The 246,204-nt window shown below is 38.9% G+C and overlaps 1 protein-coding gene across 3 annotated transcripts; it reads right to left on the reverse strand.

Annotated features, from left to right (window-relative positions):
* Nucleotides 1-33,334: 33,334 nt before the first annotated feature.
* Nucleotides 33,335-224,133, reverse strand: GAREM1 (GRB2 associated regulator of MAPK1 subtype 1). Of its 3 annotated transcripts, none has more exons than XM_063076981.1 (6): nt 223,955-224,133; nt 149,015-149,155; nt 73,411-73,541; nt 50,546-51,718; nt 36,106-36,272; nt 33,335-34,414 (listed from the first exon to the last, which is right to left on the reverse strand). In XM_063076981.1, the coding sequence occupies exons 1-6, from the start codon at nt 224,073-224,075 to the stop codon at nt 33,520-33,522; spliced, it is 2,628 nt and encodes an 875-aa protein (XP_062933051.1). In that variant the 5' UTR covers nt 224,076-224,133; the 3' UTR covers nt 33,335-33,519. The 3 variants fall into 3 exon arrangements, with proteins under 3 accessions (XP_062933051.1, XP_062933050.1, XP_062933052.1); XM_063076980.1 differs by having other exon boundaries at nt 33,335-34,417; XM_063076982.1 differs by lacking the exons at nt 149,015-149,155; nt 223,955-224,133 and adding an exon at nt 138,088-138,283 and having other exon boundaries at nt 33,335-34,417.
* Between the last annotated feature and the right edge of the window lie 22,071 nt (nt 224,134-246,204).

Consider the following 246,204-nt stretch of genomic DNA (forward strand, 5'->3'; position numbering starts at 1 on the left):
GGGGATGCCAAAATGAGGGATGATTTGTGAGGTGAGAGCATGTGTTACTGCTGTAGCATCCTCTGAAGTGCAGGGAAAAGCCTTAATCCAACCTGAAAAGGTATCTACTAAGGTTAGAAGATAGTGTGTCCTTTTGTGGGGAGAGTAATATAAGGGCTGAAGAAGGCATAGTAGGAGCTCATAGCCTATATAAACTGAATTATGGAAATCTAAAAGGATTTGCTCAGCTTGTGTAGTAGGGAGGACATAGCAACTGGAGAGAGTATACTAGTTGTCCTTTCTCTGTGTCCCCAACTGTTGGAGGTGTTGTATTTCTTGGAGTGTGTATTGGGATGAGGGGATAGGGGCCATGAGAAGGACCTGAGCAGGAGAGGAAGAGTGGAGGCTGGTGATTGAGCAGCCTGTTTTTTTTTTTTTTTGGTTAGATCTGCCAGTTTGTTTCCCTAGGCTATGGGGTCATTAGAGGTTTGGTGTCCTCTGCAGTGTATAAACCCAACATCCTTTGGGAGTTGTGCAACCTCAATAGCTTATGTTAGATTTACTATGGTATAACCTGCCCAGGGGGCGGGCATCGAGGTGGCACTCCCATTTATGAACCACATAATGGGATGCAGGTAGATGTGTGGAAAGGGATTGAGAAAGAGGTCTAAAGCCTCCATGCAATTGTGTTCTTAGAGTCATGAGTGTTTTGGGATGAGAGCGGCTGGATTTAAGGGGAGGGCAAGCTTTGAAGGAAAATTGGGAATTCTCAATGAAAGTAAAGTGAATAAGTTGTAGGCAGGAAGGGGAGAGAATTGACTTGACCTTATGGCTGAGAAGGTCTTGACTGTTTGTTGTCCAAAAGTTAGTTTAGAGCTTTCTTGTGCTAAAAGGGTGGCTGCCACCAAGGCCCATAAACAGGAGGGCCCATTCTCGAGCTGTGGTGTCTAGTTGTTTAGAGAGATATGTAACCAGGGAGAAAATATCTCCTGCCTTTTGTCCCAAAACCTTGACTGCCAATCCTTGGCTTTTGGTGACATGTAGGATAAAAAGATGAGATAAGTTTGGGAGAGATAGAGCTGGGGCTGCGAGGAGAGTGGCTTTTAATTGCTTGAAGGGAGAATGAATGGGCTTTGTGGAATCTAAAGGAATGGCAGGATCTCCTTTGGCTGCCCCATAAAGTGGCTTTGCTGGCACACCAAAGTTAGGGATCCATAGGCAAATATACCCTGCAAGCCCCAAGAAAGAAAGGACTTCACCCTTTGTGGTAGGAGTAGGGAGTTCAGAAATTAGCTCTGGTGTTAGGGGTGAGGTGGACTCCCAAGTAGGTGACTGAAGGTGGAGAAATTTGGGCCTTGCTGAGGGACATTCGATATCCCTGGAGGCCAGGAAATTAAGGAGAGCAACAGTGTGGGCCTGTGAATCTTCATAATCTTCATAGGAGGGGCTACAAAGGAGGAGGTCATCCACATATTGTATTAAAGTGCTAGAGGTTGGGAGAACTTCAGATAAGTCTTGAGCTAAGGTCTGGCTGGAAAGTGGGGGCTATCCCAAAACCCCTGAGGTAGTACTGTCCAAGGAAATTGTTGAGAATGGTATGTGTCAGGATCAGTCCTGTAGCAAATGGTATGAGCCATTAGGCTTTATAACCTGAAGGATGGGTGTATTAAAAGGCGAGTGGGTAGGCCGTAAAAGATGAGAATAAAGGAGTTTGTGTATGATGGGTTTTAAGCCTATTAGTTGTTTGTTAGCAATGGGGAATTGTGGGACATTAGGGAACAAAGAGGGGTTCTGCAAGTTAACAAGTATAGAGGAATTGTTGGTCCTGCATATTTAGGAAGGGTAAAGTGAGTGGCCCTTATATCAATGACAAAAGAGATTGACTCCTGCCTCGAGGCAAGTTACCCTGGGCTCATTCATGGTGATCTCTGCGAGGGCCTTGGGATCTGGGCATCATCAGGATGGGGATGGGCAAAGCCTAGAAGCTCCGGTAGAGATGGCCATGAAGCCAAAGGCTGTAGGTTGGGGACTGGGCCACTCTCTCTCTGGTGAGTGGAACAGTCAACCCCTAGTGATTTGGCTGTTCGCAGTGAGGACAGGGTCCAGAAAGGGGCCTGAGTTTATGACAGGCCCATGCCAAGTGGCTTTGTTGACCGCATTTGAAGTAGTTCTCAGGTGGCTTGTCCCTAGAGGCAGCCAGCTTTGGAGTATGTGAGCCATGGATGGCATTAGCCAAGAGCTGGTATTTGGCCTGATCTCTTTTAAAATGATCCTCCCCCCCCCTCTATTGTTAAAAACCTTGAATGCTGCATTGAGGAGGTAGTGTAAAAGGGCCATGCCTGCAGGGCAGTTTGGATCTATACATGTGTATTCATGTAAAGCCTCAGAGAGGTGGATTAGGAACTCATTGGGGTTTTCAGTGGATCTCTGTGTGATTTCTCTAAGCTGGTTATAATTGACTGGCTTGTGAGTAGCCTTTTGGAGGCCATGAAGTAGGTGTGTGATCATATTATGCTGGAGATCCCAATCCCCGTGGCCAGCCTGGAAGTCCCAATTTAGGTCCATGCAAGGAACAGCAATAGCTCCCACAGGCCACCTATTATTTTGAGCATGTACCTGAGCTGCCATCCAGACCTGCTTCCTGTACATGGACTCGGATAATTCCTTCCATCCCAGCCACTTCACGGAAGGGTTATAAAAAGCCTGAGCTGAGGCATGGTTGTTACCTGATGAAGGGGGAGAAAGAGAGGGGTTGAGTGGCTCAGGATGAGCATCTCAAGACCAGGTGTGGGAAAGAGTGAGAAAAGGTGGAGGGGCTGGTGAAGGATTTGGAGCGTAAGGAGGTAGTCAAGGTGGCCCGAACAGGGAGCAGAGTAGGCTGACAGATTAAGAGATTAATCCAAGTCTGGAAGGGGAGGTTGGGAATGAGCTAGGAGAATTTGAAATATAGGACAGTTTTGACAGAAAGAAGAACACATTCAGAGATAGGAGAAGGCCTGAACATAAAGGAGTCTCTCCATCTTGCCACTTCAGTGAATATCTAAATTGAGAGTGCCATCTTGTGGACACTGGAATCCATTGTAATGAGGCATTTGAGTTTTAATGTCTCCCCAGAGACTGAGGTTGTCCAGTGTTGGGCCTTAAAAACTAACGCCACCTTAAGTGACATTACAAGTGGATTAACGTGGCAGCCTAAGACGGCGCCAGGAGGAAGTAGGGTAGGAGTGTCTGCGGGAACCTTGCCTTAGCCCTTATTGGCCACTGTGCTCGTGAACACTGTGTGATTGCAATAGCTAGGCATTGAGACAGGATGCATGCTCTCGTAACCTTTAAGCTGATTGGAGGATGTAAAAACCTCCCTTCCCCATTTGCCTTTAAAAGCAAGTGCTTGTGTGATAATAAACGGAACTGCTCAACAGAACCCCCGTGGCATCTGAGTGTCCTTTAACCGGGCTGGTTGGGGCCGGTGGCTGTGCTCACCTCTCTTCATGGCTCTCTTCCCCCATCTCCTTCCAAAGGGGACCAGAGGGAAAGAGGAATCCGGGCCATTCGCTTGCTCACCAAAAGGAACGAAGCTAGGGCTGTTCGGGTCGGCCGGCAGCAGACCCGACAGAGTGGTGCCCTGTGTGAGGAGTTTTTTAAAACTCGTGGGTGAAAGGTGAGTGAGTGAGGCCCCCAGCTGCTCGGTCCTGAAAGAAGGTCGATGAAGGGTGATCAACCAATGGAGTGGCCCCTGCAACCACGGTAGTCGCCGTGAAGTAATCCGCCTGTGTGTCAGGGGGAGTATCATAACAGGGGGAAGTCCCTGCACTTCTCTGCCCTGTTGCTCCCTTTGTCCCTTCCTCACAGGGCAACATAGGAGGCTTGTGTAGAAAGAGTGATGAGACAGCCTGCAAGGCTCTAAAGTACATGTTAAAAAGCAGAGGCCTAGAAATATCTGACTCCACGGTCACCAATGCCTGGCGTCATGTGATGAAGGTGGCCCCTTGGGCAACTTTGTCCGACTTGTTCTTGTATGAGACTTGGGATCGGGTTCAGACCCTGGCCAGAAAGGACGAGATTAGTCACAAGCTAGACCCCCCCCCTTAGGGATCTACCTAACCATCTCTGCCCTAAAGCTTTGCTTCCATCCCGAGCATCAGGAAGGGGCAGAAAGGGATTGGGCGCAGTTCGATGAGGAGAGAAAAAAGGAAACAAAGCTGCCAATGCAAGGCCCTGAGCCACTGAGTGATACCTATGCCCCTAACATTGTAAAAGAACTAAAAAAGGCTATTGCCAAGGCCAAGACTTTATCCTCAGCCTTGCAGGCTCAGACACAAAACTTAACCAAAGCCTTCAAGGCATTTACCGCCCTGATCCCCTCAGGAAACAATACTTCCCTCCCTTCAAGGGACAATGTTTTGGTTGTGGAAAACAAGGTCATTTTAAAAGCCAATATCCCAAGGCTAAAGGCAACCCCCCCCACCACACCTTGCCCCTGATGTAAAAAAGGATTACATTGGAAAAAGGACTGTAGGTCCAAATTTAACAAAAGCCCCCAGTGGAAATAGGCTGGCCACTTGGTACCCTTGGGAAGCTCATGACCTTAAAGAGCTGAAAAAGGCTGTCGCAGAGGATGGGCCCAATTCCCCATGGGCAGAAACCATCCTCCTGGGCTTAGCGCACCAACCCTGCACAACCCAAGATTGGAAAATGCTCTGTAAGGCTGTCCTCCCCCCAAACTTGTTTATCAAGTTCTGTGCCTTCTTTGAAGAAGAGTGCCATATGCAGGCAGAGATAAACCAAGCAGCCAACCTACCCATCCCTATCAGCTTTGGCATGCTGTCTGGAACAGCAGATCAATTTAATACTGGAATCCAACAGGCTGCTATCCCAGCCCCCTACCAGGACCAGGTTAGGACAACAGCATTAGCCGCATGGAAAAAGTTGGCTGAAGGGCCCAATGAGCCCGCAATGGCCGGGGTAACCCAGCGACCCTCTGAGGACCTGCCCTCTTTCATAGTTCGAGTGGAACAGAGCATACAGAGAAAGTTTCCCCCAGGTTCTCTCTGGGACCAGTTTGTAAAAATGCTAGTGTGGGATGGCATGACTGCCGACCATAAGCTTGCCTGTGCCAGGCTCAAAGATCGTTCTTTGGAAAAGTGGGTCATTGCCAGTAGAGACGTTGGAAGCTACCAACAACAAACCAGGGCCTTAACTTCTGCTCTACAAGCTCAAGTGGAAACCCTTGCAGGTGCTATGACCCAGACTCTTAGTGTCAGGATCCCTAAGGAGAGCCCCAGCCAGCCCTCCCATAGGGGTCAATGTTATGGCTGTGGGGAACAAGGTCATTTCAAAAGGGACTGTCCCAACTGAAAAAATAAAAACCTTCCCTCTACGCCGTGCCCTAGGTGCGGTAAGGGGCTTCATTGGAAGCGTGAGTGCCGGTCTAAGTTTGATAAGAATGGAAAGCCTTTAAACTAGAGGAGGGGCAATCCCCAGCCCCATCACCCCAAGGGGATACAAAGCCAGCGCCTCCATGCCCTACCAGGCGGCCAGTACCCCAGGCTCATTGGACTATACCTATAGTTCCTGGTTTAAGACCAAAAATGAATCTTAAAATTTAAGGCAAAGAGTTTCAATGACTTGTTGACACGGGGGCGGATCAAACAGTCCTTAGACAGGAAGAAGTCCCTTCAAGCTGGAAGTTAGTTCCAGGCCCCCAAATTTTGGGGGTAGGGGGAAAAACCCCAATGTGGGAAACCCATGAAATCCTTCACTGGGAAGATGCTAATGGCACAAAAGTGGAAGTAAAACCTCTCATTGCTGCCAGATTGGCGGCCAACCTGTTAGGCCAAGATGTTATATGCCAAGCAGACGCTTTCATTACCACTGACCATGAGGCCCTTTATGAAGATATCCTAGATGAGGAGGAGTCTCAGCAACAGTTTAATCTCCCCTGTGTCCCAAACTATAGGGGGGACCCCACTTTTCGGGACCTAAGAAACCATCTGCCTGTCCCCAGGGTCAAGTTCCCAGAAACCCATCATAAACAGATGGCCGGTCACCCCCAATCCTAGAGGCCACTGCTATCCCGGTGCCCCCCATCTGTTGGGTAAATGGGCCCCCAGTTTAGGTAGAGCAGTGGCCACTTCCTGATAATAAGTTGCAGACCCTACAACAAATTGTCGATGAGTAGCTCCGAGCAGGGCATATTCGCCCATCCACTAGCCCCTGGAATACTCCAGTATTTATAATTAAAAAGGCCTCTGAAAAGTGGAGAATGCTACAAGACCTTAGAGAGGTCAATAAAAGAATGATCCTTCAGGGCACGCCACAGAGAGGACTGCCATGGACCCCCGCTATACCAAGCAACTTATACCTCATAACTATAGATATCAAGGACTGCTTTTTCTCCATTCCACTGCACCTGAATGATTGTGAAAAGTTTGCCTTTTCTATCCCCTCCATAAACTTTCAGTGTCCCAATTGGCGGTTTGAGTGGGTGGTGCTTCCCCAAGGCATGGCTAATAGTCCCTCATTTTGCCAAATGTTTGTACTAAATGGGGGTTGCCAGCCAACTGCCCACTTTAACTCATGTAAACTGGCGAGGTCTACATGACAGGTTTACAACCACCAGGGGACAATCCTAGGGGACTCAAGCTGCCAAGCATGCAAAAAATCACCTGCAAAAAACACCTAAGTGTTTTGCCACCTTAGGGCTCTATGCCGACCACTCTGGAGTGGTCAAAGATTCCCTAGCTAAGCTTAGAGAAGGGCTAGAAAATCGCAAAAAAAGAGTGAGAAGCCAATAGTAATTGGTTCCAAAGCTGGCTTTCAAGTTCCCCATGGCTCACCACTATGTTGTCCTCCCTGGCAGGCCCCCTAGCATCTTGGGGCCTTACGCCATTCACCAGGTTGTGTCCCTTATAAGGCGCAACACCACTTCTCTTGTAATGCTCACTCAGGTGGTAGAGGAGGTGGCCCATAATGAAAGCCCTGACACCCTTTGGGTCAATATGGCACTTTAAAAAAATCAACGCCAATCTATAAGGTTCTGCCCTGCCCCCACTTGGCTGGATAGTCAATGATGGGTAAGATTTCCAGAAGGAAACAACCTAAGACAGGCACAGCCACCAGAGGGAATGTAGGCGAGGCTGGGAAGGTTAGCCGCCTCCAGCCGCCTTATTAAAACAAAAAGGGGGAGATGTCGGGCCTTAAAAACTAACACCACCTTAAGTGACATTACAAGTGGATTAACGTGGCAGCCTAAGATGGCGCCGGGAGGAAGTAGGGTGGGAGTGTCTGCGGGAACCTTGCCTTAGCCCTTATTGGCCACCGTGCTCGTGAACACTGTGTGATTGCAATAGCTAGGCATTGAGACAGGATGCATGCTCTTGTAACCTTTAAGCTGATTGGAGGATGTAAAAACCTCCCTTCCCCATTTGCCTTTAAAAGCAAGTGCTTGTGTGATAATAAATGGAACTGTTCAACAGAACCCCTGCCGCATCTGAGTGTCCTTTAACCAGGCTGGTTGGGGCCGACGGCTGTGCTCACCTCTCTTCGTGGCTCTCTTCCCCCATCTCCTTCCAAAGGGGACTGGAGGGAAAGAGGAATCTGGGCCATTCACTTGCCCACCAAAAGGAACAAGGCTAGGGCTGTTCAGGTTGGCCGGCAGCAGACCCGACAGTCCAGGAGATAGCCCGGAGGCATAGAGTGGTATACAGTAGAAAATGAGATGTTTAGGTTTGGATTGTGAGGATCCCATTTAGTGGGTGAGAAAGGGAATGGGCAGTCCTCCTAGAAGGATGGTGCCAAAAAAGGGCATCCTCTTTGCTGCCCACCTTCTTTTCAAGAGAAAAGCCATGACCAGATTATGAAGCATCCTTCAATAGCTGGGGGGCATGAGAAAGGCTCCCTTAGCCAGGCGCCTGGGCTTCAAGAATGAGGGAGAGAGGGGGTCTGGGGAACTCAAGAAGAGAGAAGACTGACTCACTGACTCATCCTGAATTGAGGCCGATGTTGGATGCATTGGTCTGAAATGGCAAAAGGAGAGAGTCCTGAGTGCATCCTGTTCAGCAGGTCTGGGAAGGGCAACCAGGAGGCAGCCAATCAACCTAAGAGAGGGGATCGTCCAGTAGTCTGGCCAAGACCCTTCCAGGGTTTCAGCACCTTAATGAAAGAAAGTGAGCCAAGACACCGGGTACTGTTCAAGCTTTATTAAAGGAAAAGAATCTTCTGGGCTGCACCAAAAGTGGGTGGCAGCCCATGGCTGCCCTCAAAATGGAGGACAGCACCAGGCGTGGTGGTGGTAGAGCTTATATAGGGTTCTGGCTGATATAATCAAGGAGGGGCATTATGCTAATGTGGATCAGAGTGGAGAACTTCATCCTTGCAGAAGCAAAACGGGTTTCTGTTTAAGTCAGGAGGGAAGAGGGGGAGGGGCTTGGTACTGGAGAGGATGGCTGTTTTCTGCTTATTGTGTGCACAATGGTGCCACTCACGTCCAAAATCCATCAGACACTTTTCTCAGAATGTATCCCCATTGTTAAGTGATGTATGACTGTAGATGAACAATGGAACAGAATCCTCTGGTCAGTTTATCTTCTTTTAACCCAATGCTATAATGGTTTGGTTTTTATTACTTTCTAAAGTGTTCCAAACATGATAGAGCAATTTTAAGTAAATATATACATATTTATAAATTCAAATTCAGTGCTCTAGTCCTCTAGGTGACTATCAAGTTGTCAAATTCTATTTTCTATTCTGTTATAACTTCAACAGATAATGCATCAATGATGCATAAACCTATGTGTTATATTTAGTTGGGAATGTCTTCTTTGTTTAAAATTTTCAACTGGGAATAGTACATATCTGTCCATGTATTCTTGTCCTCTTATTTTTCATGTTAGAATTTTATGATTTTCTTATATGTTGTGTGTCCTGAGTTAATTCTCAGTAACTAAATATTTGCCCAAACAAAAAAAGAAATTCTTTGTTAGCATTGTATATTTTAAAATTATGGCATTCACATGTACAAATAACAATAAATCTTGCAGATTTATTTCATATAGCATTAGGAGAACTTTTTACCCCTGGGAATTTTTGATAGATTCCTCTGAATTTCCCAATGATAAACCCATAAAACTACAAAAAGTAATGATAGACTCATAAAATCTACAAAAAGTAAAATATTTCTTTATTTCCTTTATTTGTAATTATTTTTTCCTTCTTATCAGAATTTTTGAATGATAACTAGGGTTCTTTTTTCTGTCTTATAAGACTTATCTCTTATGCTAGATTAAGCAATTTTTCATTTCTACAAATCATAACATATGCTGTTTTTAATATCAAATGGAAGGAACAATATGCTATTACGTATAAGAAATTCAAGTGCTAAATAGGCTAGCATTCTTTCATTCCTTTTAATGAGGTAGGAAAAAAATCTTTAAAGAATTAACTCTTCAGGGCATACGTCAGGAATCTACAGTGTTGGGGGGAGCGTTAACTGCTTTCTCTTTCAAGAATAGTGCAGCCTATGAGTGAGGGGAGGGAGGGAGGCAGGACGTGGTTGAAAGCCCTGATAGGACTGATTGTGTCCAGCAGAAGAGGATGTGGCAGAAAATCACCCTCCCAAGTCTTTCCCCAGGGCCTGTGGGTTTTTCAAATAGAAAAGAGGATAATCAATATGGTCAGCTGTTTAAGGAGTGGAATCTGGCTTCTAGCATAACTGCTTGAAAAATACCATCTTATCCTTTTAAAAAAATTATTGTGTGTGTTTTTTTAAATTATTCTAACACCAGTCATCTATAGCAGATGTAAAATAGAGTGACCACTCAATCCATGGTGATTCCCAAGGCCCATGTTTCCACCTCCCTCCTTGGCCACAGGGACACACACTTGAGCCAAATTGGGCCAACATCAATACTTCTCCTCTGACCATAAGGAACTGGCACATAACCTAAACCAGGAAATTAAATCTTTCCCTACAATGCTTCAAAATGGAGCTGGAGGCAGAAAGAACCATGTCCTGTCCATGGAGGAGCTGTTAGGACCTCAGCCCAGCACCACCACCAGCAGCCACAGCCCCTGACCAAGAGAGGGAGCTGGTTTGATAGAACAAATGCACAGAGAGAGAGATGGAGATGGGAGAGCAGAGGATAAGAGGAAATCCTGGTGGCGTGCATGTTTCTGATTCCTGTCATTCCTCAGGCCAGCTTGAGCCCTAGCCTTCCCTGAGCTTTGGATTTGCAAACCAATAAAGTCCCCATTGGCTTAAGCAAACCTACGTGTTCTTCACTTGTAAGCCAAGGAGTCCTAAATTTTAGGGTCAAGTTTTAACTCAGCTGTTTCTGGAATTTCTTTCTCACTTCTCTGGATTCTATTGGAGTAGCTGTTGCTAACCTGCACTGATTGCATGTCTTTAAAGACAGCTACAATTTCTTTCTCATTTCTTACAGTCTTGGCCAGGTGGCAGTGATTAAATGCATGGACTTTTGAGTCAGAAGAACCTGCCAAATCGCAGCTTGAGCACTTCTTAGCAGGAACATAAAAGCCCAGTGTGACACCTGGAGAAAGTGGCCTGTTTAAATTGATCATGTTTAATGGGGATTCCTTCTTTTTGTGAGCTGCTTGCTGCTGGCATAATACATAGGCCCTGACCGTCAATGTCACAAGTCAGGATGTTTGCAGAGCATTATCTTAAGAAAGCATTCCCATTCTGTCACACAGGGCCATCATTCTTTAGCTTTCCCCTCTTTCCCTTCTTATACTGTCATTATAGGTGATCCAAGAAATTAAAACCAAGAGAAAGAATAACAGAGAGGCAGTGTCAGACACAAGAAGCTGCAAATTGGAGGGAGACTAAGAGTAGAAAATGTACATTTCTGGGCCAGCCCCATGGCTCACTCGGGAGAGTGCGGCGCTGCTAGCACCGAGGCCCCAGGTTCAGATCCTATATGGGGATGGCTGGTGCGCTCACTGGCTGAGCGTGGTGCAGACCACACCGTGCCAATGGTTGCAATCCCCTTACCGGTCAAAAAAAAAGAAAAAAGAAAAAAAAAAGAAAGAAAATGGATGTTTCTTGGGACAATTAGAGCTTCCAAGGAAAGAAATGTACTCTGTTCTTTTCTGATATTAACTACCTTTTTTAACATTTACCCTAATATTGGCTTAGAAGCTTTCAGAGGAGACTGTGATAATTCATGGACTGCCGAACTGCAGACGAAGAACTCCCTCGTGAGAAGTGTGCTGCCGTGGCTAAGGTTAACAGATAAGCAAGGGATTCTTGTTCGTTGCTGACAGGAGGGGGGCTGTCTTATCAGGTGATGCATTATCAGTACCATCCTGACTATTCCACATAATTATCATATGTGATAGTTTGCCCAGGCGCAATCTAAAATAAAATGTTTCACAATCCTAGCTGTTTCAAAGTGTATCAAATCACTGGCATTAAGGTTTATGATGACTGAGTCACTTCCCAGCAAGGAGACACATTTTACCTGAAACTATTCATCCAGAAAACGTAAGTTATTGAGGACCTGAAATGATTTTTGTTTTGTTATACAATTATCAGAAAATAACAATAAATTCGATCTTTTTATTGTGACCATTAGGGTAAGAACATAAGTAAGCCCCAAAAGAGCATGTAATATTTAAAATACTTGGAAAAGGAAAAATAAAAAAACCTAGATAGCTAACTCAACACATTATCGAAACTATACACACTTGAGGTCGTTATATGAAGTACGTACAAATAAGGTACGTTTAAAACAAAAGCCCCTCACAGAGGACATGTCCTAATTGTAGTTGCTGAAAAATATGTTTAAAAAAATCTATTTAAGAATTAAAAAGGAAAATATTGTACTTTCTGCCTCCTTCTCCTGTCCAAGTCTGCCTTTCATTCGCCCCTGGGAGATCTGTTTATGTGTGTTCACCTGCGTGTGTGGAAAGGCAGCAGGCAGATCTCAAGAGATCCTTTTGGAAACTGCTATGGTCATCAGCTCTGGGCCAAAAAAGCTTACTGAATTTTAGAACCTGGAACCTGACCTTATGCCCGAGGGAGGTCAGAAGCAGTTCAAGGCTGAGATGAGGAAAGGCCTTAGGTCTGAGGACTAGCCTTTGGATTGGCAGGTCAAATAAGTTCCACAGTAAAGCCAACTGCTCAGATTGAGGAATTTCTTCTTGTACTCTCAGTCGAATTGCAAGTCAGATCTTCACCTTCGTTCCCATACTTACCAGGATAACTTCCTTTCTATTTGTTCTGGGGGTACAGGTTTAATTAGTTTGGCTCTGCTTCATCATTTACCACCTTAAAGACTTCCATGCAGGTTCTGTATCAGTTGTACTTACAGGGTAGATAGGCCGTGTCCTCTCCCACTACTGAGACATGGCGAGCTTCCCAGTGGGGTGACACCAGCTGCCTGGGCACCATATGGTGGAAGAGTAGAATAACTGTGAGTTGAAGCCCAAACTGATGTTCTAAACCTGATATTTCTCCTCTGCCAAATAAGGATAAATAAAATGACCTATCACAAAAGACTGCTTGGTGGATTAAATAAGAACATATATAAAATACCTTACATAGAGTCTAGACTTAAGTACAGCCCCCCTCCCCACCAAAAAAAAATAATAATAATTAGTTCCCTTCTGACCGGTGAGTGGTGATCTCTAAGATCCCAAAAGTTAACGCACTATCCACCTTGAGTGGTCTATTTCCATCTCCAGACCGAGTCTGAGATAAAATCTCATGGGTGTTTAAAGGGCCAGTGATTAATTATATCTTCCCCAAATAGCTTTTTCCAGCCATCTGAGAGCTCTGAAGAAAATTTTCTATTGTCGTTTTCTCTCATAACAGCAAGTCCCTCATTTCCAATGTGAAATACCTCTCCTTGAGTTCATGTTATAGAAGGCTTCTCATCTAATGCCTCTGGCAGTCAGACTTGACTTCAGTGGTGAAATTTGGTTTTATGTTAAAGTTATAGATGCCAAAGCATAACTGTCCTTTTTGTAGTCCATATTCTTATTTAAATAAGATTAGTGATACTGAAGATAATCTGAATGGAGCCCTTCTTTCCAGGGCCTCAGTGGTGATATCAGTAGAAATGCAGAAACTTTTAATGTCATTTTGAGCCCTTAGGTTAAATAATGTTCAATCTCTCTCTGGCATTTAAGAAAGTAGATTAATTCATCAATATCCCATGTACCAATAGGCCCCAAAGAGGGAATGACAGAGAATATGTGTTTCCATGAGAATTTAACTACTAGAGAATGAGTTTTGCCTATGAAATGTGGTGTGGTTAAATTCTGTGCAAAATGTGAAGTTTTTAATTTGAAATAGCACACTATTAAGTGTATTAATAATGTCTCTGTGCAAAATTTAAAATAATGTAAAACATCCCAAATTTAAAATTCAAAAATCTCATAATTTTAAAGCTAGTGGTCCACATGAATTGAAAACTGTGATTACACTATAACCACAGAGCAGTGCCACTTTAGTTGGTTTCCAGAAATACCCATTGTCCCTTGTCAGTCAAATCTGGTAAAAACTAATGGTATCACAAAGTCACAAACATGGGCCTCAGGCATAACTTGACAGCTTGCTGCCATAGTCGGCATGGAACCATGGAATGCTAGCATGGCAACAGGTCTGTAGCTTATCAAGGTCAATCCCATTCCATTGAAGGGAATTATTCTCTGCTTTGAAACAATGCTGAAAATTCTTGAACTTCACTCACTAAGGAAGCAGTTAGTTCATTATTATGTGAGGGCATGTATCTTAAATAATCACAGGGAACAGGGACCAGGGACCATTTCCTTTCTATTCCTCCATTCTGGAACGGGAATGTGTACCCAATGCCTGTCCCACTGTATCTTGGAAGTAGATAAACTTGTTTTTGACTCTTTACAGGTTCACAGCTAAAAGGAGCTTTGCCTTTAGTCTCAGAGGAGACTTTGGACTGGACTTTTGAGTTGGTGCTGCAACAAGCTAAAGACTTTTGGGACTGGGATGGATTGTGTAATATGTAAATGTAAGGGTCATTTATCCTCACTATGGGAACATCGTGGAAGATTCTGAATGAGTAGATTGTACGGCGAGGGACCTGAAGGGGTGGATTGCTGGGAAAATAGAATAGTTTTTTCAGGACCCTCACCTCAGGCCCGGTGGGGTGTGGTTCAGCATATCCTTTTTAAGCAAACTGTGTGTGTGTGTGTGTGTGTGTGTGTATGTGTGTGTGTGTGTGTGTGTGAAGTTAGTGCACATGCATGCCAATGTATCTTTTTAGTTTTGTTGCTATTCTTGTGTTCTTAAGAGTTTGTGAAGCATGCTGGCTGACTTCTGCCTCAGGTGGACGCTGCTTTGCGTGGTCATGCTTTCCAACCTACAGCTTCCAAAGACCTGTTTGCAAGTTACCTAGCTTATAGACCTGTGTGTAAGGGGTCTGGTGACCCAGCCTGGCTTGTGAGTGGTTTGGTGACCTGGCCTGGCATGTGTAGGGTTTATTGTTTTTTGTTTTTGTTTTTTAAAAAGATGACCGGTAAGGGGATCTTAACCCTTGACTTGGTGTTGTGAGCACCACGCTCAGCCAGTGAGCGAACTGGCCATCCGTATATGGGATCCGAACCCGGAGCCTTGGTGTTATCAGCACCACACTCTCCCGAGTGAGCCATGGGCCGGCCCGTAGGGTTTATTGTTAAGGGACATGCCAACCCCTACTGACCTTAACATATGCATTCTGCTTCTGTACAAGTCGCTTGCTAAAATAAATGGGGGAATAAACAGAGTAGCATGGCCAATGCCATTTTAGGCAGCTCTGCCATTTCAGCCTGAAAAGTCTCTATGGGGAATCGAGGGTGGGGAGGGGCTACAGGGCTACCCACAAAATTAGCTTATGTATCGCTGGCTTGCTTGCATTGGCTAGATTGTGTCAGGCACGAAAAATTCCCGCCTAGCTAAAAATAAAAGGTGCGAGAGGCTTCAACTCGGGGCTGCGCACTTCGATTGGCCTGCGTATCCCTGGCTGCCAGAAATACACTCTTTTCCTTTTCCTATCACCCGGTTCTCATGGGCAAATTTCTTTTACCCATTGGACGTTGGCCATAACACTTAAAGAAGAGCTTGTTTTCAAAAGCAGAATTTAAATGTTCAATTTGCTTAAATTCACCAACTGAATGACACAAATATTTATTGAATGTAGCCTGGCAGGAACAGGCCGAGCGACAGGTGGGGCGGCTTGGGAGACCAGGACTAAGATAAGTAAGACAGAGGAGCTTATAATCCAGTGACCGAATGAGACACCTAGACCCAAAGCTTAGACCCGTTCACTATCTGCCGAGGAGCGGCCCTGTGGTACTTCTACGAGGATGGGCCTGCTGGCTCAAACCCCATGGATGACAGTGCTGGGGCAGGGAGAGAAAGGCCGCTGCAAGACTGGAGAAGGAAAAAGAGGAATTTGCTAAATTTAAATCCACCCACCAACCTGTGCACTCACCTACCCACTCCCCCATCAAGTAACCAACATTTATTACAGAACTTCCACTACGGACAAATTGCCGCGTTGATTGCTGTCAGGGAGATATAAAGACGGAGACCCAGTTCCTGACCTCAGAAAAAGAATGTAAATGCCAACTCTTTCTTTCCACTGAAGAGGTCATTCATTCAATCATTATCTTAAGACTTTACATGACAAATAATGACAAAGAATCTCCTGGTCTCCTGCTAATATATAAGCTTTGTCACCTTTTATGCTTTTTGTTTTTCCTTTGGGCTTAATTTTCCTCTTCCAAAGAAATGAAAGGCTGGCTCTTGCTTTCTAAAGGCAATTTTATTCCTTCACTACTGCTCCCATGACTCTGTTTAGGCTTTTCAAATTCAAAGGAAGTTAGACATGGATTATCCTAGAGGGTATACTGACTCATTAACTATCCTTTGTGGAATACACGACATTTTTTTTTTTTTTTTTTGGTAAGGTCTGTAATATCTTGTTGCATTCCATTCATGGGGGTTGTGGTGATAAGGGCTGTTAAAAGAATAAATTTAGGCAAATTAAATTTAATGAAGTTTAAATTTGAGCAAGAAAAGAAAAAAATAAAAACATTTCACGAATTGGGCAGACCCTAGAGTCAGAAGAGATTTGGAGGGACTACAGCCCAACCTCATGGTCAGCTAGATTTACAGACAGAAAAAAGGAAGTGAGTTACAGAAACAGTGAGGTACAGACAGTCAACTGCAATGGGCTGAGATTCAGCAGTTGTCACAGAGGCACATTTCTAAGTTTGGTTTTCAATTTGCTCATGTGCTCATGTGCTAAGTTAGGTTGCAGATTGTATGTAAGAGCTCAAGAGTATGGAGGCTTTCTCAGGCCAAATATTTTTAGTTAAACTGGGTCATCAGTATAAATGCACTTTAGGCCAAATGTGGTAGAACAGTGAAAAATTAAAAACTCTGAATGATATTTGCTTGGCTAAAGAAATTAGTTTCGTTATTTTGTTACAGGGCATACTCAGCTACTGGCTGAGCTCCCCAAATCTGATACTGGCCATAGAGGTCTGGCTGCCTTCCCTCAGACAAAGAAACAAACAATGTCAAGTGGTGAAAATGGAAGTCAGTTTTAATTCAGGAACACCAGTGACCTAAGGAGAGATGTTAGGCTAACACATCTCTCTAGTAAACCTGAAGGAGAATGACCAGGCTAAAGCCATCTCAAAGACTCAGGTTTATGACGGATTTTTAAAGAGGAGGGTGAGGGAATGGAACGTGGGAAATGAAAAGCAGGAGGGAGGGGCACGTGAGCAGCAAGGGCTTCATGCAAGGTTTCAGGTGCAAAGTCTTGCCAAGGCTGCTCTGTTATCTGCTCTCATCCTTATCTTGGGGTCTGGGTAGTACGTGCAAGTTTGCATCTCCAGACTGGCTGGAAAACAACTTTACATTTAAGTAAATAATGTCATCTTGCCCCATAATTAAAGTTCAAAATATAAACCATGGGAAAAGAGGAAACTCAGATAAACACATGCCAAGAAAAAAATGTCTTTTTAAAATTTGCCTACAGCCCATGCAGTTTTAGGTCCCAACATGGCTTCAGTCCTGCTCACTCCAACAATTTTTTTTCTCAGTATTGTAAGTCTGCTTATACCAACATATCATTCTTGTCCACATCTAGAGATTTCAAAAGAAATTCCTAATTGAGAGAATCTCTAACCTAGATCCAACTAAGAAAATTTCATTCCTGATTTTAGACGTGTCAAAGAACAAAATTACAACAAATTTAGTTAAGAATACCAATTGGCTTTATTGTGATTCTAGAATCAGGAAACATGTTATTCCATAAAATAGAATAAGTATTCCAATGAGCTGAGCAAAAGGGGTTGATTTTATAGTCAGAAAAAGGGCTAAAGAAAGCTGAAATAATGAAAGAATGGATTAGTCATTTCAGTTACTTTCCTTGTAAGGTGGGGACAAGAAGACAGAACAATAGAAAATAACTGACTAGTTAGCATTAGATTACTTCAAGCTATTTCTTTTGTGTAAGGATTAAAACAAAGGAACTTCATTATTCTATGTAATGATTTAAAACGGCCTGTTAGGGAAATTGGCTGTTATCTCTCCCTCCTGATTTCTGGAAAGATCAGATAATTACTTAGTTTTATGTTTGGTGACTGGAAATTTAGTCGGGGTGACTCCATTTCACTTTTTAGTCTGGTCTATTGGGGCTTAGTCTAGTAGCTTAGTCCAAAACAATGGCCTCCTGTAATCTTATTTAACAGGTGTTTCCTTTATATGGAAGACCAGACAGATTTATGGCTGCTGTTTGTACGTATAGGTGGAGGTGGGAGGATGGTCCATGGTTAGCTCCTACTAACTGGTATAAGTTTAAATTTCAGAACCCCATATAAACTTGACAAAAGGATTGGTGCTAGAAAAATAGATCTGTGGCTTCACCAGAACTTGCAGTGGGTGCCTGGGTCTCAGCTCTAGCTGTCTAAAGAGTTTCTCTAATCTCTCGAAAGGCTTTGTCAAATCCCTTCAGTCTTCGCCCAATATTTCAATCAATCAACAAAATGGGCACTTACTAAAGGCCATGTACTGTGCTATAATGTTAAGCATATATAAATTAATAAAACGTGATTTCCTTCTCTAAGGCACTCAAAGACTAGCTGTTTATTGTTCTACTATTTTTAAAAAGTTTACTTTAAATTCTTCTTGACATCCATTTATGAGGCTGATTTCTTTTTTCACTGCATCTGATGCGAATTTGACACATACACCTTCTTCTTGCTCCCAAAAAAATGAGTGAGGGAAGGATGTTGGAAAGAGAGAATGCTTTTGTGTTTTAGCATTTTCATATACTGTTGTGAGGCTACCACATGGAAAAGGAACCAGAACACCCAATTGAGAATTTAAAAGAGGTTTTTTAATTGGCTGGCCGGTGACTGTCCCTCCAAGAAAGTCTTGGAGGTGAGCAGCCCTGACTTGAAGTTTAGGGGGTTTTTCAAAAGGTACATTTTTACATTAGTCACACGTTAAAATTATCAAATAGTCACACACTTATAGTTATCACATAGTTACACACATACACACATACCCTCCTGGTGTGAGGAGGGGTTTGGGGAGGCCTAGTGCAAGCTGATAACAGAAACTGAAACAAGCCAGCTAATTGCTCAGGGGCAGCTTGGGTGGGGAACAGCAAAGAAAATTCAAACTTCTCTAAGTGCAGGCTAATATTTAGCTTTTAACTTCTATCAAGGGGGCTGAAGAGCTGAGGGGGATTTTCAAACAACAACATTTTCTAAGCAATTCAAACACTATTTAAACTTAATCAACCTACCTTGTCACACAGCAAGCAGTTTCACAGAAGTGAATTGCATATGTTATGAAAGTGGGGGTCACCCTATCTCAATATGTGTATATATTTCAATGAGAGGGGAAAACTTACTTAAAAAAGCAAGCAATTGCTTCTTCTGAAAAGGAGAAAGCTAAAAATTTATGGCATGTTCCAGATTAATAAATTAATAAAACACATGCAACAGCAGATCATGAACCCAAGTGTGGGGCACTTCTAAGCATGGGGCACTTGTGACAGCCCAGGCTGCATGCCCAGACACCGGCCGTACATTTGCTTATACATGGGTTGGAGAGACCCTGCTTCCTATGCCCTGCCAACAGCTGAATTCTTATTGAACCACATGGCCACAAAGACCTAAACTAGATGATCTCGAGATATTGCCTTTGACCAGCATTTCCTAGAGCATGGTATGGGAATGTTGGAGAAATGTTGGGTTAAACATACTCAAACAGATTTTTATTGAGAATTTCTCAGGGCCTTTAATATCCTAATATGCATTGTGCATTTCCAGGAGGTATAATATAATATGCAGCATTTCTCAAAAATTGTTGATGGGTTTGGGACAACTGGAAATACAAGCAAGAATAAGGATGTGATCCCAGAGAGTGAATGACCCAACTTGTTCTAGAGCTGAGTTCTGTCCTCAACTTCTGACTCATGGGTCAAAAATATTTCCACGAGGATGGCCTACATTTCTACAGTCAACACTGAGGCAACAAATATTTATTGCATGCCCATGACAGACACTGCTGGTTGCCTATCTAATGTTCAATCTCCTCTTCTTCCTTGCTTAGAGTCCCCATTTCTTCAGGGTTACAAATACTTACCTATGCAACTGTTGCAGCTGGGGTGGTCATGTGACCTAATTTTGGCCAACTGGACATGTATGGGGTGGAGCTTCTGGGACATACTTTTCCTGATTAAAAAGGGACAGGCTCAGTTGCCATGTGTCTTTTGCTCTTTACACTTCCAAAATTGCTTTCTCTTGAAGTCAGGAAAAATCTTGCAGGTACAGAATCCAAGCTATGATGGTGAGGATGGAAACCCCCAATGAGGACAGTGGACAGATCTGAAGGAAGCTGGTTCCAGGATAACCTGCTTCAGCAGCTGCATAAGTCCTAAATTGTCTTCTTTGGGCTTCTTGTTATTTGAGAAAACATAGCCCTACTTGACTAAGCCACTGGATTGGGTTTTGGTTCTGTGTAGCCGAACACAGTCCTAACTGGTGGACCACCTGAAAGGCAACACACCCAAAGCTGAGTCAGAGCTCTTCACACCCAGCTCCTCTGTTTCTTTTCTATCCAGTTGCCCAAGGGGACAACCTGGATGCCATCCTCAATCCCCCCCTCCCTCGTTGCTTGTGAGCTGTGACAGCTGTTCCACTGCTGCTGCTGAAGGTGCTCTGAGCATGACCTTCTGCTGCCCAGCTACTGACCAGCTGCAATGCAGCCTGTAAAGCTCCTGGGAGTCAGCTGCTGTGGTCTTCTGATGTTGAGGAAATCCTGTGCTCACTGTGTCTGAATGTTACAGAGGCCTGTACGGCTGGACATAGAGAGGGATACCCCTGTTGACAAATACCTCTTTGGTAGATCCTTAGGGAGCTTGTCTGCTGATGGATTCTGTGTGACTGAGCTCCTGTTGCTTCCTTCCATGCGGGAGAGGGCCTGGCAGAGAATCTGGCTTGGGCACTGTCTTAGTGTGTTTGGGTTGTTATTGTTAGGTTCGGTGAGATAGAAAAAAGGGAGACCCGAGCCAGGTGCTATTTCAGCCAAGAAGCTTTATTCCATCAGCATGGAAGGGAGACTGAATCAGATCAGCTCTTGCCCCTTTACAGACTAAAAAGGTTTTATAAGGTTTGAATTAGAGGAAGGACATTGGGTGGTCATTTTTGCATAAGAATCTGTTTTTTACAAATTCTGGTTTTTCTCAGAAAGCAAGGGGGAAGAGGGTAGAAAGTTGCTTATCATGGCTGTGCTGATGTTAAGCCAGCCATGAGGCCTAATAGTTATAACAAAATACTATAAACTGTGTAGCTTACAAACAGCAGAAATTTCTTTCTCACAGTTCTGAAGGCCGGGAAGTCCAAGATCAATGCACTGGCAGATTTGGTGTCCGGCAAGGGCCTGCTTTCTGATAGAAGGACACCTTTTGGTGGAAGGGGCTAGTCAGCTAATCCCATTCATAAAGGCTTTGCCCTCATGACCCAGTCACTTCTGCTAATGCCATCACATTGCCGATTAGGTTTCACTGTAAAATTTTGGAGAAACATAGGCAAGCACCATCATTTTTCATAAAATTCATATTCTATTGTTTCTTCTTATATCTAGAAGCCCTTGGAATACTATAATAATATCAACCTTTTGTTTTCCCTTACCATATTGCATTACAAGGGGGAAGTAACAGAAGTCTGAGAGACTTATAGGCGTGGGAGGCTTTAGACACATGCTCTTGAAAATAAATACTAGCTGCCACTTTCCTCACTTGCCAAGTCCTTTCAGTTTTACTTCCTGAACACTGGTCTGGTTGGTCCATTTTTCTATATCTGCACTGGTACTACTCCATTCAGCCCCCTCACCCCCTGCATACATGACCTATGGCTCCATGCGGTCTCTCAGGACCCAGGCTTGCTTCCTTTCAATCTATTTTCCACCCTGCATTCACAGCAATCCTATCTGCTCATGCCACTCCCCAACTTACAATGACAAAGTTTCTCCGTTACTTTCAGGATGAAGACCAGACTCCCTTGCCTGCTTTGGAATGAGCTTCCTGGAAAGGCTCCTTCCCACTGCTCTGCTTCTTCCCAGTGTTCTTTCCTCGCTACACTCTGGCCCTACTGGACAACTTATGTAAACAGTGCTGAGCTCTCTTGCAGCCCTAGGGCTTTGCAAGTACAGGTGTTCTTCCCTTGAAAATCCTCCACCTCCACCTGCATCGCCTTTATCTTTCTAATTCCTACTGTTGGGGCTCAGAAAATGACACCCCAAACTATAGCACTTTGGCATGCTGAGTACTTTGAATTAAAGAAAATTGAAAGGACTCAGAAATAAGCCTCAGAACGAAGGTCTCTCTCTGACCTTCCCCCTCCACCCTCATGCCTGATCCCCCCCACTCCCTGCCCAGCACATCAGGAGGGGATTTCTCTGAAATTCCCTTATCTGACTGAGGAAAGTTCCTCCAGAAAAAGCGTAATTGTCTTAAAACTTCTTCATAAGAATCTCAACAAATAACCAGAAAAGATTAACCACCAGAGAAGAGAAAAGTCTAAAAGTCATTACCACACCCAGACAGACTTTTCTTCTATTCTTCTGAGGGCAGGTCAGAAAGATTATCTGGGCGACTCTATCTGTATAACAAGACAACCTTTGTTCACGGTGAATTTTGTCCCTCACTTTCCAGAATTTGCTGCCACCTCCCCCAAAGCTCAGAGGAACTTTGTCTCAGGCCAATTATCTGTTCTTTGGGCTCATGCATTTCCCTTGAAAAATCATTTGCTACTCCTCACAATTACCTATGACTCCATTTTTCCTCTCCCTTATGAAGCTCAGCCATCTGGCCTTCTTTGAGTCTTAGATTTTATGTTGTTACCATGCTTATGCATGTTAATTAATTTGTATAACTTTTCCCCCTATTAATCTGTCTACTGTGAGTCATTCCAGTGAAACTTCAGAGAGGGTGGGTGGGAAACTCTCCCTCTGCCCCTACACTACTTATCCTCCAGATTCCTGTTTAGAAGCCACTTCCTTCAGGAGGCCTCTCCAAGCTCTGAGACAATGAAGTTTCCCCCCATGAGCTCCCAGAGCATCTTGAATGTATCCACTCCTAAGAGTGGATCTTATAACACCTAAGATCATGAACACTGAGTCAGAAAGGCTTGGGTCTGAATCCAGGATTGGCCATTTACTTGCTGTGTGATCTTGCATCAGTTATCCTTTTTAATGCAGTTTCTTCATCTACAAAGATGGGAATAACAGTAGTAGGCACTGCTTACTGCTGCTATGTAAATTAAGAGGTGGTAGAGTTGAATGTATTATCCCCCCAAAACTCACATGGAAATCTGATTCCCCAACTTGGTAATGTTGGGAGTGGTTTGGGTCATGTGAGCAGATCCCTCATGAATGGATTAATGCTCTCCCTGGGGGTTGGAGATCATGAGTGAGTTCTTGCTCTATTAGTTCCCACGAGAGCTGGTTGTTTACAGGACCCTGGCACCTCCCCCCTCTCTCTCTTGCTTCCTCTTGCCATGTGATCTGCTTGTACCTGCCATGAGTAGAAGCAGCCTGAGGCCTCCACCAGATGCAGCTGTCCCAGAATTGTGAGCCAAATAAGCCTCTGTTCTTTATAAATTACCCAATCTCAGGTATTCAGTTATAGCAGCACAAAATGGTCTCATACAAGTGGGATAGTGCCTGTGATTCCCTGTGTTCCAGTGAATAAAACACAGTAACTATTCAATATATATATATTTTATTTATTTATTTATTTATTTATTTACTTGTCAATCATGCTAAAAGTCTGAAAACCACAGCACGCATACAGAGGATGTGTCTTATTCACTAGAGCAGCTCTAGCACCTACCTCTGGGCTGAAAAGTTAATATATGATCAATGAGTACTTGATGAATGAATGAATAGATAGAAGGAATATGTAAGTTATTCCCACCACCACCTTCTCCCTCATTTCTAAGTGGGTTTAAGTCTATTTCAAAACAGAATTAAGTCTTACTTTGAACTAAGTGGTATGTTAAGAGCTTCACATATATCAACTCATTTTAATTTTCATAGCCACTCTAAGAGGTAGTTACTTCCATCTTATGGACAAGAAAATGAGTCCATAGTCACACATAATAATAAGTAGAACTCCAGTACAGATTCAGGGCTGGCTGACTCTAAAGGTATTAAATTATTGTCACTAGAGAAATAAACCCTCTTTCAGGGCAAATACTAACGAGGAGGACGGAACCACATATAAGAATCCAGTTGCACCACTATGGGTGGTATTTCAAAGCTTTTGCTGGGCATCTGTGGAGCTGAGAGTGTGGTAATGAAGAGATCTGTGGTTAATTATTGTGCCTCTTTCCTATTTCTCCTTGCGGATTTCAACTGTGGGTTCTGAGAGAATGTTTGTCCTGGGCACATGTGCAGGTATATGTGTATATACCTGATGGACACCTGGGGTTAGAAGAAAACATCTGTAACTGACACTGATACAGCAGCGGCACACAGAACTGTATGCAGTGGTGCTGGTGAGAAGCAGCAACGATCCAGACAGGAAACACCTTCATGCTCCTCTTGAGTGGCCCCTGTTTGCAGGAGCAGCTGTCTAACCAGAAGCCGTACCCGGGAGCATCTGGTGGTGGATGACTCACAGGAAGCAACCCTGAGGCCACCATATGGGAGGGTTCTGTGGCCAGTGCTGAGAATCAGAGAATAAGGAGCATTGGTCAACCTAGGTGACCTAGTGAAACACTCGCCCCTAAACATACTGGGAATGTCTCTTAGAGGCATGCTACAGGCTGGCTGATAAACATTTTATTGATATTAAAAGTAACTTCTAAAGTGTCCTTAGCATCCATTTCATCTAGTATTTATTAAAAAGTTATATTTTTACTGTTTGGGAATGATGTTAGGGACTTCCCCAAGTGCCTCACAGAAGTGCTCACCAGCTGCCCTTCTTTCCCCTGTCTGCCTAGGAGCGTGACACAATTTCTCGGGTGCTGTCTGCCTGCTGGATCTCCTTGGCTGTGAACAAGAACACGGTACGAAAATCAGGTTAGAGCATGTTTTAAAGCATCACGATGAGCTAGCTGGAGAGAAAATGAGAGAACAAAAAAGGGTTTCAGCGAAATGTGAAATCTGGGCTAAGTCTGGGTAAAGATTTAAGTCCCAGAGAAAGAGGTGTGAGAAGAAACTTAGACTAGAAGGAGGCAGAGCAGGTGCTCTTCTTCACTCAGTGAATACTAAGTCCGGAGAGCAACTGAGCAAAGTCAGGAGATGAGAGTCAGGCAGTGGGACGGGCCACAGCTCAGGAAGCGGGTGCTGGAATCAGATGCCTCACGCTGGCAACAACCAGAGTGATCCTCCTAAAACAAAATCGTGCCCGGACACTGGGTGACAGTTAGGAGGGGACAAACCCAAAGATGGAAGATGGATGCTCTAAAAATGGCCAATACTGGCAACATGGTAAGGCAAAAATAAATAAATAAAATAAAAACAGCATGCCTCTCAAAGAAGCTGGCAAAGACTAAATAATGGCATTTTTTCCCCTAAAGCATTAATTCTGGTGAGATAACCTAATATTTAACTGAATCAGGAGAACATGTACTTCATTTTTTCATTCCATATTTCAAACTGTTCTTTTACAGTTAGCTATCTGTGAAAGATAAGTTAGTTATCTCAGCCTTCCAAATAAACTATCAATGATTAACTGATTCACGGACCACAGTCCTGTATACGTTACCATAATATTGGTATCTCTACAGACTGCCTTTCTCTCTGCCAGAACAGATAACTTCTGTATCTTTCTATTACCCAGATGATTAATACAGGGAAATCATATTTCTCCAAATGTGCCCCAGATAACGGGTGTACACAGAGCTGAATCACAGAGACAACAACTCAAGTGCTATTTTCATCTAATAGGAAAATCAGAAAGAAGTCTCTTGGCCTGAGACGGAACAGGACAGAAAATGACCTGATTCACAGTTTATCTCCATGGAGAAACTGGTGAACATTTTAAAGAACTGAGATATAATTCACATACCATAAAACTAGGCGAACAATTTAAGTGAAAAATGAGGCACAGGGGCTGGCCTGTTAGCTCAGTTGGTTAGAGCACAGCCTTATAACACCAAGGTCACGGGTTCAGATCCTCACACCAGCCAGCAGCCAAAAAAAAAAAAAAAAAAGTCCAAAATGAGGCACAGAAGGAAAGACTGATGTAGGAATGGGAACTTCTACTCTGGTGATCTCTAAATATAGGAAGAAATCATCATAGTGTGGAAGGGTTAACTCCTGTCCAGGACCCAGATTTTGAGACTAAGTGGGTTTTTGAGTGATCTTGCCTCAAGGACAGATTAGTCACATGACCTCTCAAGATCACCTTTGCTTCAATGAACATAATTTACGTGGCTAAACTTTTTCAGCTTCGGATGGGGGCCAACAGGATTCATATACAGAACTGGCATAATTCTATAGTTCTCATATAGACAAGAAACCGAAAGTGAGGGCATTAGTGTGTGTAATAGGGGTAACTTAAAAAGAAGCACAAAACCAGCACAGCAGATGCATTTTACAGTGTGAAGAACCGCGTTTCCATGAGCCGCGGTTCATTCCGAGAACAACCACATTTCTCTACAGCACTTACTCCTGAATCCCTGGAGTGCGACGAAAACAGATGAGTATGGTTATATGAAAACGTTAACAATTATACTGTTTCAAGAAGGCAGCCTAAGCCATAAAAAAATGAAATTGGTGGTGGTTTACTGGATTTATAAAAACCAGTCACCACCTCCTTAAAAGCTGAATTGAAAGAGATGCTTTACTTTGTCAACAACTGCGCTGGGGAGTAGTAGCACAAAAAATCGAAGTAGAAATACATTTATGCAAAACCGTAGTCTGATGATTCTTTTTCTTAGTTAGGATTTATCTTTTCTTTGTCCTTCCTCCCAGGATCATTTAAGTGGTTCACGGTTTGACTGTGAAGGTGAAAGAGGAGAATCAAAGATGTGCTTTCTTAATCCTAACGTGAAAGTCGGCTTTAGTGTCACGTTTACTTGATAGACATTGTTTCAATTTGAGGGTTTCGTTGCTCAAAACCAATCAACGGAATAATAATAAAAAAAAAGGTACAACTTCTTTTCACTCAAGAGCTTCTGGCTATTCACTTTCAAAACTCCAGAGACTCAGAACCGAGAGGCAGCTATGTATATGACAGGTCAATTCTGCACTTTGAATATACTTCTATTCACTTACCTCATGGATATCTAGCTTGAAAAGACTGCACAGTGCCCCACTTTCAAATGCCTTATCTTTCTCCAGTCACTTTTGTTTATTCACTCCCATAACCGCAGGAGTCCAACACCTTTGGCTAACTGAGAAAAGTTGAAAAGTGGCTGATGGAAAGATAGAGACCTCCAACATAGCTGGACTGAAAATCGTACTCTGCCCTAATCCTTGACTCACCACTGGCCTCCGTTAAGAGTTGACTGGGCTCATCCGTGGGAAGTCACGGGCTGGGTGGAAAAGCCTGACACCCTGTGGCCATACTTAGTACTACAGCTGCTTCTCTACCTAGGTGCTGCCATTTGTGAACTCTTCCTAGCGGCTCCCCTGGATACGGTGGGATGAAAGGTGTGTGCTGTCTGTGACTCTTCTACATTTTTCCACGTTACACCGGTCTCACTTAGTATCTCCACTGACACATGTTTTTTGATCAAAGAGCAGGAGATGAGCTCAAAGCCTCCATTTTATAAGCAGGAGAGGTTTCTCTTGATTTTCACCTACTACTGACGGGGGAGTATTAATTGAGGATTATCTCCTGTTTTTAAGCTTTAGAAGAAAAAAGTTGGATGACCAAGGCAGGGCATTTCATGCACTAAGCTACTTTCGAAAGTTAAAAAGTTGAGAAAACTGGGAGACAGTGTAGTAATGGAATGAATACAAAACGGGGAACCAGGAGGTTTTATTTCTAGCCTTGATTTTGTCACAACCTGTATGTGGTCTGGGGGACCATTTACCCTTAGTGGGTTTCATTCCTGTAAAGTTAAGAGAATGGACCAGATAATTTCCAAGGTCCCTTCTGGCTAAACTAAACTCCTGTGATCTGCCCATGGATGGTCTTTTCTACGCCCTGCACCAGGTCTCCTGGTCACTTGTGTTTCTGAGCCTGCAGGATCTTTCTCATCTTCACTCATCACTGCCTCTGGCCCTGAGATCACTCTTAGCTTAGATCATTCGACCATACCTACTACTTTTCAATTAATTGTCTGCATCTTTTAGAGCTAATATTTTAGTCAGTCTGTGGTAACACACTGATCTTTTTGGTTCATTTTATACCCATCAAAAAATGGAAGTCATTGGCTTAATTAAACTCTAAGAAAAATGTGTTCATTGGCAAGTGATAAAACTAGGAAAGTTCATGTCATTCATTTGGCTTTACTTCATTGTTATATAGCTGTGGAGTCTTGATCTTGATGGCACAAAGACTGGCAGCCATAAGGAATGTAATGGCATTCACACTGTCATTCAATAGAACCTCCAGTAGCATCTACTTTTGAAGATAACAACAACGAAGACATAAGCCCTGATACCAAGGCGCTTACAGCTTACAAGGGGACGAGAGATGTATGCATAGGGAGCCATGTATCAGTACAAATAAGTGAAACCTAGTCAGTATGGGAATGATACTTGCAATATCCAATTGGGGGAGTCAACTGTCCTAGTGCATACCCAGTATTAAGTACTCGTAGGACCTTGAGGTAGAGCCCTGGAAATTTTAGCTAATCTACACCAAGTCTACAGGTTCTTCCAGCACACTTTACTGAAATCCACTAAAGCTTCCACATATAGGTTTAGTCACAGGGTCTATCCTTGTGAAATAAGAAGGCATGAAGTCTTAAGTACAAGACAGAATGACGATTTGGGGAAGCTTCTAATCTAGGAAAAGACAGGAAGATTTAGGGCATAAAATGTTGGAAAGTTATTTCATGCTATTTTCAGTACAATAAAAGCTAAGTCTTAACCAACCTCCACTTGTAATTCTCCAACTTCTCTGTAAAACTTACTAGTGGAAGGTGCAGCGTGCTGAATGCTCATGACTTCTCTGGTACCCTCAACTGTCAATTTCTGCTGTTTATGCTAGCTGTAATTATGTAAACCGTATGTAAGCCAAAGAAATATGAATTTGTATTGTCTTTCTTTTCCCCACTAAAGCATGCACACTTTTTTTCTTTTAAAGCTTAACCGTTCTTCTATAGTTGTCTTGCACTCTATATCCTGACCACAAAGGTACTGGCTTCTCTCTCTTTTTTTTGGCAGCTGGCTCATGCAGGGATCCAAACCCCTGCTTCTCTTTGAATGTTATCAGGTTACCTGGTTACCATCTTTTTCTGTGTACCATTTCTTATTAATACAGAAGGCGCCACAGTATTAGGACTCCCTCCAGACACCTTCCTTACACCTTAGTGAGGATGGGGACCAGAAGTCCTAGAAAACCATGCACTAGGTCTGACTCACTGAGAAACAACTGCAAGAAGAGCAACTTGGAAAACTTCTTTATTTATAGACATTTCAGAACCATTTAAATCAATAGACAACAAATATTTTTAGACATAACATATCACGTTTATCTTGAGGTACACATTGGGCCCATTAGATACTGCTCTGCAAAGTAATCCAACTGTTAACTGGTAGTTAACAGCCCAGCAAAGAAACTGTAAAGATGGTTACAAAATGTTTTGAAAAGAATACACTGTTTCCATTTAAGTTAAGAAAAACTCCCCAAATTCTTAATTAATTGAATTCAATTTTTAGGCTTAGCTTAAACAATATTTTAAATGTAACTTAATATGAAAATCGGAGACAAGATTTATAACTAAGAAATTATCTGAGCCCTACTACATGGGATTGTAAACAAAGGAAATTCGCACTCTGATAAGCTCTATTATAAAATTTAAAGCCTAAAAATTAGACACAGCAGCAAAACTACAGAAGATACTTGTATATAGTTTTAACTGAAATCACGTTTACTCTGTTTCTCGCTATCACAATGAGACAAATTTTAAAACACCAAATTTTGAAGACTAAACAATATGATTGAACATTATGTGGTCTTAAGAATCCCATAATGACAACCCCCCAGTATAAAAATCCTACTTTCCAACATTTACACTTTGGGCCTTTTATTCATCTTGCTCTAGCAGCCTGGTGCCTTTACATTACTTGAAAAATAGTGGAAATTGATAATGGGCATGTTTCTGAAAGCCTCCTGTGTCCAACAGATTTTTCTGGTAGACTGAAATTAAAATTTCCTTTGAACAGTTCACTAGGTTCCTTAGAGAACTATTTTGATTTCTAGTTCGTTATTCAAAATGTTAATCTTATACTTGTTAGGCACGAGGAGCAGTGACTTATTACACAAAGTACTTGGAAAATGAAGGACTCTCTGTCCATCTACACCCACCCCCTGAATTTCTCCTGGGGCTGTATGGATGATGAGCAGGTTGTCCTGGAATGCATGTGTATGCAAACAGTTGGAATGGACTGTCATTCATATTTTTCATAAGGTTGTTGTATTTATACATGAGACAAAAATAAATGTTGCAATTTAGGGGAATGGGCAGTTTGCTGCACCTTCATAAACTTGTATGGTATATGTGGGTTGGAAGAGGATAAGTGTAAATTTCACAGTTCATAAAGCTGAGCAGCTCAACCAAGAAGAGAGAACTTGCAGACATTTACAGGATTCTGAGAAGGAACTGATCTGTGTTTGGGTTCTCCCTTCCAATATGAGTCAGGTCCACATTTTTACGTTTTAGCTGCCTGGCTTGGTTAACTGATGATTTTCTTTGCTGATAGGGGCCATGATAATTTTAGCCATGAATTCAAGGACCCCTAAGAAGTCTTGTTTAGACACTCTTTCCCTCAAGCACCATGGTCACTGTTCTGATTATAGGGGACCTGCCAGAAGGAGAGGTACTCGGTCTTCACCTGGTTGGTTAGAAAGGTCCTACTGGTGGGGATCCCCGTAAATTGCTTTTCACTACAAAATCGCAGCTCTCAGGTGGGAAGGGCTGTTTCCTCCTTAGCCCTGCTATGTGTTTCTCATCATGATTCTCGGGCCCTTGAATGCCTTGTCTAGTCATGGTGCTTAGGTCAGGAATGGCAATTACCTTTATTTGTGGCTTTTAGAGATGCCAGAAGACATTTGTTACAATTAAAAAAATTCCAAGTCAGTAAAACACTAGTCAGAGACAGTTACGAGTACTTTCTGCCTCCAACATTTCCCAAGTTTTAATGGTCTTATGGTGTTTATTTTATATCCCTTATCAGAGGCAGCCATTTCTTCCATCTGTGGATTTTTTAAAGATGGGACACACTTACCTTTCTCTATATACAGCTGCCCAGAGCATTTCATGTCTCTCTTACACACAAATACAGAATCTCAGTGACTGTGTTTTAAATACAAACAGTATAAGCTCGAAGAGGGCAAAGGCTGTGTCTTTTTTTCAGCATTGTGTGGTGACTACCAGCATAGTGCATGGCGCACCAAAGGTGCTCAATGAATGTTTAGTGAGTAAATTAATCAATGGTCCTAATCCCTACCCTCAAGGAGTCTCCATATTGCCAATCAACATAAACTCGACATAAATATAACAAGACTAAAACCAGAAAATGAACAAAAAGAAAACAACCCTATTTTGTGTAGTTTTTACAAAAGAAAAAAGATAAAAGGAATCAGTTTTTTTATGTGTAGCAACCTTCAGAGTAAACCCAGACCACTCCTGTTCCTCCCTCCTGAGTCTGAGCATTGTGTCCAAGTGCTAAGTGCTTTAAAATTGATTCAGCCAGGGTCTGCCAACAAAAACCAATTGCATCTTGTCTGTTTTTATTTTAAAGGGATGTTCTGAGAGGTTAATTTTACTAAGGGAGTTAGTTGCCCCTCAAACAGAAGGATACTTTCTAAACGTGAAAGTCTCATGGGTAAGCGCAGTACTGGAAACTTCTTCATAGATTGTCACTTTAAAAAAATGCTACTGGCACAAGATGATTTTATTTTTGCAAATCCACATGACAAGCCTTAATACCAAGGATAAAAAATAAATCAATACATGATTTGTCAGTTACCTTTGAAGAGGGGCTCCAGTTTGACAATTTTAAAGGGTATTCTTTTTTGTGGGGTACTCTTTGTACCTAGAGTATATTATCTACATTTTGGGAGACATGTTAGGAGAAAAAAAATGCTATTTTTTTTTTTTTGCTTTTAAAGAAGATCTAAGATACTAATTTATAATAAGTATCAATTCAGCTCAACTCTAAACCATGAGATGGATTAAAACTATCTTTTTAATGCCAAGAAATAAAAACATGTTTCACAGGTCTACAAAACTAGATTGGTGGATGTTGTCTTGAAATTTATTTAGTTTGGTGAGTAGGAAGAGGAGATAATAAAATATAACCTAATCCTGCAAGTCACGCTGACCCCTTGTTGGCTGACCTACACCATTCAAGAGGCCACAGTGTACACCTTGGTCACACACACTCATTATATCCGGAATCTGGGGACAGACTCTCGGGGGTAGGTGGGGGAGGGGGCATGGGGAGGTGGGGCTGTTTTGATGATGCTTTGCTCAGAGAACTAAAACTTTTCTACAATTTACGTTCCTTCAAAAAACCAAGAATGATGAGGATGCATTATATTTTAGAAAATCTAATCCTATTTAGCAAAAATTCTCAGAGTAAAGTCTTGGAATTCTTCAAATAAAAGTATGGTGGTAATAATGTATTTATTTGGAAGAGAGGGCAAGAAGAGGATTATGAAATAAACAAGTACTCTTATTGATAGTTTAAAAATTACTTAATAGATGTAGCCCACATAGTAATAAAAGATGGTATGTCTGATTTCCGAGTTCTCCGAAAGTATGAAGCATGCTGAGAACACCTAACACACTCTGAGAAATGCTCTTCAGACCTCTCGCCGTCACACGCCGGGGGAGGAAGACCCTCCAACCCGAGAATTATCGTTCGACACAAACTCTCAATTCTCCAGATATCAGTCTGGACGCAATATATGCCAAAAGGTGCCCTACAATTGGGTTAAAATCAAAGTTAATTCTTCAATATAGACTTCACTGATTTGTTCCAAATTTTCAGTGAGGAAGCCTTCCAAGACTGAGCTTTGAGTAAGAGGGTTCTGAGAATCTTTGGAATCATTCTGTCTACTCTTCTTAAGAGAATCAACTTAGTTAACGGTCCCAAAACCTCAATGGAACAGATGTTAACTAAAATATCAGACTCAAAGTTATGTTTAAAACATATATGTGCATTGTGTACACATATATACACATACATATATGCATATTGTTTTTTTCTCTGCTCAATAAAATTAGCAGCAGTTACAGATAAATTATCGTGGTCATAATTTGTATTACTTCTAAGGAAGTCATATATCTTCTATCAACATATGACTTTTAGAAAATGCCTTTTGATCGAAAGAGCCCCACCAAGCATATAACATTAAAGTGTCATTTCATATCACTAACATTTTCAGGCACAAGAATAAAACAATTAGCATTAAGCAATCCAAACAACAGAGCACGGAATATAGTTAATTGTCTAAAGTCAACCCCCCCCAAGAAGGAAATTGTTATTCAAAAGTGTTTTTTTAAAGATTCTTATGTCTTTCAGCTTTGGCTATTTTGTAATAAATATCATACCTTCTCACATAAACCTACTCGGGTAAAAATGATTTCTTGAACATGCCTCTTTTTCTTTTAGCAGCTGTTGAGTGTGGAGTGACGTACAAGGCACACCTCTGAGTGTTCTGTACAGCATTTTTATTGATGTACAAAATAGCCTGTTCACCATTCAAAAACGTAATCTGCATAGTAAGAGTTTCTCTTATCCCTATTTACAGAGAAGGTTTTTAGTGCAAAAACATGAAATTGTGTCCCAGATAAACATTCATTTATCTGTTTTGTTCCATGCTAGCTGGGGTTATTTGGCTATATTTTGGGCCTCCAGCCATTAATGAATTGCATTATTTTCTTCACCTGCAGTTTGCTCAATTTGAAATCCTCTGAGAGGATTTCTTCCGTTAGTTGAACGAGCAAATTCCCATCAATCTTTTCAGTAACGAAGAATGATATGACATCTTCGGACAAACCAATGAACCGTAATGACTTGGACACTTCCTCTATAGAGAGTCCCGACAGGTCAGCAGGTGGCTGCCATGGGGAGCCATCGCCACAGGACCTTGGGGCCAGCTGGAGGTGGAGTGGAGATGAGAAAGGGTAGGAGACAGAGAAGATGTCCTGCATGCCCTTTTTAGCAAAATACTGGTCCTCAGAGAGGTCTGGTGACCCGGATTTGGGGTCTTCCTCAGCACCATCGATTTTCAGAGGCAAAGGAGAAATTTCAGAGGCGGCTTTCTCTTCCACTAGTTTTGGGGCCCTAGGGGGTAAGGCAGGGCATGAAATACTCTGCTTTGTCGTGCCAGCTGAAAGAGTCTTCTCATCTGTGCCCTCCAGAGAGTAGCTGGCTGACTTGGGACAACCAGAGACACTGCTACTGAATTCTGCAGTGACTGAGCTGGGGGGGCTGACCAAGAGCTCACAGCCATCAAAATCAAAAGGTGCTGGGCAGTTTCTCTTTGGTGTGCTGGGCGTCTTTTGTCTAGGATAACTGTAACTCCTGCTTGGATCTAGCAGGAAGTCGCTCCTGGTCTGGTTCTCCGATGCTCCCAAATAATGGTTAGGCCATGAGAGCCGGGAGGACAGAGCTTCAGCAGAAGGACTTCCAAATGGGGATTTCAGGTCCATAGAGTCAGTTTTCACTCGGTTACACGGATAGCAGGAAACAGGAGCACTTTCAGAAGGGCTTGTGTCACTTTTAGTAACGCTGCTAAAACACAGAAAGGGAAATTAGTAAAAAAAAAAAAAAAAAAAATCCCAAGCCTTTCATTATCCATAGATGTTACTTTTAAGTAAAAAAGTGTAGTTATGAAAAACGTAATATTTCTTATCATTAATTCAATAAAGTGCCTGCTAATCTCATTGGGTTTCAGAAAACGAATCTTTAATAAAATACATTTGTAATTATGGACATGTACATAGTGATTTAAAATGATATAATGGAGATGAAACAAATATATATTTACTTTAGCTAGCAAGAAAATAATTGTTAGTAAGTGCCTGGATCTTTATGATGAGAAAAATTCTGAAGCCATGTTTGGGCTTTGCATCAGGAGGTGCCATGATTGATTAGTGATGTCTGCAGTGGGGGAGGGTGGAGTAAAACCGTGGTAAACAGGTGCCTTGTGCTCACCATCCTTGTGCTACAAACACATGACTACGTTATCACCCCATGACTCCATTCTTGTCCAAAAGTCTGAGGTAGGAAGAAGAGCTTCAAATAAAATGCTTATCCTTGCCTTGGTTTCTGTGCAATCGAGTAACATTAGCATAAGGAATTAAATCGAGTAACATTAGCATAAGGAATTAAATGTCCAGAGAAGAAAAAAATACGTGCAAAGAGAGTTACTTTCTTTCTTTTTTTTTTCTGGCCGGCATGGGGATCGCAACCCTTAGCACGGTGTGGTCTGCACCACGCTCAGCCAGCGAGCACACCGGCCATCCCTATATAGGATCCGAACCCACGGCCTCACACACCGGCCATACCTACATAGGATCCGAACCCATGGCCTCAGCGCTCCCAGCGCCGCACTCTCCCGAGTGAGCCACGGGGCCAGCCCCAAAGAGAGCTACTTTCAACTGTAAAGATCACATGTGGAGTGGTGCATTCAGCTCGGGGGGCCATATTTTAAGAGCGACAGTGGATGAGGCAGTGCTGTTAAGGGGAACATCAGGCAGAACTGAGGCTGTTTCTTTTGGAGAAGAGAAGACTTACGTCATAGCTGACTTTGAGTTTTCATGGAATGACAAAGAGAAGTGGGGTCGACCTATTCTTGTTTTTCTAGACCTAAGAAATAATTAAGTTACATAGAGATAGATTTTACCTTGATATTATGAAAGATTTCTTAAAAAAAACAAAAACCAAAAAACGATCGGCATTTGCCAACAATGGAATGAGCTGCACCGCAAAAGAATGAGTCACAGCACTGGAAGGATCAGAAAGGAGGGAATGATTAGCCAGCAGTAACGATCAAAAAGGGATTCCTGTCTGCGTGGAAATTGAGAGTAGAGAGCCAATGGGACCCTTCCAATTCTAGGTCCTGGTTGAAGGTGCTGTCTGCTTGTGGCAAAGTCAAAGTGGAAAGAACTACATGCTGGATTGTGAGAATCCATGGCAGTCCATGGGTTGTTTCCAAGAGAATCGAGTTGACCTTGATCACTGAATTACTCACAGATTCTTGTGGCATCTTTCTCTCCCAAGACATGGGCTCTTCCATCCTAGCTCAAAACCAACAGGGGTCCCACCGAGCTCTTCCACTAGAATTATTTTAAAAGACTGAAGAATTTCCTCTCCCACCACCCTGCCTACGTTATGGCTACCTTGAAAATCTTCTCAAGAACCTGTGAACTGGCTGATGAGAAGACCAGGTTGCAGTGGGACCTGGCAAGGAGACTTACATGTTGTGCAGCCCCGAAGAGTAGTAGGACAAGGTGGGGCTGGGAGAGCGAGTCTGTTGCCGCGCTGGCTTGACTGTGCGAGGAGGGATGGAGGGACTTGTGGACAAAGGCTTTGCGCTTCGGGGTGGAACAGGTGGGGCGTTCAGGAGCCGGCATTCTTCCCTGACCTGGCGCAGAAAAGAACACTCCAGGTTAGCAAAAGACGAACAATGCCACCCGGGGCCGGTGTGATCCTGTGGGGCCAAGTTGCTGCTCTTAAACAATAACAGTGCGGTTGTAAGCAAGGGGGAGAGAGGGCCGGAGTGGGCAAGAATGATGGTGAACACAGAGGATGCCAGAGATCACAACAGACGCCTGCCACACGCTTGCTGGGAGAGGTGGATTTCAAAAGAAACTGCTTGGCAAATGCCAGCTATTGCTGAAGCACAGCAAGTAATATGAAATATGGCAAGTTAAAGTGTCTTTAGTTAAAGAGTTAGTGAAATGTGAGGACATATAAAACAGAAGTATTGAGAAAATAAAGACATAAGGCATTCATGATCTTAATAGAGGATAAAACTCTCCTATTAAGTTGTGTTTATTCACTGTTAAAACAAAATTCAATTTGATCCAAACCTTAGGGCATGGTGGACTTTCTCCATGTTTAGAGCTCCATCTGAAGTTATGTTCAGGACTTCTCAAACGTGCATGTGCATGTGCACGTGAATCACATGGGAACCTTGCTACAGTGCAGATTCTGATTTGACAGACCCAGGGTGTGACCTGAGAGTCTACATTTCTAGTTCAGTTTTTTTGTTTGTTTTTTTTTGTCTTTTTCGTGACTGGCACTCAGCCAGTGAGCCAGTGAGTGCACCGGCCATTCCTATATAGGATCCGAACCGGCGGCGGGAGCGCCGCCCTCTCCCGAGTGCGCCCCGGGCTCAGCCCGAGAGTCTACATTTCTAACAAGCTCCCAGGTGATACTGGACACTGCTGGGCCACGGGTCAAACTCTGAGATAAAAGGCTGCAGAAGGAGGAATGAAGCAGCTCTCCAAGTCTAAAAATAGTACTTTTAATAAGAGCTGCCTCCAACTCTCTCACCCTCCCTTGGCTTCTCACGGGAGAGTACCTAGGTGACCTGCCATGTCCACGGCTTCTGCGAGTCTGCCTGCCATCACCCCAGTTTGCTTTCCATTCACTGTGGGCGTTTCAGAACACATTTTTACTAATGAAGTGGATGTTTTTATGTATTTCTCTGTGTCAGGCAGCAGGGGGCAGTTTATACCTGGTTCTGCTACTCTCCCGTGAACTGCCGAGGTAAAAATAGAGGTGATTCTGACTCTGTCAAAAGCGCTGTGCTTGAAATGCCCTCGCCTGCTTTTAGGCCACGTTCCCACCAATTTTTTCATCTCTGCCTTCAACTCCTTTCTGTCCAAGCGGCTCTGGGGTCATAAAGGCATTGAGACAGCAAACTCCCATTAGCTTTGGTATTGAGTTTGCTTAAGATGAAATGAAATGGATTCCCATTACTACACTGCATCTTCTACCACCTACACTGACTGCACACTGGGCCTCTAACTGGTGTCCCAGGCCTGAGTCACCCGCCAAAGAAAACTAGCACGTGACCACGGTATCCCGCCCCTCTCCCCGCAAACCTCAATTCTAAGTGAAATGGAAGCAAGTTAAAAAGTCTTATCTGCTGCATTTCTTACCATTTTAGGCTAGAACAAATATCTAGAGCAGCAGATTTCTTCCCCTACAGCTATATGCTTTCCCCTGTTGAGCTTTTAAAAAGGTGGTGGTGGTGGACAACTGCAGAAGGAAAGCCCAAGAGGAGATGAGGGCTGGGTAAGGATGAGACAGGATTGTTTAGCTGGCCAGGGACAGGCTCTTGCATCATTTTGGGGTCGTCTTCTCTGAAGAAGCCAGGAAACAACCTGGACCCTGAAGCTCTAGCCTTACACCCCACTCTCTGGCTTCTAGAAGTTGTTCTGTTATCTTCCTTCTGTCTTGTTAGGGAACTGCCCAGTAGCCAGCTGTATTTCTTTTCTTTCTCAGGGAGTATCTATAGAATTTAGGATGGATGGGTGTAACTTTATTATAGATGTGCTCGATTCCATTTGTGCTTATAGTAATAAGAATCATGGAATGCATAAGACAAAGAATCTGTCAGTTACCCTTTTTAATTTTTAAAATAAACACTTAATCACTTCTCAATATTTGGTTACAATGGAGTACGAGGAAAACATGGCTAATGCTGAATTCAATTTAGAATTTTCTAAACTTTGGAATTAGTCATTAAACATAACATTTCATTAGGGACCGCTTACCTGAGATGTCAATTATAATATGCTGGGATGTCAATTACAGTATGCATTTTAATTTAAAATAATAATGCAACCTTGGTCTTGGAACTCAGAAAAGAAGCCACTTGCAGTTGAATATGACCTAAAGGAAGTCTTTTCTTCCAGTTCTTATAACCAGTCCTAGGCACTCAAGGTCACTTAGAGCTGGTTGTCACCTCCTTCAAAACTGGACAGTTCAGAAGGACTTTCAAATAGGTTTCCCCCAATGCAGAGGGGTTGGTGGGGAGATAGCGAAAAGAAACATTTGTAGGCTACAAGGCCTGGTGAGGAGGTAAACTATGGCTAACTGGGAGTGTTTACAGCTAAACCTCAAAACAGAATTTGAGATGCAGAAAGCATTTGAGGTGGCCACATGGCTCCTGAAAGGAGTTAAAGAACTAATGTGTGTGTGCATGTGTAATTCTTACTCTTAGGAGAAGGGATGGCTGTTGGTCACAAGAACATGAGGCCAGAGAAAGATTTCCTTCTGTTGTGAGGAGTGGGCAGTCTGGGTATAATTATGTGAGTTCAAAGTGAAAGAAGTAGGCTTACTTGAAACTCACTTTGGAAAAAAGGTGGTAAAAAAAAAAAAAAAAGGCCATGCAACTTTAAAGGGAACCGTGACAAGAATTTCAGGTGTGATTCTGTCACGGCTTGTGCCCCATCAGGCAGGTGATGAGGGGCAGACCTCGGTGGGTGGGCACAGCTGAGGACCCCACAAATACATCTCCATGTGACTTTGTTACTTTCAACTTGTTGCTGCATCTGTGGTTGTTCCAATGAAGTCATATTTTGCTGCATTTCATGGGAAGAATTATATGCCTTAGTGGAATGTATGCATTCTGGGATTCAGAGTTTGTAAATAGCAAGGGTTTATTGTAATTTCCTATCTTTCATACCCTTAGAACGGTAACCATTCTGAATTCTATTCTTTGCTTCTTGATTTGATTCAACATGGGACATTTAGATCCAGGAAGAAGGTAGCTGTGCTTTAAATAAATGTTATATAATAAAAGGCAATTTACAAGACTGGATGGCCAATCACCCTATTTCTAGTTTTCCCTCACATCCAATTTCACTTTTAAGTACTACATTTTCAGCACGTTCTTTCTAAAAGCCTCAGCATGTGGCTTTCATCATGTTACTTCTCATCTCCAGTGGCCCCTGTGATGACTGGAGAGAGGCCAGCCTCTCCTGCCTGCTACTCAAGGCCCTCTGCAGTCTGGCTCCAATCCATCTTTCTAGCTCTTTCTCCTACTACTCTTCCTTATGAGTACACAGGCCCAACCAAAGTGGTGGATTCACATCACCTCAACATTCCTTGTACTTTGTTGCCTCTTTCTCTGCTTCAGTTTTTACTGCCCATCCCTGTCTAAAGGCCAGTTCCCACAGCCCAGCTCCAGCTGGTAAGTGCTCTGTGTGGGACATCACAGGTAGCCACTGGAACTGATCACCTGTCTCGCTCTGCCAGGATACTGTTTATATTTACTTACTCTCAATGTATATTTAATTAGCCTGGGAGCTAAAATGGTAAAAACTGTCATCATTGTTATTGTCCTGAGGATGGCAGAGTTTGGGGATTTGTTACCTCTGGCAGAAATATGTCACACAGAATGCCAGGTAGAGGTTAAAAGATATCACAAAAAAATGTAACAAAAAGGCACTTTTATTTTTTAAATGTTATACTACAAAATGCCTTTTATATTTTTGTGTGGAAATTACTATTGACAAGTCATTTGGGCTGGATGTTAGTTTTTGTGTGACACTCATATTAATGTCAATCTAGGGGGAAGAAGGGTGACAGGATACCTGGCATATATGACCATGACTAACCACACCACCATCACCACCGCACTCCGACAGTATTAGAGGGAAAAGGCTAATGACAGTATTCCTAAACTAGGAGATGTTGTGGCTTTAATCTATTACCTCCCAGGGTAATTACTATTCTAAAATGAGGGTATAATAGAATATATGGTGCCTGGTGGGCTAGAGCCTTTCTAAATACTTCCAATGCAGCACTAATTCAAATTAAGACTGAACCTCAACAGGCAACACAGGGAGGGAGAGGTACCATATTCTTGGGAATAAACCTCCAATGCTGGTGCTAAGCAGGGGTTGGCACATTGTTTAGAGGTGCTACCATCCATTGCATGTTATGGGTAACCTCTGCTTACCTGTAAGTAATATTGGTTGTGAGTAGCTTGGTTGTTCACAGAGAAGCTCCTGGCACCAAAGTCCTATTGTTTATAACAGGGTCAATGAGCACAACAGATTCAGGTGACAGCAAAGACAGCCAACTGCCATGTGTATCCAAGGCCTTGCTCCATGAGCAATTTCTTGCTCTACAGCTTTTCTGTCCAGCTCTCACATTTCCAACTCTCTCATCCTTTCACAGTAAATCTTTCTCTTTTCTACAATGTTTCATGATTCAATTCTTATGAAACATAAGACACCACCACCCTGGTGTTCACACAACTCTCACTAGCATTCAGATAGCAGATCACTAACACATAACTAAACAAAAAGCTAATTTATTGAAAGGTGGAAATGGTGAGTTCTGTTCTTTCTGGAATTGTCACTTCTCTTTGTTCTATGAGGCATATTCCCATGGGGCAAATTCAAGCGACTGCCATTTAACACACTGGGGGTTAGAAGAAAGGTGTAAAAGGTGCCTGTCCTGGGAGCTAACAGTCAGCATCACAGGCACTGTCTGCTTCCACTGGCCCTCAAAGGCTGAAGAACAAGACCATCACGTTCTCCCTTCCTACATATTCTAGGAATTCCATTTTGCTATTTATTTGTTCAGATATACGTTGACCGCTTATCTTATGCTCATTGAGCTAGTGTTGGGTATACAACAAGTAACTCAGGGAAGTAGCTGTGAAGTGGGGAGACAAATACACAGTTCAGATACAAATGCGTAAGTGTAACAACAGAAGTACCTGCCAGGGTTTGTGGGAACAGCATGAATTTACTCAAGGTGGCAGGAGAAGAACAAACTCACAGGAAACTGGCTGAGGAAGTCTTGAGGAAGAAGGAACATGAGTGTACAAGAGGCACAGAGGCGTGAAAGAACTACCAGAACGATGCTCTGTCTGGGGGCGTGGGTGGTGAGACAAACACTGGTGCCACTTGTCAGACACAGAAGAACAGGGTTTGGGAGAAACCAAAGAGTTCAGTTTTGAAAATACTGAGTTCGACCTTGACATTCTACTGATAGAATCTGAAGTTTTGGTGGCATCGAGATGCCAGATGAGACTCGAAGGGGGCTGAATCCCCAAGGGATGGGCAGAGAAGGAGAAAAGTCACCGCATCTTACTGCTCACAGAGCAGAACCATGACTGAATGGCATCAAGGAAGCCAAGGGATGGAGGACAGCAGGGGACAATAGTGCAGAGATGGAGAGATGCCTGGAGGTAAGGAAAAGGGCTGGGAGAAATTCACCTAATGTGACAGTTAGCAGGAGCCAAATTCCAGTCAGTCAAAGCCAGAACGGGAGGTGACAGTGGAGTTAGCAGGGGCAGATGGCTCTTCTCAAGAATATTGGCTGAAAAGAAAGGGGTGAGGCATGATAGACAGGGATACTAGATTAAAGGAGGCACGCCTACTTAAAAAAAATTTTAAAACTGGATAAAACTTGAAAAATGTGCCTGAGTATGCACATGTAACCTGGGGGTCCAAGTGCACTCTGAGTCCCGGGGCCCTGTGCTCTCCTTTCATTTAAGAAGATGGAGGGGAGAACACATTTTCCATCACTCCTTGCCTCTGCCATGCCATTGTTGGCCACGTAAAGCTAGAAAAATGGTCAACGGTAGCTTATCATCCAACAGCTAAAGCAAAGATGACCTAGTTGACTTTGGAAAGCCTCATGTTTCTAAGTGAAGGTGGTCAGCAGAGCCAAACCCAACTCTGGTCTATGGTCAAAATCAAACGCATCATAGAAAGGAACTATTTTCTCTACTCAATACACCATCCAGAAAGTTTAACTTGATTTCCTGACTCCTGGAATAGGTACTTCCGTTTCCTTCTCCACTCCCTGCAGCTCTAACTCTGGCTGGGAGGGAACTGAGCAAGGGCAAAGAATCAATAAATAATCTGTGAAAAATGGAAAACAGGGTCTTCTTTCTAAATAACCACATGTTAAAAATAAAGCACGAGAATTTGTTAATACTACAAAGCTCATTACTGCATGGTTGGAAAACAGGATTACATATAGATGTTTGGAGGACAAAAATTCAAAAAACTTAAAGTTTTTCATACACACAATTGGAATATTTATGCATGTTATCCATGAACTAATTTCTTCCTCCTGTTACATATCTTTCTCTGACACTTCCTAAAGATTAAAAGAATATAAGAAATAAAAGACACAACAAGTATTTATAAAACAGGATAGTAAGAACAGGGGCTTTTTGGTATAAAACAGTTTCTTGGAGCTCCCTACTCATCTTCTATGGAAGAAACAAAACTTTCACACCCCTTCACTAACAGGACCAAAGAGAAAGCTGCAGAAAGGTAAAGGGTACACTTAACTATGATATATTATTTGCTTAGCAGTCTTCAGATAGCCTTTTGGAAAAGAAAATCAATTTCACAGCAGCGGTTGGTCAACTCTTCCATGGAGGACAATGGATCCTGGAGATACATGCTGATGGGCACACACCTCCTTAGTGTACAGTATAAAATCTACTATCATGTGGTTGGGGCAGGGTGGGGGGGAGAATATCTCCCGTCTCAAAGATCATGCTGTCTGAAATTGTCAGCAATCACTAAAGAGATTTTGGAATACTTAGGTAAGATAAGAATCCTTTTGTTACCATATGGATAATGATTCAGAAAATATGTACACTATAGGTGAGATTGATCGGACTCACCTTTATTATGAATTTTCTTCTCTAAAAAGCTAAATTCAGGATAACACTGGCAATCCAAAGAAAGGAGTTTTGTAACCATGATTCCTTGAACTCTGTAACTTTGCCTTCACTGCATGCCCTCTGCCCTGCGTTTTACATTTCTTCCCACACTCTCTCTCCCAGATAACAAAATCATTCCAGCCTTAAGAAATCTTAGTTATAAAGAAGCTTTTATATAAAGAGTTCATAACCCTGTCACATAGCCATCAGTGGATATTTTCAGCCAAACAGAAATTAAAGTTTTATAATGACCAAGTGCAATAAATGAACCTTTATTTGATTAATTACATAGGGCAAATGTGATTTACAGTCAAAATCCTGATTTTCAGATGAATAAGCCCCCCCATCCCCCCCAAATTTTATACATTGATGATAAGGACCTAAGACAGACTTTTCTCTGAAACGGCCTCCAATATTCAAGCCTTAGGCAAGGAGGAGGGAGCAGGCAGCCACTTATCCACAGGCAAGAAGGGCAAGTTGTTCTGAAAAGAAGCGCTTGTTTAAAATCTAGGGTGCTTCCATGGACTCAGAAGAAAGCACATGCCACTGGGGCACAGAACAATGACCTTTCCCGGAGCAAGGAGTTTAATACATGATAGATATACTGAAATAGTATATAACCTTCCTATTAATGTGCTTTCATAAAAATGGTACCTAAGAGTATAGATTTGAAAGAAGACTTAGCCAGTAGAATATTATTATTATCTTTATTAACATTCGAATCATTGAGATTTTTGAAGAATACAGAAGAAGAAGAAAAAAAAAAAAAAAATTCTTGGCCTAGAAGGTTGCATTTAAAAACAACCTATATGAAATGGCAGGCAATTAGTTTCAAAATTACCAAAACACAATAATAATTTAGTCTTTATTTCACTTAATAAATGGGAACGTAGGTATGGCTTTCTTATAGAGTACTCCTCAAAAGTCGTAATTAAAATGAACTAAATGGCAAATGCCCTAGGAGACCTTACTAATTAGTGGAATCCTAAGTAAATCTTTTAGAGAAGCCATTTTGAAAAGTAAATAATTACTTCCAGATTGATCTTTTTAGTACTTAAACTTGTATATTAATACATCAGATTTACTTAAGAAAATCTGATCTTTTAATGCCTTTACTAATATTAATATGTGATAGAGGGAAAAAGCTTAAAGATAAAATATAATAAAAATTCAGAGTAGAATCAATTCTCATAGTCACTTCCCTCAGTTTATAAACATTTTTATAGTGCTTTCTTAACTTGGGTAGTCACAAGAGAGTCCTAATTCTGTAGGGTGGACACATCAGAGTTATAAGAGCTGGTGGCACCTTGGCCTAGCCTAGCCATTTCTGAGGAACGAAGTTAGTTATCCAAGGTAACTTCTCATCTTTAATATTTCTATATGGGTTTGCCTGTGATTATTAGTTTCTTGACACTTGTTTGCAGTCTTAGAGCTGCAAATGGCTTTTTCACAGGCACTCCATAGTTCTTCAAAACACCCAGGTTCCCCCGAAAGGATTATATATTATTGTGATCCACAGGATGTCTGTCAAGCATTTCTGTAGCTCTTTTTTTTTTTTTTTGGCTTATGATGACTACCAAGTTTATGATGATTCCATAGCTAGGTAACTAAAATATAACACCTATCTTATCAAGCAGATATTTTTAAAGTTAGATTAAAAGAATGTTTTGTTGTTTTAAAAATCAATTGTGTTTTTGTAATCTCTTAGAGATCTAGCAAAATGAAACCATCATGTGCACTTTTGGACGGTGAGGACAACTGGCCGCTGTCTAGGTACCAGGGCTCACTGTGCCCATCTGGCTGTGAAGGGGGACATGCTCATCCCCACACATTGGCCTCCTGCCTCTTTGGAGGGGCCTTATGCATCTGGAAAGGGCAACTTCCTCTCTCCATCCCTTAGTCAAGCAAGGACACAGGAAAAACCCTGTAAAAAATCACTTCCTATCTGATACTAAATTGGAATCCATCCTATATTAAATTATCGCAACTACTTATTTTGAGTGCTTACCAAGCGCCAGGGAAAAGTGCCAAGTACTTTGCAGCATGCAGTAATGCAGTGAAGAAGTTATTATCCCCGCAGGAACTGATTCAGGGAGGTTGAATATTTTGCCCAAGGTATGAAACCACTAAGTGATACAGGGAGGATTCAAATCCATGTGTGGCTCTTAGAAGCAACACTCCACACCTCTAACTACCTATCACATAGGGTGGCAGGTCACTTTTCTCCTGAACTCCACTGAGAGGGGAAATGAAGACTCCCAGGATGCTTGGAAACTTCTTCCTTCTCATCAGTTGTTCTGCCTGTCCGAGGCAGAGTCAGACACTGTACCTTATTTCTCTATAGTTACATCTGCTTCTTCAAGCCCCTACTGGACTAGGCCAAATCAATCTGGCATTAAATTCACCCTTTCAGTCTTATTTTTCTCAAACACCAGCAACACAGTGTGCTTCAGTAGAGGAAATTTATTTAAGATGGACTTCCAGCCTCCTAACAATGAGTGTATGCTACCAGTTCATCTTAGAACTCAATCCCTACACCCTGCTTCTCATAGGCTGTGGGGGCATCCCTGTGTATGACAAAAGTTAGCATATTCGTCACTCTTGCGGTAAAACTTGGTTGAAACCAGTGGTTCACAACCTAGAGCTCCTTTGGTGATTTTCCTTTCACCATTCTCAAGAACTGTTGTAATGTCAACAACCTACCAGGAGTGAATGCATTTTTTCTCTTACTGAAGACAGATAAAGGACATTGATCACTGGGTTCTGGGGACCCCAGATAGGATACTGCTGTGCAAATGGTTTTGTGACCCTGTTGCTATGATAACAATTTGTAGTTCACTGCACAGACCAGAGCAGTCTGAAGTCAAACATTCTATTTATAGAATTTCATGCAATATAAAGTCTTTCCATCATTGCTCTCCAAAATGGCATTTTCTAAAGAGGAAGGAAAAAAAAAAAAGGATAGTGCTTGAAGGTTGTCACTTGTAGAGTGTCCTTTAGATGTACCAGCCAATATCCAGAAAATTAAAATCATGAATAGAGGCCCACAATGTTATAAAATAGAGACGTGTTTAGAATAAATGTATAGATAATAAGAATAATCCACTCAAGAGGGACTGTTGGGTCTTCTGATCTGTGGCACCTTGCAAAATTTTAAAAAGTAAAAATGCCACCACTCAGTGGACATGCTCCTTCAGCTTGGACTCAGCTCCAATAGTTCTATAAGATACAAGTGGCCACATCCCTTCTAGCCCTTAAAACCAAGAACTGTTTACTTTTCCTTGGGACATTCCCGTTAAGGAGGGAATAGCCTCTCATATTCCAGAGAGGTAAGTGGCAGTGTTTTGTTTGAAAAATTGTATTAAACAATCTTTATCAAGATACAAGGTGACTAGAGTTTGATTCTAAATAGCCACATCAAGTACAAGGCACAGGAACAGGACTAAGCCATGTACTGTGCTGCTGAGGATTTCTGCGTGCCTGCACCTCGCCTCCCTGTTAAAACGATGGTCGAAAAGCACTGACAAACATAGCCCAGACGCCACCAGAGCCGAGCACAGGCACAGTGCCCAGGCACAGCATGTGCTGTTACTGAAGGGGAAAGATCTATTCTCACTTACACAGAAAGCAGTAAAGACCAGGAAGTCTGCTGGGAAGATAGCACAAATATGTCACAATTTAGGGCACTGGGACCAAACATGAAGAAGGGAAGAATCAGAAGATGAGCAGGAGGACGTGCAGGTGACGCAGACATGGCACCTGTAGACTCCCACACCACTTTCCACTGCCCCAACACCTCCTATTACTAAGGACCTGGTGGGAGTTGCCATCTTCCCAGATAATGTCACACTGGCCTTACTTGAAAGCTTAGTGCCATTTTTAATGATTGGTGGGACAGCTGCTAGACTCACGGCAGGGCTCTCTTCCAGGATTCACTCCACTGTAACTGTCCAAAGGAAAACTTGTATTTAATTCTGTGGGAGCACTTGAATTTCTGCCCCATTAAAGCTCCCTTTTGATAATTGCAAGCTGAAGCCACATCTAACAATTATGACGTTCTCTGGATCCCATGCACATCCTAAAAATGGAAAATTCATCTCATGGTCACAGAACCAATAAAAAATATGACTTCATTTGAAATGCCTAAATTTTTTTTAAAGTAAATTAAGCAATTTCAGGTATTTATTAAAAAATCTTTATGTTTATAGCAATCTGTGAACACTAGACACGCTTTGAAAAGATTCTCTTACATCATAAGAAATTACAGCTTAGACTAGAGGCCAAAATCTCTTCTCCTGTGAGATTTGCTTTTAGTTTCAAATTTAACTCTGGCGTATTTCTTTTAGTACTGTAACTGGGGATTTTTCAGTTAAAATTTACTCCCTGTTTAAATTGCTCCTTCTTTCAGTAAATTTCCATAACTAACCTCTCATTCTGTTTCTTCCTATCTGCCTTTTAAGATAACACCTCTGGGGCAGAAGTCACAAGTTGTGTACCTAAGGTGTTTTTGTAGGGCTGTTGGAGTTAGCTTGGCTCAACACAAACCAGGCTAAACTGGTTGAGCCCGCAGACTCTGCTGAGCCTGTGGAATGTCTGATGGTGACCTTTTGATTTCAGAGGGTCAGGAACCTCCGCCTCCAGGAACTGCTAAGGCCACCATTTTCTGAGCATGCAGAGTCATGGGGACGGCTTGCCCCTGTGCAGATCGCTGAAGGATGCCCTTGAACCTTTAACCAATCACAATCACCCAGGCCTTGCAGCAGAAACCACTTCCCCACAAATATACCTTCCTTCCCACTGTGCACAAGACGGATTTGAGATATGTATCTCCCGTCTTCTCACTCGGCAGCCTTGTGAATGAATCTTTTTTTCTGCTGAAAAGACCCGTGCTTTGGTGCTTGACTTTCGGCTGTGCACAGGCAAACTCCATCTGGGTCGGTAATAGTACCAAAGTCAAGCTCTGACCTCTTAATATTTATGTTCTTACTCATCTTTCAGTAGCCACAGAAAACACCAAATGATGCTAGTTTCCTAACTCTAGACTTGGTCACATCAATGACCCAGGGTGTGACTATCTTGGATGAGCCCCAGCCCATCAGCTGGACAACAAACATGAGTCCCCACTATGCCAAGTAAAAAACGTTCAACAGGACAAGTTCGTGTGATCATGTTCCTGTTGAAGATCAGGGCCCCAATCTTCAAATAACATCAAATATATGGCTGTCTGAAGTTGCCTCAAGTACTTGCTAGCAGATGTGTCCCTTAACTTTTTACCTGGCTTTTTGGGAACCCTCTTAGATATTTCTGGCATGAATACAAGGGCCAAGGACCCCAACACCACCAAGACATCTCCAAATATTCCATGAATCCTACTGAACACAAGGATCTCTGCTCTGTGCCCTAAGGTCCCTGGAAGATTTTCTAAGGAGCAGGGAAATGTCCAGACAGAACTGCAGTCTCTGGGGAATTCTTATGCCCTAGACTGAGCAGCCAGAGGTGGATCCTCTCTCAGGAAATCTTGCAGCAACGGGCTCTTCATGGACAGCAAAGCATGGTGCCTGTCACACACTGCTGCCAGACATTCAGGGCTGTCCGTGTCCTACTTTTCCGCCACACTACCCTTCATGTACCCTGTTCAACTGGCCCAACAGAACACCTCATTCATCCTTGGATGTGCTTAAAGCTGTCCCAGCTTCCATACCTGTGCTCCCGCTGTTCTGTCTGGAATGGCCTTCTTTCTCATCTTTCTGCACTTCTAATTCATGTATGTATGTTCTCTAAGCACATTTAAAATGTCAGTCTCCACGAAGGCTTCTCTCATTCATTCTCCTCCAACCAGAAGTTTGTCTTTTTCCTCTGAATTCCAACACTCATTCTCTCTCTCTCTCCTATTGCTTACCAACTTTGAACTTGTGTAACAGTCATCTCTTTTCATCTTTTACCCTCCTTATAACACTGCAAGGTACTAGGGCCGAGAGTCCGGGTCTCATTGATGGTCATATTTCCAGCATCTAGCCCAGGAATTCTAGAATTTTAAAACTGGGTTCTGCATAGGCTCAGCACTTTGTGTAGAAGTGTGCTGAGACCATGTGCTGGGGGCAGAGTGGGCAAGGGCACAAAGAAGACCCTTTGTCCCCAATCTGTGCTTCAGTCAGATGGGTTTTGATTTTACCTCTTCTATATATTGGGTTTTGTTTTTTTTTTTTTAAAGGATTCTACTACAGATAGAGAAAAGGAAACCACTATAATAGATACTGTCAATAAATGAACAGAATTACACCCAATACTTCTAGCACTTTTTCTTTTCAGATATAATAAAATTCAAAGATCAAAAATGAGTAGCAAAGGTTCAGAGTAGCTGCCAGTGAAAGAACGTAATAAAGCAGAGGGCCCTTCCTCCTGTTCCATACTGACCTTTTTACATTAAAATTTACAGAAGCCCTGTCAAACTCTGGATGAGATATATTTAAGGTGTTGAATAGAACTGCCCTGGCACCCAGTTCCAGGGTGTGTGTGTGTGTGTACATGAACACACCCACTATGCTTTGATCTCAGTGTAACTTCAGGGGTGGAGTGGGGGTTACAAGTGATGCTGATGCCTCCTGACTCCCCTCTGCTTCCCCTCCCACCCCCAACTAGATTTACTTCTCCTTCTGTCTTCTCCATCACTATAAATGGCACTAATATCCACTCTGTTACTCAGGCTAAAAACCTAGGAGTTTTCCTTGACTGTTCTCTTTTCTTTACTACCCATATCCAATTCATCAGTACATACTGTTGGATCTACCTCTGAAACATATTCTGAAGCAGCCACCTGCCCCCGCCAGCTTCTGCCACCACCCTGCTGTGGTCCAGGGCACCATCCTCTCATACCCACATTATTGAATCGCCTTTTTCTCTGACTGCCAGCTTCCACTCTCTCCTCCCTATAAGCCCTTCTCTAGGCAGCAGCAGAATGTTTCAAACTCTCCTGTTACAAACTCTTGAAGAGTTTCTAATCAAACACAGACTAAAACCCTAACTTCTAATGGATAAAAATAATCCAGTTAGCATTTATATTTCAGCCCAAATCAAACAAATTAGCTCATTCTGATACTCTTCAGTTAGGGAGTTTTCCTTTCTTTAAGAAAATAAATTAGTGCATGACTGAGCAGAGAGACAGGAAGACTGGACACCATTCCAAAACAGCAATGACTTACGGCTTCGGATTTGGGAGGCACTGGAGGTGGAGGTAGGGCAGTATCTGAAGACTTCACTGCTGCTCCCAGAGTCCCAGGGACAGGAAGAGGAGAAGTTGCACATTTGGACCGGACAGAACCTCTAAATGGATCACATCTGCTCTTCTCGCTCAGGGAACGAGTGAGAGGCGAATGGCTGGGCTTGGCTTCTTCCAGCCACAGCTCTTCATAAGGAAGTTCTGGCTTCCCTGGGATGCCTCCCGATTCTTCACTAGCTTCTGGGAACAGGTAGTCACTCCCACTATCACCAGAGTCCTGATAGGGCAGGATGTCATGAGGAAACGGGGCCCACTCTCCCCCCAGGTCCCTGCAGCCGTGGAGGTTCACCTCGCTGTTGCCATGGAGATTGTTGCCATACACACAGACTGAGAGGCGGTGGAAGGACTGGGTGAGCTCATCGCGGGCATAGCTAAGGGAATTGGGCACATGGTTGTGGCCAGGGCATCGGCCCTTCTTGGGGCTCTTGCAGTCCTCATTCCAGTCGGTTTTCACATCACGAACAGCCCGTGAATACTCATCGATGTCGAACTGTTCTTGGCAGATACCCAGCCAGTGATGAACCAGGGTTTCGGGCCATACCTCCCCCTTCACCAGGTGTTCAGGGAGGCTGAACTTGGGCACAGTCAAGTGCAAAGGGAAGTGCATGGGGAGGATCTTGTTGCTCCGCAGCACGCAGCAAACCACCACTGTCTTGGTCTGGATGTTCACAAACTTGTAGCGGTGGCCCTCCCGGATGAAGTGGAGGTCGTATGGGTTTCTGGGTGGAGGACTTGGCACAGTCACATTTACAGGAAGCCTGGTTTTCTCCACAATGTTGCGGATGGTGTGTTCACCCTCCTGCATCTGAAGTTCCAGGGGACTTCGTGTGCTAAATCGGCCCTTGCACTGGAATGGAAGGCTAATGCTTTCATTGGTCCGGTGGTTCATGCAAATAAGGCAGGGCATTTTACCTTTTCCCAGCTTGCTGATGGAATTGAGCTTCCCGATCTTTTTGAAGATTGTGTTGAGTCGTGATTTTTCCTTGAAAGTTTTTGCATAAAGGATTTCTGCCTGCCCCATTAGAGTGAGTTCATCCCCAGTACACAGGGTGATGTTGTAAACTTCTGTGTCTTCATTGCATTCACCTGAAGCAACCTGCAATATGGTAAATCAAATTTTAGGTTACTTTCCTTTAGACTATTCAAAGAAGTAAAGAAATTCCTATGAAGACACAAACACATATTCACACACAGAGGAAAATGCTGTGTTTTGTCTTAATACTAAATTTAGGCACTCCATTACTTTTATATATTTATGTGGTTAACAGTAACCACTTTCTATCTGAAATATTAGTTTAGACTTTTAAAAACACATTTTTCCTCTACATATGCAGAACAGTATCATATGAATAATTATTTGGGGACATTCATATTATCATTTCTTTTTTCAGTTATAAATAATGCTTTCATGAACATCACTGTAGAAAATTCCTTGGTTATCTTCATCATTGAAAATTTTACTAATTTTTTACTTTTAAAATTTTACTGAATTTTTAAATTTGGAATTGAGACAAAGGATTTTAAAATGTTTTATTTCTCCATTTTCTTTTTTTGTTTGTTTGTTTTTGTTTTTGTGACCGGTAAGGGGATCGTAACCCTTGGCTTGGTGTCGCCCACACCACGCTCAGCCAGTGAGCACATGCGCCGTCCCTATATAGGATCCGAACCCGCGGCCTCGGCGCTCCCAGCGCCGCACTTTCCCGAGTGAGCCATGGGGTGGCCCCATTTTCTTTTATTATACAAACTATTCATGCCCATTGGAAGAAATATTGGAAAATACAAATATAAAAATGAAAAAATTCTATACTATCTTAGCACTTAATCCATCAACAATTTTATATAAATAGAAACAAAAAAATGGGATCTATATTAGAGATAAATTCATATACACACAATTTTGTTGAATTTCTAACTATAATCTATCCATTTTCCCCTTTGTATATACATCATCAGTTGTAATATTGATCTAATTAACCATACCATTATCTACAGATGTGCTTTATTTATTTGAGTACTTCCTACTGTTAGATGGGTTTTTCCAATGTTTAGCAATTATAAATAGTACTGCAATGAACTTTTTTACAGTTAAATTATTCCTTTAGGATTAAGTCCCAGAAGTAAAACTGCATAGACAAAGGCTACAAATATATTTGCAAGGCCTAATATGTACTGGGGCCCACTGTATTTTATCAGTGTTATACTTCAATCACTTTATGAAATTGTCTCCCCATATCCACCCAGAATAAGTTTATTTTATGTTTACTAACATGAAAGCTAAAGCATGCATCCTGAATTTATTTATGTTTTATTTTAAATATATTAGTATACTGATTTTTTTTCGGTATTTACTTATCTATTTAGATCTCTTCTTACTAATTACTTTTTCATGGAATGGGAATGTCATTTATGCTATGTATTTTTCAGCCTGTTGCTTGAATTTCAATTTTATAGCTTCTACAAGTACTAAAGTTTTTTTTGGCCTAAATTTTCCTTTGTGATTTCATTTTTGTGTGCTATAATTCTAGTTGAAATGATATAGACCAGTCGTTCTGAACCAGGGGTGATTTTACCCCCCAGGGAACACCTGGCAATGTCTGGAGATTGCCATGACTGAGGGAGCTGCTTACATCTACTGAGGGATACTGCTGAATATGTACAATGTATAGGATAGCCTCCTACAGCAAAGAATTATCCAGTCCAAAATTTCAATAGTGCTGAGGTTGAGAAATGCTGCTATACTTACCAATATTTTCTCCTAGTACTTTGATGGCTTCATTTGTTAACTATTTAACTGAATTTTCTTTGGTGGATCTAACTGCAGTTTTTTAAAACAGTTAACTGAGTGTCTAGTACACTTCCTAAATAACCATCCCTTTCATCACTGATTTGAAGTGCCACTTTTATTATACACTAAATTCCTAAACACACACTCAAATGTATACATATATTTGTATCTATTTTGGGGCTATTTATCCTAGTGAACTTTCTATTTTTCCATAACTATATTGTTTTAATTTCTATATCCTTATCTTACATTTTGGGATCTGATAACAATAGCCCTTACTTGTGGTTGCCCAACAAAAAGTTTTTAGATGGCAAGAAACAAGAGAAGCAAAGTCAAAAGTCAAATGACAGACTGCTAGAAAATATTTGCAAAATATATCACAGTTAAAGAGCTAATGTCCTTAATGCATAAGCAACTTTTTAAAAGTGAAGACCAAAAATGCTGCAAAAAAACAAGGAAAAGATATGAAAAAAATCAATTCACTAAAAAGATGCACAGTGGCTTTCAAACCTATGAAAAGACGTCTGACTTCTCTCATAATAAGAGAAATGCAAGTTAAAAATTACACTGAGATATCATCCAGCATACTGATAAACACTGAGAAAGTTGACATGACACTCAGTTGGTAAGGCTATGGAGTAATAAGCACTCTTGTCTGTATGAGAATGCACCATGATAGAACCCCCGTGGTGAGGAATTTGGTGATATCGAACCAAACTGCACATGTGTTTATCCCTCCATCCAGCAATTCTACTTCTAGGAATTTACCCTGAAGACATTCCTCCAACAATATGGAAATACACACACACAAGTATTCATTACAGCACTATTTGTATTTGCAAAATATTGGAACTCATCTAAATGTCCAAACATAGGAGACTGGTTGAGTAAACTTTAGTATACACACGCAATGGTACTAGGCAAAAAAAGAATGAGGATTATGAGTCTGATGAAATGATATGAGATGATTTCCAGGATATATTGTTAAGTGAAAAAAAGCAAAGTGCCAAAAAAGTTTGTATGGTATATTACCTCTCTGTTTGACAAAGAAGGGAAAATCAATTTATATGTTTTGTTTCTTTTTGTAAAAAAACAACTCCCCTCCCCCCCAAAAGAAAAATAAACCAGGAAATAATGAAATTGGTTACTACAGGAGGTAGGGGAGGAAAGAACAGTGTGGAAGGGACATGGGAGGAAGTGATACCTCTCTGGGTATACCTTACTACAGAGTTTTGACTTTTGGGATGTATGTGAATGTTCTACATATTCAAAAAATAAAGTCAGTGAGAATTAAACAAACAAACAAAATAAAAACTGAACGCAAATGGAAACAGATGAATCCAACTGTATTTCAAATCAATAAAATAACCACTCTGGGGACAGAGAGAAATAATCCAAGAAACTTTTGGACGCTCTCTTTCACTATATAAAGCCACTGTTTTTAATATATAAAGCTGGTAGAGAAAAAAAAAAAAGACCAATAAATTATTGTGTTCCTTTTAGTAGATTTTTTTTTTTTTTTTTTTTTTATAGAGATACGGGTAGAGAGATTCTGAGTCTCAACTCTAGGGTATGTTGTAGGATTGAAAGGAATGAAAAAATGTGTTGATGTTTTGGGAGTTAAGAGTTTTCACTGTGGAAGGAAAGACAGATGCATGGAATGAGAAAAGGCAAGAAAAACTCCACAGGGGTTGGATTGAAACTAGAGGTATCAGTATTAACTCACAATTTTAAGAAACTATACACACATGCACACACACACACACATATACATATCTCAACTTTTTTCTTTCCAAGCGACTAGAAACTAAGACTCCTAGTATTCCAAATTCAGTGCCCAAACCATTCCTCACTAAAAGGATACAGGGCTCTTTGGAGAAATGACTGATTCCAGGGGTAGGGCAGGAAAGGTATAAGACAAGTTTGTAACATTTTGTTGTGCCAGAAAATTGTGCTCATAAGAACATGGGAATTTGTCAAAAGGACACAAGAGCCAGCCTGAATGGGCTCTCACTGGCAAAATCTGGGATACATAATGAATTATAACCTACTGAATACAAAAGTAATGTCTAAATCCATACTGATGGTGAAAAGAGTAACAAATGAAAAAAAATAAACGGGGGAAAGGCTGTCAAATGTGGAGTCGTGGGTCAGAATCATAATTTTGCAACTATTATACTAAAGATTGGTTTATACAAGAATCATCAATGGATGCTAAATTTATAGAAGTTTAATTAATGAGTGGATTACGTAAATGGTCTTAAAGTGTCTTCCCCCAGAATGCTTATCAATTGAAAGCAGGAAGAATTAGCCATACGAGGGTACTTCAAAAAGTTCATGGGAAGATTAATATTACCTTTCAATTCTATTTTTCCATGGACTTTGTGAAGCACCCTTGTATAGTAGAAAAACTGGACAACACCTTGACCAGTTGACCAGATTAGTATCACCAAAGAGTTGCCTACAGACATCATGTGACTCCTAATGTGATTTCCAGAGAAGTTCACGACCTCACTTATACAACATTCCAGCCAAAATGGTAGTATTAGAATGTAATCATGAGGAAATATCAGACAAACCAAAACAGAGAAATATTCTATAGAATATCTTAACAAGGTGTTCATGCCACAAAAGGCAAAGAAAAGACAAAGAATTGTTCCAGATTAAAGTGAAAGAAAGAAAAGAAAAGTAAATGCAATCAACTATACTACTGGGACAACTGGAAAATTTAAAACAGGGCCTGTAAATAAAAGTTGGTTATTACTGTTAACTTTCCTGAATGTGCTCTGTTTATATAAGAAAATACCCTTATTTTTAGGAAATATACAGTGACATATTAAGGGGTAAAGGGCATAATATATTCAACTCACTCTCAAATGATTCAGAAAAAGATAAGTTATACTATAAATGTGTATGTACATATATATGTATATGTGTCTGGGGGAGAGGATAAGACAAATGTGGCAAAATGGTAAAAGCTGGTGAATCTGGCTAGAGTGTTGTTGAAGGAGTTCTCATATTATTCTTGTTATGATTCTTTAAGACTGATAATATTTAAAAATAAAAAGGTAAAAAACAAACAAAAGACAAGAAAGTTTTAGATATTTTTGCATGCTTCTTTTTCAAGATTATGTAACTTTAGAATCAGTTTGTCCATGGTTTGCATTGATAATTTATTTGAAGCGTATTAAATCTATATGGTGTTTTGGCAAGAAGTGACATCATGACAATAGTGTTTTCAAATAAGCACGTGATAATTCTCATCATCCATTCAAATCTTTTATTTCCCTTATTAGTATTTGAGTTTGCCTTCATTATCAGTCCCTGGACACTGCTGTTGATTTGTGATTGTTGAATGTTTTGTTACTCTTCTGTATGTCCAGTCTCACTGTAACAGTTTTTTTTTTTCAGTTGATTCTCTTAGGATTCCTATGTGATCACATTTTACGCAAATGATGAAAAATTTATCTTCTTTTCAACTTTCATCACTTCTCTCCCACAACAGAGTGGTGGAGGTGAGAGTGGGCATTTTCATGTTTTTTCAGATTTAAATGTGAATATCATCAGTGTTTTGATATAAAACTATGAGAAATTTGTTGGTCTGAGATAGATATTCTCTATCATATAAGTAATATGTCTTTCCAATTCTAGTTTTCTAAATTTTTACAAAGAAATTAAACAAATTTTAATCAAATACTGTTTCTTTATCCAATAAGATGGTCATATGTTTATTATTTATTTTGATGTACTGATTTTATATGATAATAGTAGATTCCTCAATATTAAAACAACTCCACATGGCTGAAATAATCTCTATATGATCATGGTACACTTAAGACAATACTGTTTTATTCTTTTTGATAGTATGTGACCTATGAATAATATATCTTAGTCACAGGTGAGATTGGTCTACAGTTTTATTATGCTAATCTTTATCAGGTTTTGGTATCTGACTATGTTGAGCCTGAGATTGAACTTTTTCTTTTACGTTAATAAAACAGTGTCAGGGTAAAGTGACTGACAATGTTCACAGTGTTTATTGAGCAGCAATGGTCAATAAATGTTTACAAAACTAGGTAGAACAGTTGCTGCAAATAATTTCTTACCCAACCCACTACTCTAGGTCATCTCTGTATAATTTTAATCTTTGGAACAAGCAATTTGTCGATCAATATTAGTACTATAAAAAACAAACAGCTCTGTTACTTCCACAGTGAAGTGAATTTTTCTATAGGAGTCATTATAAGCACATAAATGGCAGCACAATATTGTTTTAATGGCAATTCATGCCACTAAGGTTTAAAGTCCATTTTAGGTCACTCAAGTAAGTGTTATTATTTTAACAAGACCTCAACTAAACTGTGTTTACTTTCAGACAGGTCTCAAAATGGATACTAGGCTTCTATACTAGAATAAGTCTAGTTATTTCAATAAATAAACAAGTAAATAAATAAATGTATTTATTTTTAATGAAACATGATTGAATGTACATCTCTGTTGGGTACCACACTGAATATCAATACCTGTGTGCACTATGTGATTCTCAAATCAGGATAATTAGTATATTCAGCACAACACAATGCAATCATCTTTTGTGGCCCTTTACCAATTTCTTACTACACCCTCCACCTCTGCTAACCTCAGTACTGTTCTCTTCTTTCGCAAGTTCGATGTATTATTCTGATTGTTGTATCTTTCTTTTTTATTTTCAATTTGTTTATTTTTTTTAGCTCCCACTTATGAATGAGGACATGCAGTATTTCTCTTTCTGTGCCTGGCTTATTTCACTTAACTTAATTTTCTCTAAGTTCATCCACGTTGCTGTGAATGGCAGAATATCATTCATTTTTATGGCAGACTAGTATTCCATTGAGTATATATACCACATTTTCCTTATCTAGTTGTCCGTTGATGGACATTTAGGTTGGTTTCAACTCTAGGCTATTGTAAACAGAGCTGTGTTAAACATGGTGGTGCAGGTATCCCTTTGACATGATGATTTCCATTCCTTTGGGTATATACCCAGGAGGGGGATTGCTGGATCATATGGAAGTTCTATCTGTAGTTGTACTTGTTTGAGGAACCTCATAATGGCTGTACTAATTTATAGTCCCACCAACAATGTAGGAGGGTTCCCCTTTCTATGCATCTTCACCAGCATTTGTTATTCTGTCTTTTTGATAACAGCCAGTCTAACTGAGGTAAGATGACACATCAATGTGGTTTTGATTTGCATTTCTTTGATGCTTAGTGATGTTGTGCCTGTTGGCCATTTGTATATCTTCCTTTGAGAAATGCCTATTTTTCCTTTGCCCATCTTAAAAATCGGATTACTCTTTTTTTCTTTTTACTGTTGTTTGACTTCCTTGTATATTCTTGATATTAATCCTTTGTTGGATGCATGGTTTGCAAATATCTTCTCCTATTCTGTAGGTTGTCTTTTTGCTCTGTTGTTTCTTTTGCTGTGCAGAAGATTTTTAGTTTGATATAATCCCATTTGTTTAGTTTTTCTTTTGTTGCCTTTGCTTTGGGGGTCTCATTCCTAAAATCTTTGCCCAATCCTACTTCCTGAAGTGCTTCTCCTGTTTTCTTTTAGGAGTTTTATAGTTTCAGGTCTTATATTTAAGTCTTTAATTCATTTTGAGTTGATTTTGGTATATGGCAAGAGGTACAGGTCTAGTTTCATTCTTCTACATATAGATGTCCAGTTTTTGCAGCGCCATTTATTGAAGAGGCAGTCTTTTCCCCAGTGTATGTTCTTGGTGCCTTTGATGAAGATCAGTTGGTTATAAATATTTGGGCTGATTTCTGGGTTCTCTATTCTGTTCCATTGGTCCCAGTGTCTGCTTTTATGCCAGCACTATGCTGTTTTGGTTACTATAGCTTTGTAGTATAATTTGAAGTCAGGTAGTGTAATGCCTCTGGCTTTATTTTTGTTTTTTGCTCAGGATTGCTTTGGCTATTCAGGGTCTTTTGTTGTTCCATATGAATGTTAGGATTCTTTTTTCTATTTCTGTGAAGAATGTCATTGGTATTTTAATGGGAATTGCACTGAATCTGTAGATCATTTTGAGCAGTATAGACATTTTCACAATACAGATTCTTCCAGTCCAAGACCATGGAATGTCTTCCCATCTTTTTGTGTCCTCTATAATTTCTTTCAGCAGTGATTTGTAGTTCTCATTGTAGACATCTTTCATCTCCTTGGTTAAATTTATTACTAGGTATTTAATTCTTTTTGTGACTATTGTAAATAGCCTTGCTTTCTTGATTTCTTTTTCTACTACTTATTGGAGTACAAAAATGCTACTGATTTTTGTGTGTTGATTTTGCATTCTGCAACTTTACTGAAATTATTCATCAGCTCTTACAGTTTTTTGATAGTCTTTAGGTTTTTCTATATATAGGGTTATGCCATCTGCAAATAGGGACAGTTTAACTTCATCTTTTCCAATCTGGATGCCCTTTCTTTCTTTCTCTTGCCTGACTGCTCTGGTTAGTACTTCCAATACTAAGTTAAACAGGAGTGGTGAGAGTGGGCATCCTTGCCTTGTTACTGCCTTAAGGGAAGGCTTTCAGTTTTTCCCCATTCAGGATATCGGCCGTGGGTTTGTCATATATGGTTTTTATTGTATTGAGATATTTTCCTTCTAAAAATAATTTGCTGAAGATTCTTTATCATGGAGAGATGTTGAATTTTGTCAAATGCTTTTTCTGTGTCTATTGAGATAATCATTTATAGTTTTTGTACTTGATTTTGTTGATGTGGTGTATCACATGGACTTGCATATGTTGAACCACCCTTGCATTCCTGGGATGAATCCCACTTGATCATGATATATAATTTTTTTGATGTTTGGCTGTATTGTTTGCTAATATTTTTTTGAGGATTTTTGTGTCTATGTTCATCAAAGATATATGTGGACCTATAGTTTTCTTTTTTTGTTGTATCTTTGTCTGGTTTTGGTATCAGGGTGATGCTGGGCTCACAGACTGAGTTTGGGAGAATGGCTTCTGTTTCAAATTTTTGGAATAGTTTGAAGAGAATTGGTATTAATTCCTATTTAAAAGTTTGGTAGAATTCATCGGTACAGCCTTTGGGTTCTAGGCTTTTCTTTGTTGGGAGATTGCTGATGACTGCTTCAATCTTGTTGCTTGTTATTGGTCTGTTCATGTTTTCTATGTCTTCTTGGTTCAGTTTTGGTAGTTTGTACGTCCAGAAATTTATCCACTTCCTCCAGCTTTTCAAATATGTTGGCTACAGTTATTTACAATAGTCACTAATGCTTTTTTGTATTTTTGTGATATTGGTTGTAATGTCTACTCTTTTGTTTCTGATTTTTGTTATTTGGTTCTCCTCTCCTTTAGTTATCCTATTGCCTATTTTGTTTACCTTCTCAAAAACCCAACTTTTTGTTTCACTGATTGATAGTTTGGATGTGTTGTCCCCCCAGAACTTATGCGGAAATCTGATCCCCAATGTGGCAGTGTTGGAAGCTGTTTGAGTCATGGGGGTGGATCCCTCATGAATGGATTGATGATCTCCCTGGGGAAGGGGGGCCTGAGTGAGATCTTGCTCCATAAGTTCCTGTGAGAACTGGATGTTTAAAAGACCCTGGCACATCCTCTCTCTCTCTCTCTCTCTCGCCATGTGATCTGCTGGTACCCACCGGCTGCCTGCCACTTTCCACCATGAGTAGAAGCAGCCTGAGGCCCATGCCAGATGCAGCTGTCCCAGAATTGTAAGCCAAATAAACCTCTGTTCTTTATAAATTACCCATACTCAGGTATTTCTGTTATAGCAACACAAATGGACTAATACACTGATCTTTTGGATTGTTTTTCTGGATCTCTATTTCATTTAGTTCTGCTCTGATCATAATTAAATTTCTTTCTATCTACTAATTTTGGAATTGGATTGTTCTTGTTTTTCTAGTTTTTTGAGGTGTAGTGTTAGCTTATTTTCTGTTCTTTTGATGTAAGTGTTTATTGCAATAAACTTCCCTCTAAGTACTGCTTTGCTCTATTCCATGGGTTTTGGTTTTATTTTCATTCATTTCAAGAAATTTTTCGATTTCCTGTTCAATTTCTTCCTGCACCAATAGGTCGTTCAGGAGCATGTTGTTCAACTTCCATATGTCAGTATAATTTCCAGAGTTTCACTTGCTGTTGATTTATAGTTTTGATCCATTGTTGTCTGAAAAGAGACTTGAAATGATTTAAATTTTTTTTAAAAATGGGGCTGCATGTGTGGCTGGATGGCTGGGCCCAGGCAGGTGGGTGGGGCTGCACTGGTTGCTGGGCAGTTTGGGTCACCTGAGTGGCTGGGTCATGCAGGTCATGCTGGCGCCATGTGGGCCGTGTTGCACAGGATGAACTCCTATGTGGGGAGAAGGGCCACAGCTCAGGGACTAGACAACGGCACAGGCAATAGTGGAGGTGGTGGGCATAGGCTGGGGCAGGAGCAGGAGGAGGGTTACTGTTGGGATGTGCTCATAGCTAAGCAGCTTCTTTCTGCCACAGGGAGAATTCCTCCTGGCTGATCCTGGTGTTGGAGACATGGCGGCAGCTGAAGTCACGTGCCTTTCTCCTCTCCACCACCCTACCTGGTTTTCATGCTCCAAGGGTACTCACCAGGTTCCCACTGCCCTCCTACACTCTCCTACCAATGCTCGTCCCTGTACTTAGCTGTCCACTACTTGCTGTGCTCCCTTTGTGTGGGAGGATTGTGTGTCGGGCACCTCTAGTCTGCCATCTTGTCCTGCCCTCCAATAAATTTATTTTAACATTTTTTTTGGTGGCTGGCTGGTATGGGGATCCAAACCCATGATCTTGGTGTTATAAGGCTGCACTCTAACCAACTGAACTAACCAGTGGCCCTTAACTTTTTATTTGAAATAAGTTTGGATTTGCAGAATAGTTGCAAAGGTAATAGAGAGAGTTCCTGTATGCCCTTCACCTAGCTTCTCCCATTAACAACTTACATGGTGACAATGGCACATTTATCAAAACGAAGAAATTAACACTGGTACAGTGCTATTAAGTAAACTATGAGCTTTATTTGGTTTTCAATAGTCCTTTTCTATTCCAGGATCAAAGCAGGATACCATATTGCATCTAGTCCTCTGATCTATAAGTTTCTTGGTCTTGTTTTTCATGATCTTGACAGTTTTGAAGAATACAGCTTAGGCTTTTTTTTTTTTAAGCTAATAAATCGCTTATAAATGGTAGCACTCGGCACATACGAGGGCTGACTTTTTTGCTACAGGACCTGTAGCTTCAAGGTTTTAGTTATTTTATTCTCTTGACTTTGATCACCAAGATAATTTGCTATTCATTTTAACTTCTGGTTTATCCCTAGGGCTTTTACTTTCAGCTGGAATCTAGTTAAACTTACAGCAATAGAGATCAGAGGTCAGCAAACCACTGCCCACAGTCCAAATCTGGCCCACTGCTTGATTTTGTAAACAAAGTTTTAATTAGGACACTGCTACACCCATCTATTTATGAATAGTCTATGGTTGCTTTCACCCTACTACGGCAGTGTTGATGGGGTGCAACAGTGACTGTATGGCCCACAAACTCTGAAATAAATATTCTCTGTCCCTTTACAGAAAAATTTTGCCAATCCCTGGTACAGATGAATGGAAAGAACCATGACCTTTGGAAATTGATCAGTACAATACTATTAATTGGTACAATACTATTAACTAAGCTATAAGCTGGGTCTGAATCCTGCCTTTACTGTTGAGTGACCTCAGGCAAAATGTTTTACTTTTTTGAGCCTTAAGTTCCTCATCTATAAAATGGGAACATGACCATCTATTTTGCAGGCTAAATGGATGTATGTAAACAACTGCCCACAGTGCCTGGTGTATAGTAGACTCTCAATTAATGAAGGCCATTGCCACTATTACTTTTATTAGCAATAAAAACATTTTACTTCTTATAATTCCATTTCACATTGCCTTTCATGTCTCTATATGTTCATGTTGATTTCTAAGTTTCCGTTCACTACTGTTTTCAGGCCCAAATCTCTATTTCTAATCATTATCCTTCTCTCTTTCCTGAAGACTTGCTCAATTTTCTATTGAATGTTGTACCAGAATAAAACTTAATGTCAGAATAAAGCCTAAAATATCATTAGTTATATCCCAAAGGAAGTGAACATATGGAAATGATTCCAAATATACCATTTAAGAATAGAATAGTCTGCAAAACTCTCAGCTGCGTTGCTATGCTTCCTTTTTGTTGGAACTTTGTAAAAAACTTGGCAGTTCACCCATTTGGATGAAGACAGAGGCAAGGATGTTGAGAAAAAGGGTGCTCATGAGATTTGAGAAACACACATGTTCCCTCATACAATAATCTATTTCCAGCTAATATATGTAGAGCTAACATTGCTTCCAAACTTGAAAGAGTAACAAGGCGTATGTATCTATCTCTTTAAATCTATACTATATTTTCCCTAATTTACCTTTATAAACATACATCTTCCAGAATGAAGAAATAATAGGTCTAGTGAAGTACTGCACACCAAATGAACTGAAAAAGAATGTCTGCCAGCTTGTGAACACAAATCAGGCAGTATGTGCATGGATTAAACAGATCAAAGTTATCCTACTAAAGGTCACTATCTGGGCACATTCAACAGTTTTGCCTACATTTTCGTGTATGTGTGTACTTAAGTTATAGCTACTCCCATACATAAAAATGAATAACATATGTGAGTACGATCTGTAATTCCATGCTTCCAAATGTGATGTCATCATTACTGCTAGCAATTAGCCCAGCATAAATTATGAGACTAACGTACTGACCAATTTTGTGGTCACTGTCCATAACAGATGAAGAATCTCATAAATAAATGCTGTCCTTTTGGCAGTAGAGCCAAACAGTCTCCTCAGATTTCTACAGATGTAATTTATTTGCATAGTTTCTTTCCTTTTCTTCTTCTTATTTTTTTCTAATAGTAAAAGAAACAAGGCATCTGTCTGAGTACTTCAGTATGTGTGCCTGGTTAACATTTCAAGTTTCAGTGTTTCCTGAGAGGAAGTAATTCAAAGTGTGTTATCTAAACAACTCTAATAGCTCTAATCCAGGAAACTATCAGGGTTTTATTATTCATAATACTACTCAGAATTAATGCCCGACAGTCAAGAAACATTTTAAAACACTGATGTGAAATTTTTTGCACACACACACACACACACACACACACACACACACACACACACACACACACACACTCTGATTTTTCTGGCAACAGGCAATCTGTTCTCCAACAATTGTTCTAATGACCAAACATGTTACAGAAGTTAAAATTCAATCTCGTGAGTAAAAATCAGGACTGAGTTGACTGACATACAGATTAAACAGACTATATTTGATTAGTATTATACCATGTTCCCTCCCAAATTCAATTTTTATAACTCTTTTCTTTGGGAAAATGGCAAAAAATGAGAAAGAGAGCACATAAAGAGTTAAGATGAATGTCAGTTCTGAGTGTTTTTAAAAAATTTTTTAAAAAGGAAATAAGGCAAGGATGACAAGCACAATGGCAGTGATTTAATTTGTGACGGCACAGCAGAGGGCTTGCCAACTGGTAGTTTTTCAGAGGAGGTCTCAAAACCTCAGATGACAAAAAAAGCACTGAGCTGTCTTCAAACACTGAAATAATTATCCCTCACAATTGTATCCCATTTATCATTCTGAATGAATCTTGAAAATAAATGACATTTGACTCATCCTAAGGAGAATATGTAATTTTTAAAAACAGGAAAAAATAAAAATGAGCTACATCTAAATTCATTCAATCTTCATTTTAAAAATTGCTTTTTATGTCTGACAAAATTCAGGTTGCGTAGTAATCAATAATTTCAGAACTCTCTGGAATGTAGCCAAGAACAAGGTGGTGAGCTAAAGTGAACTGAGTGGCCAAAAAGATGGGATGCTGCTGATGTTGGGGCTTATAGGAAAAGCTCATAAGGTCCTTAACTTGTACTTACTCCTATCTAATCAAAATTCTGTCAAACTTGGTTACCAATTTCCAGCCACAGTAGAACAGAAGTGGACATTAAAACTGGACATACGAACTGTTAAGGCAGGTATTCTAAGGGACACAAGAGGCAAAAACAAACAAAAAACTTAAACGAGATCATAAAAGTCCAAATTTCAATGGTTAGAGTCTCTCCATATAAAGGCAAAAGTCATACACATCTCAAGAGGTGCTGAGAGCTTCAATGAATTATAGAACAGGAGATAAAGGTAAGTCTAAGTTTGTTCGAAAGTACTCATTAAGATGGCAGAAAAGTGCAATACACTGTAAGAAACTGAAAGGAAATTACAGTCATTTTGGACAGAATTTTGTTAAAATTCACAGCTACCCCAGAAGCTGGATAGCTAGAATTATTCATGCTCTAAAGGCTCCAGAAGGGGTAGAAAATTCCGGAGCAAATGTTTCCTATCCATTTTGAAATATCACAGGGAAAAAATGGCCTCCTTTCATTATTATAAACTTAAACACAAGAAGGGGACTCCTTTTCTGAATGATCAAGACAGAAACTAGGAGTGGTATTTTAAACTAAGAATGGTGGTTATGACTGAAACTACACAACAACAAAACCCCCCAAATATTATCAATGTTTCAGTAACACTATTTTGTATTCCTTTACAAGATGACCATAGGATGGCCAATGTATGCAGAACAAAGTCAGCTGTTTTTGCATTTTAAAAGACAAACATGATCAGAAGGATGGCAGAGCATAAATAATTATGACAAGCAGCCAAAACCCTTTCCATTAATGTATTTCAAGGCCCTGTCTGTAGCTTGTTCTGTTAAAATGAATAAAGTAACATGACATGTGTTTGACTTGTTAACTACTTTATTTATGGAAATAAGACACAGCAAAACTGGTTGGCAGAAGGGGAAGGCCTTTATTTCCTCAGCACTTTTTCAAATGGCAACTTTAAAAGGGTAACTAATATGTTAAGATAAAGAGAACCCAGATTTGCTCACATGTATGACTTGGGGAAAAAATTGGCTGATTTTCAGCGACTTGGAAGACTTGGAAGAAATTCAACATTCAAATAACATTGCACTAATGATATTAAACTTTAGAACAGTTGCTTATTTATTCAGTGACACATTTTAGCTTTCAGTGTATCTTTAACACTGCTTCAAGCAACAATGCAAGAACCCAACTGTAGTCTTGCTTCTCTATTAATACTGGTTAACATTTTAGAAATTCCGGGCTAATACTTTATAGTGACATTTTTGAAGAAGTTCATTTTGACACAATATCTAATCATTAGAAATTGTACTGATGTTGACAGAGAGAAAACATCAAGGTAAGTTACAAGACTTAAATACTGGCATCATACTCTGGTATGAATAAGATATAAAAAGCTGCATGTACAATATTCATAAAAGCTGCCAAATCCTTTGTGTCAGACCGTAAGTGTTTAAGGAAAACAAAAGACAGAAGGATTTTGGCTATGTAGTATTCAACGTACAAAATTATTAAAGATGTTCTAGATTTTTTTTTTTTAAAGAAATGAATTAACTGTACAAGCTATTGCGTCAATGTGAAAATATATTCGGATCACAATCTTAGGCCTTATCTCAAATCCACAAATAGAATGTGATGGAGCAGAAAGGTGAGTGGACTGAGTTAGGAAACCTGGTTTCCAGGCTAGACTTTGCTGCTAAGTAGTTTTGTGGCTTCATGTGAATCAATGAAGTCGGCCAACCTAGCTGTTTTCTTAATTTTCGTATTTGTTAAAAGAAGGAGTAGGACTACATGATGTCTAACGGCTTTTCAGGTATAAAATTTGATGATTATAAAAAGTCAAAGTTTATAAACTTCCTAATCCTATGATAAAAAATAAAATGATAAAAAGTAAAATTTTATCATTGTACTTTTGGTCCCATTTCTCAGTATTGAGAAGCTCAGCTATCTTAAGTTCTCTGAATCTTGTATGATTTTTTTTCCTACTAAAAAAGGCACCACTGAGTGCCTTTATATATGCAACGGAACACTATTCAATCTTAAAAAAAGGATGGAAATTATGTCATTTGTGACAACACAGATGAACCTGGAGGACATTACGCTAAGTGAAATAAGCCAGTCACACAAGACCGCATATTCTCATATTTGGAAGCTGAAAAAATTGAACACACAGAAGCAGAGAGCACAATGGTGAAGCCGAGGAGTGTGGGGAAAGGGAGGATGTTGGTCAAAGGGCACAATGTTCCAGTTAGATAGGAGGAATAAATATTTGAGGTAATGAGTGTGCTAATTAGTATGATTCAATCATCCCACATTGTACACACACATTATAGTATCACATTGTATCCCACAGACATATTCAATTATAATTTATCAATATCCAAAAATGGGCACCCCTGAAATTCTTCTCTCCACACTACAGCAGCTCTGCTGCTAAGCGCAGACCCATACCAGGTGCCAAATCCAGTAATCAGGAGCTGACATGCAGGTGACAGGGTTGTCAGCTTGGCTCCTGCCCCCGACTGTTCTTAAGAGGTCTGGGCAGGCAGAGGTGATAACTGTATTCCACATCAGACTGAAATCTCACATTTCTGAGTCAACTAGGGAAAGAGTCACTTTCCCTAGCTGAGACAATGCAAACTTGTTATTGTTGCCTCTGGGGAAATCTCTGCTGAAATAGCAGAAAGCATGGACCTTACTAGTAGGACTAAAATAGCAACATTATAGCATCCAGACTAGTGTATTTGGGCTCCCTCAGACTTGAGAGCAGTAATTTTAATGTAGAAAGCTTTTGGGCTATAGCAGTGAAGACAGGATGCCTTGGACCCAATGCCCAATCGAAGGCTGCCATTTCTTCCTTCTCTTTATACAGCTGACACAGTAAAGATAGAATTTAAGTTAAAACTTAATTTGTTAGTTATTATTTTGATGGCAGAAAAATGCACATGTGGGAATACTTCTCATCATTACCAGGCTGGGTTTGAAAGGCTGGAAGATATTTAAAATAATTCATTATGTATATAATAGTCTCCCCAAAGTATGTTAAGTGAAGGGACATTCTGAAATAACATAAAACAGCTAGTATGTACTGAGTTCTTAATATTAAGACCATGGGTGTAGAGTATTAAATAGGTTAAGTGAAGTAACCTGCGGTGGGAAAATTTTTTTAAATGTGAAACTTAATATAGTATGATTTTATGTCCTGAATCAGGGATTGGGAAACTTTCTCTTACAAGACCAGAGAGTAATAATTTTAGGTTCTGTGGGCCTTACAATCTGTTACAGCTACTCAACTGTGCTGTTGGCACGAAAGCAGCCAAGACAAGATGTAAACAAATAGACATGGCTTTGTTCCAGTAAAACTTTATTTACAAAAGTAGATGGTCTGCTCATAGGCTGTAGTTTGCAAACCCTTGTACTAGACACTTGCTAAGGACTTGAGGGCTTCACTTCACTTAATTCTCATAACAAATCTAGGAGGTGGGTAGTATCACCCCCATTTTGCAGGTTAAAAAGACACTGTGGGCTCAAAGAGGTATGTGACCTGCCCGTGGGCACAGCCAGTGCCTGGAGCTGGGGTGTAAACTCAGCTCTGAATCCAGGGCCTGAGCCACTACATAGTCTGACTGATTCACTCTTTAGATCAGGGTGGCTTGCTTAAAGAAAGATACATGGCTTGAGAATTGTTAGTGTGGCTGTTTTTATTATGAAGAGGTAGAGGAATGAGCCTTTAGTTGACATGACCAACTCGGAAATAAGACATCTTCTGACTTTGAAAGTAAATATGAGAACAGACATAGCTGATGAAAACACTGAAAGAGATAATTAAGAAAAAAAAAAGCCTATTATAGTTAAAAGCAAACAGGCAGAAAAGCAAAATTCTTGCCATGGAAACCAAAAATTGGATGGATAAAGGAAAAAAAAGTGAAAGAGGTAGGTAACTGCTGTTCTAAACGAATGCCTTTAGCTTTAAAGGGACTGGAAGAGACGTACACAGATGATCATGCCCACATATCCTTTTATTTTCTTGACCCTCTTGACTCCCACTTTCTGTTCCTGCCACCTCAGTTGCCTACTCAAATGGACATACTCAGATTTGAAGACACAGCTACTCCTGTCATTTCCTATATTACTGTCTCAAGTTCAGCTTCAAGTGTTTCTACCACCACCTCCTGTTTTGCACCTCACTTTCTCAAACTTATCCACTTCAAAAGTTCCTTAATCCCACCAGTAACCCAATTTCCACTGGGGTTATGCTCTTGTCTTCACACTTCTTACCCCGTGAGGATTCCATGGCTCAGCATTACCTGCCACTCTAGGACATCCTCCGTCACCACGTTTGCCGACCTCTGTTACTCTCACCTGATAGAACCTCAACTCTCATTAAACCCAGCCCTGTCTTCTCTGTACCTGCATCCAGGCAGCCAGAGATGGCTGGGAGAAAGAAAGGGTGATGCTGAGTAATCTCACTTGAAATTTACCTTGACAAAACTTTAGGACCATCCACTGCACTGCCCTGGTTTACTTGTTTTCCAGGTCTCTGAGCTGATTACTATGTCCTTCCTGTCGAGGCTACCAATGGCCTCCATTTTGCTAAATTTAATGGTTAGTTCCCAGTCCTGGTCTAATTCAATTACTGAGTAGCATTTGACATAGTTATTCATTCCTCCTTGAAACTTGGCTTCTGGGACGTCACATGCTCCTGGTCATCCTTCCACTGCTCTTCTATCCCCTTTTACCTCCTCTTCAAAACTACTAAATGCTGAGGCATTCCAGGGCTCAGTCTTAAGATCGCCCCCCCTTTATCAAGTCTCTAGGTTACGTTTTTCAACCTTGGCTCTACTGACATTTTGGGGTGGGTAATTCTTTATTGTGGGGGCTTGTCATGTGCATTGCAGAATGTTTAGCAGCATCCCTGGCCTTTATCCATTAGATGCTAGTAATGTCCTCTGCCTTACAGTCATGACAACCCAAACTGTGTATAGACATTGCCAAACATCCCAAGGGACAAAACCGCCCCTGGTTGAGAACCACTGGTGCACATAAACTCAACTAGCCCCATGGCTTCAAATGTCTTCAGAAGGTGATGAGCTACAAATGTACAACCCAAGTCGAGACCTGTCCCCAAGCTCCTGGTCTGTATAACCAACTGTCTTCTCAATATCTCTACTTGGAGGTAGTATTGATACTTGTTTATTCATTTATTGTCTGCCTCACCTACTAGACTGTAATCTCTATGTTGTTAGGGACTTGTGCATTCTCTATTTACACCCAGTGCCTACAACAGTGCTGGGCATCTAGCAGGTGCTCAAAATACATATTCTGGTTAAATAATTAAACATTTAATGCATGTGAATTTATTTCATGCAGTTAATCAATATGGGGCAATCAGGCAGATAATTTTAAACACATTGAGGCATCTTTTAAAGACAAATTTTCTTTATTTAATTTCAAGTTAAGAGGAATGCTTCATTTTTAAACAAATGTGTGAATAGTACTAATATCATCCATTAAATTTAGTTAAAATTTATTTAAAATTTTGGTATAGTTTGGGGAAAAAACATAACTGGAGTTCCCATTTTTTCAATACTTTTTGCTCTACTCTATTTTCTTATGATTCATTTAAATATCGACTTGTAAAAATATACATGAATGTACACACATATATTTATTTCAAATAATAATTACATCCTTTGACTATCATGATTCCACTTAGCTGTCAATTCTTAATTGCAACTGGTTTCCTCAATGGCTCATCCTGTTGGTCTAGTTTATGCTGTATTTGAAGTAGACAGTAGAGGGTGAAATTTTCTAAGAAGGTTTGAAATCTATCTTTAAAAAACTGCTTCCTGGATAATAGCTATATTTATGAGTAAACAGCACTGTTTTTCATTTTTCTCTCCCTCTCCAGGGGAAATAATAATCAAACATTCCATTTCCTAACATTCTGCCTGTCCCAGTTCTCACATAGACACTATAATCAAGTCTACTTTTAATTATAAAAGAACATGATTTTCAACATTTATTTTTGGTCCAGGTCGTATCCAGACAACTTTTCCCTAACTCTCCTTAGTTTATTTACTTGGGTGAATGCAAACTTTTATGTGCCCTTACATAAATTTCCTGAGGTTCCTATAAGAATCCTTCTTTGAATAGAACTGAATAATATTTTAATGATTCGTGCAGGCTGGAGGTGATGACATCTTAAAACCCTGTAAGTAATAGACTAGAAATATTAAATATATTAAATATTTATGTTTGCACAGCATGAAACTAAACCCAAAACCAATTAGCTCTATGGATGCTGTAAGCTCACATTTTATACATTTATCTGTGCCTTTGAACTCTTAAATGACAACTCTATTACACATATTTTAATGAATACAATCAATCACGGAATTCTGTAAAAAAAAAAAAAAAAAAGAACTATCAAAATGCATGAGTTTCATATTATCCTTTAAATATTGCTGCTTTAATACAAAATTACCCCCCAAAATCTGCTGAGTTATCTTTTGAAAAATTGTACATGAACAATATGTGATGAAAGATGGAAAACTAAATATTAATACTAAAGGAAATCTTAAAAAATCATAAAAATTTTATGCTTGATTTCTCATCATTTATTAGCAAATAAAATGTTTTTAGAAGAGAGTCTGAAAGTATTAACTTCCCTTTCTAAACAACTTTTTTCATTTAAATAATTCTCAGTTTTAGGGAGAGAGTTAAATCATATCAAGACACCAATGAAATAGGATTTGATTAACTTTGTCCAGAGAATTTTGGTAAATTTAAAAATGAAGAACATGTTCTCACAAATTTTCAATGTAAATGAATAAAAGTTGTCTTGACAATTCATATACTGGGCCACTGAAAGTTAAAAGTTACAAATTTTTTTCATATAAGCATAATTTACTTAGCAAATGTTTTACAAAATATAAAATTGCACTCATCTTAATAATAAAACTAAAGAAAGTAGACCAGAGTAGCTGTATTTTAGAACTGGAAGAAAGAATGACTTAGTTTTGCCAATAAAATGGGCAGAACCTTTTCTCCAATAAGGAGGTTGTCTTGGCCGTTTCCCCCCTTTCCTGAACAGTGTGGATGGACTGACTCATCCGCAAAGACACTGCTGCATTCTTGGGTCAGGATACCATGCAGCCTGTTTTTCACATAGAGTGGATTTCTAAGAAACAGGAATTTTGCCTCCTATCCTGAAATGTTCACAGAATGTGACTTAGCTGGACTTCCTGCTGAAATGAGATTAAACAGAGAATCCTTTTGATGTGAACACTTTCTAAAATGTTTCAGTCTAATTGTGGGTGTTGCTGAAGAAAATGCAGTGGACCTGCAGGAAGTAAGACTGGACCTAGTTGGTGGCTTACTTCTCTGGTCCCCTCTTCAAAAGCAAGTCTAGTAAAAACAGCTCACTCCCCACGTAGAAGAGACAGCATTGGCCCTTTAAGAATACAAAACAAATGAAGTGCAGCAGACACTATTTAGTTTATCTCTGGGAAGCATTCTATACACCAGTTTTCTCCATGTATACTGAAACTGATAATCCACAAAGAATGGAATGAATATATCTGATCTCAGGGCATGCTCTGGAAGCCTTTTCTTTCTTTTGTTTTTTAAGTAAGTGGTATTAGTTGCATCATATGCCTTCTGCTCCTAAAAGTGAAGCATCACAGAAGATCTGGCCAAACAACTGTTACATATTAGAGAATAAAGTTCATATTTTTAAAAAATCTTTTTATCTGCATTAAGTTTTGTATCTTTGAACTCAGATATCAGTTTTAAGTTCTAATAATAATAAATATAGCACATGGTCAGGGAGTCAGGTCAGCTACAATATATGCAGTTTTGACCACTGGCTGACCCATTTGGAAGATGGAACTTTCCTGGGAGGCGCAGACGTACACTGACTGTGTACACACAGACTTGAAAGGTAAATTATTTTAGAGAGGATAAATATTTGGGTTCTTCAAGAGCTACCTTCACGTTGAATGTTATTTCCTCCATGACGTACACGCGCTCAGGAAAGGCTTTAGCCACCTCCTCCACACTGTTGAAATATTGCACTGGCTCCTTTATATCGCGGTCCTGTTCCAGCAGCTTGAACTGCCCTAAAACACATGATAAACAGAAGAGATGTGAGATGTTTACGCTGGACAGCTGTCACCATGGCGACAGCATCCTCTTTCCTTACTCCAATCCTTCTTTGTCAAAGATTCCTGTTCATCATTATTTTGAAAAAAAGTTATCATGGCAGAAGGTTTTGTTAAATTAGAATATATATATTTTTAAAACACAGCTGAAAAATGAAAACAAACATGCAATCAAACTGAATAGATGCTTACTTGTCATTTGTTCTCAAAGTGAAAACTTACTCTGTTATCAGTGTTTGATCATTTTGTTATTAACAGTAAGTTACCTTGTCATTTAGTTGTAGTAATACCCGTAAATAATACAGGTTGAGCATCCTTATCTGAAATGCTTGGGAGCAGAAGTATTTCAGATTTTGATTTTTTCAGATTTTGGAATATTTTCATAAACGTACACTTGAGCATCCCTAACCCAAGAATCTGAAATCCTAAATGTGCCAATGAGTATTTCCTTTGAGAGTCATGCTGGTGCTGAAAATTTCATATTTTGGAGCATTTTGGATTTTTGGATGAGGAATGCTCAATGTGTACATTCTAAAACCAAGGCTTCATAGCCTGGGAAAACTAATTTGTTAAAGCTAATATTTAAAAATTTTGCAAATAGAAGAAAATATTATAGTGGAGCCCTGGCTTTTCCAGAATAGATATTCTTGGTTTCAACAACATGTGGGTGACGTCGAGGGTTCCTGAGCTGCTATTGTGTGTTACGTTGCTGAGGCTCAAGTGTGAAGCTGGGCAGAGAGGCTGGGCTGGGGGTGTGTGTGGGGGGCCTCCTTCCAATGCTTGAGCCCTGCCAGCCACTTGGCATCTGAAGCTCCATGTGGCCTCCTTTTCTTTTTATTGCTGTGTATGAAACTCATGTGACCAGAATATACTATAGTGGTATTCACAATTTGGGGGATTTGTGAAGAATTCTGAACGTATTCCTAAAAATGTCAAGGCTCCATTTTGTTGCTTATACATTTTCAATATTTATGATACTGCTGCTACATTGAGGAGGAGTTGTTTTCAGTTTAGAATAAATGACCATATGGAATCATGTCAAGGACACAGTTTTCTTAGTAGTTATTTTCTGAATCCTGTTTACAGTACAACACTTGAGAAACTTGAGGAATTAAAAGCCATTGTGAGCAGATCTCTCAGCATGTGTCTGTGGGCATCAGGCAGAAATAGGGACATTTTCATTAACGCTCTCAACACATTTTTAGTGCCTACTAGGCAGAAGCATTATTCTAGATGCTGGAGATTCATCAATGAACATAACAGACAAAAATCTCTATCCTCCCAAAGCTCACTTTGTAGTGGGAGATGGATAATAAATACAATAAATTAGTGGCATTATGTCAGAAGGTGAGAAATGCTATTAAAAATAGGCCAGGGTGAGAGGAATGGAGAGGGCAGTGTGGCCAGAGCAGGTATTGTTAAGAAGGTGACCTTTGATATAGGTGAGGGAGGGACATGCTTAGTAGCTGGGGGTGGAGTTCTCAGAATTCTAAACATAGGCAATAGCCTGTGCAAAGAGCCTCAGGTGGGTGGGCGCCTGCCTGGCATGCTGCCAGTGTGGCTGGAGTCAGGTGAGGGTAAGAAGGAAGAGAAAGAAAGTCAGAGAGGTACCAGGTGGACAGACTGTATGTGGCTTTTAAAGGACTGTAGCTCCTCATCTGAGTGGAATGGGGGTTCGAGTGGAGGAGAGGTGATCTAACCAATGCTACAGAAGGACCACTCTGGCTGCCGTGTTGAGAAGACTGTAAAGGTGCAAAACATAGAGGCAGAGACACCAGTTAGGAGCTTGTGCAGTAATTCAGGAATGAGGTGTCAGGAGTTTGGAAATGGTGAGAAAGTGTCAGGAATCTGGCCTGAGCAACTGAAGGAACAGAGCTGCCATTAAGCAAGCCGGGGCAGGTTTGGAGAAGTAGAGGGAGGATCAGGAGTTCAGTCTAGACAGGTTAGCCTGAGACGTCTACTGGGCATGCAAATGGAGATATCCAAAAAGCTCATAGAGGGACATATACATGTGGAGGTCAGGAGAGAAGCCTGGCTGGAAATAACAAATCATCTGGGAGTCATTAGCACATGGATATTACTTAAAGCCACAGCACTTTAATGATGATGCCGTGGGCCTGAGCGTAGACAAAAAAGAGGTCTAAGATTTGAGTCCTGGAAGACTGAGAAGGACTGGCCAGGGGAGTAAGAGGAAAACCAAGAGGGGTGGCATCCCAGGAGCCCAATGCTTAGGGTGCTTCATGGAGGAAGGAGAGGGAAATGAAGTGCTGCGACAGGACACTGAAATGAGGCCAGAGAATGGTGAGATTTAGCAATCTGTGTTTCACTGGAGATTCTGATAAGAATGGCTGGGCCAAAAGCCTGACTGAACCGGATTCAAGAAAGACCAAGAAGGGAGAAACTGGAAATAACAAGAACAGACACCAGATGATGTTTTGGGAGTGTTGCTATAAAGGGAGGAAGAGTCAGGGAGTGGTGGCTACAGGGAGGAAGTGGAATTGGAATCTAGGGATTTCTGTTTTTGTTTTCCTTAATATGACGGGAGAAGTAATAACATGCTTAGATGCTGATGGGAATGAGTAACAGAAGGGGACAAGCTGATGATGGGAGGAATTACTCAATCATTGTTGAGTAGGCTGGGGGGGCGGGAGACACATCTGACACCAAGTGGACAGGCTGCCTTCAGATAGGAGCACAGGCAGCTCTTCTACAGTTGCAAGGGAGGAAGCGGAGGAGCTGGTGAAGCTCCCTATTACTGCTCCATTTTTCTAGCCAGAGTCGCATGGAAGGCATCCATTAACAGAGGAGGTGTTGGAGGATTAAGGAAAGAAGAGAAGACTGTAAAAAAGTCCAGTGTGAGTGAATAACATAATAGGACTGCTGGGTAGCATTAAGTTCCCATGTTAGGTTCATGGTCATGAATTAAAAGTAAAACCTGAGTATGTATGGCAGTGTTTTTCTCCAGCCAAGGTCAGACATGCAGGGACTGGCACAAAGTAGGCAGAAATTTGGATTCAGGAGGGGTGAAATGGCCATGTGAGCATGAGAAGTGAGAGGGGGGTTGAAGCAGTGAGAAGCCAAAGGAACTGAGAAGCCAGGGGTATTAGAAGGATCATATGCAGGTGCACTGAAATCTCCAAGGACAAGGAGAGGAGAATTTGCTGGAGAGGATAACAGTGAGCCAGCAGCTAGAACTACGGAGTAATGAGGGCGGAATCTCGGGCTTGGTAGGTAACAGTTAAAAGGTGGGACAGTGCGCGATACAGTCTGATGACAAGAGGTTTAAAGCTAAGAGTTTCTAGGGAAGAGCCAAGTGGAATGGTAAAGGTGGTGATGAAAAAGAGACCCCTCCACCTCTCAACTTTGAGGCAAAGAATAGAGCTGCCTTCTGAGAGGGCTTCAGGGGAAGCAACCTTCTCTGAGCATATCCAAATTTGGGTTTAACAAGACAAAAGTAATTTCAGAGAAGAGTTTATGGAAATAGGATTTTGCTGGTGATTGACCACGATGGGGTTCAGGAGTTAAGGGGTAGGTAATAAGGGCAAGACATGATGTAACAACTCATATGCCTTGCAAAAATATGTAGGGGTATGAATAATGCCTTTGAAAATACAATAGAAATATATTTTATACATTTTCCACAAAAAACCCCAGAATTTTTTAAAAAATCAAAAAGATTATGCCAATTTCAAAATAATACTTATTTAAACAAATTCTGTCACCATAACAAATTAACCTTTTCATTTGGTTCTATTCTTATCTAGTCCATGTACACATTCTTAATAATTATGGTGAATATACAGATTTGCACTCTGCTCTTTACTATTTGGCTGAGCATTTCCCCAAACCACTACACTTACAATGTTTTCATAATGGATTTAACTGCTTTCCAAAATATCTGGACCAAATTATATAATTATATTTCTACAAGTGGCCTATGCGCATCTTAGTTGGATCACAATCTTGCCGGCACTGAGTGTTTTTTAAATTAGATAATTCAATGGGTATTAAATAGCAACTATTTCCTGTATTACTCTGCATTTCTTTGAAGATCAGAGAAGCATTTGATTTTTCTTGTGCAAACAAATGATTGTATAAATTTATAATAAGTATATTTGATATAGTCTAAATTCCTTCTACCTTCTAGAGACATATATCTAAGAGTTTGCTGGATATTCCCACTTGTAAGTCTCAGCACCAAATGTAACACTTCTAAACTCGGAGGAGCACGATGCCTCACATGTAATAGGTATTTAATAAATGTTTATTGAATAAAAGAAAATTACTTCAGTCCTGGGACGGGCAAACAATGAAACAATACTTTAGTAACTACAGGTTTTCAAAATTATAATAAAAGGTGAACTACATTACTATGTACAAGGTTTCACTGTTTCTCAATATTAGATGAATGTCTTCACTCATCAAATAAAGAAAGCAATGGTGTATTGTTGGCCTACTTAAAAATCACCTGAATCCTGTAAATATCCTCGAGAAATACTTTTCAGGGACCAGTCCAACCAAAGAATAGAGTAGATATGCACTTGAAATGATGATCCAAGATGAAACAGACAGGCTTTCAGCATTAAGATGTGATGTCCCAAGAGGCAAAAGCAGTCATCAGTGGGAGTTAAAATTTATAGGTCTGTTTGGCTGAGACATCCAGGACCATCTCACAGAGACACCAGATATTTGCCAACATTTCCAATTATCTGTGATTGTGATATATTTTCTAATTTGTTGTAAGAATAAGAAAAGAAATAGTAGATTTGGAGCCTGAACACAATTCAAACCATCTATCACTAAGCCAGGTACAGGTTCATAAAAATCTGCAAATGATATAATCTTTTTAAGAATATAAAATAGTTTATTTTAAATTTCTGATCGATATTTTAGAAGAATTTTCCTAAATTGAAGGGATCTGTATGTATGCCAAACACTCATTAAGTGGTCTGCAGATGCTCAATCTCCGAGTTAAGAGACTACTTAAAAGCTACCTGCCTATACTAAATTTCCTTCTGTCCCTTCAGAAATACATTCATAAGCCAAGGATATATCACTGCATCTTAATATATCAAATGAGACATTACCCTACAGACTAGTGCTAACAGAAATATAAAGCAAGCCACATACACAATTACATATTTTCTAGTAGCCATATTAAGAAAAAGTTTTTAAAAAGGTGAGATTAATTTTAATAATATATTTTGTTTAAACCAGGACATCTAAATTCAATATAAATGTCATTAATGAGATATTTTATATTCTTATCTTCCTTAAGTCTTTCAAATGTGGTGTACGTTTTACATTTGTGGATCACCTCAGTTCACACTGGCCAAATTTTGAGTGCCAGTGGTTGCTGTATTGGGCAGTGCAGGTCTACAATATCTCTGCTTTCCCTTAAAAACTGCAACTGCAGGTACCATTCAATCCTTAAATAAAGATTATGTGATAGAGTCCTCTTAGGGGAAAAGGTGTATCTCCTGACAAAGCAGAATGTTTCTTCTCATGGAATAAGGGCTTTAGAACTCATATTTTCTTTTTGGCCCAGTTTGTCATGATTGCTGATATTGTGGTTCAAATAACAGAGCCTCGGTTTCTCGATATAATTACGTCTAGACCCTTCTCTCCCTACTTGGGTTCCTGTTGTTTAAGCATTCTTTAATTATTTTTCTATTGTGTCTGTGATCTTATAATATTATCAGCCTCAAATATATTTTGGCAAATGAAGCAAATAAATAATCATATTTAGCGTGGCCATGCTGTCAGTATTAAGCTGCACAGTCGCCTGTGTTTGTCATCTCATTGGATAGGAAGACTTCAGAATCACATACACATGGGAGCTCTTACAATAAAGTATACTGAGAATGATTAACATACACAGATGAAGGAATAAGAAAAAAAATAAAGCAACAGCTAAATATGACCAAATGATATAACTTTTAACATTTGAACATACTGCACATCAGAAAAATAGATTAGTTTCATTCATTCTTTTAACTGTTTAGTGAATATCCAATATTCTCTCACCTCTTTTTCAGTTTTTTCAGATTGTCCAGAAAGATTTTAGTTTACATGTTTATCTGTGTAAGTATATTATTATATTTTAAACACTCTCCTGTGATATGTTAAATTATCTAACACCAAATACTTTACATTACTTATACCCCACACATGCCTTTAAAATCTAAAGAGATAAAATGTATCAAATATCTTAACATAATGTTTTAAACACTGGGTCACAGAATATATGCGATTTCCTATTGCAGGGGTTGGCAAACTTGTTCTGTAAATATTCTAGGTTTCGTGGGCTAAATGGTCTCTACCTCAACTACTCGACCCTAGTGGTATAGTGCCAACGCAGCCACAGACAATACGCAAAAAAATGAGAGCAGCTGTGTTCCAAGCAAATTTTATTTACAAAAACAGGCAGCAGGTCAGATTTGGCCCTCAGGCCACAGCTTGCTGACCTCTGTCCTTTTGGAAGGAGTGGAAAGTATAGATCAGGGTAATGGCAAGACAAGACATCAGAAGGGAAAATGACTAGTCCTTTTATTCCACACTCAGTATGACTTTTATTAAGTCACACCAAGGTCTCCTGTAGGGTACCCAAAACCACATCCTAAGCTGCCCATGTTTATCTTAGAATGGCAGTTTTCTCTTTAAACGGGAGTCTAAAATCAACAAGTATAAGCTATAGAAGTGGACTTGCATTAGGAGAATAATGCAATTAGCCAGCAAACACGAATGCCCACATTTTCTCTCTGTGTTTTTACAAGACCAAATTTCTATGAACTTTTACTTAGCTTCTGTTTTTCAATAAAAGAATGTGACATTCTCAGATTTAGTCAACTCTAAGTACTCTGAGAAAGATGCTGAGCTACCATATTAATTACTACATTCTCTGTGACTGATGTGGCCTGGAAATCTGAACTTGTCAGAGTCAAACCTTGGAGACAATGTAAAGAATTAAGAGCCAGTCCCCTGCCAAAGTGAAATCAATATATATAACACAATTTCTCACAAGCCCCACACAGAGGAACTAATTTTTTAACGAACCATTTCATGAATAACAGAGTCTTTGTGCCACCAAATAAAAACATTTGGAGATTGTTGAAACATCTGTTCTGAGATGTTACTGTCAAACTCTGTTCTTGGAGAGAAAGGAAGCTGCATTGTCCTCACACAGCTTTGATGATTTCATGAAACATCTGCACTGTGAGAGCCATTCCGTCTGCAGGCCCCTAAAACTCCCGAGAACTAATTCAATACCAGTGACATATTCACTGCTTACAGTTGGAAGAAATTTAAGGCAATATTTAAAAAGCAAAGACTGATGCTGTATTTTATGATGTAAGAGGGTACTTCAAAAAGTTTGTGGAAAGATAGAATTAAAAGATAATACAAATCTCTCAATGAACTTTCTGAAGTATTCTTGTATGTCTAGAACTATTTCATAATTAATATGTTGACAAGACATACATGTCATCTAGAAAATATCATTTTTTTGCATGTCCCTCAAGATAATCAGTGATTTACCTCACAATGGGTAATGCATTTAGCATAGCTAAGAGGCCTCAAATCCTCCCTTCAGCACTAAGTTTCAAGCACCTGTACGATGCTTAAGGGGCTGTCCTACAACACGCTCTGCTGTACTCAGAGGGAAAGATCACTGGTTGGAAATGAAAAATAAGAGGCAAATTTGGTAAGTGAGAAGAGAGAGCAACAATGCTGAGATGTGCAGAAGTAACAGCGAGCACTGAAGGTGGTTGAGTTCAGGTCTGTCAGGTTTGCTACTGGCTGGGAAGCTACAGGCAAGGGTCAGTAGGGAATCCACTCTGTGCCACCAGTGACACGGGGCACGCTGTGATTTGTGCTTCACTTGTCCCCATTACTGCTGGCCACGAGCACGGCCTGTGCTAAATCCTCTTTACAGCTTGGTTTTACTGTTCACCATCTCTTCAGCACATGGTCTACTTTAAGTGTGTAAATAAAAGAAACAGAATGAGAGCGGAGGCCCCCAGTAACCATCCGTGGGCCCATAACTCAAGTGAACAACAACACTCCACTGACATCTCCCTTACTGTTGGGAGTGGACAAAAGTTGCAGAAACCAGCCCCACATGAGAAAATAGAAAAGAAAGCAAGAGCAGCAAAAATGGCACCAGAACCCCAAGGCAACCTAAGAATGGCTAAAGTGAGCAAAAGAGTTAAGAAAAGGGAACCCTGGGATATTAAAAATGCCATGAAGGGGAGGGACCACGTCTGTGTTATTCAGTGTGGTACCCCCAGCATCGTACAACACATGGCATAAAGCAGGTGATTACTAAATAGTGAATGAATAAATGAAATTTTCTTCTCTTACCTCTTTCAGAAACAAGCGCCAACACTAAGTCACATGGTTTCAAGTCAGTTGTGCAAATGAAGCACATTAAAAATGGCTCGAATAACTGGACCTTAAGACTACTGGGCCATTTCCAAATGTGAAGGAATGAGGAATTCTCAAGTGACAGAAACAACAAACAGTTGCCATTTTTCAACAAGTAAACAAACCTACAAAGGAATCTGCACTTATAATCAAGACCTAACTTCAAAAATACTCATGTATTTTTATCTTATGTATGCATGCATGCTGGAGTTTCTGTAAGATTGAAAGGGAAAAGTAGAATTGCAAGGTAAAAGATATGTGCTTTATTTTAAACAGCACCAACCAATATGCTGTTTTGCTTTTTATTTTTTATTTTTGGCACTGACCAGCACAGGGATCCAAACCCTTGACCTTGCTGTTAACTGCATCAAGCTCTAACCAAGTGAGCTAACTGGCCAGCCTGCATTGCTTTTTAAAAAAGTTTATGTGAATGCTTACTTTCACAATAAGGTATGAAAACTCATTTACCTAAACCCTTCATCAACAGTGAATGAATAATACATCTGTCCGGAGGTAATGTCTGATATCGTTTGCAAATACAATGTCACTCTTTTCAAAACAAATGGCAGCATGTGGCACACCTATTTCACCACTTCATAAAAACCTGTCTCATTCTTTTTAAGGACTATATAGTATCCCACCCCATGCCTATACCATAACTAATTTAACCAGTCCCCTATTGACGGACATTCACATTTATTCCAATCTTTTGCAGCCACAGCGATAGGGAAGTTAGCATGTTTGTACTGAAGATTTTGCATACGTATTTTTTTTTTTTTTTTAATTTTATTTTGTCGATATACATTGTGGCTGATTATTGCTCCCCATCACCAAAACCTCCCTCCCTTCTCCCTCCCCCCCTCCCCCCCAACAATGTCCTTTCTGTTTGCTTGTTGTATCAACTTCAAATAATTGTGGTTGTTATATCTTCTCCCCCCCCCCCGGTTTGTGTGTGTGTGTGTATGTGTCTGTGTGTGTGTGTGTGTGTGTGTGTGTGAATTTATATATTAATTTTTAGCTCCCACCAATAAGTGAGAACATGTGGTATTTCTCTTTCTGTGCCTGACTTGTTTCACTTAATATAATTCTCTCAAGGTCCATCCATGTTGTTGCAAATGGCAGTATTTCATTTGTTTTTATAGCTGAGTAGTATTCCATTGTGTAGATGTACCACATTTTCCGTATCCACTCATCTGATGATGGGCATTTGGGCTGGTTCCAACTCTTGGCTATTGTAAAGAGGGCTGCGATGAACATTGGGAAACAGGTATACCTTCGACTTGATGATTTCCATTCCTCTGGGTATATTCCCAACAGTGGGATAGCTGGGTCGTATGGTAGATCTATCTGTAATTGTTTGAGGAACCGCCATACCATTTTCCATAGAGGCTGCACCATTTTGCAGTCCCACCAACAATGTATGAGAGTTCCTTTTTCTCCGCAGCCTCGCCAGCATTTATCGTTCAGAGTCTTTTGGATTTTAGCCATCCTAACTGGGGTGAGATGGTATCTCAACGTGGTTTTGATTTGCATTTCCCGGATGCTGAGTGATGTTGAGCATTTTTTCATATGTCTGTTGGCCATTTGTATATCTTCCTTAGAGAAATGCCTACTTAGCTCTTTTGCCCATTTTTTAATTGGGTTGCTTGTTTTCTTCTTGTACAGTTGTTTTGCATACGTATTTTAAGTGCACCGATGGAAAAATTCCTAAATGAGGAATTGCTGAGCCGAAGGGTAAGTGCATTTTTACTCTTGACACGTACTGCCAAACTAAATGTAAATTTGTGTCCCTTGTACTGCCACCACAAACAACACATTTCCTCATCCCTTTCCTAATAGTTTGTTGCCAAACTTTTCATTATCATTGCCAATCTGATGGTGAAAACAGCATCTCATTGGGATTTTAATTGCATTTTTCTTATTATACAGGGGAATACAATTATTTTTACAAGTAATTTTTATTTCAAATTTTTGAATTTTCTGTTGATTTTCTTATCAATCTTTAAAATTTTTGCTAATCTTAAACATAGTTTAAAAATAAAAACATGCGCTCTGTCCTTGAACTTAACTAGACCTACTTGGATTCAAAACTCAATCATTCTGGGATATAAGTTCTAACCAGCCAAATTATTTCACGCCATGCAATTTTCATTGCATCTAACAAACAGGTCAGTTGCTTCTTTAGAATAAGCAGAAATTTTCTGGGGCAAATTTATCATAAACATGATGAAACCAAAGAGGTCTTACATTTGAACACGGTTGCTAACATGCTATGATGGAAATCTCAGTCATCTTCATCTTTTTTCTCTTGTCCTTTTTGCCCTAAGTCTTGCCCTTTCTTTCCTTGATTTGTCATCAGCTACTCATTGCTACTATTCTGGTTTTGATCTTCCTCTCTCAATAACGGTATTACTGCTTCAAATTTCCATCTCTGCCCTTCCATCATCACATTATTTACCTTGAAATACAACCTAAAACAAATTCATCTCGCTCAAGAATCTAAGTGTTCCATACACACTTGTAAAGTAAGTGAATAAACGAACAAACATATAATAGCTCTTTAATCTCTAACCACCAAGCACAGGCTCTTCTGCCTTGGCTTTTAAGTCCTTCCACGATCTGGCTCCACTGTTTATGCAAACATTTCCCCAGCATAGTGCAATCAATACTCATTCTCTCACTTTTGCTTTTGCTCCTGCTCTCTTCTTGGTCTGTGCAAAGCTATGGATCCTATCAGTGACATTTTAAGTTCTGTGCACAACTGTCTTCCTCTGTTATTTTACTTCTTTTCTCACTCTCTCATCTAGGCTGCTAGGACTATCTACAAGCTGACAACACACCAACCTCCTCTGTAGCCAGATCTCTTCTGGATTCCACATTGGTCTACTCAATACCTGGTGCACATCTCCAATACCTCTCCCACAGACATCTCAAAAGTGACATATGCAAAATGAAATTCATCATTTTACTTCTTGAATCAAGCAGCCACCCAAGTCAGAAACCTGGGTGGTCATCTTTGATTCTTTCTTTCCCCTGATCCCTCACTTCCAACTGGTATCAGCTTCAACTCTATTCCCTTTCATGTATCACTCAGTTCCTTTCTATCCCCACCACTACTGTACATTCTCAACCACATCATCTCTCACTCTGACTAGTTTTCTTAGTTCACTTCCTTGCCTCTAGACCTCCACTCCTTTATACCACTGCTTAAAATTAAAATCTAATCATATTCCAACTTAGAATTTGCACAGGATTTATTTACAATGAGACTATTAGTAATGGTGTGGGTGGGCTGTAGAGGGACCACAGTGCCAACCTGGGGATAGTATCAGAGGACATGTCACCACCATTGGCCTAAGGGGATGAGGGGAGGGAGGATTTACTGGAAGGAGAAAGTTAATATAGGTGCTTTAAGAAGGGAAGATGCAGCTGGCCCAGGTGATCTTTCAAGGGAGGAAGTCAACAGAGAACAAAGATCTTGACCTCACTCTCTCCTGCCTTTCTCCTGCTGGGGCTATTGATCCACTGGCTGAACCTAACTCAACAATCAAAAGGCACAAGAAGCTGCTGATTTAGCGCTATAGGTTAGCCTCTGGGGTGGAGCAGAGTGCAGGTAGTAGAAAGTAGACTTGGGGGAGAGGGCACATGCAAGATGTATACACAGGCCCTCCACGATGGTCATCATGCTAAAACCCATCTAGATCCATCCAAAGTGAACTATGGCTCTTCTCATACTGAGCTCACTATCTGGAATACCTCTTTTCTATTCCCAGGTTTGGCTAATCTATTTATCTTCCAAAATTGATTTACTTATCGCCTACTCTATTAAAAAAAATCTTCTTATCCCAGGTATACATAATTGACCACACTCTCTTTAGTGATCTCATTATCTTGTCTATAGATTTTTATCCAAGCACATATAATATTTTATTGTCTTTACTTGTTTACATGTCTATCTTTGTAAACTAAACAGTAAGTTCTCTAAAAAAAGTGGGGATGCACCAGTCACTTTTTTATTCCCAGTGCCCAACAGAGTGCAAGACACATAGTAGGTGCTTAATAAATGGCAGCTGAATGAGGGAATGAATCTAAGCATCAGCTTAAGTCCAACATCATCCATGAAGCTTTCTCTGACAACTTCAGCCCGCACTGATCTTCGTTTATATTTATTACCAGAGTTTAATGTTTACTTATTTCCTACTTACTTTACCTGCTTTTGTATTGTTTTCTTAGGTAGGCTATGGTGCCCCGAAAGCAAGAATCATTCTCTGCTTCTCTGATAGCAGAGTTGAGTCCACACAAGAAATTTAATAAATACTTTCTTTGAAGAGTGGACATTCAGAGCAAGAGAAATAAATATTTTTTTGGAGCCTCACACTCAAATACTTATGGGACCAGAAAAGTCTTGTAAATTGGTAAAACTGATTAAAAAAGTGAAGATGTTGACCTCATAGCTCCAGCACCTGTTGATTCCCAGAGGCAGGAAATCTGGATTTTTATGTAAATGTGTCCAATGGTTAATAGTTTTTAACAGTTGGCTCAAATAAAAAAATCTCACTGAGCCCAAGGACTGCTCTGCATTTCTGAGAGAATGGGACATGGGTGTGGTTTGACCAAGGGCTTATAACATCACTGATATAGTAGACACTACATGTGAGAGGGTGAATGTTGTGCAAGAAATTTAGGTGGGAAGTGTGGGCTCCAGGAACAATTTGAAACCATGGACTTGAAGTGGGTGAAGCCTCTTTTCGCAGCCTTATGAGCAAGTTCAGTTAAGATCTATACTGTTGAAAGCACCCTGCCTAGAAGTATCTGAGTTCCTTCTACTTCTACTGGCCTCCCAAATGTATTCAACTTAAAAGGATGGCAGTAAAGGATGGTAGATCCTGCCTGACTTTGAAAGCTAGAATGTGTTCAATGCCAGCACTGACAAAGAATTAGAAGAGAAAATCACATACCAGATGACCAGCCTAAAACAGAGACTCTATCAGATGTGCAAAGACAAAATAGAAAAGAAAGAAACTGACCCTTTGGACTACAGTCATCTCAGGATGATTTCTTATAGTTAACCTGCTTCCACACACACATTACTTCATTCAACAACCCATGAAGATGGGTGGGGAGTATTAGAGATTTTACCAACAAGGAAACTGAAGCCCACAGATATTAAGGAATTTGGCTTTGGTCAGAGCAAGTTGATAACAAATCCAGGATTGTAACTTGTGTTCTGATCCCAAATCCACCTTTACTATGATGCTTCCAAAAACCACCAACACCTCTTTAGAATAAGATCAACAGCATGAGGAGCTGGCTATGCTTTGTCTATTATTGAAAAATATCAAATAAGTTGGTAGGAAGAAGAGTCATTTACTATTTGTACATGCAAGAAATTCTTCCTTGATAGAGTCTGAAGAGCTATTCAGATTGTTTCGTTTAATCCCCAAATGACCCTAGCAATTGATTCAGTGATAAAGCAGATCTTCGTTTCGGTGTAAATTAGGGAAACTAAAGCATAGAAGGTCCATAGTATCACTGGAAATTCACCCCATTCTGTGCAATCAGTATCCAGGTGCCCTTTTATAATGTCTGGTGGTGTAATGAGTAGCCAGGATGAAGCAGCTGCTTCTATTAAAAATCAAAAGCCCCAAGGTCAAGGGTTCAGATCCCCATACCTGACAGATGCAAAAAAACAAAAAAACAAAAAACACTAAACCTTACCACCCCAAAAAAAGAAGCCTGCATTAAAAAAAAAAAAATAATAATCAAAGTTTCAATATGTAAAAGGCAATTTTATTTGAGGCAGTATCCTTTTGGAGAAATATAAAATGGTCTATTTATCTACACAAAAAATTAAGAGCAGCAAATATAAAGCTTTAATTTTTATTTGTAGAATTTTAAGTCATAGCATAAGAAAGTGAAGGGAGAAAACAAAGGTGAATAGAAAACAGGCAACAGGGAAGAGAAAATGGGGAGAGAGGGAGATATGGAAACAGACTAAAAAAAAAGAAAATGGGACATAGAAATCGACACAAGAAAAAGACATTTACACAGATAAACACAATTTCAACTCAGACAACGGAAAGACAGACCACACCAATGCATAAAGACAAAATATGAACACGTACAACAGACAGACTTTAAAAGCTATGTTGCTATTTTAGAACTATGGGCAAAAAATGAAGGTATGCTGTGCGGAATCAAGGTTGACGTCTAGGAATTTTCAATACTATGGTTCTTATGATACATACTTCTTTTTCCACGCCTTATGGAAGTATTTAAAAAGGTAAAAGAAAGCCAAAGCATGGGGAGGGTGAGGAAAACACTCAAGGATTTTAACATTCCGCCATTATTACCCTATTGAAACATGACCCATTCTTGGCTGCTTCTTTGCTCCCTTTTCCACAGGCCAACAGTAAACTCCCACACACCAGTGGGACCACAGAGGAGAGACAATAATATGAGCAGCTGCTCAAGCTGTGGTTCTCATTAGGAAAAAAAAAGTGCCTTGATTATAAGAGATTTAGTTTTTAACCTTTGTGCCAAAAACGAAGTGATTAAAACTCCATGCACAGAAACACGAATGGTTTCTTGAAAGTATGGCATAGAGCGTACACAGCATTATCAAGGTGGGGGGACGAGGGGGTGGGCAGTGGGAGGACAGTTCAGATTTCAACATCCTCTATGGCTTAGTGCATTGACTTGGATAGAGGAAAGCTTGCAAAGACATAAAATAAAAACATATTGTATAGGTCCTACACTGCATTTCTGTAAAGGCTGGGGATATATTTTCACCAAATGCCTTAGCAAGGCAATCAAGCCGTGAAAAGACAAAGTTAAACTTAAATGCATATTACTAAGTGAAAAATGCCAATCTGAAAAGGCTACACACTGTATGATTCCAACTATATGATATTCCAAAAAATGCTAAACTATGGAGACAGTAAAATGATCAGTGGTTGCTAGGGGTAAGGTGAGAGGGAGGAATGAATAGGTGGAGCACAGAGATTTTATAGGGCAGTGAAAATACTCTGTATGATAGTATAATGGTGAATACATGTCATTATACATTTGTCCAAACCCATAGAATGTACAACAGCAGGAGTGAACCCTAATGTAAACTACAGACTCTGGGTGATAATGATGTGTCAATGTATGTTCATTGATTGTAACAAATATACCACTCTGGTGGGGGATGTTGATGAGGGGGGAGACTGTGCATAATATGGGGTATATGGGAAATATCTGTACTGTCCTCTCAATTTTGCTGTGAACCTAAAACTGCTCTAAAAAAATAAAGTCTTAAAAAAAAAAAAAAAAAGGCAAGGCAACTCCTTAAAGTCTTGCATTTGATACAAGAGCAGAGCTAAGGTGGACCCCCCCAGAATCAGGCATGTGCTATTCTCATGTCTCAGCACAGGGTTATTAACTTCCTATTTGACAGGTAATCACTGATTATCATTTTGCCTCCACATCTTTGCACAGCAGCTAGTGCATGAACTTCCGGAGTTCAAATCCTGGTTTTCCCTCCTACCATGCAACTCTGGTTAAGTCATAACCTTCTATACATCTCTGTTTGCTTCCTTGTTCTATAATACAAGGCAATACCAACATCAGAGTTTGTAGGATGACCAAACATATATAAAGGCACATGATAAGGATCCAATGAACATATATATCAGAAAGCAATCGAAGTATGGGATGAAGATACATATTTTATCAATGAAATGGAGTGTAATCATGTTATTGTTGTGATTTTCCTACGGGACAGGGGAAAGGTTTTAGCTCCTTCTTATATCAATCCTGGAAAAACTCCAGAATAGTAAATATCAAAAAGTCTTCTAAATTTGACATAGATAAAGAAATGGCATGATTGGTAGTCAGGTAGATGAGAAGAAGAAAGGAGAGAGAAATGCAGAAGGTATTTAGAGTGGCTCAGGCCACCTGGTTGGAGACTCTGTTTCTGGAAAAGATAGAGATTGGGAAATAACAACTGTGATCTTTTCTATGACAAGCTGTCTGCCAACCCCTCTGTTCAACTGCAAAGCAATTCCAATTAAAATGTTTTAGCTTAAAATATAATTAATATATTTGTGATCACGATGATGGTGGATTAGAATTCTATGTTTATTAGGAATCAGTTAAAACTCAGTAAAAATGGAAATGCCAGCAAAACGAAAAGGCCTTACATTATAGAGAGCCCCTCATTCTTGCCAAATCTTTTTCTTTTAATTAAAAGTGGGAGAAGCAAATAGCCATGTTTTGTTCTGTCAACCTGCAGCTCTATTTTTGCTGAAGTGTTTAATGAATGAGCATGCTTTCAAACAGCAAATACATACCTTTGCCCTACTCCAAATCCAGCAAATTGTTTTCCCTTCCACCCCCTCACAAAAGAACTATGCTCTCTTTTGTTTTCTTTAGTCTTTGCTGACAAAATGCCCCTGCCCTTGCTCCAGTCTTCCAATATTTCTCACCCAAATGCCTCCACTTTTATTCGGCACAGATCTAGTTTATCGAGCCTTCTGTAGTGCCTTTCAGGTTTTGACCCTATTCCATGTTAAACAGGCTGTGGTATAAGTGTAGGAGGTGCTCAGTAAAATATTCCATCCAACAAGGGCAGTTATGTAAACAGGGCTGCTTCTGGCAGGAATGTCTGATGGGATAAACAAGGCTGGAGAGAAAAAGTACTTTTAGAGAGGAGTGACTTTGCAGGGAACAGAGATACATTCCAAAGAAAAATACTGTCCTTTCTAATATAAGATCAGACTTATAATAAACAGTAATCACTGGGAGAAATTTTTAAAAAATATACTTACTGAGTCAGCAACTATGATTTCTGATACTGTACTGGGGGATCGAATTTTTCATTTCGTGGCTTTAAAAATCTATTTCTTTAAAAAGAAAAACTAAAAAAACATTTAAAGTGCCAGGGATATCAGAAGGCTACTTTCAGAATTTATAACATTTAAGAACCTACACAGATGCTGAATGGAAATTATGACTAATATTCTATCAATTAAATAAGACATAATCATCAGATAATTAGTAGACTGATGTACTGATGTACTCATGTTGGTGGTTTGTGTTGATACAGAAACATAGCATTGTCTTCATTAATGTCTGGGACATAGGATGAGTGATGAAATGAAGTATTTAGCCTTGCGAACAAAAGAGTATATACAGAAAATTCATTTACTGAGGTGGCGCACATAATGAAGAAAACAAGTATTAATTAAAAGAAACAGAAATTGCAATACCTAAAATTGGACCGGCTAATATATACGATGAGAAAAGATTGACTAGAAAGCTAATGAGTCAGAGTTTTGTTTACAATTTTATTGTAAAATATATAGTGTGACTGGATATTAAATGTCTGAGCCTGAGTTCTTGGTGTGAAATGCAGGATATGGTATTCAAATGTTTTTGTGTAAATATAAACACATCCTTATTTAAAAAGACATTACGTGGGTTTAATTCACAGTAACAGGAGGCAGTGTGAATAGTGGACAAGAGCCCAACTTTGAAGCACACAGACCTGGGTTTGAGCCTCAGCCTTGCCCCTTAGTAGATATGTGACCTTGGGAAAAGAACACTTTGCAAGGCTTCTCTTTCATCACATATAAAATGGGGATGGTGATAGCTACTGCATGGGACTGCTGCAGGCATTAGATGAGACCCCATATATGTACAATGCTCAGCAAAAGGGCAGCATGCATCTGATTAATAATAATATGATTAATGTTATTTATTATTAGGATTCAATCAATAAGAGAATTAAAAATAAGGGCTGAAATAATTTTCCCGCATATTAATTATTAGTCAAAATGATATAACAATGTTAAAGAAAGTTTATTTATTATTCTGTTCAAGGCAGTGTGCAAAGTGCTAAGGATATGTCAAGGCACTCAGAGATTACTGGGTAGAAAACTACTTAGAAATCTCTGTTTCTGTTTTCTTTCACTGATATACAGGTTTGAATTTTTCCAATGTCCATCCAATTTTTAAGATGTGAATGATATAGGGGAGCATGTTTATTTAGCATGTCCTATAAATAATTCATAAGCCCACAATTATTAGAGAGTTGATAAACTGAATCACCGTAGTATATAGTGGGATAGGACCTAATTTATGCTTGCTGATGTGGTCAACACTCCACAGGCGAATAGACAATGTCAACAGGTAACATGAATCCCTATATAACACCGCCCAGGGGCAGGGAAAGACTTTGCAAGCAGAAACTACAAGGTAAAACAACGATTACACTAAAATGAATGATTTGTGTTCGATGAAGGATACCATGGGAAAAGTTGACAGACATCACAGAAGATGCTCTCAAAACCTAAAACTGAAAAGAGATTGATATCAGAAATATTCAGTGAAATTCTGCAAATCATCAAGAAAGACACCATCACCAACAGGATGATGGGCAAGAATATGAACAGGCAAGTTACCAAGGAGGCTATTCTAAAGACTAGCATGCAGGTGAAGAGAAGTTCAAGTAGATTATTAAGTGCAAAGTAAGAGCTATTTCTTCACACCTATTAAGACAGCGAATCCTGCTGGACTATGGTGGGAGTGGGGCTGGAGCAGTCATTCTGCGGAGTGACCTGGCACCATTTAGTCAAATTAACTCTTCATATTTCTAACACCTAGCACTTCCACTCCCGTGTGTAAGTTCCAAAGGACTGTTCACACAAGACCACAAGGGGAATTCATAAAGATCTCACTGCAGAATAATTTTTGCTCCCACACTTGGGAGACCAGGCGAAAACACGGCAACAAGAATGGATTTTGAAACGAGAGTGGGTCTTTAAATAATGATGAATGAAATAAAATAATGGTGAATGAAGAAAAAGAAACATGAGGTTTAAAACAATACAGTTTATTTGCACACACACCACTGTACTTTTGCAAAAACAAATAAAAAAAAGGTACAATAAACATTTAAATGGCTGCATATGGGAGGGTAGGAAGGGAATGAACTATCAGTATGAAATGGAATAAAATAAAATATTCTCCCATACTTTTATTTCTGGAGAGAAAATTTAAGATTAGTAGTTTAAACATTTATTTAATACATTAGGAAGGAAAGAGGGAAGGAGGGTAAAAAGAAGGAAACATTTTGAGTGTCTTAAAGGCCAAGCATTGGGTTTGATCAACAAATTAAAATATTCTTTCTTGAAGCAAATGCCTTTCCAGCACTCTCTTCAAAATTCTATATAGGCCATCATAGAAATGTACTCTGACATAACTATACCCTAACCTCACAACTTAATCAACTTAAGAACATTTCTCCCCCACACTTAAAAAACTCATTAAAGAATGGTTTTGGAGTTATACCCCTTTCTGTGTTATACTACACTCTCTACCAATAAGAACTGGTTTCAACGGTAATGAAAAATTTAACATTTTTCTACGTATATCATGGATTCCTAAGCAGATTAAAATGAAATTATTAGTCATATGGAAGGTGAAAATTATTTGGAACAGCTTTTGGTAATTTATCCGAACGTATATTAAACTGTTAAATGTAACTGTGTAAAAACACGAATGTGGGCAAAACCATGGACTTACCATCTTACTGTGGAGGCAAAATATTAAGAGATAATATATGAAACAAGAAAATAAGGCAACACATAACTAAATGCTAAAGGAGTCACAAAAACTAGTAGTTCTCAAACGTTTGTTAGCGTGCATCAAAATCACCAGGAAGGCTTGCTAAGACAAATTGCTGGGCTCTGATTCAGTCTGATTCAGAAGGTGGCGGGTGGGGATGGAGACTCTGCGTTTCTAACGAGTTCCCAAGTGACGCTGATACTGCTGGTCTGGTCCCGGCTTTGAGAACCCCTGCCATAAACAATTACAAGAGAGATAGCTCACAATGGCATTGTCAGGACAGACAAAAAACTGGCGCATCTGGGAGAGGCTAGAGGTGGGATGGGCTTTGAATTAAAGGAAGTGGAGACAGAAGAATGAGGAGAAAAAAAATGAGGTGCTGAGAATACCTGAGCACAGGTGGAGCTATGGATGGGAAGGACAAACAGCAGGGGTAGTTGGATGGGCTTGATGACAGGTGGGAAGACTGAAGGGGAGTCTGTACTCGACCTACTGAAACGCTGTGAGCAGAGGACTGACACAAACAAACTGTGTCCCTAGACGGCCCTCCTGTCCACTCCATGTGCACCTGTCCAGCTGCCACCCTGCCCCTATGCTTCTTCGGACAGAAAGCCTGAGGGTCCAGTTTTAGAGAAGAAAAGATTTTTTTTTCTTTACAGAAGCTGAGGCTGAGATGATAACAAAATAAGAAAGTGAAAATGTATTCAGTAGGCTGCTGAACTTTGGAATGGTTGAAGTCAAGAGTCAAAACTATAGCAGGCAAAGAAGGGTTAGAAGCTGTGAGGGTTAGGTCTTCTGGTGAGATGGAGGGAGGGAAAAGAGGACAGAGGGAGACATTAAGAGGAAGGAGGAAGGGAATATGAGAGAGGAGACAGAGAGAGAGAAAACAGGCACTGATTCTTAAGATCAACACAGAAGAGATGAATCAAAGACAGAGAAGATGGAGAAAAGCCAGGAGAAGGGACTGTTATGGAGAGCAGGAAGAAGAGTTCCACGGACAACTCCCACTAGTGTCCAGTGCTGCAGAGGGTCAAGAAGCAGACATGAAAGACAGTGGACTGACAATAAGAAGTTGGTATGGCTTCAGAAACCAGATGTCAAGGGCGGAGGGCTAAGTGAGAAGATCAAGGCCCCCACAGTACTCCAAGTCAGAACTTCAAGGTTCTTGAGTAACTTGTTCCACTTCCAGAGCTAGGTACACAAACTCCACTGAAGTGGAAACCTAGCCTACTTTTTTTAATTCAAAAGAGCCCCAGAGTTGGAATCAGCCCAAATGTCCATCATCAGATGAGTGGATAAGGAAACTGTGGTGTACCTACACAATGAGTACTACTCTGCTATAAAAAAGAATGAAATACTACCATTTGCAGCAACATGGATGGACTTAGAGAAAATTATATTAAGTGAAACAAGGCAGGCACAGAAAGAGAAATACCACATGGTCTCACTTATTTTGGGGGGCCCAAAATAAATAAGTAAATAAATATACAAACAAATAAATGGTGGGGGGGGGAGTAGACAATAATCACAACAATTCCTTGAACTTGTTAACACAAGTGAACAGATATGATGTAGATGGGGGGAGGGGCAAGAGGGAGGGGTGAAAGAGGAACGGGTAAAGGGACATGAAAATCAACTACAATGTATATTGAGAAGTTTAAAAAAAAAAAAAAAAAGAGCCCCAGGTACTGCCAGCCCATGTGATTTCCTGTGAAGATGCAGCTCCTGGCAATAGATCTAACCCTCTGCATCATCAGCTGCTCTGAATGCTTTTCAAGGGCTGGCAATGACACTTAATCTGGTTACCTTTTGATATGCCTTTTTCTCTCTGATTTTGGAAATTATCTCTAGGTGCTCATCGTCGGTGTAAATAATAGGGACAGGAGCACCTGTGACTGGTTGCAGAGAAGACTCAGCTCTCCACACAAGCTGGTGTGCGATCTACAGAGAGAAGAGCAAAGTCTATTTCTGTTCAGCCACAGACTCACAGGCCAGCTCCTGGTGTGCTCAGGAGGACGACTCAGGGCAGGATTCATCAGGATGCGGAGGAACATATTGTCACTGAGCAGTTAAGAACACTGTGGAATTACAGTCAGAATGAAGCAGGTGTCAGAGAGGAACAAAGAGCAAAACCCCCCCCACACACAGTAACAGAGCCAAATCCTTCAATTCCCAACCTAATTTAGCGACTTTCCCATTACAAAAATCTATACCAGAGAAAGCTTTATAGAAGACTTAGTCAATCATATCCCGAGGGGGAGCAAATTTCCAGGCACTTCTGATGAGGGATGAGAAAGCCCGGAGGCCTATTTAGACTCTACTGGGAATAGCTTTGAGACACATGACACCCTGAGAAGTCAAAATCGTTATATTTGTGGAAATAAAATCTGCTGCCGAGGTGTTTTTTTTTTTTTTTTTTTTTTTTTTTTTTACTAAAACTTCTCACCTTACAGGAAAAATAAATAGAAAAGTGCCAATATTTTAAAACAGTCATGTGTTTTTTGGGGGGGGTGGGGCGGAGGGGGACAGAAAAGAAAACCAGGATGATCTGGATATTTTTCTAGCCCAATGAATTGATGTGGAGGAAAGTTCCAACTTTATGTGGCAGAAGCTGTTTCCCCCGAGTGGGGTTGCTCTTGGGAAGGGGGAGAGAAACAAGGTAGGAGGTGGTCAAAGATGAAGTGGTTTTGAGGACACAGGCTGTCTTGACACGGCATAACCTACACCTGTGTTTATGCTAGTTTTGTGGTTTCTTATCAATGTCAACTTTGACAAAAATTAAGCATATTCTAACCTTGTTGTCTTCCTGCCTTGAGCTAAAACGGAAATATGACCTCCAGGACATTATCACTTCTGTTCTCTTGCATAGTGAAAATCCTACGATTCTTTCCATTTTCTTCCTCTTGGTAGAAGTGGGAAACAGGTTTGGGTAGGAGCCATGTGGGAGCTATCAGGAGAGTTGACAAAAATATCAGGGACACCTGCTCCAAAGGGGGTGGCTGATGTCCTATCGTTGCCAGCTAATGCCTACTCAGACTGGGGAGCTTTTAGGAGAGCTCTTTCCGCCCACTCCTTCCTTCCTCCTCAAATATAGCCACCTCCTCCCACTGCCAATTTTCAAATCGGCACAATGATTAATGACCCAGGCAAGAACTTAATTTCCTGTCTAGTAGTCCAAGGCTGATTTCCAATAAAAGAACTCACTCAAGACAACGATTTCCTCTCCACAGCTTCTAATCTTTTATTCAATTGTGGGCATTCTTCCCTCTCAGTGTGAAAGCCGAATCAATTTTTGAACTTCCAGTTGGTGAATATTCCAAAGAATCACAGAATGCTAATGCTGGAAGGGACCTTAAAGGCAATGTAATTCACCTCCTCTTTTCTTGCAATTCAAACAGGACTTCAGTTGAAGGCTTTGACTCACATAGCACATGGTCGAGCTGCAAGTGAGAGGGAATTACCATCTTTAAAGGACACAGCTTGGGTCCTCGCTGGTCTCATTACAGAGTTACCTTTAATGAAACAGTCTATTTTAAACTGGGAACTAATCACCATGGGGGAATATTTCTGTAATTATGGACTCAGGCAAAACACAAACAAATGTCAGTGAAACCCTTCAGATACAGCAACACAATCACTATGTTCAATTGCCTCAGGACTCCTTAAATATCCATTGCAGACGTAATGAGTTGTCCTGATTTGAACTACATGTACCCATCTCTTGTATGTATTTCTCAAAAATGCTTGATAGATAACTCCATTGCTTTCTGTGAAATTAATTCTGAAAAGCAGAGGTTCCTAAACAAGATGCTAAAGACTGCATAATAAAATACCTTCTTTAGATGCATGATTTCCCATAGGCAATTCCAGTTACAATTCAAGAAATGCTTTTTGAGTTGATGCCTAAATTATCTGAAATTCACAAGTGAGGGTATGCAAAGGGCAAGCAAAGTTTGGGGGTGATGGGTGCTAAGAAACAGCAGAGTGACCACAGGAGCAAGAGAGGGGTGTTGTAAGAAGCTGATATTAACACTGCCAGAAAGAGTAATGAACATGGATTTAAGACCCTACTTCATATCAAGCTCTACTTATTAGCTGTGCGCCCTTCTCAAGTAATTTATTCTTTTGGAGGCTCAGCATCTTTATCTGTAAGCAAGCAATAATTAAGGCCTGCAGGGATGTTATAAAAATCAAGTTGAACAGTATGTATGGAAGCACCCATCAGTGCCTAGCAAATACTGGTGCTCTAGAAATACTTGGTGAACTTAAATATCTTAATTCCCTCATGTTATACTTTCTTCTGATTGAAATATCTCAATTGCCATAAAGAGGCAAATGCAGGGATTTATCCCATTTCATTATTAAAGACATCATATAGTAAAGATGGGCTCCAAGTAAATCTGCATGGGTTCTGACCTATTTCCCCACTCAAATGGACTAAAATTAAGCACGGGTCATAAACAGCCACAGAACTTAATGATATCCATCTGAACATCATAATGAGGTACAGCTGGAAGACTAGAAAAAGCACGGGCTGCACACCAGATGGGCTCTACCTACCAGTGGTGACACCTTGGAGAGATTAACTTCCCTGAAACTTATTTTCCTCATCTACAAAGTAAGATCCCTACCATCAACTTCCAAGTTGTTATGAAGATTAAATAATATCATTGGGGATGTAAAACAGCTAGCAGAATTCCTGACTTAAAGTAGGTGACTGAAAATGGTAACTGCTAAAAATATGTAGTCTACGGGTCCTTAGGTGAATGCCATTCCTCAGTTTTCACTTATTTTTATAAAATAGTGACATCCGCTGTTCTACCTATGGCACAGATTTGGTATGAAAATCCAGTGACAGAATCTAGGAAAAATTCAAAACTATGAAGTATTAGATATGGGCGCGTCTATATTCAAGGCAAAAATACATTGTATTTTGGTATTATTTTTGGGAAATCAATCCCTGGAAGATATGTGTTTTATTTTTCAATGGCCTGGTTATGCCTCTAAGAAAAACTTCTGAATATAAAAAAGCACTTGAGCTATTGGAAAAGGTGCCAGAATTGGGACTAACGAAGCCACATGCAATTTCCTTGTGAAATTGCAATTGGAGCTTTGGCTATAAACGTAAACTTCATGCAAACCAAAGCAGATGACTCTATCTGATGTATGCAGGAAGATGTTTTGAAAAGTTATAGTATGTATGTAAGTGGGGTCAGTTAATACACATTTTAGAATACTACAATTCACTGTCCGGCATACAAGCTTGAAAGTGGTAACTCAGGAAAATTCTGTAGCCCCGTGTGCTATTACCCAGCTTATCCACTTAAGGGCAAGCTTGCTGCCTGAGGCTCATTGCTTCCCATCAGCATTAGTCATAGGAAAGAAGAACAAGCTAGCCTTCATGACCTTTGAGATCTAGATGATCTAAGGTAGAATGTTACATTTTCAAAACTAAAATCTTTACCACACTTAATATGATAATGAGTAGGGATATGAACTTTCAAAATGGCCAAGCGCTAGAGGGCCAGAAATTTCCAATGGCTATCACATGTCTTAGGAGGACATTATTTTCTACTGAAAACTCAATTTATGCTCCAATCTCTGCCAGCCTAAAATTAGTGGGTGGTTTGCTCAATCATCATCCAGAGAGCTCAGCCAGTCTGCCACTAGTAACTTGGACAGCACTGCTGCCCTCACTGGCCCTCTCAGAGACAGTATTTTGAACTTCCTTGGTTGAATGCAAAACACATTAGCTAACTAACCAAACAAAGTGGAAGGAGGCACACCACAAGACCCAAACCTGGCAGTCTCGATGACTATGAAAACACTCTCTTAAAGGCTATGGGAGAGTGGGGAGGGTGACCCAGAGTGAGTGAAGAAGGTGGTTTTTTGAAAGTTTCAATACTTATTCATCGACAAATATAGTCACCAAAAATGTAGACCCAGAAAGGAATGGACTGCAAACCGAAATTACTCTAACTTCCAAGTAGCTTGAAATACCCACAACCCCAGAGAGATCAAGTAAGGCATATAATCTGGTAAAATTTTAAAATTTCTCCTACACTGAATTCAGGTAGAAGTTTTGTAAATATTCAGTTCATATGTTTTGTCTTTCTTTCTCCCCTCCCTTCTCCTTTAGAAATAAAGTGTTTGGGGGAGATGAACGGGAGAGAGGAAAATGTCTCAGTTTAAAATGAGAACACCTAGGTTCAAAGTAGCCACTTAATGGTCATCAATTTGTCATGGACCCTCATGTTGCCAGCCTTGGTTTCCTTATAAAATGGAAAAGAACCATGAAATACTGATTTCCGCAGGTGAGTGCATGTGTCTCAGTTTTGAGTGGTAATGCAAACTGTACAACAAAACGAAGAAACCATGATGCTTTAAAAACCTCTAAAGCAACAGCAAAACTCCTTAACTACTAAAGTAAGTAATAAAGGCCACTGGTTCTTTAAGGTCTCAAAATTTTGGATGTTTTGGGCACTTGATATTTTGGCTCTAGATAATCAGACTAAAACCTGAATGCTGGTCCTCTGGCCCACTGCTAAGTGGCTGAAGAAGCATACCTACTATGATTTCTGCATACCTACAATGTGCAAATATTGTCTCACTACTGCAAATATTGTCCCGCTACTGCAAAAGGGACATCTCTCAGGGTAGACATTTCTGTATATAGTAGTTTCTCTGCAGGCCTCTAAGAAAAACTTCTGAATATAAAAAAGCACTTAAGCTATCTTTTGGGGCAAATAAAACTTATAAACTATCTACAGTCTATAGTCTAAAATACCTATAGTCTATACCACTGTGTAGCTTAGGCAAAATTGGCAAAAGAACTGAAATTCTTATGGATTGAAATTTTCTTTGTAGAAGAAAATTGGGCTGGACCAAATCTTTGGGCTGGACCAAAGATTGCTGTCTGTACCACCCCATACACACCTAGAGCATCTATCTTGTACAGATCCACATCTCCTAAATCTCTCTCTTTAGTCTAGACTGCCTTAAGCCTCTGCTAGATAATTCTTCTAGGATGCCTCGCAGGCATTTAGCATATACAAAGCTCATTTCACAGTATTTCTCTCTAAATGTGATCATTACACTCTGTTTCTTAATTTCCCAAATGAAAGTTGCAATCCATAAAGTAATACAAACCAGGAACCTGGAAGTCACCTTCATCTTCAAGCCATCATTCCACATCCACACAGTATTATTGGTTCTTCCAGAATATTTCTTGAAGTGGTTCCCACTGCCCCATCCCTGCTGCACAAGTTCTGGCCCTCAACAAATTTCATCTCTACATTGACCTATAGTCTGGCTCCATATTCCACCCATCCACAACACTGCTGTTGGAGTGGCTGCTGTAAAATGCGACCTAATCCTATAATCACGTCCCTGGCTAAAATCCTTCACCAGCTCCTCAAAGATGTCTGCATACAATTCAAAACAGAGATAACAATATCCTGACAGCTCCCCTCTTCTCCAGTGTCACTTTACCAGATCCTCATGGAGCCAATGTTCTCTACTCCATACCTACCATTGTGCTCGGTTCCATGGGACACCCTTTTCCTTCTCAGTTTGTCAAACTGTTGTGCTAAGCACTTAGGGACATAATGGTGAGTCTTGGCCTCTTAGAAGTTCTACTCAAGTAATGGGGGTAGACAGGGTGTCGGATACTAAACAATTACTCGAAGAAACATGTAATTACAACCGGGATAAATGCTCTGAAGAAAAAGTACAATGAAGTCATAGGAATCAGACTCTGTCCAATGGGCCCAAGAAAGGGCTTGTCTCCCTAGGAAGTAACTCTGACCCGAGACCTGAAAGATGTGCAGAAGTCAGGCTGCCGGAAGTGAGAAGCATGGCGTGACCGGGAAGAAAAGCAGCATGGGATGCAGTTGCCAAATAGACAGGAGCCTGTGACACAGAGACTCGTAGGCAGTCATGAGAATTTCCCCCAGACATCCGTGAACCTCTTTGTTCTCTTTTTTTAAAGTTTCCACTAAATTTTTTAATATGTTGTAAAAGTAAAGTATGTTTATTGCAACAACACAACAACTGAGAGGTGCTAGGTACTTCCTAGTGCTTTCATGCTATTAGTACCTGTACTGATGTACAAAGATGGTTAAGTTTAAGTAACAGCCCAAGGCTGTAAAGTTAGCAAATGAGAACTAAACACGGACCCAGGAAGACTATCCTGGAGTAGGCTCTTAGCCACCATGCTGAGACCACCAATTGGCCCCACCTCCAATCCCACCCCTTTGTACATTGGTATGGCATGTAGAATCTTTCATGATTTAGACTCTGCCAACCTGTCCCGTGGCTTCTCGCAGAGATGCTGAGACATGTGGGGTCCCCAGGACAGGCCGTGCTCTCCTATGACACCCTCCCTCCACTTTCTCCTACAATTTCCACCCTAATTACCATTTGTCTAACGTGCATTTACAGCAACTTCATAGGAAACGGTGGTTCCCATCTTTAGCACTGTCTAGATCCGTCGCAGGAGTCAGCAAGCCACCCACTCCCTGGCAGCCTGCTGAGGGCAGCAGTCCAGGATATTCACAGGCACCTCCCACTCCCAGCTCTCCTGCCCCATGCCTGAGTACAGAGGGGCTGCAGCCTGTTCCCTTCCACTCCAAGCTTCTCCAGTCCCCTCGTGAGCACCCCAGCAGTCTTTAGATCATCCCCTGCTTTGTTTCTGCCAAGACTCAGATCAACAGAGGCCCATGTGCATCCTGCTCTGGTTGCCTCGCATCCTCTTCTCAAGGAAGTGGGAAGTGTCCACCTTGGTGACTGTATTAATGTCACCTCGGTATCCTATTCACAGCACTGTGCTGGCTTCCGCACCCTGCCCTCACTCCCCACCTGTCAGACTGTTTCTTTTGGTTTTGATCTCTTTTTAGACCCAGACACTCAACTGGTCTTAGGCTGAATGAGCTGCATTCCTGTTGAAACCTTGTTCTGTACTGCTGGTCCCTTCCCTAAAATTTAGCAGCTTTGAAAGTTTCTCAAAATTGGGGCTAATGCTGCCAGGAACTTCATCCCTCTTAGGCTTGGCAATAAACACCATTTCTGCTGGGAGCCAATGTGGACAACTGGGACATGTAAAGAAATTCAAGATGATGCAATGATACTCACATTTTTAAGTTACAAAACAGATGATAAATAGAAATTATCAATAATTATGTCTAACCATGCCAAATGGGAAAAAAGTAACTGCTCATGATGTAGTTACTCAGGCTGAGTAAATAGCAATTTACTGTTCTAGAAATGCCTAATCATGTGAATAATATTTTGGAAATTAAATTATATGAGTAAAAAAAAAGCTTAAAAATTTCTGGTACAAAAACCGTTTAAAAATTAAACACTGCCAAATGACAAAATATATGCATATATTTATAAATAAATTCATAGTAGTGAAGTGACAAGTCAGAAAGCTAATAGTCTACAATAAAATAGTCTATAGTCTATAAGCAAATGAGATAACCAAAATGTATGAGCAAATCAAATGTATGCAGAGTACAGTTAACTCTCAATTATCCTGGGGGACAGATTAACCATAAAGTTTTCATTTGTGAAAAGTTTAAAATGACTACGAATTAGTGAAATGTCTATGTACAAGAAGACCACTGTTAGGAATCCAGTATTACAACCATGGCATGGGAAATCTTCTCCATCAATCATATTTCATCTAATTAAATTATTGAAATCTAAACTAAAACTAAAATTTGGCAAAACATTTAATTGACAGAAACATCATTCAATGATAAATTAACAGAACAAAATATTTATGGTATGAAAAAAGATAAAGGACAAGTTAATTCCATTTGAATCTGCACTGAGTTCTTCAAGTAGACTAAAAAAAGGAAAACTTTTAAGAAATCCTCGCTCTACAACCTTGATAAGGGGCAATGATAATTTGGTTAAACTGACAATGAGCATAGGAAATGCCAGTTTCTGGTTAAATCTGTTAAAACAAACACTCATTTGACTCACAGGGTGAAAAATAATTGATGAATTTCTGGCTGGGATACACATCATCAAGTTGGTGAAAATGACATTGGGGACAACCTGACCTTGGTCTGAGAACCGAGTGATGATGGCACTGTTGTCATTAGGTACTCAGAAAAAGGATCCAGCCAGCCAAAAGCAGACTGCCTGTGGTGCAGCAGTTAATCATCTCACTGCATGTGCTTTCCATTAAGATTATATTAAGTCTATTTTATAGTACGCTCTGGGCTGGTTTTATTTTAATTCTGACTTAACTTAAAGTCTGCGAGTTCTTACATAAACTGCCTGTTCATCCAAAGCTGACAATATCAACATCAACGTATTGCTTAATTATAACTGAAAAAGAGGTGAGGTCAAGCAAGTTTAGAATTTTAGATGTAACGATTAGATATAAACATTTTGGGATAACCTCACATAAAATTATTGACCTTCACTGGCTTAGATCTTCTAATACAAACTACCAATATAACAGGACCATCCTTTTACGGGAACATCATTAAGTATTTTGCAAGTATTTCATTAATACAAAATGAATCTTCTTACGAAGTGACAGGTATTATTAGAGGTAAGTTACTATATGAAAAAAAGTGCCCAAGTCCTGGTTGATGGTTCTTTCATTTCAGGCCATACATAGAAATAAAATTCCAATACAACCAAAGGATTTGGGGTCTCTTTTGGTGGTAGAAGAATGAATGGTTTATTGTTCTGCTTATTTTTTAGTGCATTAATGTTATGGGAATCAGAAAAATGACCAAATTACTATTCCTGGTTTTATCAGACACTGAAAAGTGAAAGGATGTGGAATCACTGGATTTTGGAGAACTTAACAGAATCTGATTTTAAAACTTTTAATAAGTCCCCCCACAACATAAACTTAACATTAAAAGAATATTTATAAAGTGAAGTTGAACTGCAGGGGAAAAAAAGCCTTGCAGACAGCTCCAGATCTGAAAAGAACTTTCTACAAAAGGGAAGGAGGTCAGTCACCAGGGCTAAAGAGAAAAGAGGAGACACTGTGTCGGCCCTGTCTCAGTTCAATTCAATCTTTAGTCTCTGCTTTGTTCACTCTACATTTTTGTTTGGAAATAGAATTTGGAGAAGTCTGAATATAAACCTGCCCCAAGAGAGCCAGGCTTGAGGTCTTTAATTTATAGAAATACACATACATTGTGTCCTCGAATGCTAGCTGTGTATATACAACAATAAAAAAGGAAGTGATTTTTAAGATAGTTAAGGATAAAAAAAAAATAGTTGACAAATAAAAGATGAAAGTCTTAGTAACAAGACCATTAAGAGAGAAACATGGTGCAACTCTGGTCTTATGGAAAGCACTTCTCTGTAGCAAATGAAATTAATTCCTTGTCCTTGTTAAACAAGGACTCTCCCAATACCCTAGTTGGCTGCTTGTGAACAAAAAGAACATATTGGAGTTCATATTGGAAATAAGGAGATAAGAAATATTAAATAAAACCAAATTTAGAAAAAAATCTTTTCAAAGGTGAACTGAGGAAACTGTACTCAGAGAATGAATTGGTTCAATTTGGAAAGACTACTCAAAGAAAAAATAGAATCTTTCTTTTTTAAGAAATGCCTTAAGATGCACACACAAAAAAACTTTAACTCTAAATCACAGAAAGACCAAATCAAAATTAACGAATACTTATGTATTTTATGCAATGCATAAAAGTGGAAAGAAAGAGTATAATACTGTTTATAGGGCAGTTGCCATCCACTACAGATGATAGTAATATCTAAAACAGTACAACATGTGGCTTAGTACACAATCTTGTCTGTCCTTTCATGCCAGGTAACTATCTCATTTGTTTGAAGACCTCTATGGTATACCATGGTATAAACATACTAGTAAGCAATTCACTGAATTTGATCTGCCACTGTCATTAATTAATTTCAAGGAAGTTAGAATCTGGATGCCTGGCACTTTTTGGAATTCAGGTCCCTTTCTAGCTCTGGAAATTCACTCTTTGAAATTCAAGAGAGTGTGATGAGGAGTTCTAAAATGGGAATGAAACATTGGTTGAGGTCTCCTTGCTAATTTGAAAACTACTTTTGGAATCTGCAATTATTTCTTAAAATAGAGATTTAAAAATCTCTGTATTCAAGCTAGATTTTCATTTGCCTAGTTTAAACTTGTTTTAAAACGTCTATAAAAAGCCACAAGGGAATGCTCTAAAAATTATCAAAGTGATACATTTGCTGTAGAGCAATGCTAGTAAGATTAAACATAAAATTCACAACGATTTGAGTTTATGAATTGGAAATCTCATCAAGAGTAATTATGCTGCCCAATGAAAACAAAGGCCAGAGGGCCAGAGTTTCGCCTTTAACAGTACTTCTCTTAGTGTTTTAGCTAGTATCTGTCCCAAGAAGTTCCATTATTTTGAATGAATCAAAACCTGGTGCTTAAAAGAAAACTATTTATAACTCACATTATCATAAGAGAAATGAAAAGTAGGCAATATCCAACATCAGCCTAGAAAGTCAACCAAAGCCCAATTTAAAAATTAATAGTCAAGAAAATCCCCCCTTGTCTTCCTTGTAAATATGTAATTTGACAATTCAAATGACAGAATTCAAAAATATATACATATATTTATAATATAAATAATTGTTTACTGGTGTTTTATTTCTTAGGTTAATAAGGTCATGAATGTGCATTAACTATAACAAATCCATGTAAACACATTCACATGGATATTTACATGGATATTTGTTGGACATTTACAAAAAAATTCTACCTGAAGACTAATATATTTCACAGAATTTAACATATTTAGTCCAATTCTCCTAACATGTAGTTAAACTGTTTAGAATCACCCAGTTATCTAGGCCTTACCTATAAAATTAGTCAGATTATATGACTTGCAAGGATCATTTCAGAACTAAAATTCTACACAGTGCTTTGAATTACATGGGATAACTAGATTGAATACAGCAGATATAAAATAGAACAGTTTAATTTTAAACCTTTGTTCTCTGAACATCCATAAAATTGAGCTTACACATAACATTTTGAATGTTGGCAGGATTGAACTCTTCATGATCCTCAAAACTTCTCCATAAATGAGAAGTCTAAGTTTACCAGGACAAGGTATACACAAAGTTAAATTAGTCCTTCTAACTGTAGCCATCTCTCTAATCAATTTTCCAAAACTACCCTGTTTTTCTAATATCTATGGCTTATGGGCCCGAATCATATTAAATAATTAGAAATAATCTGTAGCACAGTGGTTTCTAATTGGCTAGACAAGAACCAAGAAATATTACAAGGTATCTGAGATTCTGTACATCAAGTGCCATCTCCTACATACAGAAATTACTTTCCAAAAATAGGCAGCTGCCATTATTATTCATGAAATGGAAAATTTAAAAATCAATGAAACAGCATATTACCAATAAATCTATTATAAACATAGATATAAAATAAATATTTAACCAATGAAGGAATAACTTGATAAAATTTCAATTTGTTAGGCTAGCAAATTTTACTGGTTTCACCACCTGATAAACTTTTGGTCATTCCGTATTTCCTTAATCAACAAATACAAATGTATCATGTGGGCTTGTAAACTGTCACACTGTTAAAAATGAATCCTTGCTTATGAAAAGGTAGCTATGAAGGGCAAATATTGAAAACAAGCCATGCTTTTTAAATCCAACCCTAAAACTTCAATGAGCTCTGAAAGGACATTTGCTCGAGTCCAGGGAATGTGGAACACAGCATGAGAAATGTGAACATTCTTGGTAAACTGACATCATCATGACAACGTTGGCAGGGTTCCAAATGTCTGCAGCAGAACCGAGTCTTGTTTATGAAGTGGGAGAAAGAAACGTGGGTTTTCTGATTTACACCTTGGCAACAAGCAGAGATAGTTAAAAGAAAGGGAATGCTTTTTATGTACAGTAACTGGCAAGTTTCCGTGAAGAAATGGGAAGAAAACAAAAAAAGCTACTTGAAAAGTTAAAAACTGGCCCCCCCCTTTTCCAGAATGAGTCATTCAGAGGCTCTCTCCTCTCTAAATATATATACACATGGAGACATAAAAAAGTCTATTTATGAAAGTAATATGACCACTTTACAGTTTGGAAAGTAAGAAATAAAATTGCCCATAACAGCTCAACCATCATAGAACTACTATTATAATACACCGATTAGGATTTTTGGCTAATATCAGCATGCTCTTGCCCCAACTCCTTTAAAAATGAGCCAGGGCCTTTTACCACATTAAATATGACCTCAAAGACATTTAAATTAGGTATAAGGAAGGATATAAATATTTCTACTCAAACCTGTGATATATTTGATTATACCTGTGATTTATCTGATACTGCTTCAAACTAAAGACAGGGTCTTGTCTTTCTAGGAAATGGGAAAACAGTATTTAAATGCAGGTTTAAATAGCGTTACATGCCAAGTGAACTCTTGTAGCTTGTGAATCACTTTCAAGTTCTTACTTGCATGTTTGTCCATTATTTAGCAAACAATAAATTGAAGTTTTCATTTCTACTTTGTGTGACAAAAAGATAATGTGAGTATAAAAACATCAAAGATGATACTGTAGAAACAAACCAAGTGATGGCCTTCTGGTTTCAAAATACACATGAAACCCTACTGGTCAAGGTTTTACATTTCTGTTCCACATTAAGTTTTATGGCATAACTGGAATGTAAAGCATGATGTTTTAATAAAAGTTCAATTTATTAGACAAGTTCCCACCTTTTGATAAATACACTATGTTTTTGGATGGTATTGTCCATTTTTAACTAGGAAGAGAGCAAATATTAGCAAAATACTTTGTGAGAAAGTTGATTCAGAAAATTTATTTAGGAAAGTGTATCTTAATCTCTTAGTCTTCTGGTTAAACTTCTGGCCCTTCTGTTTTCTCAACTTCTAACTTGCATAGTGCACTGCTATATTTCTTTACTCATTTCCAAAATGTTTAATCAATGATGCTACTTTGATGGAGCTGGGAAGTAATTTTTATTCAATTGCGTTAAACTAGGAAAAACACTCATGCACCATACGAAACACATTTGAATGTCTTAGTCACATATCCTTTTTAATCATAATGATATATTCACTTTCTTGGCTCTCCAGTGGTTTTAAAAGGTTATCTTTAGATTTATTACTCATTAATGTGACTCAAATTTATCACTAGGTACTTTATGTAAAGGTTTATGTAAAACTATTGATGCAAGCAGGAGAACAATAATTACAGTTCTTGGCCCTAACTTAACTCAGATATAAATAACACATTAATAAAGGTTCAGACATTTTCCATGAAAAGGTTTAAAGTGCACATTAAAGGGCTTGCATGACACAGGTTTCACACAATTCAACCAAGTTCCTGAGTACACACTTCATGTAGTCAAGTTTAACCAAGAGATAATGACTTCAAGGATGATCTTAATTAAACCTTTAATGTCTTGACAAACTGATTAATAAATATTCTAATTAATATCCTAAACAATGAAAGTGTACATCTCCAAAGCAATACCTTCCCTTTTTATTTTCAGGCCTCTTATTTACTTAACAGAAAATATCACTATAAAAAAAAACAACAACACAAAAAACAAATTTTGCTTGGCATGACTCGATACCACAGTCTGACCAGCAACCCTACATTCAAATTCTCAGTACATTCTTTGAGAAGATGGATTAAAATATTAGTTTCCATGCCAAAAAGAAATGCCTGTGAAAAGAAATCTTCTCTTCAGTGTAGGTACACAGCTGTTGATATGTAGATTTATGGAATTATATGTATCTAAAATAACATATTTTTCTGTACTAAGGCATTCTGTCTAAAATGCCCAAACTTAAATGGAAGAATAATATAAATTAAAATGATTACAAAGTGTTTTACAGCTAAAAATTCTCAATATTAAAACAAACCAACAACCCCTCTTTTCCCCACCACCTCTACCCCGAAACAAAGCCCTTTTGAGCAGTTGCAGGATACACTCTTATCAGTCAACAGGCAGTCACCCATTTACAAAAGTACAGTATTCCAAAAGTTCATTTATTAGTCAGTTCTTCAAAACTTCAACATTTTCCCAGGGAAACAAGATTACAATTAGGGATTAAGTTGCCAGATCAGCACACAAAACCTGATGTAAAGCATAATGCTAAGCCAGGGCCAGGAGTTCTACAGAACACTGGGAAAATGCATCCCACAGCCAACCCCACATGGGGTGGCAAGAACCCATCTTCCTGTGCTGCCACACCGGCCTGTGAGTGGGGAATCCTGTGGGGGCTCACTGTGAGCCCAGAATCTTTTCACAGCCAGTCGCTATTAGAGGCTTAGGGATGTAAGAGCCAGAAGGCCTGGGTAGTGGCCTCTAAGGGCCACAGTTGCAGGAGGTGAGGGGCAGAGCCAAAGATGACAGGTTGAATGGAAATGAGGGGAGCTGGAGAAGGGTAAGGAGTCGAGATGGAGAAGGAAGTGTGACACAAAGAGTAGAGCCAAAGTTCACCTCCCTCTTACTTTGTCCACTGATCTTCTCTTTCTCCAGGACCAGATTAAAAAGATCAGGCCTGGGGGAAAGGCAAGAATCTCCGTGCAAGAAGGATTTGGAAGTATGGGGGTGGAGGAGAGAGAATTCCAGGCCAATCTGGTGTCTGTAGAAGAGGAAACTCCCAAGCTGTGACCATGGGACAGAGTAGTTCCCAGTGACTCCCTTCTGGAGCTGCTACTAATATGTAAGTAGTATAAATTGAGAACACAAAGGTACTTAAAATATAAATAACAAAACAAAGGTGTCAATTAGTTTTTTATCAATAGGAGACCAACTAACACTTGACCTTTCAAGTACAACTTTCTATACCCCAAATAAATCGCTTGAGGACTGCATTTTTAGAAGAGTCAGATGTTAATATGGAAATAGAAGTCACAGTGGTTTGGATCCTGGTACCAGCCAAAATGAAAAACAAAAATAAATAAGTAAAAAATACAGTGATTTTCTATTTAGAATGAGAACTTACATGTATATTTTTTATCAATGATTTTTATTCCATATTTGTTACATTAATATTTGTAAATGTTCCCACATAAGGAAATGTACAAAAACGTTCTAATCAGATGATAATGAAGCCAGAAACATTTATTTTTTTCAGCAAATATCTTTTGAGAGCCTATTGTGGGCTACATATTTTCTCAGTGTAGGGGCTACAGGGGAGTTGTGTCAGATAAGTTCTAAATGCTACTTTTATTTCTTAGTGAAATAAAAACAAGGTATCTCTTCAACTTCTAGCTGGTCTTTGAGAACACCATTTATTTACTTAATAGCTATTTTGTTAGTGTATAGCCAACTTTTTGACCTTAGCCCAACTAAAAGGATTAAAAGAATGTGTCACACTTTGATAAGTCATCAAGAAACTGGCATGAAGTATTAAATTTCTTGCTTTGATTACATTAGGGCCTTCTTTAACTATAGGCTTTTGACTTCTGAGTTACATTCGGTAAAAGTACATTAAAAGTAACAAAGTTTACCAACAGCAGAAGCATAAAAGGCAAAGACGAGTGACAGAAGGAGAAAACAACTATTTAATCAATTTGGCTACACCAATTTGGCAAGTGGATTCTAAGTTGCTTCATGAAACTATTCTATGCTCTTCTATGAGTGTATGAAAATACCAGTGAATGGAACCTGGACCTTTATAATTTAGAACTGATAGAAGGCTGGGGAGAACTTAATGAGGAAGGAGAAGTAATGAATAGAAGGAGAAGGGAAGGAAGAACTAAAACTCTCAAAGTCAAGAAAATAAAGTTGTGTCCATAGAAAGATGATCAAATCTTTTATTAGCAAGTAGATTAATTTGAAATGAATGATTACAAATAAAAGATATCCTATTGGTCTCTCTAAGAAACGAATTGATGAATACAAGCAAAGCCAAAGGAGCCACAGATAACATATGTAAATCATTTTGGTGAGCTAAATTGATAGGTTCATTAGCATTACAAGGTTGCAGTAAAAAAATGAAAGATTTAGTACCAGAGGTTGTGCCTTGAATACTCCATATTTATGTTTTGTGTTCTCCATACTGAAATTCCAACTTATTAGTGAAAGTATTATTTAACAATATAAGCAAAACAAAATTAGGAAAGGTGTTCATAGATGTAGTGTACACTTCTAAATGTTAACAACTTAGCTTGAAAGTATGAAAAAAATCATTAAGGTAGATAGAATTGCCAAGTTCAAGACAAATGTATTACACAATACATTCTATTTTAGCACCCAAAAGACTGCCTAATGCCTGGCACACAGGTCAATGAATATTTGTCACATGACTGAATAAATGTTAAGTCAAGGGAGAGCAAGCAATGGCTGGAAGAACTGCAGTTTTCCTCTGGGAGAGTTCAAAATTAACTCTGACTGCCACCAGCACTACCTTCAAATGAAAACTTTTCTATCTATAATACAAATTTAAAACTTTAACAACACATTGATGCTGAGAGAGAAACAAGCTATATTCCTCTCTAAACTTTCTCCATGAAAGCAGGATTGACATTTTGATCATCCAAAATAGGCTGGAAGTGACCTCAGAGATAGCAGAGTCCAACTCTCTCAACTGACTGGCTAAGCTTGGCCCAGAGAGGTTAAATAATCTGCCTGAGGTCACAATGTATAGCAGCAACTAGAATTCTAGTCTCCCTCCAGTGTTGTACTCTTTACTGTTTAAATGAATGTGAGAAATCAGAAGTCATGGGCAAAATAAGTGAAGAGGGAGGGACTGATAGAAACTGCTACTATTTTTGCTTGTTGACAAATTTATCATAGAGATCACTGTACGGACTCTGGACTCTGTACGGACTCTGTTCCAGAAAATTCCACAAACAAAATTGTCTTTACAGGCTGTTAAAAAAATGAAAATTTGGAGTGAGAGATGAAATAAAAAAATTTTAAGAGAAAACAGTTTCATGATCATTATCAATATTAAAGAGTTCATGTTTAATTATGAAATTCTTTTCCCAAAACCATCTAGCAGTTATACAATTTTACAAATCTACATTTCATTCCTCTTAAAAAAAACTCACAAAGCAAGAAGCTTAAGGTGAAGAACAAAAGAAGAGCACCTAGAATTATATCTTTGGATAAATAAATAAAATTTTCTTTTGTGACAAGGTTTTGAATCTTTGGAATAGACAAAATATTAGATATGGCTACTCTATTTGGATTTTTATTTATAATAATCATTCATACATTTTACTTTAAGAAATCAAGAACAGAGAAAAAGGTAGTCAAAATATTAGTTTTACACTCATGTTTCAGATCTTTACACTTAATGTTTCAGTCACTAACAAAAGTTAGTGTAAAATAAAAACATACAAACATTGGAAATTTCTAATTGTTCGGAAAAAAAAATAATGACAACTAAAAATTACTGATTTCATCTTGTTGTTTATAAATATGGGAAAATTAAGGACTTTTTTTCTCGAACCTCAACACTCTAACATTTGATTTAAATTCTCAGAAAGAACAAAGAGTATGTTAACAGGTGAAAAATATTCTGTAAAAGAAATGGAAGATTTTCCAGCAAATGGAAGTAATCAAAAGGTTGTTAGACTACCAAACTGAATATTATTTAGGTCAACACAGTCATTGAAAAAAAAGAACACTCAGTAGAGTTGAATAGGAAAATTCCATACACAATTATTAAAGGCTTATTTAAGGAAATTAATGTATCTACAAGTACTCTTTGTTGCTATGAGCAACATTCTTACAACCACATTCTATTGCCTGAATCAGGTCATGATTACCTTCTAAATAGACCTTGCCATTCTACAGAAGCACTTTTTCTTTCATTCAGGATTTCTAAGGAAACAGCTTTCATCTTAGGCAACTAAACATCTGGCTTCTTGGTTTGTTTTAAGGAGCAAAATGGGAAAAGAGTGAATCACCATGAAGCAGGTCAGGTTAGCAATTTTTTCCTATTTCAAAAAAAAGTTAGTCTCCAAAAATTTTTCCTTGAGAAAATGAGTAATTCAAAATGCACTGATAATTATATATCAGGGACTTCTGAATATGTCTAATGACCAGTCACAGTAATCTCCCATGTTTACCTTCTAAACTGTTACATACAAGCTGTTTGACCTTAAAATTCCACAAAGTAAAAACACCCAGGAAGAAAAGGAGTAAAATTATTCAAGTTTTACTGGTATGCTTTTTGAGATTTCCTATCACAAAGACAATTAAATAAATGTATTGTTTCTGCTCCTTTCTTCAACTCTTACAACTAATTCTTACATTTATCTTTTTTTTATTTAATGATCTGGTAATCATTTATTATTCTGCTCCTCTGTCCATTTATACCTGTTTAGAATCCTCAAATATGAAAATGACAACTACTACTGCTCCCACCACTACCACATATTGAGAATTTACTAGATGCCAGATACTGTACAAGTGCCTTATACATGTCTTTCAATCTCCTCTATGGTATATAAGGGGTCTTCAAAAAGTTCATGGAAAGATTCACATTATCTTTTAATGATATTTTTCCACGAACTTTTTGAAGTACCCTCATATGGTATTATCACAACAATTATAAGTAGGAAAGCTAAGACTTACTGGAATTGGGCCATTTGCCCCAGGCTACCCAATGATCAGAAGCAGGATTTGAACCAATGTTTATCTAACTAAACCAAAAACCTTCAGTAAAGGGTAAAAACTACCTCCTAAAAGAACCATTATTATGACGACATATGAAGATCCAGGATTTCTAGTCTTGCTGTTTAAATCCACATTCAACCCCACCCCACCCCGCACCCCACACCCTATGGTTTCCCATTGTATATATAATTTTAAAATGAAAAGCTTTAATAAGGTTTTTGGTCCTAGTCTCTTTGGCCCCTCACTGCCTGTGCCACTCCACTCCTTCCTTTCTGACAGCAGGGACACTGAGCCTCCTTGGATTCCTTTCATATAAAGAGTTTGTCCTTGCTGCACATCCTTTGCACACTCTGTTCCCTGTGCTTTCTCTTTACTCACCATTCAGGTTTCAGCTTACAATTCATTTCCTCAGAATGGTTTGTCCTGAACTCAACCTAAGTTAGCTTCTTCTTTTAAATTCTCAAGACATCTGGAATGTTTCACTTATAGCCTTTATCTCAATGTGTTGCTGCTTAGCATCCCTGGATCGCAAACTCCCCAGTGTCAGAGGCAGACGCGATCTTGTTCAACCCTGTATCTCCGGTGTCTACAACAGGGATGAGCATGTGACCTGAATGGAGATCAAGAAGAGCCATCACAGGCCAGGAAAAAGGAAGGCCTCTAATGGTTTCATTATCTTTACCTAGTACTTTAAGGCGTGCCTGAATTAACACTGCGTGCACTGGAGCTTTCACCCTTTACAAAGGGTTTTATCCAAAATGTAGGAAGCAAAAGAAAGTTTCATCTAAGCCACAAATTTCCTAACACTAAACATAGTTATCTCTAGAACACTGCAGTTTTAAATAAATTCAATGGATAAATAAAACTATAAATAACATAACTAAAGAAATACAGCAGAACACAAATATCCAAATTAGTAGTGCCTTCCAAATATATTATTTCGGAGCCGCACAATGACTACTGTGACACTATTACTGCTCTACATATTTCTAAGGCTCCTCTTTGGTAACTGCCTTTGAAATCAACTTGATAGTGACAAGCCATTATTTCTCATTTGGCACTGTCTGTCCCCTCACTCCCTTCATGTGACTTACTCAGCTAAGCCCCCACCACTGAGCTTGAATGACATCCCACCCCCTACACGGAGGCCTTTGTCAGTCTGGCCCAAGAGCACGAAAATTTGCAGAAAAGCCACAGGTTCAGCCTGCCCGTGGAGGAAAAGGGGCAGAGGAGACCCTTTCAGAGGGCACAGCAGGCTGTGTGCTTCCCACAACTGGCCTTCACCGTCCAATAGGTGGGACTCGCAAACTGCCATGTGTGACCAGCCAGGGAATTGCCTGCAGGGGGGTTGCTTATTACAGGAAGTCAAGTTTGGTCTTTCAGTCGTCATAAGGGGCCAGATTTTAGTTCTCTTTGTGTCCTCCTTGCTTGGCTGGGGGTCCCTTCACATCTCAGAGTCACACAGACTCCCCTATCTTGCATAAAGATCAAAGCTCCCTCTTTTCCCCAAAAAGGAGATGCAAGCTTAGCTTTCCACTCCTCTGTCCTGGAGTACTGACATCCTTTCCTGTGAAAACCACTTCGTTCCATACATAGTTAAGAATTTAAAATAAACTTTTCCCACGCCAAATGTCATCTTTAAAGGGCGCAGAGTTAACCCATAGAAGATGCTGGAATAACTTTCCGGGGTGTCATGCAATACAAGTCCTCCAAATTCCCTTGCAGGAGATCTCAGTTTGCTCCAACCCTTGTGGCCATATATATGGACAGTGTCTGGGTGGTGAAAACAACGGGCCACTAGAAGGTCAGGGTCAAAGGAAGTAGTAGCAACCTAACTCAGGCCAGAATCCAAACAATGTATAAGAGAAGCAGGCCTGACTGCACAGTGTGCAGGGATCAGTGCAAAAGGAAAATGTTGGGCCCCATGTTCCTAAATCATTAAGACATCAGAGTGTTAGCAAGCAGAGGCCCTGATGACTGCAAAGGAAGCTAGCCCGGGAAGCAGAGCTGAGTAGAAGAACCACCCAGCCATCCCTCATCCCCTCATTCCCTGACATCATATGCTGTTTCAAAACTGTATGTGCGGGCCGAGCCCGTGGCGCACTTGGGAGAGTGCGGCACAGGGAGCGCAGCGATGCTCCCGCCGCGGGTTCGGATCCTATATAGGACCTGGTGCACTCACTGGCTGAGTACCGGTCACGAAAAAAGACAAAAAAACAAACAAACAAAAAAAAACTGTATGTGGTAGGCTTGTTAAAAAAACAAAACAAACAAAAACACAACTTGATGCCTCCTCCTGCTTTAATTTTTTAATCAAACGAAAACATGCTCACAGTTTTAATAATCAGATGCTGCTAAAATGCTTATAATGAAAAAAAAGAAAAACAGCAGCCCCTGCCCGAAGCCTCCCAACCTGATTCCTGCTCCCTAGAGGTGTGTATTTTTAACTCTGAGCAGTTTCTTCTGGTACTTTGTCTTCATGTTTCTAAATATGAATGACCGGTATATATCATCTATTGATTTTCTATTATGTGGGAGGCTTATTACATCACCTATACTCATGCTCTCCCTCCTCAATTCTCCCAATTTGATTCTATGACAGTTTGGAAATCATAATTTATATTCAGCATTTATATTACATAGTTCACAGTAGAGACAAGTGGATTATATGTCCTTCCCTGTGCAATGTTTAATTTATTCTCCTGGGGTAAAGAATTGCCTTACTTTTACAGTTGCTTTGTTTTTCATGTAACTATCACTAATTCTTGTTAATCTGAACATAAAAACCCTGTCAATACAGTTAAACATTTCATGTATTCTATCAGTTTCCTCTTAAAAAAAAAAAAATCCTGACAATCACTTCCATCCATTCCTTTTCTGGAAAACCTATTAATCAAATGCTGAACCTTGTAAAGACATACTCTAATTTGTTTCTTTCCTTTTCTATCTTATACTTCTCTCCTCTTGAAAAAACTTTCTGAGAAAGTTCCTCATCTTTCGCTACACAATCATTCCACTGAATTTCTTTACTTCTGCAATATTTTTAGCTTCCAAAAGAAAAGCCTGCATGTTTTGACTGCTTCTCTCTCTATATAAAAATCCTGTTTTTGTGTAATAAATATCCTCCATTCTCTGATCTCTTTCAAGCAACTACAGAACTTTTCTTCTGATTCCTGGATGGCATTTCTTCCAAGAGTCTTCTTCCTAGTGTGTGGTTTGCTCCTAACGGTCACGCTGCAGACATTCCTCACAAGTCTGATGCCCCCTGGCTGCCAGCTCTCACTGAAGAGGAAGGCACTAAAACTCAGGTGGGAAGTTTTGGGTACATGAAAGGGGCTGGTTGATTGGTTAATTTCACAATCCACTGGGAAGCCTATTATTTCACTAGGGGACCCACAAATGTTGTGTCTATATTTTGGGAGGGGTCATTTTTCCAGAAAATAATCCTCTTGCCTGGAGAGTTATGTCTGGCCAGCATCCACCCCAGAGCCAAGTGGGGGAGGATTATAACGGGGGGGTTGACTTTCATAGAATCTTGCTTTTAGTACTGGCATCTCATCCCCACTACAACTCCATTCTGCTGAAAATTTGATAGATTACAGATGAAATTTCCATAATTTATTCCAGAGAATTGTTAAGACAAGGGTACATCAAAAAGTTCATTAAAAAAAATAGAATTTTTTTAATAGAAAAATAGAATTACAACATAATGCAAATCTTCCCATGAACTTCTTGAAGTACCTTTGTATATTTCATTCTATCATCTCCTTTCCCCTGCTGGTTGTTCTTAAGTGTATATACCTTATTTGTTCCTTCACTTCATTTTCCTGAGTTTTAGGAAAGAACAAATACTAAACACCCGTGCTCAAGCTGCCTATTTAATCAGTTTTCCTTTTGCCTCAGACTTTACATAGAAATAATGTTAATTACGGCAGCCACTTCTTTTGGGTGGACATAGTCCCCTACTTAATATTATTTTAAAAATATTCTCAGACAACGGACTTTAGATTTTTAACTAATTCTTAGATTTTACCATGCAACCATATGAAAACAAAGCATAGTCTTATCAGGTGTTTTCAGGTAGGTGGCTTTTTCTTTCCTCCCTGTTGTCACTACCACTGCCTCCACTGTCCCATACAGGAGCATGTTTATATGTAGAGGATCTACCTCAGGGATCACCTACAGATAATCCCGAAATCTCAGACTGGTGCCTTACCTCCCTGTCCCACCACAACCACATCCACCTGGTCTACTTCCTCATTTACTTTTTGTTGGCATGAACCTAAGGACTCTGGCTATTTTTAATGTTAGAGCCAGTCAAGCATGATGAGGAACACAGATCTGTTGCAAAAACCAATAGAAATATCCAAAATTAAACAAAAATATTTTTGGATATTTGTTTCACCTCAACAAAATTAAGAAGGAAGAATTAACTAAAATATTACTTCTGAATAACTGGATCTTAATAACTTTAATTGTATTATTAACCAGAAATTCATTTGGTGCACAAACAAACTCTCTTCAAGTTTTAATTTTAGATAGAAAATTAGTTTCAAACAAAAGTGTTTAGAAGTTTGACAAATCCCCCCTCTGTCCTGCCCCACAAAACTAACAGGAAATAGAATTAAGACATCCTGAGAAAGATCTTACATCAGGATTTCATAATTTCCCAATATCCTGTTTAAGCCAATTATTTTAAAGAAATCTGTAAACTGTTTGTTTCTATTTCCTAGTAGAGTTTATAAAATGTACTATGTTTACCTCATATAAAATCAACATGAAGAGGTGTAGGAAAAGTGAAGGAAAATGGTCAGGGCCCGTCAGATGTTCAGAATCTTGCCGAGCATTTGATGTAAATATCCACATGTGCCCAGGTGTTCCTTGGTTATTGTCTAATGTAATTGTGCATGTGCACCCAGGTGTCCTGGGTTATGGACTTAAGTATAAAGGATGAATGAATGAATGGCTCTGATCTATAGTTCCCCCCCGCCCCATGCCCCCGGGGGGACCATGAAGAGGCCACTACTGCTGCTGGAGGCTGCTGCCGCCAAGACCCTTGGGACACCCTGATAGGCTACTAGGATGGCTGCTGCTAGCTACCTGAGCTTGCATCTGAATAAAGCCTATTAATTTTTTACTTACGTCTCCCAGGATCTTTTCCTATTACCTAGCTCGTGGACCTGCAGGTAAGGGGTTTGTGATCCAGTCTGTATAACAGGTTTCTAGGGTCTGTGAGCCCTAGCATAGCAATACAAGAGGTTAGACTGATTTGTAGAAAATGGAATGGAATCTCTTTCCTTTGAATATATTCATTCAATTGTTTTTTGGAGACATGTGCCAGGTTAAAAATTGAAATGTTTGCTGGCTGGTTAGCTAAGTTGGTTAGAGTGTGATACTGCTAACATTAAGATCAAGGGTTTGGACCCCTGTATGGGCGGCTGCCAAAAAAAAAAAAAAAAAAAAATTAAAATGCTGAGTACAGTGTGTATCTTTACATCAGTGTATACCTCCACTTTAAATGTAATTATCTAAATCTATTGCTTATAAATGACTATTTTCAAGTAATGATACAAAAATGAAAGTTTATAAACCATTTCTGCCACTTTCAGTAGCTACTAGACCTTACTACAGTTGTTCTGGAAAGAAGGGTGGGAAGGCAGAGAAGATGGAAGAACAATGATCCTCAATTTGGACTACAGCTATGATCTTCAATCTCTCCCGGACCAGATGTTCAAGCTACAAGAATTCTGATTCCAAGATACAGCCTCTTGTTCACTCATCTCTGCTATCAGTTTTCACTGTTCACACCTCTTTTCCATTCCCGTACACTTATCCTTAGGTTACCCAAATGATGTCTCTCTGGAACAAGCCATTTTCTGGAATAAGACCTTTTCATGTCTTTTGCAAAGACTCTTTAAAGAATGTTCATGAATTAATGATCTAACTCCTACTGTATTCCCAAATTAAATGTACTTTAAATTATAGATCATATTTGAAATTATAATATTTTCCCTTCAGTTGTTAAATGTAGCTAATCAACAACAGACAACTGGATTGTGTGATTTTTCTGTTTTCAATACATCAGTTTTAAAGACAAACTACAGAAAAGAGAGAGAAATTACTGGGAACCATGCAAACCTCAATTATGAATGACTAGAAGAGACAAATTTATATGGTTTAACCAAATGACGACTAAGCTAGTGTTACTGAGATAAAACCCCTACCATTGTGCAAGACATGAGAGATAACCTAACCATCTATTTATACTTCAATCTGTCCTTCTAGTTTCAATTTTAAAAGAGCAAAATTCAAGATATTTTAACTCCCCAAACAAGGATGAATACTGAGAAGGAAAGGAAAGATGTTTATCAGCCATGTTTGCATTTTTAAAACAGTTAATATTGCACTAATGATTATGTACTTACTGTGTACCTCTTTCTAAGACTGTAAATTTGCATGTATATGGAATCATTTTATATTGACTAGATAAAATTGCTCTTCCAGGGAATCCTATGGCAAATATGTCAAGTATATGGTAATTTAATTTATATATCTTTACATCTAAATTCACTTATCAAGTTCGCCTAAATTGGGGTAAATTAGAATTGTAGCTTGTAAATATTCAGCTATGCCAAAAACTTATATGAGAGGTTTAGTTTTGAGTCCAAACTGATGGGCCTGTCTTAAGAAAAAACAGAAATATTCCTGAAAAACTGGATATACCACAGTTTCCCTAGTGATTATTACAAAAGTATACCTACATTTCTCATAGGAAAAATATTTTCCTTTCTCAAGGCAAAAATAAAATCTTAATTAAGTACACCTTTAAAACACCAATTACTTTAAGGAAATTAAAAACAATTGCCTAGCCATTAACTATAAGCCATGGCTCCATTCCTTTGCAAAAGTAAATATTACTTTTTGGACATTACCTTGTCACTGTTTCTTTATAAGATGAATATGGTGTCATAATTGTATAGTTAACTATCCTGGTTAGAATTATCAATAATCATCTCTAAATTACTTATAGGAGGCAAAACTGAAATAAAATTTCTTTATCATTTCCCTGATTCAATAAGATTTTCGACTCTTGGCAAAGAATCCCTTTTGATGACTTAGGCATGAAAGGCCTAAGTCTCTGTCTTCATTTCTAACAAATCAAAATTTCAAATGCAAATATTAGAAAAGGCTTAATGAGTTAAAGCAATCCCCTCTTCTGCATTCTAAGAACACCGAAACATTGTGAACTTTCAAAAGAGACAAATCATAACAGTGTGTAGATTTTCAGTCATCTATATGCAGAAGGGAGGGTCATTTTGAAGACGCTCAAGGTGGTCATCTTGGAACTTTTTGAAATACCACAGAAGAAGTCCTTGCCAGACTTTAAGACTTATGCTGGTCAAGATTACCTTTCTGGTACTATCAAAAGAATATATTCATCCTGCGCTCCCCCCCCCAAAACACACGCACTCTCTCTCTCTCTCACCCACCATACAATACAGAAATAATAAGTACAATAGAAAAGCAAAATCCAAAAGCAGAAACAGTATTTATTGATTTTATGAAGGTCTGGTGTGCCAGTGTTAACAAAACACTGTATTTCTAGTGAATTTGTTAATGTTAGTAAAATACATTTATAAAGTTCTCTAATCTAGCTTGTAACACTGATGTACAGAAAAACACTTTATAAACACATGTTAACAGCAATAGAAAAACACATTTTAAAAAAGCATACCATCAGATGAAGATAGTCAGATCAAAGTTTTTAATATAAGTATGAGAATGTACCACATGCCAGGCACACACAAGGGCACTTCAGAAAGTTCATGGAAAGATTCATACTATCTTTTTCTTTTGGCAGCTGGCCGAGACTGGCATATTATCTTTCAATTCTATTTTTCCATGAACTTTCTGAGTGTTCTTGTAAGAGTACACACACACACACATACACACACACACAAAATCAAACCCTTTACATATATTATCTTTCGAGCCTTCTTGATATGTTCTTGATATGTTTTTTTTAATGAGGAGGAAACAATATCCAAAGTGTTAACTTAATAAAATCACAGAGTAGTGAGTGGCAAAGCAAAAACTTAAATCCAAGACTGCTTAAAACCTGTGTCCTTAGGCATCTATAGGAACGTTTTTAAATGGGCAAAAGGCAATGAGATGGAATTGTCTTCACTCCTAACCTTCAGGAAGAACATCAGTTCAGAACGATAATTTAAAATATAACCAGAACTTTTATATATGCAAATTAATTTTATTTTTATTGGGAAACAATAAATGTTGCTCCCATTGTCTTTAACTTTGATGTTCTATTCTGGCAATGATATTTTAGTTTATTCAACAACAACAAAATAGTAGCCATTCACATTGTAAGATACTGTCATCACATACCCACAGCTATTAAACCAACAGAAATTGTCTTGATTTCAAATACTCTGTTTACTACAAAAATATATCATGGAGATTATCTGTAAACCCAATAGTTAAGGGCCCAAATATCTCACACAAAATAGTACAGAAATATAGAGGCCAAAGGTAAATGTCTTCTCTATACCATGGTGGGGAAATGGGAAGTAGAAAACAGGAGGTAGGATTGACCAAAACTCCAGGGATGGTAACACTGTACTTTCTGACTCTTCCCACTCCCCCTGGCCCGCCTCACCCCCCAAGTCTCATTTCAGGATTCCCTTGCTTTACACTCCAATTGCTTTCTGGCTGCCTCCACCTCTGCCACCAGCACCTCACCAAAGGGCACTCTGAGCACTAATCCCACACCCTTAGGCTCATCTTGGAAGAATACCAACAGCATTAAAATAATGCACAAAGTGTGACTTTTCTTCATTAAGAGTTACACCTCTGGAGGTAGTGCGTTTGGTAAGTAAAACTTAAATGAGGAATTCCACCACTAGGAAAGGATCTATGGAGGTGGAGAAGGATTTACAGAACTCCTTTAAATAATATTCCTTAGATGGTGCTTCAAGTTCTTAGTAAATCATAAAAGGTCCAGATCTGATTCCTGTTTATCAATTCAGCTCTATCTCTTCATTTTCTCGGTGCCAGCAGTTTCAAATGCATAATTTTATTTCACTGAAATATACTGTTTTCTCTCCCTGCCTGTTACACTTCTCTCCTCCCCCCACCCCTATGCCCACTTAACCCACCCTAGGCCCAAAAGGAGCATCAGCCTGTAGTTACCCCTACTCTACCTAGTCTAGTTAGGAGCCCTTTCCAAATGATCCTATGGCACCTTGTGCTCCCTTCTATAGTAGTACTTAACTACCTTATGTTGGAATAGTCAGCAAGCTCCCTTCAGGCAGGCCTAAGATTTCCTTGCACCCTAATGAGTAGTCCAAGGCTTGGCACAGAAGAGTCCTCAACAGATACATACTGCATAATGAATTCATAAAGTTATGGCAAGGGCCAACTCAGGAGAAGGCAAGATAGCATGAACTATGCTATCTCTTCATATATTTATAGGAGGCGAATCAGAATATAACAAAGAAACTCTTGTTCACTGAGATCCATAGACTGGAAAGCTGTAAAAAATGCACTTTTAATAATTTTCTTTATCTATTTTTACAAGACAGTCTAATTACCACATCATAATATGAGATAAACTTTGCTTAAAATCATTAACTAAAATTTAGTACTAGAATCAACTGGCAGTTATGTAATAAAGAAGAATGATTTAAATTATGTTTTGTTTCCGGCTAGCTGGGAGGTCTACATACCAAAACTTGGTTGGCAGCTCTTAGTACTTGAGAAAGTCCTACAAATATTCTGGAAAAACCAGTGGGTGGCATTTAGGTCCTTAGTAATACTGCTTTTTACTGTCAACAGGTGAAATGTAAAGTTGAGAAAACAAGCATCATCATACTAGAGTCATGGACTTCACAGCAAACACCCTGCATATTAAAAAATACTCTGAATAATCTCCTGTAAACCCTTTCCTACTCCCATAGCCATCTAGCAGTGCTAATGTCTTTAACTTTTCACCTTATATTTCAGATTTTTAAATTGATTCATATCAAACAAAAAGAACAAAAAACTCCACACAACGTAAAAATGGGATACTTTTCTTTTAAAATATATCTATGTAAATCTTTTCATTTTCTTCAAAGCCCAAGAAAATAGCTTCTATTCATAAAATTGATCAGCTACTGTTTTGAAACAGTATTCTTTTCAAAAATTAACTAATAGCAATAGTGGTTAGGGTTAACATCAGATATTGATTTCTTACTGGCAGAACGTTGCTTAGTAGATAAGTATGTGCATGTAATAACAGCTAATATTGGTAAGAGCATGCTCTTCCTTACTGTGAATTCAGAGGCAATAAACTTGTTCTTTGAGAATAATTTGGGTCTAAGGCTCAGACTAAGTCTTTTTCTTCTCCTAAGATATTTAATTTTATAACATCTAGAGATAACCCAAACCCCATTGATTTAAATTAGATATACTCCTTTGAGAAAGTTTCTTAGACTTCATCATCTAGTTTTGAGATTACCACCCTTACAAAACAAACACAAGAAGAGCAATCTCTCAGTGAGTTCCTCATTGCCAAAGTTCAAATTTTATTTATTTTGCTTTGTTTTATTTATTGGGCATTTCCAAACTAGGCACTCTCCTCAGTTTTAGGGATACAGGATACAGGGACAATGAAGAGTCCAGTCCCAATTCTGAGTAAGCCAGAAAGACACACATTAGATGTAACTACCACACAAGCAAAAGGCTGTAGGGAAGTAAGAGGAGCCAGACAAGCATGCTCACAGGAGGGATGACTAACTGCTCAGGGGAGCCAGGTGAGGATTCGCGTGGGAGGTGACATTTAAGCTAGGGCTTGAGGGATGGACAGGGAGAAGGACATTCCTGGCAGATGAAGCAAAGCCAAGAAGCCTATAAAATGTTTGTGATGTTCACCCCTAAACCAATATCCCACTCCTGACAAATACATCCATGTACTTTTCTCTGAATACATGAAGTACATTCCTACCTTTGCTTACCTTTACCTTTTATCCCCCCTCCTTTTTACCTGCTTAAATCCAGAGCATCTTGCCAGGCTCAGCTCAAGCTAGGCCGTGGTCTTCCAAGAAGCCCTGGCAGCTATCATTCCCTTCAAAACTAATTCCTATGGTTCTCATCAGTATTCCTCAGCAGATCCTGGGCATTTTTGACTTGTGCTGGGACTTGTGTTTAAGCTTAGGTCCCTCTGTCCTTGAGGGCAGGGCTGTACCCTGGCATCCTCTTCCTCAGAATGCCAGTGCCTGGTCCTCTATAGGGAAAAACTGCTTAATAAACATCTGATGCCAATGAAGAACCACTGATCAAAACTGAGCTACACTATTTCAAAACTTTATTGAACTTCTGTGTCCCTACGGATCTTCACATCATTAGTCCAATGATTGTCATGAAGTATCAGGCCACAATGCTACAGAGCAGAAATGAAACAGAGGTCTCGATATTCCTTCAGTTGGTAAAAAGACCACTCTCCTTTTCTACTCTGAATCATTGCTCCCACTGCCTTATTTATAACCTCTAGACGGCAGGCAGTCTATCTTTTATATATTAAAGTCATAAAGTCTCCATAGACCCTAAGTACCAAGCAGTTAAATTACTAATTTTAATGAACGAAAATGGATCTAAAAGACCCTTCACCACAGTGCTCTAGTTACTTTTCTAGCTTATTCCTTCATTATTTCTCTTTTCTTCTCTCTTTCTTTCTCACACACAATATGAACATGGCTTTTCAAAAACAGGTTCTGTATTTTGATCATGTATCTGAGAAACTTAGTTCCCTGGTAATAACAACAGCAAAATTAAACAAACAGAAAGTAATGCCTAGCACTTTGGCTTAGTAGCTTACCAACAAAAATCTGCTTTGCGAATTCAACATAAACTACTTGTCCGCCTTTTAGAAGGCGGACAAGTAGTCTGCATTTGATCTGAACAGTGTACTGCACCACTGTTCTGAGCGAAGATCAGACAGTCCTGGCATCCAAATATACTGCTTTTCCCACAGATAGGCTCTCTGGATGACTACGCTCTGACACAGCTGAATGTTATCAGAGACATCCTGAGAGTGTGTGCGTGAGTATGTAAGTACATGAATGAACATGTGAGAGGTACGTGAGTGCGCGTGTGAGTGAAAGCCAAAGCTAATTCCAAATGGATATTCACACTGCAGGGGCCATATGCTTCCTCAAAAGACGTGGAAAGACTTTTCACATCACGAATTGGGACGGTGATCCAAATTACTTTGTGTCTGCTTATGTGAAATAATTTTTTGTATGTTTTTGAACAGAGACAGTTAGAAATTAGCTTTGCTTAGTTTTTTTTTTTGAAGCCTATCAGTTTACTAATCTGATGTTCTTTCCTTCCACTTTCAGCACTAACAGAGAGAAATTTTGTTGGTAATGTCATTTGTTGCAGGTTAAAAAGTATCTAATTTTATATAGATATATTTTATCTCTATATACTTACTATATAGAGATAGATCACAGCCCCCAGTCTTTTAAAGTGAAAGAACAATAATTTTATGGCTGCTAATAAACAGTACTTTTGTTGAAAACATCAAAAAAAATTTTTTTGGTAGGAGGGAAGGTCAGGTGTCATTGAAAGTAAATTTATTTATTTCTTCCTGATTACCTAAACCATAACCATGTCACAGGGCATCTTGTAAATAATGAACAAACCACCTCAGTGAATCTTCTAACATCACTCTGACACAATCATCATCATTTTGACATCTTTCCCCCAGACACGGACTTGTCCATATCACGTAGACAGTAATGAGCAGAGACTGTGCAAACAGGCCTGGCTCTGCCACTAACTGCGTATGTTTCTTTCATCTTCTTCAACTGTGAAATTTGGGGATGAACTAGATGACCCCTTTCCTTTAAGCTGTAAGCTGCTATAAGCATCATCAAAAGGTACTTTAGATTCTACTTATACAGGTTCCAGATAAGGAAACCATAAAAAGTTTCTGTTGACTGGTAGGTTGCACACTACTTTTAGACAACTTTACAGTAAATGTGGCCACATAGTTAATATCCATATTTATAAAAGTGTAAGATGATTTTTTTTACCAAAGATATAACTCTCAACATTTACAATCATGTCTTGTGAAATTATTTAAGCCAATGTCCTTAATTTATAAATCATACTCCTCTGATTCCCAAATTTCTCAAATTTTCCTTGTATTTGATATTTCAAAATGAAATAAACATTGTGTAGTACATAAAGCAGGAGAAGTTTAGGTATCGAGTGTGCCACTTCAATCTGTTCAAAAGCGATCCTCATCACCTTTATCACTTAGGCTGGCTGGCACTCAATGACAGCTGCCAAGGTAATACTAATGTTATGTCAAAACTACGTTCTCTTTACAATCTTTATATATCCTAATTCTTACCAGCAATTTAAATTACATAAAGGCATCATTGATCCAGAGATTTATCATCTTATTATATGCCAGGTCATCTGATAGGCACTAGAGGCACAAAGGAAAATCTGTACTTGTACTTGCCTTCAGAGAGCTCAGGACACACTGGGGAAAAGATAATTTTAAATGTGGACATGTAACATTAGAGAGAGAGAGGATTACAGGAACACCCAGAAAGCATCAGAAGAGGCTTCTAGATAACGATGACCAAACCAAATCGTTCCAGGTGGAGGGGACACCACGACCAAGGGAAGGACGTGGAGATGACACAGCATGCACAGGGAAATACATCAATTGTTGCAGACATGTACAGGCAGGACTCAGTTCAGGGAGCACCTCACTTGGTCATATTGAGGGAGATTGGACTTCCTCTTGCTGGCCTGGGGATCCAGGAAAGGATTTAAAGTGAAAGTGTGAGGTAGGTAGATTTTAAACACTGTGTGTTTTAAATACTGAGGATGTCTCTGGCTACTCTGTGGGTAACAAATTTATGGGAACAAACCTGGAGGCAGTTAAGAGGCCATTGGGGTTTCACCACCTTCACATTTACCAATACATAGATTAACAGATTTCTTAATTTTTGCCAATTTAGTGAGTATAAAAATGTATCTCATTATGACCTAAATTTTGCATTTCCGTGATTACTAATGATTTTGGGAATCTTTTAGTATGATTATTAGCAACTGGACCTCATGTGGAAATGGCTGCTCTTGTAATTTAGTCATTTTTCTATTAGGTTGTTAATTTGTAAAAGTTCTCTAAATATTTTCTACAGTAATCATTACAAGTGTTGCAAATAATCATGGTTTGTGACTTGTATTTCATTTCTTTATTGTATTTTTTAATAAAGAGAAGTTCTTAATTTTAATGTTAAAAAAAAAAAAAAAGCCACTGCAAATGACAAATGAAAAGGGTTTGAATTAGGGCAGCAGAAATATATTTTCTGAAAAAGGCACATTTGATATGCACAGAAGATAGAAAAAAGTGGGACTTCTAATTACAGGATGTGGGGGATGAAGTCGTGGGAAGACTCTTGGATTTCTGGCTTGGGTGGTGATGCTGCCCAACAGGATATAGGAGGAAGAGCAGGTTTAAGGGTGGGGAATAAGCTCAGCGCAAGGTACGCTGAAGTGCTAGACACTCCTGCAGGCACATCTCAGGGAATGGGACAAGGATGGCATTCTGGGAGACACCAAGCAACAAGAGGTGGTGACACAAGAGTAAGAGAGCTCGGAGGGGAACTGGAAGCATGTGGACACTGGATGTCCCAGCAGCCTAGAGGTCCAGAATGAGAAGAAGAAAGACGAATGATAGTTCCAAATGCAGGAGAAAGGTTCAGCAAGGTTAAGGACCAGGAAATGTCCATTAAATGTGGAAAGCAGGATGCAGTAAGGACCTTAGTTACTTCAGTAACATTATGAGAACAAAAGTCAGATTGCAATGAGTTATGAAAGAGGTCAGAGGTAAGGAGTGGAGATGTTTGGTTGAGAAGCTGTTAAATGCATAAATAGGGTTAAAGGTGGGTTTGGGTTGTTTTGTTTTTTAAATTAATTGAAATCTCACCACCTAGAGATAACCAACATTAACATTTTGGTGACTGTCCTTATACATACCCACACACACACTCAATGCAGACATAAAAAACGTTTATCATCAACAAGATTATCATGTACTAATCAAGTGAATTATATCTTTACACCCTAAGGCACCCTTTAAGTTATCAGAATCACAAATACATACATAAAAGGAAGTGTAGTCTCTTTTCTAAGTCAAAACCTAACACTTCTATATGATGCATATTACTCTGACAAAACAAATCTGTTCCTTACTTCTGAGAAACATAACACAGAACAGTCAGCCTAGGGACAGACACACCCAATCCTATTGATTTTTAGAAAAGGGAAGGTTATTACCAACTTGAAATGTTTCCAGGGGTTTAAACTTATAATCTTATAACTAGAGCCCTAGGAGCTATACTTCTGAGGGCAAACAACCTCTTAGCATGGGGGTACTGACAATACACACCCAGAGTGACACCCAGTGAGTCACCAGAGACAGACAAGTTCCACCCTGCGAAGCTTCCACACCTGCCCTCTGTCTTACCACCACAAAGAAATGAAAAAGTGCAACATACAAAGCTCTGTAGTGTGGTGTTGCAGTATCAGCCGATGGACCTGGGAATACTGGTTAAACTGGCTTAGTCAGCTGAGCGGCCACTGGATTTGGCTTGGGTTCATCCACCAGGAAATGGGGCAAGAGGTCAGAATTGTAACATAGAAAAAGCGAGCCCACAAAGACTTCCATAGAAGACGGCACGACATGGTGGTTACTGTAGAAAACTGGGGCCTGTGTAGTTTTGTCAGTAGCAGAACACCACAGTCCCAGGCAGCTTCGTTTTGGTTACAGCTCTCCCTTTCCCACCCTTACTCCCACGCTCACTGCTTTTATGCCAATTTCTCTCCCATAGAAGTTATCCTAGCAGATATCAGAAAGAACATGTTTGATAATGCTTTCCTGTGTTAATCACTCTCCCTAGACTGCATACATAGAAAACTGAAAATTAACATACATTAATGCTGTACCTCTGTATCTCTCTACATGGTAGGGAAATAACTGAATTTTTACTTTTAAATAGAAAATGAAAAATAAAATAGTCAAATAGGCTAGCTGAAGGGGATATATAAAATTGCTAAATCAACTTGGAAGATAATCCTGTTTCTTCTTTATAATGTCAAAACTCAACTCTTCCTGGACATATTTTAATAAAAGGAAATATTAGCTGCTTAGGTAAAAATTAGGTTCCATTTGGGGGGAGGCATTTCCTTCTATCACTGCTATAAACAGAATGTTTGTGTCCCCCCCACCCCAAATTCTTATGTTGAAATCCATTCCCCATTGTGATGGCATTTGAACGTGGTGCCTTTAGGAGATCATGAAGGAGATTAGTGCCCTTATAAGAGAGACCTTTGCCCCTTCCACCATGTGAGGACACAGCAAGAAGGCACTGCCTGTGAACCAGGAAGCAGGGCCTCACTAGACACTGAATGTCCTCAATCTAGGACTTCCCAGCCTCCAGAACTATGAGAAATAAATTTCTTTTGTTTATAAGCTACCCAGTCTATGGTATTTTTGTTATAGCAGCCTGAGACTGAGACAACCACAATGAGACAGACACAGGTATAAAGTCAAATGGAACCCTGGCATGCAGTAGACAAAACTGTGCAAAACTCAAAGTCTAAACTGTTCCACTGGCAACCAGCATATTCTTTAGAGGGTTGAGTCAAAGGAGACAATGGATCCCAGGTGCTTCCTGCTGGGCACAGTGCTTCCTAACCTCCTTGGCCAAGCTGTCCAGGAGACAGCAGAACACACAGGCACCATGGCCCTCCCCTACTTCCACTCAAAGAAACAAGAGGAAAATGGTGTCAAGTGTAAAGAGGACTTTCTTTCTTTGGGTAACAACCTACCCAATATCATCTTCTCATTTGGGCAGATTATAAAAAGAACACCCTATATTCTCTTCCATCACATTTTCCAAGAAGATTCTGAGGAGAAATAGTGAAACAAGTGAATTTTTCAGGTCTTCAGGGATACCTTGACAAGCAAAGCTACCTGAAAACAGGGCATCTGGAAGAAGATGACAAAATAGAAAGGCTGTCAAAAAATATGCTCTAGCTGCCCACAAGTATTTCCACAAGAAAATCATTAAGGTTGGTCATATGTGTCACCCTAATTTTTTTTCAAACTCCAAGGAGATCTGCTTTATAGTGGACCAGATTTACTGTCAATGGTGTCAATTTATAGGAAGTTACTTATAATGATTTTTATAAATCAGTCTCTAAGGCCTCATAAAACTACACATAAGAATTCCTGGCAAATCATGCAAAGTAAGCAAACCATGCAAACTAAGTAAACCATGCAAACACAGTGTTCACTATTGATGGACAACATACTTACGAATTTTATTTTGCCAATACACTGATTGGGAGCTCTGAATGCTTATAACCTGGTGTGATTTAAGTGCCTTCCATAAACAAGAGATATGACTTAGTTGAGTTCTCAGATATGAAATGCTTTAGCTTCCATCAAAGACCATGTATTTCCTATTAGATGTTTCACACATGGTCTTCAAAGACATGAGGAACATTTAAGTAGATGTGAGAAAGGTGACACTCTGCTGAAGGCCAAGTGAGGTCACAAGGTCATAAATTCCTTTTCTGGGCAGTTAGCCAACTTTTTACATCGCATTCGGTCATTACATACCACTCTACCTCTTGCTTTGCACAATAACTAGAGTGCTTCCTTTAACTTGCAGGTTGGTTTTCTAGATTTAAGTTTATCTGTTCTTAAATCAATGACTTAACTCCCCATCCACCTTACAAGTGATATTCTCCAGAGATCTACCTCTACTTAAGCCAAACTGATAGTAATCAATTATTCTAGACAGTATGCTAGACCTTTTCTTAGATTCAAGGAAAACAATATAGCAAAAACAAAAGCAACTAAAATTTGCATTAGTTTTAAGCAGCACCTCTGGAGAAATACAAGGGTACTTCAAAAAAATCCTGGAAAGATTTGTATTATCTTTTAATTCTATTTTTCCATAAACTTTTTGAAGTACCCTTGTAGGTACATCAAGATGATAAGGGAAGACAGAAAAGTAGAGGATGGAAAGAGAAAAGAAAATACCTCAGTGATTCTAAAAATATAAATTGTTCTGTATAATATGTGCCATTGAGAACAATTCTACAAGGTGAAGAAGACATGTCATGTAGTACTTTAATATCTGTTCATGTATTTAATTGTTCAACCATTTAACCATCTCCTAAGTACCAGGCACACTGCAAGGTACTGTGAGAAATGCAAAGATAAATAAAATATTATATTCAAGAGCTTACAGGAAAGTAGCAGACACAAGTAAAAGGCAATTTATACACTGAAGTGCCAGACATAGTTCCAATAAAGTGTTATGAAACTTAAAAGAAGAAAAAGCCCTTCCAACAGGAGGATTTAAGTTGAGAACGTTTAGAATGGCTTGAAGACCAGACACCATTTATTTTTAAGCACAAAACACCCACTTATTCCTAAAGATGATTGTAAGTATATGAAGGACAAGGAAAATCTAGACCTATTAAATGTTATTCTTTGCAAAAGGATAGTTCTTTATAGTTTTTATAGTCAATATAGTTAATACTCCAAACAGCTGGCAACCTAAGTATTACTTTCACTATTTAAAAAATTTGGAAACAGGTTTAGAAAGGATAAAGGCACTATTTAAGGTTACACACCTGGTAATGTAAATTGCAGAGGCGAACTCTAGAATCTACTGATTCCACCTCATCACAGCCACCCTGGAGTCTGAACACCCCAAAAAGCAATTCTAAATACTAGTTGGATTGCAAATCCCAAGCTGAATGGGTTTTTTTTTCAGATTCATCTGAGTCTGCAGGACCTCTGTATCTTATTCATTCTGACCCATTAAACTGAGTTCAATGCCAGTGTAACTGTTGGTTATAATGAGATTGGTGAGTCAGGAATCACTTGAGAAACCCAATCCATTCAAAACCTGCCAACTGATCTTTTTCTTGAATTAGGTCTCACATAGATACAGCATTACAATGCTTTTATTTTGCCCACCTGACATGTAGTCAAACTGGAAATCATTCTATTAAAGGCAATGGTTGGAAGTTAGATGCAGTGATTTGAATAGATTCCAATATTAAGTAGATCATAAATGACAACGGTACATGCCTGACTCTACATCTACTTTGTATGGAAAGTGATCAAATAGATTTTGTCAAGATTCAATACTGACTTCTGGCCATCCCAGAGCAGAATTTGATTGGAGCAGAGATCTTCATAAAAGGTTTGACCATTCCTTATTCTTCTCCAGTCTCTCCTGCCACAATTACTGTTGTGTAACCACACATGGATTGCCAGGCATCTTAATTTCTAAAAGGAGATCTGCATGGACTTAAATTTGAAAAAAAATCTGGACAACAATCTTATGAAACTGTCTCATCATGCTTCATCATATTCAGGCAAATGGCTGAATTAAAAGTGTTACAGACTAAACAGGATATCTCAAAACAGATTTTTGGAGGGTAACCTGTTAATAAAAATCCTCCATTTAAAGGTAGAAAGTATACTTTTAAATATTTAAACAAATCTATATGTAACATTTAACATGTTTTCACATGCCAAAAAAAAAAAATCCCTTGCATTACTGAATAATTGATGTGCTGACATCTCAAGATTTAACTGTCTCCATTTAGATCAAGCCAAGGACTTTACAAGGCGAACAAGGATGTGTTCTGGATGCTGCTCTGTATTACTTTGTAAAAATGTAAAAATCACATCTTCTACTTGGTTATGTCTAGTATATTAGAAACATTACTGACTTTTGTAACCTAATCTTACTCATACATCTGGCCACTAAATTCTGGTATTAATTATAATCTTTTGTTCAGTTGACTTACTTGGATTTTCTAGTGAAACAATCATATAATCTACAAATAATATTTTTCTCTTCCTTTCCAGTGTTGAAATTCTCATTTCCTTCTTTGTATAACTACATCAATGACAAAATAATAGTAAGAGCAGCAGAGAACACTTACCTGGTACTTAGTATATGCCAGTTACTCTTCTAAGTGTGCTAGCTATAAATTCATTTAATCCTCAGGACAAGTGTATGAGATAGGTATTATTATCCTTATTTCATAAATAATGAGATTGAGGCACAAAAACGTTAGGCAACATATAGAAGACCACACAGCCACTAAAGTGGGGGAGCCAGGACAACAAGCCTCCTTCCCACATGGTCATTCTGGCAATAGTACTCACACTTACTCTAGCTGGGGAGAAAAATCTAAGCTGTTAGGCCACAGAAGAGTAGAGGTGAGAGTGGGAACCCTCGTCTCGTTACTGATTCTAATGGGATTATTGCTACATTCTTGCTGCTATTTGTTTTAAGCTATAAGGAAGGAGGGGATGAACTTGAGTCTTTGCAAGGAATCACAGAGCTGATCTAAGGTGGTTCCTGCCACCTGGAGATCTTGGAGCCTTTGTCATTCAAGGTCTAGGGTTACTACTGGGCCAGCATGGTACTGCCCGGCTGGTCAAGCATGGAGACAGTGACCCAGGGTGGCTGGACATCATCAGTACTAGTGCTCTAAATGGCAACATATTCGATGGTTGCTGCATGGGAACTTAGACCAGAACCACAATAGAAAAGAGAAGATAATTTCTTAATGGTTCCTGCAACAGGTAAAATGAATCATCTGATTTTCCTTTTACCACCTCACAAAAAGACCACTCACTTGCTGTATAACAATGTGTGCGTGTTTAGGAGAGCAGGGTTGGAGGAAAGTGAAGTTACAAATGCCAGAGATTCTGTAGTTCAGTTTAAATATTATCATTCTTTAAGTATCTATAGTTGTCTGTTCTCTTAGTCCAGACATGGGGTTCTTTCTCAAATCAAAGTGCTGCTCTTCCCCAAACTCATTTACACCTATGGAACACACAGAAGACCTTTCCACATGGCACTCGAATGGGAGGGAGGAGGAGAAAAAGCCCTGGCATTTGTGAACTTTTCCTGCTAGAAGAGCTCTAACTATGTATATTGTATGTATAAAAACACTGTCTATGTATATGGGCTGACAAGAGGGTTAAAGGTAAAGGAGAGATGGAAAAACAGAAAAGTGATAGCCTCAATCAAAATGTTTTCTCATCCCTGAGATTGTATCATCCCTTTTCACGATTCATATAGCCTGCCCGTGGGAGACTCTGGACCAGTCTCTCTGGAGTCTCTGCAGACTCAAGGAACAATGGTAAGTATTCTTTGCTGTTTCCTCTATGCTTATGCAATTTGCTAGTTGCAAAGGGCCATCCCATCTGCTGCCAAAGGGTTATCTCTAAAACACAAACATAATATCATGGCAGTGAGTATTGTTTACAGGATACAGTCCAAATCCAGAAGGTTCATAAGAGCTTTGTGCTCTGGCCATTATGGCAGGCTGCAGGTTGAGTGCTCAGCTCTGCAACTAGCAGCTCTGGGTTTGAATCCCGACTATACCACCTGTTGACTGGAGGACCCTGGCTAAGATCCCAAAGCCTTGGTTTCCTCATCTATGTTTCCTGTATTAAATAAGATCATGGTGATGTGCACCACACTGGCCCAGCCACCACACGGTAGGTGGTCCCTGAGTACTCATTATCGTGAGTCTTAACTGCTACCACTGCCTCCTCTCCAGTCATCCCCCCACCCTCTGCCCCCACTGCCCAGCATCGAGTAGGGATTCAGTTATTCAATTAATATCTGAATATATCCACAGACCTGCAGTAACACTGCTTCAATGTATTTTCTTCTTCCTAGATTTCAACTCTATGCAGTTGCCCAAACTTACAAAGAATGCTTTTGTTAAAATTTGGTAAGGGAGAATAAGGGAGAACAGGAGAGAAAGGGTGACACACTTCTTTTTGGAGGGCAAGGGGCTGGAGGGGGGTCCCAGATCTTGATCTCATACAGATACATGCTAAATTCTTAATTTCATTGGCATTCTAATATATATATATATATATATATATATGTCATGTGGATGTATATTGCAATCTGAAGCAGGTAGACCAGGTTTGCAATGTTGTTTCAATTCTTTTAAAATCTGATTATTCTGGCGGGGGGAGAGAAAGCAAAAATAAAATGAAATCTGATTATTCTAGGCATTTGCAGATACACCTTTTTTAAAAAAAAAAAAAAGAAAAAAGAAAAGAGCCAAGATAGTTCTGGAAGATAAACAAAGCTTTGCAATTACTGCTGCCCCCTGAATTTTTCTGCCTTGACATGCATGGTTACTATCAGTCTCATGCAGTATGTGCAGAAAGTAATGTTGATTCACAACCCGTTGAGCATTTGTTTGACTTCAGTCTGGGCAAGGTCTGGTTATGTTTTAGAAATCAAGTCCAACACTGATTTTCTAGACAATGTTTGTCTGGTAGCCTCTGTCTGTCCAAAAAATAAGAAGTTTTGGTAATATAGCAGAAAATAAAACTGATTACCAGTAATAATAAAGATAATGATAAAAAAATCTGGGTTTTTCTGGCGTGGCACCGTTGACATTTTGGGCTGGGTAATTCTCTGCTGTGATGTCTGTCCTGTACACTGTAGGACGTACAGCAGTGTTGTTGGCATCTACCCACCAGATTGTAGTAGCTCCCGCTCTTCCAGGTGTGACAACCAGAAGTGTCTCTAGACACTGGCAAATTTCCCTGAGATAGGGAAATGGGCACAAACTTTCACTTTGGTTGAGAACCACTGGTTTATGTTAAAGAAAACAATCATTCTTTTTCTTAAATAAGAGAGTAAAAGAGTTAAAACTTGTGACAAATTCCTTAGCAGATGTTTTGATCATAAAAAGTCAACCCACAGCACATACATGCTCCCCAGAGAGAGGAATTTATTTATCACAGTATTGAAAACATATGACCAGAATATTTCATTCAATTCATTAAACTTTCCTAGATTTTGACAAATAAAACTAAGAATTCCTGCTGGATGTAGGAAAAAGTAATGGTCAAATATAGATAAAACTATCAAATCTTTATGGTATGAATCTTTTAGAGCCTGAGATTTTTGTACACAATTTTGTTTCTATCACCTGTCCTTTACTCCAAATGCACTCTTCCATGAAACTCTTATCTCTGACATACCTGGCAGGCCCAAGAATTGAAAGGATAAAAGCATTTTTGCCATTCTAGAGGTCCTATGATGACAGGAAACTTCTAGTAGAAGGCCCTAAGGATCTCAAAAGATCACAAAGAGTTTTAAAAACAAATCTAAATCTTTACTTTTTTACTCTATTTAGTGTTGGGAAGAACTCAAAAGATTTTGTTTTGTTGACAAACTTTAAAGGGCAAAGAGTGTTTTAGCAACAAAGAAAATACGAAAAAGTTTGCAAAAACAATTACCTATGCCTGGGAGATTAATTAAAAAAAAATAAAAAGAAAATCTGTTCCCTTAAAAACTGGACAAAAAAGTAAAAAAAAAAAATTCTTAGATTCCTCATATCTAAATATCAAGTCTTACCTCATCAACATCTCCCGCAGCCTCAGGTCTTCGTTACCTTTCATCAGTTCTATTTCAACAATTTCCTAACCAGTTTTCCCACCTCCAGTTTCTCATCGACTTCTCATCCTCCACCTCCAATGGCAGCAGTTGGGGTGGGAGGCCAGGGTTGCTCTCAAGTAATCTTTTTAAAATGCAGATTTTGTGAGGGACTCTCCAGGGCACAGAGATTACAGTTCCCATTATTCAGTCTGGAATCCAAACTAGGTTTCTAACTTTATCTCCTACATACCCCCTCCCTTTTATCCCACAAACCATTTAAGTACCTTCACTGTCTGCCCATAGTCCAAAGCTCTGTTCGGCTGCTCCTGTGTCTGCAATGCCCTTTTCTCCCATGTTCACAGGAAGGCCCTCAGCTCTCATTCCCAGACAGAAGTCATTGCTCCTTATGCAACAGTTCCATGGCATTCTGCTTGTGCCTCTGTTAGATCACCTCTTACTGTCAATGGCTTATAGCTGGGTCTGTCTGCTTCAAAGGAATAGACCGTATTTTTTCTCCAGGCAGTTCTCAGGCGTCTTTGCAAACCTATTAAAAAAAAACTTTGTCCTTTAAAGATAAAACAATTTCAGTTGGGTCAAAATTATTTGAGCCCTTAACCTATTTAGGCCTGTGCTACATGCTGCGTGAGACAGGACTACCCTCAAGGAACCTTTAGGAGTGGGAAGAATGACAGACATAAACACTAATGGTTACAGGGATTCTGAAGAGGAAGGAATAGGAAGGACTGTATGTATATGGTGTGGACGATTAGGTAAAGCTTCCTGAGGAAGGTGGTGTTTGAGACAGGACTTCACAGGTGGATGACGGAGGGAGGCAGGGCAGGGCCTATCTGGGCAACGACAGACAGCCCAGTATGGCTGGCACCTGCCCCCACGTCTGCTGCAGAACAGTGCTCTTAGTCTAGTGGACAGCAGCCCTCAGAAGGGCCCAGTGGTAGACCAGAGTTTGTACTCACACGAGGAACACCTCTAAAAAGTCCTGGCCAGTTAACAAAATGACAGAGCCATACTTCAGGAGGAAAGGGCCTGAGGTGCACAGAGGACTGGGATTCCCGCACAAGGGGACTGGTTTCATTCATGGAAAAAAGTTGGGACTAGGAAATGGCATGGAGGGCTATAAAGAAAAACATACTGCAGTGGGCATTAAACTTATGGAATGTGGGAGGCGTGAATGAAGAAATGGGATATTTCAGAGGTCTATGTGTCCACAGCATTTCATTTACCTACCATAATTTTTAACCTCTGGCAAATAAAAGCTCTGTGTTTGCTTTGCTTGTCTCACTCACACTCATTGGCCTGACTTGCTTTTAGGGATGAACCCCATGATGTCTGTAAACTAGTTCTAACAAGCTGGAGGTACTGTGTAATGTACGCCTTACTAAAAATCAACATGACGTGTCTGAATCATCTATCCTCTTGACCCAAATGTCAGAAAAGTTCGCAGGGTACTCAAGGGTTGTTGTTTTTCTGTTAGAGTACACATGACAACTACCCAGATGGGTCAGAGGCTAACAGAAAGCCAGCACTCGACTTCCCTGGAGACTGAGTCATAAAGACAAGTGATTCCAATCCTAAGAAATGAAGCAGAGCGACTTCAGGAAGTTTTACCAGTACTGCAATCAATTCTGGAACACGTTATTAAGTCTGTTTTCCACAGAGAAAAAGCTCAAAGCAATTCCTAAAAGAGAACCTTTTAAAAGGTCATACTACTTCTTATAGGTACAAATCCCATATGGAAATCATATTATGAAGTGAGGCAGGCACATTCCCTCCCATGCTATAAACACTCTGTTAACAGTGTGGTCATGGCAGCTTGTTCAAACTTTCCACCTGATGTTAATCACATTATCTCATAGGTTAAATTATACTTGAACTGGAGTTAGCCCTTTCAAATACAGGTACCAACTTTCCACTGAGTACCTAAACACAGTAGAAAAGAAATACAAAACAGCAGCCCAGGAGTTTTGAACCCCAAACGCCATCCCTGTTTTGTGCCAGTTTTTCTTTTTTTTTAATCCAAAATTTTCTGTTTGTAGATTCAGTATGTAATTTGCAAGAATTCTGAGAGTAAACAGGATGAAATGTGAAAATAGCAATTAAGGGATTCTGAAATTTTGATTGAAGTTATTTTACTGGCATTTACAGAAAAACCGAGAAAAGCCATACAGTATATACCAAATCACTTTCCAATGGATTTCCTCATGTTCTCCCTTTTTATATTTCCCATAAAGCTCTTATTTGTTGAAGAAAATAATGGGGGAAAAAAGCTCCTTTCTTCCCCAGTTTTACATACACCCACCCTCCCACCCCTTTACCCTTTAACACTGAAATCACTACCACCAACTGGGTCAGCCCCTGGGATCACAGCCACAGCTGTGAGCAATCAAGTCCCCATAGGAAGCCACTAGCTGGGATGGTCCCACCACATTGTGAAAACAAGATCATTTCTTCCCGAGCTCACCTTTCACTGGGTTGCTTCCATAAACATTTAACACTGGAACAAAACCACCCAGGGAAAGGTGAACTTTCACCCTGAGAGAAATTACATAAGACTATAAATAAGTTTCAAGGATGGAGGCAGAGTGATTTTGGTAAGAATACCACTTAAGAGTTTCACAGTACAATTAACTTTGCCACTGGTTGCTATGTTGTCATGCTGTTTTCCTTTTTATTACAAAAATTTTCAAATATATAGAAAATGAGAGTAACGAACATCCATATATAGCCTTTACCTAGATTTAACAAGTTTAACAGTTTGCCAGATGTACACCTATTTGTTTTTGCTAAAGTATTTTATAATCATATTTCACCCTTAAATAATTCAGTATGTACCTCTAAAAATTAAGGATATTTTTCCATCTTTACTATAATACCAGCATCACAACTAACAAAATCAAAACAATTCCCTAACATCCTCTCATCATGAACATCATTCATATTTAAGTTTCCATGGGTTATTATTCCTCAGCAATGAGAAGTGAGACTAGAAAGCTGTACTGAAGATAAGTGACAATCTTCAATTCATTCTTCTAGCAAAGGAAGACATTCATATAATTTCTTTGTCCTTGTTTAAAGTTAAAATATGAGCATGAATACCACTGTGTGAAAGATACATCCACCCTCCATCTGACCACAAACACTATGTTACAGCAGCTACAGAATTTAAATTATTAAGTAAAGAAGTACAGCCGGAGTAACAAATGCTTCTTGAGGAAAAAATGGCAGAGATTACTTCCCAGACACCAGGCTATTACATTTCTTCATTCATTTCTCTCTCTTTTCTCTTCTGAATCATTCCCCTTAGCCTAGAAAGATTCCCCAGATTCCACTGTTCTTTAAAGATGAAATATTAAAAAGGCTTTCACTCTTTAGTCCCCTTTCTTGGCTTCCCTTTAATAAAAAACATCCAGACAAAAACTGTTCCTTCTTGCTGCCTCACCTTCCACTCATTTCTAACTTCCTGTTGTACACTATTTCCCTCAGTTTCTTCACTGAGACTGCCTTGTTGAAGAACACTGACGTCCTCAGTCAACACAAAGGAATGACCCTTTCCCTGGGCCTCCAGCCTTTGATAGGACTCTGGGCCCAGCAGGTGCCCTCTCCACCCCCAGAGGACTCTCCTGGAAGCTCTTCCTGTCTTTGCCTTCTTCTTGGAAATTTACCCAGAGATGGGAATGTCACCTGTATGTAAATGACCTGTAAATCTGAAAGGGGCAAGACTTGCCTATCTTTCCCTAGAGTTAGAATACAAGGGTGGAGCTATGTGTGAAAGGAAAGAAAAGTGAAAGATTTATTCAACATACTGGTAACTGATCTCTGATCTCTCTTCTCTAGGATGGTTAGATGCCTTCCATGTGGAAAGGGCCTTCTAGCACTTTCCAGGAAATGGGGGGGGGGGCAGGTTCTGGAGCCACATATCTTGGGTTCAAATCACTTAATAGCTGTGAAATATTACAAGATACTTAACATCTCTGAACCTCAATTTGTACTACTTGTGTGAAATGCAGATGATAACAGAACATACCTCATGGGTTTGTTGTGAAATAAAAGTGAAATGCGGAGTTAACAAAGTGCCTAGGAAAGAGAAAGCATTAAATAAATTTTAGTTATTGTTAACTGTGACCTAAAGATTCAATCATGAAAAATCGTTATTTCTTAGGTATCTAATATTTGTTAATGGCAAACATGGATAGGATAAATGCTCCTTGGCATACCATACTAATTTTGAGGATTTTTTATAAGAAAGTTTGGTTATTTTCCTTTTGATCATATAAGCTTTATCCCACTTAAAAGAAAGTACACAAAGTGTCATTCAACACTACCAGTTACTTTTGTAAACGGGATGACTCATGCTAATTAAACTTGCAACCCAGGAGAATAAAATTAGCTTGTTTCAGTGTTTCCTTTTGTTCAGTAATTACAATTCAAGGTTATGTTAGATACCACATTACTATAATTTTGCCCGAGAGACAGACACTGCACATCCCACATTTTTAAAAACAGGCACTGCCATTATAAATCCAGGTGCTTGCTGAGTAAGGGCCTTGAAGAGTACGTGAGTTCTTACCAGCCTTGTGTTACTTACTTCTGCACATACTGCTGTTAGGAGGGAAGGTACAGATATCACTTTAGCTTGTTATAGATTCACCGGATTTGCAGAAGGATGAGAATTTTAAAATAGAAGCCAAACATGGCTGGATGCATATCTCAGATGCTCACGTTCAAGTAACAATCTGTTCGCCCATGATGACAGCATCTGTTCATCCATGATGACAGCAAGCATTCCACAGAGTGATTTAAATTTTCATGAACCACTCAGAATTCCATTACTTCCCAAACTGGTGGACCACAGATATACAGACACTTTACATGCTGACCCCTTCAGTTTCTCAAAGCTGTGTCTCTACAGAGAATCTTCTTTGTTCGTTTTCCCAAGAGAGGTAGGAGAGGAAGGTGTCATTTATTTAGCACTTATCACATTTACACAAGTTAGATCTCACAGGATCTTCACATTTTCAAAGGTAGATCTCTGTTTTATGGAGTGGAGACTTGTAGCTTAGCAGGGTAAATAAAACTCCAGAGGAAATGGCATATCCAGGTTTTTGTGGGGCTTGAGGTTTATATTAATTTTTTTTAAATGTCAAATTACACATACTAAATTAGGTCTCAGGCCCTAAAAGGGGTCAGCATAAACCAGGGCCCTGGGACATGAGTGTCAGTGGTAACCAATCTGGATCTGCTTAACTGACCACTCTGAGCTGCAAAGACTAAAGGAATTGATAGATATGTGAATCGTAAAATGAAAATCATTCACCTTTAGAAACTCTTGGCAAGAATTAAGCTACACTAGGGTTCCCCCCCTATTTTTAAAAAATAGATTTTTTTTTTGTTTAATAAGTCAGGGTAAAAGGGAAAGAGGTGTGGGAGCACAGGGCAAGTGAACAGCATCTGATGAAATTCCTTGCAGTTCTGAGTATGCAGAATGCAGAAAATTCTGAGTTCTGTGGTATACATGTCTTAGGAAATTTTTGCCCTTTTGGTAGCAGTGTGAAGTTAGAAAGTTTAGACAAAATTTATGTGTGTTGCCTTTTGAATAAAACTTGTGTGAAAATAGCAATCTCTTTTCTAAACACTATGCCAATTTCCCTTGAGTGGTTTTTCCTCTTTTAGCAAAATACAAGAGCACCTTGAAAGCTTGTGGAAAAATGAAATCACTAGATAACACTAATTTTCCATGAATTTTTTGAAAACCTCTCATATGTGATTGTGACTGGACACATTCTTTCTCAATCAATTATTATAACAAGAAAATTCCTTTTATCCAAAATTAAAACTTATTTTGCCACGAAGGGGAACGTCTTTATTTCCCCAAAACACATCTAATTATTTCAGAATTCAGAGTAAAGAGATCCTTATTACCACCATTTCAGAGTGCAGTTCTGATAAGAACTTCAAAACTCAAATGTACCTTTTCTCAAAGGGTTATGAAATTATTTCTTTTCACAAGAGCAATTTCATAAAAATCTGATATAGAATGTGGGAAAGGCACTCTGAATTATGATTTCTTACAAGTGCTGAGTTTTACTACTTTCCAGAATATGCCTGAATAGAGCTGCGTATGACTGCCCAGGCTGTGCACCGTCCAACTCCAAGGGATTCCCTGAACAAACTCCACATGGTCAGAAGCACTGCAGGGAACAGGACAGTGCAGCAGCCCTGACTGAAACAATATACTGACTGCAGAGAATGGTTGGTACCAATCCCAGAAAGCAAGGACATGCTTGAAAAAATGGAGGGGGTATGTCACAGAGATATAGGGGCCAGCTTGTACCCAAATGGGCATATTTGGGACAATTTGAACATCAATATAAATAAGAGCAGTAATATATTATAGCCCACTGAATGACATAAGAATCCATAAATCTATGCTGATAATAACAGGTAAGTAAATAAATAAATGGGAGAGAAGAAAACACTTTTCCTGACAGTAGAATGACAACTAACAAATATAAGAAGGAATGACAGAGTTAAATTAGAAAAGCACCATTCTGCTACCTTCATAATAAAAACTGAATCAGACAGAAATCAACAGCCACGTAATTGGGGTGAGAAGGAGGTGAGGAAAGATTTAAAGAAGCAGGATAGTTATGGAGTCTAAAAGTATCTTCTCAAATTTCCTAATAATCACAAAGCAAATGGTAAATATATAGCAGAAAGATCAGACAACCCTTTAACCAGGTGATCAAAATTACCATCACCAATAAGGGGCAAGCAGACATCCCTTGCCTCTAAATGTGATTCCTTATTAGCACATACCCCATACACTGTAATCTAGCCCAAAATGCATGACCTGAATCTAATCATGAGCAGAGAGGGAAACCCAAATTGAGGGCTATCTATAAAACATGCCTGTTTTATATTCTTCAAAAATATCTATATCATGTAACACATGGACAACTGAGGAACTGTTCCAGATTAAAGGAGACTAAAGAGACACAACAGTGAAATACCACAAGTACTCCTAAACTGGATGCTGTCCTGGAAGGAATAAATGCGCTAAAGGACATTACTGGCACAATTGACAAAACTGGAATATGAACTGTAGATTAGAGTAGTAAATGTCCTGAATTTCCTAACAGTACTGTGGTTATATATAATAGGATATCCTTGTTCTTAGGAAATACACATTGAAGTATTAGGGGGGCGTATACTGTCTACTCTCAAATGATTCAGAAAAAAAATAACATGTGTATATATGTATGTACATTTGCGGGGGAGGAGGCAAAGAATGATAAAAACAAATGCGGCAAAATGATATCAAAATGGGTAAAACTGGGTAAATGGTATAAGGGAGTACATACTATCACAACCTCAAAATAAAAAGTTAAAAAGGCAAAACAAAAAACATCAGCCAAAATAATTTTGAGAAGTGTCAGTATTCAGCTGGTTTTAACGAGCAGAAAAGTAATTCAAGTTGCAATTAGTAGTGCAAGATAAAGAGTTAAATTCTTAAAAACATTTTGTTGCTATCATTATAATCATCACCAGTAACGTTGAAGTGCTTGTTAAGTAGTAAGCACTCTGAAAAGTGTTTCATTTGCATTGCCTCTTTTAGACTTCACAACTACCTTCGGAGAAAGGCACTATAATTATCTCCACTTTATAGATGAGGAAACAAAAGTTCAGAGAGGTTGAGTAACTTGCCCAAAGTAATACAATCAGTAAATGACAGACAAGGAATCAAACTAGGTTGTTTGATTACAAAGCTGGTGGGCTTTACTACTATGCTAAACTTATTTAATTATTAACTATTTATTAATTTCCCTCAAAGAATGAGATTCATCCCAACCTAGATGAAATTCTGACAAATTAGTAAAATATGCATGGATAAGGGTTTCCTCTCCTAAATAAATTAGAACGCAAATAAACTAGAGAGACATAAAAGATATTTTTGGTTTCCACAATACTCTTTCTTCCAAGTGCTAACAGTGTGATAAATATATTCGTCAAAGGAAAATATACCCTACTATAACCTCTGAAATGATTGTATCAAGACTCACAAGTCTCAATTTTATACTGTAATCAAAGCACACTATTCTTTTGTTTATCTGTTAGCCTGCAGGATTTTTATTTTATTTGTATTTAAATTTTTTTTTTATTGAAATGTATTGATTATACATATTTGTCGGGTACAGCTGTATTTCAGTACATGTATACAACATGTAGTGATCAAAGTAGAGTATTTAGCAAACACATCATCATAAAAATTTATCACTTCTTTGTGATGAGAACATTTAAAGCTCCTCTCTTCTAGCCATTTGATAACATTCAGTAAATTACTGTGAATTATAGATGCCTAGCTCGACTGCACATCTACAGAACTACTAAATCATTAATTTCGTCTTTGTAAACTTTGTAAAGCAAGTTTCTTAGTGCTATCTTAAGATGTGAAACCCAAAACAAAATAATCAACTATATCTATTTGTACCTCAAAACTTCTACCTAAGCTTCTTGCTGGAGCAATTCAGGCAGACAGCTTAGAAAATCTACACACTCATAACCAACCATCTATTCTATTTTGTCCAATGGCAAATGATCTCACAAATCATTTGGTCCTGTATCAAGTTTTTCTTTTCTTAACACATTTTTTCTCCTTTAATGTAAAGTGGTGTGATCTTACTGTTCTTGTTTCCTTTCAGTGTCCACACCTCAATTTCATTAAAAAAGAAAAAAAAAAAGCATCATTTACAACATGACGCCTGGTTTCCGACTTAAGTGTGCCTTCATTTTCCTGACAGATAGAGACAGCTGCTGAATATATCATATCTTTCTTCCAAGTGGAAGCTGGATGCTGTTAGTGAGAAAAAAATGTTCAAAATACTACTAAACATGTGCAGATATTTGCAGGTGTCTGGGGAATCTTTTCATCTGACATTGCAGATGCCCTTTCCAGAACACTGGGTTTCCAACATTAGCTGCATATTTTAACCAGCCCACACTGCAGACCAATTAAACCAGAACCTCTGGATGTGGGACCCAGGTGTTAGTCTTTTTAAAGCTCTCTGAGTGATTACAATGTATAGGCAAGTCTGAGATTCCCTAGATGAAACATCCACACCTTAAAGAAATATATCTTTTGTGTACAGATCCAAAGGATTCATAAGAGTTTTTAAGAATTGGTCCAACTTATAAAGAAGTGCATACAGTCCAACTGGCGAAGAGAGTTATGTGTATACATGGGAACAAGTTACTGAGTAAAGACTGAGGGCATGTGCCAAGTGAATGTGACACATAGTAAATACATTGGGAGATCACATGAGCAGCAGAGGACACCTGCACCCTCCTGATGCAACGGCAGGCTTGAGGAGGCCGCGTGGCTGCAGAGACAACTCCAGCCAGGGGAATGGTGTAAATGGAAATGTGTCTAGTATGTCCAGGAAACAGGGAGATAACCTAGCTAGACCAGAAGTTTCACTCTACAGAGCCTAAAATGTAAGTTTGGAGAAGTAGACTACAACCGGCCTCTGGAGGGCCTTAGACAACAAATCAAAGAATCTGGTGACACTCTGGAGTCTCAAAAGGGATTTGAGGCAATGATAAAATAAAAGTAATCTTTTGGGAAGACTGATTTGACAGAGCTGTTCACAATGGTTTTGGGAGTAAGACTAAAACTCAATTACAAACAGATGAATACAGCAGATTAGGTAAAATCATATATATATATGATGAAGCAATGTAGCAATTCACCTATTTTTTTTAGTTTTCTGCAAAGACAGAAACTAGAAGTATGGGCCTGCTAAAAATAGTGTGGATCTCACCTGTTGCAGGAACCCCTCCCAGGAGACATTGGGGAGGCCGGGGGAGGGGGGCTGTTGTTTCACTCTCTGCTCCTGTGAAAATGCCCCATTTGCCTGGCTCCCAAACTCACAGGGGTAATATTTTTAGCAGCTGTATGTTTCTCTTCCATGAAGGCTACTCCTAAGACTAGGAAATATAATTCTAGAGGACAAAATTTTAGGCCAGAGAGATTCTTATAATTTTTTTGAATGAAAAGGATTTTTGAGAAGCTGAGTGATCCTCGGGTTATACTGGCAATTGAAGATCCTTAGGAATCCAAAAGGGTACCAAAGCATTCATCATTCATCAAATATTTATGGAACAAATTCCATTTGTTCCTGTTCTAGACAGTGGGAATACAGCAAGCTCCCTTTTCCAAATAGATAATTCTCTGCGCATTGTAAAGGGGTCCCTCAAAAACACAGTGGCAGTCTACGGCTGCACAATTTATGTCTAGTTGGTTAAAGTTTCCTGGGGCAGACTTCTAAAAAGTTGAGCAATAACAGAGAAAAAGTGAAGATTCTTCATATAATGAATTATAAGCACCAGAAGAAAGTACAGGGTAACATAAGTTTTGTTTTGTTTTTTAACTGCATTTATAAACTACTACTATTAAAAGTTTATTCAAGCCACCAGATGTATCCCAGGTTCCTAGAACAGTGCTGGCAAATGTGCTCAATAAAAATTAGTTAAATGGTATTGATGAACTGAATGGAGGTGAGAAAGTGTTTATTATCCTCATTTAAATCATGAGGTCATCTCAGTTGCCTGTGTTTTAAATGCCTAGTTGAAAAGGGGGACATGTCCAGGTATCTGAACTTCTAATCCAATATTTTTTATTTTTTAAAAACTTTTTAACAGGAGAAAAATAAACAGAAGTTTATTAACATGTGCATCTTGCTTACTCAATGGAGTACTCAGAGATGAGTAAATCCCTAATCCAATATTTTAAAAACCAGACCACAGTGTTCATTTGTGAAATGGCATCTCGTGAAATCATAACATCGAAGTCATTCACAAATTGTTCACAGTGTCACTCAGAGACATGACCACGTGGAGCTCAGCGGCAGAATTAAAATCAATGTATTCTAAAACTACAGAGAAGTTCTTTGTGTTTGTAAAATTTTCATCTTATAAACATCTAATAAGAATCAAATTAACTACATACATTTATTAGAAATACCTATGACAAACTGTCTGAGCTTTTACTGACAGAATAATGACACAAAATTCTGGTTCTTTTTCTAAATTATTGTATGTCCTCTCTAATTTACAGACAATTCCTGGAGGAAACAATTAGCTATTCAAGTCCCCTTCCTCTCTCTGCCTTTTCTTTCCCCTTGAAAGGAGTCTTACCTGCATAATGCACTGGAATCTCTATCTTTGGCCCAATGACATAGTGTCCCTCCTCCAGGCTATGGGCAGTGATGGTGGTCCACTGACGGCACGAATGAATCAGAAGGTAGTCATTTTCCCGTAGTCCTTCTATGCATTCTCCTAGAAAATATAATTTCAGATAAGAAACTAAGAATTCACATCTGCTTACTCCATACTCTGCAATAAAATTTCATTAGTTAAAACTTCATAGGGCTGGCCAGTTAGCTCAGTTGGTTAGAGTGCAGTGTTATAACACCAAGGTCAAGGGTTCAGATTTCCATACTGGCCAAAAGCAAAAAAAAAAAAAAAACCCAGAAAAATCCTTCACCAATGCAGAGATTGACAGTTCATCCCAAAATGATATAAAATTCATCTTTGAGTTGGAAAAAGGTATTCCATACCAAGTTGACAACTGTACACAGAATTCCATAAAAACGTTTCCCACATATTTGCAAAGAGATATTCAAATACACCATTATACGTAAGTGATTATAGGTCAATGACAATAAAACAGTTTTTACATGCCTACAACACATTAGGCACTGTTTAGATGCTTTGCATACATTATTTCAGGTAATAAGATAATTTTATGAGGGAGGTGTTGCTCCTACTTTACAAGTGAGAAAAATCAAGGCTCAGAATATTAAGTACCATGTCTAAGCTCACAGATTTCATAAGCAGAAAAGTGGAGAATCAAACTGAGGTCAGATTGATTCCAAAGCTTATACTCTTAATCACTATAGTAAAATTACCAAAAATAAACAATAAATTTATCTCTCTGCAGAAAGCATACTTGAAATTAAATGACTATATTTCCTTTTAAATTTTATGTTTGCCAATTCTCTCTGGCCTCCCACCAAACCTCCCAATCAATTAAAAATGATGAAGCTTTATAGCATACAAAATGAAATTATTTTTCATTTTAATTTTGTTAAGTATCTTTTCAGCATTTGAACTGATGACAAATTATTTCAGTAGTGAAATCCATTCTCTGAAACTTAAAAGATGTTTTTTAGATGCTGACATAATCTATCTCATTAATCTTGGTTTAGTATCTTTATTACTTTTTAAAATTTATTTCGATTTATCAATATACAATGTGGTTCATTTTCATGTCCCTTCACCAATTCTTCCTTTCCCCCTCCCTCTACCCCTTCTCCCACCCATTCCCCCCACCAATATCATATCTGTTCACTTGTCTTAACCAGTTCAAAGAATTGTTGTGATTGCTGTGTCTTCTCTCCTATTTGTTTGTATATTTATTTATTTTTAGCTCCCACAAATAAGCGAGAACACGTGGTACTTCTCTTTCTGTGCCTGGATTATTTCACTTAATATAATTTTCTCTAAGTCCATCCATGTTGCTGCGAATGGTAGTATTTCTTTTTTTTTTTTTTTTTAATAGCAGAGTAGTATTCCATTGTGTAGATGTACCACAGTTTCCTTATCCACTCATCTGATGATGGACATTTGGGCTGGTTTCAACTCTTGGCTATTGTAAATATTGCTGCAATGAACATGGGTGTACAGGTATCCCTTCAACATGATGATTTCCATTCCTCTGGGTATATGCCCAGCAGTGGAATAGCTGGGTCATCCGGTAGATCTATCCGTAGTTGTTTGAGGAACCTCCATACCATTTTTCATAAAGACTGCACCATTTTGCAGTCCCTCCAACAGTGTAGGAGGGTTCCTTTCTCTCGGCAACCTTATCAGCATTTATTATTCTCAGTCTTTTGAATATTAGCCACCCTAATTGGAGTGAGATGGTATCTCAAAGAGGTTTTGATTTGCATTTCCCAAATGTTGAGTGATGTTGAGCATTTTTTCATGTGTGTGTTGGCCATTCATATATCTTCCTTTGAGAAATGCCTATTCAGCTCCTTTGCCTATTTTTAAATTGGGTTACTTGTTTTTTTACTGTTATGTTGTTTGAGTTCCTTGTATATTCTGGATGTTAATCCTTTGTCAGATGTATATTTTGCAAATATTTCTTCCTATTCTGTTGTCTTTTTGCTCTGTTAATTGTGTCTTTTGCTGTGTAGAAGCTTTTGAGTTTGATATAATCTCATTTGTTTATTTTTCCTTTGGTTGCCTGTGCTTTTGGGGTTGTATTCAGGAAGTCTGTGTCCAGTCCTACTTCCTGAAGTGTTTCTCCTATGTTTTCTTTAAGAAGTTTTATTGTTTCAGGGTGTATATTTAATTCTTCAATCCATTTTGAGTTGACTTCAGTGTATGGTGAAAGGCAAGGGTCTAGTTTCATTCTCCTGCATATTCATATCCAGTTCTCCCAGCACCATTTGCTAAAGAGGCAGTCTCTTCCCCAGTGTGTAGACTTGGTGCCTTTGTCAAAGATCAGATGGCTGTAGGTGTGTGGGTTGATTTCCAGATTCTCTATTCTGTTCCATTGGTCTGTGTGTCTGTTTTTATGCCAGTATCATGCTGTTTTGGTTACTACAGCTTTGTAGTAGAGTTTAAAGTCAGGTAGTGTTATGCCTCCAGCTTTATTTTTTATGCTCAGGATTGCTTTGGCTATTTGTAGTCTTTTGTTATTTCATATGAATGTTAGGAGTGTTTTTTCCATTCCTGAGAAAAATGTCATTGGAATTTTGATGGAGATTGCATTGAATCTGTAGATCGCTTTGGGGAGGATGGACATTTTCACAATGTTAATTAATTATTCCAGTCCAAGAGCATGGCGTATCTTTCCATCTTCTTGTGTCCTCTTTGATTTCTCTCAACAGTGGTTTGTAGTTCTCGTTGAAGAGATTTTTCACATCCTTGGTTAACTTTATTCCTAGGAATTTATTTTTATTTTTATTTTTTTGGTAACTATGGTAAATGGGCTAGCTTTCTTGATTTCTTTTTCTGCTAGTTCATTGTTGGAGTATAGAAATGCTACTGATTTTTGTGTGTCTTTAAATGCTCAACAAAAATACCTGAAAAAGCAAATTCCTTTATAGAAAAAACAGCCTTCCTTCTTTCTGATGTTTGCTATATTACAATAAGTGAATTATCAGTGATTTAACTGTGTGTTTTGAAATGGTATTTATAGAGCTCTCAGAAATTCTTAAGAGTTTAGTACTTTTTCAATAAATAGAAGACGCTGTAATAACCAACTTGGTTATCCCAACAATAAACCATCTAATTTGTTTCCAAACCAATAATGTGATGATCTTTAGAACAGTCTTAATGCAAGAATACTGTTTCTTTGTGGTAGAAAATACAAAGAGTTAAAAGCTTTAGTTAGGGAGGGAGAAAAACAAACACACCCAGAGGTGGAGGCACATAGCGGGAGGAGAAGAATCCAATTCATCAGGGGGATTTTTCAAACCAGACTCCCCTGACCTTCACACTTTGGGAGTACTAGACTTTTTTTTTTTATAAAGAAACTTCTGAGATACCTCCTGGGGACAACTGGTACTCATGAGCCCTTTGCATCTTTCAACCCTGTTAGAGCAGGAAGGAAAGATCTAGAACTGATGCTCCAAAGGAGAGATCATGCATTCCCCTGCTGAGCTCCCCACCCAGAAGGGGCAGGAGGGTAGGAAGGACACATGAAGCAGGCAGAGGAGTTACAACATGGCTTTAGAGTCCAGCAGACCTGGTCTCTGTCAATGCTCTGCCACCTACCAGTGTGTAGTCTCGGGCAGGAAACTTCTTCTTTTCACCTGTGAGATGGGGTAACAACTGTCCCTGCTTCAGAGTGGTTGTGAAGTTACACAGTGACAGCAAATACAAACCGGGTAGCACCATGTCTGGCACATTAGGAGTGATCAGAAAACATCAGCAGGTTAGGAAATGACCATTAGAGCAGTCAAGAAACTTGCATAGAGCCACTAGGAAGTGGCAGAAACTGACTTTGGGGTCTTCACTACATCTCTCCCCTGCTCATCCAACAACACAATGTCCCTTACCTTGAAAACCACTGACAATTATCAAAGAAATAGGGAGAAACTGACTTTCGGCCTCACATTTCACCCACCCACTCAATCAATATGACAAGCACTATTCCAAGCACTAGGGATACCAAAGATCTCTGCCCGAGGATGCTTACGGTCCAACAGCCAGTACCAACAATGAAGACGAATAAATAAATCACAAATTAATTAGAAGTTGAGAAGTGCTATGGGAAAAAGAAAAAGTAAAGAGTAAGAGAATCAGTATATAGCAGGGGCAGTTTGCATGTTTGCAATTTAAAAATATTCCTCACTCATTTATCCAGCAGATACTTACTAAGTATATTTTTTTGCATAGGACAATGGGGGAGTAGGAAAAAATATAAAGACTTGGTCTCTACATTCAAGTAGCTGACATTCTTGATGGTGAGATGTGCTGCTATGTAATCTTATGTAAGATGGGACATGGCCAGTGCTACGCAAGAGGGACAAGAACATCTAGAGTGGAGATGGGAACTTCAGCAGAGACAATGAAGAAAAACGTGAAAGGGAAAACACAGCATTTCAGTGGTTCCTATTTGTAAGAATGAGTTGGGCTTAGATGAGAGGGAGGCAATGGGGAACTACTGCAGGGTTTTGGAGCAGAGAATGACCAAACTCTGCTTTAGGAAAATTCATCTGGCAATGCTATAAAAAGATGGATCGTAGAAGGAAGAAACCAGAGCCACAGGGAGTATGCAGAGAACCTAGAAGTAAAACACGCTGCCATTCAGGGAAAAGAGAAAAATTTCATTTTCTGCAATCAGACTGTTACATCATCAAAACCGTTTTAATTTTATTCCACAGTGGGCTCTAAAAAGGCAGCCAAGAAACAACTGCAGTCAAGTTAATCAAGAGGAAATTTTAATGTCAAATCCTACTGCAAGCTGGTGTAGTAAACACTCTAGCAGGAGGATCCGAATGGTTTTCAAATGCATAAGGTAGTGAGAAATCAATCCCTATTTTTGAGCTTACGTCTTTTTAATTTTTTTAACATCTGAACCGTGTGCCTGCTTTAGGCAAAATAAGCTTCACAAAAATTGTCAAGAAATAAAACTTAATATCATCACTTAAAATATCCTAAGATCAGCCACTAATAAAGACAATACATTAAATGAATTCATATAGCAAACATTTTTTGCGATACAATTATCCTGTTGCTTTATTGTTGATAACATACTAAAAATTATGTATTTAGCTCAACGGCATAGTAATGAAAGAACTGTGTGTTAAGTTCCAAAATATGTGAATGCCATCCTGAAATTTCCCCACATCTAGCATGCTTCTGGGATATACTTTATTTGTCTGGTTTGACCTTAATCCCCTCAACATCAAGCCTTAGTTTTCTATTAATGTCATTTTTAACACTAGGATAACTAGAATCCATGAAACCTTCAAAGTAAGTCTTCTTAAAAAAAGATTCGATTTCAAAATAAAAAATAACTATTTATAAGCTGGATATGTATAAATGTATAACTATCCTTTCTGCTCCTCTGGCTTCTGGGCTAATATATTCTCCTGAGTCACCTTTTGATCTCTCCTTGTTACTTTCTCTCACTGTTTTCCCCTTTACATTAGCTGTTAACTGTAGGAGTTAACCAAGGTTCCACCCTCAGCCTGTTCACCCTTTCTCTCTCCTTAATATATAATCCTGTACATCTCTTAAGGATTCAATTAATTATAGACAATTCCCAAATCCATGTTACCAGTTGCTTACTTCTGTTCTGAGTATCTGTCCTGGACTTTATTGTGTACATATTTCTAACTGGATTCATTAGGCATCATGCATTCATTCAACACACACTCACTGAGGACCAACTATGTCCCAAGACCTGGTGATACAGAAGTGAACCAAGCACCTGCCCTGGTGGAGCTGAGCTCTTGGCTAGGTTTTCGATCTTGTTTTTCACTTCTCTAATTTATTTAAATATTGCTGCAGATAAAACTTTTAAAAATTCAGTATGCTCATCTTATTCTTCTGCTCACATGCCTTCAGTGGTTCCCATTCATACGGAAGTACCCATGATTTAGTTCCAAAGGTCTACTACCTTATACCCCACCCCCACCCCCATCTTACACTAAAGCCCAAAGGAACTGTACCCTGTTCACACGCACACACTGCACTCCTACTTATCTGGCCCTCTCAGCACTTCTGTTCCCTTGCCTGGGCCTTTCTCTGTCTCCCAGCCCCTATTTACCCAGCTTCTCATTCTACTGGCTCTTGAAAGACCAGCTCAAATGCCACCTTCATGAATGTCTTCCTGATGCTAATCTTAATTTTGTTCATTTAAACTTCACTGATTTTGTAATTGTGCTTATATTCTATGCTGAATTTATAAATTTACTTTAGAGCTATGAGCACAAGAAACTTCGATCAACTTTTAAATTCTAATAAAAATATTTTAACACTGAGAATTACAAGCATTTTTTTGCCTTTTAAAACTGGTCTGTACATATGTCAGGATTGAGCAACACTGTCATGGGGTTAAGGGACAAAGATATTCAGGATCATAAATGCTGTTGGACAAGATCCTCTCTACATCATTCCATCTTACCAGTGCTTACAGTCACGCAATAGAGTAGCTCAGACTCACTGCTTCTGTTTTGCTTTTTAAATATTCTTTTTTTTTTAAAGATGACCGGTAAGGGGATCTTAACCCTTGGGCTTGGTGTTGTCAGCACCACACTCAGCCAGTGAGCGAACCTTGGGCTTGGTGTTGTCAGCACCACACTCAGCCAGTGAGCGAACCGGCCATCCCTATATAGGATCCGAACCCATGGCCTTGGTGTTATCAGCACCGCACTCTCCCGAGTGAGCCACGGGCCGGTCCTGCTTTTTAAAGATTCTAATATGATACGTTTTTCTGTATTTAGAATATTTCCCCCCAGATATTGAATCTTATGTTTTTATGCTGCTTGTGCCTATTTTAGCTTTGTCCAAACTGTCATTAAATCCATTACAATCGAACGTATCTGAATTACTGCCTAACTGCAGTGCCTTTATGTATGAACTGCTTAGGGATGATTCTGAATCAATTCAACTAGTTACACAACAACTGTCACAGTAGAATCCAAATCTCTATTAAATGATTTTTTATTTTAAACATGAAGACGAAGTTTACATGCACTCAAATGACTAATATAATGTGTTGATATTAACCTGTTAGCTTACTACTGATGAGTTTTCTCGTAAGCTTGGCATGAATCCAGAGAACAAAACAGACACATATCCATGTTAGGTTTTTTGTTTGTTTGTTTTTTTGCCATTTTCATATCACATAGAACAAACCTGGTTAACAGAACAGAGAAAAGAAAAAGCCAATTATATGTGACTTTGGATAATTTTCTAAGTTGTGTCATGATTTTGACAGCAAATAAAGTGTTTTTCATTTTCCACATTTGTGTCTCTTTGTTCTTGGTGATGTACTTCACACCACATTAACAGGCTCAGTCTACAGAAGGCCTGTGCTCTTAATCCTTTCAACTCCTAGATACCTGACTTTGCACAGCAAATGTATAATTTTATATTGCTGATTTATTTTTCTTTTTAAAGTATGCCTTTATTCCTGATTATCATGGTTTCTTCCCAGCTCCTTAGCAGAACCCTGTCTATGGTAGACATGCATGCATTTGTTGACTGACTAATAAGGCCCCCTTGAAATAACCTTATTTGTTAATACATGTGTAATGAGCATCAGACTGACTGAACTTGCTTTTGTTTTTACCTGTTATGAATATAATCTGTTCCTATGTCATAGCTTAATCCATCAACAATGGGTAAATTAATAGGTTCTATAATTTCTGTGTTGCTACTTCTTACAAATATAATTTGAGTTGTGCTTTATTTGACCAATGTCGAAAGGAAAGCTGATCAGGTGGTAATATTGTACTTGTACTTCTTCACTGTTAATAACTAGTGTGGCATCATTTTAATTATGTGTTTACTTTACCTTACAATCCTTTTCATGTAGATAGGAAACCTAATGGGTCAGTTAAATACTCAAACCACTGCATTTCTCTTACAACTTAAACATTTAAAAAAATACCTTCAATGGAAGGGGCTGATCACCAAACAGGTTTCCTTTTCTTTCCAGGCACACAGAAGACCACAGTGACCAACAGCCCTTGTAGTTAACAGTTGCCACGCCACTAAGTTCTAGCCAATGGAGTGTGAGCAGAAATGACATTTCCTACTTCCTGTCCTTACCTTACCCATGAAAGCTGCTCACAAGCCATCCTCTGTGCTCTTTCTTTGGCCAATGGCTAAATACTGATTCCCAGCAACACCTTGGAACAAGATGAAGATAGCAGAGCTGCCAGAAGTCTGGGTTCCTTAATTAACACAGAGTGGAACAAACTGCCTACAATGTCCTGACCACGCATAGAGCTGTTAAGTGAGAGATACCCTTCTACTGTGATATTATGCCAATGACGTGTTGCTGTTTTCCTTTTTTTGTTATGGCAGTAACCCTAGCTAACTAAAACACCTATATACATAACCTTCAACACTAGCAAAGTTTCCTGATAATAATGATCACAAAGGTTTTGTTACAGACTATTCTAAGTATTCTTCATAAATACAAAGTTATCTTCACTTTGCAAAGGTAGCTTAGACTAGAAAACTCCTTTCCTCATTCTTTTAGTTACATTTCATTCTACAAAGTGAGGGATATAACTAAATGTTATTGGAGTTTCAAGATGGCGGCGGCTGCGGTGGCTGGCGCAGAGTAGCTGAGGTGGAAAAGGTGGCCACTGGGCCTCGGGCAGCCGGGAAACTTGTGGACCTTCCTCTGGCCATCTCTTAAGGGAGGACTGCTGCTGCTGGCCGGTTGTGGGGGCTGACCGCCACTTTGCCCCCGGCAGGAGAGGCTGCCTCATTTACAGGCAACAGCTTTGAAGTGTGGAGCAGGAAAAGAACTGATTCTTAGTTGCAAAAGCGAGTCTTGAAACAGGGAACACGGCGCCAGGGCTGCTGTGGATGCAGCCAGGATCCCGGAGGCTGGGGCCGCACTGAAGGCGGCCAGCTGCCCTATTCAGGATTCGAGGTTTCAGGCCGGCATTAAAGAAGATTCCTGGGAGCGCCCGAGCGGCGCCGCGACTGAACAGCCCGAGGCGGCAGCGCCGCGAACACGGAAGGCAACAAACCAGAGACAGAGCGAGCGCCCGACCTGGCACAGCACTGTGAGTGATCCCTGGCACAGCTCTGTTCGGGGGGTGAATGCCCACGCGGCTCCCGCCTGCACCACCAGGCCACTCATTGCCACGGTGCTGCCTCCATTTTCCCAGGTGCGGGCAGCTCTGCCCTGCTCGGCCATCACTGAGCCCATTTGCTTGGCCTGGCGCGGGGCTTTCCGGACCCTGCGGGCCGACCTCCTCTCCCACTCCCTCCGTGGTTCTCTGGCAGGGCTGGGGGTGTGGGGCGTCCCGACCAGTTTTGGGAGGGCTAGGAAGTACGGGCGGGCCGACTGTCACTCCACCACACCCTGGACTCCGCCCCGGTAAACTTCCTGTTACTGGGAGGCAGATACCATCTCTGCGACCACCAGTTTGGAAAAAAGCCTAACGAATTTCTGGTTGGGAATAGTGTGGTAGGAGAGTTCCCAGGTCCGCTTGAACCTGCCGGAGAGCAGGCTGCAGGCAGGCACTAGACTCGGTTTATACCGGGGGGATACAAAGGTGAACAAGACCCGAGAAAGATCTACACAGTGCTACAAAGGCACCCAGAGAGACTGGTCGTCTGTGCCTAGCAGAAACCTGGTAGACTTCCTGGGCGAGGCGGTGCTGAGCAGGTTCTTGAAGGCCCAGCTGATAGACGAGGGGTGCAGAAGACATGCCCCAGCCCAGCACAGTGTGCACAGAGGGGGGAGACGTGCGGCCAGGGAGGCGGAGACTCGACAGAAACCACACACCCGGTGGGGTCGCCACTGCACGATCTAACAGCCTGGGCCAGAGCACACGGAACGGGGAGAAGTCCTGTACAGAAAGTGAAAGCTCAACAGAGATCACACACCCTGTGGTACGTGATCCACCAGCCCAGCAGAGTCCAAGCTGACCAGAAAGGTGGATCCCCGGAGAAGCCCAAGACCCGAGGCAACCACACACACAAGACACTAGAGGCCAACTGAGCAGTCACGGTGGGAGCCATACCAAATTGGCAACCACAGCAACATCCTAGTTAGTCATTAGTCTTAAACCGGTGGACTGTGAAACCCCCTGCAACAATGAATAAACACCAAAAAAAAGACACCAGAAATACAAAAAATCAAGAAAGTACACCACCAAAAGTTAATAAATCTCATACTCTAGATCCTATAGAACAAGAAGCCCTTGAAATAACTGACAAGGAATTTCGAGTGATAATTCTAAGGAAACTGAATGAGATACAAGAAAACTCAGCTAGACACCATGATGAAATGAGGAAAAGTATACAGGATCTGAAAGAGGAAATATACAAGGAAATCAATGTCCTGAAAAAAAATGTAGCAGAACTTGCTGAACTGAAGAAGTTATTCAGCGAAATAAAAAACACAACGGAGAGTTTAACCAGCAGGCTTGTCGAAGTTGAAGAGAGAACCTCTGAACTTGAAGATGGGCTGTTTGAAATAACACAAGCAGACAAAAAGAAAGAAAAAAGAATCAAGGACATGGAAGAAAATCTGAGAGAGATATCAGACAACCTCAAGCGCTCAAATATCCGAGTCATGGGTATTCCAGAAGGGGAGGAAAATGGAGATTCCATTGAAAACATATTCAACAAAATAGTGGCAGAAAACTTCCCAGGTATAGGAAAAATCACAGATCTTCAGATCCAGGAAGCTCAACGATCTCCAAACGTATTCAACCCAAAAAGGCCTTCTCCAAGACATGTCATAGTCAAATTGGCAAAACTCAGAGACAAAGAGAGAATCTTAAAAGCTGCAAGAGAGAGGGCCGGCCCGTGGCTCACTGGGGAGAGTGTGGTGCTGAGAACACCAAGGCCCCGGGTTCGGATCCCATATACGGATGGCCGGTTCGCTCACTGGCTGAGCGTGGTGCTCACAAAAGCTGCAAGAGAGAAGCGTCAAATCACCTATAAGGGAGCCCCAATCAGGTTAACATCAGACTTTTCATCACAAACCCTAAAAGCTAGAAAGGAATGGGATGATATTTTCAAAATACTAAAAGACAAAGATTGCCAGCCAAGAATACTCTACCCTGCAAGGCTATCCTTCCGAAATGAGGGGCAAATAGTATATTTCTCAGACAAACAAAAACTGCGGCAGTTCACTACCACAAGACCACCCTTACAAGAAATCCTCAAGGGAGTACTGGGTTTGGTTCCTGAAAAATAACTACCACTGCCATAAAAACCTAAGAAAAATCTTAACCCGATAGTACAATAAAAATGGCATTCATGAAGAGAAAACAAGCTAACAAAAACACTATCTACAACCTAAGGAACCAACAAACAAAGAAACCAAACAGTAAATCAGAAAGCAAGGAACAAAAGACACCTAAGACAACCAAACAACCAATAAAATGCTAGGAATAAATCAACACCTTTCAATAACAACTCTTAATGTTAAAGGCTTAAATTCCCCAATTAAAAGACACAGACTGGCTGACTGGATCAAAAAGCAGGACCCAACTATATGCTGCCTACAAGAGACCCACCTCACCCATAAAGATTCACACAGACTAAGAGTGAAAGGATGGAAAAAGATTTACCATGCAAACAGAAAAGAAAAACGAGCTGGAGTGGCTATTCTTATATCTGACAAAATAGACTTTAAACTAAAAACCATAAAAAGAGACAATGAGGGACACTACTTAATGATAAAAGGACTGATCCATCAAGAAGACATAACAATCATAAATATGTACGCACCCAATGTTGGAGCAGCCAGATTTATAAAACAAACTCTATTAGACCTAAAGAAGGAAATAGACACTAATACCATAATAGCAGGGGACCTGAACACTCCACTGTCAATATTAGACAGATCATCTAGGCAAAGAATCAGTAGAGAAACACAAGATCTAAACAAGACTCTAGACCAATTGGAATTGGCAGATATCTACAGAACATTCCACCCAACAACCTCAGAATATTCATTCTTCTCATCAGCACATGGATCATTCTCCAGGATAGATCACATATTAGGTCACAAATCAAGTCTCAATAAATTCAAAAAAATTGGAATTCTCCCATGTATCTTCTCAGACCACAATGGATTAAAACTAGAAATTAATAACAAACAAAACTCTGGAAACTATACAAACACATGGAAATTAAACAGCATTCTACTTAATGACATATGGGTCCAAGAAGAAATCAAGCACGAAATCAAAAAGTTTATTGAAACTAATGAAAACAATGATACATCATACCAAAACCTGTGGGATACTGCAAAAGCAGTATTGAGGGGAAAATTTATTGCATTAAATGCTCACTTCAGAAGAATGGAAAGATGGCAAGTGAACAACCTAACACTTCACCTTAAAGAACTAGAAAAACAAGAACAATCCAATCCTAAAGTTAGCAGACGGAAAGAAATCATTAAGATCAGAGCAGAACTGAATGAAATTGAAAACCAAAAAACAATTCAAAAGATCAACGAATCAAAAAGTTGGTTTTTTGAAAAGATAAATAAAATTGACAAACCATTAGCATGGCTAACAAAAAAAAGAAGAGAGAAGACTCAAATAACCAAAATTAGAAATGAAAAAGGCGATATTACAACTGATTCATCTGAAATACAAGGAATCATTCGAGACTACTATAAACAACTGTACGCCAACAAATTTGAAAATCTGGAGGAAATCGATAAATTTCTGGACACACACAAGCTCCCAAAACTGAGCCGTGAAGACGTAGAAAATCTGAACAGACCAATAACAATAAAGGAGATTGAAGCTGTTATCAGAAGGCTCCCAACAAAGAAAAGCCCAGGACCAGATGGATTCACAGCAGAATTTTACCAAACATTCAAAGAGGAATTGACACCGATTCTTTACAAACTATTCCAAAAGATTGAAATGGACGCAAATCTCCCAAACTCATTCTATGAAGCAAACATCATCCTGATACCAAAACCAGGTAAAGATATAACCAAAAAAGAAAACTACAGGCCGATATCCTTGATGAATATAGATGCAAAAATCCTCACTAAAATACTAGCAAACAGAATACAGCAACACATACGAAAAATTATTCATCACGATCAAGTGGGATTCATCCCAGGGATGCAAGGTTGGTTCAACATACGCAAATCAATAAATGTGATACACCATATTAATAAACTCAAACACAAGGACCATATGATCATCTCTATAGATGCTGAAAAAGCATTTGATAAAGTTCAGCACTCATTCATGACAAAGACCCTCTATAAGTTAGGTATAGAGGGAAAGTATCTCAACATAATTAAAGCCATATATGACAAACCCACTGCCAATATCATCCTGAATGGGGAAAAGCTGAAAGCTTTTCCTTTAAGAACAGGCACTAGACAAGGATGCCCACTCTCACCACTCCTATTCAACATAGTGTTGGAAGTACTAGCCAGAGCAATCAGAGAAGAGAAGGAAATAAAGGGCATCCAGATTGGAAAAGATGAAGTCAAACTGTCCCTGTTTGCAGATGACATGATCCTATATATCGAACAGCCTAAAACCTCTACAGAAAAACTCTTGGAATTGATAAATGATTTCAGCACAGTAGCAGGATACAAAATCAACACACAAAAATCAGTAGCATTTATTTTCTCCAATAGTGAACATGCAGAAGGAGAAATCAAGAAAGCCTGCCCATTTACAATAGCCACCAAAAAAATAAAATACTTAGGAATTGAGTTAACCAAGGAGGTGAAAAATCTCTATAATGAGAACTACAAACCACTGCTGAGAGAAATTAGAGAGGATACAAGAAGATGGAAAGATATTCCATGCTCTTGGATTGGAAGAATCAACATAGTGAAAATGTCCATACTACCCAAAGTGATATACAAATTCAATGCAATCCCCATCAAAATTCCAAAGACCTTTTTCTCAGAAATGGAAAAAACTATTCAGACATTTATATGGAACAATAAAAGACCACGAATAGCCAAAGCAATGCTCAGCAAAAAAAATAAAGCTGGTGGCATAACACTACCTGACTTTAAGCTATACTACAAAGCTATAATAACCAAAACAGTATGGTACTGGCATAAAAACAGACACACTGACCAATGGAATAGAATAGAGAATCCAGAAATCAACCCACACACTTACTGCCATCTGATCTTTGACAAAGGCACCAAGCCTATTCACTGGGGAAGGGACTGCCTCTTCAGCAAGTGGTGCTGGGATAACTGGATATCGATATGCAGGAGAATGAAACTAGATCCATACCTCTCACCGTATACTAAAATCAACTCAAAATGGATTAAGGATTTAAATATACACCCTGAGACAATAAAACTTCTTAAAGAAAACATAGGGGAAACACTTCAGGAAATAGGACTGGGCACAGACTTCATGAATACGACCCCAAAAGCACGGGCAACCAAAGGAAAAATAAACAAATGGGATTATATGAAACTAAAAAGCTTCTGCACAGCAAAAGAAACAATTAAAAGAGTTAAAAGACAACCAACAGAGTGGGAGAAAATATTTGCAAAATATACATCTGACAAAGGATTAATATCCAGAATATATAAGGAACTCAAACAACTTTACAAGAAGAAAACAAGCAACCCAATTAAAAAATGGGCAAAAGAGCTAAGTAGGCATTTCTCTAAGGAAGATATCCAAATGGCCAACAGACATATGAAAAAATGCTCAACATCACTCAGCATCCGGGAAATGCAAATCAAAACCACATTGAGATACCATCTAACCCCAGTTAGGATGGCTAAAATCCAAAAGACTATGAACGATAAATGCTGGCGAGGCTGCGGAGAAAAAGGAACTCTCATACATTGTTGGTGGGACTGCAAAATGGTGCAGCCTCTATGGAAAATGGTATGGAGGTTCCTTAAACAATTGCAAATAGATCTACCATACGACCCAGCCATCCCACTGTTGGGAATATACCCAGAGGAATGGAAATCATCAAGTCGAAGGTATACCTGTTCCCCAATGTTCATCGCAGCACTCTTTACAATAGCCAAGAGTTGGAACCAGCCCAAATGCCCATCATCAGATGAGTGGATACGGAAAATGTGGTACATCTACACAATGGAATACTACTCAGCTATAAAAACAAATGAAATACTGCCATTTGCAACAACATGGATGGACCTTGAGAGAATTATATTAAGTGAAACAAGTCAGGCACAGAAAGAGAAATACCACATGTTCTCACTTATTGGAGGGAGCTAAAAATTAATATATAAATTCACACACACACACACACACACACACACACAAACCGGGGGGGGGGGAGAAGATATAACAACCACAATTATTTGAAGTTGATACAACAAACAAACAGAAAGGACATTGTTGGGGGGAGGGGGGGGAGGGAGAAGGGAGGGAGGTTTTGGTGATGGGGAGCATTAATCAGCTACAATGTATATCGACAAAATAAAATTTAAAAAAAAAAATAAATAAAAAAAAAAAAAAAAAAAATAACTAAATGTTATTTAATTAGCATCCTCAAACATTTTCAATGTATGAGGTCCCAGTGGTTTTATTGCCTCGCAAACAAACAAGAAATATTTACATGGAGAATAGAACATGGTATTTTGATAATATTTCTCTGTCCCAAACAACTATAGTTCAAATGACATGGTGAGCAGAGAAAGGGTATGTGTGGGAGTAAGAGGTGAAGAGGTGATGTCATAGCAAGTTGTGACAGAACTGTGAAAGGGTAATCAGGAAACCAGAAAATTAAATGTTGTCTGCAATGAAAAGTCAGCAATGTGTTCCAAAGAGGAAGTAATAAAAGGTGAGGAGAAGCCTGAAAGAAATAATTAATTGGCAACTAACTATTAAGAGGGAGAAATTACAAAGTGATCAGGAAGGATGTGGTTACAGGAAATCACTGAAGCACAGGTAATAATTTTGAGATCAATGGAAACTGAAGAAACCAAAATTTCTTCAGTGGGAAAGAAAGCTCTAGGAATAAAAGAAGAAATTTCACTTAGCCTAATGGTTGAGGTATTATAAGAAAGCATAGGACTGAAGAGGAAGGAACAGATATAGCTAGCAATCAAATAAAGATTATCTAAAGCCGCTTGATGATAAGAGCGTCCCCAAAAGCATAGTATGCGTAAAGAAAGACAAAGCTTCTGGCACAGATACCATGAATGCAAGAGAAAATCAGGGACCGAACCCGTGGCTCACTCGGGAGAGTGCGGCTCTGGGAGCACCAAGGCCGCAGGTTCGGATCCTATATAGGGATGGCCGGTGCACTCACTGGCTGAGCGCGGTGTGGGCGACACCACACCAAGGGTTGTGATCCCCTTACCGGACACACACACACAAACACACACAAACACACACACACCACACACACACCACACACACACACACACACACACACACACACAATCAGTGCCCTAAATCTGGGCATCCCAAATAGTCTTCCAATAACGTGCATGTGCCTGAGTTTCTACATTCATCCACTTCAACACACACACACACACACACACCACACACACACACACACACACACACACAATCAGTGCCCTAAATCTGGGCATCCCAAATAGTCTTCCAATAACGTGCATGTGCCTGAGTTTCTACATTCATCCACTTCAACACACACACACACACACACACCACACACACACACACACACACACACACACACACACACACACACAATCAGTGCCCTAAATCTGGGCATCCCAAATAGTCTTCCAATAACGTGCATGTGCCTGAGTTTCTACATTCATCCACTTCAACAGCACAGCTCGCTGCTAGGCACTGTAATCTTGGGAACACTAAGACATATCTTGTGGTACAGAGAAAAAGCTCTGCAAGAACAGCAATAACGATAGACCACAATAGCACCACTTGAACCTGGCTGCCTGTCCTGTCCTAATCACTTCTAAAAATGAGAACACATCCGCCATCTCAGGGCTGATCATCCCTTGTGTCTGATGAGAGGAACCCCAAAGCAGATAGCAGTTTTGGCCCCAGGCTGCATGTTCACTGTAAGCATCCGGAGACTTGTAAAAACTCCAATGGGGGTTGGGGGGTAAGCTCCCACACCAGACCAAGGAAATTAGAATCTTCGGGGGTGGGGCCCAGGAACCTGCATGTTGAGAGATTTTATCCCACTGGAAAACTAAGTTCTAGCACCTGTTGTGAGAATAGAGAGAAATAATACTTGCCAGGTGCTTAGAAAGTATTAGCTACACATTAAGCTCTCCAAAAGTGTTATTACTATGATTTTCTCTAAATGCCTCATGTCACAAGATTCTCTCAGGCAACTGAACTTGTGTAGCATTTATTTGTCTTATTTTTCGTTTTGTAGTAATTAAAAATTATCTTCTATTAACATTTCATGCATATACATTATATTTCTCTAATTAGACTGGTATTCGAGGGAGTCAAGGTCTTTTTCTGTCATCTTCCCAGGCTAGGGTCAATCACTCAGCCTGTATAAACAAACCACTGTTGATGATAATTCAACATGGTTATTTTTCACTACCTTCCACCAATTCATACACTTAAAACTATCAGATTAAATTAAAGGTATTTTCCTCCTGTTTTGCCTTACATTTTGCAATAAAAAGTAACGGCAATTCTACTTTCTCAGCTCTCTCTTCGTAGTTAAACCTTTTCTTCTAACAGGTTATTATTTCAGACTAAAAGAAAACTTTGCATCAAGAACGATGACTCTGAGCAGTTTTTTTGTTTGTTATGATTCACTTTTAACTGGAGCATGGCAGAGATTGCTACACATCCACCAATATCCCATTAACACTTTGTCCTCAGTAACAGTTCATTAACTGGGCACATGGATGCCCAGAGTTCAGAACACTGTTCCCAGCCCCTGTGGCAATTTGTTATAACAACGTAACAATGTAAGTTATAGCCTATGGGATGTAGTGGAAGTGGTATGTGCAACTTTCAAGACTTTACTAAAATACCTTCAACATACTAGAAAATTCACTGACTGAGTTTACAATCCAACAGCTTTAGTTCATTGACAGAGTTGTGCGATCATTCCTATAATATAATTTTAGTACATTTCTATCACCCCCCAAAAGAAACTTCATACCTATTAACAGTCATTCCCTATTCCCAACCACTGACTTAGACAACCATGAGTCTAATTTATAAAATATATAAAAAATATCTATAAAATATATAAAAACTTTGCCTATTCTGGACATTTCATATTAATGGAATAAAACAGACGGCCTTTTGTGTCTGGCTTCTTTTACATGACATAGTGTTTTCAAAGTTCATCTATGTTGTAGCTTGTATCAGTACTTCATTCCTTTTTATGGCCAATTATTTGGATATACCACATTTTGTTTATATATTCATCAGATGATAAATATTTGGATTATTTAGTTTTGGTGGTTACTGAATAATGCTGTTTGTGTACAAGTTTTTGTGTGGACTTACGTTCTCATACCATTTGGATATATACCTAGGGGTGGAATTGCTGGGGCATATGGCTAGTTTAACTTTGAAGAACTGTCAGACTGTTTTCCAAAGTGGCTGCACCATTTTACATTCTCATCAGCAATGAATGAGGGTTCCAGTTTCTCTGCATACTCCCAACACTGGTTATTATCCATCTTTTAAATTATAGCAATCGTAGTGGTTGTGAAGTGGTATCCCATTGTGGTTTCGATTTGCATTTCCCCAACGACTAGATATGTGAAGCATCTTTTCATGTGCTTATTGGCCAATTGTATATTTTCTTTGGAGAAATGTTCACTTAAATCCTTTGTCAATTTTTAAGTTTGGTTACTTGTCTTTATTGTTGATTTGTAAGAGTTCTTTATATATTCTATTCTTGTGTTTATATATACAAGTTCCTCATCAGATACAAAATTTACAAATATCTTCCCTTATTACATGAATTGTCTTTTCACTTTCTTGATAACGTCCTTTCAAGCACAAAATTTTAAAATTTTGATGGAGTCAAATTTATTTTTTATTTTGTCATTTGTGCTTTTGGTGCCATATGTGAAAAACTGTTGCCTAACAGAGGATTTATTCCTATGTTTTATAGTTTTAGTCTTTATATTTAGGTTTGTGATCCACTTTGAGTTAATTTTTGTACATGTTGTGAGTAGAAGTCCAACTTCATTCTTTTGCTTATGTATATCTAAAAAACTAAGCACCAACTGTTTAAAAGATTACCCATATTTCATTGAATTAAGTTGTTCCCTGTCAAAATCAACTGACCATAAATATAAGGGTTTATTTTTGGTCTCTCAATACTATTCCATTACTCTAAATATATGTTCTTATGCCAATACCACACTGTCTTAATTACTATAGCTTTGTATTAAGTTTGAGATTGGAAAATGTGAATTCCCCAGCTTTGTTCTTTTTCAAGATAGTTGTGTTTTTTTTTCTGGGTCCGTCCGTTGCATTTCCAGATGAATTTTAGGATCAGCTTGCCAATTTCTGCAAAAAAGCAAGCTAGGGTTTTGATACTAAATGTGTTCAATCTGAGATCATTTTGGGGCAGACTATCATCTTAACAATATTAACTCTTCCAATCCATGAACATGGAATGCCTTTCCATTTACTTAGATCTTTGTTAATTTATTTCAACAATGTTTTGTAGTCTTCAGTATATAAGTCTTGCAATTCTTTTGTTAAATTTATTCCTAAGTATATTTATTCTTTTTGAGAGCACTATAAATAGAATTTGATTTCATTTTTGGAGTGTTGAACTCCAAATACAATTTACAGAAATACTACTGACTTTTGTACAGTGTATCTTGAGCATGGGTCTTATATCCTACAACCTTGCTGAACTTGTTAGTTCTAATAATTTTTTTTTTTGGTAGATTCCTTAGGATTTTCTGTATACAAGTTCATGTCATCTGTGAATAGATATAGTTTTACTCCTCTCTTTCTGGTATGGATGTCGTGGCCATGGCTAGCATCTCCAGTAAATGCCAAACATAAATGGTAACCAAGGTGTATCTTTGGACAGGATGTGCCCTTCTTTTCCCTCTTTATTCTTCTTGATAGAAAGAATGTGGATCTGATTATTGGATGTGATTAGCATGGTGCCAACAACCACTTCAGACCTTGAGGCGAACTTAGGACTAGAATTGAAGGCAGAACATAGCAACAATTGAGAAGAAATCTGGGTCCCTGTTACCTTGGGCAACATACCAACCTCAGATCTCCTACCTGGACTTTGGGTTTCTGTGACTTGTGGCCAAATCAAAGCTTAAATGGATAAACAGGAGCACTGAAATAAAGTTTAAGAATTGCAGTGCCTGTCTTATTAATAAAAATATATTTACTTTCAAAATACAAAAATAGAGTTTCATCTTGTTTTGTTTTTTAAGCCAATTTTAGTAAAGGTGCCCACTTATGGAGGTACTGTCTAAGCCTGAACAATGCCTGGTATTTTTTTAACTTCAAAAATTCCACAGGGTTTATGGTGTTCATCAATATTAGGCTTCTGACATATTCTCTCAAACTTCCTAGTTTGTGATTGTAGAGGCTGTATTACTTACACTAACTCAAGTTTACTTATGTAAAGACCAGAATATTATCCTAATATCAAAATATTCTGTCATACACTTAGTAAAACTCTTTAGTTATTCCTACTTATAGATGTAAGTTATTTGTTAACTTACAGTTTTAATGATTAAATTCATTAAATATATGATAAGCTTTGGTTCTAAGTCATGTATGAAAGTAAGTCAGGGGCATAGCTCTAAATGGGGTGTATCAAGTATCTCTAATGCAGAGAGAAAAACAATAAGTGTTTTTATATTAATGGCAAAAAAAAAAAATCCTGAGGAATATAGATAAAACATCTTTCCTAGAAGTTTCCATCAACAGGAAGATTTAATGTCAGTATTAAGTACCTCAGTGGTAGCACACAGTGAGTGTACCACAGACAAAAAAAAGCCACTCCATAGTCTGTGGGTTATGCAACCATTTGACCATTACTAGTGTCTACATATATGTACCAAGTAACTAACTCTCAATTCCTCCCCTTGTATCTTACTTTGGCTATGAACCTGCAGCACAGAAATTCTAGGGAAACCCACGAATCAAGAGCTCCCTGCTTTCTGAAAATGTGCAAGAATTTAAAAGAAAGCAACATAATCTTTCGAGCAGAATCTGTAATAATATATACACAAACCAAATCATAAAGTTTTTTTCCTTTGAGGTCCCCAGGATATTTTTATTCTTGTAAAACATTCTGATTAAGCTACATGTCTGTTATTGCTATGGTTTGAATGTCCCTGCCAAAACTCATGTTGAAATTTAATTGCCACTGCAATAGTATTAAGAGGTGGGTGGGGCCTTTAAAAGGTGAGAATGGATTGATGCTGTTATCATGGGAGTGGGTTAGTTATCATGATAAAAGGATAAGTTTGGCCCTCATCTGGTCTCTCTGTGTGGTACATTTGTTCATCATGTGATGCCTTCAGCTATGGGATGATCTTCACCAGATGCCGGCACCATGCTCTGGGACTTCCTAGTCTCAAGAACCATGAGCCAAATAAACTTCTACTCTTCATAAATTACCTGTTCTGTGGGTGTTATGTTATAGCAGGAGAAAACAAACTAAGACAGTTGTCATAACATGTTCACTAATCTAAAAGTGATTTCTGTTCCTTTATTAACTAAAAATATCAAAAGTTTAGAAAGTAAAGATAAAATAATGCTAAAGAAGTATTTAAATCCTCACAGCACCTATCTTTATTTTGAGTGAATACACAAGAAAAAACTGGAACACTCTTGTTCCCCAACTAGACTCCCTCCTCTTTAGGTCCAACATCACCTCTCTTCCTGCTCTGTTTGCATTCCACAGGACTCCTGAGCAATAGAGTGGATGTGTAAGAAATGCTTTCTAAATAAATAATCTTGGGTATAAATTGGTTAACGTTTACATCGAATAAGACTAAATATAAATTAGGCACTCAGGTTTTATTCAACATTTAAGCCCCTCAAGGAAAGCAGAGTCTTTAGAAAAGGCTATTTTTCTAAGTATCTTCTATTGAACTCTTCCTACCCTAAATAAAGATCAACAAATCTACATTGTCCAAGATACTATTTTTGGATGAATACTTTATTCAAAGGCCTGAAGACTATAATCCTGAGTTCTAAGCAAGCAAAGAGTTGTGTTTTTACATTTTATGGTTTACTGTGAAATTCCAGCTGGAAAAGAAAAAAATAGAAATTTAGACAAAGCAGTAAGTAGCAATAAAGTCAAAGAACTTCATGGTAAAATCTAAGCAAAAAGGAATGCATGAAACACAAGAGGAAAAAAGATTAGGGATATATTATTACCTCTTTTCAAATGAACCCTTGGACAAAAGACTCCTTTTTCAACAGCAGATTTACCAGGAATTACACATAATAGATTCCTGCTGTATGAAACAGAAGTATGTCTACTTAAATCAAATCTGAAATTTTATGCTCTGAAATAATGAACTGTACCTAATATTTAAAGATAAGAATTCTACACTGAGCAGTTTTTAGAAAACCAGGTTAGCAATTGCAGTACCAGTATTTCTACATTCAAAATACAATAAATCTCCCAGAACAATGCCTGGCACATATCACAGAATAGTATAGCAGGTGAAGGAGGGGCTCAGATTTACATAGGAAAATTATTCTTTGAAAATCCATTAAACTACAGTTATAGACATTCCTCTCTCAATAAGTCTGATGCATCACAAACTGGATGCATCAGACTTATTGAGAGAGGTTTTTGCGATGTGTGTTTTCATCGCACTGCATGAGTTTTCATCGCACTCACTCCATAAAAGGCATGCAGAGACTGAGAGCACCTGAGAGGACCACAGAGGCAAGCATCATCTCAGGCTCCACCAGGCATTAGAGGCCAAAGCACCAGGCATGTTTCTAGGATCTCCCCTTCTTTACCCCCAACTCTCTCCTTCTACTAATTTAAATGAGCATATGATGACTCCACACAATCTTAGAAACAGCCTAGGATTTGGAGACAGATTTAAATTGCAGTTTTAATATTTATTAACTATATAATCGCAGGCAAATTACTTAACTCCTTTGAGCCTTGGTGTTCTTACATTTAAAATGATGGTAGTAATACTATAAGGAAGTTGGGATAATTGAATGAGAATAAATACAAAGGACTCAGTATAGTACTGTGAAGATATAAGGCGCTCAAAAATATGACTTTCATTTTATTTTCTTCCCCAATCAGTCCTCTTTTCCTTATTAGCCTGCTCAGATACACAGTTTCTCTGTCCAATGAGAAAATGTACGACTAGAGTGCAATGATTCGCACTGTATTTCACTTCAATAAAATAAAGTGGTGATTTTCATCAAGTGTAAATGTCATGTAAAACTCAACAGCTTTATTTCAAGAGAATAAACTGAGCCACAGGCAAACTTAAGAGATCTTTGGTGTCATTTAGTTTCAAATCTGGTTTAGCTTCCCTTGAACTTTATTATGTGACAAATAAAAAAGAACAAAATATAAAAGAATCAAATTTAAAAATATAATTCATTGCTATTGAAGTTACATTAGAGATACATTCTTAAGAAATATATTTGACTTACATTTTTGACAGTTTTTTAGAATTCTCTCACATTAAGTGGATTCCCCCAAATACTAACTAACCTTAAAAACCAAACCAAACAAAACGTAAAAGAAACAAGACTCATACATATACCAAAGTTGAAAATCTAATGATTTTTCCAGTATCAAAACAAAACCATTGAAACAAAACAAAACAAAAAAACTGTTGAATTTTAATACTCTCTGTACACATAACAGAGGATTACTAAGAAAAAGGCAGATGCCAAATAACACAGTTTTTTATTTTGTCAGAGGGACTGCCCTGAAGGCAGCAGCTAGACAACACTCTACATATATGATTTCAAAATTGATATAATAAAGAAGTTCAACATGAAAAACTATATTAAAATAACAGAAATAAGAAAAACTAAAAAAATCAGATCATCAAATTTTATAGGCAGGTCTATAAAGATATAATAGGCCTAAAAGAAGTACATAGTGTCTCTGTTAAGTAGAGTGCAACTTCATAAAACAGAACTGGAAGACAAAATGGAAAACAATCACCTCTTTCTAAAACTTTGGGGGAAAAAAAAGGCGGAAAAAAGCCCAAAACACATACACATAAAAAACCAGTAGTTTTACAGACATTGACAATGACATCATCAACTGAACTGGTAATGTGGTTAGTTATATTTCCTAACCAATTATATTGCTTACAGATAAATTATTAGCACAATTTTCCGAGACAAAATAAAACAAGAAAAAAAAAATCACTTTGACACTTAGTCCTATGTACATGGGTCATTTTCTCAACTCCTAATCTGAGACATGGAATATTTACCTGGTGTGACTGAGAGGCAAGATATACTTGTGACAGTCCTCAAGGGCACAGTGTACACAAAAACTTTTTAAAATAAAATAAATCTATTTTAATGACCAAAAATATGTTAGCAATTACAGATAAAAGGTGACTATTTGCAAAGCTTAAATTATGTAAAATCTAAGTAACATTTTAAAGGTTTTCACAGACACTGACAAAATAAGGGCACAACAGCTCAGCTCAATAAACACGAGGGCTCCCCCACCAAGATCTATCTGAGAGCCACTATACAAACTTGGTCAGATGTCTCAGAGTGTTCTAAGCTTGCTCAGACAGGCAGAGAGACAGACAGGTAAAGAGAGAGAGTTGGAATACAGTTAAGGTTATATAAATATGTTAGAGGTTTTTCAGACAAGGGCAAATCTAATTAAAGAAGTTTACCTGAATAATGTAGATACATTAAAAATGAATATGGTAAACTTTCCACCCCATCCCATTCCCCCATCTAAGTCAAAGAAATATAGAAATCACTTGACAAACTATCCCGTGGACCAGTGTCCAGAATATTATTCCATTAACTTAATAAAAAGAGGGAAAATATTATCTTCCATTTTGATTTTTTTAAATATTTACATTTCAATATTTTTTTTCCCTAAATGCAAGAGAAATACTAGATAGAGGGTCTATAAACACCGAGGAGACTAAAGTAGAATAACCACACACACATACAATGGAACAACCTGCATTCTTTTTCCCCAAGTGAGACAGTCAAAATTAGATACTTTTTTCTTGGCACGCTTACAGATTTCCCTGGTGGGCCTCAGACATCCAGTGTCCAAGGAAGGTCAACGGCTCCTTGTTGCTGTGTACTATAAACACCCTTCAGCCCATCCCACACACCTCTCTGTTCTAGTCCCAATACCACCTCCACTATGGAATAGCCACATACTGCTCTTTTGCTTGTTTTCTACATGTGAAATGGGAATAGCAGACCCACTCCAATGGATATATGAGCATGACATAACATCGCCAAGAATGAACTCAGCAAAGTAAGAAGGAGTAGAAAACTACATCATCAAATCACTTTAAACATGCTATTTTAACAATAGAAAACAGAGAGGTTAAGGCCTTCCCTACTTGTCCCCAGAAGCTGGAACCTATACCAAGCATCATAGTATGATACAATCAATAAGACTAGACTTGGGCTTCTAAAATGAAAAGAGAAAAAGAAATGGGATTCTCCTTCATTCAATGCAATAATGGCTCTTAAGGTCACAGATGGAAAACATACTGTAAGCCTGAGAGGTGCTAACACTGAAATTCTCAAGACCAATAATTGGCATTCATAGAAAGAAATGGAGAAAGGGACAGTGCCTTAGTTTTCTATTGCTGTATAACAATTTACCACAAACCCTGCACCTTAAATGTAGGTCAGAAGGCTGGCATGATAAAGCTGTCTGCTCAAGGTGTTGGCTGGCTCTATTCTCATCTGGAACTTGGGGTCCTCTTCTAAACTCATTCTTGCTGTTAGCAGAATTTAGTTACAGCTGTTAAGACTGAAGTCGATATTTTCTTGCTGGCTATTGACCAGGGACTGCTCTCAATTCTTGAGACAACTCTCAAGTGCTTGCCCCATAGTCCCCTCCCCATCTCAGCAATGGAGAACCTGTCTCATGTCAAATCTTTCCCGTACTTCAAATACCTCGACACGCTCTCCTGTGACCAGCCAGAGAAAACTCTTAACTTTAATGTGGCTTGCCTGATTAGGTCGGGCCCACCAAAAGTAATCTCTCTGCAATGGATTAAATTTTGAGATCTCCCAAAATTTATATGTTGAAATCCTAAACCCTGAGGTGATGGTATCAGGAGGTGGGGCATTTGGGAGATGATTAGGTCATGAAGGAAGAGCCCTCATGAATAGAATCAGTGCCCTTATAAAAGGGACCCCAAGAAGAGGTCGGCAGTCTGCAACCCAGAAGAGGGTCCTCACCAGAACCCTCCCATACCAGCACCCTGATCTCAGACTTCTAGCTTCTAGGACTGTGAGAAATAAACTTCTGTTGTTTATAAGCTTCCCAGTCTATGGTACTTTGTTACAGCAGCAAAAACTAAGATACTCTCTATCTTAAATTCAAATAATGAGGGACCCTAACAACATCTGTAAAATCCCTTTTGTCACAGACATAACATAATCTGGTATAACACCAGGGGACAGAGAACAAGGAGGCCATCTCAGCATTCTGACTATCCCAGATGTTAATACAGCAAGAAGCCAGTTATTCCAGTACAGAGCAGATACAGAATTTAAGATAAGAGTATTACGGGTAAAACTTAGTGTTTATATAGTAAATTTCCAAAGAGACTTTATGTGTAAAAAGCAATCAAAGTTAATTTATATGTCAAGGTGTTATGATGTGAAAATGGCTGTCACCTTGCCTAAGGCGACTGGAAGGGCCGAGTGCAGGTGCACTTCCCTAACAGTGACCGGCCAGAAGGACACACTTCACTTAGCCTCTGGAGACAAACAGAATCTTACACTCAGATAAATTTAATTGAGACATGAATGCAGCCAAAACCTATTAGTCTATATTTAAGGATAAAGTTTTAAATAATTGCCAACAATTTCACTTTTTTAAAAAAAGTTAACTGAGCATAATTATCATAGCTTTAAATAGTTTCAAAATTACTACTCTATAGATTGTGCTTAGGTCTCAAGACTTATTTGCTATGCTTTTTGACTATGCTTTTCAACCTTAGATAGAAAAGGGAAAAAGAAGAGAGGGGAGTCTTTTTATTCTCACAAGAGCTATATTAGGGCCCAGAGAATATTTAAAAACCTGAAAAGAAAGTGCTGGCCAGTGACAATGGGGACAAGGTACTGCCATTTAAACTCCCATGCATCTCTACCTCGTGGGATGTGTCTAGCTGTCTAACTTACTGCTGGGCACCAACTCCCCTACTCTTTGGATCCTATGTTCCTGGCCCTGAACTACCACCTCAGCTGAGATTAAACCTCCCCAACTTGGTTGCAGCAGGGCTCAGAGTCTCTCTGTGGTGCTCATTCATCTAAACAACCACCAGGAAACCACACACCTGTTGAGGGGTTTGTAAGGAACATGTCCATTTAACTTGTAAAGAACAGAATCCAAGGCTGGATGTGAGAGAGCTACACAGTGCTTAATTACACTGGTTTATAACCGTGAACGTTTTCTGCTGTGGAGCTATCTTCATGACACAGAACCCAGCTCCCCTGGGGCTCTTCAGACTGTTCCCACTTATGCTGAAGCTGGAGTTTCCTCTCCAGCATCTGTGCTGTATCTACCTGCTTAAGAGAAACACTTATAAATACTTGTGGGGAGATACAGAAAGGGCATAAGGTTCCACCCAGAGTCCTTCAGAAAAAGAGCAATTATGAAAGGGCCACTGAAACTATATTCAGCTTCACCAGTCCGTTAGTGTGTCCTGATGGCAGCAGTACTTAAAGTTATACATGATTGCCAAGCGCAGACCCAGTAACTTCAGTAAGTTGCTTAACGTCCCTATGCCTCAGTTCGCTCATCTGTAAAATGCAGATACTAATAATAATAGTGTCTACTTCATAGGGCTGTTGTGAAGATTAAATGAGCTTGTAAACATAAAGCACTTGGACCAGGCATATGGTACATAGTAAGCCCACAAGAAATCTTAGCTAATAAGACTACTGTCATTTTTCTAACTCAGTATCTTTTAGCTCCAGTCCCTTGTTCACATCCCCCTCTGCTCTTGGCTTAATCCAGGCTCCCAGGAGCTCTTAGCTGCCTAGATTCTGGAACCCCCTAACCTTGCTTCCATTTTGCTGCTATTAGAATCTTCCAAATGCAAATCTGTTCACAGTGTACCCTGCCTGGAAACCTCGGCAGCTCTTCACTCCTCAGAGAAAAAAATCCAAATGCCATGAGATACTGTATGAAACCCTCCATAACACGGCCACAGCAATTACACAGGTAAAGTATGAAGGAAGTGGGGGAGGGCTGGGGGAGGGCCAGGGCAGGGGCACAGATGAAGACCAGCATAGCCCCATGTACTTCCATGGTATTTTCTCCCACTTATCCTCCTGCCTAGAGTGCCCTTCCCCCTGGAAGTCCCCAAGCTAGAAATTCCAGAGTCTCCTCTGGCATCTTTGCAAGAAGAGATCTATTCTTCACCTTCTTAAAAAGTCTCCTAATGCCTAGGGTATTCTCAAGTCCACACGAGACCTCCCCAAGCTAGACACAAGTTCCCTTTCCAGCACATCACCATCCTCCAGCATGTGGCCCACACAGAACTACCTGAGGTTCTCTGAAGCAGTCTTCTTAAAGTCTCCGCTCCTCTGCACCGGCTTCCTTCTGCCTAAAATGACGCACTACCCTTTCTCCAATGGCTAAGTCCCATTCTGGGTGCAGCCTTTGCTAGTACATGTCTTCCATCCTCCATCCTGCAGATGGAATTGTTTCCTTCTCTTTACTCTCTTGGCTCACTGTACACATCTTTCCCAGAGTCCTTGGAATTGTAGTGACAGTTCAGATTTGTGGGTCTGCCTTCCACACAAGGCTGTGAGCACAAGGTCTTGGCAGACCAAGTACTTCATACTGACGCTCAATTTATGTTTGCTGAATGAACTCCTGTATAACTGACATTATGCTGTCATTTTCTTCAAATCCAGGATGAGAGCTTCACCATGTAACGCTATTTCTTACAGAATAGAATTTGGTGAGAGAAAGTTTTTTTTTTTTTACTACACTATCCAAAACTCAAAGGCTATCAATTCCTGGCTTAGATGGTTAGAAGAAATTTATGTAAAAAAATGTGGGCTAATCATATGCCATAGAAGTTCTTTAAAGCAACAATTTTGAATGGAATGGTAATAATTAAACTTGGAATCACAGAATTTTAGAACTAGAAGGATGCTTGGAGGACCTAAAGGTCAGCAGCTTTCATTTCATAATTGAGGAAATGTGCTCAAAGTCCCTGATCAGTTTGTGGCAACAGCTTCCTGCTTCTTAGTTTCAAGCATTTTGCCACTAGAGAAGAAAAACTAAATCGCCTATTCTTTAAAATAAAAGAGATACTCAGATTTCACATAAGCACCTACACAGTTCACCTAAATTGTCTATCTCAATGTAGTATCAAAGCAAATCCAGCCCAGGCAAATACTGTGAAGCAACAGAAAGACCAACAGCTGGCTTTGAAGTCTGAGTGCAGAGTCTAAATCCCAGCTGGACACTACCCGTGTGCTCCTAGTTAAGTCACACGATTGCAGAGTCAGTTTTCTAATCTGAAATGTGAGAACAGTACCTCTTTCATAAGTTGTTGGGAGGATTAAATGACTGCATTCTGCAAATCATAAATGCCACACAGATGCCAGCAATTAATAAAATAAAATATACGGTAGGTATTAGTTTACACTATTTTTTTTATCACTGAAAACTAGTCACTAGTTGATTGTTCTGTTTATCCTTATATCCTTCTCTCTCTCTCTCTCTTTTTTGACTCTGGCACTTGCTCTGCTCAACAGCATCACACCAGCTCTAAAGCAAGGAAAAGACAGAAAAAGTGTGTATTTGAATATGCAACAATTCAGATTTTCCTTAGGCGCTATTGCCAGTAACAAAATATAAATATCTCTTTAAAACAAGGTCATGAATACATTACCACCCTGTGAATGTATAACACGAATTACTACTTATACATTCAGACAGACTACAGGTCTCACATAAGCTTAACGTCAGTGAAGCACAGAATCTTTAAGTTGCAAGGAGCATTAATGATCACCTAAATCTTATTTAAGGAAGAAACCTAGCCAGAAAAAAACAAATCCCAAGTTATAGTATTTTATACTTCAACCTATAAGTTAATTATTTCATGTTGTACCTGACTATACATTATAAATGTCTATTAAAAAACAGAACTAGGTTTGAATGTCCCATGAGTATTTTCATATGCTAAAATCTATGATGAATTAAACTCAAAATAAATCCTTTGCTTGTGACACTGAAATATAAATGGAAGTATTATAAAAATTAGACAGTTATTTTTCCCTTTGGACATTAAATCTCACTGATCTTTTATTACAATAGTGTCTACACAGATGCATAAACATATGACCACGCAGTATAATTTCCACTTGGGATCCTATTTTTAAGAAAGAAACCATAGTTACTTACGATTACAAACTAAGATAAGATACTAGGATAAAAGTCACAGATAAGAAAAAAAAATCATGGATATGTCCCAGGTTACAATCAATACTGCATCAGTTTGTTTAATGTAAATCAATTTATGAGGATATGATACATTTCAAACCAACAAAGCAAAAAATTGGATTCTGACATAGCATTAACTATATTGAGATATTATATATACATATATATTTGGAACCAGATGAAATCATTTTCTCTCAGCATACATATTCATATGCACTGAATAAAAATTTTAAAGTAAAGCTTTAAACATGGTTTTATATTGCTATCAACTTACATATAAATAGAATATGTAAACATCAGATGTTTTACCCACTTCCCTTTGTGAAACATCCTTATAACTTTCTCTTAATTCGGCATGTTGTCAAATAGTTCTTAGTAAGCACTATTCTTAGTAAATAAAACAGAACGGTCCCTGTTCTGTGTTGTGATTTGGCACAGACAGCATCCACAGAGGCCAGCCTTCTGAAGGGTATATCAGAACTGTTCTAAAGAAAGATCACAACAGTAAGGCCCAAGAAACAGGCACTTAAAATTCTGTACCAGTCTCAAGTTAGTGTTTTTGACTGAGTAAAGGGTCGACCAAATGATCACTTGGCTGCTCCCTTCCACTATTTTTACCCCAATGGGTTGACAGACATTAATTAGCTATCACTCACTTATATATTTCACTATAAACGTGCTTAATATCTTCTATATACTTAGGTTTTAAACTGTATTAACTTAGCTATTCCCACTTAAAAAAAAATGTATGTTTTCCATATTTAGTGATAGTTTAGTGATAGGAAACACAGTTACTTAACCAATGTACTAGATTACCATTTTATTTGGGGACTTTTCCCATTAACAACTGTGAAAATTTCCCTAGGAAAGGTGTTACTATTTTTAAATATATTTACTATTTAAACAATTTACTATTGTTTAAAGTAAATAGTGATTCCAAGTATATTTATAAACACTGTGTGAAAAAATCTGCCTCAGTAATCTGCTAATTGATCAGGTCTAAGAAATTCTCTTTTAGTGGCCACAACAAGTCATTTTTGTACTCTGTACTACCTTATAATTTGGAACAGAGAAAGAGGGAAGTTGGAGTGGCAAAAGAGAAACTAACATGCATGAAAGAACCAAGAAACAAAAGATAGAAGATAAATGCTAATTTTGAGGCCTAGACTAAGTCAACAAATGTTCAGAGAAGGTGTTCACCTCCTAAGAACACAGCCAACAGTCTATGTGGAACAGTATATGACTATGGATTTCATTCTCTCTCTTTTATAAGAAATGCTTCGTTTTAGTTAACCTAACTCTCTTTTGAATGTATCCCTTTGGTTCTCAGTGAGTTCAGCATTCTTTTCAGAACAACCCTCCACATATTCAAAGACAGTTATTAAGTAGCTTCTTAAATTTCCTTCAAACTAAAGACTCCTAACTCCTTTACCCTCTCCTCAAGGGCCTTATTTTTTATAATCCTCTGATTACTTCTATTGCTTTTCTCTGGACATTTTCCAGTTTTCTTTCTTTAATTTTAGAGTCCAAAGGAAAAAACAAAATGTTCAACTAATGGCCTGGCCAACAATGGGCAAAGCAGGATTATTATACTATTCTTAAAAATTGTACTCTTTTATTAACATTAAAATCCCCGGATCTAAAGTGAAATACACACTTGACAGCAATTCTGGCTCCAACCTGTGCTGCACTCTACCATATACAGGTTTGTTCTTTCAGCTTCCATGTTCTACTTCATGTATTTGCACTTGACTCTTTAAATGTATCACTACCGTTTTCTTTATTCTACAAAAATTCCTCTTTTAATTCTACTTAGAGCTTTCACAATTTAATCAACCCAACCAATTTTATTTTACCTGACTAGCTAAAGAGCTTGCCACTTATCTCATCAGTTTACTCCTCACTTTGTATTACTTTCATTGCCCCAACTTCCCTTTATAGCTATGAGAGCTCCAAGTTTTGGAGAGTCACATACAGTTGCACTGCAAAGCAACAAAAACAGATATCAAATTAACTAGCATGGGTGCTTTTCATGGCCGATGTTAAGTTGTGCAGAAAACACCTACATCATTAACTAAAAATTAATAGTAGCTACCATTTACTGAGTAGTGATTATATTCCGGGAACCATATTTAAGTGTTATTTTTAAAGGTCAATTGTTATATAAGCTCTTTTCCCCAGATTTATAGATAAGGAAAACTAAAGTTCAAAGAGGTGAAATAACTAGCCCAAAGCCACTCTGTTAATAAATAACAGAGCTGGAGAGAGACCAACAGTGCCTGCCTCCCTTGTCTGGATGTGGAAATTGAGAGCTCAATTCTGAGATGGTGACGATGATAGGTAAGGTAGCTGTGGTCTGGGTACACCACCAATATCAGAGGAGAGGCATGAACAGAAAAAAGCTGATGGAAGCAACATGCTTACTGCCCATAACTTACTGCACATGAAAATTTCTACTCCAAGGGACTGTATTATGCTATTCTGTCACATCACAAAAACTAAAATCAGACATATGGAGATAAGTAATACTCTGCGTTTAAATTAAGCATCTAACCTTGGAGAGAAAAACTCTCCCAGTGGCATTAAATTCACTTAGACAACTAAAATGACTCACAAATATTTCCGATTTTCCTTCCAACCATAAAAAATGTGACCTTTCAAAAATGCCACTTCATTTACAGATATATTAAAGCTATATTTTCTAAATTTGAAAGTTAAATATCTTAGGTCTCAAAAAAGTTCCAACATACACTAGCATGAGTAAAGGGAAGGAGAGGGGTCCAGTGCAATTAAAGTAAAATTTCAGGAAAGAATATGACTATATATGGAGGAAAAGTGTATTAGAGAGAGAGTTCTAAAAATGGTGATGGATTATGTAAGAGAGAAGGGAAGTTGTCCCTTTTAAAAAATATAATACCATTAGAAATGCAGTGATCTTTGAGATGTAGAGCAGTCTCCTGGAGGAAAATTGTTGAAACAGTTCGACAGCTTCTGAATGAAAATGGTTGAAAATCTTATTATATTTTCAAATTTGATAAATTTTGTAACCTTCCTAAAATCCACACATCACTAGAGGCTTTAATTATAATAACCTGGTGGATTTAAACAAAGTATTATAATAGATAACTTTTGGGGGTTCTGTCTAGTTTAATCCTTCACCATTAAATAGTACTCTTCTCCCGTAGTGGAGGAACCCAAGACACAATATTTATACTAAATGCCTCAACTTTCTGGACACAGATGATTGGCTCAAGAATGGATACATGACCCAAGATGAGCAATCAAACCATCTTTCATCTTTTCAGTTCCTTGTTTTCCTTTGCTGCACTCTTGCCCTTAGATTCCTTGATAGTCTTGCATTTTCCTTTCTGATTAAGCAGCTTAAGTGCATTTTTGTACTATCTGCAAAACCCTAGCAAAAGTTTGCATTTTCAAATGCATTTATAGAATTAATTTTACATTTCTTTGTGTACTGTCTCCTCTCCTCAAAAAATAACCCTATGCAAAGCTGCAATGATACATTCCTTTTATTAGTGGGGAAAAAAAGGGCAAGGCCAATTTTGTAGTCTCTAATCTATTGCCCATAAGACCCTCTACTCCATCAAAGAATAAGGAGAAATAAACCCATATCAAATTTGTATTCATTGTTGGTCTTCTTTTATATCAATAACAATCAACTTAATAAAAGTCTGTATTATTGTACACTAACGATTAGAAATTTACTCCTCTTAGGTCTTCCCAAATGACATTCTAAATCATTTTAATGATTTTGGAGTCAATGATCTACCACTTAGGATTATTTCTATCAGAAGAATCAAATAGAAATAGTTCATAAAACAACTTTAGTATTCTGGATAATTATATTCAGTGAATGTTCCCAGAATCACTGTCGTCAATACTCTAACCAAACCTAAATCTTTCTAACAAAACAAATCTTTTCTTCAACTGTACCCGCAGAGTCACCACAAAGGAGAGGATGCGTGCCATTCTGAATTCTGGTGCCACCATGATATTTTTGAACCCCACAACACAATACTTCAAATTCTAAAAGTGAATTCAAGCTGTGAAGATGTGAGCTGAGAAAAGCCAGAGAGCGCTTCAGTTCGCTGACTGTGTTTCTGGCTTTGGTCCTTGATAACATTTTAATCTACGCTGATAAAGACACTTTACTTCTTTAATGAAAAGCACTGATCCAACTAGAGGTGAACTTTCATTCTAAATGAACAGACTTTCCAGCTCTCCCCTTCCTGGTGCAGGGGAGGAAAGGCATTCTTTAATCATAATTGCTGTTGGCCTAGAGTTCGCATGTAAGACAGCAAAAGATGAGATGATTACTTGACCATTTTCTGTACAACAAAGACTAGTTATCAGGTTCAAAAAAGACCAGAAATCATGGGTTGTAATGAACAATTCATGAAATTGAGGGACATGATATGGTAACAATTTGGTTTCAAACACCATGTCACTATATCGTATTTTCATTTAAACTCTGTCTGAAACACAACGGTTGTCACATGAATTTTTAAAAAGTCTTGTCCTCTTCAGTTATCAAGCATATTATACGTCAGATGCCATGACATAAACAACAATCAAGTTCCAGAATATTGTTCACATATCAGTATTATAGCACTCTGATGAGTACAGACAGCAGTTGTTGCTGAGTGGGGTCGAAGTTAGAGGTGGTAAATGGAAGAAACAATTAACCTTGAAGTACAGCTTTGCATGCTGTCAGACCCAGAAAACGGACCAAGGATAGAAGTATGTGAGAGCATGCTGCTTGACGGAGTTTGGATGTGTTATCCCCTCCAAAACTCATGTGGAAATTTGATCTCCAATGTGGCAGTATTGGAAACTGGATTGAGTCATGGGGGCAGATCCCTCATGAATGGATTAATGCTCTCCCTGGGGAAGGGGGGGATTAATGAGTGAGTTCTTGCTCTCTCCGCAAGAGCTCGTTGCTTAAAAAGACCCTGGCACCTTCTCTCTCTCTCTTGCTTCCTCTCTCTTGCTTGTTCTTGCCATGTGATCTGCCTGTACCTGCTGGCTGCTTGTCACTTTTCTGCCATGAGTAGAAGCAGCCTGAGACCCGTGCCAGATGCAACCAACCATACCAGAATCGTAAGCCAAATAAGCCTCTTCCCTTTATAAATTACCCAATCTCAGGTATTTCTGTTATAGCAACACAAAATGGACTAAAACAGAAAATTGGTACCAAGGAGTGGGGTGTTGCTAAACAGATACCTGAAAATGTGGATGCAGCTTTGGAACTGGGTAATGGGCAAAGGTTGGAGGAGTTTGGAGGACTTAGAAGAAGAGAAAAAGACGAGGAAAAGTTTGGAATGTCTTATGTGGTGACGAGCAGAATGCTGATAGAAATGCAGACAGTAAAGGCCATGTGGATGATGAAGTCTCAGATAGAAATGAGGAACTTATTGGGAATTGGACAAAAGATCACCCTTGCTACACCACAGCAAGGAATTTGGCTGCATTGTGTCCATGCCCTTGGACTTTGTGGAAGGTGGGACTTAAGAGTTGTGAACCAGAGCATTTGGCAGAAGAAATTTCTAAGCAGCAAAGCATTAAGGATGCTGCATGGCTACTTCTAACAGCCTACTCTGAGTTATGGCAGCAAAGGCATGACATAAAGCCAGAATTTAAAAGGGAAGCAGAGCATACATATTTGGAAAATTTGCAGCCTGGCCATGCTGTAAAGAAATGGAGAGCAGGAGAACAATGCAAGAGTGAGGCAGATAAACTGGTCGCTAAAGACATTATCTTGGCAGTGAGGCAATCAGATGCTAATTGTGGAGATAATGAGAGGAAAGCCCCGCAGGCATTTCAGAAGACTGGAAGGGTGTCCCACCCATCACAGACCCTGAGGCCTAGAAGGACTGAGTTATCCTGGAGGACAGACCTGGGGAACAGCTGCCCTCGGGAACCTGCTCCCTGCATCCCAGCTGCTCAGGCTGGAGTGGCCCCAAGTATGGTTCATGCAACAGCTCTGGAGAGTAGAGGCCCAAAACCTCGGTGGCGTCCACGTTGTGTTAAGTCTGTAGGCTGGTAGGACGCGAGAGCAGTGGAGTCATGGCAGCCTCCACTCAGATTCCAGAGGATGTATAGAAAAACCTGGCGACCCAGGCAGAGACCTGACACAGGGGTGGAGCCACCGCAGAGGTCATCTACTAGAGCAATGCTGAGCAAAAAAGTGGGGTCAGAGCCCCCACAGGGAGCACCCACCAGGGAAATGTCTAGTAGAGCCAATGCAGCAGGGCTGCCGCCAGGACCCCAAAACTTCAAGGCCACTGCTAATGTGCAACACAGGCCTGGAAAAGCCACAGGCACCAGCACGGCCCACCGTGCTGCACCTGGCAGAGCTGTGGGAGTGAGGCTGCCTGATGCTTTGGGGGCCCAGATGAATCATCATGCCCAGGATGTAGGATTTAGAGTCAAGGAAGATTATTTTGGACCTTTAAGATTTAATGCCTGCCCTGCTTGGTTTTGGACTTGTTTGGGACATGTTTTTCCTTTCTTATGGCCTATTCCTCCCTTTTGAAATGGGAATGTGAACCCAATGTCTGTTCCACCGTTGTATCTTGGCAGTAGATAAATTTGGTTTTGTTTTTCAGGTTCACACTCGAAGGACTGTAGCTTTTGGTCTCAGATGAGACTTTGGACTTTGAACTTTTAAGTTGGTGCTGGAGCAAGCTAAGACTTTTGGGACTGTTGGGATAGAATGATTGTATTTTGTATGTGAGAGTGACATGAGTTTTGGGGGGCAAGGGGCGGAATGATGAAGTTTGGATGTGTTGGCCCCTCCAAAACTCATGTGGAAATTTGATCCCCAATGTGGCAGTGTTGGAAACTGAGTCAGGGGGCAGATCCCTCATGAATGGATTAATGAGTGAGTTCTCGCTCTATTAGTTCCCGCCAGAGCTTGTTGCTTAAAAAGACCCTGGCACCTTCTCTCTTTCTCTTGCTTCCTCTCTCTTGCTTCGTCTTGCCATGTGATCTGCTTGTACCCGCTGGCTGCCTGCCACTTTTCCACCATGAGTAGAAGCAGCCTGAGGCCCATGCCATATGCAACCATCCTAGAATCATAAGCCAAATAAGCCTCTTTCCTTTATAAATTACCCAGTCTCAGGTATTTCTGTTATAGCAACACAAAACGGACTAAAACACTGCTGTTTTGGGGCCTCTTAAAAATGTGAAATCCAACTTTTAAAACACCTTCCTACCAAATGAATCTAACTGTATTACAAATTAATGGTATACGCAAATACACTGATAGAGATGTAAGGAGCTGACCCTAGCACATTTGAAAAAGTGTTTTTGACTTGATACTCTAAAAGGGGAAAAGACCTGTACACAAATACTGCATGCATTCTAGTTGCTAAATTTGTTTCTCACAGGGGTATGTGTTCACAAACTTTTTCTTTATATATGTATCAGTCCATTTTTGTGTTGCTATAATAAAATACCTGAGAAAGAAAATAGGTTTATTTGGCTCATGATTCTGGGGCAGCTGCATCTGGTGCAGGCCTCAGGCTGCTTCTGCTCATGGTGGAAGGTGGCAGGGCAGCCAATGGGTACAAGATCACATGGTAGAGGAAGCAAGAGAGAGGGAGGGAGATGCCAGGCTCCTTTTAACAACCAGCTCTCTTGGGAACTAATCCATTCCTGCAGGAGTTCATTCAGTTCCACTCCCCTCCCCAGGGAGGTCACTAAACTATTCAATCAAGGGGGATCTGCCCCCATGACCCAAACACCTCCCAACACTGCCACATTTGGGATCAGATTTCAACATAAGCTTTGGGGCGATAAACACATCCAAACTATATTATATATGCTATGGTTGAACATATAAGCAAAAATCTTGAAAGCAAGGGGACTCAGCCTGGTGGGGATTCTCAGCCTCTCCAGGTTTCTTCTGAGGTTTCAGATAAGAAACAGTATATCCCACCCTGTCTCTTCACTGAATGCAATTATAAACCCTGGACAGAATGGGATAGCATTGTGAAAACTCAAAAATGTAAGAAGTAGCAGGCAGAAAGGGGAAGGGGACAGGAATTTGACATAGCACCCCATTAGTCTTTACGCAATCCATGGCAGTAGTGGCAACAGCTAGACAGGTACCTAAAACTCTGCAGGAGGGGAATTCTCTCTGACCAGAGAAGCTTTGGTCCTAAGAGTATGGGGCAGACCACTATTGCTTTTTTTTTTTTTTTTTTTTTTGTCTCTCTGGCTCTTGCTACTTGGCCTTGGATGTAGATGCAACTGCGGGAAGTGCAGGACAGAGAGGAAAAACTAGACCTTTTGATTTCTTTGGTCAGGGGACTGGGAAGGGGGCTTCAGGGAGATCGCAGAGAGGAGGGAACTCGAGAGAGGATCCCATAAAGTTGTGTATTAACTCCTAGACTCACCTCTGAGCTATTCATGCATGGATCTGTCCTTAAACAATCTATCAAACACTTTGAAAACTGAACTACAGTGTAGACCACTGCCCAGGACCAAGACTGGCTACTGGGTAGGACACATGGAAGTCAGATCTGATGTAGGGAAAAGGCAGTAAATCTGAAGATGAGTCAATAAAAATTATCAATTTCTGAACTATAGAAAGAAAAAAAGTTGGAAGGAAAAAAAAAAAAAACCAACTCAAGTCCTCAGGACTCTATGGGATAATACCAAAAAGTCTAATATTCATGTCATCAGTGTCCAGAAAAAGAGAAGAATGTAGTGTTGATAAATGAAAAAATAATGGCTGAAAACTCTTGAAATCTAGTGAAAGATATAAATTTACAGATTCAAAAATTTCAGAAAATACCAAACAGAATAAGCATAAAGAAATTCATGCCCTGAAACATTAAAATCAAACTGGTGAACACTGAAGACAAAGAAGAAAATCCTAAAAGCAGTCTGATTAAAATGACACACTACTTATAGGAAAACAATGATTCGATGATGGTTGATTTTTATGATCAGAAATCATGGAGGTCAGATAACAATGCCCCAGGACTTGCAACCCACCCAAAGAAGAGCCTCGCTCGAGGCTTGTTAAAAAAAAAAAAAAAAAAGAAATCATGGAGGTCAGAAAGAAGCAGAACAATAATTTTTAAATTCCTGAAAGAAAAGATCTGTCAACCCAGAATTCTACATCCAATGAAAATATACTTGACAAAAAAATGTGAAATAAACATTCTCAGATGAAGAAAAACTAAGAGAAAAATCTGTTGCCAGCAAATCTGCTCTAAAAGAAATGCTAAAGAAGTTTCTTCAAACAGAAGGGAAATGGTACCAGAAGGAAACTTTGACCATCAGGAATTAAAGAAGAGCAAGAGAAATGGTAAGTATCTGGGTAATTTTAACAGACTGTTTTTCTCCTCTTGATTTCTTTAAAATAAATATATGATGATGGTTAAAAGCAAAAAGTATAATGATATCTTTTGGGACTTTCAATATATATGGGATGCTACTAAAGCAGTGATAAGAAAAAAATTTAAATGCTTAAATTAAATTAAACATTAAATGCTTAAACATTAAATGTTTAAATTAAACATTAAATGCTTGCATTATAATAGTAGGAAGGGTTCAAATCAACAATCTAGGGGTGGCTGGTTAGCTCAGTTGGTCAGAGCCTGGTGTTGATAACAACACGTTCCAGGGTTGGATCCCTGCACCAGCCATTTGTCAACAAACAAACAAACAAATGAAAAATAATCTAAACTTCCACCTTAAGAAACTGGGGAAAAAGAGGAAAAAGAACCCAAAGCAACCAGAAAGAAGAAAACAGGAGCACAAGTCAAAAGAATTTTTAAAAGATTGAGGAAATGAGCAGAAATAAATGAAGTTTAAAACAATAGAAAGAAATCAATCAAACCTAAATCTAGTTCTTTGGAAAAAAATCAATAAAATTGATAAATCACTAGCCAAACTGACAACAAGAGGAAAAAAAATGATCAATATCAGAAAAGAGGGGATGTCACTACAGATCCAACAGACATGAAAACAATAACAAGGTAACACAAAGAACAACTCTAAATGCATAAATTCAATGACTTAGATGAAATTAGCCAATTTCTCGAATATCACAAACTACCAAACTCACTGAAGAAATAGATAACCTGACTAGTCTTCTATTAAAGAAATTAAATTTGCAGTTAGAAAACTCTCCCCCCCAAAATCCTAAAGCTCAGTTAGTTTCTCTGAAAATTCCACCAAACATTTAAAGATGAAATAACACCAATTTCATCAAATCTCTTCTAGAAAATATGAGAAGGGAATACTTCCTAACTCATTTTGTGGGGACAGCATTAGCATGATACCAAAACCAGACAAAACAGTACAAGTACAGGAAAAGACAAGCACACCAATATTCCTCATAAACTTACAACTAAAAATCCTCAACAAAATATTAACAGTCATATATCACTGCCAACTGAAATTTATCCTGAGAATTCGATATTTGAAATGGCTCAATATTGGAAAAGCAATTAATGTAATCTACTGCATTAACAAACAAAAACAAACAAACAAACAAAACCCAACAAAAGAAAACAAAAAACTCCACATGTGATCATATTAATTGATGAAGAAAAAAGCATTTTACAAAATTCAACATCCATTCATGATAAAAACTCATAGCAAACTAGGAAGAGAAAATAAAGAGCATCTATAAAAACCCCACAATTAACATCATACTTTGTAGTAAAAGAATGATTGTGTTCCTCATAAGATCAAGAATAAGGCAAGGATATACACTCTTACCACTCCTATTCAACATAAAACTAGAAGATCTAGCCTTTGCAATTAAGGCAAGAAAAAGAAATTAAAAGCATACAAATCAGAAAAGGAAATAAAATTGTCCATATTTGCAAAGAACATGAAAGTTTACATAGAAAATCCTAAGGAATCTACCAAAAAGTTCCAAGAACTAATAAGTAAGCTTAACAAGCTGAATGTGCTAATTATCCTGATTTGATCATCACATATTGCACACAAAAACCAATAATCAACTCTGTAATCCAAAATATGTATAATCAATTATGCTTCAATAAAAAAAAATGGCTGAGGAATATCAAGTCAACCACATTTCTACATATTAATAACAAACAATTGGAAACAAATTTGAAAATAGTATCATTTACCATAACAATTCAAAAACAGAAAGAAATAGGAAATCACCATCAGAATATCACTGTCATGTTACTATAGGCAATATCCACAGATGAGTGCCAAAATGAATGAGCAAAGGTTTAAGCAAAAGCAGGATATATACATAGTTTCCAAGTATCTCCCCCCAAATATTTATTAATTACAAATGGAGCAGTAGTATCTTTACAACGGAGACCTGGCAGAGACCATCTGAACCTAGTGATCACGGTTAACACCCCCAATAATAAGCTACATATATTGACATCACATATCCCTGATATGCACCGAGAGAGCTCATCACCTCGGCATCCTTCCCAATAATGCACAACTTCAACCCAATTAAGAGGAAACATCAGACAAACCCAAATTGAGGGGCATTCTACAAAATAAATGACCAGTATTCTTCAAAAGTGTCGAGATCATGAAAGACAAGGAGAGACAGGAACTGTCATAAATTAGAGACGCCTAAGCAGGCAGGACAATCAAATGAATGTGGGATACCAGACTGAATCCCGGAATAGAAAAGGACGGTAGTGAAAAAAACTCGTGCAATCCAAATAAAGTTTAGTTAACAGTAATGAACCAATGTTAATTTCATAGTTTTGATAACTGTATTACAGCCATTAGGGGAATATGGTTTAAGGGTGTATGGGAACATTCTATTATTTTTGTTATTTCCTGTAAGTCCAAAATTATTTGAAAAGAAAGATTTTTAAAACAACAAGTTTTCTTTTTTATATTTATTAACAAATTGGCTGATCACATTTGTCTATAGAAACATTATACATGGTGGTTAGATTGTCAGGAAATCCCCCAAAATCTATTTAACCAATAATGAGGTTTTTTATATATATAATGGGAGAAATCAGTGTAGCTATAATGGTTGTAATTAAACAAAAATAATGATAAAATAAAAATTAGTATTTTTAAAGAAATGTTATTATATATGAGGAAAATAGTACATTTAAGAAGGAGGAAAATGTTGCTATAGACATAAAATTTCATGAAATGTCTGAAGAGTTACTATGCCTAATTTCACACATGGAACTTGGGAGAGAGTGAAGGGCAGAAGTGAGGAATATTCATGTTTGAATTCTTGGAGCATGCCAGACATGGTTTTCGGTGTTTTTCACGCTTGATCTTAGCTAATTTTTCTTATTACCTTGGGAGTAAGGTATTACTAGCCCCATTTTACAAATAAAGGTCTCATATAGTTAAGTGGTAGAACTGAGTTTCAATCTCAGGTCTAAATTCAAAGTCTCTTTCTCCTTGTCTGTATTTATTAGATCTGATGAAAATAGAAGGTAATTTTCCTCAGAGAAGGGGCAAAATTAGGAAGCTGAGAGTAAGCATGCAATGCACTAAAGGGGATGAGTGCGATATGAGAATAAAGACGGCGTGAGGTGGGACTAATCAAGTTGTTAAATGAAAAAGGAAAGATGCGGGTGGAAGAGGTTTCCAGATTAGCATTCTCCATGCAAGAACTTCAGGGTTGGGGGAAGATGAAAAGTGATATGAGAAATTCAGCACAGAAACAGGGAACCACTCAAGGTCAAGTAAGTTAACAGAACATAGAGCTACTACAGCTTTACACTTACTGTTACTGTAGCTCTGCCTTACTAGTCATTAATATATGTTTATATATATAATATATGTAACTTTCAATGTTTTAAATCTAGTGACTCACAAGTAAGAAAAATAACTATTACAGTAAGATAGAGGATACATATTTTTCTAACCTAAAAGAAACACTTCAAACTAATAGCCAGAACTTCAACTCTTTTTGAGTAAAAGGTTACTAAATTAGAAGCAAGGCCTCTTTTTGTAGCCAAATATCAATAATCTTTCTTACACAGTTAATTAACCTAATGAAGCACCTAAAGTCAGATGTCACTTCAGTAAGTTTGAACAGCTTCATGAATAGGACTGTTTAAATGTGTTGCCCCTTTTATTCCAACAGTTTCCCTCAAATTTTATTTTTAAATTAAAGTAAAGCAAGATAATGGTTTAAGAAAAACATTAATTTTGATTTGACATGTTCAGATTTAAAACTGATAAAATCTGAAGTGCGAGAAGTTCACTTATTCTGAATATAGCTGTATCTATGAGGCACTGAAAGGGCACAAATTTTGAAGACAGAGAAAGTTTCAAATTCTAGCCCCCTGGCTTAACTAGCTGTGGGAACTTAAGCAAGGTTATCTTTTGAGCCAATGGACGTGAAAATTTACTTTACAGGTTATCATGAAATTAAATAAGAAGTTGCACATATAGTTCCCAACCCAGCATCTGCACTTAGTGAGCCTTTAATATATGGGTTTAGAGAATGTAGTAAAAGCACGTGGTTCTTGATTTCAATAGTGGATTTAAACAACTATAATGATATACAGTCATTTTAAAAAAGTGACAGCTGGGCAACAAACAAGTGTAACCAACCAAAGCAATGTGTTATAGTGAAAATAGCACCAGACAGAGCCAGGAGACGTGGCGTTAGCTATATTTTGACCATTACTCAGCAATGACCTTGGGAAGAGCCCACTACCTCCCGTGCTCTTGTGCTTGCTTCCTCTGCTGCCTCTTGCACCATGTAGAGGGGGTGGGCTGGGGTCATCTCAGTGCTTCCTTCCAGCCCCAAAGTTGAGAGTCCAGCAAGACATACCGTTCTGGATGCTTGAGAAAAGGCTAAATGAGAAACATTGTAAAGGGATAAAAAATATGACAGACATTAGTTCTACAAAAGGAAGGAAAAAGGAAAAGGCAACTGACGTCTTGCCAGCATTGGAGGAGTTATCCCAAGCTCTTTGGTATCTAGAACTCCACAACCAGAGATGCCAGTGGAAACGAACTTTCTAGAGTAGGCAGAGGTAAGGAAGAAAATGAGCATCAGGGACAATGAATGTCAAGGACGATGATTAAATCCTGAAACAGGACGCCCTGAGAATGCCCCTGAGAAAGTAAAGGTGGTCCTATCTCTGCACGTGGAAACAGATTTACCTATAGACAGATAGAAAACTAGGGGGCTTTCAGACATGTGAAAATGAGGAAAAGAATGATATTCTAGTCACTGTCTCTACTTTCTTCTCGAATTATAACGTAAATAATAGCAAATGGATGTTTTAAAAAATGTTTCCCTTTTAAATTATTCAGAAATGTGCTTTTATTCAGTTCTCATGCTCTTTACATTCTTAAACTAGGCAAACTGAACTTACCTTTAAGCAGCTTTTATTACCTTCATGATGTTTCACCTAAGAGCAGTTGGACACGGTAAACTAATATCCAGTAGTTCAAAATAACCAAAAAACCCAGCACTATCAAAGCCTGCTCCCACCAAACATATGAGAAACTCAACATGTACAGTACTGCTCCCTCCTTTCTGTGTTCTTTCTTACTTGGAGAGGAATCAACTTCAGCTGCCATTTGCACTCTCAGCACAAATATAAGAATGGGAGAAGGCCTACAATACACAACTAAATAAAAGACAAAAATAATCAGACTTTATCTGGCAGAGAAAGTGTTTGCTCTGGTCTAGGCTCCCATGCAAGCTAGCAATGCTGGGACCCCACCAGTCTTGTGAATTTATGGCTTTAATCCGTGAACTTCCTTCCACAGGTCTTGCTAAGCCCTCACACTGCGCTTACCTTGGCCGCTTGCCTGGCTCCTGTGATGCTCCTCCACACAGCCCCTTCTGCCCTAGAGGCAGCTGAACCCATTATCAAAATGACTCTTTCTGTCCCTTGAGCTGTGGACCACAGGAACTGCTGAGCAAGAGGAGTTAGGGACGGTGGTAGACCTCCATTCTTTCCAGACCCTCCGACAAAGGACTGTCAAAACGTGTCAAATCCTCATCCTGATTAATTCTACTTAAACACAAAAACAAGGAACTTCTGATGATTTATAAGTTTATAATGGAACTTATCTTTTATCTTTGGGCAATCATCTAACGGCTGAATCTCAGTTTTCTTATCTATAAAATGAAAACGATAATAAATACTACATTCCAAGATTGCTTTCAAGACATATACAACTGCTGATAAATATTTTAAGAGAATGATCATTGAAATAAGTGTTTAGCCTCTCAAGGCAACTAATTTGGAGGCATGCTGTCCCCTAAGCACGAGCTTCCAGGACTGGAGGAAGATGGGCAGGGACAGAAACACAGCAGCACAGCTTTGATTTCTGTCCCCCACACATATGCCCGAGAGTAACTGGCTCATTTCAGGACTCTGGTGGGAAGTGGGGGTCATATACACTGTTTGGAAAAGGACCCCAACTGATCCGCAGTCCTACCCTCATCCCACTGCTCTATTGTAACCACATTTCATGGCCTTTATTGAGCTGACAGGATTATTTGCAAGACCAAGAGCTTAAACAACATGATCCCAGAGGAGCCTCACAATAGCTCTCTAGAGTAGATACTACTGTCCCTATTTGATAGACATTGAAACTGAGGCTCTGAAGACTTGCCAGGCATGGAAGGTGGGTCAATAGAATTCTAAAGCCCACTTGCTTCGCCCTATGTTTACAACTTTGAGAACTGCAGTCTTCAGGAGAAGAGATCTTTCCCAAAAGAACACGGAAGAAAAAAACAGAATTACGTGAAAGTAAGAATTTTGGTTCTAGTTAGGCTGACATGAGAGAAGCAGGGAACTGGCTCACAGATTAAGAACCTAACGAATGCAACGTGCCTGGATAAGGAAAAACTTCCCATAATTGCCTGGGTCAATATACTTCTGATAAGGTGATGCTGAAGGAGGTTTCTCCAGTCCTATAAAACCTCTCCAACTATAGATGGCTTAGTAGATTTATAATCCTACAGGTTGGGCCTTATCCTGGTTGTTTCTAAGCCAAAAGATATTGAGGAAGCAGTTGAAATGATCTGGTTGCAAAGTAACAGAGCGGCTGAGCAACCTCAAAAAAACACACGTTTTAAAAACTGGGATTATTTTTGGTAAGAATACTAGAGGTCACTGGTTGATACACCTGAGGGAGGGCAATGTTTGGTAGTGGAGACTTAGTACCCATCATCCCCCCCCCCAATGTCTCCATCAGCCATCAACCTCCATGCATTCATTCTCTCTCTGTCTTTCTCTCTCTCTACATACATACACACACACACACTCCCTTCATTTACATTCAGCGAAAGTTCCATGTAAAGGAAGGTACAAGCCTTGCCTCCCACTCCCCATCCCCACCATGTGATTCCCATGGTTAGGCTCCTCCAGTAAGGAAGGAGGTAGCTCTAGAAATTGCCTAGAGTCTTTGCCTGGTCTCTCGTGGCCAGCATGGGTCCTCTAGCACAGTTTCTGCACATCTGCTCCTCTGCTTGCTGGCTGACTTCCTCTGCTTATACATTTTTTCCCTACTTCCTGATGATATCAGTCATTTATTTGTTTACTAATTTATTTAAGACAAATAGCACTTACCAGTAGTATATCAGGCAATGCTTTAAAGGCTCTATAGAAATTAACTCATTAAAGCAAAAAGCCCTGAGGTGGCAACTATTATCCTTAAATTTTTTAGATGAAGAATATGAGGCACAGAGTAGTTAAGTAACTTGCTTAAGATCACACAGCTGTCACATGGCTATAACAGGCTTTTCTCACCTCTCTACATCACGGTATTTTAGCTTCAGATCCCAGGTTGATATTTCCTAGTTCAAATTCTCAAAAGAGAATTAACCAGCCAGCCCTGCTTAATACTGTAATTAGTACATTGCCTGTAGTCTGTTATCATTACTAATAATTAGCACAAGCACATTCAGGAAATGTAATGATGAGCTCCATTAAAGGTGATGAAGCTAAGAAATCTGGACTTCTGGTTTTGTTTCTTCCTCTAATATTACAATACTAAGTTTTGATTCTACAATGAATCTTAAAAATTGGGATGTATCTTACAATCACTGCAGGCCAGTTGGCAGTTGTGATGTACCCTCACTGCCTGTACATACCCATGAGAACTCGTAGAGCAGGCGTCAGCAACTTGGAAGAAAATCCTGAAGACAACAGTGGCATTCCTAAGAAATGCTGTATCAACAATGCTCTGATGGCACAGAGGACCATATTGAGTGGAAATACATGAATATCTACAGCTGAGAGGAAAAGTAATGCAGGAGAGTTCAACTATGAATGTAAAGAAGCCTTAGAAATACTGTAATTTATTTCACATCTATATTCTTGTTTATACGAGCCTGAGAGTGAAAATCTACATTTAAATCAGTCTTAAAGAGCTTATTCAACAAGTATAAAATAAAATTTTAGATGATAAAAAGTACCATTAGAGTTTATTGGGTATCTTTTTTTTCTTTTCTTAGCTATTACAACTGATGCTTTCCCAAGATTTAATAAAATACAGAACTTAGCATCATAACTAGCTGAAGTTGTCTCAGAAACTTAAGAGATGTCAGGACTCTAGTTTTTATATTTTCTCTGAGAGGAAAAAAGACCCTAAAGAAACAAGTTCTCAGATAATATGCATTTAAATATATGGAAAACAACATATATTTTAACTAAGAATACTTAACTTTTCTTTTTACAAAATTCATGTAAAAATTGGGTTCTGTGTGGACTGGCAGCCTGATTCCAATGTCAACCTCCAGCAGTCTCCTCTGTAAAATGGGTACAGCAACAGGACTTAACTCAGCTGCAGTTGTTACGAGGATTAAATTCTCTGTATAGAGAAAGCACATTGCTTGGTACAGAGAAATACTCAATACAAGCGAGCTAGGCCTAGCAGCCAATAATCAAGGAGACCCAGCTTTTGGAAAACATTAAAGAAGATGAGTAAAGTTGCTACCTACTGTACCCAAGCACATGACTTAGGCTTCTTCCATGATCTAGTTTATGGCTGCTCACCCAGACACAAACATCTTTTAGACGCACAGAAGCCTTCCCTTTTAACCAAAAACAAAAGTAGCCCCAACTGAAGTTTTATTTCCCTGATTCTGTCATCAGTTCCAAATCTGAAAGGCCTCCTTTTGCGGACACAAGCCAACCCACATGGCAAATCTCTCTCTATACAGCCCACCCTACCAACCCCTCACAGAAAGAAAAATGTTCTTAAAGTCATTTGGAGAAACAACGTGCCAATATTTTTGCGTGCATTCCAAAATACAGCAAACTTTCTGTCCCTGGAGCAGCTTACCAAGCCCCTCGGAAGGTTACAGTAATAGCACTTGAAGCAATTCACAACCAGCCTCAGAATGTGCTGAAAACTGCTTCTATCCATATTCAAGGCAGGTGCAAAATGTAATTTCTTTTTGCATAAGAAATCCCTCTGAAGTGCTAGAAGCAGCTTTGCCAAAAACTAAACTAAATTATTGAGCTACTACATGAAAATCATCATTAATCTATTATTTAAAAATAAAAATTATATTGAAAATCTGTTGTTGTATTTAACACTAAGTAAACTACTTTATGGTTTTACCTAATGTCCATGACCCTTTATATCATAACTATGGTGGTATTTATCAGATAATTTTCAGTTTTTATATTTATTACCACAAAGTGTGAACCTAAGCTCTATTTACAACAAAATATTTTTTTAACGACCCGAAAAGCTAAGTATAACATAACAACCAAGGTGCAAATCAATTTATGTGAATTCAATGCAAAAATTCCATTTCAGTTTTTTACTCAAAATGTGATATTTGAAATACAAAGTACATTTTAAGGGATATTATCCTTAAATTTGAAACATGCTATTTATAAAAAGAGAAGTATTACTGAATGCAGAATTATGCACATCAAAGAACAAGCATCCTGTTTTAATGAAAAGTATTTAAAATATGACTTTATAATAAAACTTCATAGCATATTACTTGAGGACGAAAATAGACTGTGAAGTTGCCCAAACTTTGGTATGGATGTTAATTTTCAGCACTTAACAGCATATGGGATGTGGCAGTTTCCAAGTCACCTGCATGTCTTAAGCTTTTGCCCTCTACTCAGTAGCTTTGTTCATTGTGCAGATAAGAGGCTGATGGGAAGAGAGATGCTTTCATTGAAAGATCCCAAACAAATGTTCTCAGAAAATGAAGATATTGTTCTAGAACAGAGACCAACTGTTCAGGTTAACAGAGCAAGAGCCTTCAGTACTACACTGACTTGTATTTGCTACTGTAAAAGAGAACATGTGTATTCTTCAACTCACAATAGCATTAGGTTAAAAAAAAAACAAACTGAAATTAATAACTCTATGCCAGTAAGTAGACTCCCCCAAATGACCAAACATAAGACAGAGAAGAGTGAAAAAATTGAGTTTTTCTTACAACTTTTCATGTAATTTTGTGTGGACTGAAACACCAGAAATACTTTAAAGACAAAACAGCTGAAAAACACAGATAACTTATCATTAAAAAAAGTAATCTGTACAAAAATCAACTCAAAATGGGATCAAAAACCCAAATGTAAGAGCTAAAAGTATAAAAATGTTAGAATAAAACTTAGGTGTAAATCTTTGTGACCTTGGATTTGGCAGTGGTTTCTTATATGTGATACCGAAAGTACATGCAACAAAAGAAAAAATTGATAAATTGAACTTCACCAAAATTCAAAACATTTGTGCTTCAAAGGATACCATTAAAAATGTGAAAAGATAACCCACACATCAGGAAATATTTGCAAAACATTTATCTGACAAAGGACTTGTATACAAAATACACAAGGAACTCTTACAATTCAACAGTAAAAAATGCATAATCCAATTTAAAAATGGGCAAAGAATATGAATAAACATTTCTCCAAGGAAGATGCATAAATGGCAACAAGCACATGAGAAGATGCTCAACATCAGATGCTCGACATCATTAGTCATTAGGGAAATGCAAATCAAAACCACAATGAGATGCAACTTCATATCCATGCTGGGAAGACAATAAGGGTGTGCAGAAATTGAAATGTTATATACATTGCTGTAGGAAAGTAAAATGATGTAGACATTTGGGAAAACTGTCTGGCAGTTCCTCAAACAATTAAATGTGGAGTAACCATATGACTTAGCAATAACACTCCTAGGTGTGTATCCAAGAGAAATGAAAACAGATGTCCATACAATAACTTGTACACAAAAGCTCATACCAGCAGTATACATAACAGTCTAAGGTGGAAACAACCCAAATGCCCATCAACTGGTGACTGGATAATCAAAATTGGTAGATCTAAAAATGGAATATTATTCAGCCACGAAAAGGAATGAAGTACTGATACATGCTACAACACAATGAAACTTGAAATCATTACGCTAAGTGAAAGAGGGCAGTCACAAAAGGCCACATATTATATCCTTCCACTTATACACAATGTCCAGGACAGGCAAATCCATACAGACAGACAATAGACTCATAGTTACTAGGCGGTAGGCAGAGGGGGGAATGAGGAGTGACTGCTAATGGGCATGAGGTTTCTTTTGCTAGAGATAAAAATGTTCTGTAATTAGATAGCAGTAATGGTTGCACAACTCTGTGGATATACTAAAAACCACTGAATTGTACATTTTAAAAGGGTAAATTTTATGTGTGTGAATTATTCCTCAATAAAGCTGTTAATACTTTTTTTTTTTTTTTTTTTTTTAAGTAATCTACTATGTGCAAATAGCACAGGGCTCAGATTTAAGGGTCTCAAGTTCTGCTCTGCTTTTGTCCCCAGGCTTACTAAATGCCAGTGGCTCTTTGAGCCTTAGTTTCTACATATGTCAACCACTTGGCTTGGGCGGTAGCATAAAAGGCCTTCTCTGGTTCCAATGAGGTAATTCTGTGATCATGCCAGATATCAAAACACAGCGGCAATTCCATCTCATATTTGGTAATCACCAGAAATTTCACATTCTATAATCGATTGGGTACAGTCATCACATGAGGGATAATCATCAAGAGAGTTAATACTTCCAAAAACAAAAGGGATCACAGTAAAACCAGCTGAACCAGGCCAGCCCTGGGAATCCAAAACATCAAACAGCGCCAGGTTCTACCCCACTTCTTTCCAACCTGCCCTGATGAATTAATCCTTGTGCTGGCAAGGGAAAAACTCACTGTATCTTTTTTCCTAGATGGGCTATTTCAGAAAATTCTATATTGAACGAATATGTCCTTATGACACAACCATTTCAAAGGGTATGACTTTCAAAGATTAATAGAAGGCCACATCTGGGTAAGAGGTGTTTGAGAGATACAGAAAAGCAGAGCAGGCCCTCTTCAGCTGGCTAATTCCTGTCTATCTGTCAAGAGTCAGCACAGGCAACACTTCCTCCAGGAAGCTTATCCTGCCTTTCTTCCCAACCATCAGTCTGAATCTGTCACTTGTCTGAGATCCCAGAATGCCTGTGCTTATGGATGTCCACAGGCAAATGAGAAAGAAAATGGCCACTCGGTGGACATTTCCTCCTGGATGTCCCACCAACAACTTAAACTCAGTACATCCACCCACTGACCTCATTATCATGTTTTTCCACTACCCACATCAAACCTGTTCTTGATTGTTCATTTTGGAAAAGGGCATCACCACCTGTACAGACTAATGAATGCAAATGGGAAAGTCTACACACTAGTAAAAAGGGAGAATCATCAAATTTTACAAAGATATATAACTTTCATTCAGGATCACACACACAAAAAGACCAAAGAACTACTATAGATCTTTCTGGGAATCTTTCATGAACAGAAAAGAATGTATTCTTAAGTGGCATACCTATGATCTATGTGTAAAACAGTTCATCAGAAGTACTTAAAATAGCTGTCTGCTTCTCAAACATGGGTATGTATTCCTCCAGAGCACCATTCATTGTTATTTGAAAAAAAAAAGAGAGAAAAAATAAAACAAATGACATAAATAAAAAGTCTTGTCAAAATTATTGCATATGGTAATATTTAGAATTCATGAACTAATAATTTCTTATCTTTGAATAGAAACCAGAAATCTTCTGATGAAAGATGACTAAGCCAAGCTGAATAGCTGAAGCTAAAGACTCCCAGTTTAAATAGCCAAAGTTCTACGTGTAAATATGCTTTAGTTTGTCTAGTGCTCAATTAATCATCTTACTATAGCATAACAAATTATTTCCACTTCCTAAAAAGTTTAAAATCCCTATAGTAAATCACAAACATTTAATTAGCATATATAATAATCCCAGAATCAAGCCATATGGTATTAAACTAAATTCATTTTTCTTTTTTTTTAAAAGATGACTGATAAGGGGATCTTAACCCTTAACTTGGTGTTGTCAGCACCACGCTCTCCCAAGTAAGCCACGGGCTGGCCCTCTAAATTCACTTTTCCAGCAAAAAATGTAAGTTAAGGCAACAACAGCATGACAGACATTACTCTCACAAATTATTTCAGTAGCAGAACCATGTTATTTCGGGAAATGTAATGTTGAGGTAGAATGGGTGTTGTTCATCAACAGAAATGCTCTTCATTTTAAAAGACACTCTGCCACAAGGGTACTACAGCCTTCAAATTAATTCAAATAACAGATGGGAACACTGCAACAATGACACACAGAGCTGTGCAGTAGAAATCTCTAATGACATAAATACAGTAGTAATTATTCCTTTCAAAATACAGGGAGTGTTGATTGCCAATACATAGTAAATGGTTACCAAAATATTCTCTCCATTTCCCAGACAGCAACTTCCGGATAGCATGTGTATATGTATGTGTGTGTGTATATATAGTAACAACAAAATTGTTCATCATTATTATTACAGTATTCAAGGTTATCTGCTATCACAAAAAACTTATTTTTGTAAACCAAAGGAGTCGTGCTGTTCATTTTCATTTTATTTCATTTAATCATCACAACAAGACCACTTCACCTATAAGTAGAATGTCCGTGTAATGTACTGCCCAAACCAGGACACTTCTGAGAATGAAAGAGGGCACTATTAATAATTACGCTGAGACAAGAGGTGCAAACAGGGACTACTCAGGCAAACTGGGATGCTGGGATCCTCCATATAAGGAAAAATTCAGAAAATTTTCTTAATTTCCCAAATTCACACACAGGGGCAAGAGAAAATGGGGAATGAAATCCATGTTTGACTGAGGCTCAGAAGAATATCAACTTCCAAAACAAATAAACAAAAAACAGGAGGAAGTTGACAAATGCAGTACCAATGTTTCTCTATTTCTTATTTTGCTCTAATTGTGGGCTCATCAGTATAACTTACACGAGGCTTCTGGAGCTGATCCTTATTGCTTCTGCCAACACCTTTTCTCAGATCCCCTTGCAACTCCTATAATTATTCTAGGTAAGTAATGTAGGGGTTAAAATTTCAAGACACTGGGATGATGAAACTCTGTGAGTATGGAGTAGAAACAGAAAAACCCAGCCATGGGGAGTGTATCAGGCACCACCCCCCAACAGTAACTGGGCAGCAGTATCTTATTAAGGGACATTTACTGTATATATCATCCCAGCAGGCTCAACTGCCACAAGCCATCAATGGCCCTAATTGTACTATATACATAGAGAACACTAATTACATGCAACTTTCCTGTTTTTAAAACTATACATGCTGTTCCTATTACAAGCATGCACAAACAGCAGATACAGCTGCTTCACTGCAACCATCACCACCTAATTTACATTCAGTAGGAAGTTGTGAGTGGGCTTCTGATCATTCATTTACATTTACTACACAAATTATTACTCCATGTTTTAAGCCAAAGAATCTCTGAATAAAATATTTATTACCAAATTTAAGTTAATTTTTTCCTGGTTTGGAATTTAATATATGTAGCTTTAATAAGAAATCGGCTTATCTATATACCAAAACATTCAACGAAATCCTCTATCTTCAAATTTTACTTTTGCATTTTTTTTTTTTTTTTGTCTTTCTCGTGACCGGCACTCAGCCAGTGAGTGCACCGGCCAGTCCTATATAGGATCCGAACCCGCGGCGGGAGCATCGCTGCACTCCCAGCGCCGCACTCTCCCGAGTGCGCCACAGGCTCGGCCCTACTTTTGCATATTTAATAGCTTGATAAATTCCTAAGTCATAGTCCTTCCGGTATATACTCCTTTCACCTCATGTTATAAACAAATTTCCTTCGCTTTATACAAAAGTAAGCCTTTTAAAGAAGGAAAAACAGATACATTAATATAGCTTTTTCCTTTCTCATCATATCGTATCAATGTAGTGGTGAAGTCTAAAAAACTATATTTGTTTTACAGGAAAGCAATAAATGATGAATAATTACCCCTCAGGATTGATATAGACTTAGTTCTCTTTAAATCTTCCAAATCTACTGGAACAGTTATAAGAAATAATATAACTCTTGTACCAAAAGATAATGTACTAAATTTTAAAATACTTGAGGATAGGGACCTTATACTTCCCCAATTGCCTCACACATTTCAGGCATGTTCACAAAACTGTTATTTTTATTTTTACAGACAGTTCTTAGTTGCAGTAATGAAAGGAAGTACTATGGATGATCAAAGAAACTACATAATTTAGAAGTTATGTTGTTGAAATTCCTTATGTGTTATTATGGAGGTGGCTTTTCTTTCCTGATTCTATGCTTTGTAGCATTATATTAAATAATTTTGTTTGTATCAGCTAAGTATACTATGAGAGACCTCTAGGGAACCTGGCCTAGGATGAATATTATGCCATTTCATAGATAAATAATATGGACACAGATAATAAGAAATTGCTACATTGTATTTCTAAAGGAATTTATTTTGGAATCTCTCTTACCCTGTTTTTGAAGAGATATCTATCATTTATTAAACCACTGTTAAATGAGCGTATGTGAGGCTGATCTACATCAACAGTAGCTAGTTTTGAAGAATCTATAGACATCCTACTTTCATCTACATAAACGAACAACACTGGTCTCAAAGAAAACTGGGTAAAAGCAGATGGCTTGAGACAAGGGTTGGCGAACTTTTTCTGTCAAGTGACAGAAAGATTTTAGGTTTGAGGGCTACACATTCTCTGTCGCCTCGACCCACTTCTGCTAATGTAGTATAAAAGCAGCCACAGACAGTAGGTGAACAAATGGGTGTGCTGTGCTCTAATAAAACCTCATTTACTTAAACAGGCAGCAGGCCAGATTTGGTCCATGGGCCACAGTTTGCCAGTCCCTGGCTTAGGGGGAACTCATTGCCATTTGGTGGAAGAGAACACAAGTAAAGTGAAATCAGATTTTGCGTGAATATCATATGTGAGTATTTCCATTTTTGAGAAACCTTCTCTATCACTTCCTACCCCAGGGCACTGCCACCTCCCCCACTTACACTGATAAAATCACCACCTGTTGAATGCTATCTAGTAAATGGAAGATTTTAATATGAAATAATAAAACAAGTGAGGTGTGCCTTTCCATTCCTAGTAACACCAGTGATTGCACTCTGTCGCATGGTGATACGCCCCGTGGCAAGGCGGTGTCCAAGTACCACTCAGTGTCAGAACACTCTAGATCAGGATCTGCATCATTGGCTTCTGGCAGGGGTGGGGGCAGTCCATGAACACTTTGAAATGATGTGAATAACTCATGTTTCTACTTAATTCCATTTGCAGCTTTCATCAGATCTCCAAAAAGTTAAGCAAGAATCACTGCTGAATTCATAATCACTAAACAGTGTTAAAACTATTGCCTGGCACAGATGTTGGGGGAGGGGGGGTATTTGTTGAGGTCAGAGCCTAAGTGTGACCACACGCCCTGATTGTATGTCTTGTGTTCTTGTGGCTTTTGATGACACCAGCTTGTTTCTGCTTGGTTTCCACGGCATTAGCTATTTTACTCTGTAATTGTAAAATACACTACTCCTCAGTTGAGGGAAAGGATATGACTACAGGTAGGGGCTTTGTGACAGATGGGTATCAAAAGCAGAAGCTCTCTTAAAAGAAGTCTGGAGCTTCTTCAAAGCCCACCCCAAAGTAAGTGGAGGATATTACTATACTACGGGTTTACGTATAGAAATATCATATATATGTATTTATGTACCGTTGAGGACAATTTGGGAAAAATGAAAACAGTTCTTATTTTGCTGTTACATGTCACCTTCCACCCAAGTCTTTCTCGCTGGGGACCTTGGGGCAGGAAGACAATGAACATTTACAATAGAAACCCTACCTCGGTTAGTAATCCCCAATGTCCAGTTTAGTTCCCATCCTCTTAACAGTTCTTGGGGTCATCATCGTTCTCTTTACTTTCATTAGTGAAATCAGGCCTATCCTTGGGGCTTCGCCTACCTAGAGTGGCTAAATTTTTAATAAAGATGATCAACAAAAGACTCTTTCATTTTGTAATGTGCAGTATGAATGGGGAAAATCTCCTCATTGGTATGAGAACTAGGAGAGGCAGGCTAGAGTTAAAGACACAGGCTCCAGAACTGCCTTGGCTGCTGGCTTCTCTACTTTTCAGCTGTGTGACTTTGAACAAAGTATTCCTTATGTCAAAGAGCAATTGTACGAAGTAAATGAGATAATGTATATGGTGTTGTACAATAGCCAGAACCATAATTAGTCCTCAGTAAATGTTAATTATAATTGTGACCCAAGAATAAACACCAATGGCTTTGCTTGTTTGGGGAATACTGAACAGTTTCTTTAAGTAGTTTTACATGCCTGTATCATGAAGGTAAAAGCTATAGCCTCCTTTTTAAAAATTTTTTTAATCACACAGTATCATGCTATCAAAATGTGGTTCTATGAATATTTGTTCACCTTGACTGTGAGGACCAGAATATCATTTTTACCACTACTACTAATAATTCTTTGAAATTTCCTTCAGAGAGATAGTGGTGACATACATTAAACAAGGTTTGGTTTTTCGTGTTGCTGATAAATACATAATCTCAAAGGGAGGAGAGTTTATTTTGGGTAATCACATATGCCTGCATAAAAAGTTTAAAAGTGAGTAATTAGGTGTAGACCTCTACGGAAGTTAGGCAGGCAAAAGTTTAAGGATCTTTAAAAAGAATGGAGAATAGTGAAAGCAAATCTCCTTATGTATGAACATTGGCCAATGGGGAAAAGTGCTATTAACTACCACCCTTTGCTAGTAATTGGAGCTATAAAAAGAATATCATTACAGCAAGGTTAAGCCAATATCTTGCTGTGGGAGGCACAACCAGTCAGAAAATTTTTAAAGGTATTCTAATTTTCTGAGTACTCAGCAATCTTAGTGTCAATCAACTCATAACTGATCTTCTGTTTAAACTATAAAGGCTATCCTCTGTAATACCTCTTCTCTGTGGGGTCAGAAAATTGGCTGAAATCCCAGTGCAAAATCTAAGGGCATCTTTTAAATTAATAAATGCAAGTCAGCAATTTTGGAATCTTAAAAATATTAAATTCTGGTTAAGTGATTAATTCAACCCCTATGCTAACTGTTAACATAAAGTTATGTAGAAGTTATAACAAGCTGCTTAAAAAAAAAAAAAAAGCATTGTAGGGGTTAAGACATTTGTAACCACAAACTCAACCTTGATCTTTTACCACCATTATTACTGGCTCTATTCCCTCCTGGCCAATGTCAGTCACTCCTGCATCTTGATTTATGACCATTGCATTGCAATCTCCCAATACTATTTCTCTCTCAAGATGCAAGTCCAGATGCCCAACTCCTTCTTACCTGAATTTCCCATAAATACCTCACCATGTCCACAAATCCATGTACTGCCTTCCCATACCTCCCACCATAACAGTCACTGGAATCACATTCCCGGCACACAGAAAGATGGTGTGACTCTACCTGCTTGAAAGTTGTGTGTTAAGTCTAACTAAATTTGGGCTTTAGAAGCCTCCGAATGAATCCTACATAACAAACTGCAACCTAACTTGTATGTAAACAAACTGAAAAGCCAACTTAAGCATTTGCTTTGTAACAAACAGCTGAGTCTCAGCCAATTACAGCAGCCGAGCTTCAATTACAGCAGCCGAGCTTCAGTCACTAGCAGGATGCCACCTGTTTAAGCCAGGTTTGATTAAAGCAAATACCGAGCTTTAACCAATTGCGCTCTCTTTGTGCCTCACTTCCCTGTTCTGTATGCCACTTCCTTTCCTTTTGCTACAATTATAACCTGCACATGCAGTGGGGGGGAGCATTAAGAACCATTTTGGGGCTGGGGTTACCGACCGCATATACGACAGTGGGTCCCATAAGATTACAATAGCTATAGTATATTGCCTAAGTGTAGTTTTTATTGCCTAAGTTTAGTAGGCTATGCCATGTAGATCTGTGTAAGTAGACTCTATGATGTACGCACAATAATGAAATGGCCTAATGATGCATTTCTTAGAACCTATCCCTGTCATTAAGCAATGCATGACTGTATGTGTGTGTGCTTGTGTATGTACGTATAGTAGTTTTGTGTCTGCTGTAATAAACAGAGTGGCTTAAACAATAAAAATTTATTCTCTCACAGTTCTGGAGGCCAGAAGTCCAAAATAAAGCTGTGGACAGGGCCACACTTCCTTTGAAGACCCTGGGGAGATTCTGTTACCTAACTCTCCTACCTTCTGGTGGCTCCAGGTAAACCTTGGTTTATAGCTGTATCACCCCAATCTCTGCCTCCATGGTCACACTGCCTCCTCCTCTTCTGTCTCAAATTTCCCTGTGCCTTTCTTTCATAAGGACACTTGTCACTGGATTTAGACCCTACTCAGGCAATCAAGGATGACCTCATCTCAAGATTGTTAATTACATATGCAAAGACCTTTTTCCAAAAAAGGTAATGATCATGGGCTTCAAGGATTTGGACATGGATGTACCTTTTGGGGTGTCACCATTCAACACACTACCGTGTGTGTGTGTGTGTGTGTGTGTGTGTGTGTTGGATATTATGCCAAAAGAAACAGTTTGGAAACTGTATTGGGTGCTGGGGACACAATAATGAACATGAAAGACACAATTCCTGCCTTCATACAGGTCAGAGTACTGGGGGATACAGAAATTAAGTTATTCTTTAAAGGTGGAAAATGCAGTATGAGGGAAAATTATATGATGGTTGCATATAACAGGGAACCTCACCTTATCTGTTGTTAAATGAGTAATCCTGACATTTTCTCCACGAGGGATTCAGGGAATGCTCCTTGATTTTCTGTTTAGATTATCTCCCACCTTGTATTGGAACATTCACTAAAAGTCCTGGTTTCATGTGCTTGCCTTGCATGTTGAGTTATCTGACTCAGATACTCCATGAATTACCATATTTCATATCATTTAGGATGCCATCACTTGTAAGAAAATCATTACTTTATAACAACCAAGACAGAATAAACACTGCTGATTAAACTATGTCACACCATTAAGACACATCCCAATTTCAGAAATATTAAAATATGCACCTTAGGATGAATGAAATATGTTAATTTCCATTTTGAAATACATTCCCACAATATCAGGACAATTTAAACAGCTTTTGATTAAATAGTATAGCCAAACCTCAATGATCTACCAGCAAAATTTTAATGTTGTCTTTCCCCAGCTTCAGAATCAGGCTAGCAGTAAACATAATTCAATAAGTCTTAAAGTAAGACGTATTCTCATATACTGGGTCTTTTCTAGGCTTGAGATAGTTTGAGAAGCCAAAGCCTGAGAAGGAACTCTAAATCCCCTGAGCTGAGGCAAGAAGGAGTGGCTGCTGGAATCATTATTTCTTTCCTCACCCAGAACCTGCTAAAAGGATTCTGTGTGTGTTGGGCAGAGCTTGCAAATACTTTAGGAATAAGCAAAAGTATCCCAACAACCCTGTGGTTGAGTCATTCTGATCCATCTGGTGGAACATCACAGTAGACCCTGTGAAATGCATGATGGAAAGAGAAGACAGGATCACGGCTCTCTGCTCTCAGACAGCTTAGAAAGACAATTCTACAAAGAGAAGTAATAAAATCTTTAAATACACACGACTCCAACTAAATAAAGTTCCTCACAGAATCCAGAGCTGAGGTTTTGTTATACAAAGGCCATGAAGTAGACAAAGTCTCAGAGAATAATCAACGTTATGAATTCTCTCCTCGCACTCTCTTCTCCTTTATTTACGCATACAGTCTGGTTTTTGGCATTGAGATATAAGGTCCCTACATTTTTTTTCAAAAGATTTCATTCTGGTCCTTAGAGGTGAGATTAAAAGAAATCAGGCAGACAATGCCACCAAGATTTTGGGGGAGATAAACAAAATGTAAGAGAAATTTATTTTAAGTCTTTAAAAATGGACAGATGTGGGTCATTACGAGATTTTGAAGAAACAGACACCCATAAACATTAAGAATAGTAGGTGAAAGTGTGCTCCTCATACAAAAGATAACGGGGGAAATACACTTTCAATTATGTAATCTAATGTTGAGTGCAACTTGCAAATCTTTCTTAAAGTCTGAAACACACACACACTCTCCCGCACACACTCAAACAGCAGCTTAGTAAAGTATCATCTTAAAACAAATTCTTCCCTGGAGAAAACTTATTGCCAAAGCATCTGGACTATGCTTCTAGAAGGCATTTAACAAGTTACTATCATTTCCAAGACTCACCAGGGTAGCCCTGGCTTCAAAATGAATTTAAATTTTCTTTAGAAAAACAAATCTCAGGCCTCCCACTACAATTGGAAAAGAAGGGACAGTTTAAACTACAACTCCTCTTCTTTGGGGAATAAAAGGACTATTTTCAGATTTCATTAACTTCATGTGTTCTTGGAACGGAGCCCAAGGCAGTCCCTGAAAGACAGGTGTGGCTGAAGTGTGTTTTTCTACTGTTAAAGAGCAAAATAAATCGGACAAAGATAGTTAATGTCAGTAGTAAGCAGACTTTTGAATAAATGGGCCAGCACAACAACAGCCTGGAAGAAAACAAAAATCTTATGTCATATGCAAAAATTAATTCCAGATGGATTAAAGACAAATAAAAATATTTTAAATCTTCCTAGAAAATCTAAGAGACTACATGTACAATCTATGGATCAGGGAGAATTTTCTTAGCCAAGATTGAAAACAGGAAAAAGAGACTTGTCTGTCCATGTAAAATTTTAAAACTCTTAAAAGGAAAAATATAAACAAAGTCTATAGACAAGATAAATGTAAATAAGAGAAAATACCTCCTCAGAATCTAGAAATTGATGAGAACAAGGCAACAATAGAAAAACCAACAAAAAGTATGATTTCAATTCACAGAAGAGCAATTACAAGTGGTAAAAAGACATATAATGGGGAGCAAAAAAATCACGAGTTGTCATGAAAATGCAAATTAACATAGCAATAAGTTTGTATCCAATAGGCTGGCAAATTTTTCTTTAAACTTCATAATAACTATGGTTGACATGGACTTGGAGAAACGGTATTCTTGCACATCCACGAGAATTGTTAGGAACTTTATGGACAGCATTTTGGCAACATCTATTAAATCAATTCCACTTCTGTGAATCTGGCTTTGACAAGGGAATAAGACCCATTTTTCCCAACATTTTTTTTCTAAAAAGATTTAATTTTGGTCATTGCATGTAAGATTAAAACAATCGGGAAAACACTGGTAACAGAGATGTTTTAAGGGGAGAAGTGAAAGATGTTAGACAGAAACTTAGAATTCTATAGAACCAATAAACAAATTAACGATATGTACACTGAGGTTTACTGAAGTATAACTCAGAGGCCAATAACCAGAAACAAACTGAACAATCAATAAAGGAATATTTCCACACCAAGGAATATTATGCAGTTGTTAAAAAAAAAGAATGAATTTGTATTAAGCTAGATGATTTAGGAAGATTCTCATGAGTGATATAAACAAGAGGCCAAAAAGTATTTATAATATAATGTCATTTCATAAAACAATTACAGAATTCTGTATATGTGTCTTTATTACATGCAATGCTGATGGAGGATATATGAGATGAAGAAAATATGAAGAAATATGATGAACTGGATTGTTAAAGTGGATTACGTGGGCAGGCAAGGTTGGAGGAGTGGTGGTTGATGTGAAGGGAAAGTATTTTAAGAAGTAGCTAAAACACCTCACTTATGTAAAATTGTAAATATGTGTGTGTAGGAAGAGAGGATGCATCAAAATGTTGATGGTGGTTATCTTGGGATGGTGGAATTTCAGATTACCTTTGTTTTTAAATTTTTTATGTATTCAGATACTTCATAATGAACATACGATGTTCATAATCAGGGTGGAATGGAGTTCTGTTTCACTGTGACAATTTAAAAAACTAGATAGGCAATAAATGGTATGTTAGTTCATACATTTCTCCCTTCCCTTCCCTCTAGCCTTCACTCAGCATGAAACTCGTCTGATATCATACAGTATTCAACTATATACAATCTACTCAGACTAATACGTTCCACTGGAGTCAAGGAGAGGAGGGACAAGCACAATTCACAAGCTACCTGATCTACTATAAAGTCAATTTGAGGTTTCTTCTTTGGCACTAAAAGATTCTCTTAAAGTTATCTGTACTTCAGTTTTAGCAACTGTCATCTCAACATCCTGACAAATACAACTATTTATAGAGTCCTCAGGTGCTAAATTGGCACAGAGATCGATACCCATCAATCTCTGGCTATATGTACAGAGAATAAAACGGGGCTTTTCTTCTCTTATCTCTGTTTCCCTTCTTATAAGTTACTACAGTAAAGTCAACATTTGCACAGAGTCAACAGAAGAAATGACAAACTATTACGTTCGCTTCTCTTTGAGTCTTGGTTTGTGAATTTCTATTATTTATTCTCTAGTGTCACTACTAGGTTCTAAACTTCACTAGATTCTGAAGTTGCTGTACTCTGTCTCTTATCTAACTGCCCCAAACATAGCACCTCAGGGTTCGCTATGAATTACATGTAAAAAAGAATTAAATATTTTTACAAACTTGTCAACTTAAGTCTTAGTCTTTAAAGCCAAATAGCGATGAATAAAGTTTGTCAGCTTAGTTTCATGCAATGCAAAGGAATTTATCAACAAAGTATCCATGAGGAACCCTCCATGACTTGAACACAAATATGGTTGTGAATACACAACAGCGTTCTACTAAGATTTTCCTGAGCTTATTCTATTTTATCTAATGGAAGGAGATTCTTTCAGAGGACCAGTCACAATACAACAGTGAACATACCACATTTAAATACAAAATGCAGGTTGATAAAAAAATTAATCACAATTATTCAGTTTCCAAAACAGAGGTAATATCTACTCATGAACATTTACTGAAGAAAAACAAAGTTTAAGAAGTGACTAATCCACATAAAACTTGGAGATGATTTATTACACATTCTCTAGAAAACCAAGAATAAAGTACACTAGAATTTTTTTTATTATAAGAGCTTTGAAAAAACTCTACTAAAAGAACTGAACAAAGAGCTCAGAAAATTCCCAAAATAAATATATTATTGAAGCTTATTCTACTAGTAGCCAAAAAAAAAAATACAAATTAGAAAAAGTGCCATTTAAAAAAATTATCTAAATTAGCAAAGATTAAAAAACAACTATGATATTCAAGTATGTACAAAGTGATGGGTTTACTCATTCACTGATGATGGTACAAACTTTTCTGGATGCAATGTAGCAATATGTATCATGAACCTAAAAATAATAACTTTGAACAATTATCTTACTTCCAGGAACCCAAAATAATGAAATGATTAAAATGGACGAATTTAAATACAAAGATATTCTCAAAAAACAGGATACTCAAAATAACCAGTGTCTCACAACTGAAAAACAGTCAAATGAATAATGGTTTATTGGTAATAACAAAATCCTATTCAGTCATCAAAATTTTATTTTCAAAAAATATTAATAATAAAGGTAAATGCCCATGAAAATGCTCATGATCTAATGTAAAATTTAAAAAGCAATTTTATACAAAGTTTGGTCCCACTTTTACATATAATTTCCATTTATATCCCAAGCTTGCATAACAGCAAAATGTTAATGAGTATAACAAGTTACATAGCCTCTGGAATAAAACTGATAGTCATGTTCATCTTTTTTTGTCTATATTTTCCAAATTTCCTATAAAGATAATATCTGGGGGAAAACAGTAAATATTTTTTCTAAACACAACCACCAAGCCTCTCTGGCAAAAGGAATAGAGCAGGAAAAAATCAACCTGAAAAAACTGGACAACTATTTCCATTGTGTGTATCAAATAAGAGAGACAATCTAAAGCATGCAAGCCAAAAAAGAACATGAGGAATGCCTTTATAACAATTCCTTACAAGTACACAACTTTTCCTGGCCTACTTATAAAGCCCTTTCACCTCTAATAATGGGCTTCTCAAATAGAATGGCTTTAAGGTTTTAGTTGACACTCAAAGATGAAAAGAAGAGAATGTTGGGGCAAGAAGTTCATACTACTTTTGCTGAGAAAGAACCTGAACTAGGGGGATGTCAAGGAGTGAGGGTCCAGTGCATTGCTATTAATAAGTTTCTGAGCAGAGAAAAAAAGGGGGGGGAGGGTATCAAAGCAACAATCTGGGAGGCAGAGGCTGATAGGTGGTTCTCAGTATTTTCCCCCTCTCCTGCAGTAGGAACCCCTGGGCATTGTACCCAATTAAAGACTTCAGTTCCTGCTAAACTCGTATTTAGGACTGTGTATAGTTGTGACCAATGAGATATACTCAAATGCTGTGTAGGACTAGTGGTAAGACATACCCTTTTGCCCTTCTTGCTGTCTGGGATGTAGACATGATAGATGGAGCTCCAGCAGCTATCTAGGACCATGACCTGGATAGTGAAAACTACTTGCTAAGGATGACAGAGCATAAAAACATAAAGAGTCCTTGACTAGTCCTAGTCCTTGACTCTGTAGAACTGCCTCGTTAGTCCTAGACTAAGTATCTTCAAACTTCTCTTACATGAAAAAGAAATAAATCTCTATATAAGCCACTATTTTTTTTTTTTTTTTTTTTTTGGACATCCCTGTGATGCACAACTGAAATTAGCCTTAAGTGATGTACCTCGCCATGATGAGTTTGTGAAAATTTCTTCTGATCCTGTCTACTTTCAGTGGCTCTCTTAACTGGCCAAAAGAAAGGACCAAAATAAACAGAAAAAATAAAAGTAGGGTATCTTAATAAAGCTTTCTGTTACTTGTTTATTTTTAAGTAGGTAATTTGAACCTTCTAGAGCTCTTGCTCTCTCCCTAGACACAACTAATTAAATTGTTTTTAACTTGGATCTGGTGCTTGATTGATTTTGTGGGTCAGTGGTTCCAAGGTAAAAATGGATCCTGTGTTATCTTAAATGTTAACAACCTGACACAGACAAAAATTGAGAATTCTAAAGCATAAGCTACTGAGGACCAGGAATGACAATGGAATGAATATATGTTAGTTCTTTGATTCCATCCATCTCTTACTCGCCCATTGCTGCTAAAGGAAGAAAACGGCCATTCAAAATGAACATCCATCATGGAATATAGATAGCATCGGCACAGATAGATGTCCTGGAGTTAGTTATCTAAGTGGGCTTTCTCAGGCATTACATTAATCTTTTTTTGAATGGAGTACAGATTCTTATAATCAGTACTTTTTAATTACCTACACGGTAACAAATATGTTTAAAAATAGGAAAGTAAAATATTTATCCATTTATTGTTACTTTTAGATATTTGAATCTAGTTCTTCACTAGGAGCAGGGCAAATTTTACTTCTAACAACCTATGTAGTCTGTATGGAAAAAACTGTTATCTTAATAAAAAAAATATCTGGCTAAGGAAATTTTTCTCTACTGAGTAGAGGAAAAACCAACAGAACATAACTTATTTTAAATCTTCACAGGGATACATACCTAAGAAGTGCTCACAGACGATTACATTCCCTTCTATGCTATAACCAGGACTAATCATAATAACTTACTATACATGTTAAATATTAACCAAAATAACAAATATCTTCATAACTACAAAGAATTCATATTGCATTTTAAATTCAATAACTTGGTATTTATTAAACCATTAAGCCATCAAAGCCCAAGTGGTATTTAAATAGTTTAAACTAGGTTAACAATTAGCAGAATCAATTAAAAATGACTTGCCCTGTAATTGTAAAGTAATTCATCCACAGAACTGGAAAGGGGCTTGGGAACATTGTTTTTTCCTTCTTTTACCACTACGTATCACTCCTACAATGGCATAAAAAGAAACTCACTGTCTGGGATCAAGATAGTATGGTTTCAAGTCAATCTGGGGGCTATTCTAGGAAGATGACAACTGTACCAAATTAGCAGTTGCAGTTTTGTAACACTATTTGAACCAAGTGGCTTGCTTTGCTTAGAAGTAAAATCACTGGTGCCCAGAGATAAGATGATGGGTAGTTAAATGGTTAGCTAACTATTCTATCAAGCCTTTTTTCATTATAGTAAGAGTCGACTAGTTTCTAAGATTTATGGCATTCTAGTCCATCTACTCATGAGTCATGTGAACATCGTGATATCAAAGATTAAAAATCAATGTCATGGCAACACGTAATATGTAAAGGAGACATCTTAATCAATTTCAGAATGAAAGAATCAGCACAAAAGTAAAAAACAAAAAAATCAGTTACTTCCAGAAATAATTTATTTAAAATATTGATAACTAATGGCCCTAAATATCATTTAAATCATGACGGACGGTCCACTAGTCTGTATTTTTCCTGCTTCTAATATTAAAACTTACCATCTCAGTTCCAATTTACATATTTAAGAATATACTGTCTACCTCAAATGAAACAAAAGTGAAATTCTATTTCAGACTTGCAGAGCTGAAAGATAGCTTTAGTAATATAGATATTTTAGACCTTATAATTTTTAATACTGAGATTTGTTCATTCATTTATTAAATACTTATCAAGTACCTCCTACATGCCAGGCATTCTGCTAGAGGCTGGGAAATAGTATGAACAATTTTAGATACCTTTAACTTGAAATTCAAGTAAACATTCTTGTGAAATTGGGAGGTGGGTGGTGGGGGAGGCTTTTCATATGGAAATGTCTTCTAAAAGAATTAATCCCATGAATTTAAAATATTTTAGCAGGTATTTTATATTTTATCAAGTGTGACAAAATAAACATAAACCAGTAATAACAAGTTATTTTTCACGTTGCATACAGTAGCTGGTGTTCCTAAGATTGAGAGTCATATGGAAGACAAGAGGGGAGTTTATGAGACTTTCTAGAACAGCAGCTCAGTAAGTGAAAAGACAGATACCTCAGGAATCTCAAACAAAAATAAATGAGTTTACAAGCTGGTCTACAAGAACTTGCTATTTCAATAAGGCAGCCAATAAGTGAAAGAGACTAAAATACTTCTTTAAACTATGATGCAGATGATCACAACAGTCAATCCAGATTTCCTTTCACAGATGAATGAAGTGTCTTATGATTTTTACTGGCAATATGGATACTTACTCCATTTAAGACTTTCAAAATAGCCATCTTACCTGAAAAACAAGGAAACTGAAGGAGCTATGTCAAAATCTTGTCTTGTGGGTCTAAATGTTCATCACTGTCCACTGCCTACTAGTACGTTCTCTCCTATTCTTTTTTCATAATTTTTAGGCATGGCCAATGGTCAGAATAGGTGATAACTGGAGGAATGTAAAAGTATACAGTATATGAAAGGATATTAAAGAGACTTTCTTATCACTTTCCTCGTGTGTAATATTATACCAGACACTTCTTTCCGGCTGTTATGTAACTATAGATATGAAAAAATGACCATGGATCCATAAAAGTAATGATGAGTACATGCTAAAAAAAAAAGATTCAAGTGTCAAAGCTCATTGTTTTGTTACCATTCAGTCAGACTCATATGTGATTCTGAGTTAAGTTAAAAGTTCCTTTCCTAACTTCCTGCTTCAATCCCTCCCAAGTCCAATCTTGGGTTAGTTATTTAATACTTCCTCTCTGACAAAGATCCTATACCACCTTTTTATAACCTGTGGATTACAAGATCAATAACCTGGAATACTCAAAAGGAAATAGACTAAAGTCATCCAGAGCATTTCTCTCAGTTTCTTTATCTGTAAAAGAATAATAAAACCTATTTATTATTCGGTTTTCATCTGTTTTCTAAATGGTATATTCTGGGCTAGAAGGTTAGCTCTGTTGGTTAGAGAGCAGTGTTAGAGCAACAAGGTCGAGGGTTCAAATTCCCGTACTGGCCAGCTGCTAAAAATATATATATAAATAAACAAATGGTAGACTCTGAAGCCTCCCCCTTGAATGGTTTGCATCTCCACTACACCAATGTTATATATGTATACTGCTTCACAATACACATGTATTCACATATATTATTGTATTTAATTTTCCAAATAAGAAGACACACAAGAATGTAAGCTCCATGAGGATGGAGGTTTTTGTCTGATTTGTTCAGTGCTATAGTCCCAACACCATAAGAGGGCTTGTCATGTAGCAGGGGCTTAATAAATATTAGTTGACTGGATAAAAAAAATTAATGCATAACTATGAGGTACATGGGCAAGTATAATGCCCATTTTTTCTGCATGAGAAAACTGCAAATCAAAGGAGTTAAGAGACCTGACTAAGACCACATGGCTATGAAATGGCAGTATCTGTAAGTGAGTGGAGGTCTCTTGGCTCCAAATCCGGCATCCTTTAAACCACCATTTCTCCTACCCTGGGCATATGCACCCTCTTATGATACAAAATGCCAGAGGAAATGAAGCCATAAGATAAGCATAGTACATCTTCCCAGAGCAAGACTCATACTAAGTGGCAAAAATAGAAAAATAAATAAATATATACATAGAAAATAACATCTGTGTATACACACACACACACACACACACACACACACACACACAATAACATCTACATATAAAATAACATACACACACACACAGAATAACGTCAATCATGGAGTAGATTTTAAGAACTTACATCAATTTCAGAGATAAAACACAGATCTAGAAAGACCTCTGACATTTGTAAACAGCCACTTGGAGCCTCCCTGACATCTGGGTGTCCGTGCTTTTGCTCCTGCAGCCTGCAAGCACGTAAATGATAAAGCTGTAGAAGGATCTGAGCACAAGGCAAGGACCCCAGTTCCCAGAGTCCCAACACACCTAGAGCTGAGAATCAGATATGATTCCTCCTCACAGTTAGGAAGCACAGATTGCCGCTGCTCTAACTCCATGGCTGTCTCCAACTCCTACCACCTTCTTTTTTCTCTCCCTGTCAGTTGTGCAGCCTTGGTCTTCCTTGTCCTTTCTGCAAACAGGAACGTTAACTCATCTTTTACTGCTCTAGACCAGCATTCTTTGAAGTGAGGTACATGTTTGAAGCAAAGCCAACATTTCTCAAGGGGGTCACTGCCACAGCTGTAAGGGAACCAGTTTCCAGATCCCCAAATTCCAAATGTACTCTTGTCTAAACATTGATCTGCCTGGGTCGTGACTGTGATCTCGACAGACATTCCAGGATGACTGTGATTGTGATGGATGGAAGCTGTCCTTCACCACCTCCTTCTTCACAATGGTCCTTCAGCCACTTTACAAAAGTAATGCATTTGCTTACCTTCCCCACATCTTTCTAAAATGCAACCCCTGCCCCCTGCGGTGCAAAACCCTCAGGGGGACAAACAAAGGGATAAATTAAAATGTTGATGCATGGTGAGGGGTGAAAAGTCTCCAGTATCTGGGTAACAACTCCTTTTGTAAGTCAGATAATTTCCAACTCTACGTTCTGAAAAAACGACCGGAAATCTTTAACTATGAAAAGTCTTTAACAATGGGACTGCCCCCGTGGCTCACTTGGGAAAGTGTGGCGCTGGGAGCGCCGAGGCCGCCGCGGGTTCAGATCCTATATAGGGATGGCCGGTGTGCTCACCAGCGCGGTGCGGATGACACCAAGCCAAGGGTTATGATCCCCTTACCGGTCACTAAGAAAAAAAAGAAAAAAGTCTTTAACTATGAAAAGCCTTACGGTAAAAAGAAATACAAAATGCTGGATTTCAACTTATACACATATTTTCTGTAACACAAAGTATGACAGAGTGATCAATAAAACACTTTCAAGCACAAAAATATGTTACCTCAGGACAGAATTCTGTACAGAGGAATGGAAATAAAAATATGAATGTAAGGAGCTAAAGAAAAGGTGAAATTTTTAACAGTTGAAGACTTATTCATGTATTTTTTAAATAACTGATATTGGGAGTCAAATACAGACTCAGAGTTTTTTAAATGATGTAACAATTTAATTTAAAATGTCAATATTAACAATATGCAAACAATAATATGTGAATACATCCTTTGCAACTATTTAAACTTAGGATGAGAAGTTTTAGCAATTAACTTAAAAATATGCTTAGGATATAGAGTTTCATAGAATCTTTTAGGAGCTAAAGGAACAAAAAAGTTGGAAGAACACTGCTCTAGACCAGGCCTTCAGAACCTTTCCAAAATGAAATAATAAGAGAGAAAATGAACAATTGACCACCAAACCAGTTTTGAGTGAGGTTGGCTGGAGGTGGAGTGGGGATTAGTATTCTCTCTGTCCTCTTCTTGGTCCTAAACACATTTGTTGAACCTGGTTCTAAAGCCAACAATTTACAAGACTGATGATCAGTTTGAATATCTGATCTTAAATGTATTGTTGACTGGGGTTAGATGTTGGCTGAAGAGATACATCTCACCAAATCTTCAAGGAGAATTGCTAGAGTACTTTTCTTTGGGTTCTCAAGAAAGACTCATGGGGCAACACCCATAAAGGCTCAATAATTTTTCATTTATCTTGTCATGTGTATTTATCTTATGTGAAGACAAATTTCACCATTGGAGATGTAATATTGAATGCATTTACCTAACAGGCATTTCAGAAGTGACCTGTATAGTGCAAATAATTAGAGGGTTTACATATTGTGTAGTTAATATTTTAAGAATGGCAAATATACTGAGAAGTCAATTCAACAGGCACATCTACATACCCTAAAACCCCCAAATTTCACATTTTTCCTTCTTTCTCTGATTCTGTAACCTGTCTTCGCTGCTGCCCCTCACTTCTTTTCAGCCACTCCTTTGGAAGTAGAAAGTCATCTAAATATGACAGATGAGACCAGCACTTAATTTGGTATCTACACCGTTTTAAAAATATAGACTTTCTGGTCCTCAAACTCTCAGACAGTGAAGCTATTTAGAGCAGACATCAAACCTGTTCCAAGCCCACCCCCCTTCAATATGAGAAGGTAGCGTAGGTGGAGACAAGAATTCAGTCTTCAGAGTGAGAAAGTCGGCTGGAAATCCCACTCCACGATTTAGTAGCTGTAAGTCTTCAGGCAAGTTACTCAATTTCTCTGAATCTCAGGTTCTCAAACTCCTTAAAATGGGGTTGCTGAGCATTTGAGATAATATTTATCAAGCACCAAGAAATATGCCAGCACATAGTGGGCATTCAATAATCAACAGTTATGAAATTAGATTTTTAATGTTCTTTAATGATTGCTTAAAATCAGCCAATAGTTTCCTCTTGGCATAATGTCAACTAGTGACATGTTTTTCAAATTTCTTTCTAGACTCTTAAAACAAGTGATTTGGAAATTGACTACCTTTCATGTCTAAGTATAGGGTGGGTGTGAACATCTGTAAAACGTACCTGCAGCGCTACAACCAGCAAAAAGACATACACAGGATGAGGGCTGCACAAAATTTGAGATTTCACCTGTAGTATTTATAAATATGTCAGCATGTCTTTAACGTATTCTACACACTGTTGTGAACAATGTTTAAAAATAAACACAGAATCGAGCTGGCCAGTTAGCTCAGTTGGTTAAAGCCTGGTGCTGATAACACCAAGGTCTGGGACGTGATCCCTGTACAGGCCAGCAAATAAATAAACAAATAAATAAACAAATAAACAAACAAACAAACACAGAATCTATGGCTGATACTTTTAAAGTCTACCCAAACTAAATTGCTAACAGTTACTCCCATCAAATCAGCCAAAAAAAAAAAAAAAAATTTTTTTTTTTAAGTAAAAAGGTATTTAATATATTAAGGGTGTGGGGAGGGTGGTAGTCCCACAATGCTCATGTTAGTGTAAATAAGTACAACCTTTAGTCTCTAAAGCAATTTGACAATGTATATCAAAGATTTAAAAAGGATTCATTTACATGTTTGTTCAGCAAGATAGGAGTGTATTCTAACAAAAATAAAAAGATTTACGTGCAAGAGTGTTCATTATATCACAACAACAAAAAACGAAACAACTAGATTACATGGCATAGCCATCCCATGGAATACTATGCAGCTACTAAAAACCATGTTAACAAAAAAATATTTAAATGAGATGGGATTGGTAAGAGAAAGAACCAAGGTATAAAGGGATATTTGGCTATGATTCCAAATTTGTGTAGGCTACTGTAATCCTCAAGTGGCAATACATAAATGAGAGAAATTTACAATAAGGAATTGGAATTACAAGCAGTGATCAAAATCCATTCACAGCTTGAAAGGACCGTGTTAATACTCACTACCCACATCCCAATTTTAAAAAGAAGCGTGGGATGAGTACACTGCTGATTCAGATCCTTTTTATGAATGGTGGGGATAGAAAAGTGAGTAATAACACTGAAAGTTATGTCTGACTCTGATATTCAGCCTCTTTAAACATTCAGTTTAATGAAGCTTTTGAGTGACTTTTACACCACATGCACAAACTCTAACTAGCTAAGAAGTTTTGGCAGCGTGTGCAGAGTTGAGAAGGTTGGAAAAGGTGAGGACTCACAACCTTCCAATGTACACAATTTTGCACAGTGGAGGAGGAAATGAAACACTGCAAATACACGTACATACATGCACACACAGATGCAGGTATGCAGATGCATCTTAAAAGCACAAAACACTTTCCCACCCCCACTCTTAGCAGAAACTATTGTTACTTGAACTTCATTCCTAATTTAAAAACTCGGTTTATTCCCAATGCCCACCACTACCAAATTACAATAGCAAGCATGTCAAGATTGTTTTCTGGCTTTCATGAACTTTCCTACATTTATTTTTCACATCAGTGCTTCAAATGTCTAATCTAACCCCACAAATAAGAAACAGAATAAGAATTCCTTCAGACATTTATATACTTCATGTAACACACTCTTTGACTCCAGAAAACAAGGTGTAACCCAAGTGACTGTGACTCGAAATGACATCTTACTGTTCAGTGTTCTTCTGACTGGGCCTGTATAGCCACAGGTCAATCTGCCTGCCTCTGCCAGCCTAGGTTGGGGGATTTACAGCTGCCCCACAGTAGGGCAGGTTTCTTTCTGCAAAGTCTGAAGTCGCATAAAGCCAAAACCCATTGAAGTTACTGTGAAAACAAAAAAGACTAAACACACCTAAACTGCCACCTTACATGTCGCAACTCTCAAACTCAAAAGTGTCTACTTGCTTGACAGTACCCACATCTATTTGCAGATGTCACACTGCAGAACAAACAGTTGGGGATGTTTGGTTGGTTTCTGTCGGTCAATTTCAGGAAATACATGGGTTTCTTAGTCCAGAGCTCAGCTTCCAAATCAATATATGTTTTGGTGACTTAAATCTTTTTCCCAGGCTGGAAATGTGCTACGCTAATAATTAACCTTAAGCATACCATCACTTCTGCTAACAACATTTTCTACACACAGCCCTAAATTACTTTCAGTTAGGCTAAACAAAACAGACAAGCTGTAACAAAAGGTCTCTGAGAAATCAGATCCCTTTCATTGGTCACCCAGGAGCTTGTCCTCTTAAATTTGCTCCTTGGCATGGGGGGGGGGGCAGGAGGGGGAAGGGGATGGGAGAGAACCCAAAGAAAGATGCCACCCAGAGCACAATTATTGTCGTAAGAAAGTTGCTTAACATGAGTCCTTAGGGTTTCCCAGGTTGAGTAATTCTTGCAGGCGGGTGCGGAGGGACAGTTCGCGTCCAAGATTACTATCTGCAGAGGTTTCCCTTACGTTGATTTATTTATTTTTTTTTAAGGCGTCCGTTTTAATTATACTGCAAGGGCTCTGATTTCCACTCCTCTGGCTGCTGCTGGGGGGAGTTAAGAGCAACGCGCCAAGGCTGCGGCAGCCGCCTGGGCCAACTCCCGCGCTGGGCGGCGGGCAGCCCACTCCCCACCGGGTCCCACCCTTCCGAGCACACGCGCGCCCACCCGCGTGCCCACCCGTGCCGACACCGCGGTCCGCGCCCGTCTGCCCCGCGCCCCGGCCGGGACTCACCGCTGTCCAGCCGCGCAATCTGGGGCAGCCGGTAGGTGCTGACCAGCAGGTCGAGGGGCACGGCCACCGAGCTCCACTTCACATCCTTGAGGCTGCAGCCCAGCGAGGGCGCCGGGTCCATCTTCCCCGCCTCCTCCTGTCCCGCGATCACCCGCCGCCGCCGCCGCCGCCACCCGCGCCTCGGCGGCCGCCGCTGCTCGCGCTCGCGGTCTGGGGCGCGCGGGAGGCGCCGGGCAGCTCCCGCCGCGGGCAGCCGGGGAGTGCGGCGGCCGAGACGGCCCGGAGGGAGGGGGCCGGCGCCCGGCTCAGCTGCCGCTGCGGGGCATGGCTGGGGCGCCCAGCGTGCCCTCAAGCCCGGAGAGGACTCAGAGCAGCCCCGCGGCTGCGGGCGGCGGCGGCCCGGGTGGCTGCGGCGTCTCCCGCTCCGCCTCCTCCTCTGGCCCTGGGTCTGCAGCTGCGGCGGCCGCCCTCTCGCCTCCTCCTCCTCTTACCCCTCCTTCCCTCCGCCTCGAGCGTGTGAGGAGGAGCCGCGGCTCTGAGGAGCGCCATAGCAGCGCTCCTAGCACTGACTAATCACCAAGGTGCGAGCAACGCCTGCGCAGCTCGGGGAGACACCGCCTCCGCCTCCGCCTCCCGGGCCACACGCTCCGCCCCCCGCGCCGCACGCTCCGCCTTCCGAACCGCTCCAGCCCCGCGGCCGGGCGGGCTCTGCGAGCAGTCGGCTCCCCGGCCGCGGCCGCCGGCGCCGGAGTCAGGGCGCGCTCCGCCAGCTTTACTCTCGCTCCCCCGTCCGACCGCTCGGGCGCCCTGCAGCCTCGCCCGCCGCCACTACGCGTCCCGACTGCCGAGCGAGCTCGGGGATCTTCCTCTTGTCGTGATGTCGGGCACCGTCCCCTCCCCCACACCCCCCTGGCAATGGGGTGGCTAATACGGGGCATAAGGGAGACTAGTGGTGCTCCCCCTCTTGCTGCCCGGTGGCCCGGACTTTTAGGAGATAGGCCAGGAGTGAGCCACAGACCGACGGGGCTGGGAAAGGCAGGCATGGAACCCTCCTTAGCGTTTCCCCCGCAACCCTGCAACTCTGCAGACGGAGCTGCAAGTTACACCCAGACGTCTGAGCTTTGGCGGCTAGGCAGGATGCGAAAGGCTGAAGAGTCTCCGAGAAGCAGAAAGGTGGTGGATGATCAGTGCCCACATAAAGGAAGCTGACCATTGGCTACTAAACCTTCATTGTGTGAACCAGATCGCAAGGATGGCGAGAAATGAGGCCACCAACTACCACTGACAAGCTAGGTTACTGGGAGCCTACTGGGGCCAGCTGTCTTCACGCACTTTAATCACTCAGTTCTCTTCCAGTCTTAAAGGTTGGGGTAATTCCCGTTTTCTAGATATATGTACTAAGAAATTTGGTAGTTTGGTAAGTTACACAACTCATAGTTGTGCTTGCTAGGAGTCAAACTCACATTTTGCTTCCCATGATACATCGTTGCCTATTTTTCCCACTGTTTAGCATGTATGGCCTCCTCACTGCGGACAGAGCTCAGAATATAAAGGTGGCTGGAAGATTCTTGTTTCTTGAGGTGCCTGACTTTCGTGACTTTCGTGTGCTAGTAGTCCTTTTTTTAACAGTATGTTAAACTAGCAGAGGAGAGCGGCTGCTGAGGTGAAAGGGTTGCATACCAACTCTATTTTCAACACATATTCAGCGTTCGGGGCATGATAAGGCAGCACAAGCACCTGTTTGCCAGCCCAAGGGGACTTGAAAACGTCCCGCTGCCTCTAGTGGGCTGGCTTCAAAGGCCTGTGCCAATGAAGAAACCATCCCATTAGCATTTGAAGAGCAGAGATTCGTCTACGTCCACCTTCCTGGTCCTCTCACTCTAAGGCATTGGCGATAATTTTTACAAAGTTCTGCTGAAAGTTTTGACCTTTGTGTCATTCGTGTTAATTTTTTGGAGAATTCTTGAAAAAAAAAAGTGGGAAGTATTTTAGTATATATTTTACTCAGAATCAGAGGTCCGTAAAGTTCTGAGATTTGATCACATAAAGAAGAATGTTTCAAAACCATAAAGAGCTAAGTGCCAGCTCATTTTTTTTTTCCCCCTAAATAATCATTTTATGGAGATAAAGCTCAGACTCCAAAAATGACATAGGAAATGTCTAAGGTTGGGTAGGGTCATGGGTCCTTCAACCAGTAAGCAGATCCTAAATCCTTATATATGGTAGACTGATTTTTAAAAAATAACTTTCTGCTGCTATTATATCCTCTTTAAAAGCTTCAGGGAATACGAAATGTAGTTCCGTTTCACAAAAGGATTAGTGACTTATGACCTAAAGATAAGATAGAAAGTAAACAGATTAAGGTAATCAACCTTTTTAAAATCAATAAGGGACTTACATTAGATTTGCTCTTATTGCTGACCTTGCAGGAAAGGTTTCATTTCAATCTTGAGTATTAAAGGGAAAAAATATTAATCAGCTGCAAATCCTTAGTAAGTCTCATGTCCTGAAGGAATTCTTATGGAAAGATCTTTGTGAGATGGAGAAGTTTTGATTAACTATAAAAAACATCAGCTGAGAATGGTAATCTTTCCAAACATGTGTTTCTTAAGATTGTTGGACCAATGCAAACCATGTATATACAAGCATAACAACTGGATGTAGGGACAAAACTTACAGGATTTTGCAGTTTATGAAAAGGAACATCCAAGGAAAGTTTTCTGTAATGCAAAATCTGATGTACTGGTCCCTTGTTCATACTGAGTACGTTTATAAACTGAGATTTGTGGGAAGCAGCATATGATGGTGATTAAAGCCATTGACTCTAGAACCATTTGAACCATTGACGAGTGGCTCTGCTCCTACTTAGGATCTTGGGAAACTTGCTGTTTCCTCCTCTGAAAAATAAGGATAATAATAGTACTCATCTCATAGGGTTGATATGAGTTTTAATCATTTAATGTATGTCAAGCATTTGGAATATGCCTGATATATAGGAGGTGCTATGGAAGTATTTGCTTATTATTAAAAGAACTATTGGCTTTGAAGGGGCAAAATTTAGAAGAAAGACGAAGAGACAAATGCAGATACAGGGAAATGATTAGATTTTGGAGAAATAGTTGTGTCAGGTAAGGAGTAGAAGAACATTCCTCAAATGGGCAACCCAGCTGTGGGACTTCACTCCCCAAATCTGGAGTCTGTGGGGTTAACTAATTCTGCAGAGAACCAGCCTGCTGCTCAGCACATGCAGGCAGTGGTCATGGTGACTCCTTATATGCTGAAAAGCCCAATGCTGGTGATAGGCCCAAGGACGAATAAGGCATTTGATACCATAGGATTCATGTGGTGAGCACCTCCCAGCTTCCTAACTGTGAGTCTACTGTTTATAGATATATAATTTGTTAATTCTCTGCATTATCAGCTTTGCAAGATAAAAATATTATATGCTGGCTTTCCTTATATCAGAATGTTCTGGGTCACATAATATGCTAGCGGTGAAGTGTGATATCAAAGTTCACAACCCGTGTGGTTTTCTAGGTCTCCAAGTTCTTTTTTCTTTCAATTAATTTCCATGTTATTGCTGGAGTGGACTTAGAAGTTACTCCCCAGCTAAACCCTTGTATACTATCTGTATCCTCACTGTCTCTGAAATAAAGTGTAAAATCCTTTGCATGGCATTAAAGGTTCTTCCCTTGTGTGACTGGGTTTGCCTTCCCAGTCTCTTTTCTATAGGCTATCTTCTGACACCTTGTGATCCAGTAGTAGTTCTGTATTAGTCCGTTTCTGTTACTTATAACAAAATACACAGAACTGAGAAGTCCATAAAGAAAATGAAATTTATTGCTTACAGTTTCGGAGGCTGGGAAACACATTTGGTGAAGGCCTTGGTGGTGGCAACAGTGAACCAGGAATCTCATGTGGCACAAAATGACGGAGTAGAGAGAGACTAACCTTTCATGTGCTCTGCTTTTAAAGCCCTCAGAACCATGCCCCGACCACCATTATTAATCCATTCACTATGGCGCGGTCCTACAATCTAATCATGTCTTCAAGGCCCTACCTTTCAATTATCGTAACAGGATTTCCCACCCTCAACAGTTACAGTGGGGATTAAGCCTCAGAGAGTTTTGGGCAGCATCCAATCCATGGCAAGTGACCTTCTTGCAGTTGCCCAACATACTAAGCTAATGCATGCCCTTGCAGGGGTTGTTCTTTTAGTTTAGAATGCCTTTCTCCTTTTTCTTACTAGGGAACTTCTATTCCAGCTCCAGTGTCTTGCATTCCACAAAATGCTGTGTCTTCTCCTCAAAGGAGACCCCTTTTTCTGTTACCATTGTACCTGGCAATACCCTCTTTTAACTGTGCTGTGATTTATTATCTGTTTTTATGTTAGCTTTTCCTACTAGACAACAACTAACTGTGGCCACGGTGTAATTTATTCACTTCTGTTTCTCTAGCCCCTATTACCATGCCTGGCACACGGGAAGTGCTCAGTTAATGTTTATTGAATTGAGTAATCACTGGACCGAGTCATCTCACTCTGTATTATTTTGTAGGTCACTGCATCTCTTGATTATAAACAATTAATATTAAGTAAGTGTAGATATTATCAACATTTTTAAGATTCTAATCCCATATACAATATTTCCTATCAGATTGGCCCCCAATTCTTTTCATTCATCTGAAAATTTAAATTTCATTGATATCAAGATCTGTATTCTTGTCACCAAACTGGAGATTATACTTGTAGACTAGCAGTTGTTACATTTATTAAAACTGTTAGTATATTGGGCCGACCCCGTGGCTCACTCGGGAGAGTGCGGTGCTGGGCGATTCGGATCCTATTTAGGGATGGCCGGTGCGCTCACTGGCTGAGCGCGGTCACAAAAAAGGACAAAAAAAAAAAAAACTGTTAGTATATTTGTTATTGTTTGTTAGATTACTTGTGGTCTTCTCTTACTAGGACTTTTACAAAGGGCTTGATTTATTGTCTTTGTGTGCCTAGCACTTGGCATACAGTAGGCATTATACATGTGTATATACAGGCAGTCTTTCAAAAGTTCACGGAAAGATTCAAATTATCTTCTAATTCCATTTTTCCATGAACTTTTTGAAGTTCCCTTGAAGTATCCCTCGTATATATAGTGGATGGATATATATGCATCTCCATATGATGAATACATACATATAGTGATATATATACATAAATTATATATACACAAATATATTTTTTACATGAAAGTATACATATAAAAGTACCATAAAGAAGCATATCCCACACGGACACTTTTAGAAAGTTTTTAAAAAAGCATTCAGAAATTTACTTTGTCATCCCTCTTTCTTGCTTTTGATGTAGGACATGCCTTCCTTAAATAGATCACTGGATAAGACAGATATTACAGGGCTAATATAGGAATACTAAGAAAAATATCACAGGTTGCAAATTGGATTTCATTGGAGCATGTTTCCTTTCAAAATGATATACAACAAATCTCTGTTTAAAAATAAATATCACAAGTACACATGTATATAATCAAAACAAAAGTTTTACAAAGTGATACTTATTTTGTATTCTTATAATGTTTACTGTATCCTGATCTTTTAATCTATTCTTTTATGTTTAATTTTTTAAATGCTAGTCATGACCCACTAATTTTATTTCACAATTCATAGTGGGTCACAACCTACAGTTTTAAAACTACTATTTTAAATAATAGTTCCTTTTGTGCATTAAGTATTTACAGTTTATCGAAACAGGGAGCATTATAGTTAAAGTTGTAGGAGCTTCTAAAATTCTAGAAAAATTAGAAATAAAAAGGTAAATGATAAGAATTTAATTATTCAACTTACCAAGATCATCATATATGTGTATATATGTGTGTATACATGCATATATGTGTATGTGTGTATAACTTCATAGGTTTATAACTTTGGGTTTATGAAGAAGCTAGCTCTTTGTGGGTGGTGCTTTTACAGCCAGGCAAACACAAGACATCACTTGAGAAGCTGCCAGTAGTGAAATGTGGACCTGGGTCAGGTGAGGCTTTGTAAATTATGTGCAAGGATTCCTAAAGGAGTGGTTAAGTGAGTCATAGATTATCTATACAATTCTGCAGTTTCAATAAATCCTTTCTAAAAATGAAGCAGAGTTATTAACTAATCATGAATTATTCATTTTGCACATGTTAATAAATTGTTTTGAATAATAACTTAAAGTACTGGTTAAAAAACCAGATAGTTTAGTTGGCTATTTCACTTGTGAAGTAGATAAGCTAAAGTTCTTTTCACCTAGAAGAATCTATGGTTCATGATGTTTTTTATATTTTTCCAACTGAGTATGTCTATTTAATGTGACAAAGCATAGGTAGAAAACTTTTCATTTTGGTTTTATCAGTGCCAAAATAATAATTAATATTATTAAGTATTTATTAGTGCCCTTAATCTTCCTAGGATATGTACAAGTTTGTTGTTCTGATGATTTGAAGTTTTAAAGGAGTTTTAATGTCAGAGGCCATTACACATGGCTTCCAGTTTTAAGCCTCTCCCTAGAAAGATGAGATTTTAGCTCCCTGCTGACAAATTCTCTAAAGAAAGGCCATCATATATGTTTTCCTAAGTTGCACATTCTTCGCCCCTCTTTTGTTATATGCAGTGGAAAGAGAAAGACAAGGAAGATTGTGGTTATGCTGGGCACTTCTCCAGGACACCTGACTACACTTGTTCAAGCTGGACACGTTTTGTTCTCCCCGACCTCTGTTGTTATCCTCCCTCATTATTCAGGTTCCTGTCTATGAAGGCTAGAGATTGTCACATTAATTTGCTTGGAATTACTTAAGATCGTATTTAACTTCTCTTGTAGATTTTCTACTCATTCCCAAATCCATATCTTAAAGAATTTATGCCTTTTTCCCACCTCAGAAGCAAATAAAAAATTTCCCCAAAATGATGTTTAAAATGTCTATTTTGGGGGCAGGCCAGTTAGCTCACTTGGTTAGAGTGTGGTACAGATAACACCAAGGTCAAGGATTCGGATCCCCGTACCAGCCAGCCGTCCAAAAATAAAAAATAAAAACAAAATATCTATTTTATAAAGATTTTCAACTATATTAAAGTTCAGTGAAGAAAAAATATGACCTATAATCCCGTCACCCTATCACTTCATATTCGGTATATATTCATTTTGTGTATGTATATATATGTGTATCTATTTAATTTGGATCAAACTATATTTTTCTAGTCTACCTTTTTCACTTAACAATATATTGTGAACATTTTTCCATGTTGATATGTATTCCAAAATGTGATTTTTTAAAATGATTGTATAGCATTTCATCATACCATAATTTTTCCGACCCTTTCTGATTCAGCATTTTTATTGTCTATAATTTTTCTGTTATTAATAATGCCTTCGTGACTATCCTTGTATGTAAATCTGTGGGCATAACCATGAATTTTTTTCCCTTTATAAAAGTTCCTACATGGGGAACTGCTGTATTAGAAGGTATGAACTTTTTTTTAAATTGAATCATAATTGATTATACATATTTTTAGGGTTCAACCTTGATGTATGTTGATCAAATCAATATTATTAGCATATATATTATTACAAATCATACTTATTCTTTATGCCCTCTATCCAGTCTCTCCCCATCCCCCTTTCCCTCCCCCCTCCCACCTCTGACAACTCTAGATTTCTTCTCTCCTTCTGAAAGAGTAATCGTTACTCTGTTGAAGTGTTGAGAGAGGTGTTCAGGTCCCCCATTATTATCGTAGAGCAGATGCTTCTCTATCACTCTGGAATGGGCTTTGTGGAGAGAGACATCCTTTTCTTTTCCTTGGTCTTTGCTGGTGACTCTCCTTGTGACAATGCACTCCAGTGGGTGGTGGGCCATCTGCACAGTGGTTGTAGCATCTAGCTGCTTTTGCTGCAGCTGTGGCTGTTGTGGTGGCTGTGATGAGCCACCCACATGGAAGTGGTGTTTTTGGTGTGCTCCTTGCCTAGTTGCAAGAGGAGGGGTTATCCCCGGCTTGAAGCCTCAAGACCTTGGGTGGTCCCCACGTACCTTGTTGCAGGAGGAGGGGTCGGTCCCCAGCTCCATCTGTTTTCACATTGTAAGTTGTTGTTGTGGAGCAGTTGGGTGGAAGGGGGAGAAGTGAAGGGGGAAGGAAATAGGGTGGAGGAAGGAAGAAGGAGGGGGTCATGGTTGAGGCCTGTGGTGCCCCCATCATTCCTTCAGGGGAGGCCAGGGGGCTTCCAGTGGTGGCTTGGTCATTGCTAGGCTGAATGCAGATGTCAGGGAAGTGTGGCTGAAGCCCTTGGCTCCCCACTGCCCTGGCTTGGGAGACCAGAGGGCTTCCAGTCGTGGTTCAGTGGTTGTTGCTGAGCTGGTTGCAGATGTTGGAAGGGTGTGGCCAAAACCCAAGGTGCTTCCTGCAGCAGCTCAGTGGTCATTGCTGGGCTTGTTGTGAGCGTTGGGAGAATGTGGCTGAGGCCCTTGGCTCCCCACCACCTGGCTAGGGAGCCTGGGGCACTTCCTGCAGCAGCTCGGAGGTTGTCACTGGGCTGGGTGTGGGTATTGGGGGTGTGTGGCTGAGGCCCTCATCCCCCATCATCCCATTTCAGGAGCCTGGGGTGCTTTCTGCAGCAGCTCAGTGGTTGTTACTGGGCTCGTTGTGGGTGTCAGGAGGCATGGCTAAGGCCCCTGGCTCTCTCCCCTCCCTGGCTTGGGAGCCCAGGGGGCTTCTAGTCCTTCTAGGTTTTATAGGTGTTCTTTGGTGAAGTGAGACCTTTACTAGTTAATATCAGACTTTGTCTCTGGTCTGTGGGTATTTTGTTTTTTTCTTTCTGTTCTGTGTTGGATTATTCGCTGTTCCTACCACTTAAACTCTTCACTAGAACTAATTTGTTGTCCTTTGCTTACTTCTAAAATGGGAGAACTTCCTGTGGGGACCAGCACTTGAGCCCTGTGGTTGAGCTAAATTGCTACTTTGCTGCTGATTCCCTGGGGAAGGCTTTTTGTGTAGATCAGGTTTTAATGGTTGACTCTGTATGTACTTTCGGGTCTTGTGAGGTCTGGTACACCTGGGTTGTGTAGAAACTCTGGTCTGGGCCTGAGTCTTTTCAGCAAACTGCTCCCCCTTCAGTTCTAAATTCCAGACAAATTTCCACAGAGTGGTCCTGTGCTGATTGGGGGTGCAGATCAGCTGTCTATGCTGTGCCCCAATGTTCTCCAGGTGGACTTGTCTCCTGCACTGCCCATACTCCAAACACTTCCCATGGGGCGGGCCATGCACTGGTCCCGTGTAATGACTCACTGGCCTCTGAGTGGCTCCTTTTTTCTGTTGCTGTGCCTCCTCCGTCCTATGTCGGTCCATGGGAACCCTGTTAGTGGTCCAGCTGGCCTGTGGGTCACCAAGGCCCTCCTCTCCCCTGCCGTCTCCAAGCAACTTTATAGGAAGGGCACAGTAGTGACTTTTGCTAGCTTTTGCTAGCTCGTGCTCACCAGCTCCAGCCTCGAAGCAGCTGGGATTTGAAATGGTAGAAGTGCTCCTTTCTGTCATAGTGGCTTCTCCTGCCTTCATGCACTCTGTAGGCCTCTCCTCCTCTTCTGAGCTCTAGCAGAACCGGCTTGGCTGTAGTTGCTCTTAAATAGTTGTAAATTGGTTGATTTGTGGGAGAGAGTGATGCTGGTGACCATCTATTCCACCATCTTGACCACAAGCCCTATGAACATTTTTTTAAGGTTTTTGATACATATTGCCAATTTACTTCCCAAATATGTATGAATTTTTACTTCCACTTCTTTGAAACTGAGGATTCTATGTTATTTTTTCTTTTTACATAATTAAGCAAATATCTTTTATAAATATTTAAACAATTATTAAGAAGTAATAAAAATTGAGTGTAGTTATTTTGTGTGATTCTATGAATGGGGAAGGATATTTAATGATAGGCTCATGAACCTGGATAAGTTCTTCCTAAATTTAATAAGAACACATAAAAGTACAATAAGGCCAAAAAAAAAAAAAAAAAGGAAGATATTTGGGGAAGCCAAATTAACAAGAAAATTCTCAGACAAATACTGGGATACAGTAAGAGGCCTTTGAATGTCAAGGTAAGAAATAGTAGGGAAATATTTATGTATTTAATTATAAGGATAATATTCTTATGCCTCTATTCCATGCCTACATTAGTATTTCCTCCACAGAATTATCATGAGTTTGTCATTTTTCTGTTTTTTGATTTATTATTAGAGATCAATGCCTTTAATTTTTTTCCATTTTCACTATTATTAAATCTAACTGAAAGATAAACATGTGAGGGACGATCTACCCTCACAGTCACACTACATTTAGATAGGCACTGGGGAGTCATGGGAGGGAAAGGTCATTGAGTTCCACTTTGCTGTAAACTATTCAAGCTAATTCAGTAGAAGACGGTGCCATTAGAATGATTATGCAGACTCTCTGTAGGTCCTGTCAGAGGTTCTGACTCTATACTCATGAACAATATCTCTGCTTTTCTTCCCAAACTCCCATCCAAATTCTATTTTAAAATACATTTATCTAACAGTATTTTTATATTTCCAATGATTAAGATATCTTTTTTTTTCACTTCTTCATTTGTAGTGACAAACTACAGTTCTAGCTACTGTATTTTATTATTATACTTACCACATTCTTCAGAGTCACACCTGAACTTGGTACCACCAGCCTTTTTCCGAGGATTCAAGTGATTTGCCACATTTTTTGGAATTGATACAAATGGGAATGAATTCACTTAAAAAAAAAAAGAAAAGCAGATATGCAATATTTGTATAAAATTTTGCTTTTTACTGTTTACACTCTAGTATTATAAGTGCTTTCCATTTACCATTTAATGAGACTAAATATATACGGACTTGAAAATACTATGTTCCAATTTATCTGTTAAATTTCTAACTTGTCAGGAGTTTAACAGGAGAAGAATAAAGTACTTATAATAATTATGGAAACAGCAACCAAACCCATTGTATTGTTGGTATGTTTATCACAATAACTAATGCTCTTTCAAAAGAGAAATATAGTATGTCCATTTTACTTTCATTAAATTTTCAAATGTACTTTGATTAAATTGCTATATATTTAGCAATATATAGTCCGTAACTCATCACCCACTTTTTATTCACCCTTTCATCAATCTGTCCACTCATTCAACAAGTATTTATTGAATACTCATGTGCCAAGCACCATTTAAGCTAGTAGGGATAGAAAGATGAGTTTTCGGGAGAGCCAGAAACACAGTAAATAATTGCAATTACAACCCAATGTGGTAAGGGTTGGAGACAAGCAGTGGCATTTTGGGACTACAAAGGGAGGCTCTTACCTGGCAAGAATTTGGAGGAGAGCAATGCAGGCTCCTTTGATGAGATGACCAACTAGAGAAGAATATGCTGTAGTACAAGTTTGCCACGTCCAGACAAGCCGTGGGGCGAGGACTCAAGAGGGAACACTGGGAGAAAGGAACAGTGTGAGAAGAAGCATCAAGACAAGAAGCAGCACACCGTATGAGAGCTACAACAATTGATTTGGTTTTACTATATCTTGAGATTTGAAGTAGGGAGTGGATGAAATGAGTCTGGAGAATTAGACAGAATTCAGATCATGGAGAGATTTGTCTATGAAAAACTTGAACTTCATCTTATAGGACCTGTAGTGGATGATATATGGTGCTAATGATGGCAGCTACTGGAAGATCTTAAACAGAATTAACAAGATCAGGTTTGAATGTTGGAAAGAGAATACAAGATTTGAAGAGGTTAAGACTGAAGAGAGAAAGGGTAAGTAGGAGGCAGTAGAAGAGGCTGGCAACAAATAAATCAAGGGTTTAACCAGTACATTATATTCCCAGAAGTGGAAATAAGGGGATGGATATACTTATTAAGGAGGTGAAATCCTCTGAACTTGTTTATTAATTCACTTCATGGGGTGAAGCAATTCTCCAAAAATGATAATGAATCCATTGGATAACAAGCGCATCTCACTGTGAGTAATCCAATGGGTAGATTTATCGTTAGTACGTAGGGACAGTTATGAGGAACCAATAGGAACTCTCAAGTAAGAACGATACTAATGAACTATCAAGTCACTCCATGATAAATCAGAGTGTAGCTAAAGCAAAGTCACTTTGAAGGGATAAGACAGCTTCCAGGTCAGAACGGGCTTTATTGACCGTCTCTACACTTAGCAGATTCTAGCATCATAGTTTATCTCAGGCTGATACTATTAAACTGTCTTTCTTTGTTGTGATGACATGCCTACCTAGAACTGAGAATTTCTTGTGGATATCTAGCTTTGGGCCCTGGGGATGATTATTTCGTTAACAGTTAGGAGGATGAAGAGACTAGTGAGTGTTAGGAGAAGAAAAAGAATTGACCCTGGACATGGTAAATTTGAGTCACCTGTAAAAAATGTGAAGTAGACAATTGGAAACAAAGAGCTGGATCTTGGAAAGAAATTAGGGACAGAGATGCATATTTTGCAGCCAAAGTTAGGAATGGATATAATTTCCCATGAAAGGACATAGATTGCAAAGAGAAGTGGGGTAAATGACAGAATCTTGGGGAATACCAATGTGTAAGGGTCACAGAGAAGGACCTAGGAAGAGATACTGGAGAAGAATGGTCAGAAAAACAGGAATAGAATTATAATTTTTATGCTTTCCTTTTCCCATAGAAGTTCCTTCACTACACTTGAAAATTCCCCAAGGCTTATCTTTAACTGCCTATGTGAAACTGCCTCTGTCAAAATCAATTTTGTCCTTCTCTATAGTATTTTGGGTAACTATTGATGCAATTATAACATATTGTGGTTATCTGTAGGCATTTCTTAACATCCTTATTAAATAGTAATTTCTCAATGGCACTGTCAAGAACCATGAAGTTCTGAGATTTTACTACTTATAAGTTAACAAGTAAGCCTGCCACACTTTTATGGGTGCTGGCCCAAGACAGGAGACTCCTGGATCAGAGACAAAGGGTTGATTATTCTTGGCCCAGTAGGCAGCATGAACCTCATGTTCACATTAGCTCCCCTTTCCCTCCAAGTCCCATGGGTGACTCAGAGTGGCCCACATGAATGCTGCACACATAGTGGGCTTGCATTATAGCTAAGAACCCCCGAAGTGAGAGAACTGAATATTTTATCAAGCAAACCTGACTTATCTTTTCCCCAAGAGGAGGTTAATATTATCTTTATTATGCTGGAAAAAATAGAAACTACTCTCTGTTCCAAAGGGAGACACTATCTCTCCCTTATAAGGCTGTTCATGATACAGACATTCTTGAAAACATGATCCAGGATAAAAATCTGTCAATGCCTGTGCTCAGAAAATGTGCAGAAACACTAAAGGCCTGTGGAGATCATCTCCCACACTTAAAGTCTTATGCGTTTTTATGTATGCCTTGCATCTTCCAGGTTAGTGCCTTGCCTATGACAGTTGCTAATCCATAGTTATTTAAATAAAGATTAAGAAATAACATCAACCTCAGAGATAGTTTAGAGGATGTTTCCTTAGAATTACTTATAATAGGCAGTACAAAGTTTGCTTTGAACTTGGGCTGTATGCTGTTTAGAAAAGCAGTTCAATGTCATAACTATAACCTTCTTGAGAACAGCAAGGTATATTAATCCCTTTTGCTTCCTATAGTCTAAAACAGAGCCTAGAACATAATAATTCATCAACAAAGATTTGTTAAACAAGCTGGAATATGTGGAAGATCACACGGATCTGAATGACGCAGAATTACGAAGTAGGTTGTTTGCCCCTCTTCAGCACTTCCAGTCCTCTTTGGTAATAACACCAGCAGTTTTTATACCCTCCAAAGCATCTGAAGAAAAGATGAAAACATCAATTCCTGCTAAATGCTAGTAAGTTTGTGAATTACCCTACACAAAGCTTTTTTTTTTTTTTTTCCTTAAAAATTAAAAGTAGGCTGGATGTCAAGGATATGATGAAATGGGCTTTCTCATACCTTGTTGGTGGAAATGTAAATTGGTTTAATCTTTATATATGCATTTGGCTATTTTCAATGAGGCTTTAAATGCCTATCCAGCAATTCAATTTTGGAGAAAGTGCCGTAAATAAATTAACCTAACTATAGAAAAGAAGTTTTATGCACAAATATGTCAAACCCAGAAATGTATTTTTGATAGCATGAAGTTTTAAGATTCCTATTGAACTTAAGAAGGAATTCTACCATGAAGTGGTAAATCAGTACATAGACCATAGAGAGAAATTATTGCCAAGTTTTCCTCCTAGAAAGAATAAATTATCACTATTCTTAGACAATTTAAACATTGGTGCCATGTGTCTTTCCAAGGTCTCTTCCATTTCATTTAGTCTAGATTATATAACTCATACCTGTATAAGGAAAGATAGTGAAGTTTTCAATTGCTTCTCATTTTTATTTGTGGTTGATCTTTTAGTACAATGATACTCAGCTGAAAGGAAGGAACCCAACTGTCTGGGGATGCGTATTCAATACTTGCTATAATATTTTACGTTTCTTATAGTGGAAGAAAATATTAACTTAAAAATTGTTTCAGGGTCTGGAAAGTTGATTTTTAAATTTTGTTTTATTTTTTTAATTTTATTTTTTAATTTTTTAAAAAATTTTAATTTTTATTGAACCAAAATTGATTATACATATTTTTTGGTTCAACATTGGGATATGTTGATCAAATCAATATTACTAGCATATATATTGTTACAAATCGTAATCTTTCTTTATGCCCTTTGTCCAATCTCTCCCCATTCCCCTCTCCCTTCTCCTCCCGCCTCTAATTACCCTAGATTTCTTCTCTCCTTCTAAAGAATAATGGTTACTCTGTTGATTTGTTGCCTAGATGATCTGTCCAATGCTGAGGGATGTGTTCAGGTCCCCCAATATTATCACAGAGCAGATGCTTCTTCTGTCACTCTGAAATGGGCTTTGTGAAGAGAGACATCCTCTTCTTTTCTTTATCTCTGCTGGTGACTCTCTTCGTGTGAATGCACTTCAGTGGTTGGCAGACCATCTGCATGGTGGTTGTGGTGTTTAGCTGCTTTCATGGCAGCCATGTTTATGGTGGTGGCTGTGCTGGGTCACCCACATGGAGGTGATGTTCTTGGCATGCTCCTTGGCGCTGGTGGTGTGCCTGGTTGTGGGGAGTGTTTGGTCCCCAAATCTATGCCTCAGGTCGCTGGGCAGGCCCCGAGGTGCTGGCATGGTATGCCAGGTTGTGGGAGGGAGGTCTGGTCTCTTTCTCCATGCCTCAGGTCTCCAGACGGGCCCTAAGGCACTGGTGCAGTGTGCCTGGTTGTGGGAGGGGGGTTCAGTCCCTGTCTCCATGCCTCAGGTCCCTGGATGGGCCTAAGGTGCTGGCATGGTTAAATTTTATTTTAATATAGAATCGTGTGATATTATCTGTACTTTCAAATGATGATTACTCAAAGATATTGGAGAAGTCAAATGGTATCCTATCAATGTATGTCCTGTTATTCTGGCTAAAAGAGTATCAGTAGGTCAAATTAAATGAGGAAGTGGGAGGCAGATGAGAAGAATACTTAAGGCTTATTTCATGTAAAATTTCAAAATTTGTTGGATTTCTTTTATGACTCATTTATTATCAATTTATGTGAATATTTTATCTGTGCTTGAAATGTACTTGGAAGTGTATATTTTCTGTTTGTTCACTGAAGGGTGTTATACTCTTTCATTTGTACAAGCTTATTAATTTTACTGTTGAAATATCTACTGTACTCACTTTTTTTGTTTTTTTTTTTTTGTTTTTGGTTTGCTTTATATGTCTGTTTCTAATAGAGATTTGTTAAAATTTCCTACTATGATTTGTATTTGTCAATTTCTACCTGTAACTGCCTTGTTTTTCTGTTTTGTCATTAGGCTCATAAAAGTTTATGATTGTCATATCTTTTTGGTGGCTTGTTCCCTTTACTGTTATGTTACCATCTTTATCTCTATTTGCCTTACATATTTATATCCCACACCAGCCTTCTTTTAGGTGTTGTTTGCCTAATATATCTTTTCCATTATTTTTCTCTATATATTTCTGTGCCATTATGTTTTAGGAGTGTTTCTTTAAAACAATGTATAGCTAGATTTTCAAAAAATACAGTCTGGTCTGAGAAACAAGAGAGTTGTCTTATTGTGGAAGAGCGCCAGGCCTACTTAACCCATTCCAATTTATCTATTGCCATAATCTCCTTTGTCTCTTTGTCATAAAATTTCTTAGTGAGAAATACAAGATGCCTCTGTCCAACTGTTCCGGGGAAACAGACTTAAGTTTGCATAGTAGCATGTCAAGATGCCCAAAGCAGGCAATAAATCCAAGACTTAATTTGGTTTGCTTGTGTGCCCGCAGAAATTAGTATAGAAATGATTCTGCAGGTACACTAAAAGAACAGTTTAATAAATTCTACTTTGCTTTCTGTTATTTTTCCCTTAAGTTGTCATAGAAGATAAATCTTGGGAAGGTTTCACCACAATCTATGCAGATAAATGTTTTCATACCTTCACTAAGTTGTAAACTCCTCAAAGGCAGATGTGTTTTGTTCACGTTCACATATCTCCATAGTGCGTACAATTGAAGCTCAAAAGTTGACCTAAACTGAAATCTTAGTTTTGTGGAAGGAGGAAGAAAAAAAATCCCAATAGAGATTAATGAAGTGATTTTTTTTCTTAATGGCAACAGTGCTAGAAATTCTATTGTATCTCATTTCTGATCTGAGCTATTGCCTCAATGTCCATTTTTACAATTATGTCCAAGTATGCTATTAATTCTTTTCAAAAGAATAGGCAATAGGAAATTTTAGAATAAAAATACAAAATATCACTGGTATAAATCACTACACTCACTGTAAGCTCTTTGAAGGGAATACCATGTCTTCAGCCTACTATACTGTACCAGTGCCTGGCACATAGTAGGTTTTCAATAAATAGTAGGATTGAATGAATAGATGGGTGATGTCATGCAGATCTCTATTACATAATCTTAACTGCACTGAAAACCTTCCTAGTTCATATCATTTCTTTCCTTACATTTAAATGCAGGTAGAAACTTTACCATTAAAAAGATGTCTGACCTTCCAAAGAAAGAATTCACCTTTCCTGTTTTAGAGTTTTCACTTTATTCATCTTGTTAAGTAGCACTTTTTATATCACATTGCAGGTAGCTATTTACACATGTATTCCTTCTAGCTTATGGGGGATTGCTTCTTAATAACTTTTAAAATCTGCGTTATAGTTATAAAGGCTCAGCAAATCTTTCTTGAATTGGATTTTTAAAATGTAAAAACTAAGTGCCAATACTTGTTGAATGTCTAGTATGTTTTAGACCCTTTGGGAAACTTAAAGAAGTTTTCCCATTGGTTCTCCTATGAAGTACATATCATTTCTTTTAATGTATGAGAAAACTAAGGGCAGAGAGGTTAAGCTAGTCATCCTACGCCAAGCATTCAGTAAGTGAAGAAGGTAGGACTAACCATGTGCTCCGTTCTCCTAACCGTGCTACTCCTGGCTCGCTCCCAGAACCAAACTAAGCTCCTGAGGAAGTCTATACATCTTTCAGTTCATCCACCAACAGCCTCTGATAGCACATCATATTAAAAACAGGACATAGTTATTTGTCACTGAAGTCTTTTGAGGGTCATACTATTTATCTCAGAACGTACAACACTGTTTTTACTTGAGACATGTTCACCTCTAAGAACAAGTATTTCTCCTATGGTCCAAACACCTAGGATGCAGGGATTATGCCTCTTTATACTAAATGATCATCAAATCAGTTGTCCAGAGCATTCCTTGATGTGGTACTTGGGCTGCCAATTTACTTCTAGATGCTTATAATCTGTGAAAGAATTTAAGGCAAATTCAAGGCTGATAATGAGCGTTAATGTACAGAGTGATGATGGTGATGATGCTAAATAATATTTTTCACAGTTTTTGCTTTGTGATCATATCACATACATCTGCACTTAAGTAATTGTTCTATTTCCTTACTAGCTGAATGCCTTGAGTAGGTTACTTAACCTCCCCAGGCCACAGTTTCCTCAGCTGTAAAACAGGCATGAAGATGCCTTCCTTATGGGTTAAATAAGATAATTCCCGTCCTATAAATGGTGGTGATTATTGCTATCATTACCTCTAGAAAAGCATATTCTCTAAAAACAATGAGCAAGTTAGATTTGTCTGTATTGGGGTAAATGTCTCAGTGAATACCTCTTTATTGAGCATCACCTGTTGGTCTTGGGATTACTCTCAATCCAGTACAGAAGCAAGTGAGTGGAGAAGCCCCACAAGCAGAAGTTAATGCCCCAGACAGTTGAAAGAGAACACAAACGTCATTTCCTTCTATTCCTGTGCAGCAGTTTGTAGGGGCATTAGAGTAGGATATGGCATAAATTTTATACAGATATTGTACATTAAATATACATACTATTGCACCCCATCTAGAATTACAGTAACATCAATTATGAGCATTACCTGTCAGTCATTATTCTGTAAACCAAGCTGAGCTCATAATGAGGTCTGTACATGGTGTTCTCTCTATAAACAAGCTCAGAAGTCCTGCGGTAATCTATTAGAGGTTTACTGTATCCTTCCCCTTCCCCCTTCTGATCCTTTTAGGCTCTTATGAGCAAACCGTTGATCATGACTAAAAGCAGCTAAGTGCTTTCTTTCTTGGTGCTTAGCAGTTTCTCTGGAAGTCAGCAGACATAATGCAGTCCTTAATACAGACTCAGACCAAATTTAGTGAGCGGAGGAAAGAGCATGATATAAAGTTAAGGAAACATGGCCTTTCAAGAAGGCTAATGAAGACAAATATTTTCAAGGTAACCTTTAAGTCACACGGCTCTGAATGTCTTCCTTTACAAATTTCCTTTACAAATGACTTCTGAACTTTCAGTCCTGTAGGAAAAAGTGCTGAAATTAGCTAGTTGCTTAAATGACAGGAAGAAAAAAATTTGAATCATACATATCAGACATCAGCTTGTACGATGATAGAAAAGCTCCTCTAAATCCTGGGATAAAAATAAGAGTAAATTCTAAATTATCCTTCTCACTGTTCACTGTAGAAGAAAGATATTTCAGTAAAGAGAGCCCCTATCTTTTGCAGGTACCCTGTTAAATGGGGGCTGCTTGGGCATTTTTCTTGCTTTTTCTCTTGATGATTATTCACTTTGACATCATAGTCGCCACTGAGGGTTACAGTAAGTTTTAAAGAGATACATTAGTTCTCTCTCTGGATCACAATCAACTCTTTTTTCTTCTGCCACGTAGTAGACTGGTATTGGTCATTCAACCAGTAGTTTAACTTTGGTACACAGAACTATGCAATTAGGAACCCTAAAATGTCATGCCAATGCTAATATTTTTGAAGTGTACATTATTTAGTTGATTTGTTTTATTAATATTATCTACTAGAAAAATAAAAAGTACATTAAGTCCTCAGTTGATGAATTAGTTTTACTCTTGAAAACAGCTTTTTTAGAACTGGCATTTTACCATAGAAACAATATGTGGTTAAGGGCCTTGGACCACAATATATCTAATGGATGTGTAACCTGCTTATCCTGGGGCTCACCACATTTTGGGTACAAATTACAGCACATCTAGTCTGACAACTTCTATCCTGTTCTTGCCCTTACTGGCTCAGACAGGATATTTAGCTTCTCAAAAGTTGTTTCTAGAAGTCCTTAAGGGATTCTTTAAATGTGCCCATGAGATGTTGATATTACTATTCTGCTGATGCATATCATGGGATAAATCAAATAAGTATGCTGGCTTATTTTAATTACTTGGATTTTTGGCATGAGAGAAAGGAAATTCAGAAGTATGATAAAAGAGGTTAAATAAAAACGCTGTAGTCTTGATTATGATAGGAAGTATCACTAGGACCTAAAAAAGTACATATTTTCTAATTCTGTCCTCTGAAAAGGCTGAGAAACGATGACGATTGCAGTAGCAATCAGTGTCCTTAGCATTCAGATTGTGTCTCAAAACTCCATTTCCCTTGAGAAGGAAACATATCTCCTGAAAAAATGGCTGATTACAGATCTGGGACAAGATTCTATTATATGAGCCCAGAACATCTTGTCCTATCAGAAAGCAAGGAAGCAATCCAAGATTAATAGAGATGTGTTAAAAGAACTCAGGAGCCAACCTGGTAGGCCTTCACTGGCCAGTTTGAGCTTCAATATTTGAATTGGATTGAAATTTATTAAACAAATTTATGAACAAACCCATTGGTCACCACTTGAAGATACTAGAGAGCCAACATAATATTTTAAAAAGTGGTAAAAAGAGAAATCCAAGCACTATTCTGCCTTTTTAAAAAAAATACAAACTGTTTCTTAGAATAAACAAATAGTTGATGAGGTAAAATATCACTTAATAGAAGTATTCCAATTAGTCAATAAACAAGGACATATGATATCACTGTTAGGCAACCTGAGGGACTGGGAAAAACCAAACACAAACTGTTTTTCCTATACTCTTACTCAGCAACAATTAACACAGAAGACTGGCTTGTGTGGCCAAATGTGTGGGGATTTCTCCCCACTGGCAAGCAAACCAGAAGGTCTCCAGTGGACACCAGCTTGGTGTCTTCTAATTTAATTCAATACCGACGCTGTCTCCCTGGAAACAGCATAAGATCCCACAGGTTGAGGGCTCAGTCTCCAACTGAGCCTCAGATGCTAGTCCCAAGTCCAGGCCTCTGGAATTTCTGACCAACCAGCTAAGAGCCAGTTCCCACAACCTCCTCCTTGGGTTCGAATAATTTGCTAGAGCAGCTCACAGAATTCAGGGAAACACGTTTATAATCCTTTGGTTTATTACAAAGGATATCTTAAAGGATATAAAGAAATAGCAGATGAAGAGACACATAGGGCGAGGTCTGGAAGGATCCAGAGCATGGGAGCTTCCGTTCCCATGGAGTTGGGGTGTTTCACCTCCCAGCACGTGGGTGATTTCAGCTGCCTGGAAGCTCACGGAACCCTGTGCTTTTGGGTTTTTATGGGGGCTTCCTTACATAGGCATGATTGAAGCATGGATGACTATGTAGAAATGTATTTGGACGAAAAGGGTGGGGAAACCAGCAAGGCCTGTTTGTTCAGGTTCTTCTTGACCTCTCTGTGCAGCATTCCTTCTTCCTGGGCATCCTGACCTACAATCAGACAACGTGGGTCAGAGAATTTCCTGCTTTGGGGAGAAAAAGGAGCAGGAGAAAGGAGGGCAGGAGAAGGTCAGAGGGTAGCATGAGCCAGGAACTGTGGACAAAAGCCAATGTATAATGTCACACAACCCCTACTGAATTAATGGATCTGAGCAATGATCACAAATGCCTGCTAGCATCACAAAAAAGAGACAGTCATTATGTACTTCTGATGGAAATACCCAACATCACCTATGAAGTAGTTCTACACAAACTAATTCAGCCCAAATCTGATCAAGACCCGAGATCAAACTACCAATTTACAGGAAGAGCAGAAGAAAGAAGCACATGTTTAGTGACACCATGGTGATGCAATAAGTCAATCTAGACAGTGGGACCTGGTTTCTTCAATAAGAAATTGAAAAAAAAAAAAAAGGAGTTAAAGAGGGAAATCTGAAGATTAAAAGAGACTCAAAGACAAACCGCACAATGGCTATGTATGGGCTTTATTTTGATCCCGATTTAACCAAATTCTGAAGTAGAATTTTAAGATACTTGGAGAAATTATAATACCGACTTGTTAGTTTCGGTATTAGTAATTATTGTTAATAATTAGGTATGCTAATGTAATGTGGTTACGTTTTAAGAGAGTGCTTAGCTTTTAGTGATATTTAATGAAAGTTTTACAAATGAAACGAAATGATGTCTCCTACGTGCTTTTCAATAATCCAGACTGGGGGAAGTAGTAGATGTAGGTATAAAAGAAACAAGATTGACCACAAGTTGATAATTGTTGAAGTTGGGCCATGGATACATGGGGGTTTATTATTTTATCTTGTCCTATTTTTGTAGATGTATGAAATTTTCTGTGATAAAAAAGTTTTAAATTGCATCTGTAAGTCATTCTGTTAGGACAGTGGCCATGTGACATCCCTGTGTTCTTCTTTTGCTCACGCTGTCTCTCAACAAAGTCCTCTCCTCCCAGTGCATTTAGAGGGTGACTGTTTATTGCTATTGAAGTAATTATTAATACCAATGTTGCTAACAGTGTCTAT

This window comes from Cynocephalus volans, chromosome 13, assembly GCF_027409185.1.
Source record: "Cynocephalus volans isolate mCynVol1 chromosome 13, mCynVol1.pri, whole genome shotgun sequence".
In the NCBI taxonomy this organism is placed as follows: Eukaryota; Metazoa; Chordata; class Mammalia; order Dermoptera; family Cynocephalidae; genus Cynocephalus; species Cynocephalus volans.

Excerpts from the sequence above, each read along its gene's own strand:
- GAREM1 (XM_063076980.1), bottom strand. The coding sequence starts at position 224,075 with ATGGACCCGGCGCCCTCGCTGGGCTGCAGCCTCAAGGATGTGAAGTGG. Across the intron at positions 149,156-223,954 it reads GATTGCGCGGCTGGACAGCG|GAGAATGCATAGAAGGACTA; the intron begins GTGAGTCCCGGC and ends TATATTTTCTAG. Across the intron at positions 34,418-36,105 it reads TCTTCGGGGCTGCACAACAT|CAGCGTTACTAAAAGTGACA; the intron begins GTAAGTCTCCTT and ends TCTGTGTTTTAG.